The sequence below is a fragment of the Erpetoichthys calabaricus genome, chromosome 9 (assembly GCF_900747795.2).
Source record: "Erpetoichthys calabaricus chromosome 9, fErpCal1.3, whole genome shotgun sequence".
Taxonomy (NCBI): Eukaryota; Metazoa; Chordata; class Cladistia; order Polypteriformes; family Polypteridae; genus Erpetoichthys; species Erpetoichthys calabaricus.
In genome coordinates this window covers 40910057-41198414 of record NC_041402.2, presented here as the reverse complement: position 1 = coordinate 41198414, position 288358 = coordinate 40910057, and the positions used below count along the sequence as shown (strand labels likewise).

Sequence of the window (288358 nt, the reverse complement as noted above, 5' to 3'; positions counted from 1 at the left end):
CAAGAGTTCACCCGGTTCTGAAGTTTGTCCAAGTCTCCTTTAATTGTTTTTTGCCGCCTCCTCAGATTTTAGTATTATCTGTAAATTTCATAGGTTTACTAACTATAACAAAGTTTATGCCATTTATATTAATCAGAAAAAGTAACAGTCCAAGGACAGACCCCTGAAGATCTCTACAGATGAGCACATTCCATCTGAGATCTACTAATGAGCATGTCATATATTCATCTCGCCACACCTAAAGGTCTCTTTTTCTCTGTTCTGAACGCAGATTAATGCCAATGATGATAGAGGGGTGATTCTGGGACGCTGGGATGGAAGGTATGAAAAAGGGGTCATCCCCACTCGCTGGACTGGCAGTGTGGAGATCTTGCGCCGCTGGAGCCAGGCGGGCATGAAGCCGGTGTGCTATGGCCAGTGTTGGGTGTTTGCTGGAGTTGCCTGCACAGGTGGGTTGTGTTGAGAGAGCAATGGGAATTGTTTATGCGGGCAATGTGTCGAAGAGTACGACTTCAGTGCATAAGTCGAACTCCAGTGTCACCCAGCAGTTCATTGGCTCCTAGTCTAAATTGTCTAAGGGAGAGCATGAAAGTGTATGCCCTGACCAGAATAGAGCTTGTTTTTTTTTTCCCTTCTTAAACCTATAAATACCTTAAGAGCTTTTATTATTATTTTTACTGTACATCACACTGACATTAAGTGAAAATACATTTTTGTTTTAGTAATGAGATGCCTGGGTATCCCAGCGCGGTGTGTTACAAACTACCTGTCAGCTCATGACACAGACAGTAATCTTCGAGTAGACAGATACTATAACGAGTCCATGGAGTTGCTGCCAGGCAAGGAGAAGGATTCAATATGGTAAGTGCCATATGTCTTCTTTTTGTTTCTATCATATCATCCCTTCTTTCTAATTTTCATTAAATCCATGTGTAACTCAAAAGGAATAAAGCAGTTAGTTGAAATACATACCATAGGAATGTTTTATACAAATAGTACAGTAGTTATAGAGGCAGTAGGTCCAATTAAAATCATCAAATCTTGCTATATCTTGCATTTTTAATCAGCTGCTCTGGCACTTTTTAAGAACTGAGATTTGCACTCCTGAATTTCACAACGTCTAGTCAGAGGGGATCAAACTTGAGGACTGCAGTTACAAATCTCATCACCCGAGGATGTCATATTAATGACTAAGCATAGCAGGGCATAAGAAATTTTAGGACTCCATGATGACTTTCCGACACAGATTCACATTTCCAAAATATTGAAAGCTCACTTGTTTTTCTGATGGCCAATGCAGTACTTCCTGACAGAGCTGCTGATATCTGAATACTTTACAGGTATGGCAAGTTCAAAAATAATCCTCCCCCCTTTTTTAATTTCCCATTCTGTAATGGTACATAAAACACAAGACATCAGACAGGCTACCCTCTCGTGTGTTTGCGAGGTAAAAAAATTCCCACATTTGTTATTTCTAATAGTTGCATTATAGATTATGCATTGTAATTCCAGGAGAGCACTCATTGATTCTTTACTCTCCTCCACACAAGGCCTGCCCATACGATTTAAGATTTGTCAGGTTGAGTTGCTGGATTGAGCTGTTGAGGATGTCAGACTACACAACTCTTAGTCATGGGAGCATTCCGCGATTGCATCGGACTGGCTGAGATTATGTAAATGAAGTCTGAAAATCGCTGCAAAAGTCACGTAATGTGACAGAGCCTTAAGGTGATACTGACCCTGTGGTGTCACTTATTATTTTTATGGTTGTTGAATCCTACATGCAATTAGGTAATTAAAAGGGGCTATATGAAATAAAGATTCAGTAGTGAGCTGACACTCCACATCATGTTGTTTTCTGACCTGCTTAATCCAGACCATGGGGCGGTTGGGGTTTGTTGGGCTGGAACTTGTCCCAGCCAGCAAAGGGCACAAGGCAGGAACAAACGTTGGACAGAGCACCAGTCGATCAGAGTGAGAACGCACACACACACCAAGCACACACACTAAGGCAAATATAGTGTCACCAATTCACCTGACCTGCATGTCTTTGGGCAGTGAGAGGAAAGCAGAGCACCTGGTGGAAACCCACACATCCATGGCTGGTGAGAGGCCCAGGCTGAATGACTCTGCTGGCCTCCCCTCTTTTAGGTCCTAGTGTTAATTTAAGGCTGGGGTAACATTTACAAAGGGCAAAAATAAATCTGTGTGACATATAAAGTTAATTGTTTAGATAAAAACATTCTACTTAATTGATTACGTGCTCAATGCCAATAGGCAGTGAGTGGGCACCATAAGACAGTGAAACCCACCAAGCCACTGGGCCTGCCTCATTCACTTCAATTCAGTTTACTTTTGTATAGCGCCCTTCACTGAGTGCTGTAAAAGTGTATGTGACATAGTTACCAAGTCCTCCTATACAGTACTTTCAGAAAGTATTCAGACCCCTTCACTTTTTTTCATATTTTGTTATGTTGCAGCCTTATGCTAAAATCATATAAATTTATTTTTAACCTCTTCAAGCAACACTTAATACCCCAAAATGACAAAGCGAAAACAGGATTTTAGAAATGTATTAAAAAATAAACTGAAATATCGCAATGACACAAGTGCTCAGACCCTTTACTCAGTGCTTAGTTGAAACCCCTTTGGCAGTGATTCCAGCCTGGAGTGTTCGTGGGTTAATTGTGACAAGCTTCACAAACCTGGATTTGGGATTTTCTGACAATCTTCTCTGCAGATTCTCTCAATCGCTGCCAGGTTGAAAGGAGACCGTTAGTGGACAACTATTTTAAGGTCTCTACAGAGATGATCAACCTAGTTCAAGTCTGGGATCTGGCTCTGTGGTATAGCGGGTCCGCGGCTTCAAAAGAATGGCCAGATTTTAAATAATCCATTTCGCTGTGTCAGTCTCCGTGGGCGCGATAGTGCAGCCATGGGGAGTTAATGAGGTAATTGGGGCAAGTCACACCTTCACATGAGGGTGCGATCATACTTCCTGCGGTGCGTGATTGAGACTCTGCACTCACGGAGCTGTATATGTACTGACCAGCCCAGAAGGACGAAAAGAGAAACTGAAAGGAAGGAAAGGTTTCGGGAGTGAGAGCAGCATTGGGGGAAAAAGAGAGTGGACGAGCCAGCCAGCCGTATGAGAAAGGTCAGTGTGGTCAGGTGTCCAGTGATAGAGCAAGTGATCGGCGCTCGAGGGACCAGATTGCGCCCACTGATTTTATAGAAGAGTGGGTTCGATTGTGGTGGAGTCCACCCTAGGGATCCGAGAGACGACTGCGTGTGCGAGAAGAAGGACGGGAGGACAATCGACCCGAACGGTCTGGCAGATGCTGGCGCAGGCAGCCAAAATGGGGGTCGGTAGTGTGAGGACCACAGCGGCTGAAGTCTCTCCAGTTGAGCAAGCCTTGGAAGAGCTGGAGAGACTGGGAAGGAGCTGTGCTTGGCTGGTGGGACCCCAATGTCTGCTGCAGGATTTTAGTCTCGTTTTATCCTTGTTTAAACCAATTGGAATTTTTATCTTTTTATGAATTATTTATTGAAACACTTTTGAGCACTGCACTTTACTACGGACACTGTTTTGACTGTTTTTTAAATAAAAGCATGTTTGCACTTTGCACCTTCCCCTTGCTTCGTTTGGTGTCCTCATTTTCCAACTCATCCGGTTACATTACTGACAATGTTGGGATCAAGAGGCTCCAAAAAGTGAGATGGGAGCATGGAGCAAGACTTGCCATCACTCAGAAACATTCACAGAGTTGTTCCTATGGCACTCCTATGTTTTCTTTGCTTACTGCTGTGATAAGGCGCTATATAGTGCCCGACCCGGCACAGACTGACACAGAGGCACGTGTAAAATCACACAGGCTTTTATTTTTCTTCACCTGTGAGGCACGTCTTCCCCGTGAACCCCACAGGCAATACACAGTCCCAAAGCACTTAAACAGACAAACCAGTCCTTCCCCTGGCATCACCACTCCTCCCAAGCAACCTTGTCCTCTTCCTCCCGATTCTGACTCCTGAGTAGTGGATGCTGGCCCTTTTTATAGCCCACCCGAAAGTGCTCCAGGTGCTTGATCACCTGTGGCTAATTGCACTTATGGGCGGGGCTGTAGAGATGTCCAGGTGGGCTCCGGGATCCATGCAACACCCCCAGGCAGCCATCCCAGATCCCCACAGGGTTGTGGAGAACTCCATCTCCCATGAAACCCTGCAAGAAACTGAGGCATCATCGTCAGCCAGGGAGGCTGCCACCAAGTGTCCCGGGGGAGGTAGTGAGGAGCCCATGGCTGCTCCCCCGGACCATATACAGCAGGGACGTCTCGGCCAGGCATGGGACCCGGCTGCCCATTACATTGCTTAGGGTCATTGTCATGTTGGAAGGTGAACCTTCATCCCAGTCTGACATCCTGAGTGCTCTGGAGCAGGTTTTCATTAAGGGTATCTCTGTACTTTGCTCCATTCAGCCTTCACTCAACCCAGTCTAATCTCCCAGTCCCTGGTACTGAAACATTCCCCTACAACATGATGCTGCCACCATCATGCTTCACTGCTGGACTGGTATTGCTCAGGTGATAAACAGTGCCTGATTTGACTCTAATCTTGATTTCACCTGACCAGAGAATCTTGTATCTCACAGTCTGAAAGTCCTTTTAGGTGCCTTTTTGCAAACTCCAAGTGGACTTCCATGTGTTTTAACTGAGAAGGGGCTTCCATGTGGCCACACAACAATAACAATGTTTATTTCTATGGCACATTTTCATACAAAGAAAAATTAGATAATAATGATTTAAGTATAAAATAAACAAATAATGCAAACTTACACAAGACAAATATAATTAAGAGCAGTAAAGTCCTTAAATATAGAATTGTTTTTTTTTTTAAATCAAGTCTGATGATAAGGTCAGGTGACCAGGGTGGGCAGAAAAAAAAAATAATAAAAACATCAGTTAAGCTGGAGAAAAAAAAAAAAAATAATCTGTTTGGATTCCATGTCAAAAGACCACCCAGCTCCAACTTGGCATTCTACCTAACAAAAATCTTCTTAAGCAGTTCCTTATTGGTTATTTTAAGGCTTTGTGTCAGAGGATTCAACACAGCGTGTCTCGTGGCAAGTTGGGTGTTCGCTTTAATTCAAACATCACTGCCATAAAGCTCAGATTGATGGAGTGCTGCAGTGACGGTTGTCTTTCTGAAAGTTTCTACCATTTCCACAAAAGTGCTCTGGAGCTCAGCCAGAAGGACAATTAGGTTTATGGTCACCTCGTTCACCATGGTCTTTCTGTTCAGATTTAACTAAGTAGCCAGCTCTAGTAAGAGTTTTAGTAGTTCCAAACTTCTTCCATTTAAGAATTATGAAGGCAACTTAACTGTGCATTGGGAACTTTCAGTGCTGCAGGAAATGTTTTTGTAGTCTTCCCAAGATCTGTGCCTTGACATAATCGTATCTTGGCCGATACATATTATCAACTGTGGGACCTTCTCTAGTCAGATGTGTGCTTTTCCTAATTATGTCCAGTCAATTGAATTGAACACAGGTGGACTCCAAACAAGGTGTCACAAGAACACTAAACAGACATCATTAAGGTTTAGGGCAGCCACCTGTATAATATGCCTTGGCTGTAAAAGGTTGAAAATATTTGAGTTATTCACAAGACTGAGTCCAAAACAGACCCGCTGGTATGGAGACAAGATGGTGGCTTTAAAGGCCAGTGCAGGAAATGACGTCATCAGGGTCGGAATTGGAAGTGATCCCATCAGAGGTGGGGCCGGAAGTGACATTATTGAAGGCACTAAAACCATGCGGGATTTCCCGAGATTGGTCTGCAAGGGATTGAGAAAGACAGTTAGTGCACCTCACCACCCCCTGGTCTGGCGTGAAGTTACTATTACTCAGGCCCTTTAGCTGTCTCCTACTCGCACATGGGTGACAAAGGTTTAGAAACATCTCAATGATGATCAATAGAGTGGGATGTACCGGAGCCAAATTTCAAGTGTCATAGCAAAAGAGTCTAAAAACTTGTGTTAGTGGGATATTTCAGGTTTTTATTTTTTATAAATTTGCAAGAATTTCTAAAATCCTGTGTTTGCCTTGTCATGCTGGGATATTGAGTGTTGCTTGATGTTTCATGGGGAAAACATAAATTGAAATGACTTTAGTACAAGTCTTCAATATAGTAAAATGTGAAAAAAGTGAAGGGGTCTGAATCTTTTCTGAATCCACCATAGCCTTGGGAGAGAGCTAATAATCTTTTCCCGGTCACACTCTGTCACCCCCACACAGTCACTTGCTTATATCCCTTTTTCAGCCATGTTTTCGTTCTCTTCCTCTTTGACCATTCACAGGACTGTCCAGGTGTAACACGTTTCCTGTCTTGTACTAAGTCCTAATTGACAGCTCACTTGACATAATTGTTTGATGGTAAGCAAATAAAATTGAACCCACATTGTAGAAGGTATTAGTTTTCTATGTGATCTTAAGTGGCCTTCTTACCTGTACCCTAATTGCAGTAGTATACAGCCTGGCTTACGCTTAGCCTTGGTCACACTCCACAGGGGAATGGTGGTGGTATGTTTCTCCTTAAGGCTGTAGATGAAAAGAAGATGATGACCATTAACATGTACTTCTTGAAATGAGAGACTGATAACTGCAGGTTACTTTGATACCATACCTTAATATCGGAGCATTGCAACCCAGTGGTCAATCTGTTTATTTAATAAATAAGAGAAGGCATTATTCTATCCTACATGACCCCATCCTTTCTAAGCCAGTGCAGTGAATCTAAAACCTTTTCAAAAACGAGTCATCACTACTGCTTAGTATTGGACAGTAAAATTTTCTTGGTTCTGTTTGTTTCCTCGAAAAGATTTGAATCTGCTCGATACCTTATGACAGCACTTAAATTACAAAAATTGTGCCAGACTTTCCCAGCTTTGTCTGATAGCTTCTTGTATTAAATGCTTTAATCAGTGTATTTTTGGACTAAAAATTTTTCAATGCTATTTCAATATGTGTTGTGGGTTTAAAGATCCTTTAATCTCTCCTCGCCATTCTTCCTCTTCAGGAATTACCATTGCTGGGTGGAATCATGGATGTGTCGACATGATCTCCCCATTGGCTTTGATGGCTGGCAGGTCTTAGATCCGACTCCACAGCAGAGGAGTGAAGGTAATACTCTTTTGTGAAAGCACAGCCTGGAGGAATCATCTGGGATATTTTTGGAGAATAAAAAAACAAAATGAAAATGTGTTAAATGAAGCAGCAACCAGGATATGTCACTCCTATCTGGGGTGACCATAATCAATGATGCACACAAAGGTATTCTAAATTCTTTGCTTTTACACTGAGCCTTTTATCCTTAAATATAAAAATTCTCTACATTTGTCTTCAGTCCACCACTATAGTGAAGCTTCTGGCTGCTAAGGTCTTTATAGAATTTTTGAACTTGACTGTTCACTTTTGCCCTGATAAATGGCTGAGCAAAGGCTGCACCTAGATGATGGAAAAACAGCCATTCATACGAGAAAAAACGTGTTTAGTTCCTGTCTGGAAGCGTTTTCAAATGTTCATTCTGAAAGCGTCTGCTTGTTATTTAGTGTTTCAATAATGTAAAAATGTAGCAAAGGCGCTTCCTCCTCTTCTCTGGCCACTGTTCAGGGGAAACTATCCCTTGTCAGTGTTTTCTTTTTTTTCTCTGTGTATGTGCAGCCTTCAAATAAAGCATCCAAAATATATGGGAATGATATAAGACAATAATTTCCATAACGGCAGGGACTAAATGTGGGGTTTTTTTGCAGCAGTGACTTTCTGTGTACTGTTTCCCCATGGATAAAATACAGTAATGTGCACAATGGTGCATTTTGGTGTGTCTTTGTGTGCAAAATATGCAGCCTGTCACTTTTTCAAACATACTGCACTCCTCCACGGTAATGTGAACAAGAGGCACAAACAGAACTCATTTTGCCAGTGTGGTACGGGTTACAGGCTTTGCTGCAGAAAGCGGTAACAAAGGGCACCGATAAACATGCTTTGGCTCAGATAATAGTGAATTTGGACTTCCTGGTTTTTGCCTGTTATTTGGAATAATGTACATCTCATTCCTAATGTGCACTTTTCCCTTGTGTTTCTTTTTTCACACTGGGTATAACACTAGCAACAGCAGGATGGCAGAGCAATCGTATTACATATATAATTTTACAGCATGATATCAGTATACACCCAAAAAAATCTAAAGTATTGCATATTGATAAGCACAAAATACAGCGGCTTAATGAAAGCTAAAATAATAACTTCCCTGCATAGCAGGGGCACAATTTAAAAGAAATATCTCAATTGTTGTGCTCAGATGACTGCATATCAGAGATCTGCCTTCCGAGTTTGCCAACAGACAGAATCTGATAAAATCAGGCTGTTATTTGCATACCTACAGGCAATACAATTGTACTTTTAATACATATAAACAAAATGACAGAAGCAGGGACATTGCAGGTGGTTTCCAGTTGGCATTGAAATCTTTAGGTTAGTGTCTGCCAGTGTTGGGGTTAATGTGTTAAAAGATGCCTTACGTAGTCAGATTACTTTTTAAAGTAACAAGTAATCTAATGCAATATTTACTTTATTGAAGTACTAGCTGTGCGACCTATCTAGGGCAGGTTGAACTCTAAGTGATCAATGTAGACCTCAGCGTTAACATTTGCAGTGCACAATCTACTGGAAAGTATTTTGTAATTGCATGTAGTAATAAAAAACCTTCTATGATGAATGAAAACTTTGGACGCCGTTTTCCCTTGCCCGGACGCGGGTCACCGGGGCCCCACTCTGGAGCCAGGCCTGGAGGTGGGGCTCGATGGCGAGCGCCTGGTGGCCGGGCCTGCACCCATGGGGCTCGGCCGGGCACAGCCCGAAGAGGCAACGTGGGTCCCCCTTCCCATGGGCTCACCACCTATGGGAGGGGCCAAGGAGGTCGGGTGCAGTGTGAGTTGGGTGGTGGCCGAAGGCGGGGACCTTGGCGGTCCGATCCTCGGCTACAGAAGCTGGCTCTTGGGACGTGGAATGTCACCTCTCTGAAGGGGAAGGAGCCTGAGCTAGTGCGCGAAGTTGAGAGGTTCCGGCTAGATATAGTCGGACTCACCTCGACGCACAGCTTGGACTCTGGAACCAATCTCCTTGAGAGGGGCTGGACTCTGTACCACTCTGGAGTTGCCCCCGGTGAGAGGCGCCGAGCGGGTGTGGGTATACTTATTGCCCCCCGACTTGGAGCCTGTACATTGGGGTTTACCCCGGTGGACGAGAGGGTAGCCTCCCTTCGCCTTCAGGTGGGGGGACGGGTCCTAACTGTTGTTTGTGCGTATGCACCGAACAGCAGTTCGGAGTACCCACCCTTTTTGGAGTCCCTGGAGGGGGTGCTAGAGGGCATACCTTCTGGGGACTCCCTCGTTCTGCTGGGAGACTTCAATGCTCACGTGGGCAATGACAGTGAGACCTGGAAGGGCGTGATTGGGAGGAATGGCCCCCCCGATCTGAACCCGAGCGGTGTTTTGTTATTGGACTTCTGTGCTCGTCACGGATTGTCCATAACGAACACCATGTTCAAGCATAGGGGTGTTCATATGTGCACTTGGCACCAGGACACCCTAGGCCTCAGTTCGATGATCGACTTTGTGGTCGTGTCGTCGGACTTGCGGCCACATGTCTTGGACACTCGGGTGAAGAGAGGGGCGGAGCTGTCAACTGATCACCACCTGGTGGTGAGTTGGCTTCGATGGTGGGGGAGGATGCCGGTCAGGCGTGGTAGGCCCAAACGTGTTGTGAGGGTCTGCTGGGAACGTCTGGCAGAGCCCCCTGTCAGAAGTAGCTTCAACTCCCACCTCCGGCAGAACTTCGACCATGTCCCGAGGGAGGTGGGGGACATTGAGTCCGAATGGGCCATGTTCCGTGCCTCTATTGTTGAGGCGGCTGACCGGAGCTGTGGCCGTAAGGTGGTCGGTGCCTGTCGTGGCGGCAATCCCCGAACCCGTTGGTGGACACCGGTGGTGAAGGATGCCGTCAAGCTGAAGAAGGAGTCCTACAGGACCCTTTTGTCCTGTGGGACCCTGGAGGCAGCTGATAGGTACCGGCAGGCCAAGCGGAATGCGGCTTTGGTGGTTGCTGAGGCAAAAACTCGGGCGTGGGAGGAGTTTGGGGAGGCCATGGAGAACGACTTTCGGACGGCTTCGAGGAGATTCTGGTCCACCATCCGGCGTCTCAGGAAGGGGAAGCAGTGCAGTGTCAACACTGTATATGGTGGGGATGGTGCGCTGCTGACCTCGACTCGGGACGTTGTGGGTCGGTGGGGGGAGTACTTCGAAGACCTCCTCAATCCCATTAACATGCCTTCCAATGAGGAAGCAGAGCCTGGGGACTCAGAGGTGGGCTCCCCCATCTCTGGGACTGAGGTCACCGAGGTGGTCAAAAAACTCCTTGGTGGCAGGGCCCTGGGGGTGGATGAGATACGCCCGGAGTTCCTCAAGGCTCTGGATGTTGTAGGACTGTCTTGGTTGACACGCCTCTGCAACATCGCATGGACATCAGGGACAGTGCCTCTGGATTGGCAGACCGGGGTGGTGATCCCCCTCTTTAAGAAGGGGGATCGGAGGGTGTGTTCCAACTACAGAGGGATCACACTCCTCAGCCTCCCTGGAAAAGTCTATTCAGGGGTCCTGGAGAGGAGGGTCCGTCGGATAGTCGAGCCTCGGATTCAGGAGGAACAGTGTGGTTTTCGTCCTGGTCGCGGAACAGTGGACCAGCTCTATACCCTTAGCAGGATCCTGGAGGGTGCATGGGAGTTTGCCCAACCAGTCTACATGTGTTTTGTGGACTTGGAAAAGGCATTCGACCGTGTCCCTCGGGGAATCCTGTGGGGGGTACTCCGAGAGTATGGGGTACCGGCCCCCCTGATAAGGGCTGTTCGGTCCCTGTACGATCGGTGCCAGAGCTTGGTCCGCATTGCCGGCAGTAAGTCGAACCCGTTTCCAGTGAGAGTTGGACTCCGCCAGGGCTGCCCTTTGTCACCGATTCTGTTCATAACTTTTATGGACAGAATTTCTAGGCGCAGCCAGGGCGTTGAGGGGGTCCGGTTTGGTGGGCTCAGGATTGGGTCACTGCTTTTTGCAGATGATGTTGTCCTGTTTGCTTCATCAGGCCGTGATCTTCAGCTCTCTCTGGATCGGTTCGCAGCTGAGTGTGAAGCGGCTGAGATGAGAATCAGCACCTCCAAATCCGAGACCATGGTCCTTAGCCGGAAAAGGGTGGAGTGCCCTCTCAGGGTTGGTAGCGAGATCCTGCCTCAAGTGGAGGAGTTCAAGTATCTCGGGATCTTGTTCACGAGTGAGGGAAGAATGGAGCGTGAGATCGACAGGCGGATCGGTGCGGCATCCGCAGTAATGCGGGCGCTGCATCGGTCTGTCGTGGTGAAAAAGGAGCTGAGCCGCAAGGCGAAGCTCTCAATTTACCAGTCAATCTATGTTCCTACCCTCGCCTATGGTCATGAACTATGGGTAGTGACCGAAAGAACGAGATCGCGAATACAAGCGGCTGAAATGAGTTTCCTCCGCAGGGTGTCTGGGCTTTCCCTTAAAGATAGGGTGAGAAGCTCAGTCATCCGGGAGGGGCTCAGAGTAGAGCCGCTGCTCCTCCGCATCGAGAGGAGTCAGATGAGGTGGCTTGGGCATCTGATCAGGATGCCTCCTGGACGCCTCCCTGGTGAGGTGTTCCGGGCACGTCCAACCGGGAGGAGGCCCCAGGGAAGACCCAGGACACGTTGGAGGGACTATGTCTCTCGACTGGCCTGGGAACGCCTTGGGATTCTCCTGGAAGAGCTAGAAGAAGTGGCCGGGGAGAGGGAAGTCTGGGCATCTCTGCTCAAGCTGCTGCCCCCGCGACCCGACCTCGGATAAGCGGGAGACAATGGATGGATGGATGGATGTAGTAATAAAATACATTGCATTTATCATTCCAACAGATGATGCATCACAAATATTTGTAGTAATAAAATGTATTGTATTTGTCATTCCAACAGATGGTGCATCACATTAGCACTGCTTTTACGAATCCCATAGCAAATGATATAAATCAGACAGAAGCATAGACGGATGACACACATACACTTTTGTTTTATTAATGTGAAAAAATACCTGCGTTACTTAATATAAACAGGTGTATTACTACATTAGTATAGAAGCTTATCATTACTAGTTCAAAATATAAAAAAATGACAGTGTTATTTTGCAGAAGTGTTGCCTTTTTTTGCAAAGATGTTGCCAACTGCTGTTGGTGTAACATTTAGATGTCAGTGACAGCTGAAGAAGGAGTTACACACGTGCATGGTGTGCAATCAAGTGAAAAGAATCATACAGCTAAGCAGAAAAGAGTGTGCTGCATGCAATCCTGTAACAAAAAGCTATAAATAAAGTGGCAGTTACATTTTAATCCAGCTATTAGCTAAAGTGTGATTGTGAGATGCAGCGGCCAGTGCTCGTACCGCAATATTTTGAGGCTTGCATTAGGGATTAATGTTATTTAATTCACATCATATTAAACACTAATCATATTTTTTAAACACTAGAAAATGATCAACTTTGGCTGTGCTTATGGTCGGTTTCATGAGTGTTTGTATAATGGCTTAGGATTTGATAACAAATGCTGGCCAGTGAAATGTGAATGTTTTCATACAAAAGAAGAAATAGTAACGCAAAAGTAGTGCAATGGTTTTATTAATGTAACTCATTGCATTTTAAGTGACTATATAACATATTTAGTTTCGTTTTTTGTAAGTAGTGACTAGCATAACTAAGTTACTTTTAAAAGTAGTGTTCCACAACACTGGTAGCAGCGGACATTGGGCTGAGAGCTCTAAAGGTGTGAATGTGTTTGGACTCGAGTTTAAGACTAGCACAGCGGTGGTGTAGAGCTAATGTCAACAGAGCTGCTCACAAGTAGTCAGAGAACAAGAGCCATCCACTGTCGAGTCATCAAATGAGTTTGCTTTTCTTGTTTCTAGGTATATACTGTTGTGGACCCTGTCCTGTAAAGGCAGTAAAAGAGGGACGCATAGATCTGGATTATGATGCTCCCTTTGTATTTGCTGAAGTGAATGCAGATGTGGTTTGCTGGATAGTCCATGAGGATGGAAGACAAACACAAAGCAGTTTGCAGTGCAGGAATGTGGGGAAGTGCATCAGTACCAAGGGCCTCTCTGGGGATACAAGATGGGACATCACTGGAGAGTACAAGTACCCAGAAGGTGAGCTTGTCATGCAGTTGTATTGCGATTAGACATCTGGACTGTCACCACGTGCATACCTAACAAGAAACCTTCATACTCTTTCAGGCACATTCATTGTGTTAGAAGACAATCTGTGGATTCTCCTTTCCCTTGTGTGTCACAGTCTCTATTGGTATTAAGTATAATTGAAAAGGCATTTTTGAGGAATGCTCCTTTAATAATCAGTTCAACATAATTCAACAGAATCTTGAATGCTAAAACACAGTTTCATTTAACAGCCCACAAACTGAGATCCCTTTAAACAGTTGATTAATTCTTTAAGCTGTGAAACAGAAGACCACCTATACTGTAATATACAGTATAAAATGAGCACAAAACAAGACTCAGTAGCTTGGCTGATATGATCAATCAGAGTTTAATGGCTTCAGACCAAGAACGAGGCTTGTCATCCAGGATGGTTTATGTTTTCAGATTTGTTATCTATGAGTCCAAATGTGCTTTTCTAAAGGACACAATGAGGGGAGGGGATTTAATATCACCTTACAAGGAACACAAGATGTTAGGCCAATTGTAGGTCAGCTTCAGACGTCAGGAATTTATCTTAGGGTGTACTCACACTAGCCATTCGTTCTGTGCCCATGCATGTTTGTCCACATGTAACCCGCCAAAGTCTAATTTGTTTGGCTAGTGTGATCACACCGTGTCCTGGTCCACTTGGAAGAGGTGGGCCCAGGCACAGTTTGGGAACAGTGTGATCGCTAAACGTGCAAGAGCATGAACACAGACATGACGTCAATGATGCGACAAGTCAGATAGTGCAATTCTGATTTCATTTGAGTTAAAAACAGGTTTTTATTCTCACCTTACAAATGAATGTTAATTGCATTTGGCAAGAAAAGTCTCAAATTCCTCCCTTAACATCATTTGTCTCTGTAAACATCTTCTCATACGTGCAGCACGATTAACAGCAAAACACTGCGCTGTACGCTCAATCTTATAGAAGGCAGAATGTTGTCCTGCTCTACACAACTCCAAAAAATAACAAAATAAGGAAAATCACTTTGACATGCATGCTGTCACTCCATGCTCAGATCCTGTTTTGGCTTTACACAAATTCCTATGGTGATGACAAAAGTATGTCCGGGCCCAGAAAGTTAAGCACAGGGTGAATGCAGCCAGCGGGGGAGTAGCATGGTACAGAATAAACACGTCCAGTATGGGATGTGAGAACACCCTTAAACTCTTTTATAGGCTAGCAAATCTGAGGCATACACCATGATTCCACTGACCTTTATACAGTATGCATCTGCACTGTCATTTTATGTTGGTCAATTTTGGTGTAATTTTTAGGCTATATTTTACTATCTGTGGTTTTATATACCTCACAAATGTAATAATTTATTTTCAAGGAAAATTAAGATAGTGCTTATAATGTAAAACATTAAAAAAAATGTAAAAAAATAAAAATTACACTACAAAAAGGCTAATGGTAACTATAGGCCAATAAGCCATCTTTACACTCTGTCCCTTGTAAAAATAATTTGATTTATGATCAGAAATCACCAGGGGCCTCATGTATAAATGGTGCATATGCACAAAAATGTTGCATACTCGCGTTTCCACGGTCAAATCACAGTGTATATAACCTAAACTTAGCCTAAAGCCACGCACATTTTCACGCTAGCTAAATGCTTGCCGTACGCAAGTTCTCCGCTCGGTTTTGCAAACTGGTGGCACCCAGAGTCAAAGCAGTGCTTTTGTTCCAGTATGGTTTCCCTTTCTTTTTCAGATTCACGTCCCTGACATGGCTTTATCAAATACACTTAAATTAACTGCAGATTGTTAATTAATGATGCGTTTGGAGGAATATTACAGATAAAATAAAATAAATAAAATAACAAACAAAAACGTGTATCGTGACACATTTACTTATTTATGCTCATATTTCATGACACATTTATGTATTTATGCTCATATTTCATGCAGTTTTTATTTGTGCATTTATTTATATAATTAATTTTTTCTGAAGTATTCCTCCATACGGTCTTATTATTATCCACATCAGTTTTTTTTTTTTAATCTGTATGTGTGTTTGAAGGTGTGGTTGTTACTTTTTGTTATATTACTTTTTGAGTTTCTGTAAAAAGCGAAATTTCCTCTTACTTATCTATCTGTATGTCTTTCTTGTCTGTATTAGGACACCTAGACTGGATGAACTTGTGTAACTTGAAATTATCGAATTTTCCAGAAATGTTTGTATTTTATTCATAAAAATAATTTTAATTTGCTTAACTGTTAACATTTTCCTCTTCTCTTTGGCATAATGTCACTTTATGAAGAGCATGTGGACATGAATTAAGAGTTCCTGTTACGGACACATTGTTATCTGCACTAGTGTCTCCTGACTGTCATTTTTATTTGTAAAGGACAATGAAAGCAACTCCATGATCACATTTAAAAGATACTTCTTCAGTGCAAAGACTCCTTTTATACTCATTTCATTAAGTGTGCTTGTTAACAGATTCTTCTCTTGGTTAAAGTAGTACAGGGGTGTCCAACTCTGATCCTGGTAATCTGCAATGCTACAGGTTTTCATTCTAACTCTTTTCTTAATTAGTGACCAGTTTTTGCTGCAAATTAACTATTTCCCTTTATTTTAATTGACTTTTCTTGAGACTTTGACCACTGAATTGATTCTTTTTTCCTTATACGGCACCTAAACATAAATTTGATGTGAAGTGAGCCAACAGTTGACCAGCTAAGCTGGGGCCTCAAACTCCAACCTTCATTCAGTTTCTTAACTTGAAGCCAATTCTTGTTAATTAAACCCGTTATTTAATTCCATGGTACTTTTTCTGCCATGGCAGACATTTCCAAAACTGTTGATTTTCTTTTTTAAGAGCGCTGTCAAAATGTTTTGTGGACCTGAGCAGATCAACATTACTGAGGCCTTCACCGTTCTTTATTTTCAGTTATTGTGTGATGGACGCAGATTGTTGTTTATGTGTTGGTTCATTTTGTGTCTTAATATTGTATGGTTGCTAATTAAGGAAAAAATAAATAATTAAAGAGTCTTAAGTTGTGCATCAATTAAAATTAAGGCAAAGAGTTAATTAGCAGCAAAATCTGGTCACTAATTAAGTAAAGGGTTAGAATGAAAACCTGCAGCCACAGTAGCTCTTCAGGACTGGAGTTGGAGACCCCTGCTGTAGACTGAAGTGCGGGTCCTACTCTAACAGACCAAGAGGACTGAATATCCTCTCTATTTGGACCTAGTTTATATTTTTCAGATTCACAAATTTATCCTCAACATTAATCATCATGCTAAAAAAATAAGTGCTTATAAACACTGTTGGATATGATGTGGATGGCTATTCAATATAGGAAGCACTCCTTCACCAAGTGGGTCTCTTGAATATGCGACACACTACCATGTTATGTGGATTATATGTAGACAGTTACATAATGTAAGAGACCCAAGGTTAGCTTTACCGAGTGTGAGAGTGGGTGTGTGTGAATGGAAAATATCGTACCCAGGGCTGATTCCTGGCTTACGTACACACTATGCTACTAAGTCAGGCCCCAGCCTTGCCTGCCCTGAATTGGATTAAGCAGGTTGAGAATGTCTGGTCCTGTTATGTAGGATTACATATTGGGACAATGTAACTTTTAATAAGCCAAATAAACTGTATGTGCTGCATATTCTCCATTTATTTAAAAACATCGGATTTATGAATCAACTAAACACTGTTGTTGCAACTGTCATTCAAAGGATAGGGTTATTGTATCTCTTGTTGGAAGTCAGAATGGCCATAACTTAATGGCAAAGAAAGGAGCGAGACTTTCTTATTTCACTCTGATGTGTTTGTCTCACTTTAGTTTTTTGTGGGCAGCAGCCAGATTTACGGTATTATTAGTGCAATGACAATGATTACTCATGTGTGTTTTTTTAAATTATTTTATTACTTTTAATAATAATAATACATTTTATTTATGCAAGGCGCCTTTCTAAGCACTCAAGGACACGGAACAAACAATAAATAACAAAGCACATTATAAACAAAACTTAAAACATCAGAAAATACAGAAAATATAACAATTAAAACCAGACAAAGCCACTGTAATCATAAAGAAAAAGACATTTTAAACAGATGGGTTTTAAGTTTACATTTGAAAGTTGAAAATGATTCAATATTTCTAAGCTTAGTAGGTAGTGAATTCCAGAGCTTGGGAGCAGAATGGCTGAATGCTCTTTTAAAAAAGTTAATGGGTGAACAACATTTTTGCGAGAAAGTGTATGGGACAGATTCACTATAAAAACGATACTACTACCATTATTCATATTAACAGTTTTCTCTGTGAGTTTAACCTTCCTGAATGTTATAGTTTCTGATACAAGCATGGTCCTTGCCATGCCCATCCGTTGTAGGGCCAACAGAGTCTTTAGTGGTTTCATCAATGGAATTAAAAAATAGTCAATTTGCTCATTATAGGATCTGCAATGGAGAGAGAGGTGTACACCAGAGCCGGCCTGAGGAACTCTCTTCGGAAGTCTGGAGGACAGAGTCTGGTGCTGAAGATGAAAGATATGCAGGCAATTCATGGCAGTGACTTTGATGTGTTTGTAGAGGTGCTCAACAGGAGCTCAGAGGACAAAGACATCACCCTGACAGTTGTGGCAAGGGCGGTCACTTATAATGGGATCCATCTCTATGAGTTAGAAAGGAAAGAGTCTTCATTTTGCGCTCAGGCTTACAGAGGTAAGAACAAGTATAGTTTATTAAAGAGTGCTGGAATTGAACCAGGGAGTGGTTCATAAAGCCCATTTGAAGTGCTTTAGTATCTTAGTATCGTTAGCACAAGACCTCATGTTTGGTAATGACATAAATGTGAGATTCCAGCACTTTTATTAATTTTGTAAAAAGCTTTAACATGAACAGGGCCCATGCTGGGTCCAATATGAAGAGCGGTGAGATGTTGGTAGCTTGAAACCAACACCATTTTCCCCCTTGTATTAGGCTGAGCAGGGGTAGAAGTATAAAAAGTGTAATATTGGTGAAATCCAATATAGGGCTAGTTAGGCAAGATTAAAGATGCAGTGCTCATGGGAAATCAGCAACAGGAGGATAAGGGTATTCAAGTAGAAGAAGGGGAGCAGGTACTGGCACAAGTGGACATCCAACACTGAATGTAGTGATGGGTGATACATGAATGATGTGCTCTTTTTGAACGACTCTTTTCGGTGAATAATAGGAATTACTTTGCGAACACATACACATTGATTCCGCAAAAAGCTCAATGGGAGTGCTAAAGTACATGCATAATGCTGACAGCTCCTTTTGTTTAGATCAGGGGTAGGCAATGTCGGTCCTGGTGAGCCGCAGTGGCTACAGGTTTTCATTCCAACCCAACTGCTTAATTAGAAACCAATCATTGCCAATCTCAGACCTTATTTAATTTTATGGCTTGTTAGTCTGTGCAAAGTAAGGCTCTTATATCGTAGATTTTTTTCTTTTCCAAGGATGTCGTCCAAATGATTTGAAGCCTAAAACAGATCATTTTCTGTCTGTCACATTTTTCTATTAAGTGTTTTATTAAATCAAACAGTGCATGATGAACACACACAGATGTAACTAGAAAAAAGCTAGCTGGAGAACTGCTGGCTGCTTTGTCTTTTACATCTTATTGCTAATAAGGAGCAATTAAAACACTGAATGCAGCAGTTTAAGATTGAAATAAGCAATTAAGGTTGGAGAACCTTAACAAGCGAGACCACTAAAATGAAGCATCAAAATGTCACTTAAGCAATATGTGCTTCATCAGCAATAATTGAGTTCTCGTTAAGGAACTGGGTTGGAACAAAAACCTGCACATACTGCGGCTCTCCAGGACCGACATTGCCTACCCCTGGTTTAGATGTTTAAAGAACATGTTCAAATACGGCCCTTTGATTCATAATTCCTGTTCCACCGCATTTTTGATTCTTTTTTTAGTTTGAACATTATCAGCGAATGAGAACTCTATCATTGGTCATTCTCTCGTTCATAATACAGTAACAACACCTGTATATTAGAATGTTTTAATTGTTTTGTACAATTTGTTATTGGAATTGTTTTAAACAGAATTTGTAAACATAATATTGAACTAATACTTTTTTGATACATGGTGCATTTAACAAATTAGTCACACAAAACTGAACCTTATAAAAAATATTATTCTAATTTCTAAAAATTAATTTGCTTTCAACTTTACTTTGGCATTCACTTTTTATGGCACATTGAAAACACTGAGCATATATCATTCAGTAATTCTTTTGTGTTTAAACTGAGTTGTTACCTAAGAATGAGTCACACAACTCTATTTTATTTGATTTGTGAATGAATCACACGGTCCTCATTCATTTGTTACGCGAATTGTATTACTGAATCATTACCTGAGAATAAGTTGCACAATTCTTATTCACTTATGATTCTCGAAGTTAGTGTGTTATTTTAATTATGCATTTGCTTTGTGATTTCAAAGAGGTTAATATTATACAATACAAATTACCAGAATGTTTAATATATAATTTAACACAAATATTATAATTAAATAAACAATAATTGATTTGTGATTCAAAGGACCCCTGAAATAATTTGTTTATTATTATGGATGAAAACAAATTAATTCACTTAATAAGATAATTCAACAGAACTGAATCAGTAAAGTGAATCAAAATACTTTTCACTAGTAACTTAAAGTTCACTGCTTAGTAAGGACGGCATGACTCCAAATAAGTATTTTGTATGGCTTTCTCATATTTTGGTGCATCATTTTAGGTACAGTTTTACCTGGTGCCTCCTCTTCCATGTTCCATGATCAGTATATAGTACAAGCCAGTTTTTTATATCCAAAATCAGAATCTCCTGCATTCTTTCATTCCCTTTTTTATAAAGCATATGCAAAATCGTCAGCAGCTTCCATTGGAACACTTTTTGTCAAAGAGGAATTTTCACACACATACAGTAATGATGTCTGAGTGAACAAAATAAGCCTCTGGCTTTCAGCAAACCTTCATCACAGGTCTCCATGTGCCATAAATGTAACAGGAAGATGAATCCCATCAAGTTAAATCCTGCCCCAAAAGTATTTTTAAATTAGAGGGTTTTCAGCAGTTAAATATGTTTTCAGCAATTTCCACAAACAAAATGTAAGTTATTGCCATGGTGGACTGCAGATTCTACTCTGGAATTTGGAACCACCATACGCACAATCATTGGCCACATTATCAAGGTATAGTTCACAGAGATCCCAGTTACTTTAGACACATAAGTAGATAAAGACAAACAGGTACTTGACAATCATGGTGACCAATAAGCCTGGGCTCCCTTTAAAGACTTCTTGCAACCCTACACAACACAAACATGCCTGCAGTACAGTCTGTTAACTTGAAGGAGATGTGGAACTGGTGATAAAAACAAGTGTGTGTGACGAGAGCTACTGCTTTCTTTTTTTAAAAGCAAATTAGAGTATGTACAGTAAGTCAAATAGTGGGAGCATACTGAAGTACTGTATGATGGAGTAAAGAGATTAATCTGGTAGTCAGCTAGAAAGATTGCAAGCTGTAGCCGAATAGTAGGCAATAAGTCAAAGTGGAGAGGGTCCTAAAAACAGAAATGATAGAAATTAGCTCACAATGAACTGGAAAGAAAAAAAACACTCACAAAATGTATAACAAAAGGATGATATACTGAGGTTTTGTATACATGTTCTCTGGTCGCAAATTATGAAAAGACTTCCTTATCCTGTTTCACAGCCAAAAAGGAGCCACTTCGTTTGAAGTATGAAAATTATGGACATCGTCTGTCTGAACACAACTTGATCCGCATCTCATCTCTGCTCAGGCAGGTGGGCCATAGCGAGATGATTGTGCATGAAAGCGTCATCTCCCTTGTCATGCCTCAGCTGACTGTCAAGGTACGGTCTCTAATTAAAAGAAGCAGTGAGAAGTTAACATTTATTACTACTACTACTAGTAATAATAATAATAATAATTCAAATTAATAAATTAAAATAATCTTCCTAGCATAAAATGTCCTGGCCTACCTTGATTTTGGGTTTACAGTAGGTCAGCCAGTCTCATATCTTTTCTTCCATATTCCATCATAGCAGTGAATAATTCTGAATAATCTTTGTTTCCAGTAGACAATGTGTCAGGGATGGCTTCACATGACTCACCTTCTCCTACTTTGCAAAATTAATTTACTTATCATTAACAAATGGATTTAGACACAGGTCTTTAGTTTACTAAGGACTTCTACTGATTTAACCTTTGATTAACAAATTGAAGTGACATATTTTATGTAGTTCAATACATCAGTGCCATCAGTTTTGCACGTTATTTGATTTTGCATGTAAGAATTTCATTGTACTCTGTACACATGACAATACTACTACTACTGCTATTACTGTTCAATGTGTCACCTTTTGCATTCTCAGTTGCATATGGTATAAGGCAAAGTGATAAGTGTAAATGCTTTTTAAAAAATCATCACATGGTATTCTGAAGTCCATTTTTAAACAACAATGATCTCCATCTATCCTAGTATTTTTACATATGTCCATGCACACTAAAACAGCCAAAATACATATAATATAGATCTGTGTCTATCCTGGGCATTCATGCATCGACTGTAAAATCCTTGAAGGGATGGTAATGCCACTGGTCACTGGATTTATCGGAAAACTGTAGTAACCAGTAAATGATTTGCCTTTTGTGCAAGTATGCAGCATTTAAAATGTAAATTTAGATGCATACAGGTAAGCAGCACACCAAGTGCCCCAGAAAGTAAGTGTTCTGTGTCCACAGTGTTGAAATATGGTTTCTTTCTGTGAAGAGTCACCACTCTGGGAATAAAACTTTGTAATGAACCCAATCCAATCAGGGAAGGGATGTATAATAAGGATAAACAAATCAGAGTACGATTAGAGTTTTTGAAAGTCTCCATTTTTGTCCATCAAAATTCCTTTTCAGAAGTACTGTATACTGGCTCTGGAGAACATTTTCAAAAGTCTCCGTTTTCAGGGGGAAGTATGGATTTAAAGCTAAAATGGAGGCAAATGTCTGTTTTTTTAATCAAAAATGTAGCAGTGTAGACATTGCTTTAATCTCACATACTGTTAGATTGATACATTAGGTCTGTGGATACTGGGATAGCTTTACATTACATTTTCTTTTAGCTGGAGCATTTCTAAAATGTACATTTTAAATCACAAGGTAAACTAGAATTGTTTGCATACTTATTGAGGTTCTTCATAGTCACATTATATGTCACTGATGGACTTGAACAAGCATCCTTATAGTTAACGGTAATCCACAGTCTTAGAAACCAAACCATACTGTTCATCACTCTTTTTAACCTCAGTCACAAATGGGATTTACTTCATGATGGACTGACATCTCATCTTATTCAGGTCTGGTACATTTATTCTGATTGTAGCTGCTAGCCTTGTCTCCAGATTCCCTTGACACTGTATGTGAATAGAGATTGCTAATGGAAAATGTAACTGGCTATGTTTCCTTTAAAAATGCATGTTACACTAGCTCCACGATAAAACAATCTTAAATTCCTAAGGTACCGCATTTGCTGCAGTTTAAATTATCGCTCTCCTTTTATGTTGTGTAATAGTAAAATAGTATATGGAATTCTTCAAAAGATTGAATCTATTTATCCATCCGTTTTGCATGCCTTTCTTCTGGTGATCACATTTATGAAGTGCCAAAACTGACACTAATAGACAGAAACAGGGCAGGACTGGTCTCTGAAAATGTAAGGCAGGAGTAATACCTGCTGTCCCATTGCACCAGGTAAGAATGCAGAAACCAATTTGGACATTGACATATTGTTTGCTTTAGAGTGGAACAATAGCACCCAGGAGTTTGGTTTCACACCCCTACCTTGTCTTTGTCTTTGTGAACTTTATATGTTCTCCCCGTGTGTATGTTAAGTTTTCTCCATGTACTCCAGCTTTCCTTTATCATCCCAAAATTGTGCATATTAGGATGAATAGCAGCTAGATTGTCTTTTTATGAAAGTGTGTGAGTGTGTGTGTGTGTGTGTGTGCGCATGAGTGTGACTTGTACTAGAGTGCTGCTCATCCCAGAGATGTTTGGTGCTTTGCACAGATGGGCCATGGCCCATCATGACAATGAAATTGGATTAGGTAGGTTCAGAACCTGGGCAACTCTACTGCCTGAATGCCTAAAGCTGCCAGTATGAGTCCATATCAGCCGCATGCCTGTCCCACCTTGGGCCTTGTGGTGCAACAGCTACCAGGTATGCTGAGCTATTCAAGTTCACGTTTGCTTATTCACCTTCACTGTTAGAAGAATTTTTAGAGAAATAACCCTGGCTCAAAGTCAGAATTCACCAATGCCCATCCTTTAAACATACAGCAATGATATTGAAAAGTCATTGTAGAATTTACGACATGAGAAATTTATTAGGCGCACTTTAAACTCAGCTTTTCAACCATCATTTTCTTCAGAATTAGGTTGCTATGTCTGGTCACGTTTTATAGATAAATTACATCATTCATGCCTCTCTTCCAGTAAAATAATTTAAAATCACTTGTGTAGGTAAGTGGCACCAGCACTGTAAAAAAAAAAAAGTCCTTTGTCTTTGATATTCACGAAAGGGTAAAAGTACTGAAAAAGAAATGATAACCGCAGCAAGTCTATGAGAGTATCACTGCAAAATAGATACAGAACTGGAGGAGGCTGCTGGGCCCAGAGCTCTTAATCACTGGGATCCTCTTAATGGTTCTCTGTTTAGACAGCTGATGTACTGCTGCGTACCTGAGATGTAAGTGTGTGTAAAAGTGTTGAGATTGACCCCAGATGTCAGCCTTCCTTCAGATTTTGGCCCTGTTTGCACTGGCACATAAATCACGAACTCAAAGACAGACATGATACCACCAGGTAAACCACAAACAGCACAACAAAGCACCGGGTGGATTGATATTACTGTCAGTTAGTTCATTTATTTAAAATAAAATTGGAAATGTCTAGAATGACACTAATAAGATTTTCACTTTCTTCATTGTAGATAGTTGGAGAGCCAGTTCTATTCCAGAAGCTTACTGCACTCATCACGTTTGTGAACCCGCTGCCCATCACTTTGAGTGGAGGGACTTTCACCATTGAAGGTGCTGGGCTGACTGGTTTGCAGGAAGTCAAATGCCCGTAAGTATGTGATTCTTTGTGCTTCAAATGGGAACCAGTGTCCTAAGGTGAAATCTTTATTTCTTCAAAAATGGAAACATGCGGCCTACATGTGAAACTGAATTAATAATTCACTGTGCTGCTGCTGTAAAACATGGTGAAATATTCACATTGGACAAGATTGTATTTTAAGTAGCAGAGATGCACAAGCTGGCATTTTGGAGTTTAATGTGAGTTAGCAAGGCCTGGCAGATTTTGGAGTTGATAAGTCAAAGTATCAAAACGAAGATGCTAACCAACTAGTGTTTAGTATGAATGGTCATCTTAATTTAAATGACTGATATGACGTCACTGACCAAATGGCACATTCATCATGTGAGTAAAACCCGCACACCTTCAGAACAATCATAAAATACACAAAATGGTGATGCTGTTACATCAAGCCATCTAGTCTAGCCATACCTGCATGCTACCTTATGCTGCCCCCTAGTGGCACAGACTGCCTGTTACCATTGTTAAGTGAACTAGGTAACAAATCTAATCATGCCAGCTCATAAAGTAAAGGGCACAGTCATATTTACAGTTCACAATACCAGTCAAAAGTCTGGAGATACCCAAAAATGTTCATGTTTTTGATATAAATATATTTCTTTTATTGTGAAGATACCATTAATCTGATTAAAAAATATAGCCAATGGCTACTACTGCTTGAAATAACTGTTTTTTAATTTACAGTATTATTCACATACTGTGTTACTGCAAAGACCCATTTTCAGCGGCCATTCATTCAGTGTCCGTATGGTCAGCTCCTCAGGCAACAGGCAGAGGTTCAAAGAAAAAGCCATATCTGAAACCGGCAAATAAAAAGAAAGGATTATCGTGGCCGCCCTGCCCGGGGTTTGTTTCCTACCTTGCGCCCTGTGTTGGCTGGGATAGGCTCCAGCAGACACCTGTGACCCTGTAGTTAGGATATAGCGGGGTGGATAATGGCTGGCCAGCTGGATTATCGTGGCCAAAAGAACACAGACGTTGAATGGAGGATGACTAGAGAAGCATATTAAGGTCAACATCCTGGAGTCATCTTTTCTCTACTGCAGACAACACTGGTATTTGGTGTGCATTTAAGGAAGAAGCCAATCGAATTGAACTTGAGGGATTCCAGTACCAATACCTCTAACTCAAGTGTACAGAATAGCAGGTTTGAGGGGTGCTAATGCAGTTAGAAAGGTTTCTCTAATAACCGATTAACTCAGGAAGGAAAAGCTAAAGGAGTTGACCATTAGGACAGTGAAGGAATGAATGGCTGCTGAAAATGGTGCTTTGCATTTATATGTAAATAATAAATAAAAAACTCAATAATTTCAAGCAGTAATAGCCATTCGCAACACCAGCATTGTCTGGGCTGTATTTTTAAAATTAAATTAAATGTATTTTGATAAAAAAAAGGTATCAATTTTAACAAAATAAGAACATTTCTGGGTGTGTCCAGACATTTGACTGGCACTGTGTATTTGGGTTGTTTTTGCAAGGCTCCAAGCAGACTTTCATTCTGTAAAATCAGGACCTATTAGTGTTCAGAGTATTATTTCCATTTGGCTATAAATTTTAACAAAGGACTACAGAGATTACTACTGCTTTTGGTAGATTAAGCTTTCATTTCTGTTATTACCAAGGACAGGATCCAGCTCTGTAAGACTCTATAAGAATATTTACAAATGGGATTTTCAAACAGTAAGATGCCTCTCTCCTCCTTTATGTGGAAAATAAATATTTGACAAATATTATACAGAGACAGGAAGTGAAAGACAAGAGAGGATATAATTAGAATGAAGGCTGCACAGCTGGCCTTCTTGATAAACTTTAGAGGTCGTAACAACTTCTCTTAACTGGGTTTTCCTTATTTTTAATTTCCACAGAGTTTAAACAAAAAAAAGAAAAAGAAAAAACAGTCAGCATCAAGTGTCCTCCAAGTCACTCCTGCACCCACACATTTCCTACAGTTCACCAGACAGTTGATTTAGAAGCTTATTAAGTTTATTGTATTAGATGTATTTACTTTAACATTTCCATTCTTTTCAAACTATGCTTCACATTACACTGCTATGGAGTCATTATGTTTTCTTTCCCTTGCTGCTCATTATGGTCTTAGCTATTGCACAAGCCCTCTGAGAAACAACATAAAGCAACACGTTCAGCCTGGCTATTAACTAAACAAATGAGCTTCAAGAACTAAATAAACACTCTCCTCTCATTTGTTAAATTTCTTACGTTCTCACTTCCACTCTTATTTACCCACAATCTCATACACACAAGCACACTTGGTTAGTTTTGAACTGCAAATTAACCTTTTATGCAAATGTTAGGAATACAGAAGGAACCAAAGCATGAATAGAAAGTTCACAAGAGCACAGCAAATAGGATGTATCCAAAAATGCATTTGCTGTTCTAGTTGGCCAGTTCCCCAATGCTACCACTAGATGTCAGTGACAAACCTCAGATTTCCCTCATGGTCTTTGTGGTGCCGCTGCTGCCAGGCCAACTGTGCTATGGCACATATGCATGAACACGTTTTCTGGTTTTTCTCCTGACGTTTAGGAAAAAGCAGGCATATTAAGGAACTTTCTTTAAACTGAAGTGAGAGTGTTTTCACTCGGCTGCTATGACAACCCATAAGATCTCTAAACATCTCTCTGCGTCAGCTGTGAACCTCTTTCTGCTTTAGAAACAGCAGCTAATGCAAATAAATGCAGACACACATATGGTGAATTCAGAAAGTATTCTGACCTCTTCACTTTTTCATATTTTGTTACATTGCAGTGTTTTCTAAAATCATTTAAATTCATTTCTTTCTTTCTCAAGAAACATTCCCAGAGTGACAAAGTGAAACAAGAGTTCAGGAATTTTTGTTATATTATTTATATTATTGTTATATATTATAAAAAAAATCTTGGAAGGCTTGGAAGGAGACAAGACATGATTTTCTCGGTGACACTTTAACGTCCCGCGAGACATGGCAGTGAGACAAAAGAACAACTGCTGTACTGGCTTTTAAATGTTCAAAGCACATGCAGATCACACAGCACGGCAGCAGCAGCAGGCCAGAAGCTGATTGAGCAAAGAGGAGGTAAAGAAAATGTATTTGTTTCCCATTGTATCACTGTTTAAGAGGGGGTTTTGAAGGAGCGACTACATCTCCGTAGCATGCGTTCAGCCCCACTCTTCACAATGCGAGTGGCAGAGACGCGAAGTGGCTGGCACGTAGCGCACCACTGGGGTGGCAGGGAGGTGTTGGGGGTTAGGGGATAACAAAGCCCCCTAGTATTAAAAATAAAAAAATGAAATATCACATGAACACAAATACTCAGGCCCTTTACTCAGTACTTAGATGAAGCAACTTTGGTGAAAATTTCAACCTTCTTGGTCTGATGTGATAAGCCTCACAAACCTGGATTTGGGGATTTTCTGCCATCGTTCTCTGCAGATCTTTTCAAGCTCTGTCAGGTTATATGGAGACTGTCAGTGGACAGCTAATGTCAGGCCTGTCCAGAGAGAATAATTGGCTGGGCCACTCAAGAACATTCACAAAGTTGTCCCTATGCCACTCTTATGTTGTCTGCTTTGTGCTTGGGGTGTTGGACATGTTAGAAGGTGACAGTTCAGCATATTCTCAGGTCCAAAGTGTTCCATAGCAGGTTTGTTTTTAGGATATCTCTGATCATCCCTGAACCCTGACTTATTCTCCCTGTCTCTGCTGCTGAAAGACAACCTCACAGCAACAGCTGTCAATGCCAGGCTTCACTATTGCACAGGTGATGAGCGGTGCTTGGTTTTCCCCTTTGACATGATGGTAACATGGTAATCTTGGTTTGATCAGACGAGATAATTTTATTTCTCATAGTCTGAGAGTCCTTTCAGTGCCTTTTGTCAAACTCTGAGTGGGCTTTCATATATCGTTTGCAGACTACTATAGTAAAGTTCAAATTAGTGAACTGCTGCTGTGATGGATGCCCTTCTGGACGTTTCCCCATACTCCACACAGGTTCTCTAGAGCTTTTCCAGAGTGACCATCTGGTTCTTGGTCACCTCTCTTACCAAACTCCTTCTCCCACACTTGCTCAGTTTGTCCAGGAAGCCAGTTCTAGGAAGATTCATGGTTGTTCTAAGCTTCTTTCATTCAAGTTTAGAGGCCAGCGTGCTTCAGGGAACTTTGAATGGTGTAGCCAGAATGCAGCCTCGATATAATAATGTGTCTAAGCTCCGCAAGTAATTCCTTTGACCTCATGGCTTGTTTTCTGGTCTGCTACAAATTGTCAGCTGAGGACCTTCAATAGATAGGTGTGTGCCATTCGTAATCCTGTCCATTCAATTGAACTGACCACAGGTGGACTCCAAACAAAGCATAAAAAGATCTCAACAATGATGAATGGAATGGGATACACCTGTGCCAGATATGAAGTGTGACATTTCACCTTTTCACTTTTAATAAATTTGCAAAATCCCTATATACCTGTTTTCAGTTTGTCATTCTTTGTCAATCTGGGCATAAGGCTGCAAAATAACAAAATTTGAAATAAATGAAGGAGCCCAAGTACTTTCTGAAGGCACTGTATGCATTGCAAGCACATAACAGTATTACTCAAAATTCACAATTTGCAGATTTTTCAGCAGATCTTTTGCTGCTGTCTAAACCTGCATACGCTAGTCATATCTTTCCAAATTAAATTCATCCAGTGAGGTGGCCATGAGTGGATGGCCTGGAGCCCCTGCAGATTTTATTTTTTCTCCAGCCGTCTGGAGTTTTTTTTTTGTTTTTTCTGTCCTCCCTAGCCATTGGACCTTACTTTTATTCTATGTTAATTAGTGTTCTCTTATTTTAATTCTTATTTTGTCTTTTTCTTTCTTTATCATGTAAAGCACTTTGAGCTACATTATTTGTATGACAATGTGCTATATAAATAAATGTTGTTGTTGTTGTTTGTTCAAGGACTTCAGTTCCATTGCTAAGCTGTCTGTTATTTAGGTGTGTGCATGTTCTCTCTGTGGCCTTTTCTTCATCACTTTATTTTCCTCTCAATCACTTGTGTAGTGAATTAACAGGGTGGTCAAACGTAGTGTGCTGTAGGCGTGTATATGCAACTCTGCACTGCAATAGATTAACATCCTGATAAGGGAGGGGGTCCTAACTTGTTGCTAATGAAACTAAGAAAGCCTCCGACTCTCTGTCATCTTGTAGTGAAATTAACAGGTGCATAAAGTTGAATCAATTATTATACCTTTTTAAGAATTTTACTGCACTGTTGCTTCAGCCCTGTATGTTTGTATCTTATGGAAGAGGCTTATCTGCCTTTCTAGATTCTGAGGCAGGAACAGATTGTCCCAGCAAAGCTAGAGATAAAGTCGTTGGTGTGTGCTGCGATGCAAGAAAACTCTGGGCCATGTTACAGTTACAATTAAGGATAGCAAAGTCCCAATGGAAGTCTACTGTTGACTGATTCATTAAAAGAAAACTATAAATAAAGGTTATGAAAAATAAAACACACACCATACAGATATTTGCATAGCTTTCCCTAGCTAGTAGCTAGTAGTCTGGGAACTGCCTGCCATTTCTATAACAATAAATCTGAATGAGCACACCATCAATGTTGTTCTGATTTTTATTTAACTGAGTTAGAAACATAAAATACATGGCTGCCAGTTTGAGTAGAAGGATGTGAACTAAGATGATGCTCATATGCTGCAAGCTCTTACATTTTCTTATTATGGCGGAAATGACTCCCAGTAATTCATTTTCTTTCATACAACATACAGCCATTTTCATTTGTCATCCCCCCAGATTAGTTAGATTCTGGAGTATTGAACTGTCTGACTCCAGTAAATCTATCAAGCTTTGATCCTGTGTATTCTTCACGTCATTCCAGCTCTGATTTTACTTATCTGAATCTGGAAATTCTAATGAAAATTTATGGAGGCATTTCCAGGAAAATACAAAGGTCATGCATAGGGTGAATAGAGCCACCTGTGTATCTGGAAATAACTTAAGTGGCGGTTTAAAGTCACCACTTACATAAATATTGAGTATGGAGTTGAGAGACGAGAAAGAGAAAGTGAGATAGGTGCTAGTCAGGAGCCTAACAAAGGTCTAGTGGTGGAGAAGTGGAGGGACTGACATTTGACTTGGTGAATATCAGGAACAACAAACAGCCCTCAGGAAAGGCCTAGGAATGGCTCTGAACGATGGAGTTTAATGGGAATAAGAATGGCCAGGGACCTTAAGCTACAGTGTCACATAAAAAGGATCCCGATACAATAATATTACCTGTTCATATTTTGAAATATGTGAAGTATTATAATTCAATTCTCCAATATATCACTACTAATTGTTGCATTTTCATGGAATAAAGTTCACGGTGACATAATATCTCTGTAGGCCAAAATTGTCAGTTCTGTTACACCTAATCATAATGGAGAACACATTTGAAATAAATTGTTTAAATAAATAGAAATACAGTGATCCCCTGCCTATCGCTGAAGTTACATTCCAGACCCATCAGCAACAGGTGAAAATCCGCAATATAGAAAGACCATATAAATAAACATTTTTTTATAGTTTAAGCCTTAAAATACCCCTCCCACACACTTTAAACACATGTAAACTTATCAAAACACACTTTGTAAACACATATGATATGTGGATGTTGGGCTAAGGATATGAGTAACATAATAATAATAATAATAATAATGTAGCGTACCATCAATTCATTCAAGCCATAATGGCGAGCGATGTCCACGTAACACTTTCCTTCCCTTCTTAGAAGATGCAGGACGCTTGGGAGCCATCATAGGGCTTAAAATAAAACAAATATTTCAAAAAAAGTTTGCTCACAACAATCGGACCACAAGCAAGGTACGCGATACGCAGGGAACTGAGATGTGTCGGGGACCCACGCTCGCTGTTCTTGCTTACACCATATTAGCAGCAGCCAATAAGAGCCCAAGAGAATGAAAATCCCGCTCTGATTGGTTTAGTCTTCTCTTTCAGCCAATAATGGGCCATGTAAGAAATCATCTGGGTACTGTAATGTGAAAGTCTTTGTCTACCGTAGTGACTGCTGAAAACCGTATGCTTTGTTATGAATTGGCTGCAAAGTACACTACAGGTAGATGTACTTATTGAATTTTTCCGTGATATAGCGGTGGCACGATAGTTGAACCGCGATACAGTGGAGGATCACTGTATATCTTTAAAATTTGGGTGGCTACATGTATGTACAGTATGTTTTCACAATAATTTATTTATTAAACATCTACAGTAATCCCTCCTCCATCGTGGGGGTTGCGTTCCAGAGCCACCCGCGAAATAAGAAAATCCGCGAAGTAGAAACCATATGTTTATATGGTTATTTTTATATTGTCATGCTTGGGTCACAGATTTGCGCAGAAACACAGGAGGTTGTAGAGAGACAGGAACGTTATTCAAACACTGCAAACAAACATTTGTCTCTTTTTCAAAAGTTTAAACTGTGCTCCATGACAAGACAGAGATGACAGTTCAGTCTCACAATTAAAAGAATGCAAACATATCTTCCTCTTCAAAGGAGCAAACAAATCAATAGGGCTGTTTGCTTGTAAGTATGCGAAGCACCGCGGCACAAAGTTGTTGAAGGCGGCAGCTCACACCCCCTCGTCAGGAGCAGAGAGAGAGAGAGAGAGAGACAGATAAAAAAAATCAATACGTGCCCTTTGAGCTTTTAAGTATGCGAAGCACCGTGCAGCATACTTAAAAGCTGCACACAGAAGGTAGCAACGTGAAGATAATCTTTCAGCATTTTTAGACGAGCGTCCGTATCGTCTAGGTGTGCGAACAGCCCCCCTGCTCACACCCCCTACGTCAGGATCACAGATAGTCAGCGCAAGAGAGAGAGAAAGAAAAGTAAGTTGGGTAGCTTCTCAGCCATCTGCCAATAGCGTCCCTTGTATGAAATCAACTGGGCAAACCAACTGAGGAAGCATGTGAAATTAAAAGACCCATTGTCCTCAGAAACCCGCGAAGCAGCGAAATATCCGCGATATATATTTAAATATGCTTACATATAAAATCCGCGATGGAGTGAAGCCGCGAAAGGCGAAGCGCGATACTGCGAGGGATTACTGTATATCCAAGAAACATGCATTTAACACCTCTTGCTTCTGAAATACTAATAATAGTAATGTGGTAAATAACTATACAGAAAAACCTTCTGTAACTCTCTGCACACCTGGGGCCTCATGTATAAACGGTGCGTACGCACAGAAATGTTGCGTACGAACCTTTCCACGCTCAAATCGCGATGTATAAAACCTAAACTTGGCGTAAAGCCACGCACATTTCCACGGTAACTCATTCCTTGGCGTATGCAATTTATCTGCCCGGTTTTGCAGACTGGCGGCACCCAGCGTCAAAGCAGTGCTACTGTTCCTGTGTGCTCATCCTTTCTTTCTTAGATCCACATTCCTGGCGCGGCTTTATAAATACACTGAAATTAACTGCATATTGTTTATTAGTGTAATGCATCTGATTGTAATTAACCTGTAGCAATATAATGGTCCAGGGAATAGCCATAGTATTCCAAATACCATAACTGCTTTAGCGTTGTAACTCTCACTGCATCTTCTTTCAGCTGATCCCATTAAGGGTTGCCACTGCGGATCATCTTTTTCCACATTACTCTCACTGCACCACTCGGAGTATTTATATTACTGTATCTGAGTGGGAAATCACAGCAGCAGCTGATTGTAAAGAGAATTATCGGTACACAGCATGAAGCAGATGCTGCCTGAGCCACAGCAAACGCTTTAGTCCCTGTACGGACTTCGCGGTTTAGAAGCAGTTTCATCCCAAGAACTCTAAACGCAATAAATCAGTCCATCAAGTGCTCCTTGTAGAACTGTTTGTACTTATAAGTACAATTACCCCACTGTAAACTTGCACTACAGTTATAATATTGCACAACCTGCGCAACTTTATAAAGCGCGTATTTACATGTGATGACGGTATTCATTTCTAAGACGAAATGCAGCAAAACATGTTGATTATATTATACAGATAAAACTTTAACTTCATTTAAATAATCTGTATTGTTAATAATTAAACATGTGAGGACACGGTGCCGCAGCGCTAGCTAGTTCAGTAATTGTTCCTGCCTTGCGCTGTATTCTTGCTGGTGCTGACGCGACACTGGAAAGATAGACGGATATAATAATTAAACACGTACTACTAAGATATTTCAATGTTCCTTAAAAGTTTTGAAGAATCGAAGTTCTAAGCTTACAGATGGCTTCACGTCTATTACATAGCTTATTGTGTGGCGATTGAGTTTTTGGAGAAAGAAAAGTAAGGACAGGAATTGGAGGTTAGTACGTTTGAAAGAGACAGTACTGCTGTGATAAATTATTTCATTGAAGGTTGCGCATGGCGCAGCAAGCCTCTTGCGTGAGATATGAACAATCACTGCGCCACCGTGTTCCCATGTTTAATAACATGCTTTCATTCCTATCATCATGAAAAAGATATCACATATACATCTCAGTATTTTAATTATTCAGAGAGCTGTAATATCACGAATGTAATGGATTATGTGTCCTGTCGGAGAAAGAGAAAGCCCGTTTAAAAAGCAGGTAGTGGTTCATACACATAGAGCACATAGAAGATCAAATACAGAACAAAGCATTTAACATGCCACTTTAGTTACAATGGGATTTGAGAAACTAGTAAATTAAACAATTTTAAGATGAAGTTTATGATGTTCTACTTTAATGGCAAAATAAACTACGTGATTAAAGTGGAAATTTCGAGATTAAAGTTGACATTTCGTGCTTTTTTCCCCACTGTGTGCCTTTTTTTTGTCTGTACCCTAATAAGCTTTCATATGACACTCAGACGGTGGGCTACGACTCGCTTTTTCACGGCGACTTTGATATGTGATTTCTTTTTTATTTCGGGCACTGTGCGACTTTGTGAAGTTGAGCCTTCGAGTTTCTCCGACACTCTGTCACTCGATCAGCTTCCTTTTGTTGATTATACCACTGTTTAAACCAACAAATAGTACGTTTTTCCTTTGCCTCCACTTGGTATTCGCTGAAATTCTTATATTTTCTCCCGTGCTTTTCCCATTGTCTTTTCACAGAAGGCTATTTATATTGATTTGCATATTCAAAGAGGCGTAATTCTGGGAGGAGTTGGGGCGGGACAGAAGGCGCGTGCACGTGCGTTACTTTTCACGCTGATCGGGATTTATGTAGTGGAAGAACGTGAAAGTATGCGTGCGCACAGATTCCTGCATCTGGATTTTTCTGTGCGTACGCACAATCCCGCTTTTGTGCTTACGCCATGTTATAGTGTGAGTTCTACGCACGGCGTTATACATGAGGCCCCTGGTGGGTGGAAAAGAACACAAAATGGCAGTGACTACAACTCAAAATGAAGCTCAATATGGTGGCCCGATTATCATTATAACAAATATTTTGATAACATTAAAATAATTTTTGTATCAAAAATGTATAGAAAAGTGTTTTCACTAACATTCAAAATGATAATGTTATGACAGAAGGTAACATTTCTGTCTGGTAAGGGAGTGCCAAGGTGACAGACTGGTATAAGAATGTAGCCTTTTGTATTACTGAACAAATATAAATGCCTCTTAACAGAATACTCCACCCAAAATGTGTTCTTGTTATATGTTGCTGATGCCCTGTAGTTTGTAGTTATGTGGAGTGTAGAGAAAAAAAAAGTTTTAAGGTATAATAGAAGCCAATGGTGTGCAATGGAAATGTACAAAAATGTCCATGGAAAAATGGAAAAAACTCATGTTACTCATGTTGCATAATCCACGTGTCAGTTATCCAGCTGTATACTCAAAAAGTGGAAAACGCATGGTTATTGGTAATTTATTAAGTTTACATTTCTGGAATTACCAGTGCACATCAAAAACAGGAAACCTAAAGTCTCATTGGAATTGCAGTTTTTGAGTTAAAGACAGGACTCTTGACCAATCAAATGAGGGAGATTCAGATTGGTTGTACATGCAGTGGGTTCCTTCTCCAAGGGGAGATTGCAAAAGATGTAAGGATCAGTTTATTCAGGTATTAAAATGCATTTCTTTTTCCCTTTCAGAGATTCAGAGATCAAAGCTGGACAGCAAGTGGTGGTGAGTGTTTCTTTCCAACCCACTAAGCCTGGTCTGAGGAAACTGCTGGTGGATTTTGAGACAGACAGGCTAAAAGACATTAAGGGCTCCACTTTTGTCATAATACAAGGTGGCAATCAATAAACTGCCAAATGCTGGACCTGGACGTCCACTGTGAAGAGGGTGACTTCAGCTTTGCACCACAGGAAACAACTAGAGAACTTACAAGAATAGCTCTTACCAGGACTTCCCTGTCTAATAGTTTTCTGTTGTTCCTCAGTGTGTCTTTATGCAAGTCTTTGGGGGCCTTCCTAATTCCCAAGGGTCCATATTCCAACTTTCTTTCAATTCTTGCTATCCCCATGTGTAGTGGCAGTGCTGACTAGGAAAGGACCTCTTAAAGGTCTGTTTGAGTGCTACAGTATATTACATCTACAGCCTCTGGGAAAAGCCCTGAGGAAAGAGGCCAAAGATGTACACACTTCTCAATTTTCCCTTTTAAATAATGAATCTACAGCCAAGCCCGGGCACTAATCAGTCTTTAGCTTGTCCTTAAAAATATATTAATTTAAAATGGAGCGTAGACAGACCAAAATCACCCTGACCCTGAACTTTATAGCCTTCCTCTGAGAATATGATCTTAGAGTGATGTGTTAATAATGGGAAAAATCTCCAGCTTTTATATAGTAAGGAAAAGCAGAATCTGGTTGGGTGCAGATGCACATGAAAGTTGTCTTTTTTATGCATATTATGGGTTATGAACTAGGACAAATTATTTTCTCAACCACATAAAAAAACTAATCTTTTTGCCATTAGTGCAATGAGAAGTCAAGCAAAATGACACCTGCTATTGTCTAACTGAAGAGATTACAATATACAAGCTTTCGAGACAGCTCAGGCCCCTTCTTCAGACAGGTTTTATGACATTTATTAACGTCAAAATCATGATTTGTCCAGAGTCCTCGTTCATACTCACTATTACGTAGAGAGCAGGTATTGTTGTATCTTTTGGCACTAATAGTACGCATCAAACACCAGCCTCATGCCTGATACTGCCAACATGGTGTACCCATGTCCTTCTACTGCCTAAAGCAAGTGTGGATAATTTTTTTTTAAATTTATTTATACTTTTATTTAACCAGGAAGTCCTGTTGAGATTAAAATCTCTTTTACAAGAGAGACCTGGCCAAGGTAGCAGCCGTACACACTCACAACATGTTAAAATACAACATATACAATGTAATATCCAGACATATATTCAATGTAAGCATATATATTGTAACATACAGCATATACAATATAATACAGTCTCCACAATTAGATAGCTACTGTACATATCCACACTGACCCCTTAAGAAAAACAACTATATGTCTCCTTCACTACATTCTTTATGATACCCTTAAATTCATCACTGGATATAAATGTATCTAATTGTAGATCTTTCTGCAAATTATTCCATGTCCATGATACATAATAAGAATAATGCAGTTTTCCTCAGATGGGTGAAAACCCGGGGTACAATAAAATGCAACCACTTGGAGGAGTGTAACTGGCAGCTACCAGAACTAAGAGTAGGTAAGCTGGAAGTTTACCCAGAATCACTTTATAGATAAAAATATACCAATGTTGTTGTCTGTGAGTGGTCAATGATGTCCAACTAAGCCAATCATAAGAATGCGATGATGAGTAAGAGACTGTGCATTTGTAATAAAATGCAGAGATATATGGTACACAGAATCTAGGCCCCGTAAGATAGACGAGGATGCATGCATATACAATATGTCACTGTAATCAATCACAGGCACAAAAGTAGCTTCCACAAGGTTTTTCTTGGCTTTTAAAGTAAAGCAAAATCTATTTTTAAAATAAAAACCAATCTTCACGTCCAGTTTCCTAACTAATGTAGTTATATGTACTTTGAATAAAAGTTGATCGTCTATCCATATTCCCAGATACTTATATGAAGACACCCGTTCAATAGATTTGCCAACGATTGTGAAAATCCAAAAATATTCTAACAACTACAAATGAGCTTTTGAAAAGACCATAAGCTTTGTTTTCTGGGCATTTAAAAACCATTTTAGGCTCAGCAAAGCAGTCTGTAGTGATTGAAACACAGTCTGAAGCTGTTTCACTGCCTGCATTATAGAAGAAGCATATGTAGAAATAACCGTATCATCGGCGTAGAGATGTATTTTTGCTTGATTGTCATTACCCAGATCATTTATAAAAACAGAAAACAGAGTGGGACCCAGAACGGAGCCCTGGGGGGCACCTTTGGTTATTTCTAAAAAATTGGATTTGTAGCCCTCTGCATAATACTGTAGTTGGATAATAGTTGATAATAGATGACTCCTTTTCAATAAAGTTAGACTTTTGGGTCAATGAAATAATGTCAAAACAGCCTGCAATAAAAATATTTTCTAAATTATTAGGGCATGATAAACATGTTTATATATATATATATTGTACTAAGTAAAATATTTATACTGTATAAGCAAATGTACAGTACTGTTATAATTAGTATTCTATAGTAAAGGGAAATTTGTAAATGTGTTTGTTAAGAAATGGAGTCAGGACCATATCGAAAAGGGCCTGCAAATAAGCACCAGAGCATGTGAGGATCTCCACTGGTCTGTCCAAACTAGCCAGCACACTCAGTACTGCCTGAGGCTGTGACCTACCAGGGCCACTGACCTTAAACTCAAATTTATAATCTCTATGATGTCTCCAAAGAGAAAGGAAACTGTAAAAAAGCTTTAACTTGAAGAGACAAACTGAACAAAGGAATCGTTATATAGGAGCGTCCATTATAAAAGTAGAAAGGTACAAGGAAATGCTCAAAAGAACAAAAAGGAGTTACCTAAACATGCAGTCCATATCAAACAAGTCTCAATACACAATCCAGGGAAGTAATCTAAGAAACAGAGCAAAAAATAATAAAAAAGAGACAGTCATTCCAAATAGAAAGCAATACTATGGTCAGTTGAATAAACATTTAGAGACATCTTAAAATGCATATTAAGATGACTGGAACTGCATTTATGATATATCAAAAGAATAACAGATATCTGAAAATACATCTATTTCAAAGTATCTGAAATACATTTTAGGATATCTCAAACAGATTTCAATAGATATCTTGAAATGATACGCTGTACATTTTAAGATACATGAAATGCACTTCGGAGATATCTCAAAACATAATTCAAGGCATCTTGAAATCAAGTTCCTGCACATTTTGAGATATCTGAAATGCATTTTCTGATATCTCAAAATAACTTGATGTGCATTTCAAGATATCACAAATAAATTTACATATAATTCAAAATAACTTCCTGTCCATTTTCAGATACTGATAATGCATCTCCCCCCGTGTATTTCAAGATATCTGCAATGCATTTTAAGATATCTCAAATAGTTTTCAAGATATTATGAATATTAGTGAATTTTTTTGATATCTGAAATTCAATTCAAAATATTTTAAGTAAATTCAGCACATTCTCAGATGTCTCAAAATACCTTCCTGCCCATTTTCAGATAGCTAAAATGCATCACGTCCTGTGTATTTTGAAATATCTCAAATTCATTTTGAGATTTCTTAAAATAGAAAGGATGTTCCATTAAGAATAGGAACATTTGCAAAAAGTGATTTTCAGATACATTAAATGCATACAAGGTCAATTTGAGATATCTGAAAATGTATTTGAGACAAATAAAAATAATAATTTAGTGAAATAACAAAACAGTAAATACATAACATAGATATGTCATCATAATATGTGTGCAAATGAATTCTTCCAAATTCAATGTGCATTGCATTTACAGTATATTCCAAGTGCTGATTGTTACCCTGCTTTCCACAAACTTGACTTATTCAGGCAGGTTGGCCTCCTGCACCTCACATCACCAGCTCTCTGTGACTCTCTGGTCCAGTCCTTTGACCTGCTTGTTCTTGCCCTGTATTAACGAGAAAGCTCTGCTGATATGTTTGGCAAAGTGCTTAAGGATGCCATTCAAGCATCTTCATTTTAGACCGGGCTTTGTAACTGTGAGGCTTTCTTTGTTGGGTGGATGTTGATTGCTGATTTTCATGGAGTATCTTAAGGACATATTAGTGTGCTTCGTGTACTGCTTTCACTTGATTTAGTTGTGCTTTGTTGTAATGTTTTGTTTCTTAAAGAAAATAAAATTAAGAACAAGAAGATGCCATTCACTCAGTCCTCTGTTCCCTGTGTTGTAAGCAATTTTAAATTTGCCTTAATAAGCTTCTAATTCAAATGATGAAATACCCTATAATGAAACAGAAATTGTGCACTGAATAAAAACTGTGACGTCTGCTCTTAACCAAGTATATCTCATGACACCATCTCTTCCATAAAACACTGTAGCAGCATTACATTACTGCTTTTCAGGAACTGAGAGTAGGATAGATAGATAGATAGATAGATAGAAAAGGCACTATATGATAGATAGATAGATAGATAGATAGATAGATAGATAAGGCACTATACAATCAATAGATAGATAGATAACAGGACAATAAAAATGGCAAATGACAGGGATGTCTTTATGGAGACACACTTGGACTAGGATAAAGATTAAACATTCCATGATCCCAAAGACAAAACTGGAGTGACTTCTTAAGAAGAAAACACATGTCTTCCTGTGGTCTAGCCAAGGATGTTATTCTGAAGAACTTATGTGAATAGGATTGGTGAAATTGGTGGGCTGTAGGCTATTCCCATCTAAATTGTCTCAATATTCTAAGGCCAAATTTGATCTCCTCTGACTTTTTGATTTTTATTTTGTTGAAACTGGTGTTCTAGTACTGTCACCAGGTTATGAGAGACATGCTAGTAATAACTTAATTGTACGGTACACACTTAATAATAATAATAATAATAAGTCTTTGCATTTATATACTTGACAATAAACTTGAACTTAAAGACGGGGCTTCATTGAAACTCCCAATGAACTCTTACCAGAGTTGAGCCATCATTTGAGGAAGAAGTCATGACCATCTGTAAAACTGTGTCACTCACACACACACACACCCAGCAAGGCTCAAAGTGTGTATGTCATGATCTGCCTTTTAGTTTTATTTTAATCTAAACATCTCCTTAGTCATTAAACATTTTCAAAATATAATTTTTGTTTGGGCTAGAAGCTATGGAATCAAGTAGTTTATTTTTTGTTTCAATGTGTTTTTACCAATGTTATCCAAAAATGATTTTTTGAATATGTTACTTACCCCACATACTTTGTAGTGGTAGCTGAGAAACATTTTAATCTCATGTTTTCTTGGAAAAGTACTGTATGGAAGACAGATTCTCATAAACAGGATTGATAGGTGACCAATACTGGACAATGGAAAATGTAAAAAAGAAAAATAAATTTCACATTAATTGTGTTGCATAATCCATATGTCTTTTATGCAGTCACTAGCTCAAAACATTCATTTTGCTAATTATTGTTAAATACTTCCTTTGTGAATTACCAGCCTGTATATCAACAGGAAACTCAAAGACTCATCAGATGGACAAGTCTTTGATTAAAGATGTGATTCCTAGCTTCAGTTTTGAATTCATTTTCTCTTAATAAAAAGGAGGAGGTGAAGAATCCTACAAGCAAACACACAGCAAATCACATTGAGATTTAACATGGTCTGCATAATGCCATCTCCGAGTCCACTACTTATCACACTTTGTCTAGATTAGGCTATAACAGCCAAAGACCACGCCAGGTCCTGATGTTGTCAGTATGAAACAAGAAAACGCATCTCCAGCAGGGACAGAAGCATCAAAACTGTGCTGTTAATCAGCGAAAAGAGTTGCATCAACCAAAGGAAGGATTGGAATTTGGCACAAGAAAGACAACTCCACAAAGTCATCCTGTTTGGGGTCAACAGTATGAATGTCTTCCTGGCCCACATTAGTGCCCTGATACTCACTGAAGGCAACACGTATCTAAAAACAGCTGCTGAGCAAGTCCATTCCTTCATGGCGACAGTTTATCCACACTCTGATAAACGCTTCCAGCATGATAATGCACCGTGTCACAAGGCACATATCATCACTGAATGGTTTTCCCTGCTTCAGTGACCTGCACGGACCCTTGTTTTCAACTCTATCAAGCATCTTTGGGATGTGTTAAAGATGGATGTTCACAGTAAGACTATCCAGCCATTCACTTTGTAGCAATTAAGCAATTTTAATCATCTCAGTATGGTCCAACATTTCTGAACAATGCATTTTGTACAATCTGTACTCAGACAAATTCATGTTCTGAACGTCAAAGGTGGTGTGACACACTGCTAGATAGGTATAACTAATAAACTGGTAATATAGAGTATGTTTTACTAAGAATACAGTAAATATTATTTGGCCTTAGTGGCACCAAAATTTATCATCTCATTTCTTGAAATGTCCCACTTAATAAAGCATCAAAGCTGAGTGACAAAACAAATATAAAAGATGCAGATAATATTAAAGTTGTGTCTACCACTAATGACCCAATATGGAAATTAGAAATATGAAAAAATGTACAAAATCCATCCATCCATCCATCCACAAAATAGAAAAATAAATAAGCAAGGGTTTGAGTGCTCAGCATTGTCTGAGCAAGACGCAGGGCGCCGTGGTTTACAGTATATTTAACAGATTGCAAAAAGCAGTCCGTTTTTGTCTCAAAGAAAGGTCTTTCAGATCATTGATTCCCTTTTTCCAGTAAAGGACTATGCTGTTGAGCAAATTCAGCCATCTCAGGTAGTGTTATTTCTAGAGATCTGCTGATACCATCCTGTGCGGCAGCTGCACTAGCACTGGCTCTCCTTTACCGCCTTCTACCAGGACCTTCTGGTCACATGAGCGCCCACACAGACTCCTGGGAGAGCACTTTCTCACTCACACACAATGATGTCATTGGCGACCTTGAGGTTATGGAAACGATTATTTATTTGGATACTTTGCAAGAAACTCCAGGCAAAATGGGATCTAAATATTTGGTGAAAGCAACATCAGCTTGGAAACAAATAATCTTTCTCAGGAATGTTCCTGTTACATAAATAATCTTGAGTCTATAAGGAGAGTTTAGAGAGTTTCACCCAGTGGTCTGTTAAAAGCATTCTGTACATCCCTTATGTCTGCTAAAGTGCACAACATTAAATGGTACAGGGGACTTCAGGCTCTTGGGGCTTTGGTGGAGACTAAACCTGCTTTGACAGGCCACAAACAGAAATTTTGCCTTCCCCTGTCCCCCCAGAATAAAAACTATGAAAGACTATTAGAATCATTGTAACCATAACACACACACTGTGGTTTGCTAGTAAGAACTCAGCAGACTTGGTATATTAAGTGGAGCAGAAGATGAATCGCAAGTCCTAATAGCCTGAAAAGTGTTGAAACCAGGAAGTAAAAATAATTATCATCAAAGGATGACTAAAGGGAAACGCTAACATTTTTAGAAACAACATTTCACCACAGCTTTTAGTACATTCACAAATCTCAGATGATGCTTCTCCTTAAGCAGTACTTCTATACCATCGCATTTGTGATGCAATTATCGCACACTTCCCAAAGCCATGTCCCTATCATCAGACCATCAAAACCTGATGATGCTTCAACAAAATGGTGCCACTTACCAGAAACAAAATAACGGTAGGATAAACATTTCATGAAATGAAAAAACATTCAACATTGATAAGCAGACATCCAAGAAGAAAAATGATAAAGAGACTTAAATCTTTATCATCAAAAACACCCAAAGCCACCTTCATAAGCCGAGAGAAAAATTAACAAGGAGGGACCCAAAAATTCCTGGAAAAACCTTCTCATAAAGCTTACAGCAATTCTCTCTTAGTCACCTTCAAAATACTCGCCTTGAGATGTAATACAGCTGTTGCAGCACTTCTTACATGCCTGAAAACATTTTCTTCACTCATCTTTTGTTACCATGTCTAGATTTTCCTGGATTTCTTCCATGGTAGCAAATCTTCTTCCTTTCTGCCTCAGTTTTAACAAACAGAAGCCACAGGGCGCACCATGTGAATTTCCCATTGGGATTAATAAAGTATCTATCTATCTATCTATCTATCTATCTATCTATCTATCTATCTATCTATCTATCTATCTATCTATCTATCTATCTATCTATCTGGTGAATACAAGGGATCAAAAACTCTTTGACAGACAACGTGGTGTGTGCAGGTGCATTGTCATTGTGCAAAATCCACGTTTGGGTGTGTCGCTTCTTCAGAAGGTTTTTCCTGATTCTTTCCCGTAGACGCCACAACAGTTTAATGTAATATTGCTGATTAACAATTTTGTCCACTGGGAACAAACTGTTTATGAACAAGTGTCGAAAAATGTGATCATTACTGCCTCCTGAAAATCTGCCATGGTAACTTGGAGAAAAAAATTGCCAAAGTCACCTGTGCAATTGAATAATAAATGCCAGAAATACGTACTTGATCAGCTCAGCATGATGCCACTCGGTGGACTGATTAACCAGGCTGTAAACATAAGATACCTATGCCCTATTTGGGTGGTATTAACTGATTCCAGAAATGTTTTCTGTCCACCCTCGTATCTACATAAAAAATACATTTTTAAATGTTACAACTCATAACACAATGTCACTGTAAAAAAGGCTAACTGGGACTCTGCCTCCCCAGAAGGCCTTCTACGTGGTATGTGTTGGGTGACTTTGTGAAGAAATGGCTGGAAACTCTACACCTTGCGATTGTCTCTGCATCTGGATAAATGAATCTGAGTGTGTCTATGAATGAAACCACTAAACACCTCAATCAGCCAGTTTGCTCCCAACAGCTCCATTCTCCATACATGTGGAATGTACTCTGTGCACCTCTGCTAGTCATTTGTACAGAAATATAAGTAATATAATATTTGGAAATCATTACTAACCTTCCTCTACAAGTATCTGTTTCTTTTCTCAGTATCTGAACGTGGCACTTCGTATCTCTGCTTAATTGCCAGGCGGTTCTCCTGCCTATGGAAAAGTCATCTTAGATAAAGAAGCGTTGGAATCATTGGATGAAAAGATTCTCTCATCAGATTGGATGGCCAGCACAGACTCCACTACACAAAACACAGGAGAGGTGTAGGTGGCCAGTTAGCCGAGGTCTCCAGGACGGTGACTTTGTTTTTGATTTTCTCTTCTACAATTTTAATCTCATTGCTGTCAACTGGCCATAGTTCATCAATTAATTAATGGAAGATATTGTTGGTTTCTGTTTTAGTTTAATCAGTTTTTACCTTGTTCTCTGTGTGTTTTGACAAATCTGCATTTATATGTGTACCAGTTCTGTATTAAGTAATTAGTATCATCTGTACTTGTATTTTAACTGAGAATTGCTCACAGTGCTCCACGCCTGCAAGTCATTAAAGAGTGCTACACATAAAATAAGCTGTATTGTATTGTACCTGTAAGAATACCATTAATAGCTGCCCACCATCTCCCAGGTGACACCCTGTCACTATGGATAAGGAAATGAGACCCCCTCTTCTATATAAAACATTACCATTCTACACTGTGTCCCCTTCCACCATGTCAAAGTTTCTGTAAGAGACACTGCACCCAGTTCTAGTGGATAGAATGTTTTCTGCTTGAGGTAAACTAACAGTCTGCTTCTCCTCCTCCATGGAACACACATGTGCATGGGAGTTTGAATAAATGTACTGTAAATAAGGGGTTGGCACTGTATTCTAACACTCTCTCTTCTGTCCCTCTGCAGACCACCTGAAGAATTGACCTCCTAGGACACATCACTCCTGCTCCCGATCTCCATGAACCTGCCTATCAAATACATCTTCTCCGCCTTCGGTCCCACTGAGTCCTCCTCTTACTGCCTACCACCTACTGTATATTAACAGCCATCTTAACTCCAGTTTCTCAGTTCTGTTTTGGACTCGCGTCCGTAAAGACATATTGTTGTTTGTTTTGCCTCAACTTCCCAGAAATCACCAGGAATACAGGGTGGCTACCCCAAATCTTTTTCTGTGTTCCTCTGTTTATTTTGCAAACCTTAAAAAAGGCTGGCATGGCTACTTTCTGTCTAACTGTATTTGTCAATAAGAGCACCAGAGTTGCACCCCACCATGAGAAACACACACACTCTGAATGGGTATCAGAGCGCTGTCTCCATGCCCTGTTCTATGAGTCTCCATGAAGACACCCTTCTGCACATGCCAGTCTAGATAAACTATCAAAGGGACCACTTACTTGTGACAGACCATGCATTTCTAAAAATAAGACAAATCACCCACAATCCTCCATGATTTGCATGCTTCCAGATTGGTAAGATTGTCAAACACACTCCTGTGTGTAATGACCTCTGAGTATCTCAGTGGACAAGAACAACAGGATTAAACCTCCAGGGCTGCCCGCATTGTGTAACTCAATGAAAGAAGCTGCTTCAGACCCTTGTTCCATGTGCTTTGGTCAGTAATATCCCTTCCATTTGAAAGGTATTGTCTCTTTGGGTAAGACTAAGATGTCCTGACCCTCCCGCTTTCTCCAATAGAGTTTATTTTTCTTTATCACTTGTTTTTAGGGTATACAATAACTACTGGGATTTATCATTTAATAAAGGCAGTTTCTTAATATAGGACAGATGAAGAGTACATACAGTTTTTCCATTCTGTTTTCTAGCTTACAAACTGGTGATTGAAAACATAGTTCACATGATATAAATGGTTAACATGGCATTTTTGAATGTTTGGAAATCTTTGTGTTTTCAGGGTACTGCCAAGAACGCCTGGCAGTGGAGCTGGGCAGTCTAAAATTAGACATCTCCCTGGGAATGCACAATCTGGTCTGGGTTCTATAGTTACTAGGAAGGAATGGGGACAGGACTGCCCGTATCCTTTCAGACATGAGTATATGCATATGCTCGTTTAAAAAAATTAATAAAATCATTCAGCTGGTTCCTCTTTATTCATATGTGTCATTACAATGGTCTAACTGTTTCAGTTTTTTAAGCTCTCATTCTGTTTTCCTCATCTGTATAACTGCAGGACATCAGATTTTCCATTTTAGCCACAAGCCTGATGGAAAACAGAGCAAGACGTTAAAAAATGCACACTAAACTACATAATGTGAAGATCTGCTGATGCTTTCACAGGAACAAGTCCAATTTCACCAGTCTAACTTGAGCTGTAAAGAGCAGCGTGCAAGCCACGTGCCCAGAAGGCAAGTTAACAGTAAGTTTACGCAGCTCACGGTGTCTTCCGGTTGTCCCATCTTGCAGTGTCTTTAGCATTATTATTATCACTGGTATAGGCGTTTGTTGACTTGTGCAAAGGTATTTTTTGAAATGCAACCACTTTTAGTAATAACAAATTTAATTTAGGTGGAGCAGTTTGTCTAATTATTCTGAAAATGCACTTAGAGACAGCAACATATAAGTGTGACCAACTGGGGCTCCAGAGAGCCCCAAACCACAGGCCCAGAAATACACTAAGGTTAGGATTTTTATTCTTTTCCCAGACACTTTTCATAATCCTGTCCTGATTTAAGTCACAAATGAACAATAAACTAACAATTCTCTCCTTCTCCACCTCCATTGAGTTTCACCCGCTGCCCACCAACTCTGACTCGTCTATGTTGTGGCAGTGGACTTCTTTTTATGTCGGACCCAGGGGTGCTTCCGGTGCCATGCCATGTCTTCCAGTGAGCATTTCTGGGGTCTAAGAAAAGTAGGGACAGCAACCTTTCTCAATCCCCAGAGACCCCGACAGGGCTGCCCTTCTGAACTCCATCTCCCAAGTACCCCTCCGGGTGTCCCAACTGGGTTCCCATACAAGGACCACTGCTGGTCCTTCCAGCATATTAGTCTGGTTGGGCATAAAGTTATTTCCTTGTCCAGCTTTTCAGCCTATCTGTCCTTCCATTTTGGCGGGTAATAACACATCCTCCTTCCCAGCCGGGATGCCCGTTCTCCTCCCACAACAGTAACTAACATGTTGGTATTTAAAACCCTTTACACCTTGGGGTCATTTTCAGCAATATCCACCTAAGGGGAGTACCCCCAAGTAAAGGCTTATTATTAAAAAAAAAAAGGCAGGACAGTCAATTTTTCACTACAATCTGACAGATAACTTCTCAGATGTGATAGGATCTGTGTTTGTGTTCAATTTAAACATTCCTTTACTTCGAAACTGCTGCTAAACTAGAAAAAAAACAGGCACTCACGGTAATATTTTTACATTTTTGTTTTCTGATACAGTATATCTCATGTTCAAGTAGTGCCAGGGCAGTTTCTTCACCTCTGAGGCGTTCCCAAGCATGTCAACTGTACCTGTCTAACGTTTCATGTTGATAATGCAAAGAAATAAATAGTTTCCGCATTTGGCACCATGGGCCCCCCTTCCCCATCCAAAACCTCTCCAAACGGGGATCCATGTTCAGAACAATTTTGTTGCACATGAAACAGCAAATCCTATGAGTCCTCTGACCCCCATCCCACAATACACTCTTACACCCGAGTAACCCCCCACCCCACCTACACATTTACACAAAACCATTCACATTGTTTGCTCCTGCTTCAAATGGTGTATTTTTTCACTCTGCACATCCTCAGCAGGATCTCAATAACTCATCATCAACATATCGTTGGAGACGTCACAGTCGCCTCCATCCAGCGGTATGAGGTTTGTGAGTGGGTGACCTATTGAGTCAGAGCTAATGACCTGGACATGTGAGGTGGTACTTGCCAAAGGTGGCCTCTTACTTGGAGGATATCTCATGAATGACGCTTCGTACAATAATATGCTTGGACTTGTTTTGATCAGGAGAATCTACTGTAAGTACTGATATATCATTTGTAGATATTTGATGTTGTTTTATGAAGTAAAATGTGAGAGCACATGAATAATTAAAGGAGTGGTGTAACACTGTTTCTGGTTTTCAGCCTATAGCGCGCAATTGCTTGGTCGGTGGGAGGGTTCATCTCATTAGTTGAAATCTATTGGTCGGGAATTTTTTGATTGATGCATAACACTTGGGTATTCCTTATACAGAATAATTAGTATGATTTTTTAATTGTTTTTGACAATTTATGAAACACTACACATACATTACCAGGTTAAAAGTCAGCAATAAATATTGTAACAATTTGATTACTAAGAGTGTGAAGGCAACACCTGCCACTTGCAAACAAGGTATTATTTGTGTTGGTGTGCAGCATAATTCACATGTATGATATATCGAAAGATTTTTAAATGATCACTCTGCCCAGTAACGGACCCCTCAGGGTGCACTACGGTGTAGAGGAAGACGGCCATCCACCCCAACCCCATCATTCCCTTAACACAACTCAATCCAACCCTGCCACAGCCACAATAAAAATGAAAACAACAGCAAAGAAAGCAAAGCAGCTCATACTGACTAGCAAGTGAGGAAACAAAGGGAACAGCACACACAGTGACAGCGGTAAGGACAAGGAAAGCTAAGGATTAGGGCTGAAGCCAGGACTATAAGGCATCAGTTCACAGACTTGCTGTGTCATATCAGTCCATTTATCAATGTAAGAACTAGGTGCATCACTGGGCCTCGCCACAGAGAGTTTCAGAGAGGTCAAATAAAAAAAATGATATCTCATATAGGTTGATAATGTTTTTATTAATGTCTGAGAATATCTAATTTTAAAGTGTTTAACCTGGCAAGGAAGCTGAATACACCATTTGCTGCTCAGGCACATTTGTGAAGCTATTAGATCAGATAACTTTTCCTAAGTGCTACTCTGAGGTATGTAATTTGTGGTGGTGGTGTGGGGGGATTGAAGGCTCTGCAACCATCTGGTTGTAACCAATTGCACAAGAGCGCTTGCTATAACTTGTAACCCCACTGAGTGTGAAACTATTGCTTTGATACTCTATCTGCAGCATCAAAAGTAGAATTTATGAACCTCTGGAAGGAGGACAAGTTTTAGAAGCATGAACACTCCTACCAGAAAGACAGGTGGCTGAAAATGAAAGGACAATCTGGTCATGGATGGAATTGGGGATGATTTGTGCCTAAACAGGACTGGAGTGAACCAGGGGAGATCCTACACTGTGACATCCCATTGGTTTGACAGTACATCAAGAAGGCCAGATTAGCCGGGCTGCTGATCTATGCGAACAACTATGCTGTTTCTGCCATTCCACCCAAGGGCCATGCAATCAATACAAATCAACATACTAAGACAAAGAGCCATCTGGTAGCCACAGAAAACAAGATAAACTGCTCATTAATCAGGTTGTATAATGAATTATTATTATTATCATTTTTACTCTATTTATATTTGGGCATAAATCTAAATCAGTTTCATATACAGTGCTTTAAGAAAAACATTCCGACTCCTTGACTTTTTCTCACATTTTGGTATATTACAGCCTTATATTAAAACCATTTAAATTATTTTTTCCCACATCAAGCAACACTAAATACCAGGGCCGGATTAAGAGCTTTGGGGGCCCGTAGCACATTTCAAATTTGGGGGCCCTTTTGGTCTGCATCATCTGAAGTTTAGATTCTGAACAGTTCAAACCGGACTAAATAATTATTTTACTCTCGATTATAATAAGAATCTTATAATATTTATGTGAATTTTATGTGTTGGGCCCCTAAAGTTTTGTTGTGTAAGAAATTTACAGTTTAAAAACGTAAAGATAATATTTTTAAAGACCAGTTTTTCAATGCTACACTTTTTCATTAAATATTGGGTTTACCATTTGGGGGCCCCCGAAATTGCGGGGCCCGTAGCATATGCTACATGTGCCTATTGGTTAATCCGGCACTGCTAAATACCAGAGAAAAAAAAAGAAATATCAAAGTGACACAAGTATTCAGGGCGTTTGTTATGATACTTGAAATATGGCTCAGACGCATCCTAATTCTATTGATCATCATTGAAATGTTTCTACACCTTATTTGGAGTCCACTTGTGGTGAATTCAATTGATTGGATAGAGTTAGGAAAGGCACACACCTGACTATAGAAGGTCCCACAGCTGATAATGCGCATCGGATCAAAGTCAAGCCATGAGGTCAAAGAAATTGCCTACAGAGCTTACTGACGGAATTGTGTTGAGGCACAGATCTGTGGAAGACTACAAAAAAAATGGAAGGTTCTCATAATGTTAAATAGAATACGTTTGGGACAACCACAGATCTTCCCAGAGAAGGCCACCTGGTCAAACTGAGCAATCAGGAAAGAAGGGCCATTTTGGGAGAAGAGACCAAGAACCAAATGGTCACTCAAGCTTAGTTCCAGAGAACCTGTGGGGAGATGAAAGCAGCTTTATGACAGAGTAGCCAGATGGAAGCCTCTCCTCAGTAAAAGAAACACGGAAGCCCGCTTGAAGTTTGCAAAAAGACACCTAATGGACTGTCAGACTGTGAGTAACAAGATTCTCTGGTCTGATGAAACCTGGGTCGAAGGTTCACCTTTCAACAGGATAAAGCAAAGAAAAGCAAAGACAACACAGGAGTAGCTTAGGTTCAACTCTGCAAATGTTCTTGAGTGGCCCAGACACAGCCCGGACCTGAACATCTCTGGGGAGACCTGAAAACAGCTGTCATCCAACCTGACAAGAGTTTGAGGAGATATGCAGAGAAGAATGGCAGGCAATCCCCAAATCCAAGTGTGTGAAGCTAATTGCATCATGCCCAAGAAGACGCCAGGCTGTAATCGCTGCCAAAGGGGCTTCAACTAAGTGTTGAATAAAGGGTCTGAATACTTGTGTCAATGGGATAGCTAATTTTTTGTATTTGTAATCAATATGCAAACATTTCTAAAATCCAGTTTCTGCTTTGTCATTCTGGAGTATTGAGTGCTGCTTAACCTTAGAAAAAAATTAAATGATTTTAGTATAAAGCTTCAACAAAATTTTGAAAAAAGCGAAGGGGTCTGAATACTTTCTGTAGGCACTGTATCCTGATCAATCAAGCAACCTGTTGTTTTTATATTGACATTTTTAGACTAAACCATCACAAGGTGCTTTTAAAGCCAACAAAGACACATTTCAGAATAGACAGTAAATAGAACACATTTCAACAACCTGCTACAATTAAAGGCTAAAGTATATTTAAGTAAAGAACAAATGAATGCTGCGGTGGGCTGGCACCCTGCCCGGGGTTTGTTTCCTGCCTTGCACCCTGTGTTGGCTGGGATTGGCTCCAGCAGACCCCCGTGACCCTGTAGCTAGGATATAGCGGGTTGGATAATGGATGGATGGATGGACAAATGAATGGTACAGTGCAGTAAAAGAACAACCTTACAGGCAATATGGTAGAATCCAGATAAATACATTTTTTACAGAAGATTCTCTAGATGTTAATAAATGGGAGAGTCTCAAGTTCAACTTGGGTAAGGGTGTAGTAGCTTTAGGTTTTACTTCAATTCAGTTTCTTAATAAAGGCATGTTTCTGGTGTCATCTGCAGTTTCTTTCTGCACATAGTCTACATTACATTTTTTTAAACTCGCTTTTTCCAGTACTGGTTTGCTGAAAGCTGCAGTCCCTACCATTTTCTATTACAGGGTCATGGGAAGCCAGAGCTGTTTGGGCAGGACTGTTGACAGGAATCAGTCCTGGACAACCCAGGACATGCTCACGTATACTCACACCAGCGCCAGTCCTGAGTCCCCAATTAAAGTAATATGCATTTTGTTGGGATGGGATGTTTTTGGGAAACCCATGCAGACGAGGGGAGAAAGTGTAATCTAAATTAATTTTATGTCTGTAGTGGTAGGAGTGCATTCTATAAAATGTCTTCTCTGAATTAAATGGACAGAAATTTCAAGGTAAGATTTCATACTCACTGATCAGGGTGCCAGAGAGTGACGACATGTGGCATGTTGATCAACACATGGAAGAATTTCACTGTAATCTGAAGACGTGGCAATAATAACCCTATAAACTATAGGTGCAGCATATCTAGCAGCTGTGTGACGCTATGTGTGACTAATGTAGTTAGTTACTTGTTAACTTGTTCCACACCTGAATTACATCTCAGTGAGATAAACATCAAGATCAAGATTATCATTATGATCATTTCTTAGTGCTTACAGTTTTGAGGATTCTAACATGTTTAGTGTTTTTAAATTTTCTTTCTCTAGTGTTTATGATGTGCCTTTGTTTGTTAGTCCTAATGCAAGACAGGCGTTGGGTTATAAGGCACCTTAATAAATTGTGTGATATTGCCAGGGAGACTAGACCACGGGCGGCACGGTGGCACAGTGGGTAGCGCTGCTGCCTCGCAGTTGAGTGATCTGGGGACCTGGGTTCGCTTCCCGGGTCCTCCCTGCGTGGAGTTTGCATGTTCTCCCCGTGTCTGCGTGGGTTTCCTCCAGGCGCTCCGGTTTCCTCCCACAGTCCAAAGACATGCAGGTTAGGTGGATTGGCGATTCTAAATTGGCCCTAGTGTGTGCTGTTTGTGTGTGTCCTGCGGTGGGTTGGCACCCTGCCCAGGATTGTTTCCTGCCTTGTGCCCTGTGTTGGCTGGGATTGGCTCCAGCAGACCCCCGTGACCCTGTGTTCGGATTCAGCGGGTTGGAAAATGGATGGATGGATGGACTAGACCACCACCATTAGGGGATGCTGTGCTCTAACATAATGGATCAAGTTCCAGAGTTATTTACTCCTGGGATTTACATATAATAATAGAAATATTATAATGTGTACAAAGTACAGCTAAACCCCTACTTACATGTTCAACCAACAAGAAACATGTCATTTTCTAGTGCCGTGATTACAATAATGTATTAAAATACATAACTTTATTTTTTCAAGTAGAAAACACAAATTAGTTTACATGATGTACTCCATACCATCCATCCATCCATCCATCCATTTTCCAACCTGCTGATCCGAACACAGGGTCATGGGGGGTCTGCTGGAGCCAATCCCAGCCAACACAGGGCACAAGGCAGGAACCAATCCCGGGCAGGGTGCCAACCCACCGCAGGTACTCCATACCACCATTCAGTTATTCTCAGTTCCTGTAATCTTGTGGGGGAAAAAAAGAAAAATGCAATTGTAGGGTTAATTTACTAACCTTCACAACTTTGTTGAAATTGCAACTGTTAAATAACATATTATGTGAATAACAGATAAGCAACATAAATGTTCATAATGCACCACAAGCTGGAGACGTCACACTGCATTTCTGTCCTGTAGCCCATGGTCATCTGTTAGGAACCAACAGAAGGAAGTCAATGGGTGACGTTATGAAATACAGTTTTCCATGCTGAGTTTTCCACCTGTATGTGGCTCCCTACTTCCCTTTATAGTGAACAGGTGACCTGGGGCTGGAATGGCCTTTTAAGGGACAATTAGTGTCTAGGCACCTGAGGCCCCTAAGAGGATGGGCCAAAGAATGTCCAGGCCAGTGGCGGAGAACAGGTGGCGCAGTGGTAGTGCAGCCGCTTTGCAGTAAGAAGATTGTGGGTTTGCTTCCCTGGTCCTCCCTGTATGGAGAGCGCTTTGAGTAGTGAGAAAAGCGCTATATAAATGTAAAGAATTATTATTATTATTAACCATTTTCCAATGAAGGGTCATTTTATTTTTTATAACATGGTGTCTGATGTCAGATCGTAGTGATGATGATCCTCTCAGGAGTAGGTTGTCCCAAAACAGAGATGCAAATTTCAGAGCATGTCTCCTCAGAATCGGACACTCCTCAGGACATATATACTGTACAGTTCATAGACCTCAAGCAGAAGTAGGTTGTTGTACCTAGCTTTGAGTTTATTGTTGCTTTGCAACTCAATGATTTCATTTGCATTTTGTCAGATACATCTGCTGGTTCCACATTAAATGGCATAGCAAACATGTTAAGTTCCTTTTGTTTACTTTTTATGTCCTGAAACATCTTACCCAAATGCCTGAAGGAGTCTAGCACACCCATCAGTATATTCGAGATGTCATAGCAGGCTTTTGTTCTTGCACAGTGTTACCCTTTTCCAGTTGCACTTGCCCCATCTTTAATTTCACTTCAAATGATTTCACATTTGAAAACAGAGAGCTGAGGAGCTGCTTGGGACATTGGAGCTTGACATTCAGCTCTGAGAGGTACTTTGTAATGTCCACTATGAAGGCCAGAAGGCCAAGTTCCATTATAGGCTGTCGCTTCATCTCCACTTTTTCTTCTTCCCTCAGTTTGTAAAACCGTGTGAGCATATCTGTGTGGCTCAGCTATAGCACCTCATAATGGTAAATCAGATCTCCATAACCTCACTGAGTGGCAATTGTTTAGACCTCTGCTTTTGATGAAATTTATGATGGATATTAGTCATTACATTGTTGAGCATTGTTGTGCACACAGGCTTTCTTGATGTATGTAAATCACTTGGATCGAGACTGAGACGACTCATTTCTTTTTGAACTAATGCCGTCAATCCCCTTTGCAGGCAAACCATGGCAGTACTCCATCTGTGGCAAGGCCACCTAATTTTTCAAATGGTAGTTCAAATTTGCTAATAGCTAAAACAACTTGCTCAAACAAATCCTCACCTGTAGTAATGCCATGCATGGCATGCAAAGACAGCAGTTCCTCCCTACAGGGCCATCTTAACAGCATCATAGGCCCTCGGGAACAAAGTAGTGCGCTGGGGCCCCTGTTTTGATAGCAAAACAGAAACATACATAGGCATCAGAAACATTGTGGGCTCCTATGCTCCTGGAGCCCCCAGCCAGTGCCTATTGTGCCCATACGTTAAGATGGTAAACTGGGCAGTAACCAGTCGCACAAAAATGGCTAACTGGACAGTATTTGTTATGTCTATTGTTTCTTTGCAGGTCAGAAAAAAAAAAACTGGAAATCTCTTGTGATGTCTTTAAGTGAGTGTTCAATATCTTGTGCCATATCAGTAATACACTCTGCAATGGTTCTTTGAGACAAACTGACACTTAGGAACAATTTTACTTTGTCCGGTGCTAGCAGCTATGCAGCAGCAACAAGGCACTTTTTCACAAATTCTCCTTCTAAATAAGGTTTTAGCTTCTTAGCAATTAGCTTGCTTACCACAAAACTTGCCTGCATAATTATGTCCCTGTCAACTCGTGGTCTTGTGAAAGCAGTTTGTTGGGCATCAAAACTCCATCAAAGAATGTTAACTTTATCCAAGTGCATTTGTTATTTCAGCTTATCCAGCTTAGCATGCTTCAAGCTGTAATGACGCTCAAAATTGGCCTTCTTCATCACTACGAGCGCATCCCCATAAACTAGACACACTGGCTTACCTTTTACTTCAACAAAAAAGTAATAGTTTGTCTGTTTTTCTTTGAAATCTCAACATTCAGCATCAACTTTTCTTTTCTTGACTGATGCCATGATGTGTCAGCAATGATAAGCCTGTTGCGTTCACTCTGATCATGACCTGGGGCCTCACGTATAACGGCATGCGTAAAATTCACACTATAACATGGCGTACAGACAAAAGCGGAAATGTTCGTACGCACAAAAAAATCCAGATGCATAAATCTGTGTGAACGCCAACTTCCATGTTCTTTCGCTCCATAAATCCTGGTCAGCATGAAAAGTAATGCATGTGCATGCGCCTGCTGTCCCGCCCCAACTCCTCCCAGAATTACGCCTCTTTGAATATGTAAATCAATATAAATAGCCCTTATGCTCAGCCTTCTGTGAAAAGACAATGGGAAAAGCACGGGGGGAAAATAGAAGATTTCAGCGAATACCAAGTGGAGGCAAGGAAAAGCGCACTATATGTTGGTTTAAACAGTGGTATAAACAACAAAAGGAAGTTGATCGAGTGAAATGATTGTGTCGGAGAAACTCGAAAGCTCAAGTTCACAAAGATGCACAGTACCCGAAATAAAAAAGAAGCGGTCAGATATCAAAGTCGCCATGAAAAGGTGAGTCGTAGCCCACCGTCTGAGTGTCATATGAACGCTTATTAGGGTACAGAGAAAAGAAAAACAAAATAGGGATACAGTGAGAAAAAAGCTTGAAATGCCAACTTTAATCTCGAAATTTCCACTTCAATCACGTAGTTTATTTTGTCATTAAAGTAGAACATCATAAACTTCATTTAATTTACTAGTTTCTCAAATACCATCGTAACTAAAGTAGCAACATGGAAAAAAAGGCTCTGGAACAGCTTCTTCCATCAAGCTGTTAGGATGCTGAACTCTGCATAGTGACTGGTACCAACCATTATGAACACCATGATGCTGATACTTTATTTGCACATTCGATTTCACTAAATCTTTTTTTGTGTTTATTTTCACATAGTGTGTGATTGAAGAATTCATATTTAAATGTACTATTATGTGTATACTCTATAGTGTTAATATTGCTCTGCACACAAGTTTTTCACACACGTGAATATTCGTGGTAAGTGATGTGACAATAAAAGTGACTTGATTTGACATCACTTAACAACAACAACTCCCTCAAACACACACAAGTAATGAGAAGAAGTAACATCTGACTTTGCTAATGATAAGACAGCAGTTATAGTCACGGTGAAGCATTGTGCATTATTCTACACATTATGTGTAGAATTATTAACATCATCATTAAAAAGAATACACATAAATTAATGTTATGGATTTGCTTCTCCATGGCTGTTAGAGTTACAGACTGACAAACTGTTCATCACCAGTACTTAGTACTGCTGGGTCACAGCTCCGTGGAATTGGTTTCAGTTGCTAAAATTTGGTCAATGTCTTTGAGGTGCTTGTAGCATTCTCCTTGTGTGTTTGTGGGTTTCCTCTGTGTACCTGAGTTTCCTTTCCACTGCTGTGTTAAATGTACTGATGATTCTACACTGAACCCGTGCGAGTACGAGCAGGTGTGTGTGTGATGGCTTGGTGCACCATCCGAGGTTAAGTCCCACCTGGTGCACAGTTCTGCCAGGCTGTCCTGAGTCTCCATGACAAAACCTGTAATAAAAATAGAAAGTAAAGTAAAACCTTGGACTAGTGATCTTGGGCCACTGTTCTTTTTAATTCATATATACAGTGTACAGCAGTCTTAAGAAGAATATAAATAGCTGCCTAATAAAATTTGCTGGTGACACTAACGGCAGATACCACAGAATCAGCAGAATCATTGCTAATGGACTTTGACAGAATTCAAGCTTTTGCAGGAAAGCTGCAGATTAAATTTAAAGTAAATAAATGTAAAGAATTGCACATAGGAAGTAAAACAGATAGGCCTGAATATGCAGTATAAGTCAAAGGAGGTTATACTTAGCACTAAATGATTTTGAGAATGTTACCTCAAAGATAGATCAATCAAGCAATTTTTTTCTATAGTGCCTTTAAAAGAATACAGCATCACAAGGTGCTTTTTATAGCATAGAAGGACACTATGCATTTCAAAGTAAATGTTGAAATTATAGGCGTAAAACATACATTGGTTAAGAACAATAGAATGCTAGAGTGTAGGAGATGAACAGCTTGAGGCGACAGTATGGCTGTATTCAGATTAGTCCTGTTCTTGCCAAAGAAGGCAATATGAATAGAATTTTGTCTACGTTAAATGAAATGCAAGAGAGGAGAGTGGAGTCTTTCATTGAAATAAGAATGACTCCACTGATGGAGTTCCACAAACAGACTCTGACTCCCTGAACTTGAGAATGGCAAAAGAGGGTTCACAAAATACATGGGTGGATAGATTCAGGTTATTGATAAATAATAAAGCAGTATGGTGGAGTTATACAATGGGCATCTGAACGGCACAGTGGTTAGCACTGCTTTCTAACAGAGTGGGCATCTTATGTTCAAGAAACATACCAAGTCATTGGGAATTCTGTCGTAGACTGGTGCCTCCTTCAGGGCTAGTTTCTGTCTTGCACCCTGTGCTAATGGGATAGACTGTGGCTCAGTGAGACTCCGATTTTGATTAAGCTGGTAGGAGTAAATTAGGTTATGTTTTGGATTTGCACACCTGGAATTCATGCAGTCAAATTGTTAAAAGTTAATAAAGAGCTTAGAAGGGGTATCAGCTTCAAGAAAGGACACCACCACAAAGTCATCTACCTCTGTGACAGTGTCTACAGCCTAATCAATGGTTTATGCATTACATCACAAGGGCTTAAAAATATGATGAAGCTCTGCTGCATGTGATAATGCTGAAAACAGTATAGATCTCTTCAGTACAAAAAAGTCAAAGATTATTACTTTTAATAATCAATCCTCTTGTCAGTGTCCCTAGAGTAAGAGAATGAACAAGTACATGTATCTTGTAGTCAGGTGATTTAATGTAGCGCCTAAGGCACTGGACTGGTTCAGTTACCACCTCTGCAAGTCACGTGACCTTCTTGCATTACAATTAAAAAAAAATCATGTAAATAATTGTACTGTGTCTATATCATGCAAATCACTTCACATAATCAGAATCAGACAAATATTCAGTATAACTGTTACTGTCAAGTTTGAGTTCCAATGAAAATTTAGACAAGTTTTCACAAGACTTGGAGCTTACTAATGATTAAATTAATAAGCCTGGAAAATGTTAAGCTATCACAGCTTCAGGACAAATAAAGAATTAACATTAGGCTTAGTGTCTCACTGCATAATGAGAGGTGACCAAAAGCATTATTATACAGTTACCCATTTTCAATTTTTATTTTAATCTTTTACTCATAAGTTTTACTAATTTGAAAGTGAAACTCCCGGTGCTTTCCAGATTCCACATATCCCAGTTTCAAAGGTTTTTTTAACTGGCCTATCGCATCTTCCAAATTTTTTATGGGCTGCTGCATAGTAACTTACATGGCGTTTATAATTAAGGCTGCTGCCAGACTCCAGCTTCCATGGGCAACTTATTTCTTACAGGTTGTCTGACTCACTGCTATGTTAAATTTTAATGGTTTTAATTTTACTCAGCTAAAGTGTTCAATGATGGTCATACTGTATATCTTATCATTTAACTACTGGTGCACAGTATCAATCTGGGACACAGCATGCAGAAAATTCCTGCCACTTGCACCCTTACTGGAGGCCCAGATGACTGTAAGTGCATAGGATTTTGTTTCTAAGGTGCGTACAATGCCATCATTAAATTTTTTAACCTTAATCCTTTACCACAAGGTTCCTATTGCTAACAACATCAGGATTTAATTGGGACAACAATCCATCCAGGTCACATAATGTACAAGTACAATAAATACCTAAATCCTTCTGTTACCAATTATCCTAAACTACAATTCTTTAAAAGATGAGAAAAATGTGGAGTATGCAAAGAAAATCTACACAGGCAGCTCACTGGATGGAGGATAATCCTAAGCCCCTACGGCTGTGAGGCAGCAACAATAAACACCATACCAGTATACATCTAAATGAGTATATACATATGCTTAGTATGACCTGGTGAACCCGGCCAAGAATGAGACTGGAATGTGGTAGTGGTGCAGAACTGACCAAGAGTTCACCCAGTCTGCTGATCATGGACTAGACTGTACTGCTGTACTGCTAATGACTGTTGGCACTACTTGGTGTTCAGAATCATAGCTTCTTTGAAGGTCAGTGCAACCTTATCTTGATTGATAGAGAACAGAAAGGCAGGGAGAGGAGGCTGAAGTTATGTGGGTAATTATTAGAATAAAAAGTTAGTCTTTACCACTGTGAAAATAGTGAAACTTGGAAAATTGTTGATGATCTATTGCCCTGTGGTGGTCTGCCTCTCCATCCACAATTGAATCCTGCTTTATGTTTGATGGTGCCAGGATTGACTCTAGCCCCTGTGACTCTGAATTGGACTAAGACAATGGATGGATGTCTGGATGAAGAAATGGATGTGAAAATTATAAGGCAGCCTTGACATCTTTGCACCCAATGCAGATAGGATAATCTCTTGTTCTTTGCAACCGAACCCAGATTATACAGGTAAGAAAACAGAATGATGGGTGGAAAATAGAAATTCTAGATAGGATTATATCTTTTAAAATTCTTCGAGACTCTCCTTTAACAGTTAAAAAAAGGACATGTCACAGGAAAGGAGGATGGGTGCATTTCTTAACTGGCAAATCCATCAACATTTTTGACTTTCTCAAACCTGCTTAATCCAATTCATTGTCACTGTTACTGCATTCATGGAGCTGACATGGAAGTAGGAGTTTGGAAGCCAACTGCTATTTTTTTACTCTACAGCTTCCACTAATTGACATTCTTACAAGAAATTGTGTTTCTTCTTCTCCTTCTTTTGCCAGGCACATGAAAGACATGAATGAAAGGACTAATTGTAGGATAGGATACACACATTAGGTAGAACAAAGGATCCATGAGATGTTGAAGGAGCTGTCCTGAATACTGCAGCCACTCCCATCTCCTGAAATATATCTCAGGTGCAGCACCTTGTCCAAGAAACATGGTATTCTTCTTATTTGAAATGTTTGTTGTATACTTGAAGAGTTCACTGATGAGAAAGGAGTTCAAGGTATTTTAACACACAGAGACTGACCTTTCTTGTAGCAGGAAAGGCAGGCGATGAAGACAAGTAGTTTCTATAATGGATTTATAAATTTCAACAAACAATTATATTCCACCCCCACTGCAGCTGTCCTAACAAACTCTTTAATCTCCCATCCCTTCCCCATTAAAAAAGGTGCTAAAAGGGATGCCCTCTTTCCCCGCTCTTCTTCAGTCTATACCATTGGCAACAGCAATCTGTAACTTTCAGAGGTTGACACCTATATTTTGTCACGGCCCTGCTCACAGAATTCCCTCTATGCTGATATTTAATTTTACCAATGTGTCTTCAGACAATTCCTGTTATTTTATTCTCTCTCTTTCCACTTAATAATTATTACCAGTAAATCTGTTTAACTCCATTAATCCCTGTTACTAACTGCTTTTGATACCTTGGAGTACCTGTGTTCGGATTCAGCAGGTTGGATAATGGATGGATGGATGGATGGATGGAGTAAACATTTCTGTAATTATTGCACTATCCATCTATCCATCCATTTTCCAACCCGCTGAATCCGAACACAGGGTCACGGGGGTCTGCTGGAGCCAATCCCAGCCAACACAGGGCACAAGGCAGGAAACAATCCTGGGCAGGGTGCCAACCCACCACAGTAATTATTGCACTAGCTTCCTCTAATTATCGTTGCATATACTGTATAATGACATCAGTGCTTCTATCCTGTCCTTTTAATCTCGGCTGGCTAAGTGCCATGATTACACTTTTTTCCTTTTCCAATAACTGGTCAGAGATTAAATCTATTTCCAAATTTTTATGGAATGGCAAAACACTGAATCTTGAACATGGAACATTAATTTGAAGTACATTTAACAAGGGGATGTCTCATTGGACATCGATTCATTCATCCTATCTTGTCCTGGCTATGCCTTCCTTCCCCTTCTCCATTGTGGTTGCATATCACATCTTCCATTATCGCTCCACACTGTCTAGCAAGGACTCTCTTTGTTCTATTGAAATCTAAGTCTTGTAGACTTTCACTTACAGTAGTCCCATCGTATTCTGTGCCCTCCATATTTGGCATCATCTGGAATGACAAATCGGTGAAGCAGTGAAATGCGTTATTGGAACCCCCTTTTTTTTTTGAACAATGTCCTTAACACCAGCAGCCACCCAAGTGTTTACCGTTTAACAGACTGCAGGAATTAGTGCACTTGGCAACCAGCTTAATGATGCTGGACTCCTGTCATTCCAATCTTTCCTGTCACATTTTTCTTTTCCTTCCTCTTCTTTTATTTATAAATGCATTCATTGTTAAGAACATGCAGTATCTCTCTTTCCTCTGCTATGCCTGCTACTCCGCTTGACTCCCTAAATCTCCTTCTTTCCCTCTCTGTAATAATTCAGTTTCCAGCCTCTATACTGTATTGTGTAACTTGGCTTGTATTCCTCTCCCATTAACTTCAGTTTTACTTCGAGACCTCTTTCCTCCCTCTATGCCTCCTGCCTGGGTGACCATATTTCATAATATAAAACGCTGTTACCAAAATCCTAATTATCAAAAAAACCCAAATAAAGGTTGTTCATAGACTTTATTCCACTCCCCTGAAATGCTACCTGGTGGGTCTTGAACCTGATCCCATTTTCACTTTGCACACTGGAAGCCCCAGGCACTTTTCTCCACATGTTCAAGTTCTGCCCTCCTGTTTATCCCTTTGAACGTTTGTATCTTGCTCCTTGTCTTCTTTCCTATCTGTTGGTATACCCAAACCTCTAATACTCTTAGATCTGTCCTCCCTGCATCTCACCTGTTACCAGCAGAACCTTATCTGTTTAGGTAGTCTTGTTGCTAAATGTCATCTTGCTTCATGATGGAAATCCCCTAAGACTGCCACTAATAATAATTTGGGTATATACATTTTACAGTTTATAACATATGGAGTTAACTGCATCTTGTATGAGCAAAACTTCCATGAAATATATAGATGGCTGATCTACCGCTATTCAGTCCTTTAAGTCCTCGGTGTCTGTTGCTCATTATTACTAGATAGATAGATAGATAGATAGATAGATAGATAGATAGATAGATAGATAGATAGATAGATAGATAGATAGATAGATAGATACTTTATTAATCCCAATGGGAAATTCACAATCTTGAATTGAAATAGTTGAAAAACTACTGTTAGGTCAGTGCTTTACAACTCAGTGTGGGGTGGGAGACATCGTCAGGGTATAGTTACTATTAGATATTTCCTGTTTTTGTTTAATTTACTATGTTGAAAATATTAAAAAAAGAGTCGATCACAAAAAAAGATATTTAGATGTATTGTATGTTTCAGATTGGCATTAATAATTCTTTAATCATTCAACCAGTCAGGACATAGTACATTTACATTTTGAGCGATCAAGCTGCCCTTTTGTTTTTTTAGAGTTGATTTAATTGCAGAGAAAACACACTTTTACAGGATTAGCCTGCAGATTTGGGTAGATCTTATATCTCAAGGTAAAAGGAACCTGCAAAGCCAACTGGTTTACTATGCTTCCTGTTCCCTTCCCGGCTGGCTTTTCTATTTTACAGACAGCTCATGGCTCTGCTAGTCCTGCCTCACTCACTACAGCTTGATAGTGTTGAACAACTAAAGAAGTCATCATGCTTGCTGTGTGTTTAATAAAGGCTCCAAAAATGTTTCCTTAAGTTCAGGAACAAATTGTGTTTAAAAGGACTTTTCCGGCTCTTCTGTGTGAAACTTGGAATGCAAATGCGACAACATCCATTCATTCATTCATTTTTCTTAAATCATTCACTCATTATTTTATTAATGGCAGTGCTTATTCGCATGGTATTAGGCACAAGGCAGAAACCTCCTCTGCTCTGCAGAATATGCTGACATACATACTCACAGATTTATTCATACCAGTATAAACTAAAGTAACAGATTAACCCATATGTCTGAAATGAAACAGCTATGCGGAGAAGACCTAAATTGACACATGGAAAACATGCAAAGTCCACACAGACAGTGACTGGGCAGGAAGTTAACTAGATAATTATAACATATCCTAACATTCCCAAATCTATAGGGTGGTCCAGATCTAATTATGCAAAAATTGCAAAGCATTGCATTAAAAGTTGCATAGTTAGATCTGAACCACCCTATAGTTTACAATTGCAGAATAACGCCTATCCCAGCAGAACTATAGGTAACCAGTCGACTACAGGACCAACTCAGGCTCAGATACTCATACTCAAACAGAGCTGATTTGGAATTCTCTTTTAACCTTATACACATATATTTGGAATGATAGTTGGAAAATAATACAAGTTAAAATGTTTTACATGACTCACTGAGGAAATATGTAGACACTGAGGGTAAAAGTCTCAACATTCTGACAGTAACATTACTGTGTAATTTGGTTCGTGCCTTTACCCGAAGCGACTTGCAAAATCAGAATACATTACAATTGTTTATAACTGGGGCGGCACGGTGGCGCAGTGGGTAGCGCTGCTGCCTCGCAGTTGGGTGATCTGGGGACCTGGGTTCGCTTCCCGGGTCCTCCCTGCATGGAGTTTGCATGTTCTCCCCGTGTCTGCGTGGGTTTCCTCCGGGCGCTCCGGTTTCCTCCCACAGTCCAAAGACATGCAGGCTAGGTGGATTGGCGATCCTAAATTGGCCCTAGTGTGTGCTTGGTGTGTGGGTGTGTTTGTGTGTGTCCTGTGGTGGGTTGGCACCCTGCCCAGGATTGTTTCCTGCCTTGTGCCCTGTGTTGGCTGGGATTGGCTCCAGCAGACCCCCGTGACCCTGTGTTCGGATTCAGCGGGTTGGAAAATGGATGGATGGATGGATGTTTATAACTGTGTGACTGGGAAATTAAGTGACTTGAGTGATTGAGAGGCGCAGACTGAACCAGCAGCCTTTTGTTTTGAAGACCAACACCTTAGTCACTTGAATGCACAGCACATTAATAAAAAGCAAAAAGGTTATTCTGAGTTATTTGATAGCACAAAGCAATAAAGGCAGAAGTGATATTTCAGCATGTAACACACAGCACTACTACTCTTGTTCAGTCTGCAGTAGGCTGGCAGCATCAGTTCTTCTAATCAAAACTGTTGAGGAGAACTTACTGCACAGGGTCCACAAAAACTTTCTGGCAAGAACAGATTGTGCCCAAGGATCCAAAAGAAGAAGATGGTAGCACTAATTTCTATGCCGTTTTGGCACTGCAGATCTCATCATTATATACAACACTGTGCGGAAAAATTTCACGGAGATAAATTAATCATTTGCAACTGAAAATTTCTCATTTTTTAGTCTACTGTTACGCATCATTACCTGCGTTAGACATTGGAAAAGTAAAAGATTAATTACAAATTATGCATTATCTAACTTTATTATCCTTAAATCTGTTGCATTAAATGAATAATTTTTGGCAAGCTTCTATATATACACTATTTTCATTTTTTTCTTTCTAGTGGAAATAATCTTAAATTGCAATTAATAACTCTGCAGAGAATATGGTGGCATGTCAAAAGGAGTGAAGAAAATGCTTGATTAAACAAAAACTTAAATATAATTGTTGGGAATCTAACTTCATTTCTTATTTTAAAGGCAATCATCACATTCTGTGTGGGGCTGTTTCTCTGTCGGTACATCACTCTGTAGTTTTTCATACCATTGCCGGTGTGACCACCCATTCAGACCACAAGCGACACCTGCTGCCTACTTGGACCCAAGGATACAAGTTATATGTCAAGAACTTGAATTGTGCAGCTTTTGGTATGGTTGGGCAGGTTGCAATTGTGGTGAGATGGTGATAAACTATGCTTATGACTCCAAATTGCAATAAATTATGCTTAAAAAAGGCTTCATTAAAGGATAACTTAAAATGTAATGGGTGTGATTTTTTGGATGAAAGCCAAGTGTGCTAACCATCACACCACATACTGTACTCTGTCTCTGTTGAAAGATAAGACTGTGGCATTTCTTAACCCCAAGTCTCCACCACCTCCCGATTAAAGTTATGTGTAAAATATCTGCTTTATGGTGAGAAGTGCCTGTGTGCCAAATTTCAAGTCTGTGGCCTGAAAAACAATGCTATGCATAAAGAACAGAGATTGTGCTTTACAGAAATGGAGGCACTTCAGATTTTAGATAATACTAGATTTCTTCCACAAGCTGTAGATTATTTTTTGCATATTCATTACACATCAATATTACTGTTAAACTTTTGTACCTGCCTGCTGGCAATTTGCAATGTTTGTCAAAGGAAGCCGTTTCAGTGTTATTTTCAAGTAAAAACTCAATACGATGAGATTCAAAGGAACAATTTTTGTCACAGATATTTAATACTTGTAGCAGTTAAAACAGATCCATTTTTTCAAAACTACTGAATATTTGGGATTAGAGATGGGATGTTAGAGAAGAGAACTACAGAAGAGAACTGGAGGTCAACTGGAGAAAAATAACACATTGGAGGTGTGGAAAGGAATGAAAAACTTTGCAGGCTTTAAACAGTTTAATTCAAGATAAAATGTGAGATGTACAGAGAGGGCAATTCTTTAAGAGGTTTGATTGTGACCTTCCTACACACAGTTTACCCACCAGGGTACCTGGGCGATCTGTATGGTTTTATCGCCCCTTGCCATGCCCTCAAATCCACATTACTCCTCACTTTCCATTCATACTTCTGCCTACCAACTGACAGTGTCTCTGTCTTCATGCACCAGCTACAACAACTTACACCCACAATTCCGCCAATCTCCCAGCTACCAAGGATTGATCTTCACAGCAGAACCCAGGTAAGACAAACTGCAATGCCTGATGGTGTTAACCCAACTGGGAAACTGTGTTTAGTTTTTCAGCATATTTTCAATATGATTCTGAGCCGGCCAACGGCCCCAGCTGTATGAAAAGCATCTTGTGTAGTACCAGTCCACAAGACAGTGCAGCTAAAAGTCACAGTGACTACAGGCTGGTGGCTCTGAACTCAGACATTAGGAAGACCTGGGAAAGGCCAGTATTGGCTCACTTGCAAACCCTGGTCAGAACGGCACTGGGCCCACTGCAGTTTGCCTACCAGGACCCCATAGGGGTGACTGATGCTGTCATCTTTCTGCTGGATAGAGCTTATTCCTGCCTGGAGAAAAAAGGAAGCATGGTGAGGATATTGGTATATGAAGTGAAGTCAAAAAACAAACAGCAAATTGCTGGGGGAGAAGCTCCAGTCAGTGTGGCTGGATTCTACCACAGTGTCCTGGATGATGGACTACCCAACTGGTAGACTGCAGTTTGTGTGGCTTAAGAACTGTACATCAGCCAGGTTCATGAGTAGTACAGAGGTTTCACAGAGGACTGTACTGGCTCCCTTCCTGTTTACCTGGTACACCTCAGACTTTAGATGCAATACTGAATCATGTCAGCTGCAAACACAGGCATAGTTGGGTGTATCAGCAATGGGTAGGAGAATGAATAAATGGCACTAGTGAAGGACTTTGGTGAATGGCGCTAACTGAACCACGTGTATCTCAAAATCAAGAAAATACTCAAACTTCAGGATGGTCAAATTCACAGAGCCCTTAGTTTTCAATGATTCAAAGATGTGTAGACATTTTTTAAGACATTAGTAATTCAGCGTACAGCTCAATGACGGGCTTTGAGTGGAGTATCAACAACACAGAGGCTGTATAAAAGAAGGGTGAGAGTCGCATCTGTTTCCTGAGGAGGCTGAAGTGGTTTGGTGTATCATTTCACTGCTACATGTTTTCTACCAGTCTGTTCTAGCCAGTGTCATTGTCTATGTGATAGTGTGCTGGGGAAATGCCGTCAGTACAGCTGATAGCAACAGACTAAATAAACTGATTAAAAAGGCCAATTGAATCTTGGGAGTCAGACGGGACTCACCGGAGGAAGTGCTAGAACAGTCGGTCACTCAGGAAGCTGCTTACAATTCTGGACAGTGACTCTCACCATCTGTATGAAGTTTTGGCTAAACAGAGGAGCACAACTTAGTAACAGAATCAGACAATGGTGTCGCTCCAAGAAGTGCTATGTGAGGTCACTTTTACCCTCAGTCATCAGGGTCTATAACGAGTCACCCGTTCACCAAGGTGATATTGTTCTCTGTTTGCTGAATGGTATTGAGCTGGTCTAGCAGACATCTCAAAAAACAGTGAAGCAATGTGCAATACTCTAACAATATACTGTCATTATCATATCTTATCATGCCACCGCCGTATCCAGGTAAGAGTGGTGTCATTAGCACCCTTAAGATCTTTATCGGTGCATGTAGGGCCTTGGGAACATTCATGGTGAATGTGGTCCATTGTTTGGGAGGGCTACGGTCAGTCTCTTGCCACCTCTCTAGCCTATGTGTTGCGGACTGCATTGGATTAATTAAGGAGTTCAATATACTGTGACAATAACTGATATACTGTACTGTGAAACTGTAATTTATAGTATGTGCAATTCTCATCACTTTACACTTAGTACTTGAATGTATATGTGTATCATGTTAACATCCATCCATCCATCCATTGCCTCCTGCTTATCCGAGGTCGGGTCGCGGGGGCAGCAGCTTGAGCAGAGATGCCCAGACTTCCCTCTCCCCGACCACTTCTTCTAGCTCTTCCGGGAGAATCCCGAGGCGTTCCTAGGCCAGCTGAGAGACATAGTCCCTCCAGCATGTCCTGGGTCTTCCCCGGGGCCTCCTCCCGGTTAGACGTGCCCGGAACACCTCACCAGGGAGGCGTCCAGGAGGCATCCTGATCAGATGCCCGAGCCACCTCATCTGACTCCTCTTGATGCGGAGGAGCAGCGGCTCTACTCTGAACCCCTCCCGGATGACTGAGCTTCTCACCCTATCTTTAAGGGAGAGCCCAGACACCCTGCGGAGGAAACTCATTTCAGCCGCTTGTATTCGCGATCTCGTTCTTTCGGTCACTACCCATAGCTCATGACCATAGGTGAGGGTAGGAACATAGATCGACTGGTAAATTGAGAGCTTCGCCTTGCGGCTCAGCTCCTTTTTCACCACGACAGACCGATGCAACGCCTGCATTACTGCGGATGCCACACCGATCCGCCTGTCGATCTCACGCTCCATTCTTCCCTCACTCGTGAACAAGACCCCGAGATACTTGAACTCCTCCACTTGGGGCAGGATCTCACTACCAACCCTGAGAGGGCACTCCACCCTTTTCCGGCTGAGGACCATGGTCTCGGATTTGGAGGTGCTGATTCTCATCCCAGCCGCTTCACACTCGGCTGCAAACCGATCCAGAGAAAGCTGAAGATCACGGCCTGATGAAGCAAACAGGACAACATCATCTGCAAAAAGCAGTGACCCAATCCTGAGCCCACCAAACCGGACCCCCTCAACACCCTGGCTGCGCCTAGAAATTCTGTCCATAAAAGTTATGAACAGAATCGGTGACAAAGGGCAGCCCTGGCGGAGTCCAACTCTCACTGGAAACGGGTTCGACTTACTGCCGGCAATGCGGACCAGGCTCTGGCAACGATCGTACAGGGACCGAACAGCCCTTATCAGGGGGTCCGGTACCCCATACTCCCGGAGTACCCCCCACAGGATTCCCCGAGGGACACGGTCGAATGCCTTTTCCAAGTCCACAAAACACATGTAGACTGGTTGGGCAAACTCCCATGCACCCTCCAGGACCCTGCTAAGGGTATAGAGCTGGTCCACTGTTCCGCGACCAGGACGAAAACCACACTGTTCCTCCTGAATCCGAGGCTCGACTATCCGACGGACCCTCCTCTCCAGGACCCCTGAATAGACTTTTCCAGGGAGGCTGAGGAGTGTGATCCCTCTGTAGTTGGAACACACCCTCCGATCCCCCTTCTTAAAGAGGGGGACCACCACCCCGGTCTGCCAATCCAGAGGCACTGTCCCTGATGTCCATGCGATGTTGCAGGGGCGTGTCAACCAAGACAGCCCTACAACATCCAGAGCCTTGAGGAACTCTGGGCGTATCTCATCCACCCCCGTGGCCCTGCCACCAAGGAGTTTTTTGACCACCTCGGTGACCTCAGTCCCAGAGATGGGGGAGCCCACCTCTGAGTCCCCAGGCTCTGCTTCCTCATTGGAAGGCATGTTAATGGGATTGAGGAGGTCTTCGAAGTGCTCCCCCCACTGACCCACAACGTCCCGAGTCGAGGTCAGCAGCGCACCATCCCCACCATATACAGTGTTGACACTGCACTGCTTCCCCTTCCTGAGACGCCGGATGGTGGACCAGAATCTCCTCGAAGCCGTCCGAAAGTCGTTCTCCTTGGCCTCCCCAAACTCCTCCCACGCCCGAGTTTTTGCCTCAGCAACCACCAAAGCCGCATTCCACTTGGCCTGCCGGTACCTATCAGCTGCCTCCAGGGTCCCACAGGACAAAAGGGACCGGTAGGACTCCTTCTTCAGCTTGATGGCATCCTTCACCGCCGGTGTCCACCAACGGGTTCGGGGATTGCCACCACGACAGGCACCGACCACATTACGGCCACAGGTCCGGTCAGCTGCCTCAACAATAGAGGCACGGAACATGGCCCATTCGGACTCAATGTCCCCCACCTCCCTCGGGATGTGGTCGAAGTTCTGCCGGAGGTGGGAGTTGAAGCTACTTCTGACAGGGGGCTCTGCCAGACGTTCCCAGCAGACCCTCACAACACGTTTGGGCCTACCACGCCTGACCGGCATCCTCCCCCACCATCGAAGCCAACTCACCACCAGGTGGTGATCAGTTGACAGCTCCACCCCTCTCTTCACCCGAGTGTCCAAGACATGTGGCTGCAAGTCCGACGACACGACCACAAAGTCAATCATCGAACTGAGGCCTAGGGTGTCCTGGTGCCAAGTGCACATATGAACACCCCTATGCTTGAACATGGTGTTCGTTATGGACAATCCGTGACGAGCACAGAAGTCCAATAACAAAACACCACTCGGGTTCAGATCGGGGGGGCCATTCCTCCCAATCACGCCCTTCCAGGTCTCACTGTCATTGCCCACGTGAGCATTGAAGTCTCCCAGCAGAACGAGGGAGTCCCCAGAAGGTATGCCCTCTAGCACCCCCTCCAGGGACTCCAAAAAGGGTGGGTACTCTGAACTGCTGTTCAGTGCATACGCACAAACAACAGTTAGGACCCGTCCCCCCACCCGAAGGCGAAGGGAGGCTACCCTCTCGTCCACCGGGGTAAACCCCAATGTACAGGCTCCAAGTCGGGGGGCAATAAGTATACCCACACCCGCTCGGCGCCTCTCACCGGGGGCAACTCCAGAGTGGTACAGAGTCCAGCCCCTCTCAAGGAGATTGGTTCCAGAGTCCAAGCTATGCATCGATGTGAGTCCGACTATATCTAGCCGGAACCTCTCAACTTCGCGCACTAGCTCAGGCTCCTTCCCCTTCAGAGAGGTGACATTCCATGTCCCAAGAGCCAGCTTCTGTAGCTGAGGATTGGACCGCCAAGGTCCCCGCCTTCGGCCACCACCCAACTCACACTGCACCCGACCTCCTTGGCCCCTCCCATAGGTGGTGAGCCCATGGGAAGGGGGACCCACGTTGCCTCTTCGGGCTGTGCCCGGCCGAGCCCCATGGGTGCAGGCCCGGCCACCATGCGCTCGCCATCGAGCCCCACCTCCAGGCCTGGCTCCAGGGTAGGGCCCCGGTGACCCGCGTCCGGGCAAGGGAAAACGCAGTCCAAAATTGTTTTCCATCATAGGAGGTTTGTTTAACCGCTCTTTGTCTCATCCCTCACCTAGGACCAGTTTGCCTTGGGTGGCCCTACCAGGGGCATAAAGCCCCAGACAACAGAGCTCCTAGGATCATTGGGACACGCAAACCCCTCCACCACGATAAGGTGGCGGTTAAAGGAGGGGTCATGTTAACATATTCAAGATTATGAGAAGAATTCTTCTATTTGTATGTTTGTGCCTTTTTACATCTGCTGCTGTAACCCTTCAATTTACTTCAGCATCAATAAAGTTTCTGTCTACTGTATCTATAAACAGGAGATATAAGGCCTACTGAACTTTAAATTCCCCCACCCATTTTCCACACCACATGTTATAAAGGCTGAAGTGGCAACAAGTTGAACAGGGCAAACCTGATTTTCCTTTTCAACAGCAACATATTCCAAGTCTTTCTTAAATTACTCAGACATTCATTCCCTAGCTGACTGTGCAATGTAATCTCTCCAGCATGTTTTTAATCTACCTTGAGGTTTCTTCCCAGTGGGCTGTGCCAGTTACACCTCCAGACACAGATGCTGAACTGTTATCAACTAACTCATCCTGATTTGAAGGAGCGGCTTGTCTACACTAAATGTACTTAACAAACTTGTCACTCTGTCAAGAGTAGCTTCTGTAATCCATAACAGGTTTAAAGTTACTCTGTGAAGGACTCTTAAACATGAATGTCAGTCGACAAAGAAATAAGATAAAAGCTGGCAGTAGGCCAGCTTCCGCTTCTCTGCCAATTATTTCTCCAAGGGAACAGCTACTAGAGGAATTGCTCTGCGTTTCATAGTTCTGGATTTTTCCACATCTTCTATTAACTGTCTCTACTGTATGACACTGAACCACATTAAAATTTAGTTAGTAAACATGAACAAACAAATAAGTAAATAAACTAAAAGACTTGTGTTAAATCTATCTTTAAAAGTATTACTGCAGTAATCCCACCCAATTTTCCTCTCTCTCAGGTCATCTGGGGCACTGGAATGATAATTGGATTCAGGCCAGTTAAATTCCCTGTGGAATCTTAAAAGCCCTTCTTGGAACACCTGGGGGTCGCTGGAAGTTTTTCATAAAACACTGGGCCACGTCGGCTTTATTATTAAACTGAGCGCTTAAGAATATAAGCGGAGACAGAAGAAAAGGTGATCTCTTACTTTAAATGTCTCTTCACCTTATTTTTTTGTACTACAAGTTTACCTTCAATTTTACGGCGGATGCAGCACGCGACGAGCACTTTGGGGAACGGTGATATTTTTTTCTCACTAATTATTTTTGGTATCTGTTCAGATCTATAAAATTTTTAAAAGAATGACATTCCAAACTTTAAAAATCTGGTAGATCAGGTAGGGCAAATAAACCGTCTGTGTCGGTGGGAGGGGGGTTTGTGCCCACAGTATGGCAATGAGCACGTCCCTTAATACGCTTTTGCTACCGTTCTAAAAATACGTACGTGGTTTACTGAGATAATAATTAATTTTCAAATCATCACGCCAACATTCTTTTGCCGGAGGAGGGCTGGTAATCTGCCTGCGCCAGATATAGTTTCTTTAAAGTTTTTTTTTTGCCTTTCTTTTTCAGGGAGTGGACTAACACCTCGTTATTAGTGCTGCGGGAGGCACAGAAAAAAGAGAGAGACCCAGGGAGCGGCGCTTGTGTTACGTACCTCCTGTGTTTATTTATTTCGTTGTGAGTCACTTTGGGGATCGCGACTTCCTTCGTGAAACGTCACGTTGTCCGAAGCAAGAGGGAGAGACGGAGACGGAAAGGAGTGGAGCGGCGGTCGGCGAGAGAAGCACGGGGTTTCGTTTCTTTTCTTTGCTTTTAAACTCCAGCGAGTGAAGAGAGTGCGACATCGTGGGTGACTCGCTTCGGCGGCGGGAAAAAGAGCAAGAAATCCTCTTCGGCGCACTTTGCTTTGACGGTGGGAACTCGTAGAACTCCGCTGGACGCGGTCTTGCGGCAAGATGAGCATGCTGACATGCCGTGTCCAATATCTGGATGACATGGACCCTTTCGTCTCCACGAACTTCCCGGAGCCTCGGAGACCCCTCGTGTACGAATTCTATGAGAACATTTCCGTCGCAGAGCAGGTAGCCGGTGTGCACAAGTTGCTGACGGCGCCTTTAAAGGTATGTAATACACCGCGAAGATAATTGTTATACGGGACTGAAACGATGTTTTGCTGCATATGCTAACAAGTTGCCGTCACATGACGGCGTTTCTGTGTCATTCGGTGTTTCTCTGCAGCGGCGGCTAAAGGCAACGCGTTTGGTGACACAATATTTTGGGTTATGATTCATTGTGCAGCACACGTACATATGATTGTCCCTCCTGATTTTTCGTTATTTTACAACAATGGCAACGCGTTCGGAAAACGGATCATTTCTTTGGGTATATGTAGATAAAGGTCATTCGAAACTGTTATTGTTTGTAGCGGATATTTTAATCGGTTTGAACAATGGTATACTATGCCACTATATATTTCTCCAGAATGTCGAGATTGAAACAATGGGCGACGAAAGACGCAAGTTATTTTAATGACTTCGGGTTATACATACTCATTGTCAGGGGATTTAACTTGTTGCTGTCCATTGTGAACTGATTCCCACAAAGCTGATGGTTTGAAAAGGGTGCCTGAGTGGGTCCAGAGAACAACTGGTGTTTCGCGTGTTTAGGCTGTCAACAGGACAGTAGAACGCTCACTGAGCAAGTTATTGGGAAAACAAATACATGTGTACAGTATATCCGTGCAGATATCTAATCGGCCAATCATTTGACTGCATCACATTCCATAACATCATGCAGATACAGGTCAGGGGCTTCAGTTAATGTTTATATCAAATACAGAATAGGGGGGGAAAGGTGATTTCGACTGTGACATGACTGTTGCTGCTAGACGGGCAGCTTTGAGTGTTTCTATTAACTGCTGAACTCCAGGTTTACATGAACAATAAAATCATGCAGATACAGGTTAGGGGCTTCAGTTAACGTTTATATCAAGTACAGAATAGGGGGAAATTGGTTAATTCCATTGTGGCATGAATGTTGGTGCCAACGGGCTGCTTTGAACGTTTCTATAAGTGTTGAACTCCAGATTTTCACTCGCAATCATCTCCGTAGTTTACTTGGAATGATGCAAAAAAACAAAATATCTAATATCCAATGTGTGGCAGTTCTACAGACCAAAACCCCTTTTTGAAGAAAGAGGTCAGAGGAGAATGGCCAGACTAGCAGGAGCTGATAGAAAGGTTATGGTAACTCGGGAAAACTTCAATTAATTTTATATAGCACTTTATCATACAGTTGCATACAACTGAAGGTGCTTTCCACAGATTAATCAACAGAAATAAAGATATACCACATTTACTTTTTATCTTTAATTAGTACTATGATAACTTTTAATAAATGTAAGTATACTAAATACAAAATCATCCAAGTATTGTTAATCAAAATTTAACCACTAAAGTGCAAAACAAACCATCACTTTTACCAGAAAAAGGTTTACTAATTAATGTAAAAATATTTTAAGGTTAACAATAAAACTAGATGTAATTGCGCTATATATGTATAAATATATATAATAATTTTAGTATGTATCTACATTTTATCCAGACAACCCATTTAGTAGAAACAGTTCGATGTTAAAGTTAATGAAAAGATACAAAAGCAAATAAAACAGTCCATAGTGGTTTCAGTTTATTTAGGATGTAGATGAAGTTCTTGATTCTTGAATTTGAATGTTTGACCAGCAGATGTGGAGGAGAAGAAAACAAAAAAAACTCCCAATGATGGTCTTCGGAGGAAAATATACCTCTGGAGGGCAATGATCGGAGAACAGAAACCACCACGTCAAATCGTAGGTCTGATGGTAATCAGTTTCTGCATCGTGAAAGTCAGAATGACCTAGGCCAGCTGGTCACCCAGCCTCCACTGGGCACAGTTGATATAGTTAGCCCAGTCAATAATTAAAGGTATCCAAGTCCTCCTTGTTTCCTCCAGCACCTCGGATGACTGCAGAATAGAGCACTTTTAGGTGCTCTATATAGGTGTGGGTGGCGCATAGAGACACCACACAGGATGGGAGACAAAAAAACAACACACTCCATTGCTCTTTTTTTTTTTTTTTTTTTTTTTTTAAATGCTGGGTACTTCCTAACACATCAAAGAGCTGAATCTATAATCATACGATATAATTACTGGAAAGCCAGATTAAAAAAAAAAAAAAAAAAAAAAAGTAAATTCTTCATAGATTTATCCAGGTACATTTCTGTTGGTAAATTATTCCAAATTTTAGGTGCATAAGATCAGAAAGCTGCCTCACCGGTTCTTTTATACTTTGATCATGGAATAACGAGCAAATCAAAATTTACAGATCTAAGACTGTGATTTGGTACATAAGGAAACAAATATTCAGAGAAATAGGTTTTGCTAGATTGTTTAAAGCCTTATGTACAAGAAAAAGTATTTTAAAATTGATTGTAAAGCCAATTTAAAGATATTGGTATTGGGAATACAGTATATGCTGATATTTTTTGCCTTTTGGTTAAAATTCTTGCTGGTGCATTTTGGACAAGCTATAGCCGATTTACGTCCTTTTTATGTAGTCCTGATCAGAAAGCACTGCAGTAATCCATCCATCCATCCATTTTCCAACCCGCTGAATCCGAACACAGGGTCACGGGGGTCTGCTGGAGCCAATTCCAGCCAACACAGTGCACAAGGCAGGAACCAATCCCGGGCAGGGCGCCAACCCACCGCAGAAGTTCAGTGTCAATAACGCCTAAATTCTTGACCTTTGGTTTGATTTGCAGGGCTAGATGATTAATTCTAAGATTCTCACTTTGTTTACTGCTGCCAGTAACAACCAATTCTGTTTTTTCCTTGTTTAGTTTAAAGAAGTTCACATTCATCCATTTTGTTGTACTAGTAAGGCACTGGAATAAATAGTTTAGAGCCTCTGGGTCATCATGCGCAATGGATAAATTGAGCTGTGTGTTATCAACATAGCAATGATGATTTGCATTACATTTTGAAATTTATCTGGCTTAATGGAAGCATGTAGAGTGAAAATAATGATCCTAAAATTGACCCCTGTTGTACACCAAATAGAATATTATGTATTCCATCCATCCATTTTCTAACCCGCTGAATCCGAACACAGGGTCACGGGGGTCTGCTGGAGCCAATCCCAGCCAACACAGGGCACAAGGCAGGAACCAATCCCGGGCAGGGTGCCAACCCACCGCAGGACACACACAAACACACCAAGCACACACTAGGGCCAATTTAGAATCGCCAATCCACCTAACCTGCATGTTTTTGGACTGTGGGAGGAAATCTGAGCGCCCGGAGGAAACCCACGCAGACACGGGGAGAACATGCAAACTCCACGCAGGGTGGACCCGGGAAGCGAACCCAGGTCTCCTAACTGCGAGGCAGCAGCGCTACCACTGCGCCACCATGCTGCCCATATATTATGTATTTTTGATGCAAAATTGCCATAACTGACACAGAATTTTCTTCCAGTTAGGTATGATTTAAACCTGCCTAAGGCAGTACCCGAAAGCCCTGCCCACTGGCTAAGCTGGTTTATAAGAATATCATGATCTATGGTATCGGATGATAATCTGGGTTTCAAGTCTAACAGAACAAGTACAGATATTTTATTTGCATCTGCATTAATTCGCAGATCATTTACTAAATTCATTAGAACTGTTTCAGTACTATGATTAGATCTAAAACCTGACCGATACTTATCAAGAGTAAAATTTTTATTCAAATAATCACTTAATTGCTGAAAAACTACTTTTTCTAGAATTTTACTGCGAAACGGCAAATTGGAGATTGGTCTATAATTGTCTAAGAACAATCGGTTATTTTTCTTGAGCAGGTGAGCAGAAAATTATCTCAGAATGCACATGTTGAACCTAGAGGTAGATGGGCAACAACAGATGAAAACCACATCAAGGTCACCTCCTTTCAGCCAAGACTAGAAAGCTGAGGCTGCAGTTGGCACAGACTCGCCCCAAACTACACAGTTGAAGACTGGAAAAATGTAGCCTGGTCTGATAAATCTCAATTTTTGCCAAGGCCCACAAATTGTAGGATCAGAATTTGGTGCCAACAGCATGAAACCATGCACCCTACCTGCCTTGTGTTAACAATCCTGGTTGGTGGTGTGGGGAATGTTTTGTTGGTACCCTTTTGGTCCATTAATATCAATCAATCATGGCTTGACTGCCATAGCCTATATGAGTATTATTGATTCCCTTTATGGCCACAGATTACCCACCTTCTAATAGAAAAATCCAACATGATAATGCACCAAGTCAAGCAAAAGTTGTCTCCTACTGGTTTCATAAACTGAACAATGTGTTCAGTGTTCTTTAGTGGCCTTCCCAGTCACTGGATGTGAATCCAATAGAACACCTTTGGGATATAGTAAAACAGGAGATTTACTGAATAATTGTGCAGCTGACAAATCTGCAGAGGCTGCATGATGCAATCATGCCAACGTGGATCAGAATCTTTAAAGAATGTTTCCAACAACTTATGGAATCCTTTCCGTGAAGAATTGAGGTTATTTGTTAAGAGCTAAATTAGACTTTTCCCAGTATTAGCATAGTGCTCCTAATAATTTGCTCAGTTTTGTATGTTGGCTTAGTAACTTAGTGGATAAACCAGACTGAACCACATTAGCTTGCATGTACATTGCAAGTACTTTGCATTTTTTTTAATGTCTAATAAAGCATGGGTATATTTGAGGTAGGATCACTAAATTATGTATGATATTTAATTTCAAATGGCTTCCATTACTAAGTATATCATGACAACTGACCATCCTTAAACATATTTTTAGCTATTCTTTCTGCAATGTTTTGATTCTGTTCAGTTTTGCTAAAAACACTGCTGCACATTAAATAATTTTAGTATGAATTTGTGTGAATTTGTTTAGCTGCTATGTAACACATACAGTAGTTAAGAATTCTAAATGCCAATTTTAGCCATGTATTTCTATTTAATTTCATGTCATTTTCCATCCATTGGCCCTGGTGAGGGATTTGCTGAACAGACCAGCCCACCCTGTCCTCCATAACAATACCAAGCACCGTTTCATAGATTGCAGCTTACACTGTTGTGATTAAATTTCTATCTTTGGACTACCCAAGCCCTTTATTTTGGACTACTAAACTATAATATACTATAATATATATATATATATAATATTTATTTGGAGTTATTTATATATTTTCTGAGTCACACTGTGTTGCTCAAGTTAACAATCTTCAAGTAGTACAGAGTGAAGCAATTCTTAAGTTATCAAATCAGTCTTACCATCTGTCTGATTTAGTCCTTTATCTCATCTTAAAAAATACAACTTCCTCGACAATAAAATAGAGCCTCCATTTAGTATATTTTAATGTATGGTATGTAAAGTATATATTAATATGATTTGGTGTAATTCAGTTCAGAACTTTAACCATTCTGTAAAATAAATTGGAAATATTTGGATACAGAAATACTGTGGTAATATGTGTCAAAGTAAATAAAATTTCAGTTTTGCTGTACATAATAGCAATACTTATTGCCTTATGTAATTCATTTTAGTAGTAGTAGTAACCCTAGAATTTTGAAAGTTTAAGCTTTAGCATTTGCTTTCACTTTATAGATTGCCGTAGGCTTTTCATCAATCTTTGTACATGCAGTAGCTTGTAATGTGGCTATTAAATGTGTATACTGTATAGTTCAAAGTATTTTCTAGACAAGGATATTATAGCCTCTCCTGCTTGTATAACAGCCTGGGGTCAAGAATTGGAAAAGAGGAGTATAAATCCATGCAAGAATTAAAGATCATCCATTTTTCTCGCTGTAATCCTTTTATATTAGATACAGTATTTCAATCCAGTTGTGATTGATGAATGGGTTTCAGTTTTTCTCCTAACTTAATATCCCGTGTCAGCCAAATACACAGGAGCTATGCCAGTGCTTCAGCAGTGTCCACACATTATTTCCAAGGCTTAATTAGCAATGGTTGCTCAGCTTGCAGTCTTGAACAGAAGTATTTTGCAGGGGAGTAGAAGGGTCCAGACATGGACATTGATGGAGACCACTGGCACAACCATCCATCCATTATCCAACCCGCTATATCCTAACTACAGGGTCACAGGAGTCTGCTGGAGCCAATCCTAGCCAACACCGGGCGCAAGGCAGGAAACAAACCCCAGCCCACTGCAGGGCACATACACTCACACCCCCAAGCACACACTAGGGACAATTTCAGATCACCAATTCACCTAACCTGCATGTCTTTGGACTATGGGAGGAAACCCATGCAGACACGGGGAGAACATGCAAACTCCATGCAGGGAGGACCCGGGAAGCGAAACCAGGACTACTAACTGCGAGGCAGCAGTGCTACCACTGCGCCACCGTGCCACCCACTGGCACAAACACTAAGAAGAAAACACAAATTAATAAGTGATCCTGCAGCATTGTTTATAAGTATCTGCATTTGCCCTGACAGCTGGAGTGAAAAGGATTGTGACACTGTCTGCAGGCAGAAGTGCCCAAGGGCTTATTTGTACTGTGCAAATCCAAAGTATTGCTTCCATCCATCAAGTCTAGAAGTAAGATTGTTGGGATAGACAAATGTGAATGAAAACAAAATGCAGCATGAAGAAAGGATTGTAGGGCAATAGACTTGCTCTTTCAGATGTTGCAGATAAAATGGTGGAGCCATTTGGCATTGATGTATTCTGTGGTCAGTGGAGAAAAAAAACATGGTTTTTCTGATGTTTTAATGGAGTCAGCCACTGAAGCTGTTGTATTTCTCAGTATATGCTGATGTCTGCAGTAGGAAGAGTAGTTGGCAGCTGAACCAGTGTGACAAGCATTGGAACAAAGAATATGAAACACTGGATTTTTGCATGGGAGAAAATGAAATGTTTGCCCATGGGTTTACCTAGAGAAGTCCAGTAGTCACATACTTTTTATTTAACTATTTGTCACACTTAACTTTCAGGTGTCTTCTCTTATAATAGAGTTTGTGGATTAGTTTCTGGTCTTGCTGAGTCTTCAATAAAATACTGAACTGTACTATTTTTTGTAGGGATATACAGTAGCGCTTTTTAATTTTTTTTTTTTTTTTTTTTTTTTAATTTAATTTTTAAAAAAAAAATCTCTTGTAGTGTGAGGAGCAATAGGAACAGAACAGTATAATGTCCTCTGCTATACAACTTCATGCTGAAGTAGTGCAGGTTCCCACATTAGTACAAAGATTTGTAACTGTTCTTATTTACTTTATTTAAAAGTAGAAGATCTTGAGATTAAGCATTTGGTGAAAAACAAATAATAAAAACCCTTTTACATTTTTAGAAATTCCATCTTTTCCTTTACAGTATAGTAAGGATCTGGCAATAAACCTCAAAGGTCTACACTCTGAAACTTTTCGTTTTTATAATTTAGCAATGATCCATGGCAGTGACCTTTTTGTTTATTTTCATACTTTTACTAGTCTGTGCAATAAAAAGTGTATCAAAGTAAAAAGTAGGGATAGAAAATGCTGAATTCTCCAAAGAAAAGCCCCATTCCAATATCAGCTTTTTAGATTCCTGAAAAGGATGGTATTTTTGTGCACCAAGTATTTTCTGAAAATTTTGTTTGTGTTGCTTTCACAAGAATGGTAAAACTGGTTTTTGACAGCTTGTGTGTGCAAACAGTAGTTTAGGCATGTGTTTTTGGCATGACTTTGCTGGTATTACATATTCCTTTTGAGCTTCATTTTAAATAGGGAAATAAAATGTTTACATTTCCATAAAATTTTAAAGCAGTGCTATGAGGAAGTTGGATATGTTAAAAGAAAAAAATGCTTCTTGGAGATTAAACTACTTAAGAATGATGTCTTAAGGTTATTAGGCTTATAAAAATATGTATACAGCAATGACACTAGTGTACTAACCTGGAAGAAGAGCCTTTTGTCCTACAGTAGCTACTTTACTACTATATTGTTTTATATTCATATTTATCTATGTGATGGTGTGGGTCAGCCCCACGTTACCAGGTCCTTCTAAGGAGCCTTGTCAACCCGCTACCGCTGACGGCATACCTGAGGGATGAGCCTAGCAGATGAAGTTAAAATACACATACAGCAAGGGGCAGGTGTATAACTGCTCCAGTGCTTTTATTAACATAAGTTAAAAACAGTCAGTGTTCCAAAGTGTAGTGCAAATTTTCCAAAAAACAAATAAAAAAAAAAAAAAAAAATCCATAAAATGAAGTGCTGGTGGAGGTTAAAATAAGTCAAATTAATAATCCACTAAAATGAGTTTAAAACACGGCATGAAACCATCCTTAAAAATGTGAGCCAGGGTGTACTTTAGTAATGGACGTCTCCTTAGCTTAAACCTAATACAGGCATCCAAGGAGGCGCCTAACTGGCAATTGAGCCCACCTTCCATGCTGCTTCTAGGCTCGTTGCCCCTGTAGCCATCTCTGGCTACCGGCAGGGCACCATCCTCGAGCCTCTGACTCCGGCTTGTGTCCTTGCCATCCATAGCTCCACCCACAGGACGCCTCACTAAGCCTTTAAATTTCCATGCATCCGCACTGCCTCTTTTCCAGCCTTATGCAGAGTCGCTACATCCAAGGAGCACATCAGTCACTCTAACTTCCAGGACGCTCAGCTGGAGTGACCTTCTTCAGCCCCTGAGCGTCAGCCACATGCTTCCTTGAGGGATTTCCTCCTGGCTGTCTGCCTTCTCTCTCTCGTTCACCTGCACCGGCTCTCTTGCTCCTGTCTTTTCTCTCCATCCTTTAAACTCCTTCTCTGATCATCTCTGCTGTTCTCATTTTCTCCGAATCTCCCCTTTCTTGTACCAGCTCTTCCTTATATGCCTCCATGAGCATTGTTTCTTGCTTCTTGAGGTGTGCAACCAACTGAGACAGACTGCACCCTCACGGGGAGGTGCATCTCACCAAAATTACTTGACTAAATAAACCACTGTTCAGAGTCTGGTTTTGTTTTAGGCCAGTGGGAGTTGGTGGTTGTTTCAGATTTGAACCACACTCCTAATGTATCTAATTATTCTCTGATCACACCAATTAGTCGTGTATTTTCTTACTCCCTGTAACAAAAATTAATGTGTCTATGGCTCACCAATGCTTGATCCAGTTTGAAAACGATACCAGTTTTTTGTGACTTCGGACTTTGAGTGTGTTCAGAAATTGTAATGGTTTCTTCTTGGAAAGAGGACAGAGCAATGAATATTTTCATGGAAGATAACGGATAACTAGTTAAATACTTCAGATGCCTGGGCAGAAAAAGAAAGATGTGGAAAAGCACTAAGTGGCACTAATAAAGAAGCCTTCCCCAGAGTAAAATTAACTACTAATTAACAACTACTTTAAAAATGTAAAGTATAACATAATAAAAATGATGGTATATAGTGTGGTACTAAAGAGGGAAAAGAGTAAATGTCGTTGGATGATTTAGCACAGGACTGTTGAAAGTATAGCAGATAGGCCAGCATCTATGTCAAAATGTAATTTCTTTCAATTGTAGCAAAATCTCTTGTAATGCAACTTTCCTCTGAATAGTTTGTTCTATTTCCTTGTCTTGCTATCCAACCCGTTTGAAATCTTGTAACTGAGGAGGTCAGTCACTGCACTAAATATACTTGACTGCTAGGTTGTTAGATCCATTCCAGTACTTTTATAGCCTTGTATCTTGGATCATTATCTCACAGTTAAATCATTTATTGTTAAATACAATGGCAAGGAAAGAATTCACTTGATGGGTAGCAATATCCAGAAATCCTATGCATTTACAGGTTGACCTGCTTACATCTGCAGACTGTTTTACGATCAGAAAAATGTGATGTAATTTTTTTTTTTTTTTTGGCCTTGTGTGAGTTGGCAGAGAAGGGGCTTATTTGACCAGGTGATATATTTGTAATTATTCAGTTCATCTGTTCATGTTCTTTAACCCTCTACAAGTGCACCTCTTTGGTTTTTACTGCTTGGAATTTGGACAGGTTAGCATTGAACATACCATTTTGGTGACAACATGCAAGGATTCACACATGCATTTTACGTATTGTTTTATTCCGCTCTCGGTTTACTGACTGTATCTTAACAGTTAAGTTGCTGAGCAGAAGTTGTAATCCACCCACTGTCAACTTCTTTAATGACTGGTTTCCAAACTAAGGGCTTTTGTTGAATTTGGTTCATTCTTGATACATCTGTGCAATGTCATTTGCAACACCATCATCCACAGGGTCCTGTTCCTGATATACTTGGGTTGGTATGTACATTTCCCATTGGCTTACCACCTGCAGAACTATTTAAATCTTTGTCCTTTTCCAGTCATCCTGAGAATCTTGCACATACTATCAGCTTAAATTTGCTTACTTTAGTAGTGCTGTTTGCATTTGTGATGCCATTGCTGACTGAACAACCTGTTGCTTGGGAGATGAATGTAGACCTGAAAGTGGCTACTCAATGTACATTTATTCAAATAGGGTTACCAAGACAGCGGTCTGGTCTTGCTTAATGGACAGGCTCACCTTAACTGAAGGTCTTTTAGAATGTGGTTGTAAACAAGGGTGTCATAAACTAACATTGGGGGGAAAAAATACAAAGTTATTGTAGAAAGCACTTAATTTATATATTATATATATATATATAATATGTACTGTGCAGAAGTTTTAGGCAGGTGTCAAAGAATGCTTTCAGAAATATAAATAATGATTGCATTTTATAAATTGATGATAATAAACAAAGTGAGCGAACAAAAGTTAAAATCTAAATCAAATCAATATTTGGTGTTACTACCTTTTGCCTTCAAACCAGCATGAACTATTATAGGTACACTTGCACAAAGTCAGGGATTTTGTAGGATTCTAGTCAGGTGTCTGATCAACCAATTATACCAAACAGGTGCTAATGATCATCAATGTCACACGTAGGTTGAAACACGGTCATTAACTGAAACAGAAACAGCTGTGTAGGAGGCTTAAAACTGGGTGAGGAACAGCCAAACTCTGCTACCAAGGTGAGGTTGTGGAAGACAGTTTCATGTCATGGCAAGATTGAGCACAGCAACAAGACACAAGGTAGTTATACTGCATCAGCAAGGTCTCTCCCAGACAAAGATTTCAAAGCAGAGTGGAGTTTCAAGATGTGCTGTTCAAGCTCTTTTGAAGAAGCACAAAGAAACGGGCAACGTTGAGGATCGTAGACGCTGTGGTCGGCCAAGGAAACGTAGTGCAGCAGATGAAAGACACATCAAGCTTATTACCCTTTGAAATCGGAAGATGTCCAGCAGTGCCATCAGCTCAGAACTGGCAGAAACCAGTGGGACCCAGGTACACCCATCTACTGTCCGGAAAAGTCTGGCCAGAAGTGGTCTTCATGGAAGAGTTGCAGCCAAAAAGCCATACCTCCGACATGGAAACAAGGCCAAGCGACTCAAATATGCATGAAAACATAGGAACTGGGGTGCAGAAAAATGGCAGCAGGTGCTCTGGACTGATGAGTCAAAATTTGAAATATTTGGCTGTAGCAGAAGGCAGTTAGTTCGTCGAAGGGCTGGAGAGCGGTACAATGAGTGTCTGCAGGCAACAGTGAAGCATGGTGGAGGTTCCTTGAACGTTTGGGGCTGCATTTCTGCAAATGGAGTTAGAGACTTGGTCAGGATTAATGGTGTTCTCAATGCTGAGAAATACAGGCAGATACTTATCCATCATGCAATACCATCAGGGAGGCGTATGATTGGCCTCAAATTTATTCTGCAGCAGGACAACGACCCCAAACATACAGCCAAAGTCATTAAGAATTATCTTCAGCGTAAAGAAGAGCAAGAAGTCCTGGAAGTGATGGTATGGCCCCCATAGAGCCCTGATCTCAACATCGAGTGTGTCTGGGATTGCATGAAAAGACAGAAGGATGTGAGGAAGCCTACATCCACAGAAGATCTGTGGTTAGTTCTCCAAGATGTTTGCAACAACTTACTAGCCGAGTTCCTTCAAAAACTGTGTGCAAGTGTACCTAGAAGAATTGATGCTGTTTTGAAGGCAAAGGGTGGTCACACCAAATATTGATTTGATTTAGATTTCTCTTTTGTTCATTCACTGCATTTTGTGGATTGATTGAAAATAAATGATTAACACTTTCATTTTTGAAAGCTTTCTTTTGTTTTCAGCATTTTTGCACAGTACTGTGTATGTATATGTGTGTGTGTGTGTGTGTGTGTATATATATATATATATATATATATATATATATATATATATATATATATATATATATATATATATATATATATATATATATATATATATATAATATAGTTTACTGTCAAATAAATGCAAAGACCTGGAAGGTAACCACCCATACAATCAGATTGTGACACAGACTACGAATGCCGTGAATAAATATAAAAATAAATATATATAATATAAAAAATCATTTTCACCTAGTCTGCTGATTTCAAGGGTGCTTAACAATTGCAGTGAGAAGTATATGAACCTAAATTGAAACTGAATTGTATTGACAGTTTAATAACTTCAAGTGTGAGGAGAAAATCTGTTATCAAAAGTGGCTCACAGCTCAGGTTGATAGTAAAGTTACATTTACTATCGTGATTCAGATTAATTTCTCTCTTTTAAAACAAAATCTTGGGAGGGAGACTGGGGAGACGAGATGTTATCTTCTCGGAAGACAATTTGACGTCCCATGAGAGACACTTTAACATCCTGCGAGACAAGGCAGTGAGACTACATTTAAAACAAGTTCATGGACATCTAATCAAGCAGTTGTTGGAATGCTTTTGGCAGACAGACATGTGCTCCCACCTCTTAAAACCACGACAAGCAGAACATGCAGCTTGCCAGCAGCAGCAAGCCAGCAGATGATCTGACTGCTTCTCCTTAGCGTGTGTTCAGCCTACCCCCACTCCCCCATTCACAACGCGAACGGCAGAGACGTGAAGTGGCAAAAGGACAGCTGCTGTAAAGGCTTTGAAATGATCGACGCGCATCACAACAAGCAGAAAACACAGCTTGCAAGCAGATGATCCAACTGCAACTCCTTTTGCGTGCGTTCAGCCCCTCCAAAACAATGTGAGCGGCAGAGACAAAGTGGCAAAAGGACCGCTGCTGTACAGGCTTTTAATTGATCGACATGCAGCACGACAAACAGAGCTCGCCAGCAGCAGAAAGACAGCAGCTGATCCGACGGCATCTCCTTAGCTTGTGTTCAGCCGCCCCCCCCCCCCCCCCTTCACAACACAAGCCGCGTTATACATCCTGCGAGAAAGATTTAACCACTTTCGGGGCTGGAAATAAAGGACGAGTATTGTTTTTACAAAAGTTTTAAAGTGAAAGTAATGCATATGTAACAATTCCCATGAAAATAACAATCTCTTTAAATTGTACAGTATATCTGGTAAACCAAACCCGGGGGTGGGCAAGCAAAACACCGTAGTTTTTAGGGAAATAAATACACATAGTAAGAGAGAACTTGAGCTTCTTTTACAAGTTTTTTATATTAATTTTTGTTTCTAAATTTTTAACATTCATTTTCAGCATGCTTCACACATCACTCTCAATTCGAAGGTGTGTGCTTCATATTCAGACATGTGTTTGTTTAGTACAGTATTTCATTTTTAAGCTGGCTATAAATGCAACCTCCAGAAAACCATCCTATATTCCTATTGTGTTTTCAAAACTTATTCATTTTCAGCCTATCAAATTCACCTTTTTCCTTCACAATAGAAATAACTTACAGTGGATCCTAGGTGTGCGAGCATAATTCGTTCCGGAAATGTGCTCGTAGTCCAAAGCACTCGTATATCAAAGTGAATTTCCCCATAAGAAATAATGGAAACTCAGATGATTTGTTCCACAACCCAAAACTATTCATATAAAAATGATTAATACAAACCAATTAACTTGCACTTTACCTTTGAAAAGAATCATGGCTGGTGTGAGTGAGTTTCTAAACTCTTGTGGGATTGCACCCAATGGGACGACACGCGGAAGAGCGTCCCAAAGCAATCGCAGTCTCCCAGCGCTGTAGCAGTTCTCTGTAAAAGCGAATCCGAAAAGATTGTGGACATGCTATAAGTGCCTGTCGTCAATGGGTGATACAAGGAACGTTATAAATACGCAGGGCCCTGCCTGACTGCTGTGTCTGTGTATAAATAACCGCACTGTTGCTGTTTCAAGCTGAATAAAGCTTGTGTTGCTAAAGTACTGAGACTCCGCTTCATGTTTTAGGGTGCAAGATGGGGACTCGCACGTCACAGCACAGACGCGCGCGTGAGCACACATACGCACACACGAGGGCGCGTGCGTGCGTGCGCGCGCACACAGTCACAATGCTAATGCTGTAGTAAACACTATACGCTTGTACGGATGTTGACTATATGAGTGAGGCACGCCGACTGAGACGGAGAATAGGAGACGATTGCCCACAATCCCGCAGTGAGAGAGAGAGAGAGAGAAGAACCATCAGCTCAGTTGTGATCACATGACACTCAGCAGACAAACTACTCATACTGCAAGACCTCGCTCGTTTATCAAGTGAAAATTTATTAAAACTTTTTTGCTCGTCTTGCAAAACACTCGTAAACCAAGTTACTCGCAAACCGAGGTTCCACTGTACTTGCTTTTTTTAATTGTGTGTACATATTTTTTTTTTCCCCTGAACCTGTATGTTAAGAGTATGGCTCTGACTAATTTTAAAAGAGTTTTTGAACCAGTTAGAAATGCCAAAGCAAGCGTGACATATCAAGCATGTTCAACAATTTTTACTTTTTTTACTCATGAGTTTTATTTATGTATGTATCCTGCATACTAGTTTATTTAACAAATTTATGTTTGAAAAGTTATTTATTGTGTCTTATGCTGATGCCATATTATACAACATCTAGTTGGAGGGGATGTGAAATTTGACAACCTGTAAAATTACATGACTAGAAATCACAGGGTATGTCAGATTAGATGAGTATTTTAATATTTTTCTGGCACAGTTTTTCATATGTCTAAAATATCTCAAGTTTGCTCTATTTTCTGACTGCTAATAACATGCTGTCTGAAGGAGCCAGTGTCCGTACGAAAGCTTTGTGTACGGTGAGTTCAGCTGCAGTCTCTGCCCTTTTTCTTTTAGTTTTTCCATTGTGTTGTGATACATAAAAACACAAGACATCAGACAGAGGAGCCTCTTTTGTTTTCAAGTCCACAACACCTGTGTTGGTTACTCCTTGTAGCTGCAGTATACTTTTGTGTGTTTGTGTGTGTGTGTGGTCTTTTGTTTTTTTTTCCCTTTTTCAGCTTTCACAAGCACACCTGTACGAATTGACTTAAAACTGGCTTGACTAGGTCACTTGGTATGCAATTCTACATGACTGGGTGTCACTGGAGCGCACTGCAACTGCTTCCGATTTGCTAAGGCTATGTAAATGAAGTCTGTGACTGAAAGCTGCTGGAAAAGTCATGTAATGTGACATGACATTTTGGGTGACTATCCTCCCTGAACTTTCTCTGCTATAAGTCAGTTCATTTAAATGAGCTTTAACAGTCCAGTTATTCTCAAAAACCTGGTTTATAAGATACCATGCAAACCCTTATTCTGGCTAGAGAAAGTGGATAGTCTCTGAGAAACCAGGTTAATACACAGATTTCTTCAGAAATAATCTGGTTATGTGGCCATGTAAACCCTTAACTGGGTTACATTTAAGGATTTTGTAGCATGTGCATGTTAGCTTTGCACATGCTTTCAGCTGCCCCAGGTAGAAATGTTCGCAAAGAAACATATCCTGAGGCAAATGCTCAGTGACCCCAATGTTCCTTTACCTAGTTTAAATAATCTGTCTTAATATTTCAGAAACTGCAAAATTTATGTTGATGTCCTGAACATACAGTGCTACTAACCGCAGCAGCACAATATTGGGGTCAGGGTTATGGGTAACACATTAAAACTAATGTTCCTTTATGTAGTCCGATTACTTTTTAAAGTAACAAGTAACACAATACTTATTTTACTAAGGTAAAAATACCTAAATTATTGTTGTCTCAGCACTACTGGGTGTGAGGCAAGAAATGTATGTACTGGTATTCCGCTCCAAAGAACAGAAAAAGTGTGCTGTACACAATCAAATAATAGAAACCTACTGTATAAATTAGGTGGCAGTTTATTTTTCATCTAGCTAAGTGCTATAGCACTGTTGAAATCGTGTGATCGCATGACACAGCAACCAGTGTCCACAGAGCAAATTTATCAGTTGTTCAGGTTTGGGGATGGAAATTACTTCACAGCACATGAAGGGCTAAATGTGCTCATAAAATGCAAGAAAATTATCACCGGCTTCATGCTTGTGTTCAGATTTATGGCAGCCAATGGTGAAGTTTAACTTTTTGTTTTGGACATTTTCATGTTGCTGAAGCATTTTGCCAAAGGAGAACTCCAGAAACATCCTTGTGCATCCAAAAAAGGGTTTTAAGAAGCCAGGTTTCTGCCTTAACTGGGTTACTTGCCTTACCCTGGTTTGTAGTGCGTGTGTAAATGCACTTAGTGTATTCTTCAAGTTCACGGTTTCCACTGTCTGTCTTGTCATACCTTGTATCTCCTAGGCACTTCTGATTGAAATTCTTCCTGGTGGCATCACTGAAAAATGCATTCAATTGAAGGATTCCCTGAATATATTATGTGGAATACTGATCTCTTGCCTGCTGTTCTCATTATTATCAAATTCAATTACACAGAGTAGTTTACAATTACCTAATGTACATCACAAAGGAAAGATTGCATTTATATATTGTAGACAGTATTGACTGACATTCTTGTACCTGTGACAACAAGGGCGCGCCAGACACAGCCCGAAACCACAGACACAGTAAAGCACCACATGTAGATAGAATGAAATAAAGGATTTTTTATTAATTTCTGAAGCACCTCTCCAACTCCTAACAAGCCACAAATTTAATTATAAATGCAATAAGCCAATGAATCTTTCCTCTTTCTGTCCTCCAGCTGAGTGTTGCCCACTTCCTCCCGACTCTGACTCCAAGAGCAGGCTACTTTTTAAGGTGAACCTGGGAGTACTTCCAGTGATGTCATGTGGCCAGTTGGAAGAACTTCCAGGCTACAAGAAAGCCAGGGACATCCTGCCCCTACAGCTCCCTCACAACCCCCAGGGAAACCTACAGGGCTTTTATTCCGGTCTCCAACTCCCATGTAGCCCTGTGGGTATCCGACAAGGACCCTACTTGAGGGACACTGCCACCTAGAAAGGTGGGGGATGAATTGCTCTCCTGCTGGTTCCTGACATCTTTGGGCATCTCAATCAGGACGGAAATCATAAGGTGTCTCCGTCCTGGGCAGGACACCCACTCATCCACTGGAGGATCTACATACCAAAGTTAGTGTTGGTGACCTTTTTTTTAAAGACTTTATACAAAACACTCTTAAACAGACCAAACGCAGGAAAAGTCTTATGTTTAAAGGAAAGCAATGTGGCTGAAACGTAGCAAAGTAGTATACTTTAATGTTAACAGGATGAATCTGAAAGACTGTGTTAAACAACAGAGGCCAATAAATGCCAGCGGGACATTTACGTAGGAGAGTTCACTCTGTAGCACTTGTTGAGACTTGTTGGCATTTGTTTGTTTGCTTTTATGGTTTTAGGTCATTTACTTCTGCTGTTTACACCAGCAGAGTTTTTTTTGTCTTTAGTCTGAATCTGAGGCAGCTCACCATGAAAGTGTGTGAAGTTAATTTTCACCAGTGTAATGGTAATGATATTTGGGCAACAAGAGTGTTTTGTAATAAACCCCTCTCACCAATAGTCTTTAAGCCGTACGGTAGCCCTGTCATTGCAAGTAGGAGTTTACAACTATTCTATATAGCCCTTCTTCGCAAAAGCCTGCCTGCCTCTTACTATAGTCATTGGCTCCTAACTGTTGTGTACTCTTAGTGTAACTAGTCCTTTGAAAAATGCATTTTATTTAATTTAAATGTGCAATAGAGTGAAATTATACCCAATATGTTTTAGATCCCCTCCTAGGATTGTTTATGTATGGTGACTGATTCTAGTTAGCCTCAATCCTTAAAGCTGTGTTGTCCAAAAGTAGGTGATCCTGATAGGTTTACCAAAGACAAATTAATCTAAAGTGAGTGGCCAGACAAAGAAGAATCCATAATTGACCCTCTTGAGTGTTCTTATCCAGTGTTTCTCAAACTCCATCCTTTGGATCGCATGTGGCTACAAGTTTTTGTTCTAAACATCTTCTGGCCTAATTGGAAATAAGAACTTGCTTAATGTGTCTTTTAGGGACAGTATAAAGGTCAGAAAACTAAAATAACATTTTTAATACAATATATCTAGCATTTGTTATGTGGGCATAATGTAATGTGTTTTAAGATGTTCATCATCATCGTAATTTTCATTCTGCTTTTCTAGGTGTTCTAGTTATTTAATACTATACATTATTTACTAATGAGTATGTTAGTTAGTCCGACACTGAAGTAGTTGCAGCCTTTCAGCATTTGGTGTCATTTGCTCAGGTGTCTGCTCTTCTCTGCTTGTTTTTAGTTGTCATTACAGTATTAAGGTATAATTAATGGAGCACACTAAATAGAAAAAGGGCAGATATAATAGGGAAAACAACAAAATGCATTTAAAGCTGCAGCTAAAATACAAAAAATTCCATATGCCTCCAAAATGTAAAACTCGGATTGCTGTATTTTTCTGACTGTAGAATAAGAGGGGGGGGGGCACTGACCAATTAAAATCTGGAAAAGTTAGAGTATTTTTAAATGTCTTGCTAATTGTGAAACTGGCTGGAAGAAAAACCTGCAGCCACTTGGGGGTCCCCAGGAGTGATTCTGAAAACTTTTTTTTTTCTTTTTTTTCTTAATATTTATGGTGTGCTTGTTTTGCCTTTGCCTGAAATCTTGGTGTAATATTTGACCCATTGCTTAATTTTGAACTGCATATCAAGTTCCTCACCTCTCTTTAACATTGCTCGTCTTTGCCTGTTTCTCACTAGTAGTGATGCACAAGGTTTGGTTCATTCTTTCATAAGTCTCATACTGATTTATTGTAATTCTTTCTTCATTGGCCATCCTGCAGGGTCTTTACAAAAGCTACAGTATATTCAGAACTCTGCATTGAGAGTTCATTCCTGTATGAAGTGTTATGTTCACATCACCTCCATTCTGTTTCATTTCCTTTGGTTATCGGTTCAATTCCATATTAAGTCCAAAATCTTGCCTCTCACTTTCAAAGTCTTTACTTTAGTGAACCCTTGATTATATTCCTTTTCTCGCTCTCTCAGGTAGTGCTGGGGCGGTATACCGGTTCATACCGAAAACTGTATTTTTTTTATGATATGGATTTTTCTTATACCGCAACACCGGTTTAAATTGCCTAAACGACGTTCGGAATGTGGCGCAGCAGGAAACTGTTCAAGTGGGGACCTTTTTCACTGCTACACCGCTAAACACAGATTTGTTGCACTAGGGCTCTTTTTTACTGCTACACCACCAAATAGTGAGCAGTAGCATAGGTATGCCGCGCGGTGAAAATGGACAGAGAGCCGAAAAAAAGGAGTTGCGTCTGTCGCCTGGAGATGCTTTAGTTTTAAAAGCTCAGATGTGTAAACACTGTTTCTATACTACTGGATAATACTGCAAGCCAAGTTGTACTTGTTTTATTTGTTTTCAATACAGTGTAATGTACCTGGGTACTGTGTAATATTGTGACGACATGTTGACTTTATTCTCGTACTTTGTCATTAAAGTAGAACATCGTAAACTAAACTTCATCGTAAAATGAATATTTAATTTACTAGATTTTCTCAAACCCCTTCATAAGTTATATAGCACATTAAATGCTTTGTGTTAAGTGTTCCCCGAGCTTCTTAAACTGACTTCCACTGCACTAAGAGGAGGCACCGGCACTGGCAGCGATCGCCGCACAGAATCCATTCACATGATATTCATGCTCTCTGAACATTTAGAATGCCAAGATAAATACTTGATATAAATAAATACTTGATATAAATTCTAAATTTTCAGAGAGCAGGAATATCATACAGTGAATGGATTCTGTATGGTGATCGCTGTCTCCTCTTAGTGCGGAGGAAGTCCGTTTAAGAAATGTAGTGATTAACAACTGGGTCGGGGAACACAACACAAAGCATTTAATGTGCTACATTAACTTATGACGGGGTTTGAGAAAATCTAGTAAATTAAACAATGATTTTAGGATGAAGTTTAGTTTACGACATTCTACTTTAATTATAAAGTAAACTATGAGAATAGAGTGGAAATGTCGACTTTATTCTCGACGTATAGTTTTTTGGTTTTTTTTCTTCCCTGTGTCCATATTTTTTTTTCTTCACCGTGGCCCTAATACGATTCCGTAGGGCTATACCACAAATACAATTATAAATGCAAGTTGCAGTTGTATTATTTATGTATATAGCTTAGCTTGAAGCAAGGTCCATATTAATGCAGTTTACCTAAATGATAGTTCAGTTGGTAAAGATGTCATCACCAAGATTGCACTTTTTATTTTATTTTAATTTGGTGAATACTGTGTAATGCACCTGGGCTTTTGAAGCCTTGAAGTAATAGTGCAACTATCAGTAATAATACAATTATTTATTTTATTATTATTATTATTATTATTTATTAGTTTAAATATTATGCAGTTTAATGATGGTAAAGTTGTTTAGAAAGTCACTTTAACGTGTCAGTGGACAGAGATTGTTAACATTAACAGAAAGTGTAGTTGTTTTACAAAAAATATTTATTTATTCCTTTTCTAAGACATGTCCAGTGCAATACAACTTTTGACAAGCACTTCTGGATATTTTTCTAAGTCTAAATATCTCTTTGGATGGTTGAAAATATGTTGTCAAAATTATAATTTAAGTTTTTGCAAAATTTGTTAAATAAAAAGGTTCTATATTTTGACTGCATCTGTCATGCAATGTGATTTCCTTCTCTTCATTAGTGCCACCCCCTTGAAAAGTATCCCTTTATGGGGCAATGCAAACCTGTATTAATACTTGTGTGCACATTAAAATGTATTTTTTGTACAATGTACAATGCTCTTGACAGTGGAATAGGTTATTCTTAGCCAGTAATTGCAGTGGAAAATGTGTTTAATATCCACTCATGCATGGGAAAAAAATACCGTCAAATACCGTGAAACCGGGATAATTTAGAAAAATACCGTGATATAGAATTTTGGTCATACCGCCCACCCCTACTCTCAGGTCTTCTAACCAAAAATTACTTGATGTCCCACACACCAGACTTTCCAATTTGGGAGGCAGGCCCTTAAGTACCATGGCCCCTGAAATCTGCAATTCTCATACCCGAAGTTCCTGTGACTTTCTGTCCCCTCTCTACTTTCAAATCTGATTTTAAAGACTTTTTTTCTAGTCCGTGAACATTTCTCTTTTATTTACACTACTTAGTTGTGTTTTTTTGTAAAGTGTAAGTGTGAAAGTTTTTTATATTGTTATTGTACTATAAAAAGTTATTTTTGTTCTAATGAAATCAAAGAGAACTTACCAGAAACCGCTCCTAGGTTGTGTGGATTTGATATGTAGAGCCTCCATCCACAAATTGATGAGTAAGGGTCATATTAATGTCAGACTGGTGACATGCAGAAGTGAGATTGATTCAAGTATGTTTGGTTTGGGTAATAGAAATTGGCTGTTTTGGATGTGAAATGTTATTCCTATGGTTGTGAAAGGGCCAGATTCTGTGAGGGTGAAAAATACCGACTAGATATAATCAGACTCTTCTCTACAAACAACACTGGCTCTGAAAACAAACTTGTTCATTAATAGTAATCTGTCTTCTACTTTTACAGTTGCCACATGTGAGAGCCGCTGGGCAGATGTGCCGGGTTCTGTATTGTTGGAATTTGTTTGGGTGGATGAGAGGGCCACCCTAATGTGACCAAGTTGCTGTGGAGGGAGAAAAAACCTTAACTGTTATTTGCATGTGTACCTCAAACAACTGTGCAGTGTATTCAGCCTTTTTAGAGACACTAGATTTCATGCTTAAAAGGGTACAATCTATAGTTACACTCCACTGTGTATTTTTATTTGCAGACTTCACTGTTCAGGAGGGGATTGATGGAAATAACTTAGAGGGGTGTGTCTAGTAGGAACAGCCTGCCAGAGCTGAATATGTGGTGAATTGTTACTGAATTTCTTGTCATTGATGTAAAATAGTGAATGCCATATTTAAATACACTTATACATGTGTACAATTATTAATGAATGTTGTCGAGTCATCTGGTGCCTCATGTATAATGCCGTGCGTAGAACTCACACTATAACATGGCGTAAGCACAAAAGTGGGAATGTGTGTACGCACAGAAAAATCCAGATGCAGGAATCTGTACGTACACAAACTTTCACGTTCTTCCACTACATAAATCCCGATCAGCGTGAAAAGTAACGCATGCGCCTTCTGTCCCGCCCCAACTCCTCCCAGAATTACGCCTCTTTGAATATGCAAATCAATATAAATAGCCTTCTGAGAAAAGACAATGGGAAAAGCACAGGGGAAAATTATAAGAATTTCAGCGAATACCAAGTGGAGGCAAAGGAAAAACGTACTATTTGTTGGTTTAAACAGTGGTATAATCAACAAAAGGAAGTTGATCGAGTGACAGTGTGTCGGAGAAACTCGAAAGCTCAAGTTCACAAAGTCGCACAGTGCCCGAAATAAAAAAGAAATCACATATCAAAGTCGCCGTGAAAAGGCAAGTCGTAGCCCACCGTCAGTGTCATATGAAAGCTTATTAGGGTACAGACAAAGAAATAGGCACACAGTGGGGGGAAAAAAGCACGAAATGTCAACTTTAATCTCGAAATTTCCACTTTAATCACGTAATTTATTTTGCCATTAAAGTAGAACATCATAAACTTCATCTTAAAATCGTTTAATTTACCAGTTTCTCAAATCCCATTGTAACTAAAGTAGGACGTTAAATGCTTTGTTCTGTATTTGATCTTCTTTGTGTTCTGTGTGTGAATCACTACCTGCTTCTTAAACGGGCTTTCTCTTTCTCCGACAGGACACACAATCCATTACATTTGTGATATTACAGCTCTCTGAATAATTAAAATACTGAAATGTATTCGTGATATCTTTTTCATGATGATAGGAATGAAAGCATGTTATTAAACATGGGAACACGGTGGCGCAGTGCTTGTTCATATCTCACGCAAGAGGCTTGCTGCGCCATGCGCGACCTTAAATGACATAATTTATCACAGCCGTACTGTCTCTTTCAAATGTACTAACCTCCAATTCCTGTCCTTACTTTTCTTTCTCCAAATACCCAATCACCACACAATCAGCTATGTAATAGACGTGAAGCCATTTGTAAGCTTAGAACGCCGATTCTTCAAAACTTTTAAGGAACATTGAAATATCTTCGTAGTACATGTTTAATTATTCTATCCGTCTATCTTTTCCAGTGTCGCGTCAGCGCAAGAATACAACGTGATGCAGGAACAATCCATGAACTAGCTAGCGCTGCAGCACCGTGTCCTCACATGTTTAATCATTAACAATACAGATTTAAATGAAGTTAAAGTTTTATCTGTATAATCAACATATTTTGCTGCATTTCATCTTAAAAATGAATACCGTCATCCTATGTAAATACATGCATTACAGTTACAATATTGCACAACCTGCGCCAATTTATAAAGCAAGTTTACAGTGAGGTAATTGTACTTCTTTTTTTTTTTTTATATTTTTATTTTATTAATTTTCATTGTAATCATTCCATACAAACAGATCCATTTATAACCCAACAAATTTGAAAACAAATCAAACCCCATCCCTGAGAAGGAGAGCTTAGCTAAAGGAAAATTTCTTTAAGCTTTTTAATAAGGCAACATTAGACAAAAGAAGGGGAGAAGTAAATATCTATATAAATAAGAGATGGAGAAGGGAGTTAAATACAATAATAGTTAATTCTCTTATTCTAAAATAATATTGATTAAATCCTGCCAAGTTTTGAAAAAGTTTTGTACAGATCCTCTAACTGAAAATTTGATTTTTTCCAATTTCAAATAATATAAAACATCAGTTTCCCACTGACTTATAAGAGGAGAATTAGGATTCTTCCAATTTAACAAAATAAGTCTGCGTGCCAATTGTACTTCTAAGTAAACAGTTGTACAAGGAGCACTTGATGGACTGATTGAGTGCGTTTTTAGAGTTCTTGGGATGAAACTTTTTCTAAACCGCAAAGTCCGTACTGGGAAGTCTCTAAAGTGTTTTGCCGTGGCTGAGTCAGCGTCTGCTTCATGCTGTATACCGATAATTCTCTTTCCGATCAGCTGCCGCTGTGATTCCCTACTCAGATACAGTGATATAAATACTCCGAGTGGTGCTGTGAGAGTAATATGGAAAAAGATGATCTGCTGTGGCAACCCTTAACAGGAGCAGCTGAAAGAAGAAGATGCAGTGAGAGTTACAACGCTAAAGCAGTTATAGTATTTGGAATACTATGGCTATTCCCTGGACCATTATATTGCTGCTGGTTAATTACAATCTGATGCATTACACTAATAAACAATATGTAGTTAGTTTCAGTGTATTTATAAAGCCGCGTCAGGAATGTGGAGCTAAGAAAGAAAGGGTGACCACACTGGAACAGTAGCACTGCTTTGACTCTGGGTGCCGCCAGTCTGCAAAACTGAGCGGAGAAATTGCGTACGCCAAGGTATGAGGTACAGTGGAAATGTGCGTGGCTTTACGCCAAGTTTAGGTTTTATACATTGTGATTTGAGCGTGGAAACGTTCGTACGCAACATTTCTGTGCGTACGCACCATTTATACATGAGGCCCCTGTTCTGGAAACTCTGGTAAAATTAGGTTCTGAATTGTTAACTGATCACCACACGGTGGTGAGCTGCATTAGAGAGGTGGATCACTCACTGGAGAGACATGAAATTAATGGTGTACTAGCAATGAGCAGTAGCTGCCTCTTTTTAAGGCTGTTTTATCCCCACCCAAATTTGGAGGAGATTCTGCTTGGGAGAGGTCAGGGCTATGATAAAGTAATTCGGGGCATCTGGTAAAAATGCCCCGTAAATAAACCATTTTGCATCACCAAACACGGAGAATGCATGCCCACAAAAGAAATTGTAATATTAGTTACACTTTAATAATAAGTGTAACTGTCATTGCCATAATAAAATTCAGTTTTCATACTCTGATTCCAGCTAATGTTATGCTGTATTTGCTGATTCTTCCTCTCCCATCTTTTCATGCAGACTACATACACTCACCGCCCACTTAATTAGGTACACCTTTTAACACAAATATCTAATTAGCCTATCACATAGCAGCAACTCAATGCATTTCGGCATGTAAACATTGTAAAGGTGACCTGCTGAAGTTCAAACTGAGCATCAGAATGGGGAAGAAAGGTGATTTAAGTGACTTTGAATGTGGCATAGTTTTTGGTGCCAGACAGGCTTGTCTGAGTATTTCAGAAACTGCTGCTCTACTGGGATTTTCACGCATAACCACCTCTAGGGTTTACAGAGAATGGTCAGAAAAAAGGGAAAATACCCAGCGAGTGGCAGTTCTCTGGACAAAAATGCCTTGTTGAGGTCAGAGGAGACTGGCCGGACTGGTTTGAGCTTATAGAAAGGTAACAGTATCTCAAATAACCACTTATACTTTTAACTGAGGTATGCCGTAGAGTCTCTGAATGTATAGCATGTTGCACCTTGAAGCAGATGGGCTACAGCAGCAGGAGACCACACCAGGTGCCACTCCTGTTAGCTAAGAACAGGCATATGAGGCTACAATTCACAGAGGCTCACCAATGGAAAACACAAGACTGGAAAAATGTTGCCTGGTCTGATGAGTCTTGATTTCTGCTGCAGCATTCGAATGGTAGGCTCAGAATTGGCATCAACAACATGAAAGCATGGATCCATCTTGCCTTGCATTAATGGTTTAGGCTGGTGTTTGGTGGTTTGGAAGAAATTTAATTTGGATATATATTAAAGAAAGCAGTCTTCTCATACAAGGGGAAACCTTCATCACAGCAGTCCTGTTTCAGAATGATTCAAAGTGCAGAGGGTAATAGTTAATTTTATAAACTTTTGAATTTGCATACAATGTCAATCAGTGCATACATTTTGGTTGGTTCATCAGCTTACACCCAAATGACATATATAAATAAGTGTTTTTTTTATGAATGGAAATATCTGCATACAAAATAGTTTTTTTTACTATTTTAACATTAAATAACCATTTGAAAGATTGGCTGATTAAATTTATAACTATTCAAAATGTTATAAACTTCTGTAAACATCAGAAAGAATTACTTGTAATATAAAAAATACCTGAAACTTTTAATACCCGAGAGCTTCTTAAATGGTGCATTTTTGAACCCTATCTAACACATTTTCATTTTCCTGAGTCTGAAGTCCTCTCCTCAGTATGTTAAATTTTTAAGAGAAATATAAATGAAGTTCAAGCTCTGAACATGGTAGACTATTAGCCATTTATAACCATTTTTATCGTTTGGTTGAAACCTGTGCATGTGCACTTGCCGTGTCCAAGACGCTGAAAGACTAAATATAATGAATAAAGATTTCAATGAAGAAGTCATTATAAACCTACAAAGTGTTGAAGATTTATCACATATAAACCCATAACATTACCAGTTTTCCAGAGCAGCTGTATTCATACATTCAATTCATTCCAAATGCACTGGAGATTTATGGATAAGCCCTGTATGAAAGGAGCTTTAGGATAGATATCTGAATGGACACTGTCATTGAAATCCAATGTATCATGCTAAATCTAGTTGCATACATGTAACTAGGGCTGTGGAGTCAATTACACAAAATCTTTGACTCCTCAATTTATGGTACCACTAAGTCAGACTCCAACTATTTTATTTATAGTTTAAATCAATAAACAGTACCGGTCAAAAGCTTGAGGTCACCCAGAAATGGTCATGTTTTTGATTAATTGCCCTTTTTTTTTTTTTTTTTTTTTTTAAATCAAATCATTAATTTGATTTAAACATGTAGCCAAGGCATTACTAATATGTATAATGGCTATTACTGCTTGAAATTACTGATTTTTAATTTATCATTCAGTTTTTGCTGCAAAGCTCCATTTTCTGAAGCAATTCCTTTGGTGTCCCAACAGTAAACTTCTTTAGCTTATCCTTTAATTAGTCATATGTTAATGCTAATTGGTTATTTATTAGAGAAACCATTCTAACTGCATTAGCACCACTGAAACATGTTATCCTGTTCACTTGTGTTTCAAAGTACTGGCATTCCTAAATTTCAGTTCTGGGTTCAAAAATGTCCAAAACAAATCTGCTTTCTCAAACATATCAGTCTATTGTTTTTTTGCAGAATGAAGGTTATTCCACATGACAGATTGCCAAGAAGCTGAACATTTCATACAAAGGTGTCACTGTCTTGAAAGAAAAGGGTAAATACGAAATACACACCAAATTACCAGTGTCATCCTCATCAGAGAAAAGACTACTAGGAAATGCTGAGCATAATACATTTCTCCAGTCATCTTCTGTCCAATGCCTACGTTCTTTTTGCCCATTTTAACCTTTTCTTTTTATTTGCAAGTTTCATAGGAGGATATAGCTTTTCCTTAGAAACATTTTGGTATTACAGATGACTTTTGCATTTGGCATGTAGTTAAAGGAAAACTCAACTGACACCAGTAAGACCATTTGTTTCTCAAACTAGAGATTCTGATGTCCTTATCCTCTTATGCATGTGTCCATCTTGGCCTTCCCCCCTCTTTTTCTGTACTTGTTACAGTTGGTATTTCCTACTTAGCAAGTACTGCACCTTATGCTACAGTAAAAACTTTTCCTTCCTGATGACTTGTTGTGATCACTCCCTCTTTTTTTTTTGTTCGACACTTCTTGACACTCAAACCCTCTACACTCCAACCTTTATTTGTCACTGTTCAGAGGTTTCTTTTCAAATTCACTTTAATGCCAGCTAGGAGACTGTCTTTGTTCATTGCAGTCCTATAACTGAAGCTAGCTAGTGACATATGCCATTTCTGCTGTGTGTGTGTATATACAGGTGCTGGTCATAAAATTAGAATATCATGACAAAGTTGATTTATTTCAGTAATTCCATTCAAAAAGTGAAACTTGTATGTTAGATTCATTCATTACACACAGACTGATGTATTTCAAATGTTTATTTCTTTTAATGTTGATGATTGTAACTGAAAACTAATGAAAGTCCCAAATTCAGTATCTTGGAAAATTAGAATATCAATTAAGACCAATGCAAAAAAAGGATTTTTAGAAATGTTGGCCAACTGAAAGGTATGAACATGAAAAGTATGAGCATGTACAGCACTCAATATTTAGCTGGGGCTCCTTTGGTCTGGATTACTGCAGCAATGCGGCGTGGCATGGAGTTGATCAGTCTATGGCACTGCTCAGGTGTTATGAGAGCCCATGTTGCTCTGATAGTGGCCTTCAGCTCTTCTGAATTGTTGGGTCTGGCGTATTGCATCTTCCTCTTCACAATACCCCATAGATTTTCTATGGGGTTAAGGTCAGGCGAGTTTGCTGGCCAATCAAGAACAGGGATACCATGGTCCTTAAACCAGGTACTGGTAGCTTAGGCACTGTGTGCAGGTGCCAGGTCCTGCTGGAAAATGAAATCTGCATCTCCATAAAGTTCGTCAGCAGCAGGAAGCATGAAGTGTTCTAAAACTTCCTGGTAGACGGCTGCATTGACCTTGGACCTCAGAAAACCACAATGAAGCAACACCAGCAGATGACATGGCACCCCAAACCATCACTGACTGTGGAAACTTTACACTGGACCTCAAGCAACGTGGATTCTGTGCCTCTCCTCTCTTCCTCCAGACTCTGGGACCTTGATTTCCAAAGGAAATGCAAAATTTACTTTCATCAGAAAGCAGCAGTCCAGTCCTTTTTGTCTTTAGCTCAGGCGAGACGCTTCTGACGCTGTCTCTTGTTCAAGAGTGGCTTGACACGAGGAATGCGACAGCTGAAACCCATGTCTTGCATACATCTGTGCGTGGTGGTTCTTGAAGCACCGACTCCAGCTGCAGTCCACTGTTTGTGAATCTCCCCCACATTTTTGAATGGGTTTTGTTTCACAATCCTCTCCAGGGTGTGGTTATCCCTATTGCTTGAACACTTTTTTCTACCACATCTTGTCCTTCCCTTCGCCTCTCTATTAATGCGCTTGGACACAGAGCTCTGTGAACAGCCAGCCTCTTTAGCAATGACTTTTTGTGTCTTGCCCTCCTTGTGCAAGGTGTCAATGTTCGTCTTTTGGACAACCGTCAAGTCAGCAGTCTTCCCCATGATTGTGTAGCCTACAGAACTAGACAGAGAGACCATTTAAAGGCTTTTGCAGGTGTTTTGAGATAATTAGCTGATTAGAGTGTGGCACCAGGTGTCTTCAATATTGAACCTTTTCACAATATTCTAATTTTCCAAGATACTGAATTTGGGACTTTCATTAGTTGTCAGTTATAATCATCAATATTAAAAGAAATAAACATTTGAAATACATCAGTCTGTGTGTAATGAATGAGTCTAATATACAAGTTTCACTTTTTGAATGGAATTACTGAAATAAATCAACTTTGTCATGATATTCTAATTTTATGACCAGCACCTGTATGTGTTTTCTTTATAAAGCTTATAATGCAATATGTTATTTGTAACCTTGATTGAACTATTACATGATGGGCTGCTGTATTTTGATTTTTTCAGAATGGTTGTCCGACTTCTATGAGCAATAGTATATTTTCTTTTTCACCCTGTAATGGGGTGGCATTCTGTTCAGGAATTGTTCCTGCCTTGTGCTCAGTGCATGCTGGGAATGTTTCAAGCTGAATAAGCCGATTTGGAAGGTGGATAGATAATTGGATGTTTCCTTAAGATTAGATCAACATATTGCTTTTAATTCTGTTTTGGCAATTTTTTAAATAAAAAAAAAAAAAATTCTGTACACTTTTCTGTTATTGAAGAGACCAAATAAGTCGCTTTCACTATTAATAATTTTTTTATGACTTCTGCCTCTCTAAAGGGTGTGTGGGTGTTTTTTTTTCTCCCTTAAGTTGCAAAAACGCTTTTGTGAACTTTATTGTGGTTACTTACGCTCCTTATTTTGTACCAGTCCTGCTGTTTTATTTATTAATTCATATCTGTACTCTGGGTGGGGGAAGAATGAGTCAGAGTATTCAGTGTGTAGAATGAATTCAATTTAGAAATTGTAAAGATTTGCTACATTTTATTTTTATTTCTTCACTAACTTATAAAATACTTTTTAATTAAGAAGAGGAAATGAATAACATTGTCAGCAGATATAGCTATGGAGATGAACTTACAAAATAAACAAAACCTATTAAGATGCATTTTGAATGGGGTTATTGAACTTCACAGATGAATTTTCATGGTCTCTGAGGAACGATTTCCTGTCAAGGAATGTGGAACTCTTTTCACTTTAAAGCTTTAGATCCAGCTCTTTGTACAAATGAACGTGTAGTGGGATTTTTTGTTTTGGTTTTTACAAATACACAAATTCAGCAGTAATTAATTAGACCCATTGTACATCAGTCTTTATAGTTTTGATTTATGGCGTTATATTAACAATATTGTGTATTCATGCATAACTTTTTTTTTATTTTTTTAATAAAATTGCTGTTATTTAGTTACATTTTTTTAACAACCTAGCATTTTTTTATTTTCGTTTATTTAAGAGTTATTTTAAATAGCCAGTTAACATTTGGCATATTAACACTACTAACCATCCATCCATCCATCCATTTTCCAACCCGCTGAATCCGAACACAGGGTCACGGGGGTCTGCTGGAGCCAATTCCAGCCAACACAGGGCACAAGGCAGGAACCAATCCCGGGTAGGGTGCCAACCCACCGCAGGACACACACAAACACACCCACACACCAAGCACACACTAGGGCCAATTTAGAATCGCCAATCCACCTAACCTGCATGTCTTTGGACTGTGGGAGGAAACCGGAGCGCCCGGAGGAAACCCACGCAGACACGGGGAGAACATGCAAACTCCATGCAGGGAGGACCCGGGAATCGAACCCAGGATCCCCAGGTGTCCCAACTGCAAGGCAGCAGCGCTACCCGCTGCGCCACCGTGCCGCCCTACACTACTAACCGTGTGTATGAATTAGTTAATTATGCATCATCATCAAGCAACATTACCAGATCGCTTAATTCAGTTCAGGGTCATGGAGTGCTGGAAGTTCTCAGCAGCTTTGTGCTTAAGACAACAAACAACCCTGGACAGGACACCTGCCCATTTGCAGGATTCAGTCATGCACACACCTTTACCTACACTAACACTGGGCAGTTTAGAATTTCCATTTAACTTAATATACCACATATTTATGAGGAAAACTAGTTTAAGGAACTGCCATGCAGATACAGGGGGATTGTGCAAACTCCACTTAGACAATGACCAAGCACATGATCTGAATGCTTCCTTGGTGTGGAAATAGTGCTGACCACTGCACCACTGTGCTACCCTTCAGCATCAAGTGATCTTTTGGAAAAAATACATGTATCCATCATTTTTCTAAACTGTTATTTTGTTTTTAAGGTTCGTGTGCTTTAAATGTTGGTAAAGTAAAACCTGTACCACTGGGTATTTCTTAATTTACAGAGTTGAGAACCTGTATTAGCCATCTGTTTCCAGAAGGAGTTCACTTAAAAGTAGGAACTGGCTGAAACTAACAGGCAGCTTCAGGAGTATAGATGACCAAGTTTGAAAACCTATTATATTGATGACAGTGCTAAATTTCATTCCCATTGCTTACATCATACAGTATTCACTTGATGTTATTTGACACTTTTCCTAGTTAGGTGGTGTCTTTTGGTCTGTTTTACAGGTTTTGTATTCCACATTCTTTTGTAGTTGAGGTGTTTTGTGTTTGGATTTCAAAAGATAATCTATTTAAATTACATTAGACTTCTTGTCTAATTTACTTTTTTGCCAGTTTACTGCATCCTTTGTGTAACAGCACAGTGTTGATTTATGTAGACAGGAAAACTAGTTTACAAAGTTCTAAGTCTCATTTCTAAAACTGTGGTTATGGTGGTAAGGGTGGGGCATTCTCCTGTTTTGCGTATTTGTATGGGTAAGAAAGGACTTCTTGGTGCACTGACCTCGAATGTGGGAAGCACCTCTTTGTGTGTGTGTGTGTGTGTGTGTGTGATACAGGACTGTGGAGTCGGAGACAATTTTGGGTACCTGGAGTTGGAGTCGACTAAAATGTACCGACTCCAACTCCTAATAAATTTAAAATTGTACTGAAAAAAAAGTACAGCAAGTTCAAATGTCACGTTTCACAAACAAGTCATAATTAAGTACTTCTCTGATGTAAGAATAAAACCCAGTGCATAGTTGTATTACTACTAATATGAAGTTCAGCTGAGCTATTCTACAACCTTACATTCACATATTGTAATCTGGATTATGGTCCATTACAAAAAAAGTGCTTTAATTTTATTTCAGATCTAATGTGTTTTAACAAGTTCATTTGAATGTAAACAAGTTTAATGGTGTAGGTGTGTGCTATGGCCTGAAGTGTGTTCAGGGGTTCTGTCTGCACTCTCCACATATGCTCCCACCCAGGGCTGAAGTTTAGCATAACTTTGCACACCACTTGTTCTAAAAGATTTTGAAATTAAAAAGGAACAGATTCTATGTATTGTGACAGATAATGCTTCGAATATGTTAAGCACAATTGTGAAAATTTAATAAAGTAGATGGAGAAAGTAATAAACAGATATTAGAGGAAGACAGTTCTGCAAGTTTTGGAGAAAGTGAACCCGAACAGAATAGTGAAATTTTGGATAACATTGCTGAAGAAGCATCTAAGCTTACTATTCAACATATGCATTGTGTTGTTCGTACTCTGCAACTTGCAATAAGAGATGGATTGAAAGATTGTCATGCAGCAACTCTAATTGGCAAATTTTGCAGCCAGGGCCCCTAAAACATACGCCATTTTGAAAAGACGTGCAGGAAAAGGAGCCATTTTGGATCAAACAACACGCTGGGGAAGCACTTATTTGATGGTAAAGCATTTGCTTGAACTACAAGAATTTCTTGAACTGGACAATGAAATGTTTTATTAACTGAAAGCCAGTGGGCACAAGTAAAAACTGGATAGTCTACTTTCTTACCCCTTTACTGTCAACCAAGAGGTTGCAATATGAATATTTAACACTCGGTAATTTTTCTATCTTGGAATGGAAGAGCTTGATATATTGCCTGAACAAAAGTGAAGGGTTAATAGCTGATGGCATCATATCTTCAATGAAGAAAAGAGTCCCTTACTGGATAATCAAATCCTGTTAGCTGCTATTTATGTTGATCAAATGAGCTGAATTTTGTTGAGCAGTGACCAGATTGCTAATGGAAAAAAGACACTCTATGATGTAGCAGTTCGCATGAAAGGATTACTACTACCTGAAACCCCACCCCTGGATGAAGCTATAAGCACTGGTAACTCTGGATCGTCCTCTTCAAATGAAGATTAGACTTTGATCCCTTCTTGGACAAAATGGAAGTTTTTAAAAGCAAAGCGATGTCGCCTATGCGTGAAAGATAAATGACCAGTAAATGTTCAAATAAAGAGATTCAAGCAGTAGTTTTTTAAAGAATTTAAAGAAGTTGAAAAGTATGATTGCTCATCAAAACTGACTGTAGAAGAAGCCATACTTGTTGATCCAGAGATGATTAGTGATGTGGCTAGAACTGTAACAGCAATGCCACCCACCCAAGTCAGTGTTGAAAGACCGTTTTCAGCTCTAAAAATAATCAAGTCAGATTTAAGAGAGTCTGGCAGAAGCAATTCTGTTTCTTAGAACACTGCATTGAGTTACTTTTGGATTGCATTTAACAGCTATTCTACTCTACAACTGTATTCCAAGTTTAATACTGTATATAAACTGTTTTAGGTTTTCCAGGATTTGTTTTTGTTTTTTGTTCATGTAGTTAAGCTTTGTTGTTGTTTTTAAAACTACCAAAAAATGTGGTTTATATTTTTTTGAACTGGTAACGTTCCTGTTCCTGATTTTTATGCATGCTACTACTTTATAGCCACTTGATAAAAACAATAAATAAAACCATATTGTTATCATTTTTTTGTCTTTTGTTTAACTGGCCAATACAATAGAGAGTCTGCTTCCTAGCCAGTAGTTCTGTGGTTAAATGACGTGTATGTATGTTTCCTTCCTTCAATCAATATGGAAAATACATTAGTATATTAAATGCAGAGGAGTCTGAGTCAGGAAGTCAGTCGTACCGGAAACTAAGGATTCGGAGTTGGAGTCGGAAGAATTTATCTACCGACTCCACAGTCCTGGTGTGATATATTCTTTAAGTTGGGTGACATATGGCCTGTACACAGATTTTTCTTTGTTTGACGTTATGCCAGAAGTATGATGTGAGGCTTCATCTCTTTAAGACAGTGTAGTCTTTTGGTTAAGGAATTTAAGCCAGAAGGCATAAGGGTTATGTCTCACTTTTGTGTTGCTACATGATCTCAAACAAATCCTTTAGTCTGCGTGTTGTATTACACTACACATAAAATGTCTCTTTCAATTGTATTGTTTATAATGGCTCTTGTATATAGTGATGGCTTGCAGATTTTTTGTAAATATTGGGCATTTGTTTTCAGTTTTAGTTTATGGATATATGTGGAACCTCTTTCCAACCCTTTGTCAAAGATGAATTGTATAGAGTTAACTTTTGGTCTTCTGTTACCATTTTGTACAGTGTGTTCCAGGTGTTACCATTTTGTTGGTTGCTGGTAATGCTGATCTATGCCGATGTGCTATCAGAGGCATTAGAGCCTAAGAGTCTGCTTGACTGAAGACAATTTATTAAGTTTTATGTTGTAATCAATTGGGCTTGTATGCATGTACTGTACTACTAGGGAGAGTCAAGCTAAAGTTGGAAAATGAGATTTATTAGAAAATGGAAGGAACCTTAACAAAACTGATAATGTCATTTCTCAGTGTAGTCTCCACCCTTCTCAATGAACTTGCGCCACTTGCCTGGAAGTGCCTGGATTCCAGCAGAATAAGAGGTTTTATCTTGTCCTAGCAACCACTTGTGCACCACTTTCTTTACATCATCATCTGCCTTGAATCAATGACCACCCAGATGTTTTTTTAGTGGTCCAAAAAGGTGGAAATCACACTGTGTCAAATCGGGCAAATAAGGAAGATGTGGAAATAGCTCAAAGTTCAGTTTCTCCAGGCAAGCCTTGGTGGTGTTAGCAGTGTGTGGGCGGGCATTGTCTTGAGCAAAAGAACTCCTTGAGGCAACAGTCCCCACCACTTGGATTGAATATCAGGTTTCATATTGGTCTCCAGCAAGTCACCGTAACATGCAGTAGTGACTGTAGTACCCCTCAGCATGTAGTGTTTGACAATAACTTGGGTGCATGAGTGGTTGCAAGGACAAGACTAAACCTTTTAATCTGCTGCAATCCTGGCACTTCCAGGAAGGTGGCACAAGTGCATTGAAAAGGATGGAGACTACATTGAGAAATGACAGTACAGTAGAACCTCTGGTCACGAACGTTTCCGAACACGTACAAATCGGGTTATGATCAAAATTTTGTATCTGTTCATGACCACACGCTCTGGTGGGGAACAAAAACACTGGCGGCCAGTTTTCCTATGTGCGTTCGTATGCGCCAATGATTTCCCATTCTCCATTTCCCATTTTCTTTTGTTTGCATATACAGGGCCTAACAAAGCAGCTGATGTTGCAAAAGGAGTTATAATGTTAACCAAGTAGAGGCTTCAAGTGCTGGAAGAGGTGGAAAAATTGTTGCTAGTGTGGTTGAACGAGAATCAACTTGCAGGGGATAGCATAAGCGAGCCGATCATATGCGAGAAAGCCAGGAAGATTCATGGCGATTTGCTGGAAAAAAAATCCTCCAAGTGGTGAAGGTGAGGAATTTAAAGCCAATAGAGGATGGTTTGAAAAGTTTTGCAAGAGAAGTGGCATTTAATTTTTTTTCCCCAGTGCTTAAAACTCATTTTTGAAAAAAAAAAAAAAAAAAAAAAATTTACAGCAAGCAGTTCGTAAGGGTCTAGCGTGAACCCTTACAATGTTTAGTTTTCTCTGTTGTGTGTTCAAGGTTTTCTCAGTGTTATTCAATGTTTTTACATTTAGTTTACTATTACACTGTGCATTCTATGGTATAATTAACTATTTATATGCTTAAAAAAATATATATTTACATAGTTTGTACAGTCTGGAACGGATTAAACGGATTGTATTTACATACAATCTTATGGGGAAATTTATGTTCGGGTCACAACCAAATCGGGTCGCGTCCAGAGTTTTGGAATGAATTACGGTCGTGACCAGAGGTACCACTGTATCAGTTTTGTTAAGGTTTGTTCCATTTTCTAATAAATCCCATTTTCTAACTTTAGCTTGACTCCCCCTTGGATATACTGTATCTGTCACTTTAAAGGTAAAAAATTACCTGCAGTTTGAAAAGAGAAATTTTTTGCCAACCTGGTGCTTTTTCACAGAGAACACTAGACCAAACGAGTACAGGTTACAAAGGCATAACCTGTTCATATTCTATAAGCAGATATAAGGTGGGTGACACTGCACCAGCAGCAAACCCACCCACTCCTCTCAAGTTCATATAGCATTCATGGTGCACCCCTGTTTCATAGTATTGTACATATACAAAAGCAAATGTTTATCATCCTTTTAGTATTATGTAAATGTTAAGTGACTGTAAGCAATCATTGACATAATAAATTCTGATATCATGCCTGGCACTCTTAAAGTCATTAAATTGAAAAGCTTTTCTTAAAAAGAGCAGAAAAACTTTAAATGTGCCACTGTTTATAGCCCCTTGCAAACTTGTTTTAGAGTTGGTGAATATTTGAAAGCCTGAGCAACTACAGTATATGTGGCAACTTTTTAATATCTGCCTTTCTGTTTTGCAGATTGGGTCTGTACTTAAACTTTAGACATGATTTTAATTGGGTGAGAGACTAAAAAGAATGGTATAAAAACTAAATATGATCTGTAAACCAAGTGTGAACATTTCCAAACTAGGAATACAACTTTCCTTACATTTTGAAACAACCGGAAGCAAGATCAGTAATCATCCTGCTGTTTACTGATACTGCTGGAGATCAGACTAGAGTTACAGTAGTATAGAATTAGACTGATTACAGTTCAGTTAAAGGAAAAGGCGGGCTTACAAGATATAAACATAGATTAGTTCATGAAAGGTTAGCGCCCATATAACAACATTCGGAATAAAAAAAATATGAAAAAAGTCATGCATTACATGGTTTATTGTTTTATGATTGAGCTGTAGAAAGATATTGCTGCTTGTGTCATAACAATTGGACTCTAGCAAGGATGCCGTACTCTACACTTTTGTATACAGTATTTGTCAATTTTATTGTTTTTGTTAATTATAGTTGTATTTAAGGCATGCAGATATAAAACTAAAAAAAAATTGCATCAATAAATTGCTTCATTAAAGGCATGTATACAGTTACAACCCAGTAACCACATCAGCTGGTAAAATTAGCAAGTAGTAACATAGTATTTACTACAATTTGTGTTTAATTTCAGAATTTTCCTGCTCTCTGGAGCTTGGCTAAGGTTTTTACTGTTATTTACCTTTTGGTTTACAATTTACTGACTCATCAATGTCTTGCCTTGAGGGTTTTTTTTTTTTTTCTCTTTAATTAAGATTGCCTTTCTTGTAATGAGCTTATGTTGAAACACTGACCATCTTCTTATGTAAAAATCTTAGCCTTCATCATTAGAGTTAATTATTCATTAGTTCATTTTGTTTATTAGTTAATTGGGTTGAATTCTTTTCAGTTATTTGCTCCAGTACATACTGTGTAAGCAACTATCGCTATTTACTATAAATGTTGATTAAATAGAATATTTCTGTTTTGGAAGTAGATAGATAGATACTTTATTAATCCCAATGGGAAATTCACAAGTATAGCAAGGCAACAAAAGTTGTCAACCAAACAAAATTGACATTCAAGGTAAAAAGAAATAGCTGAATTTTAAATTATCTCAAAATCACTTTTCAAGCTGAAGTTCTGGCTTTGTTTATTATCAAGGCAATGAAATCAGATTATGCTTTGATATTATCAGTATTGGAGTCAAAATGCTATAAACACAAACCTACAGTAACCATGAATGAAGAGGATAACAATACATAGTATAACAACAAGCACAGGTGTTGATTATAACCTGAGTGGGTTACCTTAGATTGGAATTGGCCCCCACAACACACAAATGCATTTATGGTTAAAACCATCTTAAACCTATCCTAATCAAGTCTCCTGGCTTTACCTGCTATATGCAGCATATTTTCTACAAAACTTTGTTCTTCGGAATAGTAGCAAAAGTATCTCTAATCAGGTTTAAAAACAAAACAAAAAAAAAAACTTTATCCAACTTTCAAATTATTATTATTTTGTCCCAATCCCAGTATAAAGATTCCACTGACTTCAGATATGGCATTTTTTAAAGAAGAAAAAAGTTGTGACAGTGTGTTTCCTGTTAGCATTTGCACATATACTGTACAGTATGTATAACAAGGATTATTTTGCACAACTGACATGCCTTGCTAAGGCTGCTACTTTTCCATTATGTGAATGTAGGTATTCTCTCTTTACATTGCTGAAAGCAACCTGTCATTCAGTGCACCTAAAGGAGCATACTTTGTAATCAAAGTTCCCAGTTGTAACAAATTCAAAGCAAACAAAATATTTAAAAAAGGAAGTTAATGTGGAAACCTGCAACTTGGTATGGGAATATTCAGTTTTGACAGATGTTGGGGTAAGACAATAATTAAAAAGTATGTCTGGCTTGAAATGCAACTTGTGTCAGTTCATTTTCAGAATAGTTTATTTCTGCCTCAGGTCATTAGCCAGTGAGTATACTCTGAAAAAACAGAGAAACTTAGAGGTGTACAGAGTCTACTGGCCCATGATTTACTAGATTATACACGCAGAAAAATGAAATTGTACCACATCAGAGTAATGCAGATCCATATTGCCTCTTGAGAATTAACACTTTGGTCTGTATTATGATTTTTGTCTGGATGAGATTTTTTAAGTAGTGTAGTTGGTTGAACTGCTTCTTGCACAAGGAACACTCATATCTACATTCATCCTATACATGTTTAGGTAAGCTGGATCTACTTTTAAGAAGATCTCTTCGAAAACTCAATAGAATTAAAATTCTGTGAATTACAAACCGTAAACATAACTCAGGTATACTTTAATGAATTCTCCTAAAACACTTAACATCCTATATTTGGCTATTGGTCAGTGTTTTTAGGTTTTATACAAACTAGGTTGGGAAGAAAAAAAAACTCCATTTGCATTTCAGAAATGATTCTAATCCCAAAAATTTTGTTCAAAATTGCCTTCTGTTATTCATATTTTTTCTTGTTGTTAAGTCCCTGCAAAACAAAAAAATGTGAGTAAACTCCTATTTAATGTGGACATCTAAATAATATTTCAAGGTACAGATGAAGCTGAAGAAAAAGTTAAGTGGCATGGTGTTATAATTTGTTTTATTATTAAGTTTAGTGTCGCTGTTCTCTGTGCCCACTGTTATGGACTCATTCATACAGGCAGACCAAGTATGGTACACAGGGGCACAGCATCTTCATTTAGAATTGCCGAGCCAAGCACAGGACTAGAGAGCCAAAGACAACTGGAGAATTGAATAGTCAGCCTAAAGACAGACTAATATATTTCTGTCTTCTGTCAGCACACTATCCTTGTTGGGAGAATGAGAACTGTATGTAGGCATTGTGCTATTCCTGTATTTTTGAAGGTGGGGTTTGAGTCCTTTCCTGTCCTTGTTTGGATCCAAGAGAAGGAGCCTGCACATGGAGCAACCAGAATATAAGGATGGACCTACGGCCAACACTTTGAAGCTGCCGGGCGGAAGATTATGTCTTCCGTCCGGTGAAAATCCTTTCAGCGTGGCAAACGAAAGATGGCAGACTGCGTTGATCAAGACACCCACATGCTTGATAGTCTGTCATAAGCTTGCCGTTTGTGATATCCGCGTGAAACCGTCAGTAAAGAGCTAAATTATCCTTTATGCTTCTCGTGTAATCTTGTAACCGTCATATTGCATGAGGGGTGGGGATAATACCTTTTTTATTTATAATTATTTAAATTCAGGTTAATTAAAACGCCACAATTCAAAAGAACACATTTCCAGAGAGCTAATGCCTCTTAAGGAAACACAAGGTAAGGTGGGATTTAAACACAGTATTGTGCTGTGTATGTGTTTTTATAGATAAAATTACAAACATTTCTCTGTAACATTTAATTTTGTACAGGCACACTAGTACACAAAAAACAAAAGTATGACAAACTTTTTACGTAATAGGCTGCTATATAAATAAAAATTTGATTTATTTTCTTGGTGTATAGCTCATTACATTATTAAGCAAGGATGTCAAATTGGTGCTAATGATCAATGATTATAATGAGCTGATTAACTGAAACTGGTGTAGAAGGAATCAAATTGGGAGGAGGGGATGCAATATTAAAACTTTGAGGTTGTGGCAGTCTGACCTTCACATAATCTGTTCTTACACAGTGGCAAAAGTGAGCAGAATAATAAGACGCAAGCTCTTTTGAAGAAGCATAAGTAACAGGCAAGGGTAAGGACCAGAAATGCGGTGGTCTGCCATGGTAATAGAATGCAGCAGACAAAAAGTACATCTAAGTGATATCCGCCAGAAGAGGCCCAGAACTGCTATCAGCCCTAAACTCTCAGAAACTACTGGAACCCAAAAATAACCCTCTGCAGTCAGGAGTAATCTCCTAAATGGACCTCAGGGAGGAGCTGCTGCCAGAAAGCCATTTATTTGAAGTGGAAACAAAGCACAGATTTTTTTTTTTTTTTTTTTTTGGGCACAAAAACATAAGGGCTGGGGTGCTGAAAACCGCAGCAAGTGCTCTGTACTGACAAGTCAAAATTTGAAAATGTTGGCTCAATCAGGAGTCGTTCTGTCCATAGAAGAGCTACATGGATGAGTTTATGCAGCCAATGGTGACGTTTGACAGAAATTCACTGTAGGTTTGGTCCTTCTTTTCTGCAAATAAAGTTGGTTATCAGGGCAATGACCTTTTAAGCATGCAGCCAGGATCATAAAGAATTATCTTTGGCAAAACAAAGAACAAGTAGTTCTGTAACAGATGACATGGTGTCAGCCTGAATAGAACCCTAATCTCAAGAATTTCAAGGCTGTCTGGGATTATCTAGAAAGAGGGGAGCAAGTGAATCAGTCAAACTCTTCTGAAGAGCTGTATCAAGTACTAGGTTGCCTGGAACAAACTACCAAGTGATTTTCTTATAAAACTGCATGATGATTTATCTAAGAGAACTAATGCTATTTTAAAGGCAAGGTGTGGTCTCATCAGATTTATTTTTTTAAATTTTTTTTAACTGCTTACCGCTCACTAATATAATTTTTGATATTTAAAAGCTTTACATACAATTTAGTATTATTTTAGCAGATAGGCTTTATATGTCCACAGTTTTTTACAGTGGTTCATCATGTGTTATTAAAAAAAAAAAAAAAAAAAAAATTAACATTCTTGTTCTGACTCTGATACATTTGCTTGTATTTGAAAATATTTTCAATGCCTTAGCATGTAAAAAAGTGTGGTTATAAGATTAACATAAATGGAATATTATGAGATCCCCAACCTTTTGTAAATGTCTCCGTGACTTTGTGTTGGAGTTTGTATTTTAAGGTATCAGATAGGTAAAAATAAGTAATATGGTAGACATGGTGAAGTAATGGGAACAAAATTTCACAAATGTGTTTAAAATCCAATCGTCTGATGTTCTCAAGTCCAACTTGCATGCGAGACTGACTTAAGGACATAGCCAGTGCCACATACTGGGATATTGTAAGATTGATTTTATGCTTCTTGCTTTGTTAAATAAAACTCAGAATCAACAACAGCAACAACAACATTTATTTATATAGCACATTTTCATACAAAAAGTAGCTCAAAGTGCTTTACATAATGAAGAAAAGAAAAATAAAAGACGAAAAAAGAAATTAAAATAAGGTAGTCATTAGGTGTTGAGGAAATGGGGCTTTGTTTTTGTACTGGTGGCCAAAAAGTTGTGTAATCACGTAGCTGTGATTTTTAGATTGTAATATTCTGTGAAATTTTGCTATTGCCATGAATAAAAAAATTGTGTATGTAGGCAGTTAACTGTGTATATTTATTTATAAATGTACATTCATTTTATAACCTGCTTATCCAGCTCAGGGTAAAGATAAAAATGCACAAATTGTGCATTCTTTAATAAAGTGATGATGTAACCAAGCACTTGTAAGGTGTAAGAATTTTACCTTAGAGCAGGGTTTGGCAAACATTTTACCCCAAGGGACATTAATAAAACTTGACTCCCTTTTGGGAGTCCATCATAACACCATTGGTGAGATGTGTGTGCTTTCTTGTCAGCTGCTAAACGGCCATTGTCTGTAGACTAGCATGCATATGATCATCAGAGAAGCTGGATCTCAACCTTGACTTTCTAGTTCTTATCCAGGAGAATATCTGTTCATAGGTGTACGTTCTTCAATACATGGTGGTAAAGTACATGCCATTGCTTTCATAGTAGTAAAACTGTCACTTGAAATTTCCTTGAAAACTGTAACCAAATCACATTCTTTGTATTTTGTCTTTTAATGCTCTATTGCTTTGCAAATCCGTGACCTCCAGTGAAAGGTGATGAATTAATAGGCTTTTTGAAAATCTTTTTGAATAACTAATGGCATATGCAAGTTAAATAAATTTCTGAAATCTCTGAGCAAAACTGCTTCTGCAACATTTCAGTCTTTTGGACAACTAAGTTTTTTGGGAAACTTATCAGATGTAATTTTTTTAATTCTGTACAGACTGGAAAATGATCCAGTTTTCTGTCTGATAGCTGTTCATTGAACAACTGCAGGTGCATTTTAAATGCCCCAACACTACTGTCAAATAACATGAGTTTTCACTTTCCCTGTTGTCTTTAATTTTAATGCCTTCATGAGCTGCGTGAAATCTGTGAGAAATGCCAGCTTCCAAAGCCATTCAGAATCGGACATCTCTTTGACAGGCTTTCACTTTTCTGTTATGAGCGTGTTGCTATCAGAGCATAATTCAAAACATCCCCTTGGCACTCTGCCTCACTTTGGTATGATATGGTACGTCATTGTACCATGTGTTGGTTTCATCCAAAAAACGTTGAAATTGCCGTCAGTGATTTAGTGCATATGAGCGAATAAAACTTACAGTAGATGTGACAACTGTCCTATTTTAAGACTGAGAGTTTTTCTACAGAATGCTTGCAGACGGATAATGTAGTGTATACTAGCTGGTTTCAGGATGTCAATTAACGTGACGTGATTATTTAATCTCCCCATTAAACCATTTTTCTTTCCTGCCATGTTCTTTGCGCCATCAAGTGTAACACATTTTAAGTTCTTCCATTTCAAATCAGACTGCTCAAGTGTTTTACACACACATAGGAATAGTTCTTCTCCAGTTGTACTACATTTTGAACTGTGAAGGGTGGTTCGCTTCTCTGTGATACTGAACTATTCAGACATAAAAACGGAAGGAATCGTGGAGTGTATTTTTGGCAGTACTCTCATCAAAGAGAACAGAATAGTTAATCTTTGTATTTTTTAGCTACTGCAAGAGAGAGAGTGCCATTTCTTCCACTTGTCTCATAACTGTATTTGCTGACAAACTTGCTGACTTGAACAAGTCTCATTTCTCTGGGGACATGTTCGCCACAATCTCTTGCATGTACTGTGTAATAAACTCTCCGTCAGTCAAGGGCTTACCTGACGCAAACAGCATGTTCCTACACTTGGTAGCCAGCTCTCCCCACCTTCAGATTTTCTTCATGTTTTCTTCTAAATACAATATTGTTTGCTGTCCTTAGTGATTTTTTTTTTTTTTTTTCATTTTTAATTCAAGTTTGTCCCTCCAGCCATCTCCTGTTTATTCCGAAAACTTTGCCACATGTTTCATCTTGTAATACCTTTTAATGTTTAACTACTGTAATAGTTTCTTGGCAGATTAGACAAATTACGTCTTCTTTCCAAGGAACACAAAAGTATTCTTCTGACCATTTTTCTTGAAATTTCTGATCCTGTGTATGAATCTTTTTCTTTAACATGATGGAAATCTAGCAGGGTGCACTAGGCCTATAGTATTGGCATAAATAAGCTATATTCACTAGGTGAGCAGTTCACCGTAAGGGGGCATTTAAGTGTAACTTGTATTTTGCAGCAATAATTACCTGATAATTACCTTAGTGAACACAGAAATGAGGGGAAACTAAATTGCAATGGTGCAGAGAAAGGTGAGAAAGAAATGACACAAACAAAAAAAAAAAAAAAATTGGTCCATAGTTTGCCGAACCCTGCCTTAGAACAACATGTAGTTGATAAAGCAAAATGGTAGCACGAAGGATGTTTGAAAGAAGAACGGGAGAAAAAAAATAGCACCTTCAAACTATCCTCTAAATGCAAGAGACAAAGCTGCAGTTTTCCATCCATAAAATCATCTCCTAACCCACTTCTCTGGTTGCACTGCACTTAATGCAAGGTAGGAATGATGAGATGCCACTGCATTGCAGGGGTATACTCGCCCAGATACAAACACAGAGGAAAATTTTACTTAATTTAATTTACTGTAATTTCTTTGTACCTTTTGGCTAATCAGCAATGGCAAAAAATTTGTTTTTCTGTATGTTTTATTCTTAAAAATAAAATGTATGACTCAGTTTGGAAATTATGGAAGTTTTTAGACATTTGTATATACTTTAAGTTATAAAGCTGCTTTGAACATGACTCCTATCATGATAATCTATATTACTAAACCACAGTTTAATTTATGCACGGACGGCGGACGCACCACATGCGCACTGCGCCTCAGAGTCAAACCCAGCGGCTTCCCAGAGTCAGTAGGTGGCGCACAAACAACACAACCTGTGAACTAAACCTGCTCTAATTCACTGTGCCAGCGGTCTGTGTGACATATTTGAATCACATAACGGAAAGAGCTCAATGATTTGTAATACAAAACCGAGCCCGTAGTTCCCAGAGTCAGTGTGTGGCGCCCAAACACCACAACCTGTAAACTACACCTGCTCTAATCCACTGTGCCAGCAGTCAGTGTGTGTAAGTTGGAGTATGCTTCCTAACAGTAAACGACTTCTACCTAACGACCTAAGAACAACAAAGACAAGACCGCATGGATAAAAACAATACACGGAGGCTCCTACGACGCGCTTCAGAAACGCCAGAAGCAAAGACGTCACGGCTCCACAATGAAAGAGCTCAACTAACGGAAATACAAAACGAGCCCACAACGCGCTTCTGACACAGCAGAGGCAAAGGAGTCACGGTCTCCAAATGGAAGGAGCTCAACGATTAGTAATACAAACAAGAGCCTGTATGGCTATGACCTGTAAACGAGCCCGTATGGATAAAAACAATGAACAAAGGCGCCCACACAGAAACTGCTTTAGTACGAATATGTTTATTTAATTAAATGAAAACTTTACCATGGCTACGACCTGTAAACTAAACCTGAGGTAAAGCGTGCACGCCAAGTTGTACAGCCGCCCGAACGCGACCGTCCACACCACCGCATATACCACGTTCGTTTAGTAATGTAGCCCTCCATGCCCGGATCCGCTGCCATGGTCACTTCAGCACGCGAATCCGCCGCCGTCAGCAAACGACTTCTCGCTGACGACACAGCCATAGAAAAATAAAAAAGAGACTGCATGGATAAAAACAATAAACGAAGGCGCCTACAACGCGCTTCTGAAACACCAGAACCAGATGAGTCACAGCTCCAAAAAGAAACCGCTTTAGTACAAATATGTTTATTTAATTAAATGAACTTTCCCAGGACGCACCCACCCTCCATGATATTTCATCCCTCCAAGTATCGGAGGGAACAGAAAGTGATTGCCATTCTTGGATTTGCGATTCTTTCGAGAATCGCGGGCTTGCTGGTAGAACTCTGAAGTGCAGTGTAGGATTGTATTTGTGGGGCTGCTTAAACAACTTTATTTAATTTCTTCAGCAAATTAACAAATGCTACATTTATGATTCTTGTTACGTTTTTGAGGCCAATGGAGTATCTATGTGTACAAATACCAAAATTTGGTAAAAGTGGTGAAAGCACACAGTACACGTATTTGAATAGTTTGAGAGCATCTATGCTGTAGATTATACCTTTTTAAAAAAAAAAAAAAAAAAAAATTACGAAATTAATTGTATAATCATGTTCGTATTCTATTCATTTTTATGTGACACATGACACATTTTTATGTGATTGTGTAAACAATACATCAAAGTAATTTTAGAGGAATTCTTAAATAGAGAGCTTTTATTTTCGTCAAAAATTAAATTCAAATCTTGGGTGTTGAGTACTGTTTAGAAAGGATATAGACAACATTTTTCATAGTCTGAAATATATTGCATGCATTTATTTTACCTAAAAAGTCCTATTGGTAAAACTTGCATTTAAGTATCAGAAGTGCTTGTAAAATCTGTTATTACATTTTTTTAATATTTTTTAGAAGGCATACTTGACACCAACACCCAAAGAAACATACAGTGGTGTGAAAAACTATTTGCCCCCTTCCTGATTTCTTATTCTTTTGCATGTTTGTCACACAAAATGTTTCTGATCATCAAACACATTTAACCATTAGTCAAATATAACACAAGTAAACACAAAATGCAGTTTTTAAATGATGGTTTTTATTATTTAGGGAGAAAAAAAATCCAAACCTCCATGGCCCTGTGTGAAAAAGTAATTGCCCCCTTGTTAAAAAATAACCTAACTGTGGTGTATCACACCTGAGTTCAATTTCCGTAGCCACCCCCAGGCCTGATTACTGCCACACCTGTTTCAATCAAGAAATCACTTAAATAGGAGCTGCCTGACACAGAGATGTAGACCAAAAGCACCTCAAAAGCTAGACATCATGCCAAGATCCAAAGAAATTCAGGAACAAATGAGAACAGAAGTAATTGAGATCTATCAGTCTGGTAAAGGTTATAAAGCCATTTCTAAAGCTTTGGGACTCCAGCGAACCACAGTGAGAGCCATTATCCACAAATGGCAAAAACATGGAACAGTGGTGAACCTTCCCAGGAGTGGCCGGCCGACCAAAATTACCCCAAGAGCGCAGAGACGACTCATCCGAGAGGTCACAAAAGACCCCAGGACAACATCTAAAGAACTGCAGGCCTCACTTGCCTCAATTAAGGTCAGTGTTCACGACTCCACCATAAGAAAGAGACTGGGCAAAAACGGCCTGCATGGCAGATTTCCAAGACGCAAACCACTGTTAAGCAAAGAGAACATTAGGGCTCGTCTCAATTTTGCTAAGAAACATCTCAATGATTGCCAAGACTTTTGGGAAAATACCTTGTGGACTGATGAGTCAAAAGTTGAACCTTTTGGAAGGCAAATGTCCCGTTACATCTGGCGTAAAAGGAACACAGCATTTCAGAAAAAGAACATCATACCAACAGTAAAATATGGTGGTGGTAGTGTGATGGTCTGGGGTTGTTTTGCTGCTTCAGGACCTGGAAGGCTTGCTGTGATAGATGGAACCATGAATTCTACTGTCTACCAAAAAATCCTGACGGAGAATGTCCGGCCATCTGTTCGTCAACTCAAGCTGAAGCGATCTTGGGTGCTGCAACAGGGCAATGACCCAAAACACACCAGCAAATCCACCTCTGAATGGCTGAAGAAAAACAAAATGAAGACTTTGGAGTGGCCTAGTCAAAGTCCTGACCTGAATCCAATTGAGATGCTATGGCATGACCTTAAAAAGGCGGTTCATGCTAGAAAACCCTCAAATAAAGCTGAATTACAACAATTTTGCAAAGATGAGTGGGCCAAAATTCCTCCAGAGCGCTGTAAAAGACTCATTGCAAGTTATCGCAAACGCTTGATTGCAGTTATTGCTGCTAAGGGTGGCCCAACCAGTTATTAGGTTCAGGGGGCAATTACTTTTTCACACAGGGCCATGTAGGTTTGGATTTTTTTTTCTCCCTAAATAATAAAAAACACCATTTACAAACTGCATTTTGTGTTTACTTGTGTTATATTTGACTAATGGTTAAATGTGTTTGATGATCAGAAACATTTTGTGTGACAAACATGCAAAAGAATAAGAAATCAGGAAGGGGGCAAATAGTTTTTCACACCACTGTACATCCGTACAATATTGAACCAGTTTGGGAACCCATCACTGAAACTGATCAATCTATCCCAGTGATATTGGGCACATAAAAGAAACCATACCTGGGTTAGTCACAGGTCCATTATGGAGAGCATCTACAGTCCCTAACTAACTTAAAGCTACACATTTTGAAAATGTGAGATGAAAACTGCAAACCTCATGAAGCAGTGCTCCAACAGCTACAACAAAAATGCATTGATCTAGATTAACTGGTCAGTAAGGCATAACTGAGTCACCGTTTGTAAAATGGGCATGTTATAAATACAGTGCTATGCAAACATTTAGGCACCCCTAATAAAAATCACTATCAATTTATAACTTGCTAAGCTTTTGAGGCAGCAATGTCATTTTAACATATTTATACCTTATGGAAATGGCAATATTTCAGGGTGAAATATTTTTGATTTATTGGATCAACAGAACCAATTTAATACGTATTTAAACAAAAATAGGCAGGTGCAGAAATTTGGGCGCCCAAAAGGAATACTCCCATCAATATTTAGTAGAGCCTCCTTTTGCTGAAATAAGCCTGTTGACACCTCCTATAGCCACTGACAAGTCCATGAATTCTGGCTGGTGGTATTTTGGACCATTCTTTCATACAAAATGCCTCCAGTTCAGTCAGGTGGTTTGATGGCTTCCGAGCATGGACAGCCTTCTTCAAATCAATCCATACATTTTCAATGATGTTCAGGTCTGGGGACTGGGATGGCCATTCTAGAACATTGTATGTGTGCCTCTGCATGAATTCCTTGGTAGATTTTGAATGGTGCTTTGGATCATTGTCGTTGTGAAACATCTAACCCTGGCGTAACTTTTACCTTTCTTGACAAGAAAGTTCAAGACTCCGTCACAATCTGCTGATACTGGGAGGAATTCATGCAGCCCTAAACTTTAACAAGGTTTCCAGTACCTGTGCTAGCCACACAGCCCCATAACATGATGGACCCTCCACCAAATTTCACAGTAGGCATGCAAGTTCTTCTCTTGGAATGCTGTGTGTATGACATGGGTTTTTTTTTTTTTTTTTTTTTTTTTTTTTGCTATGCATAGCGCCTCTGGTTGTGACCAAATAACTCTACCTTAGTCTCATCTGTTCAATATTTTCTTCCAAAATGTTTCTGGCTTGTCCATATGTGCTTTTGCATACCTCATGCGACTCTTTTTTTGTGGTGAGTATTCGGGGGGGGGGGGGGAGAAAGGCTTTTTGCACATCACCCTTCCACTGAGCTGTCCCCGGTGCAAAGTGCTCTGGACTGTGGAAGAATGTACAATGACACCATCAGCAGCCAGATATACTTGTAGCTCTCTGGAGGTGGTCTGTGGTTTGTCTGTGACAATTCTAACCAGCCTTTGGCTGTGCCTTTCAGATATTGTTCTTGGCTTACCACATCTTTCCTTTACAAGGACTGTTCCTGAGGCCTTCCATTTCCTAACTACATTTCTGACTGTGGAGACAATCCAAACCTTTGTGATAATTTCTTGTACTCTTCTCCTAATTCATAATGACAAATTATCTTGGTTTTTAGGTCCGTAGAGAGTTCTTTAGAGGTTCCCATGTTGCCACTCTCTGAGAGAACCAAGAACAAGCACAACTAGCAATTACCTATGTTAAATAACTTTTTTTATAATTGGTTGCATCTGTCTTTGTAGTTTAAGGTCTAATGAGCTAATCAAAGCAATTTTGTGCTGTAGCCTGTCAGCATTAAATGCCTACAGGTTTTCAAATTAATGCAATTAAAAGGGTGCCCAAACTTTTACACATCCCATTTTTTACATTTTATTTTATTTCATACAACTCCATAATGCTACACTGAGAATTTAGGTCTGATAAACATCCCCTTGTCTACATTTCTCTAGTAAATAAAAAATGGCATATTGTTGTGATCTTCTTTTATGAAGACAGAGCAAATTATGATGCAACCTCAGAGGGGTGCCCAAACTTTTACATAGCACTGTGTATACTGTATAGCACTGTGTGTGTGTGTGTGTGTGTGTGTGTGTGTGTGTGTATGAAAATTGTAATAATGTGTTTATATAAAATGCAATGAAAGTGTTTTTTGTGCCTCCTATTTTTTTATATTAAAGCATATTTTTGGTACAGTGTTTTTATATATTTAATCAAAACATAGTTTAAGATACATGTTAACTCCAGGTACCCTTAATAAATTTCTAAATTTATTGCATTTATCTAACCTTTGGGGGGGGGGGGGGGAATGCACCCTGATTGAATTAACACAGTTAAAAGAATAGTTTGCTTAATGAACACAGCCATACTTAATTACAGTCAGCCTTGCTAAATATAAACCATACTTATTTTGACCCTGACTGTCAGAGTGAAGTTGCATGAACAAAGATCCATCAAACATGCTACAATAAAAGGGAAATTCCTAAAGAGATCATCTATCAGCCTAGAAATGACGACTGCCTCAGGATCAGGAATTAAAAGAACCAGGAATTCAGCTCTGTATCAGAAAATACTTAAGGAGAATGTCTGGTTCTGTTCTTAAGCTGAGGAGGAGTTGGGTCATGAAGCAAAACAATGATCTAAACCACAAACGCTTCAGAATGGCTGAAAAGCAGCAAAGTTAGTTTTGAACAAAGTTTACTTATTTTAAACATAGATGCAGAGGCAGGGTCTAAAACAAGCAGTTAATAGGCAGTTTCAAAACCTACCTGTGTTTTTGTAGGATTTTTTTTCCCCTTTCCCTAAATTTTACTCAACTTTTAAACTTTATTCTCTTTAGTTTTGAGAGCCACCCTCTCAAAGCGAGGAATGAAAACATTGCCTATTGGTATTTATTTTCCTTTTTCTTTTATTTTCTTTAAATCAGGTGGAAGACTGTGCTTTCCAGCTGTACCCTAATGGAAACTACCTGGATATGGACTTAACCTTTACTGAACAACGAGATGACCTGGAGCAATTCTATGATGAACTTAAGTAAGTAATTTATTGTTTTAGTTAACCAAAAAGTAGTAATATGGTTTTGGGTGATAAAATGTGGGGGCCAAGTTCATAGAATATACACCATTAAATATGAAGAATTACTTTTTTTTTTTTTTTTAATGTTATCTCTTGTAACTCTTAAATAGCTATGGTATATATTTTCTTCTGTAAGCACCTGTTCTGGTTAAGCAACTGCTTCAGCTGTCATGTCGTCGGTTGCCAAACCGGGAATTAGTATGCACTCCATCCAAGTTTTGGCCTTGTGGGGTAGTATTTATATCCAGTTCAACCTTTTAATCGCATCTATTTTTAAAATGGGTGCGCAATTATCCAGTCATTTACTGTCTGTACCAGATGAAGAGCTTTTGAGAATGTGTACTGTAGGTGATCTATATAGCAGTTAACATGCTTTTTAGGTTGTTGAGTAAGACTTAAATTTATGCTAAAATAAACACATGCCTCAGTGGCTTGATACTGTACCTTTGGTCCAGTCACACCAAAAATGCACAAAAAAAGAGATATTTGTAAAGAGATATTAAATAAATTGCCCATTAAGTTACAATAGCTTTTATTTTTAATGTGTGTTTTCATTAAGTCATTGCTCAGGATTAAGCGGGCTTAGAAAATGGAATGGTGTCATATTTTATTAGATCCCACAGTTTTGCTCTCAATGTGCAGCTATAGGAATATCCACCTTGGAAATTTTATGTATCTTTTAAAAATTGTTCTATATATTCAGACTCTATTTCCCTGTTTTTCTTTCAAAATAATATATTCTTACAATTGCTTTATGAAAATATTCACAGGAGTAACCGTTAGCCAACATCATAGTGGTTAGTTGTTATCTTGGTGTTTGCAGTTACTGTTCATTTTCACCTGGCTAGGAAAAGAAGACGACAAACAATCTTGACTTGACGCCTTTGAACACAAAACTGAACTGTAATTGTTCCTTTTCTAAATTTTCATAGTAAAATCTGCACTATTGATGATTTCGTGGTAAAACAAAGATGAGTCAGCCATCACAATGACATGTTACATTTAACCACAATAGTTCACTTCTGTTTTAATGAATTCATGAACGCAGTTTTGCCCCTCCCCAACCTGAGTTATAAGACCAAAAGTTAATTGTTGTGTAAGACTGAATTAATATTGAATGACTATTCTCTATAGAAATGTGTTGGTTACTTCAATGCCTATGCGAGACAATTTTCATGAGAACACTTTGTGACTTGGCACTGAAGTATGAGCACTTTTTTCTTGGAGTAGCCCACGTTAAAGTGTTTAGTTGGGGGTAACGTCCAGCATACAGTAACCATATGAATAAATGTTTTTGGTTAAGTTGAAAAAAACTGTTATGAGAATGAAGAGTCCTTGGTTTATGTTAATAATGTAAGCCAAGTATAATAATGTGAGTCTGTTAAATTTGCAAAACAAAACCAAGGGCTGGGCACAACTGCACTGCTGTTTTGAACAACTATCAACTGTCTTCATTATTTAATGTAAAAATGGTTCCAGTGGATGACTATAGAAGTTGAAAGAAAGTGTTTGTCTAGATTACAAACTTTATACACCATCTGCACAGGGATCATCTGCCCAAAGTTTGTTCGTCCATTTAAATCGGGGGAAATTTGAGGAGTGCTTGTAATAGTGGTTCTATATGTCTAAAGAACAATGTTACTTATGTTGCCATTTTTTTATTTAGTGATGTCCTTTTCTTTTTTTCATGGTGTGAAATATTTTAGCATCATAGCCCCCTTTGACATATGTGGCTCCACAGTACCAGTCCCTTCATAGCCAAATGGAGCAAATGATATATAGAGTGAGAAGTTTCTACTGGAATTTGGGCATGCCTTATTTTTTCATACCTTGTACTTCTTTCATAAGGTGTTTTAGATAGATGATAGCCCTCCTTAATTGTGATGTTAGGGGATTGGATTAATCATTACAATAAATCTCTGTAGAGAAAAGCCAAGCAAAATGACACCTTTTATTGGCTAACTAGAAAGATTACAATATGCAAGCTTTCGAGGCAACTCAGGCCCCTTCTTCAAATCTCCTGTGTAAGACATAAGCATCTGTGTAAGCAGCTCAGAGTGTGCATGTATTGCCTTAACTTGGATTCTATTCATAGCATGGCCTGTAAAGAGCATCAGTCCCAAGTATACAGGTGCTGGTCATAAAATTAGAATATCATGACAAAATTGATTTATTTCACTATTTCCATTCAAAAAGTGAAACTTGTATATTAGATTCATTCATTACACACAGACAGATGTATTTCAAATATTTATTTCTTTTAATTTTGATGATTATAACTGAAAACTAATGAAAGTCCCAAATTAAGTATCTCAGAAAATTAGAATACTGTGAAAAGGTTCAATATTGAAGACACCTGGGGCCTCATGTATAAACGGTGCGTACGCACAGAAATGTTGCGTACGAACCTTTCCACGCTCAAATCGCGATGTATAAAACCTAAACTTGGCGTAAAGCCACGCACATTTCCACGGTAACTCATACCTTGGCGTACGCAATTTCTCCGATCGGTTTTGCAGACTGGCGGCACCCAGCGTCAAAGCAGTGCTACTGTTCCTGTGTGGTCACCCTTTCTTTCTTAGATCCACATTCCTGACGCTGCTTTATAAATACACTGAAACTAACTGCATATTGTTTATTAGTGTAATGCATCTGATTGTAATTAACCTGCAGCAATATAATGGTCCAGGGAATAGCCATAGTATTCCAATACCATAACTGCTTTAGCGTTGTAACTCTCACTGCATCTTCTTCTTCTTTCAGCTGCTCCCGTTAAGGGTTGCCACAGCAGATCATCTTTTTCCATATTACTCTCGCTGCACCACTCGGAGTATTTATATCACTGTATCTGAGTGGGGAATCACAGCAGCAGCTGAAATATCAGTATACAGCATGAAGCAGATGCTGCCTGAGCCATGGCAAAACGCTTTATAGAGACTTCCCAGTACGGACTTCGCGGTTTAGAAAAGGTTTCATCCCAAGAACTCTAAACGCACTCAATCAGTCCATCAAGTGCTCCTTATATAACTGTTTACTTATAAGTACAATCACCTCACTGTAAACTTGCACTACAGTTATAATATTGCACAACCTGCGCCACTTTATAAAGTGCGTATTTACATATGATGACGGTATTCATTTTTAAGATGAAATGCAGCAAAATATGTTGATTATATTATACAGATAAAACTTTAACTTCATTTAAATAATCTGTATTGCTAATAATTAAACATGTGAGGACACGGTGCCGCAGCGCTATTTACTTCAGAGATTGTTCCTGCATTGCGTTGTATTCTTGCGCTGACGCGACACTGGAAAGATAGACGGATAGAATAATTAAACACGTACTACGAAGATATTTCGATGTTCCTTAAAAGTTTTGAAGAATCTGCGTTCTAAGCTTACAGATGGCTTAACGTCTATTACAGAGCTGATTGTGTGGCGATTGGTCATTTGGAGAAAGAAAAGTAAGGACAGGAATTGGAAGTTAGTACGTTTGAAAGAGACAGTACTTCTGTAATAAATTATTTCATCGAAGGTCGCACATGGCGCAGCAAGCCTCTTGCGTGAGATATGAACAATCACTGCGCCACAGTGTTCCCATGTTTAACATGCTTTCATTCCTATCATCATGAAAATGATATCACGTATACATGTCAGTATTTTAATTATTCAGAGAGCTGTAATATCATGAATGTAATGGATTCTGTGTCGGAGAAAGAGAAAGAACGGAAGCACGTAGTGATTCACATACATAGAGCACATAGAAGATCAAATACAGAACAAAGCATTTAACGTGCTACTTGAGAAACTAGTAAAATAAACGATTTTAAGATGAAGTTTATGATGTTCTACTTTAATGGCAAAATAAACTACATGAAATTTCGAGATTAAAGTTGACATTTCGTGCTTTTTTCCAACTGTGTGCCTATTTTTTTTTTCTGTACCCTGATAAGCTTTCATATGACACTCAGACGGTGGGCTACGACTCGCCTTTTCACGGCGACTTTGATATGTGATTTCTTTTTTATTTCGGGCACTGTGCGACTTTGAAGTTGAGCCTTCGAGTTTCTCCAACACTCTGTCACTCGATCAACTTCCTTTTGTTGATTATACCACTGCTTAAACCAACAAATAGTACGTTTTTCCTTTTCCTCCACTTGGTATTCGCTGAAATTCTTATTTCCCCCGTGCTTTTCCCATTGTCTTTTCACAGAAGGCTATTTATATTGATTTGCATATTGAAAGAGGCGTAATTCTGGGAGGAGTTGGGGCGGGACAGAAGGCACGTGCACGTGCATTACTTTTCACGCCGATCGGGATTTATGTAGTGGAAGAACGTGAAAGTATGCGTGCGCACAGATTCCTGCATCTGGATTTTTCTGTGCGTACACACAATCCCGCTTTTGTGCTTACGCCATGTTATAGTGTGAGTTCTACGCACGGCGTTATACATGAGGCCCCTGGTGCCACACTCTAATCAGCTAATTAACTCAAAACACCTGCAAAAGACTTTAAATGGTCTCTCAGTCTAGTTCTGTAGGCTACACAATCATGGGGAAGACTGCTGACTTGACAGTTGTTCAAAAGTCGACCATTGACACCTTACACAAGGAGGGCAAGACACAAAAGGTCATTGCTAAAGAGGCTGGCTGTTCACAGAGCTCTGTGTCCAAGCACATTAATAGAGAGGCGAAGGGAAGGACAAAATGTGGTAGAAAAAAGTGTACAAGCAATAGTGATAACCGCACCCTGGAGAGGATTGTGAAACAAAACCCATTCAAAAATGTGGGGGAGATTCACAAAGAGTGGACTGCAGCTGGAGTCAGTGCTTCAAGAACCACCATGCACAGATGTATGCAAGACATGGAATGCGACAGCTGAAACCCTTGTGTCAAGCCACTCTTGAACAAGAGACAGCGTCAGATGCGTCTCGCCTGGGCTAAAGTCAAAAAGGACTGGACTGCTGCTGAGTGAATTTTGCATTTCCTTTGGAAATCAAGGTCCCAGAGTCTGGAGGAAGAGAGGAGAGGCACAGAATCCACGTTGTGTGAGGTCCAGTGTAAAGTTTCCACAGTCAGTGATGGTTTGGAGTGCCATGTCATCTTCTGGTGTTGGTCCATTGTGTTTTCTGAGGTCCAAGGTCAACGCAGCCGTCTACCAGGAAGTTTTAGAGCACTTCGTTTCCTGCTGCTGACAAACTTTATGGAGATGTAGATTTCATTTTCCAGCAGGACCTGGCACCTGCACACAGTGCCAAAGCTACCAGTACCTGGTTTAAGGACCATGGTATCCCTGTTCTTGATTGGCCAGCAAACTCGCCTGACCTTAACCCCATAGAAAATCTATGGGGTATTGTGAAGAGGAAGATGCAATACGCCAGACCCAACAATTCAGAAGAGCTGAAGGTCACTATCAGAGCAACATGGGCTCTCGTAACACCTGAGCAGTGCCACAGACTGATCAACTCCATGCCACGCCGCATTGCTGCAGTAATCCAGGCCAAAGGAGCCCCAACTAAATATTGAGTGCTGTACATGCTCATACTTTTCATGTTCATACCTTTCAGTTGGCCAACATTTCTAAAAATCCTTTTTTTGCATTGGTCTTAATTGATATTCTAATTTTCTGAGATACTGAATTTGGGACTTTCATTAGTTGTCAGTTACAATCGTCAACATTAAAAGAAATAAACATTTGAAATACATCAGTCTGTGTGTAATGAATGAATCTAATATACAAGTTTCACTTTTTGAATGGAATTACTGAAATAAATCAACTTTGTTATGATATTCTAATTTTATGACCAGCACCTATATACAGTGCATATATTATTAGTCTTTACCATTCCTCTCAGAGAGTAACGATATGGTTATGTGAAGACCAGCTTATGTTAAAGCAAGAGTGCTCAGCCTTTTTCAGAGGATACTGACAGACCCAACAGAAATATACATAAGAACAACACAGAAACAAATGTTTACTTTTTAAATCCTTAAGACTCTTCAACCTATTTCAGCAACCCTTTAGACTGAAATACTGATACGGTTTGTGGTCCAGTTCAGAGCCTATGAAAATCTAACAGAACATCCAGGGCCAATAAGACAACTCATAGTTCTGTTTTGTATCAGATTTCACAGTGCTTTCTTAGAAAGAGCCAAACCTGATGTGCGTAGACACAAGACAGCCAAAACTGATGAAATTAGCAGTTTCATGCATTTATGCAGCACTATGGGGCATTTTACAATTTATAATAGTAATCAGAATGTTTTGGCAAAGAAAATATTACCAATATCCATTCACCTTGTGCACTTGCCTAATCTCTTTTAAATGCTCCTTATACAGCACCATTTTAAAGCAGATCTGCTGCCTGTGGCAGTCAAATTCTTGCATATGAGCCCCTTTGCTCTGAGCAGCCCTTGAGGGAGCAGTCAAGACTTGCTGAATTATAGAACTGAAAGGACAGAAACATTCGAAGTCAGAATTTGGCCTTTACTTTGATAATAATTTCAGCAGATGACTTATTCTCCTTTCATGTATATTCATAGTAAGTGTTCTACAATGACTAAAATTCCCATGGTGCTGTTATGTTGCTCATACTACTTCTGGTCAGTTTTAGATGATGAAAAAGAGAATTTAGGAAGTAATGGAAATGTGCACCCCCATGCTTAGTGTCTATAATTATAAACTTACCCTGATTTCTTAGTGAGAGGAATGGTACTGTGCGCTGCTAAATGTTTACCCGTTTTCTTAGCCCATCCAAATTTCCACAGTTGTTGATGGGATAAATCACACCCGTATTGAGAGTAAGCCTGTGTTAAATTTTCATAATGCTCCTGAGATTGTTTGTTTCTTTATTGAAATTCTGTCTTTGCAACAGTTTTTAGGGTCAACTGTACTGGGTATTTTGTGTTACTCTAACTGTAATTTCAATATAAACTGTCCTTATTTTTGCTTCCTGCTTTTGTGTTTCTAGAGTTGCCAGTAAAGTTAATGTAGATGTTTCGCTAATAAATTGCTTTGATTGTCATTACTGTGAAATTTCACATACTGTATATTAGGTGGGTGAACCTCCCAGATATTACAGCAGTGGAGGCACTTTTCTGTCTTACCTTGAAGGATTGCAAGACATTGTTCCTGATGGTGTGGAAATGTTTCTTCACATCCTATTAGATGAGCATATGATAGATGTGTAATTAGAAGTTTTATGTGAAGTTGAAGCAAATGATACACTGTTTTCTTTGAAATACTGAAAGATGGAGGATGGATGCTTGAAAGAATGCTGGGGTTGTAGATATCGTAAAGGTTTCAGGCAATTCCACTTATATTAGAAAACTTGCATCAGTCTGAATAAACATGACCCCTTCAGGGTCTTTGGGGGGGAAAACTGGGAAATGTTTATACTCCTGAATGCAATTTGTTCACTTGAAACTCTTGCTTGGTCTCGCATATGCATCTTTGAATTCTTGAACTTGTTTCGTAGTTTAACTCATGTTTTCATTTATTTATCTATCTTCTCTGTGAAGTGTACCATTCTCCACATAAGTAGCTTAGCAAGTTTAAATGTCCCTGATTGTAGTTCCATGAAAGAAATTACTGTTGCCATAAGGTGTTGTGTTGTTTTTTTTTTTGTTTTTTTTTTTGTTTTTTTTAACTAGAGGGTTCCACACCCTGCTCTCTTTGCTCACCCACCCCTGGGTTTTTTTTTCCTGGATATACAATTTAAAGAGATTGTTATTTTCATGGGAATTGTTACATATGCATTATTTTCACTTTTACTTTAAAACTTTTGTAAAAACAATATTTGGAATCAACTTTTCTTCAACATCACATTGAATTTTGATTCCGTGTTTGGATTTGCATCGTGACAACGCATCTTATAACTGCCTGTGAGTGAATATCGTTTCTTCCTGTCTAATAAATAGAATGACTTTATTGAATGTTTGTCCATGCTCTCTTCTTCGCTTTGTCGTTGACATGTCATCTTGAACGTATAAAATTATTGTCCTGATAAGATTTATAAGAGCTGAGTGTAAGAAGCGTGTCTGACAAAAGCATTCATACGACTGAGGTTAGATGACTGTGGTCTTGTTTGAAAATAATTGTAAGTAGGGTGTGACTTGAAAGAATCTCCTGTTAAGTCTCCGTCTTACGGGACTTCATACCGCAACAGCGTTTTTGGAATCTCTTAATTCTTGCTGGCAACACGAATTAGACGATCTACAAGTCCCCGACTTAAAGTTAAAATCCGAGCAATATATTCGATCTCTCTCCACTGTTCTGTTATTTCACAGAGTAATAATTTCCGTTTGTTTGCGCTAATGTGATCTTTCCTATCCTTTTTTTGAGACTTTGGCATTTTCGTACTTCCATTATCTCTAACCTGCTGTGCATGTGTACCGCGCCAACATTTTTGAATTCTTTACGATGTTCTACTTTGTCATCTACTCCTTATCCTTTATTTCCAGCCCCCGGCGTGGTTAAATCTTTCTCATGGGTCGTATTACGCTGCTTGTGTTGTGAACGCACGCTAAGGAGATGCGGTCGGATCATCTGCTGTCTTTCTGCTGCTGCTTGTGAGCTGTGTTTTCTTCTTTTCGCACTGTGCATCAATCATTTAAAAGCCTGTACAGCAGTTGTCCTTTTGTCTCACGGGACGTCCAAGTGTCTTCCGAGAAGATCACGTCTCGTCTCCCTCATCTCCCTCCCAAGATTTTTTTTTTTTTTATAATAGAGAGAAGTGGCACAAAATTTACCTTGTCAAATGACTAATTTGAAATTGAGGTTATTAAACTTTAAATGGAGGTTTCATTACACACCTTGTGTACAGAGCTGCAAGTACCTGGGGGTTCACATGAACAAAAAACTCGACTGATCTGACAACACAGTGGTGCTGTACAAAAAGGGACAGAGCAGACTGTACTTGCTAAGGAGACTTGGGTCTTTCAATGTATGCAGCAATCTGCTGGAAGTGTCCTATCAGGAAAGCCTGCTTCATCACAGGACTAACCCTGGTCACACTGGAGGCTGTTGTGGAAAAGACAATTATGGCAGAATTGGATGCCATCATGAGAAATTCCTTCAGGAGGCACTCTCTTGAAGCATTTTTAGCCACAGGCTCATTCCACCATGGTGCTAAGTGCCTGTAGGGGCTTTTTCTGCCCACTGCTATCAGTCAATTCAATGCTTCCACCCGATGTACTCATTGTTTATTTTTATGTTTATTTACAAATTGATTGATTGACCAGCTGGGTTATCTGTTGTGATGAGTCTGTATCCTTGTTTTTTTATGTTTCTGCTGCTGTATGCATCTGAATTTCCCTGTGGGATTAATGAAGTTTATCTACTGTAATCATTTTTGCCTATTTGCTCTAATTATACACGGCTATTTTTCCTTTAAGCCATTGATGTAAGAAAGAAACTGAGTTTTGAAGGGACCGGAGTATTGCTAACCAAAAATACACACACACACACAAAACACTATTCCAGTACTGCCAGTCATCTGGGTGGCATTTCCTGGCAGATAATCACTGATTGTGTTAATTTTTTATGGTTCCCACCCTCGCTCCTAACTGTGGTCATTCCAGTTTGGTTTAATACCTGGGACTCAAGTGAACTGAGCTTGTAACTCTCTGTGCTTTCCCCAGTGGTGCTAATGTTTAATGATATTTTCAACTTTGAATTTATTAATATTAAAGACTAAGCATATTAAGGGACTTTTTAAAAATTTTTGCTCATTAAATGAAACTAGAAACTTTTGCTTGTATAGACTTACCCAAGAAGCTAGAATTGCTGCTAAAGAGGCCTCTGTGAAGTACTAAATTAAGGGCCTGAATACTTGTATGAATTAGAGATTTCAGTTTTTGATTTTTAATAAACTTGCAGACCTTTCTGAAAATGTTTTCACTTTATCATTACTAGGTGGCTTCACATAAACCCCCCCCCAGCCTGTGATACGCACCAGCCACTACACGTCTCTGCTGCTAGCGATGTGAAGAGGGGGGCTTATACAATGGGAAACAAATAGTTTTTCTGTTCCGTTTTTTTTTTTTTTTTTTTTTTTTTTTTTTTTTTTTAAACCTCCTCTTCGCTCAGTCAGCTGCTGGCTTGCTGCTGCTGCCATGCCGCGTGATCTGCATCTTGCGCGGTGCACTTCTGTCATATCACCTATGTCCATATATTTGATCTCTCTTCGCTTTTACCTTTTCATCAATATTGCATTGAATTTTGTTTCCGTGTTTGTAATTACATCATGACAGCGCAACAAATAGCTGCCCGTGAGTGAATACCTGTATTGTTTCTTTCTGTCTACAAGAAATGTGTCTGACAATAGCATTCACACAAATGAGAAATGATTTCTCTCACGGGATTTCACTTTCACCAAACAACAAATCTTTTAATTCTCATGGATATGCCTCTTCATTGGGAGGAAACAGTACTTTTTTTTTTTTTTTCCCCCCTGATGGCAACACGAATTAAACTATCTACAAGTCTAGTTTTTAAATCCAAACAATATATTCAATCTCTTTTTGCTGTTCTGTTATTTCACCAAGTAATAATTTCCATTTGTTTGCGCTAATGCGATCTTTACTATCCTATTTTTGAGACTTTCGAATTTTAGTACTTCTATTATCTCCTATCCTGCTCTGCATGTGTACCACACCAACGATTTTGAAATCTTTACGACATTCTACTTTGTCATCTACTCTTTGTTTTATTTCTGGCCCTGGGCGTGGTTAAATCTCTTGGCACAAGGACTCGTCTCACGGGATGTGAAAGTGTCTCTCTGAGAACAACGTCTCGTCTCCTTCCAACCTTCCAAGATTTTTTTTTTTTTTTTTTTTTTTATATAATAGAGAGATGGGTTATAGATTATAGATTTGATGGGTAAAAATGGCAAATGTATCCATTTAAAATTAAATCAACAACACAATATAGTGTGCAGAAGTGAATGGGTCTGAATTCTTTATGAATCCACAGTATTATTTATCTGGTGTAGCTAAAATGTACTAAGTATAAAGCACTGTGGAAAAATAAATCTGCATTGATGGAAAAATGACACAGTAAAATGTTAACAGTTGTAACAGAAAATGTTTCAATGTGTAATAATGATTGGAAGAGCTCTGTGGATTGCATGTTGTATTCTGAAGCGGAGTAGTATTGTTAGTTCTGCTACTGCAAATTTCCTTTGCCTTATTCCTCATGGATGGGTAAAGGTTACAGGCATGGATTATGGTCTGTAATTGGTTGGGTACTTTAGATTGTTATTTCTGAGGAGCTAGAAGAAGAAAATGCTATGCAGCCTGTATGTTAGGATGTCAATTGGGAGGGAGGTGAATGATATGGAAGCATATGTTTATACAGGTATAGAGTTTTATTTGTTATTTTGTGCAAAGATTTTTTTTTTCTTTGCTTATAAATTTTGTTTTCATTCAGTTTGATCAAATTGATTTTAGTGCTGTTCAAATTAAATTTATTGGTAGGACATAAGAAATTGCATGGTTAGGCCAGTGTTTAATCCCTGGCTTTAGTTTTGTCTATTTTTGTTGGTTTATTATATTTTCTGTAAATCATTTTTTGTTTATTAAAGGATGACTGTTTTCTTTGTTTTCTTGTTTCTGTTTAAAAAATTTTTTCAGTTTATTCTTGTTTATCATTTTTTATTACCAGTATGTGTTTGGGTTTTCCTTACTGTACAGGTGTATAGTTTAACCAGGCCACATATAAAGGCCCAGTATACCTCAGAAAGTGATGAGACTTTAGCTCTTGGGCTTCTTGTTTGAATCCTTTTGGATCCCCTTGATTTTTTTGATTCTAAAAAAAATTGACCCAAAAATAAATTCACTTTTTCTTAATTGTAAGTAAAATAGGACACCACTTTGCCCTATTGTTACTGCATTATATACCAATCCAGAGGAACAAGAAAAAGATGGCTTCTTAACATGAAAGTTTGAATTGACAGGAACACAATGAAAATATTGTGTTATTGTTTTATATAAGTAAGCTCATATGGACAGCATTTCTATAGTTCTGTCAAACTAATGGCATTGTTGCATCTCCTTTTTTCTTGTCTTTACAGCAAAGGAAAAAAACCTATTCTCATTCTTCGAACACAGCTTTCTGTACGGGTTCATGCAATTCTAGGTAAGGGCTTTTTTCTCTCCCACCGCCCTCTTCTCAATGTATTTATGTATTTTTTTTATACTCCTATTTATGTAGAGTGCTCCAGTGAGGAAGCTAAGTAATATGTGTGTATTTGCATTTCCTTGCCATGTGTTTTTGTTGAATCACTGTTAGACTCGCAGGACTATTCAGTGTGTCACTTTAAAATTCATAAGGTTTGGTTAAGGTGTGTGTGTGCACATTGTGCATTTAACCGTTACTATAACACTTACTTGCATTTACTCTTAATTATATTCATACAGATGTTCACCCTGCATCTCATCCTGTGTGTTGAAATAAGTGTCTGGTTTTTCTACAGTTGATTTTTTTTTTTTTAACTGTTGCTTTGGGTCATTTTTAATCTTGTCCATCAATTTGCTTTCTTTGGAATCCCTCTGTGTTGTTCTGTTTATATTTAATAGAAAATAATTTCCTGCGCAACTGATGCAGAAACAAGAAATACCAGGCATTTTGATGGTTTATCTTCTTTTTGTACTAGCACTCCCATAAATTCTTTTTATTTGTGTTTTGAGATTTCAGTAATAGAAGTATGGGATTACTTTTCACATTATTTTTCTTGGTGTAGAAGATTACATAATTATTTCCATGATCAAGCCAGGCATTTTACAAATTTGGTAGCTTTACACATGTAACATATGGGAATCTGTACAGTAGTTAATTTCAGTTAATTTTTTTTTTTTTATAAACCTTTGCCTCCTCCAGATTCTTGAAGTTGCTGCTGGTTGTGTTTCCACTATGAAATAAATTGCATTTTCACCATGTATTATATCCCAATTGCAACACTAATTTTTCTTACTATGTGATGGTTGAAGAAATGTCTGTTGACAGTTTGAAATACAGAGAGGGTGATTTATGGTTTTTTCAATATACTTTTTGTGGCACATTATGAAAACAATACAACAGTAGTTATGTGCCTAGCTCTTTCATCTTATGAAAATTAAGCCAGTGTGTGGTTTCTAAGACTGGCATAATGCCCTTACAAGGTGTTATGATCTGAATCCTTGTGGTCTACTAATGCTGTCTAGTGTGTACTAATGCATGTGAATACTGCAGCATTTGGACAGATGTGATAAATGAAACACCAAGAATGGATGTCGACACTGCTCAAACTTTCTAAGTATTCCTTCTGGTTGTGCGCCTGTACGGATTGTACTGACCTTATCAATTGTTATTCAGCTATGAAATGTAACAAAACTATTTTTTATCTAGCCTTTGATTACATGTAAAATTAAGACTGAGATGCATTATTTTTGGAGTCAAATGATTTGGATAATGACATCTGTTAAGTATATGATAATACTGATTATTATAATAATGAACCACCCACTGAGCATTTGAGTACATTTAGTGCATTTAATTTTTCAGACTTAGAAACCTATAAAGATGAGTGTAGTCTCCTATGAAAAAGAGACTGTTGGTGGCATTAAGTTGTTCTAGCCACTGTCAGGAAGCAGAGATAAGTAGCTACAAGCAGAAAAATGGGGTTAATAATGACTGTATAGTGTGTGAGAAGCCATCAAATACCTCCTGTATTTGTATTTTAGAGTTTAGAAATTATAGATTTACTTTTTATTTAAAAAAAGGAACTAAACTGTAATGGTGTTCTACAGGTAAGCTTGCACTTCTAAGAAAAAAAGGCTTCTCTGTTTCACTGGACAGAAGACTGTTTTATTTAAGGTAATTGTAGATTAAACCAAAAAAACAAATATGGTGGTGTTGAATGTGATGTGGAAGGAGTAACTTGACACTGATTGGAGATATTCAGAATCTTCAATTTCAGGTGTTAAAGCTGTAATACATATTCAGATATGTTTGAATATTAGATGCGAGTGAAACACTTGTATAGTAAAGACTAACTTTAAAACATACTGACCTAAACTTAGAAGTAGGGATGAGCATCTATAATAAAGTCTTAATTGTTGTTTTAACAATGTGCAAGCTGACATTATTGAGTATGTCACTCACTTTGCTTGAAACAATCAAAAAACTGGCTTGAGAACACATGCATTCACTGCGTTATATAGCATAGTCTTGTGGAGCCTGATGTGATTACCAAATGAGAGAACACGTCTGGGGACAACCCGTTAAAAGGTTTGTAATGAATAGCAGTGATATCTTGTGGTTGAAATGTTTACATGCACAGGGCTATTTCCTAAACAACCACACTCAGTTCTTTCAGCCTGTGAAGTTTAAACCAGGGAGAGAGAGAGAGAAAGAGAGAGAGACTGAACAACAGACTTGACGCTGAAAGTAAATAGAAATCTAAAATTGGTATTATTAGTTTAGGAGCTCAGTAGCCCAAGGTAAGTAAAGCTCAGTGATTTAATTTGTACATTTTAGTGAGCGTGCAATATAAGTGATGCATTTGAGTACTTCTGTCTGCTACAATATCTTTCTGTTGTTTTGACCTATGCACTATGTCATAACAGTGAACAGAGTCTAGATAAACATTTTGGTCTATGGATATACTATGTGTTAAAATGCTGCACCTATTATGGAAAGGCACATTTGCATTTCCAATTGGACAGTAATGTTAACTAACTTTAATTATTCATTTAGACTTTCCATGATACGATGAATGCTGTCCAACCTCCTGTATGCTTCTACTTGTATAGCCAGGCAGATTGGCTGATTCAGGTGTGTTGAGTACTGAAATCTGCATCTCCTGCAGTTCTTCATTATTAACTCTATTAATGTAAATCCTTTTTACCTCCTTTTGACAGGATGTAACATATTGTTTATGTTGAATGCAAATTTTACACTTCATATTTTCACAAATTTTAAAGACAGTACCTTTTGTTCTTTGTAATGCAACATCACCACCACTGCTTTTAAGTGCTGCTTTATTTAAGTGTTGGATTGGTTTAGAATTGTGATACTCCTTGTGCCATCTAATTGTTCCCATCTAGTTTTAAGATTTATATTCGTTAGATTTAATTACTAAATGTTGATCATCCTCACATTCATGGTGGTGGTTTGGCTTTGAAAAGACAGATTTTGCTGAAAAGACTGCAATCTGCAAGCGATGTTGGAAATTGGCTGCTGTTAAAGACAGTTTGACATATTACTTGTTTTACCCTCTGTGAACTAACCACTGCACAGAACATTAAGAATATGAAAAGCTTCGGGAGCCACCTGTCCACAACACTCCACCCAAAAATATTTTTAAATGCTACTGACTATCTGTTTATCAATTTGTATAGTCAAATCATGCAAAGAGTGTGCATTTTTTTGCTAAAATATTTTTAAGTTACTTCCTTGAATGTAAACATGGAAGACTTAATTCCCACAATGCTGTGTGTTTGAATGAAAGATGGGTTTCTTCACCAGTGAGAGAGAGAGAGAGAGAGTTCTACAGTTCTAATCAGAGATATAAATTTGGGTCCTGCATAGCATGATATAAGCAAACGCCCATTGATGTGCCTGATAAATTAATATTAAAAGCAGGAAATGTTAAAGTTGCTGGCAAAAAATAAGAACAAAAATTTATTTGGCTTTGATGCAGTATTGTTTAATCTAAAGTGAAGATAGATTTGTCTGATTCAGATACTAGTTAGTACAGAAGCATTTAGTTAGTTTTGCTTGCCTTCATTTAATTGAAAGCAGAGCATAATGTTTTCTATTTAGTCAGTCCAGCCACACAGTCAGTCGTGAGGAGACCGGGCAGATCTAAAAACAAACTGAAGTTCCAGTACCAGTCTCTAACCAAGAATACCATTAATCCATATTACTAACCGAGAATGGTAAACCGGATGGCATGGACGCAGGTCTCTTGCTAAACCGGAAGGCACAGACGCAGGTACACGGCGATGGAGCCAGGAGACCTAGTGCGCAGGCGCCGAACACACAGACATGAGTCCAGATGGAGGAGTGCGGAAGCGTACACGCCCACACTACACGGCATAGTCAGACCCGACATAGTACGGAAGTTGCATGCGCCTACAACGCACGTCTAAAACACTGCAGAGACAAAAACGAAAGGGCTCAACTGACTAACACACGACGAGCACAGACAATACGGAACCCTAACCGTCCACACCACACAGCATAGTCAAACCCGACATAGTACGGTTCCGGGTGCCTACAACGCGCGTCCAACACACCGCAGGCGAACCCCCGAGATGTTACAAAAGCCCCAGAGATACAGACTCCACAGCATATGTGAATCGTGGAACACGACATTCTTGCAAGACACGCCTTACTTACAAAGGATATCATATAAGAGCTCACCCATCAAAAAACACTCAGTCGTGTAGTAAACACAGATCATGTGCTCTCAGCACATATAAAGTGTATAAGGACAATACGGCGAGTAGAAACCCAAAGGCGTTGGAGAGAAAAAAAAGGCAGATAAGAGATTATGAAAGCAGTGGAATTCGAAAGGCTCCAACAAACGATGGCGCGATACACGTGCAGAGAAAGGTACAGAATATGAAAGTAGTAAACTCCAAAAGTATTGTAGCGTCCCAGCCAGGTTGAGGGCCGTTTGGTTTTAAGTGACTGTTAGGTCCAATGGAGGGAGGGCGGAGTACAGCACGGAAGACTGATAGCAGGGTATTGATTGATGCTGTAAGGGGGGGCGTTGGAGAGGGTGCTAGAAAGTTGTGTTTGGGGTTAGGAAGTCGGCGATTGTTCAAGTAAAATATTTATGACACTTTATCATGTCATTCGCTACAGTATCAAAGAAAAGATAGAAAAGATTGCATTACCGCAAACAAAAGGTGATTAATCATCAGAGCCAGGTGTAATTGAAAAATAGCAGGACAAATCAGGGTCACAAATAAAAGGCAAAGAGTACACAACAGTCTCTTCGCATTGGCATTATTCAATGCACAAAACGTGGATTTACACAATGATGGACCATACGCTATGAGTATCTGAAAAAGTCAGATTATTTATTAAAGGAACAGAAACAATATTCACTTACGGGCATTGTCACAATGTGTCTCCAAACAAAATTGTTTTTAATGAAGCTTTAAAGTAAAAGTGCAAATAATGAAATAATTCCAAAGAAAAAAAAAATGTACATTGTATATCAGATTAGCCAAACATGGGGGTTGGCGAGCGAAGCGAGCAGGGGGCGAAACCCCCGAGTGATACTATAAAGCTTAATATTGGACATTTGCCATTCTTTCAATTATTTCAGCTAGTGGCATGAAGTTTGAAAGTAGTCTGAGTTTCTTTTTCCTGATAGGATGCCACACCTGAGGCATTTTTTGTGTGATAGGCCTGCTTACAGAATGTCTGTGTAAATTATAGGTAGTGTGGTATGCGTAATGAATAGGTTGTTTGAAAAGAGATTTGACAGCATCTGCAGAAATAAGTATTAAGAGATTCTTTTATATTTGCATAAATATATAGAGTATGTGTATATTTTGCTAACATATTCACTGTTTACTTTGCAAAGCATAATAATGCTCAAGACTCTGCACAGATAGCTCTCTTATATATCATTGGTCCTTATTTTCCTTTTCCTTGTGTTCTCTCTGGAATATTTTGGTGGAACCTCTGCCATCACTAGTGATCCTGAGTTGCACTTTCTGGCAGCTGGTGAGGTTTCTTACAATTGCCTATATTTGTGTTTTTTCTTGGATTACACCTATGTTCATCTTCTAGAAGACATTTTACCAAGCTAGTGAATCAATTACATTATTTAAGCAAAAGGTCAATGAACCATAGTCTGTACATTTCACTCTGATGCATTCTGATGTACTGTATACTATGAATCTATTTTCTATTTAGTTAAGTAAAACTACATTTACTGTCTTTTTTTTCTAATTACTGACCAATGCACTTACAAAATGCTTTTTCCACTGCTTGAGACAGATACCACTGATTAAAAAGATAGCCTTGAGACAGTTTTGTGTTTTTGAGAGACACTTGCTTTAAACTTGCATACTGTATGTGTCTTTTCAGACAAAGATGTGTTTGCAGACCAATGTAAAATGCTATATTAATAACAACAATAAAAATATTTTTTTGAGGGGAACAAACCACTTTTTTTTTTTATGCAAGGACTGAGACCCAAGTTTTGTTGTTACTATTTTTCAACCTAACTTCATTCCACTTAGTTGTGAACTGTGTGATGAAGTCACCTGAAATCAGCAGAGATTGCAGCCCTAAGGTTCCCAAAGCAGATAATCTTCACCCCTCCATGAAGTAAATGCATTGTTGAATACTCCTTCGTAAAGTAACATTTTGTAACATGAACACTTAATTACCATTAATTGCTGCAAGGACAGTCTCCAAACACAGCATCAGCTGTGAGAATGACTAAACATCCAACCCCTCCTCTCTGTTCTGTAGGCTGCAACTAACAATACTTAAAATGAGTGCAATCAGTATTGGGCGTTGGAGCTACTGGTGCATACTTTGCATGTACAAAAATTAAGCTTTTATTTTAGTCCATCAGATTCTAAAGGGTATTAAAAATAACTAATTTTCATTAAGTGAATGTTCTTAAAGCAGGGGGGAAGGCTTTACTCTCCAAACCTTGGTTGTACCTTGATGTCCTGTCTGTGGAAATCATGAACAGCAGAGGATATAATATGAAAAAGTTTGGGAACCCCTCTTAATTCTTTGGATTTTTGTTTATCATTGGCTGAGCTTTCAAAGTAGCAACTGCCTTTTTAATATATTTCAGCAGTGGCATTAAGTTTATTGGATTAACAGAAATTATGCAATATGCATCATAACAAAATTACGTGCATAAATTTGGGGACCCCTAAGTTTTTACTAGAATACATTTTTGCTTGTTTATTTGTGCTTTTACTTGAGTGAATTATTTGAGTACTTCTACACCACTGGTGAGATGTAACCATTGTAGGTAAAAAACAATATTCTATACTTCTGCAGCCACAGTGCATTAAAATAATTAGAAGTTAAACTTTTCAGTAACAGTTAATTTTTGCATTGCTGTCTTTGGTACATACAGCTTTGCACTTTGAAAGGGCAAGGCTTGTGATATTGCCTTCATCACATTTAAGCATTTATTTTTTCTAAAAATGGTGATTGTTGTTGAAGTACATGTGTAAATCTGTTCGTTCATTTTAAATTATCGATGTGTGCTTTGAGCATGGGAAAGGTGATTAAATTTATTATTGGTATTCTTATTCAAAAATTTTTCAATTTTTCAAAACCAACCTAATAGATGCCTTAATCAGTAGGTTACCACTCAAATGTGCATTGATAGTCCATCAAAAATCCTGTGCAAAAGGTTGTGTGCAACACACAGATGAATTCACTTAGAACATTGTCTGCTAAAAAATACTGCTTAAGACGTAGGAGGTAAAGAGAAGAAATGAAAAGGAAAACGTTACACTGTACAACTCAGTGACGTTCAGGATGACCTGCATGTTGCACTGCCAGCTCGCCACTTTCTGGTAATGCAAGGGCAACTGGATGTTAACCAGGTGCGCCACACTGAGTTGGAAAGAGCCCAAAACCATTTTTAGTTATGCTTATAGTCATACCCTTTTAATGTTAAATCCAGAAGTTTGCTGTGCTGTACGTTCTGCACATTTGCAAACAAAACTGCTGTAAATATTGTGTATGTTCTCAAAAAATCCAACTTCCCAGCAACAGCAGCAGCATATCCCCTGTGGGTGGGCAGACAACTGTATATTGCTATGCCTCAAAGTCTTTCAGTTTGGATTAAATGTGTTGGATTAAAAAAAGTACATCACACTAAGTCCACCTTATCACTTAAGGAATGTCATTTATTTAAAATTTTAATTACTGGTGAAAATACCTAAAATAACTTCATAAAGATGACCTATGTTTATATAGGATGTTATTGCAGCTCAATTTTGACAGCCGCTGATAAGTGGTTTTCTTTTGGATCCATGAGATAGCCGTTAAAGAGTTACAAGTTGCGGGCTCTGGCATAAACAGAAAATGCAGCTTTGCCTAAAATAAAGCTATCAAGTTAATTTAAAATACTAGATAGATAGATACTTTATTAATCCCACTCTATTGTATTTAGCTAGCCTATGTACTGAAAAATTATTTTGCTTAAGAAAGTAACAACAGCAACAACTAGCTAGTGCATTTAGCACACAATGTATCTATTCTGTTTGAAGAATTAGTGTGGCTCTGTTTTTCGTCCCTGTTAGTTACAACACTAAAGGAAATATTGCCGAACAGTTAAATAAGAGTATTTTTACCTGCAATATTGTTGAGTAGTCTGCTGCTGTACTTCAGCCTGCTTCCCCTTCAGGTGTTCATGCAATGAGCTAGTACTGATGGGGAACACCACCCAATGATCATACAATCTATTTCTCAGGTTTTGAGATTTCTTGAAACACTCTCATAAGAGTAGATTTTTGCCTAATATTTGGGGTGACCTTCTTCTGGTGAATGTGGTACAGCTGCCACTATTATTGTCTGCTCAAAAACAATATGGAAAGTCATGCCAGGGTGCAGTGTGAGGCAGGGGAAGATGAAGAAAATACAGTTCAACAAAAATTTTTCCTTGATTACATAGATGAATCACGGAAGCCCTAAACCCAATAAATTGGTAACAAGATTTAGGGTTTTGCTTTTGGTGTGGTAATAACGGAGAAAGTAAAGCAGCAGTAATCCGAACATTAATTGTAGCAGCTCATCTGTACATTTTATGGCCATGTCACGTTAGGTAACTCTTCTGGTGATATATATATTTTCTTCATTTGCTGTCTTCATTTACATAATCCTAGCAAGTCTGAGGCAGCCAGCAGAGCAGTTCTATGAAAATAAGTTGTCTAGTCTGACATACTCAGTGACTTGCTCCAACTAGTCTGTGACTTGCCCTGACAAAATCAAGCAAAATGCTCTTCTGGAAGTACAATGCATATAGTGCAGCAACAAGCAATGTGTTGAGGACCTCAAAGACAGAAGAGAAACTTGTTTGTGTGATACAGTATCTCATGTTTTATATACCATGATAGAAAGGAAAAAAAAAAAAAAACAAGCTGCGATTATGGATGAAGTCGCCATACTTGTTAACCCTTTGTACAACATGGTTTCATCAGCTAGCACGCTATTAGTTGTCAGAAAGAGGAATAAGCACAATTTTGCTGAAAAGTTAGCATGCAGTAATGTAATTTGACACACTCAGCGATTTTTCAGTTGTTTAAATTGACATGGTCTGACATTGAGATCAGCAACTGCAGTAGGCAAGTCTGACAAATCCTAACACTGGAAGTCAAGTAATGTAACATCAGCCTTAGAATGTACTGGGAAGTAGATATTTTAGTTAAGGTAGACTTGGTAAGTGTTCAGGGTAAACCATAATTAGCTTTTTAGGAAGATATAAAGAATGTGAATTTAACAACCTCAAAGCAATTAAATGTGCCATATTGTGGATTATTGAAAGACCAAGGAGTGGTCATGCAGTATTCATGGTAAAGTTGTGCATTTTTTAGGTGTTATTTCAAGATGTATCACCCTTGTGATAGGGAAAATCTAAAGGTTAATTCCATGCTAAAGAAGTAAAAAGCCTGGAAACTCCCCTTTCAGGCTGTTGAGTATGAGGTGATTTAAAAGAGTACAATGTTAAAAATTGGGAGTGGTCTCCTCTAGACTTTCTCGTATACTCTGATATGGGGATGGATATTTGAGGAGTAAACTGCAAGACAATGATTATATTTTTATATTATGTACATTAAAGAACTATTATAACACAATAAAATTTAAAACAGATGATGAATTGAACACCACACTGAATCGCATAGCTCCAAAGATTAAGGTTAAAATCCTTGTTCAGTCTGTGTGGAATTTGCATTTTGTTACGGAGTCTATTGTGACACTAGGGGTCGCTGTTGCCCCGTAAAACCCACAGACAACACGTCCAAACACCAGGTAAAAGTCCAAGTAATATTTTTATCATTACAATAATGTGCACAAAGCACCTCCACCTCCATAATACTCAATACAATAATTAATAATCACAATAATAATACAATAAATCAATCCTCCTCTCCACCCAGCAGCTCTGTCACTCTTCCTCCCAACTCCGGCTCCCTTGCTGGGTTTCCCACAGTCCTTTAAATAGTCCTTGACCCGGAAGTGCTCCTGTCCTTTAGTCCACGTGATTCCATAGCACTTCCAGGTCAGATAAAGTTATATTTTTCTTCAGCCCGGAAGTACTTCAGTTCTTCCGTCCCCGTGACTTGGGAGTACTTCCGGGCTATACGGGAAATAACAATCCCCTTGTCTTCCTGCATCATCCCACGGTGGTCCCCTGGGTCCCCAACAGGGCTATGAAACCGAACTCCATCTTCTATGGTGCCCTGCGGGAATCCTGGGTACTTCTATGCTGCATGGGAGACTCCATCTAGCGGCCTGGATGTGTCAGCTGGGGTGAGTTGCCGGCCTTCCATCACACTATGTATGAGCACATATTTGCAGTATATATATGTGAATTGCAGTTTACAGTTGACCCATTCAGTGTGGTTTTTTCCCTTGTGCCCAAGGCTGCTTTGGGAAGCTCCAGTTTTCTATAATGTAATGTAAGAAACTATTTTGAAAACTGATCGGTGATTGATTAATGCTGACAGGAAGTACAAGCTAAACTTAAAAATGAATGAGATTGTGAAGGGAAAAGTGTTTTTCATGAGCACAGGTAAATAGTCTTGGGTACTTGAAGCAGTTTAAGTTTGAGCTATGTTCAGAAGTTTAAGATTTTGTGTTCTTTTTCTGTGAAGTTATCATCATTTAGATTTCTTGCCATGCTAATAAGTGTCTCCTGAGTAAAGGTTTTAAGCTTATGACAATCAATATTCATAAGTTGCAAAAAAAATTCTGTTCCTTAACTGATCTTATAACATTTCTCACCATTTTATATTTTTTAAGAAAGAAATAAACAACATTGTTCTGAAAGGTGTTTCACAAAGTATTTGGTATGAATATGATAGCATGTCGGTACTTTTTGTAGATAATATTACTATGTTTATTTTTTGTATTGTAATGGAGATATTCCTTCCAGTGACATGTAGACTATAAAGAGCTCAAAGAGGAAAAATTTGAATTTTAAAGCAGTTTTCTTTAGAAATACACACATGAGAGTTCCACAGTATTGTTCATGTTGACATTCTTTGAGTCATTTTTTATTAGCAAAGTTCTATGTAGGTCTAATAATCAGCCTATCGGAAAAATAAGAAGGAAGGCATTGTCCTTTATTCTACTGATAACAGCTAGCCGCTGTTCTTCACAGGCTATGGTTTTCTGCAGTTTGAGGGAGTATGAAAGCCATTTCATTTGCCTATCTTCTTGAGGCACTCTAGACCTTTTAATGTGAATATTAAATTGCACTGACATTCTAAATATAGCCTGAATTTTTTTTATTTGGAATGTAAACAGTCAAAGTAGTGATCACATGGTGCAAATGATTATAATTCTTTGAATTCCAATTCCAGATTTTTAGTTCAAAGTGTCCAAATGGATAAATGGATGTGCGAATGCATACATATTATAAAATATATGTTGTATGTACTGTAGGTTTAGTCATATAGTATTCAGTCAGGCCCTTTTTATTACAAGGTTCCTGGGAGGTGAGGGCTAACCCAGTAACATAGAACAGGATACATTCTCAGAGTTAAAGGTCACAAGTTATCAAGACATCTTTGGGATGTGGGAGGAAACTGATGTACACAGAGAAAACTCATGGCATGTAGAGAGCAGGCAGTAACAAGATTAAGATTTTGAAGTAGGAATAATAACGCAGCACAAGAACAGAATTTCATAAATATAGTCTGACTGTTTTTTAACACAGTATATTAAGGAAACATTGAAATGAGAGGACTATCTAGCTTTATCACTCTGTAAAAATCTGAATAGAATTAAGGGATTAGAGGTGATTTGAACTTTTAGGATCTAATGATCATCATTTATTTCACAGAGTTGACTGAGTACCTATTTCAAAACTGAAACTCATAAATTTAATTTTAGGAGTGCAAATTTTAATTTCAAAGCTTTTTGCATGTAATTCCAGATAAGCTCATCTCAAAATTTAAGAGGTAAGCAATTAAGGAGGAATCTGAGGTGGATATAGAAAGAGTTGAGAAAAACAAATGACACCAAGACATGTAATCATATACTGTAATTCCAGTGCAAACTTTATGGTTTGAGTGTATGAGGTTAGCAGTTATCAAGGATGTTGGGAATGCTAAAGTAGGTGGGGAGAAATACTGCTGAAAATGCAGACCCTCCCCAAAGAATTTTTTTCAGTATTTTAGAATACTTGCTTTTTTGTCTTGGAGTGCTTTTTTGGTTTTCAGTAACTGTTTCTCTCTTTCTGTCTGTTTCTTCCGTTGCTTACTTTCCTCAAATTGAATGTTTGGCCAAATCATCTTTCAGTTCTAGAGACATTTTAGCTTTGTGTTCTGTAGCGTTCAGGGGTAATGTTACAGGATTTTTCTAGCTCACTTCTTGGAAGTACTTGTGAGAACTGCTGCTGTCTTTAATTGTCTTCAGAGTGTCCTTATCTATAAAACTAGGAAACATGTAGTACATGCACAAGAACAGGAAGCGGATTGTAATGACATTGCTGTTTTTTCTGCTGTATCCTTATCACCATAGTTCACCAAAAGGTTCAAGGGTTACTAACATGACAATGCTATCCATTAAGACTCCTTACTCCTCATCTTTCTGAATTAGACCAGTGCTTACAGATATGAAAGTTGAACCGTTTGGTACTGTCTGGTCTGCTGGTGTTGGGTAACCCGAAATACATTGATGTATGTATGAGATGTATTGGAGTGTAAAGGTGTAGATGCCGAACAAAGGAAGTAAAGAACCCATAGCATGGCACATTAGAAAGATTTATTGGAATATTTATAACCCGAAATACATTGATGTATGTATGAGATATATTGGAGTGTAAAGGTGTAGATGACGAACAAAGGAAGTAAAGAACCCATAGCATGGCACATTAGAAAGATTTATTGGAATATTTATAACCCGAAATACATTGATGTATGTATGAGATATATTGGAGTATAAAGGTGTAGATGACGAACAAAGGAAGTAAAGAACCCATAGCATGGCACATTAGAAAGATTTTTTGGAATATTTCTTTATACACAACATTTGCAGTAAAGATGGTGTGTTGTCCTTGAATGAGTTTTCCTTGGTATGGAGTATCTATAACTTTAGCTTTAACTTTAATGTCAGACAATAACGTGGATAATGGCTTTAACAGTCCCTAATAGAGATCTATTTTTGATATGTTCCAGCAGGTTATTTAGTTTAAGTCTAAAGACTCTTGCAACTAAATCAGGACGATGTTCCACTCTTTGCCATGGCATAAGATTATTTGTAATTTCTTTCCATTTAGGATTGCAGGTCATAGTGATAAATAGATCAGGTTTGCCAAACTTTCTTACGATAGCCATTGCATCCTGGTAATGCTGTTGCATATTACGTGGGCTGCCTTGAAAGGTAGATGGTAGAATAACTGGTTTTCCAGCAGGGTGATCCATCACGTCAGCATCACGATTTATGTAGTCTATCAGTGATTTGTAGTCATCGGCTCGCAGTGTAGGTTGGTTGTTTCTAATCCACTGGAGATCATTTGATTCTGCTCGAATATAAACGTCAGCTATGTATTGTTGAGTTAGCTTTCCTGCATTGAGTAATGGATTAAACTATAAAAATATTAATTCATGGATACACGTGATCGTTTCTGTGCTTGATGTTTTTTATATCTGGAAATGAGAGCACTCCATCCTTGTCAAGTTGGAAACAAAATGGGGTATGTCAAAGTATCAAGTTTTGGAAAACAAATGTCTATGCGTTGGAAGATAGGTTTGTTGGTTCCATCAGGACGTAAATGCAGGACAATATCGCAGTCAAATGGAGGCTCACCATCTTTATTTTGAAAGACAATTGCAACTTCATTAACGATGGGAAGATTGTATTGTCTTGGATCTTGTTCTTTGTCCTTTATTAACACTAAAGCAATTGTAGTTGGCACTACACCTTCTGCTTCTGCTTTTGTATTGGCCTCTCTTTCAACCTCATGTAGCATTTTTATAGACTTAGCTAATGGGTGATTGTTTATGACTTCAGCGACGTTTCTCATTATCAGCTCTGTGCATTGCTTGTTTTCAGGAAGGTTCATTCGTTGATAGATTGCGTCATCTGGATCTAACAGGTAGATTTGTGCATATTTGCGTTCGTGATTTGGTTCAGGGTGCACTGTTCCAATCCATGTAATATTTGTCCACATACGCAGTATGGGCCATTGCCAGCTGGTGGCCTGATATTTACCCCGGTAGATGCAAAAGCAAATGAACTATTGTAGGATCTAATGCAGTCCATAAAATTTTTACTTTCGGGTACATTGTTAGTTAGAAGCTTCCGTAGATATTCAGGATATTCATCTAAAGGAGGCAGTCTAACCTGACCCTTTTGACAACAATGTGTAAACTCATTAGTTGTATTGCCAGTTGTTTTCTTCAGGGAAGTTAAGTGAATGACAATGACAGCAAATGATATTCATTAATCCTAATGAATGTTCATTAATAGTGGACTCATTACAGAATGTGTTGTCAGCTAATTGGCGGAATTGTTTAGCGGCCGTTTGTCATTCCTTTCTTTGCCGTTTATCTATTGCCTCTGCTGTTTGAGAGGCGCGTTGTAGGCGACTGCATTCATTAATTGTATTCAGGCGGGCTCGTTTTTGTATGTCCGTTAGTTGAGATGTTTCGTTTTGGAGCCGTGACCCCTTTGGTTGCGTTGTTTGAGAAGCGCGTTGTAGGCGCCTGCGTTCATTGTTTTTATCTAGGCGGGCTCGTTTTTGTAGCCCCGTCAGTCGAGCTCTTTCTTTTTGGAGCCGTGCCTGCTTTGCTTCCACAGTCTCAGACGCGCGTTGTAGGCGTCTATGTTCATTGTATTTGTCCATGCGTGCTCGTTTTTGTAGCTCCATTAGTTGAGCTGTTTGGTTTTGGAGCCGAGACAGTTTTGCTTCCGTGGTTTCAGACGCGCGTTGTAGGCGCCTACGTTTATTGTTTTTATCCATGTGGGCTCGTTTTTGTAGCTCCGTTAGTTGAGCTGGATCGTTTTGGAGCCGTGACCGTGACTCCATTAGTTATCCGTTGTCTACCGTTAGTAATATGGATAATTGCACTTAATGTTAATACGGAGCGTTTTCTGTGGTTGTACTGTTGTTAATGCATCACTGTAATGTGATTCACATATGCTATATGGTTTGGACGTGTGTGGATGCCGTTCATTTATTCTTATTAGCCGGACTATGCTGTGTAGTGTGGATGTTTAGTTCAGAAGCGTGTTGTAGGCACCTGCGCCTTTCGTACTTTCTCGCGCCTTCCGTACTATCTTTGTGGAACTTTGCGGACTCCGTAGTGTCTTCCGTTTGACTCTGGGGTGCAGTGCAGAATCCTCTTTTCTGTGTGGCTGTGTCGTTAGTCGTTAGCTATGGGCGCGTTGTTGCTTCATGTCTTATTTACGTTAGTTGAGTTCTTTCGTTTTTGAGCTGTGACTCCTTCGTTCGCGGTGGATCAGACTTCGCTTGTGGTTTTTTTTTTTTATTTAATATTTTTATTTTATTAATTTTCATTGTAATCATTCCATACAAACAGATCAATTTATAACCCAACAAATTTGAAGACTAATCAAACCCCACCCCTGAGTAGGAGAGCTTAGCTAAAGGAAAATTGCTTTAGGCTTTTTAATAAGGCAACATTAAACAAAAGAAAGGGAGAAGTAAATATCTATGTAAATAAGAGATGGAGAAGGGAGTTAAATGCAATAATAGTTATTTCTCTTATTCTAAAATAATATTGATTAAATCCTGCCATGTTTTGAAAAAATGTTGTACAGATCCTCTAACTGAAAATTTGATTTTTTCCAATTTCAAATAATATAAAACATCGGTTTCCCACTGACTTATAAGAGGAGCATTAGGATTCTTCCAATTTAACAAAATAAGTCTGCGTGCCAAAAGTGTAGTGAATGCAATCACCGTTTGCTTGTCCTTCTCCAATTCAAGTCCATCTGGAAGAACACCGAACACAGCTGTTAGTGGGTTAGGAGGGATTGTGATACCAAGGCTGTCTGAGAGGCACTTAAAATTTTTTGTCCAAAATGATGTTAGTTTGGTGCAGGCCCAGAACATGTGACCCAGTGAGGCAGGAGCTTGGTTGCAGCGCTCGCAGGTTGGATCCTGGCCTGGAAACATTTTGGACAGTTTTAAGCGAGACAGATGAGCTCGATATATAATTTTTAGTTGAATAATTCTATGCTTTGCGCATATAGAACTCGAGTGAATTCTCTGCTTTGCTACCTTCCACTCCTTTTCTGATATATTGATTAAGAGATCTTCTTCCCAATGTCCTCTTGGATCTTTGAAAGGTAGGGACTCTAATAAGATTTTATATATTGCGGAAATAGTGTTTGTTTCCTCGAAATTGAGCAGTATTTTTTCCAGCATTGTGGAGGGTGCAAGGTGGGGGAAATCGGGCAATTTCTGTTTTACAAAATTTCTAATTTGAAGATAGTAAAAGAAATGTGTAGCTGGGAGGTTAAATTTTGAACGTAATTGTTCAAAAGATGTAAATATGTTGTCTATATAAAGATCTCTGAGCGTTTTAATCCCAAAACTTTTCCAGGTATTAAAAACTGGATATACTTGCGAAGGTTGAAAGAGGTGGTTCTCTTGCGGAGGTGCCACTGATAAAAGATTTTCCATCTTAAAATGCTTCCTAATTTGGTTCCATATTCTGAGTGAGTAAAGCACAATTGGGTTATTAGTATATTTGCGATAACTTTCATTTATTGGAGAGCAGAGCATGGAATATAAAGAAGTACTACAGGATTTTACTTCTATTGCGGACCAAGCATGTGTATGTTCATTTATTTGTGTCCAGGTTTTTATGGCTTGTATGTTTGCTGCCCAGTAATAAAACTGAAAATTAGGTAAAGCCATGCCACCTTCTGCCTGAGGTCTTTGTAGGGTCGCTCTTCGGATACGTGGGTGTTTTGAGTTCCAAATGAATGAGGTTATTATTGAATCTAACGGTTTAAAAAACGATTTATTGATATATATTGAAATGTTTTGAAATAAAAAGAGAAGTTTAGGAAGGATATTCATCTTAGCAATGTTAATTCTTCCGGCTAGAGTGAGATGAAGGGTTGACCATCTATGCAAGTCTTGCTTAATTTTTTCCATACAGACGCCAAAATTTTGTTGATAAAGAGCTTTATGTTTACTTGTGATATTTACCCCTAGGTATTTAAACTGATCTGCTATGGTAAAAGGTAGGGTGTCTAATCTAATATTATATGCTTGTGAGTTCACTGGAAAGAGTATACTTTTATTCAGATTAATTCTAAGACCAGATATCTTTTGAAATTCAGTTAGTGCTGTTAAAACAGCGGGGACAGTGTTTTCTGGGTCTGATATATATAAGACCATATCATCTGCATATAGAGAAATTTTCTGTTCCAGTCCTTCTCTGACAATCCCCTTTATCTGATAAGAATTTCGGCAGTGAACCGCCAGTGGTTCAATAGCGATTGCAAATAACAGTGGCGACAAGGGACATCCTTGTCTGGTACCACGTTCTAGTTTAAAGTAGTCTGAGCAAATGTTATTAATACAAACTGAAGCTTCTGGATTGGTATACAGTAGTTTGATCCAAGCACAAATATTAGGGCCAAACCCAAATTTCTCCAATGCAGTGAAAAGGTAATTCCATTCGATCATGTCAAATTTCTGCGTCTAATGATAGTAATATCTCTGAGGTGTTTGATTTTGCTGGTGAATATGTAACATTAAACAAGCCTCGGAGATTTGAAGATAGGTGCCTTTAATAAATCCAGTTTGATCTTGTGATATTACCGAGGCCAGCACTTACTCTCAAAAATCCTAGCTAGAAGGATGGAGAATCTTAACATCATTATTCAGGAGTGAAATTGGTCTATATGATGCACATTGTAACAAGTCCTTATTTTGTTTAGGAAAGACGGTGATTAATGCTTGTCGAAATGTTTGAGGTAGTATTTGGTTGTCTCTAGCTTCTGTAAATGTTGCCAATAAGAGTGGAGCTAGCTGAGTGGAGAATTTCTTATAAAACTCTACGGGGTAACCATCAGGGCCTGATGATTTCCCGCTTTGTAGTGACTTTATAGCGTCTAGTAATTCTGTTAGCGTTAGAGGTTTATCCAGTTCCTCAGCACTTAAAGCATCTATTTGTGGTATTTGTGAATTATCCAGAAATGCATTAGATTGTGTGTTGTCTTCTTTGGGCTCAATGGAATATAAAGACTTATAGTAATCTCTAAATGTGTGCATTATTTTATTATGGTCGATGATTTCTTCTCCATTCTTGTTGGTGATTACTGGTATTGCATTGTGAACTTCTTGTTTATGAATTTGTTGAGCTAAAAGCTTATTAGCTTTTTCTCCGTGTTCATAGTAATGCTGTCTAGACTTACAAATAAGTTGTTCAGTTTCTTTAGTTGTTAAGATGTTAAGTTCTGTATGCAGGGCCTGCCTTTTCCTGTGAAGAGCTTCACTTGGACGCCTGGCTTGTTCCTCATCTATTCTAGTAATTTCATTTCTTAGCTCTGACGCTTTCTTGGTTTCTAATTTATTTCTGTGGGAAAGATATGAAATAATCTGTCCTCTTAAGAAGGCCTTTAGAGTTTCCCAGAGTGTTCCTGCAGAAACCTCTGTGGACGTGTTTGTCTCTAGGAAGAAGCTGATTTGTTTGGATATAAATTCTGTGCAGTTCTCGTCTGCCAATAAAAGAGGGTTAAGACGCCATCTGCGAGGTGAGTGTGAGGGGCTTAATGATTTTAGCTCCAAGACTAGAGGGGCATGGTCAGAGAACAATTGTGTCATATTTGCATGATTTAATTATAGGCAGGAAATTATCATCTATAAAAAATAATCAATTCTTGAGTAGCTATAATGCACTGGTGAGTAGAACGAATATGTTCTTGAGTTTGGGTTAAGAAACCTCCAGGGGTCTGATAAGTCGTGATCATTCAAAAACTGTGTAATTATCTTTGCAGTATTAGATGTCGTCCACCCTGTCACAGGAGTCCTATCTAAGAGTGGATTTAAAACACAAAGTCCCCAGCCATTATAATTTTATGAGTGTTCACATTGGGAATGGATGCAAATAGATTTTGCATGAATTCCTTATCATCAACATTGGGTGCATAAACATTTATCAAAATCATTTTACTGTTATATAAGTTGCCCATGACCATCACATATCTCCCTTCAGGGTGCGACACTACATCTGATGCTACAAATGGAACTGTTCTATGTATGAGAATTCCCACCCCTCTAGTTTTCTTTATAAAGCTAGAATGGAACATTTGGCCAGTCCAGTCTTTGTAATCTGAACTGATCCTTGGTTAGTAAGTGGGTCTCCTGTAGAAATACTATTTTAGCGTTTAAGCCTGTTAGGTGAGAGCATACTTTCTTTCTCTTTAATTCGTGATTCAGGCCTTTAACATTCCAGCTCACAAAGTTAATTGTCCCATCATGGAGACATTGATTCTGAGTTTTTAATGTCATTTATAGTTTTAATTGGTAATATGGCAGTTTTAATCTTAGTTTCAAGATTCCCCATGAGTTATTGCATTTTAGCCTGTTGTTGCATTGATATTTATAATTATAAGAATTACAAGAATAGATTAGATATAACCTGCTCTCCTTCTCTCCCCCCTTTATCCCCCCACCCCCCCCCATTTTGCCTCCCCACATGAGGCTAGATCCCACTTCGCGATGTTCCAGTCCTCTGACATACGAAGAGACAGAGCACGTCCAAAACAAAACAAACCCCACCCTGCAGCTGCGTTACAGAATTAAAACAGAGATATCTTTTGCAGTTAAATTCTTAATACTATCTGCCGAAAATGTTCTCATTAACAATATTTAAGCTTGAAATAATCTTCAGCGCTTTTAAGTTAAGATATTAAGATTAAAAAAAAAAAAAAAAAAGAAACAACCCTGGGAATGATTTTAAAAACTAGTCTAGGATAAACCTGGTAATTCCTACTGTAATAGTATAATGGTAATAGTATAAATAGTAGAAAAAGCAATAAACCAAGGGTATGAAGTCTAAACAGTCGACTTTAAGGTAGACTACTTTAAGGTATAGTAGAATAAAAAAAAAAAAAAAGGAAAAAAAAACAAATCCTACTTTAATTACTTCCACATTTTCACACTCACGTCTATAACTCTAACTCTGCTTAAAACATAAACATATAAAGTCCAGATAAAAAAAAAAAAAAAAAAAGGGGATGTATAATTATAATACCAGTCTCTTTAAACATGGATCCAGAGAGCAGATCATAGGTCCTTCCCGTGCCTTGATAGAATATGGCTCCTTATTAACTTTCAAAAAAGTGTCGGAAACAGCTTTAGTTCTTTTTCAGCTTCTTCTTTGCTGAAGAAAATATAATGTCGATCTTGAACTTCCACTTTCAGTCTGGCGGGATACAAGAGGCTGTATTTGATATCGGCTTTCCGTAGCATCCTTTTAATGTTGATGTAGGATCTGCGTTTTGCAGCTGTTGATGGTGAGAAGTCGGGGAAAAATACGAATAAGATTATTTTCGAATATAATCTCTTGCTTGTGTCTGAGAAGTGCCATCATATCAAGCTTACATCGTAGTCGCTCGAAGCGGACAATAAAAGACCTAGGTTTAAAGGCGCTTGGTATCTTTGTGCGATAAGCCGTGGCTATCTCAATGTCGAGTTTAAAGTCATCTCCAATTATTTTAGACAGTAATTCTACTGCAAATTTCACTGGGCTTGAGCTTTCTCGTTTCTCAGGTATACCCTCAATTCTTATATTATTTCTTCTGCACCCATCCTCCAGGGCTGCAAGTCTGTCTCCAAGTTTTTTGCATTCCGAGTTCGCAGCTGTGGCTTTTTCATCGGCCAGTTGTTCCGCTGCTTCCACTCGAGCCGTGAGTCCCTGCTTAACGTCTTCCAGCTGATCTGAAACATCATTAATATGGTCATCAAGCCTTTTCAGTTTGGAATTAGTTTCTTCAATGTGTTCCACTAATTTCTCCAACATGCCTTTAAAGTTCACGTCAAAACGTTTAACCGCCAACTCCCTAAATATTCCCCAAGCCAGGCGAAATCTGAACAATTTTTGTTTTTTTACTTTTTTACATTTTTTTACATTTTTTACATTTATTCAAGCAGTATTGACCACTAAATGTTGTGCAAGTTGCCAGTGTATACACGAAATCTATAAATGTAACCTGAATTCTCAGCTAAGCAAAACATCTTGATACCAAACCGTGCCCTTTTCAATGGTAGATACTGTCGAAACTGTAAGCGGCCCTTCCACGACAAACTTTCATCAACTGCAACTGACGGTCCTGGCATGTAGGGCAACTGAAATGCTTCAAATAAATGATCAATCAAAGGACGTAGCTTGAACAATTGGTCGCGGTTTGGATCTTTCTTATCTGGCTCGTTTCTGTTGTCATTCAAATGAAAGAATTTCAGCAGCAAAGAGAATCGGTTACGTGTCATGACAGCTGCAAAAATAGGTGTTGCATACATAGGATCTGTAGACCAGTACATTTCAATATCTGGTTTTCTGATTATTCCCATCAACATCAAAATCCCAATGAATTTTTTCATTTCGTTTTCATCAGTGTCAAACCAAGCACGAACACGGGAATGTGGAGGTAAATTGGGATTTTTCTCAATAAACTGTGCTGCATACAGATTTGTCTGATGAACAAAATGTCTAATCAAATCAGGTGACACAAACAGCTCATAAAACTGCTCAGCAGTGTAATTGTTTACATCAACAATAAAGCCACACGTTCCCTCAAACGAATGCAGAAAAGGTAGTTCACCACGGGCAGCAGCCCAGCTGAGATGCTGGGGATACACCCACTCAGCGCCGTCATCCGATGCGTCTTCATTCACAATATCATGCAGCGCACGTTGCTGCTCATCACTGTCACTAAAATCTTCTTCAGAACTGCTACAATCATGATCAGAACTGTCCAAAATCGCCTGCAAAGCCTCACTTGAAGTCAGTTTACGTTTCGCCATATTCACAGCTGTTACATGCGAATCACGTCACATGACCGGCCAAAACAACCACAGACTTGTCGAAATACAACGTAGTAATAATACCCACGCCAAACCGTCAGTTATACTACTTGCCAGGCATTCATATAACCACAGGCAAATGTGCCGGATAATTCCGGCAGTATGGCGTTAGCATTAAAACAGCGGTGCCGGATATATCCGGCAGAGGGCGGTGAAGGGGTTAAATAGACGCATTTCCTTATCTTTGTTATCCTTCTTGAGCTCAATGGCCACCTTCTTAAGATCATTCGTGTTATCTTTCTTAAGCTCATTCATGGCCGTAACCATGGCAGTGGCCAGTGTAGCGATCATCTCTTTCAGTTCAATTTTCAATTCGGACAGTTCGCTTCGGCTTTCGTGCTCTGCGAGTGGAAATGCAGCCCCTGTTACAGCAGGCGCTGCGGGCTCGCGATGAGTAGATAAAAGCACGTCCTCGAATGATCCTCAGAAATCGGCGATCCATCGCGACCTGTATCACTTGCACCTTCGCTCCCATTTTCACTCTCGACTGGAGACGATACAATGGAGCGGGGTCCCAGGAATTCTGCGCACTCGTCTGCCTGTTCCAGGTCAGTCTCCGTGAGGCCATACCTTGCACTTGCACTCAGGCCGGAAGTCTGCCCAGACTTTGATACAGCTTTAAGTTTCTTTTCTGGTTCTTTCTGACTTTTCTTCTTGTTACTCATGCTTGTATATTGTAGTGGAAGTTCCTTGGTCGGGTTAAATACAGGATACCTCTAAATAATATGAAATACGTGGGAAAATAAAGCCGCTGCTAGCGGAGCTCTGCTTCAGACGTCCATCTCCTATAAACGGACGAAACCAACATTCGCTTGTGGTTTATGAGACACGCGCTGTAGGCACCTGCGCACTGTCTCCTGCGTCCATTGCCGTGTACCTGCGTCTGTGCCTTCCGGTTTACCATTCTCGGTTAGTAATATGGATTCATGTTTTATTTACGTTAGTTGAGCTCTTTCGTTTTTGTGCCATGACTCCTTCGTTCGCGGTGGATCAGACTTCGCTTGTGGTTTATGAGACGCGCGCTGTAGGCGCCTGTGCGCTATGTCTCCTGCGTCCATCGCCGTGTACCTGTCTGTGCCTTCCGGTTTACCATTCTCGGTTAGTAATATGGATTTTGGATTAGTGTGTCAATTTTAGTGTATTTTAAGAGTTCCAAATTGTTGTATTGCAAAACAATGAGTTTTGAATGTTCTTAAAGAAATGAACATAGTACTAAAAAACACTTGAGTTAAAAAGGTGAAACTGCAGTAGACATGGTGTTTCAACCTGAAAATTTTACACAATAGCAAAACTGAGCATAGTGGCAGGCAGAAAGTTTGTGGCAGATGGGTGTTTCCAGATGTATTATTCATGCCCTTCTGTATAAGCACAAAGAAAAGAGAATGAGTGAGGCCATGGAAATGCAGTGGTCAGCCACGGAAATGTAGAGCAGGAATTGAGAAATATATCAAGCTTACTTTTCTTTGAAATCAGACGATGTCCAGTACCACTATCATCACAGAACTGGCAGAAACCACTAGGACCCTTGTATACACACAACAGTCCGAAGAAGTCTTGTCAGTAGTGGTTTTCATGGAAAAGGTGTCACCAAAAAGCCATTCTTCCAGGGTAGAAATACAGCCACATGGCTTGTCTACATACAAATGTGCAGGGACTGAGGGCAGGGAAAGACAAAGTACTTAGGGCTGATTCTATACATTTCAGATTTTGATCTCAAACAAAAGGTAATTTGTCTGTTGAAGGGCAGGAAAATAGTATATGGATGAATGTCCACAGGCAACAGTCAAGAAAATTGATTGGCCTGTTACTGCTGAGAAGTACAGGCAGATTCTTATCTATCATGCAGTACAACTAGGGAAGTATTTAATCTTTCCCAGCCTAATTTTGTGGCATGGTAATGACTCCAGAAACAGTCAAAATCTTAAAAAAAAAATTATCTGCAGCAAAAAGAGGAATTGGGAATTCTGTAACAAGTGGTATTGTCACAACAGATTTTAAAGTATTTCTGTGTTAAAGCTTTTTTTCACAAGTACTTAAGACTTTGGCAAAGCACTGTATTGGTTTTGCTTATTGTTGTCAGAGTACTCGGCAATCAATAAGTGGTTACAACATCATTAAGTGACTTTTCATGCCAGAAGCAACTTAGCCCGTTGTCTTTGTCTAGAGGCATTCTTGATAAGGCCATTTAACATCAGGATTAAGACAGACCTTAATTCCTCTTAGAGTACAGTAAGTTTGATATATTAAACTTTTTATGGGTTGTCTTTATGCTTTTATATCAATATAAGCTGAATTTTGTGGGTGCATACATTCTTGTTTCATTATTTATCTGTCAGCTACTGTACCCTATACATTTCAGCTTGCACCATATGTTTTTCACATATCTGGACTCTAGTTTATCCCTGACTCATTCTCTAATGCTGATGGTTAGCCTTATTAAGGTCATCCTGTGTGCTTTGGCTCCTGAGAAATTTGAGTGGGTCTTAAACTCACACTGCCATGTTTTCAGAAACAGACCTTCATCTTCTATTCTTGCAGATAACTGTTTGGCATAACTTCAAACGGCAGTGGCCTTTTATTTCCTTATCCACCCTGTCATTCTTTCTTTTCTTCTAAAGGCATTTGTAGCTTTATTTAAAACTGCCACCTCTTTCCATCTGTGGCAGAATGAACAAAATGCTAAAATGCCAGGATTTGTCTTTACGTAAGCTTGTGATTACACAAGGGAAAACAACATCAAAGAAAGGCAAGGAACTGAAATAAAATAGAGACTAGAAGTCCAAAAGCAAGAAAAGGTTCTTCTCTTAATTGTGGGGAAAGTTTTTTTTTTTTTTTTTTTTTACTCATTTAGGAAAACTATTGAATTCAAGTACATTTACTTATTCCATTATAAACATGCAGTAATTCACTAAATTGAATTTAATGCTAAAGTACATCTATAGGAGAAGTAACTTCTGTAATTTCTTGGCTCAAATGAAGTTACAATGAAGTAAAAGTATTTTACTCACATGTTCATTCATCAACTTTGTAACTTGCTTAGTAGTATTTAATAATGTATTGCATTCATTTTTTCTATTGAATTCATTTAGTAAATGAAATATATTTGTAAAATAGTAGCAGGAAATACAGTATTTAGAATTATCTGTGTATGTCATGACTGATGCCCTGTTTATTCTTTTTCTGCTTTTTTTTTTAAATATGGGGTCATGTTGTCCGCTTTGTTCTGATGTCTATCTGTTCTTAATTGCCACTGGGATTAGCACATTTAATCACGCAATAAAATCATAATTGTAGCCAAATGTTTTACCAGTTCCTGTCTTTTTCTTGAAGCAAGAGTCAAACTGAAAATCTGTATATAGTAATACAAATGCAGAAATTCCTTGGCTCATGGTTTAGAGAATTGGAGATTAAGTTTTCCTATTTTCAATATATTTCAGAAAGTGAATCCTGGAACCTCTAGTGACATTCTGCAAAATGGAAGGTCTCCAAAGGCATTTTCTGTGACATTGATGTTTGTTTGTAATCGCTGCTGGGGAATTGGATTTACTGTAAAAAGTATATTTTGACCTCTTTCAAGCTTTGAAAATTGTGTTGCATGTCTGTGTGTATCCTGTTTTTAAAAAAAAAAAAATCTAATTTTTTGTGGAGGAAGTGTACTGTGAGTTTCCCATGTTTTTGTTTCTTTTTTTTTTATCCTGAGGCATAAATGCATCAGGATACTGCTTTAAACAGTTGTTTGCTCTAGGTTCCTGTTTGCACACACTTCCAAAGCTGTTTGGGTGTTAATGTCTAATAAAGAATTGATTTTCCTGTTTGTCTGTAATTTTTGCAAATAAAATGCATCTGTTCTGGAAAACACATCCTATTGAACAAATTCCAAAATTCATGAAATGCTTGTCTGTATATACATCTCTGTAGCAGTCATTGCAACTTTCTGTAAAATAGTGGGATTTCCCAAGCCAAATGTTCAAGAGTTTCACGTTTTTATACTGAATATGTTATTCATGACTAACATTATAAAAGAGCGCATAATCCTACATTATGAAAGTACTGTAGTGTTTAGTATTTTAAACTTAACTGCAGCTAAGGAGCAATCTTGTGAGTTAGAGAACCCTTGTAATACCCCTATTTCCCTGTTTGTATCTTGTGAATATGTTTTGGAACAACAATTATCTAGCAGTGGATATTCAACAAGCTGAGAAAAGTAAAATTAACCTCATAGAAACATCTATGTGCCTCTCTAAGGTTGTAACGGCCGACCCACTCATCCAGAACAGCAGCTACACCACCAAGACTCACAGCCGGCCAAACTGAGGAAATGTTAGACTAGACAAGCCATATCTCTTCCAAATGACTTCCCCAGTTGACGATTAAAACAGGCAAAAAAGAAAACAGTATGTGAAATAGTAAAGTGAATATATATTGATAAAAAGAAATGAAACAAACAATGTGTGTTTGTTAAAAAAACAGTTCCATGGGAAAAAAAAACAGTTGCATATGACTAATAACTCCAGAGTGAATTATGGCATATGAGAACATGAGGGCAAGCAGAATATTAAGGATGTAAGAGCGGAATATAGCAGAGTAAGTTGAAAGATGACCCAAAGAAATTATTTCAGTATTTTAGTAGTACTAGCGAGCTTTGCCCCCTGCTCGCTTCCCTCCCTCCCGCCTGCACTACGCGCTAACCACTTTGCGTCTCTGCCACTCGCGTTGTGAAGGGGGGGGGGGGAACGGGCTGAATGCACCTCAAGGAGACACGATCGCTTCTCCGTGACACCCCCTCTTAAACAGTGATACAATGGGAAATGCATACAGTGTTTTTTTATTTTTATTTATTTATTATTTATTTTTTTAACCTCCTCTTTGCTCGATCAGCTACTGGCTTGTTGCTTCTGCCGTGCCGCGTGATCTGCATTTCGAAGGTCGCACTTCTGTCATATCACCTATGTCCATATATTCTGGCGTAGGAAGCAAAGGGTTATGGTGTGTGGAGCCTTACCAGAATTTGCTGATTTTGCTAGGACCTCTGCTATTTTTAATATACATAAGTCATTTGGACAGGAATTTAAGTAACAAGCTGGTTAAGTATGCAGATGATACCAAGATAGGTGGATTGGCAGATATCTGGAATCCATTGAGGGACTTAGATAGCATACAGGCTTGGCAGTTTTTTGGCAGATGAAATTTTATGTTATTGCATGTAAAGTATTACATGTAGGAACTAAAAATGTCGGGTGTGAATACACAATGGGAGATTTGAATATCAAAAGTACACCTTATGAGAAGGATTTAGGAGTTGTTGTGGACTGTACACAACTTCCTGGCAGCATTTAGAAGCCATTAACCTCTTTAGCATTATTCCGAGTGTCACTCGGGCAACTGTATAGACGTGTCTTGTGTAAGCGTTAGACCCAAGGATTACTCGGGCTGTAAAAAATGCCAACAGTATTAGCGTTGTTCAGAAAACAATATAGGCATGTCTTGTGTAAGCGACAAGCCTCTGTGTTACCCGGGCAATAGTGCAGACATGTCTTCTCATATCCTCATAATGGCGTCTCTTAAACATTTTTCAGCAGCCCAGGTGTTGCATTGTCTTAACAATGATACATGCAGTGTAGATCAGGCATGTCAAACTCACTACCATTGGTGGGCCGCTTCGACTGCCATACATGCGTCAGCGGGCCATACTTTAACAAATACTATTATACAAAATTACTGTAGCTTTCTTTCCAATACTGAAAACTTTAAAAAATGTAACACTTAAAGTTTAAAGTTTTAAAGAAAAGCAATTTATTTCCATGCAGACTCCATACAACAGTATAGAATTAGAGTCTTAGCCTCTTAGCTAGGTCCTTATTATATTATATTCATGATATTATATTCATTGCTTATATAGGAGCCTTCCAGTGTGAGATTTATTTATTTTGTCCCGACACTTGGCATCTCTTGTTAGTAACCATCTCATCAATATCAGGCTTGAAATCTTATGCAGCTGCAACTTTTATGAGGGATGAAAGGTGCTCTACGGTAATTCTTGAGTGATGTGGGGTTTTGGTAGCTTTCATTAACGAAAACAATTGCTCACAAAGGTAAGTGCTTCCGAACATTGACAGTACTCTCGATGCCAACTTACGGATCTGCACATACGAGGGTGGCAGGTAAGCATGCAAGCCTGGCACACCAACTTTGTTGTATTTTGCCTTCAGAATAGAATCTGTCCGCACTTCAATCAATTCCATTTGGATATTCTCAGGCACATTCTCAACGTTGTAAGAGAATAGCGCAATGCCCTGTTTGTGTGAACTGAAATCACGAAAATGCTCACTGAATTCATTGCTCAGTAATTCAAGTTGGAAAACAAATCCTCCAAAAATCAAATTTTACTTTATAAACTTTGAAGTAAACTTAGTATTGTAAAATAAGCCGATATGCAAAAAGCCACCTGACCTACAATAATTTTACAAACTCAAAATCACAAAAATATGTTAATAAACAACTCGCCAACTTCTCGCGTACACTGTTCGTTACAATACTAGCACAAAATTACATGAAACTAGAGCAAAAAAAATGTGAAAATATGCGGGCTATTACTACTCGTGATGGTCAGTTCTGCCCAGTGACCAGTCTCAGCAGCCCAGTCAGTAGTGTAGCCTCAGCAGGAGCGGCTCTAGGATCGTGGCGGTCCTGGGCAGAGAAAGAAATCGGTGGCCCCTTCGCCTGGCAATGTCAATATGGTATCTTATGCACGGCGGATGGCCACATCCGTTGCGGACACTGCATAGCCGCCTCGTGCTCATGACACGCTTCTATATACGCGTGTTCGTAACTTGAAAGTCAAGTGGCAGCCCATGATATTCTCATTACGGCAAAACATTATAATACTACATATAGCTTACTGCTCCGACTCTAGCGACATTTGTAAATACAGCGTACTAATTAACAAGAAACAATGTTTTTCGGCCACATTGCCGTCAGCTGTGTCATTATTTTCTCTTTGTTTTATATTCAATGTATATTGGCGTGGTGGCCCCTGGGATTTGGCAGCACTGTGCAGGTGCACAGTTTCCACATGCCTAAGGCCACCCCTGCTGCAGCCTATCACTTCAGTTGTGACGCTGCGGCTCATTAACTTTGGTCAAGGCTCGTGGCTAAACTAGCAGATGACGTTTCCGGTACTGTAATGCCATGGGAAAACGCGCTTTTATCAGAAGGCAGAAGTAAGAAAAGTCCATAAGTAACACCGAAGATGCAGAATGATTCAATCACAAATGATAGTAATCATTTTGTACAAGTTCAGTGCTAACTAGGATCTGTCATGCGGGCCGCACAGATTTCTGTTGCGGGCCGCGTGTTTGGCATGCCTGGTGTAGATGAATTGAGTCTTTCTTCAGGCAGTAAAATTGAAACTAAAAGTGATTCTGATGAATCCAAAAGTGTCAATCGCACATGTGCAGTGTGCTGTTCAAAAGCTGATCAGTCTGGTAAGAAAATCTACAAGGAATCGCACTACTATCGTCCCGACTTTGACTTTGGATTAAGTGTTTAACCATGCTTCAAGATATACCAAACAAACAACACATTTTGACAGTATATACGGTGTTAGCATTATTTTTATTTTTATTATTATTCATTATAGTTTTTATTATTTGTATCCTTATTATACTTTCTACATTGCTGACTTTGTACTTTTAGTGTTTTGCATGTTTTACAGCAGATGGATCAGATTTAATAAATGTTATTTTTTTTTTTTAATCTAAAAAAAATGCAACACTTTTTACATGTTTTTGTAAGAAAAAATGTAATGATAAGAAGGTTAAGAAGGCTAACAGAATGTTAGGTTATATAGCACGATGTGTAGTGTACAAGTCCAAGGAGGTTATGCTGAAGCTCTATAACAAACTATTGAGGCGTTATCTGGAATACTGTGTGCTGTTTTGGTCTCCAAGCTACAAAAAGGACTTGGCAGTGCTAGAAAAATTCCAAAAAAGAATGACTTTACTCATTCCAGGGCTACAGGGGATGAGGAGAGAATTAAAGAGCTGAGCCTTTTCATTTTATGCAAAACAAGATTAAGAGGAGATATGATTGAAGTGTTTAAAATTATAAAGGGAATTAGTACAGTGGATTGAGACTTATTTAAAAATGAGTTCCTGAAGAACACAAGGACGCAGTTGGAAACTAAGGATAAATTTCACACAAATATTAGGAAGATTTTCTTTACATAGAGAACAATAGACACTTGGAATATGCTACCAAGTATTGTGGTAGACTTTAGTAGACTTGATTTTTTTTTTTTTTTTTTTTTATTTAGAGAATTAAGAGGATAGGGCTGACGAGGTTTGTTGGGCTGAATGGCCTGTTCTCTTCATGATTATTCTAATGTTCAGAGCAGGTGACCCTATGACAGTTAACAAATTTAGTTTTATATATTCTAGTATGCATAATGTCAAAGGTTTTGCAGGCGGAGTATGCAACAATGTAATAAAACAACCATGCAATAAATGATAAAAAAAACAATATGCTCAACACAAACATTTCTTATGTAAGTAAACCATATGTGTTTTATGAGTTGAGAATTTACCGAACATGCAAGCCAACAGGGCGAGGGGGAAAAATAAAGGAGTCCTTGGAGAAACACCTATGCAGGCAAATGGAGAATTTGAAATTAGGCTAGGAATGGAACCCACACCTTTGCAAGTGTCCTTTCAGCTCCTACCTTTTAAAGTAACTGATGATCAAGCAAGGGAAAATATACTCGGAGGTTAGCAGCAGAAATAAGTGTTACTGCCTGAATATAATAACTAATTTTGTGAGTTTTCCTCCAAGTCCATATAAATATAGTAACATCAATGTGTAACAAATTAAAAGTATAATGTAATTTTGATGATGGGTACCAAAATTAATGGTAAATAAGGAAAATTACTCTGGCAGGTCTTGTATCCAAACAAAAATAAAAGGATGTTTGTGAAGGTAACTGAAAATAGTTTTTATTTTTAGCTGCTTGAAAAGAATTTCTTTTGTGGTTATTGCAATCCTAAATATGACTTTATAATTTCCCTCCCAATAGATGTGATGTTGAAACCAATTTCTGGATCATTTCCATTTATAAGTTAATAAAATGAAAATTTTAAAACCTTTTTTTTTTTTTTTTTTTGAGTTAGAAAGTATTGAATTTGATTTTAAACATTATGCAGCAGCCCTGTCATTTCTGACATGTATATACAGTCATATGAAAAAGTTTGGGAACCCCTCTTAATTCTTTGGATTTTTGTTTAGCATTGGCTGAGCTTTCAAAGTAGCAACTTCCTTTTAATATATGACATGCCTTATGGAAACAGTAGTATTTCAGCAGTGACATTAAATTTATTGGATTAACAGAAAATATGCAATATGCATCATAACAAAATTAGACAGGTGCATAAATTTGGGCACCCCCAACAGAGATATTACATCAATACTTAGTTGAGCCTCCTTTTGCAAATATAACAGCCTCTAGATGCCTCCTATAGCCTTTGATGAGTGTCTGGATTGTGGATGGAGGTATTTTTGACCATTCTTCCATACAAAATCTCTCCAGTTCAGTTAAATTTGATGGCTACCGAGCATGGACAGCCTGCTTCAAATCATCCCATAGATTTTCAATGATATTCAAGTCAGGGGACTGTGACGGCCATTCCAGAACATTGAACTTCTCCCTCTGCATGAATGCCTTTGTAGATTTCGAACTGTTTTGGGTCATTGCCTTGTAGGAATATCCAAACCCTGCAAAACTTCAACTTTGTGACTGATGATTGAACATTTATCCTGAAGAATTTGTTGATATTGGGTTGATGTTCTTGCAGGTCTTTGGAGGTGATCTGTGGGTTGTCTGTAACAATTCTCACAATCCTGCGCATATGCCGCTCCTGTATTTTTCTTGGCCTGCCAGACCTGCTGGGTTTAACAGTAACTGTGCCTGTGGCCTTCCATTTCCTGATTACATTCCTTACAGTTGAAACTGACAGTTTAAACCTGAGAGAGCTTTTTATAGCCTTTCCCTAAACCATGATACTGAACAATCTTTGTTGTCAGATCTTTTGAGAGTTGCTTTGAGGATCCCATGCTGTCACTCTTCAGAGGAGAGCTAAAGGGAAGCACAACTTGCAATTGACCACCTTAAATACCTTTTCTCATGATTGGACACACCTGTCTATGAAGTTCAAGGCTTGATGAGCTAATCCAACCAATTTGGTGTTGCAAGTAGTCAGTATTGAGCTGTTACATGCATTCCAATCAGTAAAATTACAAGGGTACCCACATTTTTGCACAGCAAGTTTTTCACATTTAATTTAATTTCATACAACTAAATACTGCTTCACTAAAAATCTTTGTTTGGAAAACACTCCAGTACTCAGATGTTCCTAGGAAATGAAAGACATACCACCGTTATCTTTTTTTATTTTTTTGTTGAAAGTAAAGTAAATTATTATGCAGGCTGAGAGGGGTTCCCAAACTTTTTCATATGACTGTACCTGCCTGTGCTACAGCCTTGGAGGTAACTTATGCATCTTTGACCTTAGAAACATGTTTGCCATTGAGTGTACCATGCAAGACAAAAGACTGATTGATACAGTAAACCATAAAATCCACTTTTATATACTGGATATATAGCTTAATCTTGGAGGTTGTTGTGTACATAATTGTTGTTTGGGATTCATTTACGTCTTTGCGTTGGGTTTTTGAGGGTCTGATGGTGGGGCAAGTTTCAATAGGGAACCCTGCAAGGCGTGCTTGTTTATTGTCATTGTTTTCATCCAGTAGCTTTTAATCCTCTAGACAAGCATCTCTTCACTTGTAGGGATTGTTTGCTTTGACTTGGCAGTATGAACAGTCTGCAGTGTGCTCAATTTAAAAGTAACTGTTAAGCCTAAATATGCTTTGCATTTTCGTATCCGTCATCTTAACTTGTCTCTTCTTTTGCCTCACTCATTTGCTGTATCCTGTTATATATTGATTGTGACACTGAACACATCTTTGCATTAGAAGGTCAAATGTTTAGATAGTAGCTTGCCAGCGTATTTCTCCTCCACATAATTTGCTAGGCGGAAGTGAAATAAGAATGCATTCCCAGAGCCTCTTGTTGTATGGTTCAACGTCCGGAGTTTCATGTTTCTCAGTGGGTTCTTTGGTTGCCTAAGATTAATAAAATGCCTTTCTTGCTGCCATCCCCTTCACATCATTAATTTATCTGGAATCTTTCTTAGTGCAGCGCATTTGAGCCGAATTTAAATAAAGCCTTGTGAATTCTGCCAGACCAGGCTTTATATTCAATTTAGAAAGGAGTTGACTTGCTTCTTTGTGCAGAACGGCTTTGTCAGACCCACCTACATGAGCTGCTGAACCTACTCACTTCCAGGCCTCAAGACGTGTATATCTGTAGTGTCAATACAAGATGAGCCAATTCCTTCCCAAGGATATTAGCTGCTTTGGTAAGAAACAAAGTACAGTGTGTTTTCCTGGTTATTTTTAAGCAGTAATCAGTAAAAGAAATATTCTGACCATTCAGAGATTTTTTTTGCCTTTAAAAGCACATCCACTTCTGTTATAAGAGGATGAACAATTCAAAGTTGAGTTCCTCAGAATGAAGAAATAAAACAAAAATGTTTTAAAAGTCTGTGTGTTGACAGGAGGTGTAGCAAATAAATACAAAGTAAAAAATTCAGATTTAAAAAAACAATCTTCTGTGTTTGAAAAATGCTGTTTTTTATTGACAAATGTAAATTCCCATACATACATTCTTCAATTTTCTGAATATTTTTTTCCTGTACAGTTTCACATTGAGAAATCCTTATTCTGACTGCATAACACAGTTAAAATACTAAAATCAACCCTGGAATGGTATAGCAGCTCTTCATTGAGCCTACATCACATGCACACCATGTACCCACGCAGTCACTCAATGGGACAATGTAGATTCATATTTTAATCTAATTTGTGCAAGTTTGGAATTTAGGAGGGAACCCACACAAGCACACATGTCCAGTAACATTAACTATACATTCAAAACTGAAATCTCTTCAGATACTGTACAAAGGAAATTCTATCAATTAATCTAGCATTAACTTGTATGGGAACTGTGTCATCCTTTAGCATATACATATAAATATTCATTAATACATAACTCACATTGTATATCATGAAATTCTATTACATATAATGTGCAAAGCTTTGCCGATAATATGTGGTATACTTTTCAGCTGCCTATGTAGCCATGGGGACAGTACTTGTCACTGTACAACCAAGTTGCAGTGGATGCTATCTAGAGAAATCTCAACCTGGACTAAAGGTTGTGTAATACTTTTAAAGCTAAAAAGTTCCACTTAAAATAGTTTTTCATAGTGCCAGGAAATTTTGAGAATGCTCAAAGCACTTTGACAAAGTAAGCCTAGCATAATTGTTTCAGCTAAACAATGAAAAATGTGTATGTGGATACTCATAGAATTAATTATATTTAATTAATTACATTATTCTTTACACATAAGGTTTGAGAAGTATAAGAAAATATTCAGGCATTTTGGGTAGACTTCATTATTTCTAGATAGTTTCATCAGGTATCTATAAGTTAGTTTTGCATTGGTGTCTCAATGGTGAGAATAAGAGTAATATCTCAAAACATGACGCATTCTATATTACCTCAATTTGGGAAAAAATCTGAATTTTGTTTATGAAGATCTGTTCATGTTTTTTTCACAAGACATTAATAAAATCTTAAATTAACTTTGCAAAGTGCTTTTTATTTTGCTGTCCTTTTTCTAATATACAAAGAACTGGTTTACATAGAACTGTCTATATGTATGGTTCACTTTGCTAGGTGTTTGTTTGTTTGTTTGAGTAGTGTTCTGTTATTTTTTTTTTCTTTCAAGTAAAAGGGCAAAATATAGCCTAACTACTTAGAGGATGGTGGACCATAAGGGTTTGTAGTGTTTTCACAAACATGTCTTGGATGCATGTCTGGAGAAACACAAAAATTGATTCCTTTGTTAATGGCAACGATCTCTAGGCATTAGTTTCATAATAGAATGTTTTATTGTTAACGCTGAGTGAACAGAGTGACAGCCCATTTATTTTCCATAATGGAAGTTCACTATAATATCTAAAATCCTTTAAATACTAAATTAAAAAACTTAAATGTAACCAATTCACTTACAAATCAAAGTGCAAATTCACAGTTGGGAGATCTGGGGACCTGGGTTGGGTTCGCTTCCCGGGTCCTCCCTGCGTGGAGTTTGCATGTTCTCCCCGTGTCTGCGTGGGTTTCCTCCGGGTGCTCCGGTTTCCTCCCACAGTCCAAAGACATGCAGGTTAGGTGGATTGGCGTTTCTAAATTGGCCCTAGTGTGTGCTTGGTGTGTTTGTGTGTGTCCTGCGGTGGGTTGGCATCCTGCCCGGGATTGGTTCCTGCCTTGTGCCCTGTGTTGGCTGGGATTGGCTCCAGCAGACCCCCGTGACCCTGTGTTCGGATTCAGCGGGTTGGAAAATGGATGGATGGATGATAAAACAGTACCTATAGAACATAAAAAGGGTGCATTCATTTTTGATTTCTGTACCACTGCTTTCTGAAGAGAGATTAGACTCAGGCAGTCATACTGAGCTTGCTTCTCAGAACTATAAAACTGCAGTCTCTGATGGTCTGGGCTGTAACTCCAATACAGTGTCTGCTAGTAATTTTGAGGGCTGGATATTTGCCAGTCTTTGCAGGAATGTGCTATTCTACCTAAAAGCTTCCCCAAAATTTGAATAATGTTCTTTTGTTGTGTTTGCCTTTATATGGCTCTATTTTGAAGTTGCACCCAAAGTAGAATCAAACTCTTGCTGCTGGCAAATACATCTTGTGCTGAAACTAGTCCAGTAACAGTAATGATTTTGATAAATAAGCTTATAGCTCCCTCTGCAGATGACACATCATAAGTTCATTGATATTTTTGTGTATCAGCATAGTGCTTCTTGGAAATTAGTACTATGCATACCTTTACCCAACCTAGATTTCCTTGAAAGTACCCTGACTTAACTATGAATCTTGTTTATTTATTTTTTTTATCAGAACTTGCAGACTCTTATCTTTATTTGGCACAAAGTTAGATGCCATGCTCAAGAGCTGGGGTGTGTGTGCGTGTGCGTGTGTTGCTTATAACATACTTCCTCATTAACTCGGTATGTATCAAGAAATGTGTTGGAGGGATAAAACTTTATTTTGTTATCAAATTAATTAGCTTCACTTGGTAGATTTTGTAAATTACAATGATATATAGCATTAAATAATTTAATATTCTGTTGGGGAGAAAAAATATATCCAAGTTTGACAGGTAGATTAGTGAGAAATAAAACAATGTTTAGTATGCACATTATACTAAAGTAGCTGCCTGTTTGGGAGTTGACTTTGTTTGGCACACCTTTTGTCTGTAACTCTTCAAGACACTTTGCCTGGGTGCTAGATCCTAGATTGTTGCCATTGGCTCAAAAAACATTTTGTGTCCTTTGTGTTGCACAAGCAGATGTCCTGTCTTTCCACTGTTGTCTTTAACTGTCCAGATATTTTGTGAGGAATTATAACTTGTTAATATTTAAAAATTTTCAGTCTTTCAGCTCCGACCTTCAATATAGTCCTTTCTGTTTAGCAATGTACATGAAAGCATTTTAGGACATTTTTTTGCCTTTTAAGAACTAAAATGTTTGCTACTTGTCATTTCCTGTAATGGTGAAGGCTGAAACGTTTATTTCTACAGTCTGTATAATCTCCCATGAGAATAGAATTTCCTGTCCACGTAGTTCTTACCAGACGAAAATACAACCTGTAACATCAACAGTATGGCAGATGTGACAATCATCATTTTACTGAACAGGTGAACATAGCATACTTGTATATGTTTCAGAACCATGAAGAATACAACATGCAAATATGTGGTTTAGTTTTAGTTTTTAAGCTTCTACAGTGCTTTTAGTGTCCTTTACATTGAGATCAAAGCACTGCATGAGTCTAGAAATAAGACATGAATGCAGACTGGCATAGATTAACAGCCCAAACTACAGTACAGCTCAACACTCCCTTGCCAAGTGCAGAAACCTTACCTTATGACATTATTTCTTATGTAGTGCACGAGAATAGCATAGCTATTTTTGTTCCTTGTCTTGTGCGCAGTGTTGTCAGAATGGGTTAAATTAGACAAAACTGATACTGGTTATGGTAAGTAAGAATACAGAAATGAATATGTGTGTGTATGTGTTTTATATAATATAGTATACTATCAATGTATGTTTAGATATATTGTCACAATCTGATTTCTGATAAACCGAGGCTCTTTTTTTTTAAATGAAAACTTTGTTACATGTATGTAACATTTACCCTAATCTAGTCTGGACCACCATGTTCTCATTGATCAAGTCATTTTAAAGTAACACCTGAGATTTTCATACACATTTGGGATATGAAAAATAATGAAGTACCTGGAGAAAAGTCTTAGAAGCAAAAATATGTATGTCATGTTTATAATAACTGTCCTGTGGCCATTTTACTTGCCATTTTTTTTCCAGTTGTATTTTATGGTTTTGCACACCATGATAAAATATGTATTTAGGATGGGGGTAATGCAGTGGTCCCTGGAGGTAAAAGTACAATTGTGGGCTGAATTGGAAAGCTAGATTATGCTATTTAAGATTGAAAGAAAAGAAAAAGCAGTGGAAGTCTTTTAGCCAACAGCCAGTAAACTGCTTATCTTATTCCATGCATTCATGCTGGATGCTGTTTTAAAGTTAGGAAAGACAGAGTGAGTAAAAAAAAAACAAAACAAACTCTTTCAGCTTTGTGTCACATGGCCATAGTGCCATATCTGACGCTTCCTTACAATGCAGGTAATATGCCTCATTCAGGACTGTATGTGCAACCACTAATTCAACACACAGTCAAACCAGCAGTATCCAAGGATTCTCCAAAGAGACTCCGTAGCAAAGGAGTCCAGTCTTCGTCTCAGGTCACTGGACAGCATCCATGTCGCGCAGCAATATAGCAAAACAGTTATCACCCTTTAGTTGCCGCAATCCAGGCACTCACTCTTCCCTTTCCAGATAGGGATGACAAGTCCCTTTTCTCAGTCAATTTGGATGACGCTCGTCTTCCAAATGGAAGCAGAGATTGCTTGCAATACTAAGAGGATAGCCTTACCACCAGCCTGGAGAATTTCACCCCAGATATCGCAGATCCGTGTAGCCTTCCTGACCTTCATCTGCTTCACCACCTGTGCAATCACAGTGAGACTGGGTGGTTCACAGCGAATTGGAGGATCAATCTGAAGAACCATGGACCCAGAGATGTCCAGTGTCCTACCCAGGGGACCAGCTTTAAACAGCTGCTCAAAGTAGCCAGGCCAGTGGGTCACAACTACAGCATGATCCATAAGAAAAGTTCAATCACCCACCCTGACTGCAACTCTCTGAGGAACCAATTTAGATGTATGCAATTCTATGATTCCTCTGTTAGCAGAATGTGGGTCCCTAAACCATAGATGTTGAGTTATTTATTCACAGATTACTTTAACAAACACCTTCATCTCTGCCCTTGGAGCCCTCGCAGCAGTCTTTCTCAGTTCCCAGTACAGACCAGAGTTGCCATCAAGCCATGCGCTGAAACTCTTCTCAGTGATATTCGAGGTGCCATGTGAGATGAAATACCTTCATCTGGGAATGCCAGCAACACCAACGCAATCCTCTGCAACCTTAAGGGTCTTGTCATGGAAGGTCTCCCACATCACATTAGGGTCGGAAGTTGCATCCAAGTCTGCAAGTTCATCACACAAACTGGATGCAAACTCAATTAGAAACAGCCTGATCTTGGAGTGATAAAAGGAGTCCAGTGTCTGCCCATGAGGATGCAATTGATCTCCTTTTGTGCACTACCAGAATTGGAGAACCAAGTCCAACAATGCAGCTCAGGGCACTGGAACCAGCATCTAGCGATCCACAACCCCTGGCTTTTCGTAAAGTCAGGGAACATGGAGTCATTTTCACCATGTAGAATGCCGAGTGGTTTTAATAAGTTTGTTGAAAACTCTGAAACATTTTCCTAATTTTTTTTATAAATGTCTGTTTGAGCCTTGCCCAATTTTAACAGTTTAGTTAAATGGTATTGTCAATAATGTTTTCAGCAAGTTCACTTTTTAAAGTTACTCCACACCTGCAACCTGGACTGAATTGTGTCACCTGAGTGTACAGGACAATGTACTCAATCAAAAGGGATAATTGACATACACTATGGTTAAATCTATTACTGTTTTCATTGTTGTAAAATGATTTGCTTTTTGTTTGATGAAGACCACAGGCAGATGTTTAGGGCTCGTTGTTTCTGTTAGTGCTACTATCATCTCTTCTTGTCTGTGTCAAACTGGTCCTTCATGTATTTGTAATATGTTGTCAAAATTGCTACCTACAAGAGTAAATAAAAGTGTACACTATATATTTATTTTTTTTGTTTCAGAAAAGCTGTATAACTCAAATGGGCCTGAACTCCGCCGCTCTCTATTCTCCCTTAAACAGTTGTTTCAGGTGAGTGTTACTTTTGTGCTTTCTAATGGTTTCCTGGTTAACCATTTTGGACTAGTTAACATACAGATGTAGAATAAGTCACAAAGTGGAAAACCGCTTTTTTTTTCTTTTTAATGGAATTGCTAATCCCTCATGTAACAGTTGGTTTGGTGACATTACTGGAGAAACTGTATATGCTTGAAATGTTATTTTAATATAGAATAATTTGATTTTTTTTTTTTTTTTTTTTTTTTTTTTTTTTGGTCAAAGATATTTTTGCCAGAGCTTATAGATCATTTGTCCATTGCAGCCCTTGTAATAGAGTGTGAAAGGCACCACAATTCATGAGTTGTTTGCTTTTTTGTAGGATGATAAGGATCTTGTTCCGGAGTTTGTCATCTCTGAGGGTCTTGCTTGTCTCATTAAAGTGGGTGCTGAGGCAGATCAGAACTACCAGAATTACATTTTGAGAGGTGGGTTCTACTACTGAAATGACTATTTGAATATGTTTGTGTGTGTTTAAGAGACATTTCATCTTTTGTCTTCCCAGTATTACTAAAGCTTACCATACCTTTACCCTATGTGTACGTTAATGTAGTATTGGTAAGATTCAACTTTTAGATTTGCATACATTTATGTTTGAGTTATATTAAAATGTCTGGGTTTATTGTTAAATTATCACTTTTGAATCTATACATTTAAAATGCAAAGTTACATCCTCAGAGGTTTCTGCAGGAATACTCTGGGTAAACTTTAAAGGCCTTCTTAAGAGGACAGATTATTTCATATCTTTCCCACAGGAATAAATTAGAAACCAAGAAAGTATCAGAACTAAAAAGTGAAATTACTAGAATAGATGAAGAACATGCCAGGCAACCAAGCGAGGCTCTACATAGGAAAAGGCAGGCTCTGCATTCAGAACTCAACCTCTTGACAACTAAAGAAACTGAACAACTAATTTATAAATCCAGACATCATTATAATAAACAAATCCACAAGCAAGAAGTTCGCAATGCAATCCCAGTAATCCCCAGCACGAATGGAGACAAAATCATTGACCATAAAAATATAATGCACACATTTAGAGACTACTATAAATCCTTATATTCTACTGAGTTTAAAGAAGACAACACACAATCTAATGCATTTCTGGATACATTACAGTTACCACAAATAGATTCTTTTAGTGCGGAGGAACTGGATAAACCTCTGGCGCTATCAGAATTACTAGATGCTATAAAGTCACTTCAAGGCGGGAAAGCAGCAAGCCCTGATGGCTACCCTGCCGAATTTTTTAAGAAATTCTCCGCTCAGCTAGCTCCCCTCCTATTAGCAACATTTACAGAAGCTAGAGACAATCAAATTCTACCTCAAACTTTTCGCCAAGCATTAATCACTGTCTTTCCTAAACAAAATAAGAACTTATTACAATGTGCATCATACAGACCAATTTCACTTCTGAATAATGATGTTAAGATACTCTCAAAAATCATAGCTAGAAGGATGGAGAAAGTGTCTGCCTTCGGTAATATCACAAGATTGAACTGGATTTATCAAGAGTCGACACTTGTCCTCCAATCTTCGACGCCTGTTTAATGTAATATACCCACCAACAAAGTCAAACACCCCAGAAATATTATCATTGGATGTAGAAAAAGCATTTGACGTGATTGAATGGAAATACCTTTCCACTACATTAGAGAAATTTGGGTTTGGCCCGAACATTTGTGCATGTATTAAACTACTGTATACCAATCCAGAAGCTTCAGTTTGTGTTAACAGCATTTGTTCAGACTACTTTAAACTAGAACGTGGTACCAGACAAGGATGCCCCATGTCACCACTGCTATTTGCAATTGACATTGAACCACTGGCGGTTCACTGTTGAAATGCTGATCAGATAAATGGGATTATCAGAGAAGGCCTGGAACAGAAAATTTCTCTATATGCAGATGATATGGTACTGTATATATCAGACCCACAAAATTCTGTGCCTGCAGGCTTAACAGCACTTACAGAATTTCAAAAGATCTCTGGTCTCAGAATTAACCTGAATAAAAGTGTACTCTTTCCAGTGAATTCTCAAGCATATAATATTAGATTAGACACCCTACATTTTATCACTGCAGATAAGTTTAATACCTAGGGGTAAACATCACAAGTAAACACACAGCTCATTATCAACAAAATTTTGCCGTCTGTATGGAAAAAATTAAGCAAGACTTGCATAGATGGTCAACCCTTCATCTCACTCTAGCTGGAAGAATTAATGTTGTTAAGATGAATATTCTTCCTAAGCTTCTTTTTTTATTTCAAAACATTCCAATATACATCAATAAATAATTTTTTTAAACAATTAGATTTAACAATAACCTCATTTATTTGAATTCAAAACATCCACGTATCCAAAGAGCGACCCTACAAAGACCTAAGCCAGAAGGTGGCATGGCTCTACCTAACTTTCAGTTTTATTACTGGGTAGCAAACATACAAGCTATAAAAACCAGGACAAAAACAGATGAACATACACAGGCCTGGTCCGCAATAGAAGTAAAATCCTGCAGTACTTCTTTATATTCCCTGCTTTGTGCCCCAATAAATGCAAGGTATCGGCAATATACTAATAACCCAATTGTGCTTCACTCACTCAGAATATGGAACCAATGTAGAAAGCATTTTAAGATGGAGAAGCTTTTATCTTTGGCACCTCTGCAAGAGAACCACCTCTTTCAACCCTCGCAAACATATGCAGTTTTTGATATCTGGAAAAAATTTGGGATTAAAATGCTCAGAGGTCTTTATATAGACAACATCTTTGCATCCCACAAACAATTACATTCCAAATTTAACTTTCCAGCTACACATTTCTTTCACTATCTTCAAATTAGGAACTTTGTTAAACAGAACCTGCCCGATTTTCCTCATCTTGCACCCTCGTCCATGCTGGAAAAAATATTGCTCAATTTCAAGGACTTAGACACCATCTCTGCAATATGTAAAATTATTTTACAGTCCCTCCCTTTCAAAGATCCAAGAGGACAATGGGAAAAAGATCTCTTAATCAATATATCAGAAAGGGAGTGGAAAGTAGCAGTGCAGAGACTTCACTTGAGCTCCATATGCTCAAAGCATACAATTATTCAACTCAAAGTTTATATATCGAGCACATCTGTCTCGACCTAATACTGTCCAAAATGTTTCTAGGGCAAGATCCAACCTGCGAATGCTGCAATCAAGTCCCAGCCTCACTGGGTCACATGTTTTGGGCCTGTTCCAAATTATCATTTTGGACAAAAATTAAGTGCCTTTCAGACAGCCTTGGTGTCACAATCCCCCCTAACCCATTAACAGCTGTGTTTGGTGTTCTTCCAGATGGGTTTAAAGTGGAGATGGACAAACAAACTGTGATTGCATTCACTACACTTTTGGCACGCAGACTTATTTTGCTAAACTGGAAGAATCCTAACTCTCCTCTTTTAAGTCAATGGGAAAATTTGAAATTGGAAAAAATCTAATATTTTTTTAAAACCTGGCAGGATATAATCAATAAAATTTTAGAATAAGCTCTTAAAGCACTGAGGAAGTAATTATCTCCACATTTCTTTTTCTTCTCCATTCATCTCTATTGGCCTATTAAACTCATCAATTTAGGTATGTTTACAAGCCTTAAGTTTTACCCCGTTGGCCATGCTCTCTCTGTCAGGGGTGGGGGTCGACTTTGTTTTTCAATCCTATTTTTTGTAAAAATTGATCAATTTTGTATGAATGATTACAATAAAATTAATAAAATTATAAAAAAGTAAATAAATGCAACGTTGACTCACTCAGTCAATCATCAACAAAAATTTTCGTCAAAAATGGTTTGACTGATTTGATTCAAATTTTGTGACATCATAGAAAAAAGAAAATTAGCTGATTAGTGTTTTTTAATATTTGAATAGATTTTAATTATAAACAGATAACATTCTATACAGTCAAGACAAATTTAACAAATCAAAACAAAATTTGACCTCCGCCCAAGAAAGAGTGGCGCCAGCAACCGCAGCTACTGTATAAAAGGAACAAGAAAAGAAGGGTACCCTTTTCCCCCAAAATGAAAGCTTATTCTAAAATGTTGTTGATTAGATCCTGCCGTGTTTTTTTTTAATTTGTCGATGATAATACTGTAGTGAGTAGGCTGTTATTTTGTCTTGTCCTTTTTTGGCTTAGCACTGGGATAAATCCCAGAAAGAAACCGTACCAGCCAGTTGTTTCTGTTGCTGGTTTTTGTAAATGAAGGCTGCCAGCAGAAGTGGTTGGCAGGGTACTTGAACAGTGACATTGACCAATAGGATGAGCAGATAAGTGAAAAGCGGAGGTCTCTTGGACAGAAAAAATAAATGAATGATGTATGCCATGGAGAATGAGATGTGAAATGGAAGGTGAAGAGTTTGGTGAAACTGAAGTAAAATGAGTTTTATAGCATGCTTGCTAACCACAAGTGTGGCTTCAAGGCACTGTGGCTGTAAGCAGAGGTGTTTCTTTGCCAGAAATGAAAAGAGAAGAAGAGAGAAGTAGAGGAGGAAGTGGCATCCTAACGTATAAAACAAGCTGGGAATGATTCTATCCCTTGGTCACTTTAAACATTAGCACAGTTCAGTTAAGGGGTTCCCCATGGGCAGAACAGAGAAGGGAGTGGACAGTGCACATATTACCAGCCAAATGTTTTAGAACACCTCCATTTTTGCCTCAAATTTAATCATTTGAAATTCAATTCAGGGAGTTTATTAAACTTTCTGATCAAAAGGTTTAGAATACCTCAGTTATTTCAGTAGTTCTTCAAATGGAAACAGTTGAAATGCAATGAATGACCTAAAATGGTGAAAAGGTAAGCAGTAAACTGCCAGAAGTTTAAATTTAAAGTTTAGGTTACCAAAAATTGAAAAATTTTCTGCATCTGATACAAGATTACAGATCAAACTATTTGATTGTCTGATTGATGCTGCCATTTTTACAGGATGTGCTACAGGAGAAATTATATGTATACCCAAACATCCCTTTAATCCTAAGTAATTACTGTTTCATTTTGAAAGAAATAGTTTCCTATAAAATTTGTGTTTGAAATTACCTCATCTATATCAGCAATGTTTTACTCATGGGCAACTGTATGTAGCTTGTTGAACAGAAAGCAGCTCCAGTGACCTAGTAACATTAACCACATTAAAAAAAAAAAAAAAAAAACTAGAAATATTGTATACAGAAAAGTACTTAGTTACATAATGTTTCTGATACATCCTTTTACTGATGGCATTATAACAGAGGCCCGTTGTCTTGGGAAATATGCTGTGTGAAGCAGGGTAACATAGCTAGTCATTTATATAAAATGACTCATACCATCCTTGCAGAAACAAACTGATTAAAATAAACTTCTATATACTTTATTAAGTGTCCCTTTATTTTTTTTTTGTTTGCTATGCCTGTAAAGATTTAAACAATGCTTTCATATTTGTTTTTAATGTAATAGGCTGGTCTATTAGTTTGTCTCTGAGGCACACGATGCAGGAGAAAGCCTTAGGGAAATATTCTAGGTGACTTAAGGCATAGCTGCATTTATTTATTAGACCCTACCAAAACCTGAGAGTACCCACTTTCCAAAATAATGTTTAGGGACATTTAAAGGTAACTACCCACTGTTTTAGAATTATGATGGTATAGCATTAACATGTTGACTAGTATAGAAGAAAAGTTAGTAAGGGTTTTTCTTTTTTTAATTAGGGGAAAGATGTTAAATCATTTACTCTGCCAGTGTTTGACTTTATAATTCAAGTGTAAAGTTACTTGTGTAGTTTTATAGTATCATTATTATCTTGTTTTGGTATGTACCACGAAAGGAGCCATATCAATTTCAGACAAATTATAATGCATGGTTTAAAATGTGTTCGTGTCAAGATCATCAGGTGATTAATTATGATGTGAAATTGATATAACAGTGTCTATCCTTTAGGAAACTGCATCATTTGACAGCTCCACAGGTTTTTAGGGAATCTTGACCTAATGAAAATCTAAAGTAGGTATTTTCAAGAAGATATGTGACTTGGAGCTTACACAGGAATTGCAATAATGCATTAAAGCTTTAGCTGTTTAGCATTTGAATAAGAGGTGATGTACTGAAAGTAAATAAAATTGAAGTGTTGTCAGTACCCTTATATTTGGTGTACATGCTATGTTATTCAGCCATAGAGAGGCTATGCTGCTCTGGACTTCTTTCACTTTGTAACTGGCAAAATATGAAACCAATAATAATTTATTAAAAAAAAAAAAAAAAAAAAAAAAAACTGCCACCTTATAACAAATGTTAGGTAATTACTAGCAGAACTATCGTTTTGTGTACTGATTTTTTTTTTCCTCTCTTTTTCGTGGTCTCCCTTCATTTGCATCATCAGCACTCAGCCAGATAATGCTTTTTGTGGATGGAATGAATGGTGTTATCCATCACCCTGAAACAGTCCAGTGGTTGTATACACTAACTGGCAGTTTGGTAAGTGTTGGATTTTAAGAGTTGATAGTTTGCAATAGGACTTGTAGAGTGCTAACTTTATTGAAAACCGTTTAATCTTATTATTATATCAATACAACCAAGTCATTATACAAGTGACCAGTGAAAATTGTGTTGCCTGAATGGCTTATCCTAACCACAATCAACAAAGTTAATGCTTTTTTCTGCTCAGTTCAGTTCATCAATTATAGTCTGTGTAAGAAATATAAAGCTTCCCCTCCAGTTATTGACGGAAGTGTGACCTGTTTTCTGCTTCCTGAATTCTATGACTGGCTTCATGGTTTTGCTGACATTAAGGGTGAGATTGTTATCTCATCAGCAAATTATGCAAATATAATGTGGAGTTTGAGTTGTTCTTGCCACACATTCATAGGTGAAAAAGGAGCAGAGCTTAGTATAACCCTGTGGAGTAGATGTGTGGAAGGTCAGTATGAAAGATGTAATGTTGCCTATCGGCACATGGCGATGTCTATTGGTTATGAAGTCCAAACCTGTTTGCAGAGGTTAGTGCTAAGCCCTAATTGAGGAATTTACTGTAGTGGTCAGTTTTTCAGATACAACAGTGCTAAATGTTGAGTTGTAGAATATAAAAAGGCATTTTTTTTGATTATCCAGATATGTCATGATGATATGAAGTGCAAGATACATAGCATCCTCTGAAAACAAGGCATGACAATATGCAAACTGAAGGTGATCAGGACTGTCTGGAATATTCTGTTTAATGTGTCCTCGCACTAGTCTCTTATAGCACTTCCATCACATTGGAGTGAGTGCCACTCTCTATTTTCTTAGGCACAGAGTTAGTTGATATTCTCTTTAAGAAGGTGAGGACCGCACATTCTCTCGGCGAACATTAAAGATGTCACTGAAGATGTCTGCTAATTGATTGCTACACATTTTAAAAGCATACCCTGAAATTCCACCTGGATTGTTTTGCCATTTGTTTGCAGCCAGACTAAAAAAGATAGTGGACAGTTACCCCCTATTTATGGTTCCCCAAAGTACCCACATTTAATGACTTAACATTAATTCACAATAGGTGTTCTCATAAGCTTTAATGACAGGATATGTCATTGTGTATTGAACCTCGCTTTATTTAGGTCAGCAACACATTTAATGGCAGTATCTAAAACTGCCTAATTTCATCAAAGATCACAAACTTTCAGATACATGAAAGTTTCTCCACACATATATAAGATAATATTCCATTTTTGTTAGTGCATTACAGTTACGTAAAAATTGATTAATACTTTATTGATAATCACTTACTGCCCTTACTTACATCTTCCAAATAATTATCATTGTTCTCTTTGATCATGCTTCTCTTATTTTGGAACTCAAAAATTCTAACTTCAGTTATGTAATCCTTATTTGGCATCTCAACCCATTAATACTAAGAAATAGATTTAGATTCTATAAAAATAGATTTATTTCTATATAATTTTGTTAGTCTCTGAAAATGTTATCTCCAAAGATATCTGTGTGATTAAGCTGGGAAATCCTTAATACATACTTGAGAGGACAAATCATTTCATACTCTTCATAAAAAAAATTAAACTGCAACCTAGAACAGCGTCAGAGCTAAATTACTGATATTGATTATAATTACAGAAGATCACCCAGCACTGGTCTCTACAATAAAAAGATTGATATTAAAAACAAAAACAAAAATAAGTATTTCACTACAAGAGAAACCTAGTATAATTGTAGCGATTAAAAATGCAGCTGCAAGTAAAATTAGTAAATATAAAAAAAAATAAGTAACATATATTTAAGGAATATACTGTAAGACTGTATATGAACCAGTGGAAGAAAGAAGGTAATGAAACTACACCTGCGTGATCAACCTTGAAAAGGAAATCCTGCTCAAACTCTATTCAGAATACAGTGCCCCACGCTCCTGTCATCACTAACTATACCCAGTTTACCAGTAATCCAATGGAACATCCATCCATCCATCCATTTTCCAACCCGCTGAATCCGAACACAGGGTCATGGGGGTCTGCTGGAGCCAATCCCAGCCAACACAGGGCACAAGGCAGGAACCAATCCCGGGCAGGGTGCCAACCCACTGCAGGACACACACAAACACACCCACACACCAAGCACACACTAGGGTCAATTTAGAATCGCCAATCCATCTAACCTGCACGTCCTTGGAATGTGGGAGGAAACCGGAGCGCCCGGAGGAAACCCACGCAGACACGGGGAGAACATGCAAACTCCACGCAGGGAGGACCCGGGAATCGAACCCAGGTCCCCAGGTGTCCCAACTGCGAGGCAGCAGCGCTACCCACTGCGCCACCGTGCCGCCCCCAATGGAACATGATTTGCTTAAAATATGATTACTATACAGTATGATAGACTCTTTAAGGCAGAATTAATCATTCAGGTGCTGGTCATAAAATTAGAATATCATGACAAAGTTGATTTATTTCAGTAATTCCATTCAAAAAGTGAAACTTGTATATTAGATTCACTCATTACACACAGACTGATGTATTTCAAATGTTTATTTCTTTGAATGTTGATGATTATAACTGACAACTAATGCAAGTCCCAAATTCAGTATCTCGGAAAATTAGAATATTGTGAAAAGGTTCAATATTGAAGACACCTGGTGCCACACTCTAATCAGCTAATTAACTCAAAACACCTGCAAAAGCCTTTAAATGGTCTCTGTCTAGTTCTGTAGGCTACACAATCATGGGGAAGACTGCTGACTTGACAGTTGTCCAAAAGACGACCATTGACACCTTGCACAAGGAGGGCAAGACACAAAAGGTCATTGCTAAAGAGGTTGGCTGTTCACAGAGCTCTGTGTCCAATCACATTAATAGAGAGGTGAAGGGAAGGACAAGATGTGGTAGAAAAAAGTGTACAAGCAATAGGGATAACCGCACCCTGGAGAGGATTGTGAAACAAAACCCATTCAAAAATGTGGGGGAGATTCACAAAAAATGGACTGCAGCTGGAGTCAGTGCTTCAAGAACCACCACGCACAGACGTATGCAAGACATGGGTTTCAGCTGTCGCATTCCTTGTGTCAAGCCACTCTTGAACAAGAGACAGTGTCAGAAGTGTTTCGCCTGGGCTAAAGACAAAAAGGACTGGACTGCTGCTGAGTGGTCCAACGTTATGTTCTCTGATGAAAGTAAATTTTGCATTTCCTTTGGAAATCAAGGTCCCAGAGTCTGGAGGAAGAGAGGAGAGGCACAGAATCCACGTTGCGTGAGGTCCAGTGTAAAGTTTCCACAGTCCGTGATGGTTTGGGGTGCCATGTCATCTGCTGGTGTTGGTCCATTGTGTTTTCTGAGGTCCAAGGTCAACGCAGCCGTCTACCAGGAAGTTGTAGAGCACTTCATGCTTCCTGCTGCTGACGAACTTTATGGAGATGCAGATTTCATTTTCCAACAGGACCTGGCACCTGCACACAGTGCCAAAGCTACCAGTACCTGGTTTAAGGACCATGGTATCCCTGTTCTTGATTGGCCAGCAAACTCGCCTGACCTTAACCCCATAGAAAATCTATGGGGTATTGTGAAGAGGAAGATGCAATACACCAGACCCAACAATTCAGAAGAGCTGAAGGCCACTATCAGAGCAACATAGGCTCTCATAACACCTGAGCAGTGCCACAGACTGATCGACTCCATGCCATGCCGCATTGCTGCAGTAATCCAGGCCAAAGGAGCCCCAACTAAATATTGAGTGCTGTACATGCTCATAATTTTCATGTTCATACCTTTCAGTTGGCCAACATTTCTAAAAATCCTTTTTTTGCATTGGTCTTAATTGATATTCTAATTTTCCGAGATACTGAATTTGGGACTTTCATTAGTTGTCAGTTATAATCATCAACATTAAAAGAAATAAACATTTGAAATACAGCAGTCTGTGTGTAATGAATGAATCTAATATACAAGTTTCACTTTTTGAATGGAATTACTGAAATAAATCAATTTTTTCATGATATTCTAATTTTATGACCAGCACCTGTATATTCTTGTTGTTTAATTCATGACATTACTTGGTATGTGGACTTATAGAGACCTTTATATAAGCAACTGCACTTTAAATATAATAGTCCAGTAACTGATTAATTTTACTATGTGCAAGTTAAAGCTCTGTTTAACAGAAACATGCCCAACTTATCTTGCATCAGTATTTATACTATACTGTGTAGTACTGATAGCGATATAAGCAGTATAAGCAGTGTTCCTAGACTTAAACATTTTATTTAAGAGATTGCTCACCTAGATGATCTTAGATAATAATGGGAATGGAACTTCTCAATTCGAATGGAATTTTGTTGATACAAAGTCATTCAGTGAAGGTTTTTTTTTTTTTTTTAAACCTGTCCCAAACAGAGCAGAGGTTAACAAACATTTTTGAATAGTAGACTCCCATCTGACCAAAGATACTGTTTAAGCATGTGTTATGGTGGAGCACATACTATGACAGGGAAATGCATAAGCTATAGGTGTTATTCTGAATGCTCATTGAAAACGCTGCATTCTACAAAGAAAAGCTCTGGCATCAAAAAAGCGGAGTTCTGAGCTGCATACATTTTTTTTTTTTTTTCCTTATGCAAAGTCAGTTATGTTAAAATAAGACTACTGAAAGCTTGTGTTTTCAGTTTTTAATCAATGTTGTAAAAGTTTATTGCACTACTGCTCAAAAGTTTTAGAACACCTCAGTTTTTTCAGTTTTTTTTCTTCAAATGCAATCAGTTGAAATGCAATGAAGGACCTAAAATGGAGAAAAGGTAAGCACTAAACTGCAAGAGGTTTAAATTTAAAGTTTTGGTTAGCAAACACTGAAAAAGGAAGTATCAGAAAATTACAAATGGGCCTTCTTCAGAGAAGAACTAATATATGTTACAACCTATAGATTTTCTGTAGCAATTAAAGTAAATTAAGCCTTGTAGGTTGAAGAAAAACATTTTGCACAGGTGTCCCAACTTTTGTTGATTACTTAAAAAAACCTTTTGCCTGTCTTAAAGCAGATTTTGAATAGACTGTTACTACACCCTCCGAAGTACTATTTGGACAATATTACGCTGTAGAAAGTTGTAACTTCAAGTGATAATGACAAGAAAACAACAATTAACAAACGTAAAGAGACTGGGCATTATTACTCTTAGAAGTGTAAGCCTTTCATTGAGAGAAATTACCAAAAAAAAAATTCCAAAGGCAATTAGAAACTGGAAGAAACTCTATTAGAATTTCTTATTATTAGAGATTATTAGAGAGATTTGGTGGACACAAAGTCACAACCTAATCAGAAGGCAAGTGTCTAAGGGTCACCAGCTTATGTGATAGTAGCAATTTACTTTAATTGCAGTAGTACTCCAGAAGGTATAGTAACACAGTCTGTTTCATCTTTGCTTTATGATAAACAGAGGGGTTATAAGTAATTAACAGAAGTTGGGATAAGTGTGCAAATTGTTTGCTTCAACTTGTAAAGCTTAATTTACTTTAATTTCTGCAGCACATCTGTAGGTTGTAATCTACTAATTGCTCCCTGAAGAAGGCCCATTTGTAATATTATGATATTTCTTTTTTTTCCTCAGTTTTTGCTAACCTAAACTTTAAGCCTCTGGCATTTTATTGCTTACCTTTTCGCCATTTTAGATCATTCATTACATTTCAACTGATTACATTTGAAGAAAAACTGGAAAAACTGAGATGTTCTAAAACTTTTGACTGGTCATGTATTTTCTTGCATTTAAAATGAATATTTATCAAAAATAATTGGGTTATAAAGGGGTGCCCTGAATTATTTTTCATTGTCTATATTTTTCATTGTCTAAAGGGCACCCATTTAAAAAACTTGTGTTTGAGCAAAGGTTAAAAACTTTTTCAAATAGCATTATTTTGAGTAACATCAGATGGGGCAATGTTGTGCAATAAAAGTTTTTAAGCATTGCTTAGTTGGACAAACTCTAACCTGCACTCATCACTGAATTGGAAAGTGAATTGTAACGTAAAACTAGGTTATCTTTAAGAAGCACGGTATGGTCCAAAGCTTTTAAAGTTTGGCAAGAATTAATACTGTCCTATACTGAGCCCAGGCCATTGTATTCTTTGATGTCTTGGTATATATGGGCATAATTTAATTTAATAAGAAACATAAAGCTTAGAATGTAGTATTGTTTATTTGATTAGATACATAAATGGAACTTTATTTGTCCCCAGGGGGATATTTGGGTTTTTACAGAAGCTCTTTAAATAAATAAATAAATACATACATACATAAATAGGCAAGTAAGTAAATAAAGACACACATGGTTGGCCTGAGCACACACTATAATTACTATATAAAGGAAGAAAATTCAAAAGAAAGAAAACATCTGACTTGGGGGTCACAGTCACAGTGAGGCATTATGCAGACATATTGCTGTTAGTATGAAGGAACCCCAGTAGCGTTTCTTGACACAATTGCTGAAAGTACTCAGTGTTAATGTGTCAGAGAGAGGATATACGGAATTGTTCATAATGGCACTTAGTTTTATTTTAATTCTCTCCTTCGCTACTACCTCCAGTGGGTCCAGATTACATCCGATAACTGAGCTTGCCCTTTTAATTAACTTGTAGATTCGGTGGTCCTCTCTTGATGTTACCAGCCCAGCACACCACAGCGTAGTAGATGTGAAGAATGTCACTTCTCACATTAAAGGAATGAAGTCTCCTAAGGAAAAAGAGCCTGCCCTGCCCTTTCTTATCCAGTTCCTCTGTGTTCCAAGACCATTCCAACCTGTCATTAACGTGCATGCCTCAAAGGACTTGTAGGGGTCCACATTGTAGGATACATCCACTCCTTGAATTGTTACTGGACATAGAAGCTCTTTGATGCAGCGAACGTCAGTAACCAGTTCCTTGGTTAAGATGCAGACAATTCTCCTTGCATCAAGGAACAAAGTTCTCCACTTGACTCCTATGCTGTGTCTCATCTCCATTATCAATACACCCCATAAGTGCTGAATCATCTGTGAATTTCTGCAAGTGACATGAACTGGTGTTATTTTTATAGTCTGAGGTGAAGAGAGTAAATAGAAAAGGAGAGAGGACTATTCCTTGTGGTACTCCAGTGTTGCTCACATCAGTATCTGAAACAGTCCTTGAGTCTCAGACTGTGGTCTGACCGACAGATACAGTCATAAGAAAAAGCTTGGTAACCCCTCTCAGCCTGCATAATAATTTACTCTACTTTCAACAAAAAAGATAAGTGTTATCTTTCATTTCCTAGGAACATCTGAGTACTGGGGTGTTTTCACTTACATTTTTAGTGAAGCAGTATTTATTTGTATGAAATTAAATCAATTTAAATCAAATTTGAAAAACTGGCTGTGCAAAAATTTGGGTACCCTTGTAATTTTGCTGATTTGAATGCATGTAACTGCTCAATACTGATTACTTGCAACACCAAATTGGTTGGATTAGCTTGTCAACTTCATAGACAGGTGTGTCCAGTCATGAGAAAAAGTATTTAAGGTGGTCAATTGCAAGTTGTGCTTCCCTTTGGCTCTCCTCTGAAGAGTGACAGCATGGGATCCTCAAAGCAACTCTCAAAAGATCTGACAACAAAGATTGTTCGGATCATGATTTAGGGGAAGGCTACAAAAAGTTATCACAGAGGTTTAAACTGTCAGTTTCAACTGTAAGGAATGTAATCAGGAAATGGACGGCCACAGACACAGTTGCTGTTAACACTAGAATTACCAGAGTCTACAAAAAAACTCGTAGATTCGGCTCACCTTAAAACCGTTCTCACCTCTCTTTTGTCTTCTAAATGTGCCGATTAAGATGAGCAGCAAAAAGCCGGCTATTCCATCCCCCACCATCGCAAAACTTTCACTTAGTTTTCCCATGCCTTGTTTGATTATCTGGGAGTGACTGAACTGGAGTTTTAGAGTAGAAACAATAGATCGTTATTTCTAACACGCGCATTTCATGTGTGTTCCGTTCCTACAGTAATCTGTGTAAACACATTGTTAAACAGAAACTTTTTCATATTTTAGTAATAAATGTTCCTTAATGTAGGCATAAACTATTGAATGTGTGAAGCCTGACGGCCAAACATCAAATAAACACTTTCACAAAAGGTTCAAGGCTGTAACAACACTTTCTGTGGCGTAACGCTGAGATTTGCTGACTGAGCACGGCAGCCCTGCCGCGCCGTAGAAACTAGAGTTCGATTCCACGCTAGGGAGGAAGTTTTTTTTTTTTTTTTTTTTTTTTTTTTTTTTTTTTTTCTTTTTTCCCCCTCTTTGTAGCCTCAAACGGACATAAAATTTCTAAATTGGTATGCACTGTAAATCATTAAGTTTAAAATGTCGATCGCGGTTATTTCTGTTGATTAATTCATGCTTTTTTACTTAGAGTCAGAACAGGAGCTTATTCAGCTTCTGATCTGACTCTAAGTAACAGCACCAGTATAAATCACACCCAGTCTGACGCTGTTTGTTTTCAAATAATATTGCATTACTTCGACGATGTTTTCTGATTGGTACTATTCGCGTCATAAAATGATTTCTTCAAAACGCCACATATATTTATTTTGAGATAAGGACTAGAGCTGCAAATTACAGGTGCTTGTTCAGTGTAATAGGAACCATAGCACAGAGAGGTGTGTACACTGCAACACAAGTACACACATCGTAAATGTAGGAAAGGCGCTCCTTGGGTGAGCTATAGCGCATCTTTATGTGAAAACAGCAGTGTCAGATGGGGAGTGTCTGATGATTGCATATAGCGCTGAAGTTACTGCTCTTTACTATGCTTTCCTCTGCATGTCCTGGAGTACAAAAGAAACAGCATACAGCAACGTGGGGACTGGCAAGATTGGGGGATAAAAACACGCGGTCGTATGTATTGTGATACATTGCAGAGCTATAGCGCGTCTTTATGTGAAAACAGCAGTGTCAGATGGGGTAAGGAAGGATCCTGAACGCGACTGAGAGAAAAGTGAATTAAAAAAAAACAAAAACAAAGCTAACCTTTACAAATATCATAAATTAAACCGGCTGTTACAGACTGAAATCAAATGTATCTTTTTATTCTAAAATAGTAAAAATAAGAGCAGTTCACTTCTCAAAAGGGAGTCGAGCAGGATCGAACTCGTGACCTTTTGATTCCCAGTCAGCAACTGATGCTGTTGCGCCATGGGGCCGTGGTAGTAGATGAATGTCAATGTCGCACACTAAGGCGGCTTTTTTTTTTTTTCTGCAGTTATATTTTTGAATAAAAGCGCACTTGTTCTGTTATATTTGTACCTTTCGTGAAAGTGTTTCTTTGATATTTGGACTTCAGGCTTCATACATTATATAGTTAATGCCTACATTTTGTCATTTACCACTAGAATATGAAAAACGTTTCTGTTTTAAAAATGTGTTTACACAGATTACTGTTGAAAAGGAACACACATGCATGTGTTCCAAATAACGATCTATTATTTCCACTCTAAAACTCCACTTCACTCCCAGATATCAAGGCATGAGCTGGGAGAAGTTCGTGCACGTTCTAAGTCGGTGGGGGGATGGAATAGTCGGCTGTTTGCAGCTCCTCTTTATCTGCACATTTAGAGGACCAAGGACGCTGGTGGAGAGGTGCGAACGGATTTAAGAAGTGATTTAAGGTGAGACAGATCTACAAGTTTTTTCGTAGGCTCTGGTAATTCTAGTGTTAAACCCAGCAGGTCTGGCAGGCCAAGAAAAATATAGGAGCGGCATATGCGCAGTATTGTGAGAATGGTTACAGACAACACACAGATCACCGCCAAAGACCTGCAAGAACATCTTCCTGCAGATGGTGTATCTGTACATCATTCTACAATTCCGCGCAATTTGCACAAAGAACATCCGTATGGCAGGGTGATGAGAAAGAAGCCCTTTTTGCACTCACACCACAAACAGTCGCTGGTATGCAAATGATCATTTAGACAAGCCAGATTCATTTTGGAAAAAAAGTGCTTTGGACTGGAGTTATTTGGTCATAACAAAAAGCGCTTTGCATGGTCTGAAGAAGAACACCGCATTCCAAGAAAAACACCTGCTACCTACTGTCAGATTTGGTGGAGGTTCCATCATGCTGTGTGGCTAGTTCAGGGACTGGGGCCCTTGTTAAAGTTGTGGGTCGGATAAATTCAACCAAATATCAACAAACTCTTCAGGATAATGTTCAAGCATCAGTCACAAAGTTGAAGTTACGTAGGGGTTGGATATTCCTACAAGACAATGACCCAAAACACAGTTCGAAATCTACAAAGACATTCATGCAGAGGGAGAAGTACAATGTTCTGGAATGGCCATCACAGTCCCCTGTGTTGAATATCATCAAAAATCTATGGGATGATTTGAAGCAGGCATGCTCAGCAGCCATCAAATTTAACTGAACTGGAGAGATTTTGTATGGAAGAATGGTCAAAAATACCTCCATCCAGAATCCAGACACTCCTCAAAGGCTATAGGAGGCGTCCAGAGGCTGTTATATTTGCAAAAGGAGGCTCAACTAAGTACTGATATAATATCTCTGTTGGGGTGCCCAGATTTATGCACCTGTCTAATTTTGTTATGATGCATATTTCTTATTTTCTGTTAATCCAATAAATTTAATGTCACTGCTGAAATACTACTGTTTCCATAAGGCATGTCATATATTAAAAGGAAGTTGCTACTTTGAAAGCTCAGCCAATGATAAACAAAAATCCAAAGAATTAAGAGGGGTTCCCAAACTTTTCATATGATTGTAGTTCAATATCCAGGACACAATAGGCTGATTCACCTGCATATCTTTTAGTTTTACCCCTTAACAAGAATAGCTGGATGGTATTGAAGACATTAGAAAAAAAAAAAACCATAATTCTCCCTTGGCTGCCAGCTTTGTCCAAGTGAGATTAAGCCGCAAGGAGCTGATAGATACTCTAATTGCATACTCCAGTCTTTGTCTGATAGGCTAACTGCAGTGGGTCCAGGTGGTCTACCACAAGAGGTCTCGCATAGTCCAGGACCAGTCTTTCAAAGGTCTTCATGATGTGAGACATAACTGCCACTTTTGTACTGTGATTTATAAAATTTTATATTTATTGTTTTATATTATTTATATATAATGACCATGATGTTTCTTCAAATGCAAACTAATTTACTGTCAGGAAACTGTCATGTCTGATACAGTGTTTTAGTACAGATGGTGTAAGTCTTAACAGAATCTGCCTATTTTTTGTGGAAAAAAAACATAACTTAAGTTGGCCTCTTGTGGTACTTTAATGACACCTGCTGGAAAAGAATGGTTATGAATATTCATTTCACACTTGGCTTTATTCCCAGTTTGGGGAATTATTCATTGTGTGTTCTGTTTCTTCACCTCCCCTCACTCTCTTTCTCTCTGCCTCTCTCCTGTCATCAGTCCCGACTTGTTGTGAAAACTGCACTCAAACTTCTAATTGTCTTTGTGGAATACACTGAAAACAATGCTCAGCTCTTCATACAGGCTGTGAGCACTGTGGATGAGCAGAGAGGTAAGTGTTTTCTAATAGGTCATTGCCCATAAATGCTGTAATGTCTTTGTTACTGAGATCTGAATTCTCTTGGTAAACCATGTGTGTTTTATTTTAAATTTTGTCTCTATTTTTATGTAATATTCCTAAATCATTCAGCTTATTTAACAAGTTATCTAATTATTCATGTATTTGTATTCATGTGTCATGTATTTATGTGGGGAATCTTAGGATTTGAGTACTTTTTGCTGTATAGATTTAGTGTACATGCAGTGTTACCTGTGCCTCCATACAAAATTGTATGTTGAACCCTGCATCTTTTAATAGTGCTCTTTATATACAGTACATTAGTTCCCACACATTTTTCATGTTTGATAGGTGACCAAACTAAACTTCATGTCATTGTAGTTTGTAATTAAAATTAAATTTGGGGAGATTAATACAGCAGTTAATATTGCACTGTGAATACACAAGGACAGATAAGATTGAGACAAGTAATGTAGACATGCAAGATTTAGTGTATTTGTTCCAAAAGCAAAACAATGTCACTATTTAAATAAATTAGAGGCATTGTATACTAGGGTCCTCCCTGCGTGGAGTTTGCATATTCTCCCTGTGTCTGCGTGGGTTTCCTCCAGGCGCTACGGTTTCCTCCCACTGTCCAAAGACATGCGGGTTAGGTGGATTGGCAATTCTAAATTGGCCCTAGTGTGCGCTTGGTGTGTGGGTGTGTTTGTGTGTGTCCTGTGGTGGGTTGGCACCCTGCCCGGGATTGGTTCCTGCCTTGTGCCCTGTGTTGGCTGGGATTGGCTCCAGCAGACCCCCATGACCCTGTGTTCGGATTCAGCAGGTTGGAAAATGGATGGATGGGTGTATACTAATGAATTGAATGGTTTTGCTAAAGAAGCATCACAAACAGTTTTACAAAATGTGTCACATTTTTAAAAAATACTGCTATATGGTTACTGTTTTCTGAGGGCACATTGAGAAAAGTGATGATGATAAATGTGCACAGGAAAAATGCATGCAGTATCAGTATTCAGTGTTTGAACTCATGTAAATAGCATACTTAAATGTTTTTATGTACTCAAAATGTGCGCGTGTGTGTGTATATATACGAGTATGTGTGTATATATATATATTATATATATATATATATATATATATATATATAATTCATTCTTTACATGTATATAATTCATTACATTTATATAGCGCTTTTCTCAGTAGTAATATATATATATTACTACTTATTATTGTTATTATTATGATCATAACTGTTAGATTGCTTGCTTTTCCTTTTTATTACATTCTTGCATTTTTCGTTTCATATTTGTTTTTTTTATAAGTCTGTGAGAACACACCCTTCTTCCTCTTTCTTTCTTTCTTTCTTTCTTTCTTTCTTTCTTTCTTTCTTTCTTTCTTTCTTTCTTTCTTTCTTTCTTTCTTTCTTTCTTTCTTTCTTTCTTTCTTTCTTTCTTTCTTTCTTTCTTTCTTTCTTTCCCCACTTCTATGTGGAGTCGATGTGCTTGATTAACCTTCTCCATACAGCTTGGTCGTGCACCTTCTTGCCAATCAATCTCTTTTCCTTTAGATCTTTTTTTACTTTATCCATCTACCTCCACTTTGGCCCCTTTCACTTTCTCTTCCTCTGTACTTTCATTCCCATCACTCTTTTGCGCACATATTCATCGTCTCACCTCATTACATGTCCATACCACTTCAACCTACTTTTCCGTGCTTTCTAAGACATCTGTCACTTTTGTTGTACCTTTGGTCATCTAATTTCTCATTCTGTTCTTTTTTGTAACTCCGCACATCCACCTCAATTTTCCATCTTGGGCTACTACTGATCCTAGATATTTAAATGTATCTACTCTTTTCAATAGTTCTCTCTGTTGGCTATATTCTGAATCCTGATCATCATTAAACTTCATATATTCTGTCTTCTTCCTATTTATCTTCAGTCCTCTACCTTCAAAGCCCTTCTCCTTTCTTCCTTTCCACTTCGTCTTTTCTGATGCTACACAACACAATTTCATCAGCAAAAAGCATGCACCAGGGGAATTGATCTGTTATCCCATGACTCAACATAGCCATAAACAGATCAAAGAGTTAAGGTCTTAAATAAGATCCCTGCTGCAGGCCTACTCTAACTGGGATCCTGTATGTTAACCCAACACTGCTAAAAGCCTTTGTCCTCACTTTCTCATACATATTCTGGACAATCCTCACATACTTCTCTGGAACTCCTTTCTCTCTCATGCACCTCTAGACCTCTTGACGTTGCACTCTATCATAAGCCTTCTCTAAATCAATAAACACCATGAGCAATCCTTAGTTTTTTTTTTTTTTGATACTTCTCTATAAGCTCCTACAATGCAAAGACTGCATCAGTTGTGTCTCTCCCTGGCATAAAATCAAACTATTACTCCCCTATGACGGTATCTTCCCTAAACCTTCTCTCTATAACTCTCTCCCATATTTTTGTGTGACATCAGCTTTATCCCTGTATAGTTTCCACACTCCTGAATATCACCCTTCTTACAAATGGGTACAATCACACTGTTCCTCTACTTATCTGATATTCTCGTCTGTTCTTAGATCTTCTGCATTAGATCCCACAACACATCTACTCACTCTTCTCCTAAACTCTTCCGCACTTCTGCTAGTATTTCATCTGGTCCTGTCGCCTTTCTGTTCTTTTCAGTGCCTCATTTACTTCCTCCCTCCTTATTCTTGGTACTAGCCCTTCATTTGGTACTCCACCCCCAAAAGCTACCTTTGAATTTTCTTCATTCAGCAGGTTTTCAAAGTACCTCTTCCATCTATTCTTGATCCTATCATGGTCATTTAAGACCACACCTTGCTTATCTTCCATCTGCGTTATCTGACTAAAATCCTTTCCAGCCTTGCTCCTAGTCTTTGCTATTCTAGAAATAATTCTCTCTCCCTCTTTTTCATATACCTCCTCCAAAGCTTGTCCATTGTCTCTTGACACTGCCCACTTCCTTGTTTGTCCAACTATGCATTTCATTGTCCTCCTTCTTCCCTGACTGATATCATTTTTTTCTTTGCCTCCTTCTTAGCCTTTATTGCATCCTTTCCATGTCTCATTGTCCCCAGGTGGGCTCCTTCCTGTCATACTACCCAACACCTCTTCACCTATTCTTAATTCAACTTTGCTTAAGTCAGCTTTATTCTTCTCCCACCATTTCTCCATACGCTAAAATGACTGCAATTCATTCAAAACGTTTTCCTTAAATACTTTCCTATGCCCTTTTCTTTTAATCTCCACCATATTATCCTTGTGCTGATCTGGTTTTATTTTCTGGCTGATTCTGATCTCCCATTCCATCACCACCACTTCATGCTACTCTGACAAACTTTCCCCATTTACGACCTTACAATTCTTTGTCTCTTTCGAATGAGATCTTCTACACATTAGAAAGTATGTTTCTCTTCCTCCACTACTGTAAGTCATAAGTTGATATAATTTCTTTTCAAAAACTATGGGGCTTCGCCCCCTTCTTGCTTCGCTTGTCAACCCCTCCCACCCCCAGTCTGCTCTATGCGGCAGCTACTTCACGTCTCTGCCGCTCATGTATGTGGACTTCACTTTCACCAAACAACAGATCTTTTAATTCTCGCAGATATGCCTCTTCATTGGGAAGAAACACTACTTTTCCCTGATGGCAACACGAATTAGACGATCTACAAGTCTCCGACTTAAAGTTTAAATCCAAACAATATATTCTTTCTCTTTTTGCTGCTCTGTTATTTATAATAATTTCTAATAATAATTTCCGTTTGTTTGCACTATTGCAATCTTTACTATAATTTTTTTGAGACTTTCGAATTTTAGTACTTTCATAATCTCTAACCTGCTCTGCATGTGTATCGCACCAACGTTCTACTTTGTCATCTACTCTTTGGGTGTGGTTAAATCTCTTAGCACAAAGTCTCATCTCACAGGACTTGAAAGTATCTCTCTGAAAAAGTCATGTCTCATCCCAGGCTAAAAAGTCTCGTCTCGTCCCAGGATTTTTTTATACAGTATAATAGAGAGAAATGTGGTACCTGTTACAAAATCAGATGCTATGGCAAAGTCTACTATCTTCTCCCTTTTCCCATTTCTTTCTCTTTTCTCTTTCTTGTACTGCTCTCAGCTATTTATTTGTACCCTTCTCCTCTTTCTCACAGCCTCTTGAGTAGCATATTCACAAATAGCATTAACTACAACCTCACCAAGGTCCAGCTTGATGCTCATCCCAGTTACTCCATCTAGTCACACTGAGAAGACTATCTTTTTGTTCTTTAGATACTGCTATACATATACCATTTCTGCCTTGCTCATTTGCTCCACTGTACAACAGCTTAAAGCCTCCTCATAATTCTCCTCCCTTATTTCCCTTTGTGACGATGCGGGTTCGCTGCATGCTCCCATCATCTGTCCGGGAGCCCTTGAACCCTACATCGTTGGTAATGTTACCGATGAGCTAAGCAGTGAGGCAACAACATAACAAGGGGATGGTGAAAAAATGCAAAGTGCTTTTATTAAACAGAACGACAAAATAATGTCCAAATAAATGAGGTGCAGTGATTCAAAATCTTCTTAAAATAAATAATCCATATAACACACGTGGAGGTTTAAAAATCAATAAATAGAACAAAAATAATAATCCTTTAAAAACCAAGGTTAAAATAGCACAGGAAGCAATCCTTTAAAAACACAAAGCCCGGTGTCATCTTTTTACCATGGCGGCTCCCCTGCTACTCCCATCCGGGCTATTCAACAGGAGAGTCGCCTACCTGCAGGAACAGCTGCCTTTCACTCTGCTCCGATAGCCCTCTGATCCCTAGCTACATCGGGCTCCAAAACCGGACCGAGACTTGGGTTATTTCCCCAGCAGCCAAGGCGCTCACGCTGGGGCTAAACCAGCCCAAAGCCTTCTCGACTCCCGCTCCTTTTGACAGTCAGTCGTCGTCTCTACTGGTCACTCCAGCTCCTAAATCGCTCAGCTAGAGCAACCGCTTTCTTCAGCCCCACCGAGTGTCAGCTAAACACTCCCCTCGTAGGCTGACCTCCCAGCTGCCTGCTTTCTCTCACTCGAGCCTGCTCTTGCTTGCTCGCTCGCTCGCTCTTCCGTACCGGCACTCTCTCTCTTACTTCCTGCTTTCTCCAGCAACCTCTGTCTTTCTTTCTCTCTTTTCATTTTTCTCTACCCTAACCGACTCGTGCTTCTATTTTATTAAGAGGGCATGGCAGCCGTAGCATATTAGCAGCCCCAGGAACAATCACGGATGCGGGCAGTCTCTCGTCTATGCACTTGGGTGAGAAACGCCCACACCGCAAATCGCCCTGCGAACTGTTTCAGCCACACAACCACCACGCCCCCTCGCTAAGCCACGAGCGTGGTGACTATTTATTTTACAACGGCCTTTGATGGGATCTGGGGACCCGCTATACCACACCCTTCCATCTAGTTTCCTACACACACATTTCCACTTTCCTTCTTTCCATCAAATCTGCCAGCTCTTTCTTTCCCAATCATTGTCTCAATATTCAGTGTTTCACTCTTACCTTTAATTACACTTTTCTTTCCCCTCCCCTGGCATCTTCTCCTTCTACTGGACTAAATTCTTTTGCCAAGCCTGCCTTTGGCCTGGTAGCCATCTTTCACTTTCAACAGTGGTCAGGCATGGCCCCTGTGCATCGCCTATTGGGTATGCCCTAGCATTTTCCAAAGTGGATTGATTCCATCATTAAATTTTTCATTTGGCTGTTACAGCTGGGTACCCTTCCTGACACTAACCCTATCTAATTATCTGAGCTTCGGACCGGCGCCAAGTTGGGCTGGTTTGCCCACTTGGTGGCTAGATTAGAAAGCATTGAGCCTTGCCAGAAGAAATACAAGCAAAGTTCTTTCTTTTACAAAGATTTCTAGCAAAGAGGGTGGCAAAGCCCCTAGTTAGACACAGATTGGTTTATTATACTAAAACAATATTATCTTAAAGTTACAAAACTTAACACACCCTGGCATTTGATACCCAACAACTGTTGAACTCCAGACACTGTGGAGCCCCACAGCTACTCACCTGGTGAACCCTGGGTCTTTTCTACAAAACTCACCTTGCTGATGGCCTTTTTTTTTTTTTTTTTTTTTTTTTTTTTTTAAATAAAATTACTCTTGTGTCATGATTTGTTTATGATGATGTTGTGATTATTTTGTCGCTGTTGTGGCTTTGAGTCCACTCTGTAAGTTGAATGGCCTTTTTGGTAAAATAGAGCCCTGATCAAGTCTATACTTGGAGCCCCATTATCTCTAAATCTGCTCTACATTGGGTATAGTGTTATTTTTGGCTCTCAGTAAATTTATTATGGCATCCCTGCTGTACACAAATGGAGAGAAAATACAAAACCATGTAAATAAAAGGACAAATATACTGTGCAATTTCTAGCGTTTCATCTGCAACCCTTTGCAAAAACGCCAAAAGAAGAACCCATCTGTATGTTGACATTAACTATTGTCGATGATGATTTAGCCGGGTATATTTTGATGTGGGTGTCTGATTGTTTTTTGCTTATTTTGTCCATTTTATAAATTTTCATTTAAATTCCTGCTGTGTTCTGTAAAGTGACTGTCAAATGAAAAAAGCAGTCCACTTACTACACTATTGGGAAAACTGTTTTGCATGCATTCTGTCAATCATTAATTGCAACTACCTGGCACAAGAGCCATGATTATACTTTGAATGTGAACATTTTTGTTGATGTACCATTTGTCATTGCATGTTTTTGTTGTGTGAACTTTCAGAAACCAGCTGTATTATATTTCAGATATTGCCTTTTCTTCAAATTTGTTGAAAGGCCCTTTAACACTTTCTTTTTTGAGTAAAGGTAGACTTTTATATCTGTAGATCACCATACTAAACTTATGCCTGTTTTCTGATATTTGTATTTTAAACATTTTGTATAGTGAGAGGAGTAGTCTACACCACTAGGTATACCAATAAACACTGTTGAACATATTAATCTGTGAATTTTCACATTCTGTTGAAGTTTACCATTCCTATCTTAAATGAGGCAAAATCTTAAATTTGTCAACCAAACAGGATATTAAAAAGAGAGTAAATTATTCTGTCTTTTAAATAGATAGAAAGACCTAACCTAATTTGTCCCCAGGGGAAACTTTGGCTTTTCAGCAGGAGCTTGTAACCCAGTGTAATGAAAAATAAATAGAATGTTTTTGAATATAGCCTGGCATTTTAATGCTTTGGTTACAAGTAGGTTTCACGATCTACATATACATCCAAATCTATTAGACATCCTTTTTTTGCTTGTTAATCTATTTGTCATTAACATTTTATATTGTTTTATTGTTGCTACGTGCTTTCAAGGTCCCCATGATGTTTACTCAAGGGATGAGAAAAAACGTAATTATTGACCATTTGAGAAGTGTTTGGCACTCTTTCAAGTTATGCATATTGGACATTTTGGGCTCTGTAGACTGACTGTTCACCAATTCATCAAGCTAATGTTGTTCTGTCATTATGAACCACATAGTAATTTGTTACATTCTTACTTCTCATCTGTTTTGTGTTCTTACTGTTCATTAGGTGCCCCAATCTTGCCAACTGTTATCCTTCATTCTGTACTTTTTCCAGCTTATGTTGCTCTATATATTAACTGACCATTTTTTCCATTTTTAAAAATATTACTCCTTAGAATTTAGTATTGTGATGCGTGACACTGAAGTTACATAATTTTGGTGTGCTTTCGAATGTGCTTTTTCAGGATGTCTTGTTTTATATTGTTTCCAATGAAATTAGCCTAATGCTATATGCCAGTTAGCATCATAGCCTACTTTTTCCACTAGCCAGGGTACTTGATGATATTAAACATTTCTGGGGAAAACTGCTGATGCTTTATTGCTTAAAATGTTTTTAGATTCCTTTCCTCATTGTTACAGGTTTTTTTTTTTTGTTTCTATAGGGAGAATATCTTTGTTATTATGAGGCAAATGGAAGGAAGGGAAGACAAGTCTGTAATATGTTGAGTTAACAGAAAACCAGACCATCAACACATAGTCTTTAGTGCCAATTTAGTCTGGTCACAATCTTTATTGACATAGCCACAAATAACCCATAGTTCATTTTTGAGTACAAGGAATTTAAACAAGCCACTGAGGTATAATTTTTACAATAAGCATATTCCAATCTGGGAGTCTATTGGCCCAGTCAGCATTGCAGACACCAAGCTATGGCATAGATCGATACATTATCTCCCAGCCACAGATACCAGAATTCAGTTTTGCAAAGTCTGAAAGCAGAACAGCAAAATAAAAACTTCCCCAAGTTAAGAGAAATTTGCATGTGAAGAGATAGTGGATGTTATACAGCGATTATCATTTTATAATGAGGTTTTGCTTTGAGGTGGGGGGATTTTTAAATTGATTCTCATTATATAATTGGTATAAATGCTTTTCACACAATGAGCAATAACTTTGCAGTTAAAATTAATATAAAGTAGTGTTAACTTTTCCAAAATTAACATTTCACAGTTCAGTAGGAAAAAGGGACTACCTTAATAATGTATTAAAAAAGAAAATGAGATTCCCAATTGATATTGTAAGTACAGAAGGCGAAGCTACACAGCAAAGGGGTGATAGCAGATGTCTTTGATTAGTATGTCACATATTTGTTACCAAGTTGCTATATTTCCTATGCCTTTATTTACTTTCCTCTCATTTTGAAGGCACAAAACCATGGTCCTGCCTGATTGAAATTTTGGAGGAGAAGAATGGAGCTGATAGCGAATTGCTTATTTTCACAATGACCCTGATCAACAAGGTATGATAACCAGATGTGTCTCAAAAATTGTCACCAATTTTAGCTTAATCCAGGCACAGGATAACTGCTTATTTTATACCTCATCGCTCCAAGTTGTAAGCAGTGCTTTGTCACTGTTTTGCAGATTACCTTCACTGTAGCTTCTTCTGTCAACGACGGTATTCCAGTATGCGTTTTTGAGTTGAAGGAGATTGGCTACAGAGTGTCTCGCGGGGACCTTAAACATGAGACTTTGTGCCAAGATATTGATCCCGGGCTGTCTCACGGGCACATAGAACATGAGATTCTTGCAAGACACGCCCTACTTACAACCAATATCAAATAAGACAACGGGCAGCAAAACACTCAGTCGTGTAAAGGCTTTTAGCAGACACAGATCCAGGGCTCACAGTGCATATAAAGCGTATAAGAACAATACGTTATAGATGAAACATCAATGAATAATCGAAGAAGAAAGAGCAGCACGGAGAAAAGAGACCCAAAAGTGTTGGAGAGAAAAAATGCAAAAAAGAAAAAATAATCTATGTGCAAATTTAGAAAATAAGGAAAGTAATAATCAGCCCAGAACAAGTGGAATTGGAGGGGGAAAAAAAGCCGGTCCAATTGGGTTCAGAAATAAGACAGAGTAAAAGACAAAGTAGATTCATAAAGACGTTCAAAAACGTTGGCGTGATACACATGTAGAGCAGGTTAGAGATTATGAAAGCAGTGGAATTCGAAAGGCTCAAAAAAAACGTGGGGGAGATACAAATGTAGAGAAAATTAAAGTTAAATATGAAAACAGGAAAATTTGAAAGTATCAAAAAAAAAAAAAAGATAGTAACGATCGCAATAGTGCAAACAGAAATTATTACTCGAAAAAAGGGAAAATAATCACCACGGACCAGGTGTAATTGGAGGGGAAAAAAGCAGGACAAAGTGAGGTCAGAAATAAGAGAAAGAGTAGAAAACAAAGTAAAACCTCATAAAGAGGTTAAAAAACAAGGGGGGCAAACACATGCAGAGCAGGTGAGACATAATGAAAACAGTGGAATTCAAAAGATGTTTGGGGGAAGTGAAATCCACAAACACTACAGGCAAAATATCCAAGTCTACAATAATCTTTTCACATTCGCATCATTCAATGCTCAAAACGTAGATTTACACAAGAATGGACCTTACGCTATGAGAATCTGTGGTCCAGCAACAATTAAAGCAATGACAAGTTTAATTTTGAAGAAACCACAATTCGGTCAGGTGTATATTTATGATCATGGAGAAGTGATGCAAGATAGAATCGAAAGAGTTAAACGATCGGACATATTAGAAATTATACAGCCAATAATGGTGACAAATCCATATGTCCAAAAGTATTGCATTTTACACGAAATTTATCTGCAAAACATGGACAAAGAAGTTTTCTTGGATTTCTATATGAATCAGAAAGGCTGCGCACGCATATACAGTATCCATCCATCCATTATCCAACCCGCTGAATCCGAACACAGGGTCACGGGGGTCTGCTGGAGCCAATCCCAGCCAACACAGGGCACAAGGCAGGGAACCAATCCTGGGCAGGGTGCCAACCCACCGCAGGCATATACAGTATAATAAACCAAAATGTGACAAATTATCAGCGATAATAGTTTCAAAAGACGGAAATACAGTGATCCCTCGCTATATCGCGCTTCGCCTTTCGCGGCTTCACTCTATCGCGGATTTTATATGTAAGTATATTTTAATATATATCGCGGATTTTTTGCTGGTTCACGGATTTCTGAGGACAATGGGTCTTTTAATTTCTGGTACATGCTTCCTCAGTTGGTTTGCCCAGTTGATTTCATACAAGGGACGCTATTGGCAGATGGCTGAGAAGCTACCCAACTTACTTTTCTCTGTCTCTCTTGCGCTGACTTTCTCTGATCCTGACATAGGGGATGTGAGCAGGGGGGCTGTTTGCACACTTAGACAATACGGACGCTCGTCTAAAAATGCTGAAAGATTATCTTCATGTTGCTACCTTCTGTGTGCAGCTGCTTCGTGAAGCGACATGCTGCACGGTGCTTCACATACTTAAAAGCTCAAAGGGCACGTATTGATTTTTCACTGTTTTGTTTTTCTCTGTCTCTCTCTCTCTCTGTCTCTCGCCCTATTGATTTTTTTGCTTTCCTCTGTTTCTGACAGCCTGTGCTCCTGACGCGCACTCCTTTGAAGAGGAGGATATGTTTGCATTCTTTTAATTGTGAGACAGAACTGTCATCTCTGTCTTGTCATGGAGCACAGTTTAAACTTTTGAAAAAGAGACAAATGTTTGTTTGCAGTGTTTGAATAACGTTCCTGTCTCTCTACAACCTCCTGTGTTTCTGCGCAAATCTGTGACCCAAGCATGACAATATAAAAATTAACCATATAAACACATGGTTTCTACTTTGCGGATTTTCTTATTTCGCGGGTGGCTCTGGAATGCAACCCCCGCGATGGAGGAGGGATTACTGTATCAAAAACAGAGTAGATATTCATGTTTATCAAAAGGCAAAATATGAATCGACATTTCTGTCTAATAATCCATCACATTCCGATCCATTACTCTTTCCTTTGCTTTTCCCAGATGGAGAAACAGGATGGTCATATAATATGAAACACACAAATTCAGGAAAACGAATAACACAATATTACATTATTAATGCGTATCTAAAAGTCGAAGCTAATCGTCTCTTCATTAAATTGAATCAAGCAAAACTTAGAACGGAACATATGCAAGGTCTCATTGATCACGTTCAAAATTCAAATCAATAGTTCAGACAAGTTCAAAATAGGTAAAGCAGTAATATTACCATCATCATATCAAGGTAGTCCAAGGGCATTGCAACAATTATATAATGATGCAATGGCAATATCCAGAACTATCGGTCAGCCAGACTTATCTATTACAATGACGTGCAATCCACAATGGCCAGAAATCCAGAGATTCTTGAAAACAATGCCACTGGCTACATCGGCTCAGGATTTTCCGACTTTCGTAAGTAGATTGTTTTATCAGAAAGTCTTAATTTTATTGAAAGAACTTGAAACGGTGTTTGGTCAAATCCGAGCATACATTTACACTATCAAATTTCAAAAACGGGGTTTACCGCACATGCATTTATTGGTTACTTTGCAAAAAATGTATTAACTGCTGATGTAGATTGCTTTGTCTGTGCTGAAATTCCAAACAGAGAAACCTATCATGAATTATGGTACGAAGTCATTAAACACATGTCTCACAGACCTCATTTAAAAGATTCAGCATGTTGAGACTCGAAAGAAAGTGTTTAAAAAAATTTCCAAAAGCTTTCGTTCAAACAAGTTATGATTAAGGCTGGCTTTCCAGATTATCGCCCAAGACACACACTTATCACGGAAAGAAGATGGAAAAATTGTGATGATCGATAATTCAATGATTGTACCATATAACCTCTATTTGCTAAAAAGATTTGATTGTCATATTAATGTCGAGTATTAAGTGTGTATCCGGAAAACCAAACACGGGGGGTTGGTGAACGAAGCCCCCTAGTATGTATGTACAGTGGACCTTTGACTTACGAACTCAATTCGTTCACGAGGGCTGGTTGTAACTCAAGTTGGTTGTAAGTCAAGACTATTTTTCCCAATTTGAAATAATGGAAATGCCCTTAATGTGTTCCGAACCGCCCACAGCAACACTTACTTAACTTTTTTTTAATAGAAAAGGGTTGTATAATGTGCATAATTTACCAAAAACACCAATACTTTTTCTAATGTACTAACCAAAAAGTTATAAGTGCCTAGCCTACCAGAAACAACAATTTCATACTGTACTCACCAATTAAGTTGACATCTTTGGCTTGCAGGAAGGAAGGAGGAGGAGAATGAAATGGAAGGTGGTTATTGTTTGGAAGGAGTTTCCTTATACAAATATTTTCTTTGTAAAATTGTCGATGATGGATTTCGACATGCTGTACATATTAGCGAGATAGGTCACACAAACGCTACTCTTGTATTTCCACACAATTTCCTTCTTCGTTTCAATTGTGATCGCTTTATTTACCTTTGTTACCTTCGCTTCCTTCCTTGGCAATTATCGAAATAAATTATATAAAGCACTGCACTGACCGAAATTACGTCCACAAACGCATGTATCTGGGCTCCGACTGAAGCTTACAAACGCTCTCGGCTGTTTGTTTACAATCACACAAGCGGATACACGTGACCGCATTCGGGTCGTAACGCAAAATGTTGGTCATAAAGCAAGTTGTTCGCATGTCAGGCCGGTCGTATATCAAGGGTCGACTGTATGTGTTTGTGTGTATAATGTATATGTGTGTGTGTGTGTATATATAATATATATATATATATATATATATATATATATATATATATATATATATATATATATATATATATATATATATATATATATATATATATATTATATTTATATAATATATATATATATATATATATATATATATATATATATAATATATATATATATATATATAATAAATATATATATATATATATAATAAATATATATATATATATATATATATAATAAATATATATATATATATATATATATATATATAATAAATATATATTATATATAAAAAATCAACATAAACATCTTGTTCACCATTTGATTTGCTTTTGTTGTAGGATAAACAATGACTGTCTCAAAATGTTAACATTTGTATCCAGCAGCTTTAGTTTGTGTGGTACCCCTGGGACACATTTGGAAACACTGCTAATTCTTAGTAAAACTTAAATGTGCTTAACAAGTGTGATATTTGGAAACACAAAGCAAGTAGTATTATAAAATTATAATATAACCCCTTTTCTCACTTGTCATGAGCAGACTCTGGCTGTCCTCCCAGACCAGGATTCTTTCTATGATGTTACAGACTGTCTGGAAAAACAAGACATGGAAGCTATCATTCAGCGACATCTCAGAGGTAAAGGAGCAGACCCGGATTTGAAGCATCAGTTCACTATTTATGAGGTAAAAAATTGAAATCCTTGCAGGTAACATGCATTTGAGAAATTAACTATCATTCTTGCAATCTCTGTAGAAATATTTTGTTGTTTTTGTTTAGCTCCTAGGTGGATAAATTCCAGAGCAAGAGTTAATCAATTCTAGAGTATGGCTAGCTCTGCTAGTATGTTGAAGGAATCTATGATGATTTGTCACATTGGCCTAATTGTATCGCCCACTGTTTGCAAGAATACTATTCTTAGTTTAGTGAAAATACATACCTGTTTTCTGGGGCTAATGTCACATAACCTAAAATGGTTATTAATTTTGCTTATTCAGATATGGTATTACCTATGGAGTAGTAAGATTTTTAACAAATAAAGAAAAAGGAAAAATAAGAATGTATGGGTTCTATATTCTATTATGCTGTTACCGTAAAGTCTTACCCTGCATGCAAGGCTAGGGGCAATACCCGTATAATGTATCAGTCCAAGATTCTTTTTTTTATTTATTTACTTCCTTGTACCTTAAAGTTTGAACTCTGTTAAACATTGGCACGAGGGAGTGATATTTTTGGTATATAACATGTACGTTCTTCTGCTGCTAGAAAGATGGATGGTTATTCTGTATTATGGTCATACATTATTTCACTGTATTTTAAGCGCCTTGAGCATGGGAAAGGCGCTATATAAATAAAATGTAGTATTATTATTATTATTATTAATGAGTTTGATAAATGCAGGTTTCGAGAAGGTCTGTGTCAGTGCTCAGAGTAACAGCAGTGTGTTTAAAAAAGCGAGTAAAGCTCAAAATCCTAATACAGTAATAGCTTTTATTTCCATACACGCAAATGCATTGGGAACACTGCACATTCTATTCCAAATCAAAGCATGAAGAAAATTTATCAAATTTGTGTTTTTGTGAATATTAGGCTCTTAAAAAAAAAAATAAATAACATTGTCTGCATTCTTCTTTACAAACTCAAATATTCACTGTATAAACTGAAAATGTTTCAAGATTTTGCTTTCCTTTGAATCACTGAACTAATATTTAGTTGTATAACCACTGTTCTGAGAACTGTTGCACATCTGTGTTGCATGGAGTCGACCATCTTCTGGCACCTGTGTACCGATATTCCAGCCCAGGATGATTGGACTACATTCCAAAATTCTTTTGCATTTCTTGGTTTTGCCTCAAAAACAGCATTTTTGATGTCACCCCACAAGTATTCTATTGGATTAAGGTCCTGGGATTGGGCTGGCCACTCCATAAGGTCAATCTTGTTGGTCTGGAACCAAGATGTTGCTCGTTTATTGGTGTGTTTGGGGTCATTGTCCTGTTGAAACACCCATTTGAAGGGCATTTCCTTTTCGGCATAAGGCAAATGACCTCTGAGTATTTTGAGGTATTCAGACTGATCCATGATCCCAGGTATGTGATAAATCGGCCCAACACCATAGTATGAGAAACATCACAATGTACTGCGGCTTGAATTCAGTGTTTGGGGGTTTCCTGACAAACTATCTGTGGCCCCTAGACCCAAGAAGAACAATTTTGCTTTCATTAGCCCACAAAATGTTGCACCATTTCTCTGTAGGCTAGTCAATGTGTTCTTTGTCAAATTGTAACCTCTTCAGCACATGTTGAGTTTTTTTCTTACTTGGGACTTTACATTGGGTTGTTGCTGTTAGCTTGGCTTCACATTGCTGTCTTCTAATTGTAACAGTACTCACAGGTAACTTTAGACCTTCTTTGATCTTCCTGGAGCTGATTGTTTGCTGAGTCTTTGCCATTTTGGCAATTCTTCAGTCTATTCGATTAGTAGTTTTCTTTTTTCTTCCACATCTTTCAGGTTTTGGTTACCATTTTAAAACATTTGCGATTATTTTAGCTGAGCAGCCTATCATTTTCAGTGCTTCTTTATATGTTTTCCCCTCTCCCATCAACTTTTTAATCAATGTACGCTGTTCTTCTGAACAATGTCTGCAATGACCCATTTTACTAAGATTTTCGAAGAGAAATGTACATTTGCTGCCTTCCTTCCTTAAATAAGGGCCACAATTGACACCTGTTTTTTCTCAGAATGAATGACCTACACACTGCTAGTATTTTGAACATGCCCATTCAGTTGATGATTCAATTGCACAGAATCAGCAGCATGTAATGAATGTTGGGTCTGTTTGCTTTCTATTGCTCTACTACACCTACTAGTAAATTTGCCACATAGAAATATAATTTCTACCAAAAACAGTGATTGATCAGGTTAGTGATGTCTGACTGCTATTATTTTGAACACAATCTTATCTGACAACTGTAAACTGGCTACAGTATGCTCTGTGATGGCCTGGTATCTTGTCTAAATTGGTACTTGCCTTGTGCCAATGTCTGCCAGGTTAGGCTCTGGTCCCCTACATCCCCATACTGCACAAGAAGGTTTACTAAATATGCTAGCAACACATCATCCTAAGGCACAAGATTTGGTACAGTTGGAGATGTTTTTCTTTTTCCAGCTGTACTAATTTCATTTCATCTTCATACTTTTTTTTCAGTGTGTTTTCCGTCTAGTCTGAATTGTCCTAGTAAACTGTGTTCTTTAGCTGTGGGTATTTTAACCTTAGTGCCAATTAGGTTTGACATATTCACATGAAATATGTATTTAGTTCCAGTTGTTATTTCTCATTGTGTTTGGACTGAGACTGTTACATTTCAGAGTTGTTGAGTGTTATACCCATTGTTTTGAAACTTTTCTACCTACAAGTAGAGTTTAGTTTTTGAATCAGTTGAATTTTAATTAAAAAGAAGCAATATGGTTGTTGAAGATGTGCTGAGACATTAAACCAAGCTTCATTAGGCTATATATTCTGGGAAGACATGAAATTAACATTTTCTAAAAGAATCTTTACAAGCAAATATGAAGATCTCTTCCACTAGAATTTTGGGAGTAGTATGGATAAAATCAAAAAACGTTTATTTATATAGCATGTTTTCATACAAATGATGTAGTTCAAACTGCTTTACAAGATGATGAAAGAAAAAAGAAAAAATATAAAAACAAGATTAGGCAATACTAAGTAACAAAGAATAAAGTATGGTCCGGTGGCCAGGAGGACAGAAAAAAATAAAACCAAAAAAAAACCACCTTTGGGCTGGAGAGAAAAAAAAGCAAAACCTTGAGGGGTTCCAAGGCCACGAGATTGCCCAGCCTCCACAGGGCATGCTACCCAACATAAATGATCTAAATTAGTCCTCATGGTTTTCAGGCTTCACATGTAAGAATTACATGATGATGGTCATGTGGTCATCTGGCCTTCAGTCCATCAAAAGGGACTTCATGGTGTCCTGTTCAGGTGGTGGTGGTGCAGATTGCCACCACAGAAACCCAGAAAAAGAATAGCAGAAAAATTAGGGGTTAATATGGGGTTGTGGAGCCATGATAAAAATAATTAAATGCATATACAGAATATCAGGGTTACACTAAAATGAAGCTATAAGAAAGCCATATTAAAATAATGCGTTTTTAGCAGTTTTTTTTAAAGTGCTCCACCTTTATTAGCCTGACAAATTTCTATCGGTAAGCTATTCCAGATTTTAGGTGCACAACAGCAGAAGGCTGCCTCACCACTTCATTAAGTTTAGCATTTGGAATTATAAGCAGACACTTATTTGAAGATCTAAGAGTATGATTTAGAGTGTAAGGTGAGAGGCATTCCTAAAATATGGGATGAAGTGAGATTATTTAAGGCTTTGTAAACCATAAGCAGTATTTTAAAGTCAATTCTAAATGGCATGGGTAACCAGTGTAGTGACATCAAAACTGGAGAGATGTGCTCAGATTTTCTTTTCCTAGTTAAGATTCTGGCAGCTGCATTCTGCACTAGTTGCAATCGACTGATGTCTTTTTTTTGGATAGTCCTGAGATGAGTGCGTTACAGTAATCTAGTTGGCTAAAAACAAAAGCGTGAACTAATTTTTCAGTATCTTGCAAAATTATAAGAGATCTAATTTTTGCTATATTTCTTAAGTAAAATAATTCTGTGCTAGTGATATGATTTAATATGTGATTTAAAATTGAGGTCAGAGTCAATAATTACCCCTAAATTATTTACCTCTGTCTTGCCTTTTAAGCCTAATGAATAAAGTTTATTTGTAATATCTTCATTCTATTAATTTTTGCCAATCACTAAGATTTCTGTTCCCTCCTTATTTAGTTTGAGAAAATTACTACTCATTCACTTAGAAACACAAGAAAGACATTGGGTCAGTGAACCAAGAGGGTCTGGGTTGTTATCAGGCACTATTGATAAGTATAGCTGTGGTAGCTTATGTTATGCCTGGAGATAATCTGACTTAATGGAAGCATGTAGATTGAAAAGAGCAGTGGACCCAGGATAGGTCTTTGTGGAACACCATATAGAATATCATGTGTCATCGAAGTATAATTACCACAACTAACAAAGAATTTTCTACCTGTTAAGTAAGACTCAAACCGATTTAAGACATTACCAGAGAGGCCCATCCACTGACTAAGGCGATTTATAAGAATATTGTGATCAATGGTATCAAATGTGGCAATCAGATCTAGGAGGATGAGAACAGATAAACGGCCTGTGTCTGCATTTACCCACAGGTCATTTACTACTTCAACGAGTGTAGTTTCTGTACTTCTGTACTTTAACATTAAAATTTACGCCCTTACTATTTACATTATTATCACTATTGTAGTAAGCACTACAAATGACAGTTTGAACTGGTTGCTTAAAATGTTTGTAAACTTTGATGCTGCAGACAAATCAAGTGTTTTTTAACTATGCTTCTCATTAATTTTATCTATCAGTATTTCTATATTAAATAGTAAGAGAAAATGGTCAGATAAACAGATATCCATGATTTACCTCACATCAACTTTTAATCGTTTTAACCGTTTATGTGTTGGCTGAGTAATGTACTGGCTGAGATCAAAAGAGTACAGGAGGTTCATGAATTCTTTTGCTTCTGGGCTCTCTGATTATCGCCAACAATTAGGAACCTGTCATGATTAGTCATTATAATGACACTAAATCTTAGAATTCCTCAAAGAAAGACGCATTATATTTAGGAGGTCTATATGCAGACAATACTAGAGACTGAGAAACTCCTTGAATAACAATGGCAAGGTACTCAATAGACACAAACGTACCAAACCTAGCATCTTTACACTTTAGCCGACTCAAATAAATATTTGCTAAACCACGGCCTTTCTTACCTTGGCGAACCGCATGATTACAGCTGTAATTCAGAGGTACAAATTTGATTAATACAGCCACACCATCAGAACTAAGCTACGGTTCACTTACTTTAATACAGTCGAAATTCCTATCACTAATAAGAGCGTTGATGGAAAACCTTGTTGATTAATACTCTTAACATTTAATAAGGCCATAATTAAGGTCTCGGCAGAGCAGAACTGAATTGTCGGACCATTATGGCTGTTTGAAATGGTTATTAAGTTATTCATATTAATGCCACTTTGTGCGGATTTTTTATTTAATCTGTAGTCTGTTTTTATAGTTTTACTAAAGTGCACATCTCGAGGTGAAATGGTAATTTATTTGCATTTATGCCACACTGTCTTGATTTTTTACATGAACTGAGGTTGGTTATTAAAGTATTGATGCAGTGCACATTTGAGGAGGAGTTTGCTACAGAGTTATCATGTCCTAGCAAGGCATTATGGAAAGAGTTAGGATTAAAAGTACATAGTCAGGTGAAATGGATTATTTTACAGATATTTTTGGAGAGGACCCAGGTACCGATAATAGATGATACACCCTCTATCTCACCTTAGTAGGGAAAATTAATTCTGTCAAAATGAATATTCTCCCTGTGCTGCTCTGTCTATTCCAGAGTATCCCTATATACATAAAAAAATCAATCTTTAGACAGTTACACTCAATTATAATATCATTCATCTGGAATTTAAAACAGCAGTACATCAGAAAGATCTAAAGCAGAAGGTGGCATGGCAGTAACTAACTCTCAGTTTTACCTACTGGGCAACAAGTGTTCATACTAGTGTGCCGCTCAAAAGTCCCAAAGCATGTTTTATTCCGAAAAGTTCCAAAAATGCACACTAAACAGGGAAATCAAATCAAAAGCACTTGCTAGTAACACAGAGGGCCATGTAGAATATTTATAAAATAGAAAATGTATTCTTGATGAACATGCTCTGATATAACATGAAGCTCCATGTTGCACAAAAAGGAGTTGCCAGCAAAGGCAATCCAAGGCGAGCAAAACTCCTAATACGATATTCAAAGACAAGGTCAAAATTAAAAACAAAAAAAAACACAAGGTCAGAAATCCAGAAAACGCAATAAGTATACGCAGACACACAAAAAAACACTCGCAGACTCCCTAGCTCATTCCAATGAACTCCCAGTAACTGTGAGGAGCCCTCATCTTTATAGGGCTGAGGGCAGCCCCTGGCATTGATGGGCTGCTGGTCATGTCTCTTGGGTCCACAAAACACATGGAACATAAAGATGCATATAGATAAAATATTGAACAGAACAACATTAAACAAGAATTTGAAATTCTGCTAGAAGAGGAACCCTAGCTGAAACAAAACTCATGCATTAAAATCTTGGAAACTGGCAGAAATTCTCAAATCAGCACTGTCATGGCTTGCAGTGCAGAGCAAATCCTGTTGTAGATATTCCTTGTATGCCTTGCTTTGTTCTCAATTCAGTAGTAACTATTGTCAACTTACCATCAGTCCAGTCACCCACCAATAACTTGAAATGTGTTCTGCATTGGTTCCATATTTTAAGGTAGAAAAGCTCTTATTTGTTGCTTCTGTACATCATAACCACCTGTTCCACCTTCTCAGTCTACTCAGTGTTTAATATTTGGAAAATTCTTTAGATTAAAACACCTAGTGATCTTTATATAGACAGTGTATTTACCGGTACCTTTTATGAAGAGATATGCTGCAAATGTAACTTTCCAGCTACATACTTTTCCTATATGCTAATTAGAATTTTTTTTTTAAATAAACCTATTGAACTTGCTACATCTGACACCCATATCGATCTCCACGCCCATTACTGTTAGTCTTGATGAAGATCAGGAGAGCATTTCAACAGGGAATGCTGGGAAAGGGACATTTCACTTAGCATCTCAGAAAAGGAGTGTAACTCAGCCATGCACAGAATACACCCTAGTTCTATATGCGCCATACATTCAATAATTCAACTAGTGGTCTTCCATTGATCACATTTATCTTGTCTAAAATTCTCCAGAATTTACCCGGGGCAAGACCCAATCTGTGAGGGCTGCCATCTAGCTTGAGCTTCACTAGGCCATATGCTTTGGGAATGCAATAAATGGACATCATCCTGGACAAAAATACATACCTCTCAAAGATCCTTGGTGTCACAATCACTTGTAATTCATTAACAGCAATATTTGGTACATTCCCGGAAGGCATTAAAATGCACAGGGGTAAATCTATTGTAATCTATTGTACTACACTACTAGCACGTAGACTTATCTTGCTTGACTGGAGTAATTCCAACCCACTTTCTATAACTCAGTGTAAGTGATGTGCTATAATATCTCAAATTAGAAAAAATCTAATTCTCCCTTAAAGGATATTTTCAAAAGTTTTTTTTTTTTATATAATGGCATGTATTCATTATCATTTTAGGTAAACATGCTGAACCTTTGATTGATGTTCATATTATTATTCATTTTATCATATTTATTTAGATGTTTAGATTTTTTTTGCTCGTCTCTTTAGCTTGGATGGGGGTCGAACCTTGTTTTGTTTTGTTTTTTTGTTTATTCGTGTTTCTGTTTTGCATTCAAATAGTTGTATCCATTAAGTTATTTGTTTCGACTGAGTAGAATTCTGGTTTTTGAAAATAAAATTATTAAAACGAGTTTCAGAATTAGACAATTTTCCTGCAAGAAATATTTCAATTCCTAAGCTGTGAAGAACAAAAAAATCCTCCTTGGCAAATCCTATAATTTTTCAGTTTTTACTATATTTTGAAATCCACAGTTTCCAAGTTCTAAAATTGGATTTGACATTCTCCTGGAAGTACTGAATTCAGGGATGATGTGTTAAACTAGATGTCTAACTATTTTGTGTGGCCAGTGAGAATGAGTAAGTTGGTGTTGTATAGCTTTTCGTGACTCTGTTTTCACTGAAAAGGAAGCTCTTTCAACTTAACCAAATTACAGTTTAAGCAACATAGTTTATTTAAGCCTTCACCAAGTTTTTACCTGATCATCTTCATCATAACGATGTTGAGCCTTTTAAAAAATTAGAAAATTAGGTCTTGTCTGATGTATTGCCTTTAGTGTACATTTAGGTACTGTATATGCTGGTTCAATGTGGGTCAAGTATATAAGGTAATTAACTTGAAAGCATAAGTTCACTTGCTTGCATTAGCATTCTGTAATAAATTAAATTTGTTTTACAGTTTTTAAAGTAGAATTTTGAATTAGATTTTGAATAGAACCTGTGGCCTCTGTTTTTCATACTTTTGCAAATGACCCAATAATATTACAAAATAGTGATTTATGTTTAATTATTATTTTCTAACAACAATTAAATGTAATTTTCTTAAGTTTTGCTTCATGTTCTTTCAGAGCCTTTTGGTGTAAAGTACATATGATCTATAAATAATGTATAACAAACTTTTTTTTTTTTTTTTTGGTGTGTTGAACACCAGAATGCTTTAAAGCATGAGGATGAAGAGCAAGACCAGTCTTTGCCACACACTCGCAGGGATCGGCGGAAACTCACTCCAAGTGGAGATGGTGCCCGGAAGCACAGAAGAGCCTCAGGGCAGAATGAACCAGAAGTCACATTGCAGGAGAAAGTTGAGACGAGTGCCATTTATTTAAATTTTTCACAAAAGCATTCTGAACAGAGTCCAGCTACTGAGAAGCCAAGTTTGAGGGCAGAGAGGATTTCCAGTCCAGTACTAAGTGACATAATCCCCAGCCCTTCTTTGTCCACCTTTGACACTCATCAAGGGATCCAGTCGACTAATTCTAATAGCGTTACTCCCTTCACGTAAGTGCATGCTTCAGTGATGGCCTTGCTTCTGTGGTAATAGTCGAAGAACAGCAGGTGTAAGTTTGCATTTTTGGAATCTTGCAGTGTGCTTGACTTTGTAGTATGTTTTGATAGTCTAATGAAGAATGCATCCAGTAGTAATCAATATAAAATATCCTTTCTAGTGCTTAAGAAACCTGAGAAAAACCTTTCTTGAGATGCTGTCATTTTTTACCTGTGGCCATAATTTTATTTTAATAAGCTTTTACCATTTAGATGTCAGGAAATAACCAGCATCTAGTAAACCCTTGGCAATATCTAAAGATTTTTCTGATTTTTATATTATTTTTTTTGTTGCGTCTTTATATCTTTTGTCTTCCAAAGTGGAGATTATACCGCCAATGTTTAGTAGACCTTTATTTGAACAAAAGGATTTCTCTTGACTAACTGTTACACCTTTATGCCCATTTTGTGTTTGGCATCCTTGTATTGACCTTAAGAAAAAGTGCTTCAATCATGAATCCAATTATTGCAGCTGCTGTCGTTCTGTTTTTTTTAAATTTTTTTTGTCTTTATTGCTTGTTTCCTTATGCATGGATTTTTATGGCAGGTGTTCTTGCTTGATTTTTGTGCCTTCCTTATTTTATGTGTGTTGATTCTTTTGTCTCATTCATTGTTCTTTCTTTTTTTTTTTTTTACAATATTTTTTCTTCCTGAACCTCATTTAACTTGTGTTTGATTCACATTTGAAATAGTGATACAAATGATAATCTACAGTACAAAACAGTATGTATATTATACTTTTTTCTGAAGCTTGTAAAGTTCCAACTAGACTAGTGTTACATTTTGGAAGTCTTTAGAAAAATTAAATAGTACAGTATGTCTCAACTGCAGCAATACTTTATATATTCAAGAAGATATTAATGACATACGCATAACAAAGAAGAATGTTAGCTGAAAAGTTGTAACATGTGGTGTTAAAACAAGACACTAACACTATTTTGATTATATTGGCAATCAATCTGCTGACTATTTTGGTAATTGACTTAGTTGGAATTTTTTTTTAATAGCAATAACAGACCAATGCTTGGCCCTTCAAGGCTCCAAAATGTGTTGTTGCAAAAATAGAAACAAGAAAACTTTTGAAAAGGCCTTATTAGAATATAAATACTATGTAGCGCACACACACATATCTACACAAAATTAATACAGAATTCTTGAGAGTAGGTGTATTAAATGTTACAGAAATTGTTTTCTTAACAACTTTCAAGAAGCCTTCAATGAAAAACTATAGAAGTGCACAGTGAATGTACAGTGAAAAAGATGCACATTTCTTTACCATCTCTGCAAAACATTGTTTTTAGTTTATTAACTTTTAGAGAAATTCACTGTTCTCAGTTAGGAAAGTGACCATATCAACATGCTGAGAACTGAAACCAAATAATAAAAGTAAAGATTCAGTAGCTGATTATTTCAATTTCTGCAGTTTTTGTAGGAAATAAAAAAAATATATATTTGTTGGAACCCGAAAAAAAAAAAAAAACCCATAAAATTCAGGCTCTGATATACCGGTACTGTTAGCACTTTGCAAAAACGTTTTTTTTTTTTTTGCTTCATATATATTAGCTGCCGCTTCCAAAAAATATAACTCTTCTACAAAGTTCCCCCCAGTCATTTGTTGCCATCTTACACTCTACTACTTGGCAAGATCCAGATAATATAGGTTTTTGTACCTTTTTCTGGATTCAATTGTTATCTTCAGCAAATTTCACAGTTATATATGTGTATGAACAGTTTATATAGAACAGAGTAAAGATCTAACATTGATCTTTGTAAATTGTACATAAACTAAACCTTCCCTCATCATTTTTATGCTTTTCAAGCCATGTTTTCTTTTAATATTCTCCAAATCTATATGCCATCTAATTGAACTCATAGTCTGTTGCAAGGGACAGTGCTGAGTTCCTTCCTTCCAGTTAAAAAAAAAAATGTTAAGTTTAATTCATTCCATTTTTTGTTTGGCATAGAATGTCTATTGCTTTTCATCTTAGAGGCAGGTAGGAGTATGCAATATGTATGTTACATGCCAAAGGTTTGGAAAACAAACTTCTACATCTGTTATATGCATGTTGACACACACACTCATTATTCATTGTGTTACCTTTGTTTAAAAGTGCAGTGTGGTGATTTTTAACATTGCAAACTTGCACAAAGTCTGACAATTTCACCAACATAAAGAAAGTTGTATGGTATGTACAATGGTGTTTGAGTAGACCATTTAGATTTGCTGCTTATGTCTTGTAACAAAATCTGATAAAACACCAATGTTTTCATGTTTGCATTTGGAATGTTATATTTAAATCCTCATAATTTGGGATGCAGTTCTGGATATTAGAACAATTATACAGACAACCAATTCGAAGGGAACAACTCTATCAGTTCAAAGATACTCTAGGAGACCCAGAACTTATGAGATGATATAGCCTCTAAAAATTCCTTCACCAATAAAGGAAATATTCGCTTTTATTGTACAGCCCTTAGTTTCATGGTAGAAAACCCATTCATCTAATTCACAACAACCCTTTTGTCTCCCTGATTTGTCATGGTTTTCCATCCTGGACTATACTTATTTGTCAAGAAAGTGTTAACACCATATGTGGTTTTCATTGGAAGTTGTTTAGGCTTTCACCTTGAGCCTGTGTGTGTATATGATGTGTATATACTGTATAAAATGTGTATCACTAATTGTCCATTATTTTTAATGAAAATATTATAGGATTTTGTCAGACTTTTTATATTTTATTTTTCTTGTTGATTTTAGCCTTTGCATTACTAAAAAGGTAAAATTTCCATAAAGGTATACATTTTTAATATCCTCTATGTATGCTAATGTTGAACAGTATACCAGTAATAATGTACCATTCTGCCAGATTTTTAAAATAGTGCTATACCAACATTATACAAAAATTTGTAATCTTACTATATGAAAATGTGACTATAATTGATTTGTGCTTCTTTTATTGAAAAGTAAGCACTGTGTCTTTAAGAAAGGCAAGGACGGCGTAGAGTAGACATGCTTATTCCCTGCAAATTGCTCTGCGTCTTGGTGACTAGCAGAAAACTAAATCTTGCTAGCTCAGCTCGGTTACATACTCTTCAGTTTGCAAAATAAGAGATGGAAATAGTTGACAGCTCTAGTCATCCTGAATCTTGTTTAATGCACAGGCACAAACGCAAACTACAGTAGTACTAGCCTAATCATTGTGATTCTGTAAAGTGTAATGAAAAATATCTTTCTAAATGGAGCTATATTCATGTATCTATATTTAGTGATAAATTTAAGCAAAATGACACTTTTTATTGGCTAGCTAGAAAGATTACAATATGCAGGCTTTCGAGGGAACTCAGGCCCCTTTTTCAGGCAAGATACATCCTTGATACATCCAAGATACACCCTTGTATTAATATTTATTACTCATCAGGGACATTTTGAAGTGTTTTTTATTCCAGATTTAGCTTTCATTGATTCAAAAGTTGTCGGGAAATATTTTTCTGGCTCATTTTGGGTCACCTGTTAATGAACTTTATTTTGGTAGGAGTAAGCAAGCAAACCCCATTATATGCCGAGATCATGGCTATCATTTCAAGCCTTAGTTTGGCTTGGACCATTAGTCCTTAAGATTTTAGGACCAGTTTCTTCAGTGATCTCTTTCCTCAATATAAATTAATGTGTTTAGGGTATCTTGAAAGATACTGCAGAATGCGAAGTCATTTCTGCCTTCTTGTCTACATCTCATGTAACCTTTAGAGCATCCTCCTCTTTTTGTTATTTAGACACTATTTTGGTATGTACTTAATTGAAGGAATATGGAGGACAATATGGATGTCGTGTGACCTTCACTGTGGATTGTTCTCCAGAGTTTGAGTCTAGCAAATACCTCTGAGCCAAACCGGCTTTTTTTCCTGACTTAGTGTTTACCATTTTTGTTTGGACTGAACGTATTTCCTGAATGTCTTAAGCCCAGGTTTTTGCTGTCTTCACATCTTTTGACTTTGGATGGTTGTGACATAGATTTTTTTTTTTCACAGAATTGGAATAGATGAGGCAGATAAGCTACCCATTTAAAATTTGTTTTAACTGAATATCATGTAATTAAAACATTAATTGTATTCTGTGCCTTTAGTTGTATCATTAATAATTTGCACATACTCCCCTATCAGAATCTTTTGGGTTGCTGTAAAAATGTGCTTATTCCTAACTATTTACTGAACTTGGGTTCTGGTCCCTGTCCTAGAACAGTTATTTTAGAAATCAGAATACATGGAATCAGTTCAAGTCTAACTCAATTATTTTTTTTTTTTTTTACTTAACGTTGTAGTTCAGTTATTAACACAACCTTTACATTGCAGAACAGAAGTAATTTACACTCTGTCTGTCTGAACCAATGGTTTCCATTTTGGCTTTAAATTAAGAAATCAAATCAACAGAATCCAGTTAAAAATGACCACTCACCCCTGACCTGTAATATTTTTTGACTTTGTGCACAGCTGTTTGATTGCCAACTTTGACTACATGAAACTCACACATTTATCCCTCTCCACTCTTTGACTTTTGTCCTTCTCTTTGCATTATCCTTTAACTTGCAAGTTGTAAAATTATCATAAGTAGCTTTGCAATGGAGTAAGGCTTTTTACCACCTTCTGTCTATGTTATTGAATGTTTTGGAGTCAAGGTACATTCAGAAAAACGTAATTTTTTCACTTGGAGACTTTATTTATTTATCCATCTACTTAGTTATTTATTTATTTAATCAATCCTTAATTCAGTATTTATCAAAGTATAAACAGAATTGAGCCATGAATGAAACAAACCAGCTCAGACATGTCAGTCTCCTGACTTTGCATAGCTTATCCTACTAACTGGAATCGTGTGCTTGACTTGGGTTGCATGATTTCACTTGCCATTGACCTCTGCAGAAGCCTCATCTTTATGACTTATGCAGATGAGCACAAGTATCCCATTCAGCATTTCAAATAAGAATGTGTTCTCAACTAAAACCAAATTTTCTTCTCACAGCTCAAGTTTCCCAAGCAGTGGGTATTCATTTGTCAGTCATTTTGTTGTACCTGTCAGTTTAGCCAGAAGACAAGAGTCTTTAGTAGCAGGCAGTCCTACAGTGGCTGTTAGGTTTGTATTCCATTTGTTTCATTACTGTTGTGCATACCCAAATCATATTCATTTAAAGTATATTAATCATTTAGCAGAGTATTTAGCACAATAGCCTTTTAAGCTTAATCTTTCTTTGTGTTGTAGGTTTTGTTTCACCTTCATTAACAGCCCAACAAACTAATTTTATCATTGCATTACATTTTTTTAAAATAACATAATTGAGACATTTTTCCCAGATTTTATGAATTCCAGTGCTTTTTCACTTGTAGTCATCCTTCTTTTCTTGTTGGGTCAACAAACAGGAAAAAATACCTGTCATGCTGGAACTGTTTTCTACTATGGTGGTGTCATTTTGATGTGGTTGAAGATTTGAAATGTCATATGGATTAAACTTTTTCTTTGTCCTGGGGCAGCAGGGTGGACACAGGGCTATAAATTACATGAATGCATTGACTAGTAGTTCTTATTATTTTTATTAGCATGTATAAAGCCAACAAAAATACTGTACAGATCGAGCCTTTGCTGTAAGTTAGCTGATTTTTTCATAATCTGGTTACAAGTTATACTTTTTCAGATATTGTAACAATGTTTATTTTTTAGACTTTCTTTTAACACTTGGTTTGATTGGTGTCTTTTTTATAATTTAAGTAAATAGGTATAGATATTATGAGCAAAAAATCCCTTGCAATTAAAATATCAGGTGGTATGGTGGTGTAGTGGTTAGTGATACTACTTTACAGCTTCAGAGAGAGAGGTTGGATTTTAGTCTTGTTCACTACACATATACCAATATTCTGTACTTATTTACACAAACGTTCAACAGGGGTTTGCTTTATCTCCTACATCCTAAAGATATAAAAGTTTAATTTAAACAGGGACTTGGAATCACCCTGACTATCCTATGTCCCATTCAAAAGAAATACAGGATGAACTAACAATTGTGCTAGAGAGGAGAAGCTTCTAAAGTGCATTTCAATGGTGCTCATTATAGCAAGACACTTTGTAACATTAAGGATTTTTTGTGAGGGTGTGTGAGTGTAACTGCACCTGGAGTGATTTATATTTTGTACTAAGTGTTTTCCTGTACAGTTCATTCTGAATGGTGTGTTTACTACAATGTATAATGTAAAAAAAAATCCATCATCTTCCTATTGGATATTATTTAAATAGTTGGAGAAACATAATTAGGAAACTCTGGTGTTACTGAGAATGCTTCTGACTGTAGGCACATCCCACAGCTATACTTCTTCTAAAGACTGCAAGATTGATCGTTTAAATAAATGGACTGATTGAGCTGGAATAAAGTTCCCTCCGTTACTTACAGAGATCTCCCCTTTTTGCAGCTCTGTACCGACGGATTTATCCCCTCCTGTGGACAAACCAGACTCTCCCTCAGCTAATCCTTCATCAGAGGAGAATGCAAAAAGTGGTGAAAAGAGTATTTTCAAGTAAGTCTCATGCTTGGGTTCACGCTTCAGGGTTGTAGTACGTATATTATTCACTTTGAAAGCTACATATATAAAAGTAAAACATTGACTTCTCTAAATTTGGATAACTGCTGTAAACAAAGGTTAACATTAATGCTTTACAAGGGCTGATATAAATGTTTCTGTCAGATACTTGGTATGATTCATCAATTATTTTTACCTTGTATTTTTTCCATTTATAAAGAAATTCAATGTTCTAGTTTAACATTGGAACTTTGGTCCACTAACATAAGAAGACAATAAGTCCAGCCATTGACACTTTTTTAACACTGCAGTCATAAAAAATATTTAACATTTGTGGACATCCAGAGTTTACATGAAAAAGATTTCCTAAGATGCTTCCCTAACGGCAGGTTTTGCCTCCCGTTAAGTTGGCACAATTAACACATGATTGTGGCCTCTAGGCATAACAATGCATAGATTACAAGAAGACAACCTAGTAAAGCAGCAGGCTTATTCTTTTTGTGCTGGTTTGTATGTTTAGAGAAACACCATTGTTAGAGTTCTTATGGTTCCAGTCTTACGCTTCACACTTAATATTCCTTTCTGAACGAACCAAAATGTTTTGGTCTTTCTAAATCTTGCTTTTAACTGATATAACTTTTCTTCCCTATCCATTTATTCTTCTTTGCCAAAATATTCTAATCTCTTCCTTTTCTGTTGTCCTGCAAAATATATTTGTCTGCTTCAAACTCCTTTCCTTGTGTAGACTGGATGAAACTGACTCAGTTTGGTAAGTAATAAAAGCATTGCTAATAGAGTAATAGGGCAATTCTGATAACTGTAGTATTGCAGTGCATGGTTTTTGACTGTCAATTATATGCCAGTTCAAGCTGAAAACAACTTAATACAGAGAATCATTAAAATCTCAAAAATGCAAGCAGCAATTGAAAGCTGAGTTTTTCTTTTTAATCTGCTCACTGCTAAAAACCTGTTTACAGTTGTATACTTGAATAGATTCTTCATCATTTTTTTAAAATATACACACCAATCAGGCACAACATTAAAGCCACCTACCTAATATTGTGTGGTATCTGGCACTAAGCTGTTAGCAGCAGTGTTATTCTCAGACTAAAAACCAAATCTAAAATGAAAATGACAAAATAAAAATGAAAACAAATCTAGTTGTTGTCTTTGTGCATAATGTACATGTAAGAGTGCAGTTGTTGGCATATTTATTAAAATTATTTAAAACCGGGCAGTCATAGTACTTTGTATTAGTTTAGAGAAGAGCATATATTTGTGTGCATGTGCAAGTACTCCATGTTAATTTAATTGGTAATTTAGGGCATCTTTCAGCTGTCCCTTCTAGAGTGGAGAGTGAGTACTGAGAGCCTCATTACTTGTCTGTGACTTATTCTGTCGATTTCATTGGCCATAGTTAACCATTGGTCACAAATATCCTGTTGCCAGTGAGTTGTAGGCAGATTACACCAAACTTCAAGGAAAAGATGCTTAAATATGCCACATGTTAGTTACCTTGGATGATACTGTTAAATAGTTTGAAAATAAGACCCATGGAGAATTTGTCAAGCTCAATTAGCTTCAAATTTAGTCATATTTAGACTGGGAAAAAAATGTTATGTTGTTGTTTTTTTTTTTTTTTTTTTTACTTGTATGAAGGTGGTACCATTGTAGCAACAAATTAGGCAGATGCTTAGCTTGTTGTCAGTGTTACCAGACAAGCAGCTGATGCACTTGTGCATTTAGTTTTAATGAAGTTATTAGTACTGATGTTTCAACTTGGGTGGTTCAGTGTCACAAAGCATGTTCTTTTACTCTGTTGTAATGAATGTTTCTATTTGAAATTCTTAATCAAAAGCAAATGGTCAGACTGCAGTTATCTTGGTATATTTAGAATGCCGCAGCACTGCAAAGTTTTTGATAGGGTTGTGACATCCCCAGGCAGTGCTTGGGAGCTAATCAGCATTCTTAATTCTATTTTAATAAGAGTAATGTATCAAATCTGCTCTATATTGAAATAATCTTCTTTTTTTTTATTCAACTTTGCTGTGCTTCACAGATGGCTTAGTAGTAGTAAAGCATTAAAACTGTCCGATTCACTGCACATTGCATTTCTGCATAAGACAACTCCATCTGAACAAATGAATAGCCATTGAATGGCTAATCTCTTTGCAGTATATGGCTATAAAACTGATAACAAAATCACTCTTACCCTTTTCATTGTTGCTTATTGTTTTGGGTGATTGTAATCAACATTTATATTCTTATATAATCCTACACAAATTGTGTTATTTGTTCGTGGTTTTCTTCTTTGTTTATCCTGCTTCTTTCTTAATCTGATTCAGAAGTTTGACTTTCAGATATGTATTATTGGTGTTTGATATTAGTTTGTATTCTATATTATTAATGTCATCTTTGCTTTTATCCCTTTTTGTATTCCTTTAAATATTTGTGAAGCATGTTCAGCATGGGAATAAATAAAATGTATTTATATTCTTATTATTATTACTGTACAGTACCATGAGTTCAGGTTTAACTGCTAACCTGGTCAGTGTGTGTATGAGGTTTGCATGTGCTCCCCAAGTTTATGTGGACTGACTGTGTGTAACTTTCATATATTATTTAGCTGGATATTAGAAGTGTGTCATTAAACACTCTCACAAAAAATGTTTATTCCTACATACATAGTTAAATTATGCTCTCCTAGTTTAGATTCACAGGGAGATCCCCAGGTATTGCATGTTGCTTCTTGAGTGAATGGTGTTAGATATTGCTGTAATAGATTTTCGATGTTTAATATAAATAATATGCCTGTAAAACTACAGTATATACATAACATTTTGTATATCTATTTCTGCAATTACTTATATCAACATTGTTGACATGGTGATGAAGTAGGTATTTCAAAAAATAATTGAAGTTACAATTTCCTGAAAAAATACATTTTTTAATTTTTGAAATGGGTAGATGGCATATAGTCAGCATCAGGAAATTCCAAAAATAAATATAAAATAAGAGTATATGTGTGTGTGTTGATCTTACTTCTCTCAAACAGAATCTCACAAATAAAAATGTAAGTATTTTTGAAAATGAATAACGATTTGTTTAAACCTGTTTCCAGGTTAAAGTAACAAATGACATATTTACAGTACAGAGTACATTTGTTATTTTTTTTATTGTACTGGAAGACTTAAAATGTCACATTATCATGAGAAACATGAGAATTCTGTCATTCTGAGTTTTGTCTCAGACAGTAAAATTGTATTAAATTGACTGTACAACATGAAGGATATATGATTTGACAACTATAAAGGAAGCTATGCTTTCAACTTGTAAAACTTTGTCATTGTGGACATTTTGGTGAACAATATCAAGCTAATAAAATTGTTTTCATACCTAAAAGTTAATTTTTAAAAAACGAAGACAAAATAAAAACATTAAAAATAATAAAAAGCTAAATAAAAACAAAAATTAGAAAATGAGGGGGGAAAAATATAAATGAAAACTTAAACTAAAAAATACAGTATTTTAAAAATAGAAAAACACTTGTTAGCAGCAGATCCTTTAAGTTCTGTATGTTGCAATGTGGGGTCCTGATGGATCAGTTTTTACATCACATCCTAAAGATATGCACAAGCGAATTGAGATCTAGAGAATTTGGAGGCAAAGTCAACACCTTGAACTCTGTCATGTTCCTCAAACCATTCCTGAATGCTTTCTGTGGTGTTTTTTGGGAATATTACCCTGCTAAAAGAGGATGCTGCCATCAAGGAACACTGTTACCTTGAAGGGGTATATGTGCTCTGCCACAATCTTTAGGTACAGTAGGTGGTGCATGTGAAAGTAATATCCCCATGAATGCAAAAACCCAAGGTTTCCCGGCAGAACATTAACCAGAGTATTATACTGGTTCTGCCGGCTTGTCTTCCTACCAACACACCCAGCCATTTGCATGATCTAAAAAAAAAAAAGTGATTCATAAAACCAGGCCACCTATTTCCATTGCTCCATGGTCCAGTTCTGACACTGATATTACCAATTGTAGGCGCTTTTGGTGGTGGACAGGAGTCGGCATTGGCATTTTTACATGTCTGCTATGCAGCCCCATACACAGCAAGCTTCAATGCTTGCAGGAGTACCTCTTCTGTGGGACTGGAGAAAATGGGCAAGCCTTTGATCCCTGTGTGCATCATTAAGCCTTGGGCGCCTATGACCCAGTTGCAGGTTCACTGGTTGTCCTTCCTTGCACCACTTTTTGTAGGTACTAACCACTGCATATCGGGGAACATCCTACAAGACCTGCCATTCTGGAGATGCTCTGATCCAGTCATCTAGAAACCACAATTTGGTTTTTGTCAAAGTCTCTCAGATCCTTGCATGTGCGCATGTTTCCTATTTCCAACACATCACCTTCAAGAGTTGACTGTTTATTTGCTGCCTAATGTTGCATATTCCCACCCTTTGACTGGTACCATTGTAACCATTGTTGCTGCTGCATAGATACCGAGAATAATAATAAATACAAATTAAAAAACATTCTCTAATCAGCTATTGATTCCGATAGACCACATTCTTTACTATTACAGCATGATTTTTAAGACCACCCAAATGCTCTTTCTAATTAATGTAACAATTTCAATAAAAAGTTCCTTTTCACAAATGACTTCTCTGTTTGTTGCATCAGAGGAACTGCTTACTTTTATTCTGAGTCTTCATATTTTCATTCCTGGCTTTCTGTCAATACTGTACTCGGCAGTTTGTGTGGGCCCTCTGATGCTGGCTTAGGCACAAATAGATGGTTTGCCTCCTTTCCTTTAGAGATGGCACTGCTGTGATCTGCCACACGTGAAGAACATCCACTTTCTTTTAATTACCGATTTTCTGTTGTAGCCTTATCTTGGCATTTTTTCTGTGGTAAAAACAGATGTGTTTTGTGTAGCAATTAAGCTTCAGAATACAGAATGTGACCATTTTAATAGTGAGGTCCTTTTTATAATCCTTTAATCAGCTTTTTTTTTACCATTAAAGAAGAGCTGTGAAGCTCAAAATACATTGAGAAAAGAAGTGGTATGTAGAGCATACTGATGTTTCTTTTCTGTAATAGATGTTGTGACTTTTATAATTTTAAATACAAACTGCTGTTAAAATAGAACCATCATGGCTTTCTATCATTTAACAGGAAAAATTATGCATTTATGTGGAAGCTTTGAAACAATTGTAGTATAAAATGATGCAGCCATTTTCATATAAATCGCCAGAGAAGAGATGTAGAAAAATTCCAAACCCAAGAATCACTGTGGCAGTAGTTAGGGGGTGGGTTTGCCATGCATTGCATTGATTGCACTTGAAATAGTAGTTTTCACTAATAAAAGATAAAAAATTGACTACTCCAATTAGATGGTAAAGGTTCATAATGTGTTTTCCTTCAGAGATGATCTTCCAGTGATGAAAGGTTTTATATCCTAAATTATATTTCCATTGATTCAATTTTCAGGACTATGATAATCCCATTTAATGTTCATAGCTAAACCTAGACCTGGGTGCCAGGTCTATGTTAAAATGTGTTAGTTGTTAGAGTATTTTAAATAAATGTTAAGTCCAGATGAAAGCAATTCCTCAGTCAATCAGTGTTAAGTGACTAAGAGCATGACCTAACCTTTATTCAAAGTTTAAAACAAAAATGAAACAGCCTTTAGAGTTAGAAAAGGATAATCAATTTATGTTACTCCATGGTCAATAGTGAGCAGTGACACATATTTCCTATCTTCTCATGTCCCTCATATGCGATTGACTCTTAAACAGGGCAGGATGCAATATTTCCCAGTATTCTGCATTTTTAACCTTTGGCCATTTTTCCTGCTTGTATGTAATTATACTGCAATTATAACCCAGTCTGAAATTTATTGTTATACCGCTTGCTCTTTTGCTTTGTCTTTTTCACCCATCTCTTCATTCACCTCCAAACCCCTACTCCTGGAACAACTGAATTAAGTATGTAATGAAATTACATAAATCATGGGAAATATTTTTGATTTTGAGAGTTATAAATTTTGTTGTTGAATGACCGTCACCCAGGCAGTAATTTCTCTGTAATATACAATGAGAAAAGGTTTGAATATTGTCCAGTAGAATGGTAATCTTCAAATTTAGTGCTCTTTTGTAGAGAGCAACATTTCAGTTGATAACCAAGGAAAATTCTTTTTCAATTAAGCTTGGTTAAGTATGAGTATAAGCAGCACAATGCAGCCAGAACAGTAGCCTTATTAACTCGGCAAATGCTAATTTAGGGTGAGAATAAGATGTGTGTCGTAGATTAAACTTAAATACAACTTTAATTTATTAAAGAAGAGGTAAATTTTAATTCTGTGATGTAAGACTGAAATAGTCTCCTTTTCAATACAGAGCAAAAATTTTCACTACAGGTAATCTTTTTTTCTACTTCATCTAATGTAACAAAGATCAAAAAGCATCACAGCCCTTTAGTTCCCCTTTTTTAAGTTCCATTTGAGAATTTTGGTGACCGGTTACAGGGAACCTGATGAAAGATAGAGAGGATGCATTTCATTTTGTCTGCTGTACCATTTCATCTTGTTGAGTTAGCAACAGATTTAAGGAGACTATTACTAGGAAATGCATAGAAACTGCATTTAGCTTTATCAGCTTTCCATATTTCTTCATATAGTGAAGTATGCACTTTACAGGCAGTGATTAAAAAAAATGTATAGACATAGCAATGCTTTTAGCTTATCTAGTAAATCAGGTTCACCTTGTGAGGCACATGTACAGTATTTAGACAAAAAACATTGCAGTATCCAACATGTGTTTTTGACATCTGGAGCTCTGCATTGGTGTCTGATCAGTAGCGAATATGAACATATGGTCTTGAAGTTTCATGCCCAGTACCCAGTCAACTATGTCTTTAGTGTAAGGGAATATAGTATAAAATACTGCCCTATAATTCAAATATCTAACTATATAATGTATCATTTTTGAAAGCCTGCATATTTTACAGGTGTTGGCTTTTCAATCAGAATTTATATTATATTGTCTCTTTAATGCTGCTAGTTTGTGCAGTATATTGCCTTTCCAGGAAGCTAGTTATATTTGAAAACTGAATGCTACCGTTTTGTTCTTGACCATGCCTTCGGTTAATAGGAATTGAACTGCCATTTTTGTATTTCCTTGTTGACCTTTACCTGTTAGCGAACCATTTCCATGCCATGTCTTTTCTCAGGATGGAGGAGGTTTGCCCGGTAAATATGGACAAACCCGTGTTGAGAAGGTTTGAGTAAGTATTGTAGCTTCAGTGCTGGTGCATGTGGTGGCTTTTAAGCCCTATGGGTGCTGTGGTGTTGGTTTATTTTGTCATATTGTTACCAACAAATCAAGTATGTGGCTATAGTAGTTTTCATCCTCTCTCCTCAGTGAAGCTGAAAATAAGTTCAGTAAATCTGGTTCACATTATTACTCATCTCACTCATCACTGTAGGTGTTCTAAAGTTTCCAGACATTTCACTGTATATGTTTGCTGTATTTTAAACCAGGAGTGATTGACTCTGGAAGCCATGGAATGTTCTCAATGTACAAACATGATGCACTGAAAATATTTTGTTTTTAAAACCAACCACTGTCCCACCTTGGCTGAAATCTCATTTTACAGAACTTCATGATTTCAGATTATATGATAGGTACCTCCTAGTGATTTTTGCTACTTTGTCACTCAGTTAAAAACTTGAATTCATATGTAGATTTAAATTTACAACAGGATACAAGTATCACTGTTGCCATGTGATCATCTTTTCTAAGCAGCATGTTTTTATAAAATAAGGATACTATAGGTGTCTTGTTCTGTTTTTCTGCTGCATACAGTATTTAATAACAAAGCATCCAACGATATATTTTAATTTTTGCTTTGCAGGTGGGAATCTTAAGACACACGCAGGCATACAGACAAGCATATCATTGGAGAGTGGGAAAATCTTGTCCACTTTGTTTGTCAGTCTCAGTGCCTAAACCTCAAATTGGATTTAATGCTTACCCCCAAATGCCTCTAGGCAGATATAATGGGCAAGGTGGAATTATGTATTCAAAATTGCATTGTAAATTTGTTCCAGCCTTGCCACATGACTAATTGTTGATAACAGTACATACTAGTGGACTGTTGGTAACAATCTAGACTCGGGTAGCCTTTAGAGAGGCTTAATTGCTCTGCATAGAGGTGATTGGTGAGTTACAAGGGGAGATACTTATCTGTTGATTGTGACTTTTCACATGGAGACTGGGATTTTGTGTGTTTTGAAATGAAGGTGGTTATACCCTGAATATATATATATGTGTGTGTGTGTGTGCATCAAGCACTGTTTCAGGAAATAACTAAAATGCTATGATTTTTTTTTTTTTTTTACCTGTTTTCTTCACTTAGTCTGAAGACAGTAATCCATTGAGTATTTGGGTTCCTGTACAAAGACTGCCTGACTAAGACAGCTATGGTGGAGGAGTAAAATGCAATCTCAGGCACACACTTATTTGTTTTGTTGGGACATTTTACAGAAATCGATTTCTTCAAAACCTTGTAGCTACACATCGGGGAAGGGATGCTATAAAGAGAGCATTCACTAAAGAGAAGCAGAATATCTCTTCTTCCACAGAGGAAGCTGTCTCACCAGAGATTATTGTCTCATCACCTAAGGAAACCAGCAGAGCACCTCCTTCTGATGAAGGTAAAACACATAAACTGTTGATTTTTGACATAAACATCAGAGATGTAAAGAAAAACAATCTGTTTTTGCAATTATTCTGACTTCCTGATGCTAAAAGTTGATACCATTAAACATTAAATGTGTTATGGTTTGCTTTTGTAAGCCACCTAAGATAAAGTATCTGCTAATTAAAATAGTATATTATTACTGTTGATGTTTTTGCTGTTACTATTTAAAATGTTTTTAGTAGAACCCATTCCATCTTTAACACTACTTTTCATTTACTGAATGAACATAGTTTAATAGAATTACACTACAAACTTGTTCTCAATACTGTTCATTAATGGCTTACTTAACCACCAGAAAGATTTACCAGAAAGAAGTTAATTTGTGCTTTTTAGAATATGAGGATAGTTTTGCAGTTCTTCTAAAGCAGTATGCTAGATTAGGCTTCTGAAAGGTGCCTTCCATTCATTACTTTTTACATACTTTCATCATTCAGCATCTTTCATTGTTTAGAAGCAGTTTGATTCAATAATAAGAGATACTGCAATTTTGTTTATTTGTTTCATACTGTAGCTTCTCTGTCATGAAATTGATGTTATGTATTATTTTTTACCTTTTACTTTCTTATACTAATATATGTGTGTGTGAAATGGTTCAAACAACACAGCAAAAAGGCTTGGGGGCAGCCACCCGTATACTTGAAAATAGGCTGTTAAAAAAGCAAAGGTTTGTTCAAAAAAGTCTTAACAGACATTAGTCCAAAACAGAAATGGCAAGACAGACGAAACATGGTGGTTTTAAAGCCGGGCAGGGGAAATGATGTCATCCAGGCCGGAACCGGAAGTGACGTCATTGAGCCCAGAAATAGAAGTGTCTTCATCAAGCCCAGGCGAAAATTCTCATGGCATGGAATTATCCCTTTTTGAGCCCTTTAGCTGCCTCCCATGTGCACATGTATGAATATAAATACAGTAAATATAAAATATATTTATATATACATATATATAAAATGAGGGTAAATTGCACTGCTTGCTAACTGCATTCAAATAAAGTTATAGCAGTGTGCCTTAATATTTGGTTGGATTAATATGTCAATTATTATGCTGAATTCTTCGAATTTTTTTTTGTCTTTCGCAACGCTGAAGAAACTATTAAACCAATTGATTCAATGGGCATATACAACGTTACTTATTTTAACTTAGAAAAATGTTGTGGTAGTGAGACACTAGAGGTCAAATTGCAAAAAGTGGGAGTTCAAAGTACAATGGAAGGTTCAAGGTATAGTTAAGTGCAAAATTATCCCAATTTTATTTTCATCTATGCATGATTCTGATGTGTATTAAAAGAAAATGTAATCTGTTGTCTACAGTATAGTTGTTTCTAAATGATACTCATATTGATACTTATTAGTGTTGTGGATACAATAGTGTGATGCATCTACTTCCAAAAAATATAAAAAAAATTATCTGGAGGACAGAGAACTGGAGTCAGAGTGAACCTTTCTTTTAAGTTAAATGATATCCTAGCCTCTGCAGGTCACAGAAACATTTTACCATTTTTCATTAGGTTGTTTAAAAAGAGCAATCATTGAACGGAAATTTTTAATGAAATATCTGTAGTAATTCGGATATTCACTCTAGGATGTGATAAATCTACTTTCACATGTCCAATATACAATTCCAATTCCAAGGAGATGATCAGAATGTTATTGGTATAAATTAACACTGAGTGCCCCAAAAGTTTCCAAAATATTGAGAATAATATTGAGGATTAAAATACAGTTGGGGCATTAGCCAATCCATATGGCATGACATGGATTGCTTCTTGTAATGACTAAAGGTGGTATTAAATGCTGTTCTCTTGTTATCCACCTTTAGATTTCAAATTAAGCTATAAACACTGTAGAGGCTGAGTTTGTACAGTAAATATTTTTGACCCTGGTATTTATATTGAGGAGGGAAGAAATTAATGGCAGAAGATAATAATTTTTGGTTGATGTTATCAAGCTCTGCCTGATCAATGCAGGGGCATAAAGTATAATTTTTCTTTGAAACAGAGGAAGAAGTTGGTTCTTGTAGTACTGTTACATTGGCAAATTAATCCATTAGCAATATTTCACCATATGTAGTAAACCATAGCTTTAACCTGCACAAGCTTTAACAAATTAATTCTCTCCTCGGGTTATGTTATTCTAGTCATGTAATTGTGCAGTTATGTGGACAATGAGAAGAAAAATCTAGTGACTGTTCTTTACAAAAAAGTTAAATTCAAAAAACTTGTGGAAGGGTGGTTATATGACCATAGTATAGATGTTCACAATAGTCAGATTTTATGCATCTCCTGAAGAAGTTAATGCAAGAGGTTCACTGTTCTTCCAGTCAATAACCTGAGTATTTACACAGCCATGGGAAACCTACAGTGATTGGAGGATTTCAGTATTTTAACACACAATTTTTTCCAATTCCTCCATTGAAGAAAGTACACTGTCAAACTTGTAGGTGCAGTAATGAAGTTCACAAAGTTCTTCACTATTGGATCACCAATACCAATACATGAAATACATAGGAATAGTTTTTATTCACTTAAGGGTCAAACCATATTTCTTAATTAAATCATAACTGCTAAATTCTCAACAGAACCTGAATCTATAAATGATAGTTTCCACATGAACCATAGTAATTGTTCCTAAGGAAACTTTTGATTGCGACTGTTTGTCCACTCAGCAGCCTGGGAACTAATAACATTTAATGCCCCTAAAGGAGTGGTGGGTTTGTGCATAATAAATGATTAGCCAACTGTCCTTTCTGATTTTCATTCCTGTATTCTTACCCCTAATTTTTGAGTAGAGATCTAGAACTTCATTTAAGGAGTCTTCTAATCTGTGCTTTGCCATTTCATGTTTTAGTGCTTCAGAGAGCACATTCCTAAATAATGTAACCAGAGTAAAGTCCTCCCACCCTGAATCTGCAGCCAATGTTTTGACTGTTACATCAAAATATACCGTGGGCCCTGTTTGCACTTTAATAATTTGTTTCTTGCTCTGCGCCTTTTGTCATGGTGATCAGCAAGTCTTGCAAATTCCTTAAGGATGTTTATTGTTACATAAAACTGATGCCCATTACAGAGGCTCGTATACTAACACCGATCTAATAAAAGCAAATTTAGCCTGATCAGTTGAGTAAGCACTTTGTTGATGTACGAATATTAATTCACATTGGTTAATAAATACTTATAGAGCATTCTGTTGAAACTTTTACCCCTCCATAGCTGCTTTACAGTAGAAGCCAGGTAACTGATTTGTTCTTTCATGTACCTCTCCTAACAGATTTGTTTCAGTGGTAACTTTAAACATCTGGACCCACTAATGCTCGCTTGGCATGTTATGGACACAATACTGTGCCTGAGAAGTATTGTGAGCGAAGGGAGATTATGAAATGATAGATGTTGAAAGACGAGGCCATGGTCAAAGCCAGGAACATGCCAGAACCACGACAACGTCAGAACCAAACAAACAAGAAAAAATGAAACCGTGCTGTAGTCAAAACGAGATTCTGATGCTAGGGCCTGCTTGTTAAGGAAATCTACTACCAGTAAAGTTTTTAGTTGTATAGAACATTTACAGCGGGACATCAAAACTACCACATGCTGCCATAGTTATAGGAGGAATAACAATGATGTCTCTGACCTTGAATGGAATGATACAAAGACAAAATTATGTCAAGTAAGCAAGAAAAACAAGAAGGTACTGGAAAACATCCTAAAAATAAATAAAGTAAAAATGGAAACAATGGTCAGAAATGAAATCTTCACGTTAAAAACATTTAAAAAAAGACAAAAACACATGTATAACAATGTCAAAATACTACAGCTAGAAAAGATGTTTTGGAAAATGACTGAATATTTATGTTAGTTATTTGTGCTGTTTACAGTTCTGACCATAAACATTGCTGTTATACAAAGAATATTGTCTGGTAGTCTTCTGACAAGCTTAACCATGTAAAAATACTCCCTTTTTTATGGGATCCTCCATCCACATCTAATATTATATAGGTTAATATTAATATAGCTATCCTTCACCCTGTTTTCAGGATTGTTATACATGCAAGTTATACATAAATATGTAAAAGTACAAAATGAATGGAATCTCTTATTTCGTTCACTTATTTTGTCTTAACTAAACTCTTCACTTTTAGTTTTTCTGATTAAAAAGTAGTGCAAACAACTCATGTCTAATTGATGTTAAAATTTGCAGGTGTTGATCTACTGAGTGCCAAGGAGCTCAAAAATAAGGCTATAAATGAAAAGGAGCCCTGTTCCGACTCCAGTGGATCATCTTCAACCAGTAGCACACTAGAAAGAGAAGAGAAGACTAGCGACAGACAAACAGCAGAAAATCAACAAGGTAAGAGATTACATCTGACTGATTTCTTCCCAATTCCTGTAAACAAACATCAAAAAACAAAGCAGAAACTATAGAAAACATTTTTTCATGAGGTAACATTGCTATTAAATCATCCATCCATCCATCCATCCATCCATTTTCCAACCCGCTGAATCCGAACACAGGGTCACGGGGGTCTGCTGGAGCCAATCCCAGCCAACACAGGGCACAAGGCAGGAACCTATCCTGGGCAGGGTGCCAACCCACCGGAGGACACACACAAACACACACTAGGGCCAATTTAGAATCGCCAATCCACCTAACCAGCATGTCTTTGGGCTGTGGGAGGAAACCGGAGCGCCCGGAGGAAACCCACGCAGACACGGGGAGAACATGCAAACTCCACGCAGGGAGGGCCCGGGAAGTGAACCCGGGTCCCCAGGTCTCCCAACTGCGAGGCTGCAGCGCTACCCACTGCGCCACCGTGCCGCCCCTTAGTTTTCGCATACCCCTTGGGGTCAGAGCGCAGGCAAGGTCAGCCATTGTACATCGTCCCTAGAGGGGCAATTACAGGTTGCTCAAGGGTCCAGGAGAGTAGGATCTCTTTTGGCAGTGACGGGGCTTCGAACTCTGGCAACCTTCTGGATACCAGCACAGATCCTTAGCCTCAGAGCCACCACTCCTGTTTCAATTGTACCTTGACAGTGCTATTAAATCAGCATTCTAAAAATGGCATAGTTAAAGAGAAAATGTGAATCTTAGTAAGGAAGGGAAATTTTCAATAAACAATATATTAGAATGTGTTGAAGGTAGGATCTACTGTTTTTACCAATGGACAAATTCATGCTTATGTGATTGAATATTAATATTTTCAAACAAATATTTCTAATGTGAAGTATTTCAGTTTTAATTATTTGTTCTGATCTCATGCATAGTTTTTAGATAGGACAAAATTTCTTAAAATGGGGAAAAAAAGAAAACTGATCAGTTCTTAAGCCAAAACAAATAACATTGATTGCATTTATTTATGTATTTTTTTTTTGTAGTGTTGGCATTGTTATGAGTTTTTAATTTATTTTTTTTTGTTTTTTGGTAAATAAGGCAGTACACCCTTTTGAAATCTCTATTGGCAAACCTCACCATGGCAAACTGGAATTAGTTGCAAATCTTTATAAAGAGTTAGCCATTTGTAAAATTTTATCATTATCTTGAACCAGTTATAAGTACCTCTTTTCACTTTGCTAGGGAAAATTTACTGTAAATAAAAAGTAGTCATGAGTCACGGTCGTGAATGGATTCCAGATGGATGTTCATTATTACATCTAGCCTGATGGAGACTGCCATGTGCACTGTGACAAGACTAATATAGCAGCGTCTTAAATAAGTTAGTTTCATTTCCTTAACACAGTAAAGAAGCATTTTAGTTTACACCAATCAACAAATAAATAGTATATTATTTTAACACACCTATATCTTAGTATTCTCTAAATGTCAAAAAATAATTAAACAGATCAACTGTCACATCGATCATTGAATAGAGCTTCTCATATGTAAAGTTTTATAGAGAACAAAATAAAAATTTATATGATATCTCTGTAGTGAAGTTACAGTCAGTTACGTTACAAATTCATACAGTAACATATTTCTTTACACACTTTTTAAATCTTATAGGCTTGCATAATTGAGACATGTCGTAAGAAGAACAGAGAGATGTTTATAAGTGAAATTATGCTTAAAATCATGCCGTATATTTAACATTTAACACACAATGTAAATGTATGTAAAGAGTTTTCAAAAGTAATGTGTGATAACTACAGTAGAGTCAAAGCTTCAAGCTGTAACTATTTTGCAAACCAAATTTAAACATGGATATATATTACCTGCCCAGAGGAGTAAATGTTTTGTGTCTTCACACGTTTTAACAGCTATTTCCTAGATTCCCACAGGTGGGCAGGTTGCTACACCAAATTTTTGGGGGTATTGGAGTAGAAAATCTTACAGCCGTATGCCCTACACTATATTACATGTACATTTCTATTTGCAATTGTATTGATCTATCTATGAAGATAGGGCACTGTTAATTAAAGTATGTTCATGAGAGAGGTGCAGTATGAATAATGGCCTTTCAGGCATGATTAAGTATAATATCTGTACTTAACAGAGCACTTGGTTAGCAGAGCAAGGTACATGGCTTTCTACTCCCAGTGCCCTTCTTGTGCAGTGATGTCATTTTGAGTCATTATCACCTGTAGTGATAGACCCACACAAAAAAAGAACTTGCCACTAGGCTGCTAATATTTTGTGAAAGGCTCCAGCTTTGCACTTCTCCTTTTTTGCCACAAAACAAAACACTAATGGGCAATCCATTTCTAAACTTTACAGCTGAAATTAGTTTTAACTTACCATTGTAATGCCTGTAAAGAGTGTTACTAAATTAGTTTATGAAAACTATTGCTCAGTTCATTGTATTATTCATGCTGCAAGAGTTCTAAAACTAGTAACTACAATCACTACCTTTTTTTTTCTTCTTCAAATGTAAATTATTTTTTTCGATGGTAATAGTACAACTGGTACATTTATTCCTTATTTACAGTGTTGAACTGTGGTGTGTCCCTTTGTTTTAATCAGTCTCTCCATGCTCCATTACTTTTAGTAGAATTTAATATTTACCTGAGGTAAACCCTTGATTATCTCACAGGGGTGTGCACCACTTGTGAAACAAGTTTTGACATTTGTGGGTTGATGTTGCTTGTTCATCCTGTATACTACATATTTTTTGGTAAGATTTTTTGCTCTTATTTAGTTCAACCAGAAACCAAGCCATCCTTGTGGAATAAATCAGGCAGCATTTTGAGGTAAAAGTAGAGTGACTAAAGAATCTCCCTTACTTTGTCTAGACAAACTTTCTGATATGCTCCCAAAAAAGAAGCAAATACAATGTTAATCATTTCTGCAAACACAGCTGTGTGATGCAGTTGCTGAGCCAGACTCCCTTTAGACTGTGTTGCTGACAGCTCAGCAAAAAAATGGCGAAAATTTATGGTACTGAGGGAGTATAGCATGTGACTCTTCAGGTACACTTTTTTTTCTGCTAACTGAAATAACATATTCTACTTTGTTTAACTGTGTACATAAATAAAACTTATTTGCTGCATTCATTTGCACATTTGAGTACATAACTGCTTTAAATAGAACTTTGTGCAGTTATAAAGTATACTGTATATGTAAGTGTAGGGATGGAAAGGAGATGGAAAACCTGGTGTAAATGGTTCAGTTAAGAATTTAAATCCTATATTATGTTGTTGTTTAAGAAATGGTACAGTGAGTAAGAGTGAGATTAGTATTAGAAAGCAACATTAAATAACTAACACACTTTAATTTCTAAATGTTATGGATTTTGTACCACTTTAGGGACTGTCTCATTTGCAAAACAGTATGGATTTAGTTTATGTATTGTCTTCACATTTTCTCTTCATAGACTGAACCTTTGCTGCCTTTCTACTAGTATACCTCGTCATTTATAGGGTTTACGATAGCTTAGGATGGGCTAACTGAACCAACTAAATTCAAACAGGTTTTCTTCATGTACAGATGAATGTGTGAATAGCCAAGCAAGTTGTAGAATACCTTGTCTCTGGTCTTCACTGGCTGACACTGTGTTGAGGAATTTTTGTGGCATAGATAACACCACCTACCCTAGCATTGGTTTGTTTTTTTTTGTTTTTTTGTTTTTTTTTTTGTTTTTTGTTATTGCTATGTTTACTATTCAGATGGTACAACATTCCTGTGTGGAGATCTTCTTCTTTCGGCTGCTCCTGTTAGGGGTTGCCACAGTGGATCATCTTCTTCCATATCTTTCTGTCCTCTGCATCTTGTTCTGTTACACCCATCACCTGCATGTCCTCTCACCACATCCATAAACCTTCGCTTAGGCCTTCCTCTTTTCCTCTTCCCTGGCAGCTCTATCCTTAGCATCCTTCTCCCAATATGCCCAGTATCTCTCTTCTGCATATGTCCAAACCAACACAGTCTCGCCTCTCTGACTTTGTCTCCCAGCCGTCCAACCTGAGCTGACTCTCTAATGTACTCATTTCTAATCCTATCCATCCTCATCACACCCAGTGCAAATCTTAGCATCTTTAACTGTGCTACCTCCAGCTTTGTCTCCTGCTTTCTGGTCAGTGCCACCGTCTCCAACCCATATAACATAGCTGGTCTTGCTACCATCCTGTAGACCTTCCCTTTCACTCTTGCTGATACCCATCTCTCACAAATTACTCCTGACACTCTTCTCCATTCACTCCACCCTGCACACTTTTTCACCCCTCTTCCACAATCCCCATTACTCTGTACTGTTGATCCCAAGTATTTAAACTCATCTACCTTCGCCAACTCTACTCCCTGCATCCTCACCATTCCACTGACCTTCCTCTCATTTACACACATGTATTCTGTCTTGTTCCTACTGACCTTCATTCCTCTCCTCTGTAGAGTATATCTCCACCTCTGGCAATGCAAAATTAGATTTAATGCTGAAGAGTTCCTGTGGTTCCCTCTCTGGGCAGTGTTAATAGCCCTCCCCTGTGTTTGTAATCCAAACCTGAGGCCAAGTAAACATTTTCCTGAGCAAAATGTCTGCAGGCAGCTTGATTAAATTTTGAGGGTTTTGTGAGACTCTGCAGACTACACTGGTGGAAAATAATCTGTTCCTGCCCGAGAATAATTGCGAACTATTCTGGAAGACTGTAGAATTTTTCAACTGAGGAGATCAGAAACATTTAAACGGTTAATTCTTTTTATACTCTATATATTTGATAAGCAACTGATTCATAAAAGTCTCGGAATAGTTCCTTGATACAGAATTAGCTGTCCTTGGAAAGCCTGCATAGAGTGCCTGTATATCAGAACATTCCCCAACACAAAGAAATCGTAGTCCAATGGGCTGTTTTCTTGTTTCGTAGTGGTACATGTTGTATAACTTTTTAGGGCAGTTTTAGGCTGATAGAACTTGAAGTAGTATTGCATCCACAACAACAAGACAGAAAATTAATTTGCTTTCAGTTGCACTAGTCCTCACAGGTGGTGCAGTGGTAGTGCTGCTGCTTTGCAGTAAGGAGACTGTGGAAGATTGTGGGTTCGCTTCCCAGTTCCTCCCTGTGTGGATAGCGCTTTGTGTACTGAGAAAAGCGCTATATAAATGTAATGAATTATTATTATTATTAGTGTGTTTGGCATCCTGATACCTTCTTTATAATCCTTTTTTGTAAGGGAAAGAAAAATTAGTGGGATGAAGCTACCCTTCTGCATTTGTGATCTTTCTAACTGGCTAAAGAGTTAATTTTAAAGCAGGTGACCCATCTTTGTAGGAATCTAATCTCTGAAGAGAGTGGGCTGAAAAATTGTAGGTTTATGTTTCTGCAGCTGCTGAGCCAGCTTTGGAGAGTTGCCATGGTCTTACTCCAAAGCATTCATTGGCTTGTCATCTTTACGGCATTTGGTTTTATATTCTGGCACCGAAACAGCTGATGCTACCCACACCTTGCAGTATTATGTCATTAAGTAAAATAACAAAGTCTCATAGTTTCTCTTTTAGAATAGTTTTAATGTCGGACCATCTCATACCAACTCTGTGCTCCAACATCTTGGTCAAATCATTCCCTTGTATTTATTTGGGTGCCGTCTTTTTCATTAAAAAAAAAAAAAAAAAGACACCAAGACACACATGAGAGGGGATGGAATGAATAAAAGAGAGAAACATGCAAAGAGAATATTTCTTCTCCTTGCACAGTGCTCCACTTTGCTTAGTTTTCTAGTAATGCCCTTGCAACCCCCTAACACAATGGAGCTGCAGTTAATGTGTGCAAATCTCATGTTCTCTTTATATGTGTTTCTATGTAATGCTTTTTTTGGGATCTGCACATAGCTTTCTCATGATTTTAACACTTATTTTCTCTTGTTGGTATTCCACTTTTTTACCACATGTGAGGGTTTATTTTTTAATATTACTTTGCATTCTAATTGTAAATGAATGAAGCTCAATCAATCATTTAATTCATGCACCTCAACATGACATCCTTATGTATAGTGGAATGTACAAACATGCAGGGTAGTATAGTGGCTAGCACTACTGTTTAACAGCTACAGGGTTCTATGTTTGATGCTTAGATGTGTTAAAGCCCTCTTTAATAGACTGGTAACCCATACAGACCTGGTTTCTGTCTTGCACTCATTGCAACTTACTATAACTGTGTAACAGACATAACACTTTTAGAGGTAATCATACTTAACTTGAGCAAGCCCTTTTGAAATTGCATTGCTTCAGGTTTGGTATAAAAAAAGAAATGTTATGGAATTTTGGTGAACTCTGCAAAATGTATTGAAGTCAGTTGAGAAAGAGAAGTTGAACATGTTTTAAGTGAATTATCATGATGCACAGGTCTTTTAAGTGCCCCAAGGCTATAGAAGTGTCTGTCAGCTATGTCAGATCAATTAGTATGGTATTTCCCAGGGGTGCCCAAGAAGGGGGGGGGGGGGAGGATGAGCACCCCAGTTGCATGGATACAATGACAGTAGACCCATCCAATGAACAAACGATTACTAGCAGTGTGTATGTAGAAAAGTCTGCAAGAACAATCACGGCTTGAAGATCCACCAAGTGAGGAAGTAGTGTCAGGTGGGAGCAGGAGCAGCACGATGCACAGGTGTTCAATCTGGTGAGATGCAGGAGGAGCCAGGCCTGGACTCGCCCCATAGTGCCTGGAACCTCCCAAGTGTTGCAAACCAACCCCTCTACCATCAAGTCTAACAGGAGGCAGATCAAATGGCCTGCAGAAAACATGACACTGTGGGAACAGTTTTATAATGTCGACAAAATACTGGAGGAAACAGTGAAAATAAAAGCTGATGGGAAGCTACAAGCTATGACCACCATTATTGTCACCATAGCCACGGAGAGGTTTGTAGAGGAGAAGAAAAGCACCCTACTTAAAAATCATAGAGCAGTGAGGATCCACAACATCAGGCAGGAGATGAAGGTACTCAAGATCCAGTACAAAGAGGCAGGGCAGGAGGAACGCATTGGCTTGGCGTAGCTGATGCACATCTTTCTGAAGAAGATCAGCTTCCTCTGTAGGGCTGAGTGGCATTGGAGACTACAGTGCGAAAAGGCCTGAAAACATGTAGCCTTTATTGCCAACCCCTTCAAGTTCATCAAGGCGCTGCTAGGGCAAAAGCGCAGTGGGAAGGTGGTCTGCTTGCAGTAATAAATTAATCAACATCTGTGTCGGATGTATAGGTACCCATAAAGAGAGCAGGAGTTGGAAGAGGGCATCATCTTAATAGACCCCCCCTGAACTGGATGTGCAGTTTGACTTGTCAGAGCTACATCTGAAGGAAATCAGAGAGGACGTCCACAAAACAAGGGCAAACTCTGCTCCAGGATCAAGTGGCACGTCCTATAAAGTGTACAAGAATTGTCCCAAACTATTATGTCTATGGAAAATTCTGCTGTTCTTCTGGAGAACAGGAAAGATCCCAAATCCATGTAAAGTACCTGAAGGGGTGTAGATACCGAAGGAGCAAAACTCCACCCAGATAGTCCAGTTCTGCATCATCTCCCTGCTGTGTGTTGAGGTAAAGATCTTCAGTACTGTTTCCAAGAGATTGTGCACCTGCCTGACAAAGAACACCTACATCGATACATCAATCCAGAAGGGAGGCATTTTAGGGATACCAGGCTGACTGGAACACACAGGAGTGGTGACACAACTCATCAGGAAGGCCAGAGAGTACAGAGGTAACCTGGCTGTGTTGTTGCTCAACTTCGCAAATGCCTATGGCACCATTCCACACAAGCTTGTACAGCTTACATTGACCTCATGTTCCCAGCAAGATTTGAGAGTCTCATTGTTGATTATTATAACAATTTCAGGATGAGAGTCTCTTCAGGAGCAATAACATCAAGCTGGCACAAGGTAGAGATTGGCATCATTACAGGATGTACGATCTCTGTGACGCTATTTTCCTTAGCCATGAACATGCTCACCAAGTCTGCTAAACCACCGTGCAGAGAGCCCAGAATGAAAATCTCTCAAAGGCGATGTCCATTAGGACATTCATGGATGACCTTACAATCACCAGGGAATCAGTCCCAAGCTACAGGTGGATTCTGAAGGGGCTGGAAAAGCTGGTGGAGTGGGCCAGGATGTGTTTCAAACCAGCCAAATCAATATCCATGGCACTGAGAAAGGGCAAGGTGGATTTACCATCACAGGCACAGCCATTCCAACCATCACAAAGAAACCAGTCAAGAGCTTGGGCAAAGTATTTGACAGCTCTTTGAGGGACACATGATCCATCCAATCAACTCGTACTGAATTGGATGGCTGGCTGAAAGCTGTGGACAAGTCTGGCTGACTAGGGAAGTTCAAAGCATGGATCTACAAGCGCAGCATTCTACTCAGAATTCTGTGACCCCTCCTTGTCTACAAGGTACCACTCTCAACTGTTGAGAATCTGGAGAGAAATGTCAGCAGCCACCTTAACAGATGGTTGGGGCTGCCAAAGAGCATGAACAGCATCACATTCTATGGCAACAACAAACTGCAACTGCCCTTCAAATCCTTGGAGAAAGAATTTAAGGTATCACTAGCCAGAGAAGTGATACAGTACAGAGGGTCATGTGATCAGATGGTGGCCAAGATAGGGATCCAAGTGAGGACTGGCAGGAAGTGGAGGGCAGAAGATGCGGTTTAAGAAGCAGAGCAAGGCTGTATCACAGAAGGCTGGTCAGAGTGGTTGCTCAATGCTGAGCCGGATTAGGATCCCTTCTAACTCCCCAATTATATACTTCCAGAAGGAAGGATGGGCGCCATCTAGTGCAGGAATGAGATCAGCAGTGGAGGAGAGGAGATCCTGTAAAGCTGTGGGAATGAAGCAGTAGGGACCTTGGACATGAGAGGAAAGTGACTAGGTATGAGCTCTGGAAAGCTGAGCCTCACTGCATTAGTTTTCTCATCCAGGCAATATGACATGCTACCAAGCCTGTCAAATCTGCACACATGGTGCATAACCGAGTCACCAGCATGCCCACTTTGTTTCAAGTGAGGAACCTTAGAACACATCCTCAGCAGCTGTACAAGGGCACTTGGAGAGGGAAGGTATAGATGGAGGTATGATCAGGTCCTGAAGACCATCGCTGAAGCAATCGGCACAGGATGTGAGTGGGCGAAGTGGTGCTAACCCTCCAAGAAGACCATCAGCTTTGTAAGAGCCAGAGAGCAGACAAAGCCTGATGAGAGATCATCATTTGCAGGCACCCTGGAATCAACATGTGACTGGCAGTTGGTTGGCAATTGGTTGACCTTGGACAGCAGCCGAAGTTCCCCAGCCACAGAGCCACCCTGCAACCAGACACTGTCCTGATGTCTGAATTAACCAAGCAAATCATTCTTCTGGAGCTGAAAGTCCTGTAGGAAGGTTGTTTGTTCGAAGCCTTTGAAAGGGAGCTGTCCAAGTACATGGAACTGGTCAGCATGCGTTAGCAGTCAGGATGGAGAGCTAGGTGTCTTCCAGTGGAGGTCAGGTGCAATGGATTTGCGGCCTGTTCTTTGGTCAGACCCTTTAGCAGTTTGGGCATCAAACAAGAGAGGAGGTGGAGAGCCCTCCACAGTACCATTGAAATGGCAGACAAAGCCTCAAGATAGCTATGGCTCAGGAGAGGAGAGGAGTGGTATGGGGTCAGAGTAGTTAGCTGTCTGGGCATATGTTGGGGGCAACCTTGGTGGGGTCACCTGGAAGAGAGTATGATGTTGAAAGATCCGAGTCACTCTGATCCCAGGAACATCACTACTAAAATGTCCAGACTGAGCCATCAGCAGATATTCACAGCTTACATTGTTTTATTACATCTGATGAATATATAAACAAATATGAAAACTGTCAGTGCTCCATTTCTTTCAGTTAGGTAAAAATTACTACAAAATAATTTGAAATGGCTGTGTTTTTCACACATCATGGAATATGAAGTACACAATCGGCATGAATAAGAGGGATTGTGGTGCAAGATTTGATTTTAAAAAGAGTGATGCTCATACTTTGGGGGTTGTAAGTACAGGCAGGTGAAAAGCCAGTCTCTTGAGTGTTTAATGGGAAATTGGTTAATTGCTTGTTCACATGCAAGCGCAATTAGCGCAACCATTCACCATCGATGCTCCATGAGTCTTAAGGCAAAGCACCTTTACCCACAAGGTATAAAATGGTTTGAGTGGGACAGAAGGGATGCCTAGGGAAAGTGGTGGGACTGTAGAGCCAAACTTTGTGTGTCCCAGTGGGTGGAATGGAAGCCAAAGAATGTTGACTGCGCTTGCCGAAGTCTCAGCCCTGCCTGGAAACCCACGAACAGGAGAAGTCAGGAGAGAGATGCACTGGGGCTCAGAGAGAAAAGAAAAATGATTCTGACTCTGTACAGTGGTGTCTTGGTTTGCGGCATAATTTATTCCTTAAATTTGCTTGTAATCCAAAGCACTCATATATCAAAGCGAATTTCCCCATAAGAAATGATGGAAACTCAGATGATTCATTCCACAACCCAAAAATATTCATATAAAAATTATCAATACAAAATCAAAAGTAAAAATATATAAAACAAATTAACCTGCACTTTATCTTTGTAAAGAATCGTGCATGGTGTGAGGAAGATGATAGGAAGGAGGGTTATTGTGTAGGACGACTTTCACTGCTGTTTGTTGGCTCCCTGGAATCTTTTTCCTTTTTTTGTGACTTTAACAAGAAACCCATACAAGGACAGTTGCTTTTGCCTCCTTTTGAGGATTTAGTGGAAATGTGACATTGCATTGTTGTTAATCAGATTCATCGCTCGCACTGCTACAGCCTTATTCGGGTGGTGCTTTTCTACTAAATTTTGCACTCTTTCCCACATCTCCCTAATTTAGTACAGTTACTAAAGAACAGTCACTACACTTGGACACAAAATAAAAAAAAATGCTTTACGCACACACACTTGGTCACAATGTTATAGTAAACAGTACATGCTCGTATGGATGTTAACTATACTGTACAAGTGAGGCACGCTGACTGAGACCGAACATGGGAGACAATTACCCACAATCCCGCACCGAGAGAGAAGAACCATAAATAAAAATCTAGTTTGATATTTATTTCTGATGCAGTACATTCCATCTCTATCAAAGATCAGTCAATTTTTGCTTTTACAGTATCTACAACTTTTGAAGCTGCACTGAAAAGCCATTCACTGTTCAAATTGGTACACATTGGTGACCAGCTGTTGTGCTTACATAGCCAAGGAAGAAATCCAACTATATTAGTTGCTCAGAATAATGACAAAGCAAAGCACCAACATGAGGCATGCACCTGAAATTTATACTGTTTGTGTTTTGATGTTGTATTATTAACAATTATTTTCTTTGCTTGCAATGTATCTGTAAAACATTTTGTGCTCATGAATGGTATTTTGTTGCTTAAAAAGATGCACGTGAAAATTGCTTTAACGAAGATTACACTTGAAAACATGGCCCTTCTCAAAAATTGAAAGCTCTGTATACACAAATTGACTTGATCAATGAGAGAGTGCTCTAACATTTAATCCTACATTTTCAGTTCATTCCACTATTAAAAATGTAGATTTTTCCTGAGAACTTTTTTTTGTGATGTAGTGTCAATTATGCATGCATTAGTAGTGTCAGATACACTCAGACATTTAGAGCAGTTCTTTTCGCTATATAGGGTCTTGTATATAAATTGAGACTTTCTGTGCTTTACAAATCACTTAATATACTAAAGGTTGTAATGTGATTTTCTTTATATGTTTCCTCATTTATTATAAATGATGATATAAGCTAACCATACAAAATACAAATGGGCTTAATTTAAAAGTAAAGACTTTTCTGATTTTTAAATTGCTAGTCTTAATATTTATACAATTGCCATTGCCACTTGAAATTTACATGATGGATAAATGTTCATTTTGCGCTGTTGGTAGCTGTGAAAAACTTCTAAACACCAGGTGTAACATTGTTTACATTGCAGGTTTATTTGTAGATACAGCATATCTAAAATTAATTCAGCAGGGAATTCAAGGCAGCAGAAGCAAAATGTATGTGAGGATTTGAAGCATCCAAAAGGGGGCAATTGTGTGATGTGTGCGAAATTCAGGGCAGCAACAAATTTAATGCATACAGTATATATGCTACATGTGAAATGAAGGGCGGCACGGTGGCGCAGTGGGTAGCGCTGCTGCCTTTCAGTTGGGAGACCTAGGGACCTGGGTTCGCTTCCCGGGTCCTCCCTGCGTGGAGTTTTGCATGTTCTCCCCGTGTCTGCGTGGGTTTCCTCCCACAGTCCAAAGACATGCAGGTTAGGTGGATTGGCGATTTTAAATTGGCCCTAGTGTGTGCTTGGTGTGTGGGTGTGTTTGTGTGTGTGTCCTGCGGTGGGTTGGCACCCTGCCCGGGATTGGTTCCTGCCTTGTGCCCTGTGTTGGCTGGGATTGGCTCCACCAGACCCCCGTGACCCTGTGTTCGGATTCAGCGGGTTGGATAATGGATGGATGGATGTGTAATGAAGTAAGAACTTTCATTTTCTGTTCCGTTGTATTGGGAACTGGTGCAGCAGTATACTGCAATTAAATAAACTAATCTCTCCTTATTTTTTATAATGTTCTTTTTTTTTTATTAGTGTAGCTGTGCTTGTTGAGGGTTTCCAAACAGTTCAAAATTCAGCTACCAGAAAGTCACTCCAACAGTTAGTATGACTCGTTGTACAAAAAAAGAACTCCACAGTCCCAGTGTCTTCATTTTACACGTTTTAAACAAATTCAAAGCAAAACAATTTACACAAAAAATGAAGAAGAAAGCTGATAATGCACACAAAAAAGAAAACATCTTGTCTATAATGTTTCAAGTCTTAAGTGTCTAAATAAGTTTCTATATGTTATCACATACACTAGAATTGCTGAATAGTAGCGTTAATGTAATGTTAACGGTCAGCAAGCAATGCTTTTCTGTCCAGCAGTTAATGTTTCTTTCTGGTTCTCTAACTACAATCTGAGAGCATTCTGCTGTAACACAGGGAATATAGCTGAGCATTAAGATCATTCCATTAAATTGTTCGCTTATGAGGGTAAAACAAAATCTGTTAGCTATGTGAAAGCTACATTCTACTCAAATTAGGCAAAAACTAAGGTAAATTTACCACTAACATTAACTTAAAAGATTTGGCTCTTACAATTATATGGACATAGTGGTTGCTTTGTCATTAGTGGCGTGTCTTTGCAAAATTTTGGTTGGAAACCAATCATGACTGTGACTTTTGTTGCACACGGTGATTCACCAGCAAATAGCAAAGAGTATCAACTGCAGTAACTCAAAGCTGAGTAGAGAGATGTGAAAGTTGAATTGTATTTAAAATATTAAAGTGTGTAAAATAAATGCAGGTATATTCTAACTTCAGATTAGTGTTTGACAATCCTAATGGAAATAAACTTGTACCCAAAATAAGCCTGCACAAACAAAAGTCATATACATAAGGAAATCTGACTGCTACCCCAGAGCCCTTTTTTTTTTTTTAAATGGGAATTGGTTTACACAGCTAATGACATTACTATTTCTTTGCTTGACACTCGTAGGATGGAGCTGTTGCCAAGCACTATTAGCTGCTGGGTACTATCAGGCCGACAAGTACCAACAATTAGTATAGGTGCATCTTAAGTATTGTATGGTGACTCACATATCAGATTAATATTCTTCCTCCAGTTCCCTAGTAGTTCACACCCCAGCTGATTTTATGATGAAGTAAAAAGGTACCGTAGATACTCGCGTATTAGTCGATCTCGCAGATAAGTCGAGTGTATTGTTTAAGCCGAAAATTACGAAATTTGTTATGACCCGCATATAAGTCGAGGGTAAAACTTGACAGCTATCAGAGATAGAGGGTGACAATCAGCTGTTAATGGCGACAAAACTCACTGTCACGTCACAGGCATTCCCTCTGTGCTTGGAGAAATGCTAGACTCATTGACTCGGCAACTAATCCTTGCGTGTGCGTGAGTTGCGAAATGTAAACAAAGGCAAGATGGAGTCGATATGTCACAAGGGAGCAAAACGAGTGAAGAAAAGAAAACACTCAGCAGACAATGTTTTGCACATTTTCGCTGAGTCGGACTCTGATTTTTCAGAATCGGATTTTATTGACAGTGATCAGGAATCGAGCGAGAGAGTGAGAAGCTGGCATCAGCTGATCGGACACCAACCGATGCCGCGCCAGCTGATCGGCTGCCAGCTGAATGCATTCGCGCAGCCGATGCACCTACGGCAAGGTTCACATGGGAGGAATACCCAGACATTGATCCGTGGGAGCCGAACTGGCTACCGGACTTCACAAGACAGCATGGCTTGCTGTTGGACATGACAGATCACCCGCTGCTGGATTACTTCAGGCTGCTCTCTCCTGATGCTGCTTTTCAGCTACTGTCAGACGAGACAAACAGGTAGGCAGAGAAATTTTTTGAATCACGGGCTGCGCTTGCATCGCATTGATAGCGTGCGTTGCCTTGGCTCTTTTGATTCCAAATCTGGTTGCACGTGGCAGCTAATGGTATGTTTGTTATCCAAAACCTGCAAAAGCTAATGCTCAAATTCAAGTATTTCACAGTTTAAAGAATTATTTAATGAAATTAGAAAAAAACTAGCTAATTAGCAATAGTATTGCTGGGTTATAATTATTTCAAAGACCATGGGAAACGGCAGATGACTGGTGACTTAGCACCGTGAAGCGTTGAGTGTACAATGTCATTACCCAAATTCTATCGACAATTGTGTTGCCCCACGGATAAGTCGACACTGTTTTTTTTTTTTTTTTGAATGAATTTTAAGGCATAAATTTTTCGACTTATACGCGAGTGTCTACGGTAGTTTAGGCTGCTATAAAAAAAAGAAAAACAAATTCACTATGTTCGCGTTCTTGTAAATGAGTCTGTATGTTGAAGCACACTACTACAGCTGATGGTGGAAAAATCTTACATGATGTAATAAATTTGTGCAGCTAAATCAGTTGTATGTAGACCTCTACTGTAAGGGAGCTCTTTTAGACGTAATACTGTGCAGGAGAAAGTTATCAGAAACCTTTCAACAAATTTTGAAAATTTATCTATTTACATTGAACCTTTTATTGAACATGTGGGGTGTGTGTGTGCGCGCCCTGTGGTGGGCTGGCGCCCTGCCCGGGGTTTGTTTCCTGCCTTGCGCCCTGTGTTGGCTGGGATTGGCTCCAGCAGACCCCCGTGACCCTGTAGTTAGGATATAGCAGGTTGGATGATGGATGGATGGATATTTCAAATTGCATTATATTTTATCGATTAGTATAAAATTGATACATTATGTTTTTGTTCTTTTCTGTAATAATTCATTTTGTTTATTTTCCAGGATTGCATTTTAAGCTAATTTGCCTAAATTAATTATGCTCTTCCTCAATATCCTCTTTTTATTTAATAGAACAAAAAATCTGTTTTGCTACACAATTAGCTTTTGTGCAAGATTATGTAGGTATCCTAAATCTGCATTTACAAGTTTCAAATCAAACTCAAAAAGTTAGTTAACACTCTACTGAAATGTCTCTGTCTTAGTTATGTTTTTCAGAATGTCTTTTTTTTTTTTTTAATTTGGTTAATATTATCTTCTCTACAGCTAAAGATCTTATACGACAGACCAGTCTGGAAAAGCACAGTACCCTTTCAAGTGAACAGAAGTTTAAGTTGAACATGCTGTATGCCAAAAACAAGCCAGCTACCTTTACACGATATACCAGCGTTTCAGAGGAGGAGGGACAAGAAGTAGGGAAGCAGCCTTCAGCAGATATTCTACTGATATCTAACAATACTACTTTGGCAAGTCGCATCTGTACTCTGGAAAACCAGTACCAGCAAGGGTGTGAAAGACAGTGGAACCCCAACCTTGACAATGTCAGTGTCGATGTTAAGGCAGTAAAGGACAGGCTGAGCGAGGAGCAGCAACCCAAAACCCTGAGAACACAATATAGTATTGACTCAGAAATAAATACCAGAAACTTGGAAAAAACACTTATGACTCCTTTATCAAAGGATGTTGACTTTACATGGGATAAACTGGAAACCAGTTCTAGGGCACTAAAGATTAAGGATTTAGATTTCTCAGACCTCTTGGACGAGGAGGATATTGATGTCTTAGACATTGATGGGTTTGATGGCGATGTTTCAAAAGGCAGCATGATTCCTACACAAGCAACCCAGTTTCTTGGAACTACTGCTCCACCTCCACCACCTGGTGTTTTTTCTCCTCCTCCACCCCCACCTCCACCACCTCCACCCGGTGTACCACCTCCTCCACCCCCACCACCTCCACCTGGTGTGCCGCCTCCTCCTCCACCCCCACCACCTCCACCCGGTATGCCTCCTCCACCCCCACCACTTCCTCTCCAAGCAAATTTCCCCTTTCCTCCTCCACCCGCTGGTTATGTTACTTCTTCGCTGACATCCCCTCCTGAACTGCCCCTTACAAAAAAAAGGAAGACTGTGAAACTGTTTTGGCAAGAGTTGAAACAGCCAGAAGGACCAAGAAAATGCAAATTTGGACGTGGCACACTGTGGGCATCCTTGGATAAGGTTACTGTGGACACAGCCAGACTTGAACATTTATTTGAGTCCAAAGCTAAGGAGCTTGCTACTTCTAAGGTAGGACCTACTTGTGGCACTACATAATCCTGCAGTATTCAGATACTTACCCTATACAGTAAGAGAACTCCTTTGCGATCTCTGTACCAAGTATGTACCAGCCCATCACACCCAGAGAAGCAAGCATATACTCGGAAGGAAGATAAGCCAAGCCACAGGACTGTAGCATTTCATGCTGTCCTTTTCAATGCAGCTGACTTGTTAAACCTTTGTTGAATTACACACCTTGACACGCAGGCATGAAAGGAATAGTCTAAGCACATAAAATCAAAATTAATTATTTTATTGTATGCAAAGCAAAAAAAAATGGTCAAGATAGGCAAAGGCATTTAGAATCTTTGAAAGAAGAAAAGGTAGTTGAAGAGCTTGAATGGGACTTTAGCAAAGGCTCTGGGCTCACAAAGCCTGAGCAATTTCACTATCCAAACTTCTTCTTTTTATTTCATTTGCCCCTTCTAATCATGTGACTGGTCTATAATTCAAGTAATTTAGCAAAAGACCGAAAAGAGAGGCCAGGGGCAAAAACATATTGGAACAGACAAAGATAGAAAATTTTATCAAAGAAGTGGACTGCATTTTTATGCACTGCATCCCATGTATGAGATCTTCTGTGTCAAGTACTGTTTAGATGGATCACAGGCAGTTCTTAGAAAACAATGCGAGTGATGAAAGACATTCTTAGCAGTATATTTTTTTGCATAGCACATTTGGAAATAACCATTCCTCTATACTTTGAAATCACTTCTTATCTAAGTTTGTAATTCTACAGCTGGCATGTTTGTTATTTTAATAGTGGCATTTCTGATGTTTAGTTGTATTTTTTTTTTTTTTCTAGCTGGACTATGAAGTAATTTGTTGTGTTACGTTTGGCTTGATTGTGTGAATTATTTTCCTGAAATAAACATTTTTAATAACAATAATAATAATTAATAATAATGGTGGCAAAATATACTAAAGTAAGGCCAGTTGGCAAAGAAGAAGACATTAACACACATATACTTTAATGCTGTTCCAGGAATCATGTAACCTTTTAGTATCCAAAGTCATTGGGAAAAGACAAAATTTAACACTAGGGTAATAATGCTTTGAGTATAAGATTCTTATTTGTTTGATAATATATAGTAGGATACTCCCTTAAAACATGACCAGATCCTCATTTGGGCATTAATTGGCAGAGCTTCCTTATACATAGTAGAAACAAGAAAAGTTGTGCAAATTTCATACTTGGTTTAGTCTGATTGACAGCACTAAACTGGTTCAGTGTGGTGTTCCAACCAAACTGGTTCCTATCTTATAACCATTATTTCATTAAGTGCATTGAGCTTGGCAAAAGCACAATATAAATGTGGTGGTGGTGGTGGTGGTGGTGGTGGTAGTAGTAGTAGTAGGATTACTAGGATGGATTTCAACTTTACTTGACCCGCTTTTGGAAAAAAACTTCCAATTATTTATTTCAACATTTTTTTTAATCCTTGTTCCAGAAACCAGCTGAAGCCAAGAAGCAGGTAATTGTTGTCCTGGATCCAAAAAGGAGCAATGCAATCAATATCGGTTTGACAGTGTTGCCAGCAGTGCACATAATAAAGACAGCAATTAACAACTTTGATGAGTTTGCAATTAACAAGGAGGGAATTGAGGTAAGGATCTTAGCGATTTATTTTGGAAACCAGATTACTCTATGGGCACTAACATTTCACTGAAGCAGAGCACAGTCTATTGATACCTTTCAAATGTTATTTGCCAAACATGTTTTTATTAATTTACCTCTAGTACGTTTTGTCTCTCTCTTTGTCTGTCTCTCTCTTGCTCGCTCGCTGTCTACTGTACATTCACTTGTAAGCTGAGGTTAATGTAAAATTCACATCTCCTATCCTGCTTTTACTTTGCCATTGTGGGGTATTGAGTGATGTTTGATGAGGGGAAAAAACAATTTGAAACAAATTTAGACAAGTGATGCACCATTGCAAAATGTGAAAAAGTGAAGAATTCTGAATACTTTCTAAAGGCACTGTATATTACAGTAGTTTGTATACAGTATGCTTTATTTAATTATATGTAAATGATTACAATAGTACAATTTGTTCTAAGATCTTCAGAAATGTCTCTGCATAGGAGCACAACTAAGACCTGTTGGTGTTCTTGTGGATGTTGAACGATTTATAAAACTTTTTCTATTCTGTGACCTCTTTTAGTACACTTTATGGTAAATAGTGTATAAACAAAGATGCAAAAACACTGCTATTTTGGTGAGGAGTGGTCTTCTAAGAAACTAACTTCAAAAACAGAGTAACAGTGCTTTAGGTAGTCCTGGCCTTTCATAGATTAAAGGTGATCATGAGTCCACCATAAAGAAAATAATGAATAGTAGTGGTATGCTTGGGGTGGCAAACAATAAGAAAAAAATAAAAAAAATATTTTGTTTTGTATTGTACACAGACATGTTGAATAATCCAGAAGGCTAGTTCAAGAATGTTCTATGAACAAGTGAGATATACATGGAACCTTTTGACTTCACTTCAACATAGTGTTCATAAAGCTTAATTCCATTAACAAGCTCAACATGGTATTCAATACAGTACACCCCCAAAATTCATGGGGGTTACGTTCCTAGAGCACCCACGAATTGTGAAAAACCACGACTTTTGGATGTGGTTAAAAAATGCCTTTTAAATGCCATTTTTATAGTTTAAACCCTAAATACAGTATGCACCCAGAGCACTTTAATTTCGTTGCAAACTCCGCTTAATACATTACCTAAAAAATTACCTTAATACATTACCTAAAAACAGAATGTAAAGGTAAACCCGTATACTGTACAGTTTTGTACTGCTATGTCTCCCGCGGTGCTAGAATGTAAAATACCGATGTTACCACTATATGTACTGTAATTCATGCAAGCGCATTTTCTTTGGTATGCGCTGTCGTTTTCTTTGTTATAAGTAGAGTAAATACATAATAATTTAATTAAAATACAGTAAAATATACGGGTATTCACCAATGATGAATGATATTGATGATGATGATGAAGTAGCTCTGCAGTACGATGCAGAGGATTTAAAACTCCTCGGGTGGCTCCTCTTCTTCAGGCGCTTCAAGAGGAGTCGTATCTTTGGACGGGTCTTCTTCTGGTGGGATTTCGTGCTGGCTTTTCTTTATAGGTTTCAGGAACATTGTGATGGGAAGTTGCTACATTGTCTCCTGTAGTGAACTGCTGGTACAATTTCCGTGCTTTCTCACGGATGATGTTACCGTCCAAGGGGCTGTTCTTCCTGCAGTAGGTGATCCACAATGCCAAGGCAGATTCCATCCTGACGATATTTTTATTCCTTGTGGTCATTACCTTTTTGGCACTATCACAGAAACTTACAGATACGGTACTCCAGATCGCTGCTTCGTTCTTCATGTAGCATGCGGTGCTTTCATTAATGCCATAGTGGCACGCTACTGCAGCATAACTTTTTAGTTCCTGGAGCAAATCCAGTAGTTCAACCTTCTCCTTCAGTGTTTTAAACTTCTTCAGGCGCTTAGGCTCAGTGCCAGAAGCCTTAGAAGGTGCAGGGCGATTCGACGACATCTTGTGCGTTTAAGAATAATAAAATGAATACAATAACAAAATGAAAACACGAGGACACTCAGCTGGAGTCGCATCACAGGGCAGCAATCAATCAGCAGCAAGGAGAAATGAATAACGCTCTTGGATTGGCTACTTTCACCATCCCAAACCGCGTTTCCCTCAGTGGTTGCTTCCTGTTCTCTCTTCAGCACAGTATTGCCACAAAAAAAGCCATAAAAAATTGCAGAGGATATTTGCGCTATTTCCGCTAGCAATTAATAGTTAGGTTCTAAGGAAAAATCCGCGAACCCTGAACCACAACTTTGCGGGGGTCCACTGTATTGTACATATAGTATAACTACGTGTATGCACTCAAACTGCATATATAGGGGTTTCTTCTCTGTGTGTGTGTGTGTGCGCGCATGTATATAATATATATATAATAGCTACAAGCCTAACTTAACCCTTTGCCTTTTCCCTGTACATGTTGACTAGATGAGAATGATTCTCTGGAGGTTTATTGTTCTCTTGTGTTAGCACTTCAGTGATATAATGGTACTTGATTTTTTCTTCAGTTTTCGGCATCCATGTTGACTTGGATCTGAAACAGTAGATATACACTTTAAACCACATATAGTGTGCATTTATTTTTTAGTTGGTTGTGTAATTTGTTTTGTTCCATTTTCATTTTAAATATATATTTCACCTGTATTTACATATACATACAGTATATTAAAGTATTTAGCTGTAATATTATTTAGCTGATACTTCTAGAAACTATGTGAGCTACAGAAAAAGGCTTGTTGAAATGTAAATATCCAGAGAGAAATTCAAAAAACAGAATTACAACTTCTGGGCTGAAAATTGACAGAATATTTGGAACATTGTAAAGAAAGAGTGACAAGAGTCTGTATAAGGAGTTGTTACTTTTTGGGCAAATATTGTAAAGAATATTTAATACATTCTTGTTTATCATGGTATTAGAGTGATGATGTGTTGCAAGTTGGTTTGACAGGAAATAAGAATTTTACAGTACTCTGTACCAGTATTACTTACTACTGCTAATTGTCATTTTTCTTTTATTTTCTTGTGACATAAAATCCCTCACCCCTTGATTCTTTTAGGTGTATCTTATGCTTTTACTTACAATTTTTGTTTTATAGAAAATTTTAACCATGATACCTACAGATGAAGAAAAGCAAAGGATTCAGGAGGCTCAGCTAGCTAATCCAGATGTTCCTCTTGGAACAGCAGAGCAATTCCTTTTGACCTTGAGTTCAATCAGTGGCCTCACTGCTCGACTGCAACTTTGGGCTTTTAAACTGGACTATGAAAACATGGAGAAAGTAAGTATCTCCTAAGAAATTATTCAGGGCGACACTTGGTGTTCTAAATGTTGAAGTAAAACTGGTCCTGTTAATGAATGACTACAGTCTACCTTGAAATGTAGCAGTTTTCTAATGTTTGTAATGTGTTTTATTGGCTTTTTGTGCATAGGTGAGAGAGTCCTCTGCAACTCGTTTCTTATCATCTTTGAATCCATAATCACCAATATTTTTAACAAGTCATAACTACTCTTGCATTTTTATGCTCTGTCTGGAACAGCTGGTTTCTGGTTCAGTGTTGTTCTAGACAACTTATGTTATATCACTTGGATTCAGCATTGGGCCATTTTACTTTTTTCACTTCAGGATCTAATTAAATGTTTTTTTTAAATAACTACAGATATATCAAACCATTAGTTTTATATATAATTTTATATATATATATAATTTTATATATAACATTGAGAGAGAGAATTATAACCTGCTACTGCCCTCCCCTCCTACCTGACCTCAATCAACTCTTCAACCGGAGCAAAAAAAAAAAAGTAAATTAAGGCATTGCTGTGCCCTTGTTCTGAAAAAGCCTTCCAGTAGAAAAGGGAGAAATGTCTAATTCAAGTGTTTTCTTAACATCATATTTTAATTTGCACGGCACGGTTTTTATATGAAATGTACTATATGGACAAGAACAATTATGAGCATATTAGATGAAGGGACAGTGCACTTGACTCCTAGAGCTATGAAGTAACAACATTCTAGGATTAATTCCCTTTCCAGTCACGGTCTGTATTGAGATTCCAAGGCCTTACTTACAGTGTTAGCATTGTTTTTCTTACAAGTTGTCTGGTTAACCCAGTGTATTCTGAAAAATGGATGTATAATAGTAGTTTGAGTAGTGCTGGGGTTAAGATGTCTTCTCATAGCATACATATGTACACTGTTATGAAGTCCGCCAAAAGAATGTCATTATTTAGAGTTGTACAAGTAGCTGCTCATCACTTTTCCATAAGTAAAAAGCAAAACATGCATAACTTAACTAGCAATATGCATATCTTTAGACATTGGGAGATGCCAGAACATCAGAAAGCCTTTGTGTGAATTTAGAATTTATAAAACAGGATCTGTTGTTTTAAGATGCTGTTTTTCATTTCATTTGAATGCTGTTTGATAATTTTATATTTTTTAAATGACACACTTTAGAATGGTTCTGTTGTATTTATCTTTCAAATTGTAGGAGATTGCAGAGCCATTGTTTGACTTGAAGTTGGGAATGGAGCAACTTGCAAAAAATAAAACCTTCAAGAACATTCTAGCCACACTTTTAGCAATTGGAAACTTCCTCAACAGCAGCAATGTAAGTGATACTGGACATGATTATTCACTTATAGTATGTAGTGTGTGAGCATCTTCTCCCATCACGAGAAAAATGCAGCATGTTTGTATGTGTGTGTGTGTATAAGCAATTTAAAATTAGTAATTTTTGTTACACTAATTATTCTGAATGATGATTAAGCATTAAATGTGCTGGCTGTATGCTGTATCAACATTGTATTTTTGATCTGTTTTTTCCACTAATGTGAAATTCCAAAAAAACAAAAACAAAAATTAAACAAAAGTAATACTTGTACTTTTAAAAGTAATAACTTCATAAAGAATTTAGGGTGGTGTTTTCTTTTCTACTTGGTCAAAGAGCAAGAGATTGCAGTTCTGTGACTTTCACATCTTGTAAATGTTGAAGGTTCCTGTGATCTGTTTATCCGTTAATACATATTATGTGTGAAAATACTGTGAGTGTGACTTGACAAAGCATTAAGTTTAATATTTAGTTTATGAGTGAGTTATGTAGTTTTTTTACATGACTTAAATGATTTACTGTAAATGAAACACACAGTAAGATGCACTTCTGTGGTCTACATATGAAACGTAAGCACAAGTATGCATTTAAAGGGTATCAAATTTCTTGCCTGTGAAAGATATCCTGTTTTTCTAGCATTTATTAAATTTTATGCATATATTTTCTAATTCTTTTTAATGGTGTGTCTTGTCATTGATTCTTAAATTGATAAAATAAGTAGGTTAAGATTTTATGTTTTTACAATCTAGGGTATCTTTGTGTATTTTAATGAGCTATCCTGTCTCATTTTATGTATGCTGAACTAAATATGTTTGCCTGAGACTGTCTGTTCAATTGTTTGAGATCATTAGCAAATTTGACATCTTTCCTTTAGGGTGGTACAGTGTTTAGCAACGTTGTTTCACAAATCCAGAATCCTAAATTCAAATTACATGACTGGTGGCTATCTCTATAGATTCTGCACATCCTCCCAATGCCTGCATGTGGTTTTCAGTGGTACTGTGGTTTTCACTTCTTAGAACTGTATGCAGTAGTAGTTAATGTCTTTTTTACAAGGTGTTAGCATGTCTGGGTTTCTCAGAGTTGATCAAAGGTGGGAAATTACCTGAAATCTTAAATACAGCTGAACCACAGATTTAGATAGGTGTCATAAATATGTAATATTCTATATTTAGTTTGTGTTCCTTTTCAGTTTAATAGGACCCTTTGTTAAACAATGATGTCAAAAAATGAAATTTGGATTATAAACTTTATTGTATAAAATAAGTGTCAATTAACAAAATTAATGCATAATCAATTCAATTGTTAATTGTTCAACATATTTTTAATTAGTACTACAGCATGACACAATAATAAACCTTTGTTTCCTAATCCTGTGATTCATTTTCATATCCGGAACTCCAGTCATGAACTTATTTGTTTGCTTAAAGTGATTGGTACATTTTAACCTGTTTCTAACAGTAAGCGACCTAGTGATTTTTCCATTGTACTGTATACGTTTTACAATTAAGGAAATTAAACCATGATTTTAACATATTCATTACTATACACTGAGACATGTAAGTCTGATAAATGTACATTCATCTGGGAAAATACTAACTTAAATTACTTCAAGTGCAATACATTGAAAGTTGCTGATTATTTTAATATTAACATGCCCCTCACATGTTTTGTTTTGCTCTAAAAAGACAAAATAACAAATCAAAGAAAATGAGTTTTAAAAATATTTCAATGACAGTTGCAATTTAATATTGAATATTGTGGGCATTTAGACAAAACCTTTTACACATAAAGGGTGATTTCAGCCACTCCCTGAAATGTTGGCCATTCCTACAATTTCATCTTGTGTTTAGTTTACCACAGTCATTTCTAACCCTTGACTTTTATAGTTTTACAAATGACAAATGTGCATCAGTGGGAATCCTCTGTGTCCGGTAATCACAAAGTCAGATTGTAGTGCACAAAATAACTCGCCTGTTGTGTTCCAGGCAAAGGGCTTTGAGCTGAGCTACTTGGAGAAAGTTGGAGAAGTTAAAGACACTGTCCACCGGCAGTCACTCTTGCACCATACCTGCAATTTTGTGATTGAAAACTATACAGACTCTTCAGATGTGTATTCTGAGATTCCAGCTATTACACGATCAGCAAAGGTGAGGTTTATCAATGAAAACGTTGGCATATTTTCACTATACTCTATTAGTCTGAATTATTCAAAAGTTTCAAAGTGGGCTGTGTTTTTAATATAGAAGTGTGCTTCTCAGTGGAGGTTTTGATTGTAGCAGCAACATGTTTATTTGACACTGTTATGTCACAGTTTAGTAGTAGTGAATCATATGAAAACAATATAGGGGATAGTGGTGTGAGTGGTTAAGACTCTCACACTCACTGTCCTCCTGTATATGGATTATTCTGTCTTAAAAGTTCCCAGTGCAAGTTTTACTTACTGTGCATTGTCAATCATGATATTTAAATATGTAATTCTGTCTCTTTATAAGGTTGATTTTGATCAGCTCTCAGAAAATTTGGTTCACCTGGAACGGAAATGCAAGGCCTCCTGGAATAATTTGAAAGTGATTGCCAAACATGAATCCAAACCTGTTCTTAAGAACAAAATGACAGACTTTCTGAAGGACTGCACAGAGCGTATTATAATCTTGAAGGTGGTGCATCGGAGGATTATAAACCGGTAAATTAATAGGTTAATGATTGAAGAAGCACACGAAGTGTTTGGATAGATGCAGTATGAATGCCAAGATACAATGAATTATTAGTTGAATTAGTTTGCTACATTACTTACAATATTTTAAAAGCTGTTTTGTTTGTCTTAATTGTATTGCAGAACAGCTTTCATGCCTCATTTTCTGAGGACATTTCAAACCTAGATTTGAAAGCGCTGATCATCAGAAAAATATGGGTGCCTTCTCTGTTACCTTGCTGGCATAATTAAAATTCTGAATGTTTATCCCCTTTACATCTACTCATCATTCACACATTATTTTTATTGTAAATGTAGTCTATTCAATTTATATATGTTTATTGTAACTAATTCTGCTACCTAGTTTGGAATTACTGGGATTAAGGAATGCCAGTAAAGCCACTGTAATTTTTAGCCAAGCAGTTTCTTGCATGCACAGGACTTTTCCTAACTGTTTTTAGCATAAGGTGTGTCATTGCAGATTGTTTTCCGAGTTTTAGACAGGAAAGAGAACATTTGGACAACAAGCCTTTTATATTAGTCGATATGTATAGTATATTCCATTAGAGCGCTTTGAGTAGTGAGAAAAGCACTATGTAAATGCAAAGAATTATTATTATTGTATTGTGTGATCCCATAGGATTTCCTGTGGGTTTTTGTTTTTTTTTTTTTTTTTTGCTAAAAGGATTGTGGCATGTACTATATATTGTTAATCTGCAGTTTTACTTCAAGAATGAGGATGTGTTTAGTTGGAAGGAACTGCATTTTCTTTGACAAACTGTGTTCATTTTAAGTTCTGAGCTTCACTGCCATGTTAATATGTGTGAACATTTTATGTTCATTATTTAGTATAAAGTTCCTTTCAAGGACCTGCTCTAAAAAATGTTTGAAGCTTTATTATAATAATAAAAATAATCCCAAGGGCAAAATCAGCAATTTATTAAAAAAAAAAAAAACTTGTGCATTGTTCATTTCACTTATCATGAAGCATGTTTAGAATTTGCTAGAATTTAAAAAAATATAAAATGGGGTTACATAATTTTATTTGAGATAGAATTTTGATTTTGAATGGTTGGTAACAATGGTTAGTATGACAGATAAATGCATCCAGTTCCAGGGATGAGATATGATTTCCTCCCCAAATTATTGGCTATGTACAGTTTGAACATTTTTCTCACGTTCACATGATTTGTCTCCATTATTCATTTTCCTCTCATTCAATTGTCTTTCTTTGGCTAATTGTCATGTCTAAGTTTGCTTGCTTTGAATGGGAATGTTTACATGCTAAGTGTTGCCATGCAGTAGGCTGTCTTTACATTCTGTTTGTTCAATCACTAATCTATATAGGCCTCAAAAAGTACTGTACAATGAAAACAATTTCAGAATGCCCTGCTAGTTAGTTTTTGCTGATGACGTGTTGTGAAGCACGAGAAGGGATGAGATGCAGAAGAAGTTAGAATAGATGGAGAAGGACTTTGTAAGTTACACGGTTGAAGACAAATAGAAATAAATGAAAATATTTGAGTCTTGATTATCCTGTAGGGAGAGCTATTGAAAAGACTGGATCAGTTTAAACACTTTGTATCATTAGTAGCCCAAGATGAAGGATTGAATGCAAGGGTAATCCACAGAGTGCAGTGTAGATGGAACAATCAGAAGAAGTACTCAGCAGTATTGTGCAATCGAAGGATCAATGAGGGTTAAATATAAGTTTTTAAGACGAGCAATGATGTATAATGAATCGGAATTAAAGAGAGCACAGGAGAAGATGTCAACTGTGTTGACTTACAAAGACAGAATTTTATTTTTCGCCAGAGGCAAATTTGGCTTTCTATAGAAATGAATAACTAAAAACACAACATTGACTAAAAAGAAAGAAAACTGAAAAGAGAAAAAAAACTGACTTGGCAGTTACAGTCACAGTGAGGCATTATGCAGAAATATTGCTACTGGTATAAAGGAGCCCCATCATTGCTAAATAATTCATTGGCCTAAAGTACTCGGTATTAATGTATCGGAGAGAGGATGTGCAGCATTGTTCATAATAGTGCTCAGCTCTGCTTTCATTCTCTCCTTTGCTACTACCTCTAGGGACGTCAGGATTGTGTCCCATAACTGAGCCTGCCCTTTTAACTGCACTGGTGTTCACAGAGTTGTAGAATATGTGATTGATGTCTGTACCCACATTAAAGCAATGTAGTCCCCTTAGGAAAAGAGTCTGCCCTGTCCTTTCTTACATAGTTCCGAGACCAGTCCAGCCTGTCATTGATGTGAAACCCCAATTTTGTGTAGCAATGCACCACCTGTATATTCACTTCCTGAACCGTGACCGGGTGTAGAGGCCCTTTAATGCATCAAAAGTCAATAACCAGTTCCTTGTTTTTACTGTTAAGTTGCAGACACTTCTTTCTGCACCACAAGCAACGTTCTCTACCTGACTCTTCTACTTTGTCTCATCTCACTTATGTATACATCTAGTAAGTGGCAAGTGACATGACCTGGTTTATATTTATAATCTTAGGTGTACAGTGAAGAGAAAATGAGACAGGACTGTTCTTTGTGGTGCTCCAGTGTTATTTGCATCCATATTTAGAGACACTGTCCTTCGGTCTCACAAACTGTGGTCTATGAGACAGGTTGTCAATTATCCAGGACACCATAGTCTCATCTTCCTGCATATTTCTGAGCTTACCCTATAACAGGGATGGTAGGAAAGTACTGAAGGCACTGGAGGAATCAAAAATTTATAATCCTCTCAGGGCTGCCAGCTCTGTCCAGGTGAGAATAAGCCTTGTGGAGCAGATACATTATTGCATATTCCATTCCAATTTTTGTCCGATAGGCAAACTGCAGTGGATCCAGGTGATCTAACACAAGAGGACTTGTTTAGTCCAAGTCCAGCCTCTCGAATGTCTTCATGATTTGAGATGTAAGTGCCACTCGTCTGTAGTCATTAGGTGAAGAGGTGCCTGGCTTCTTTGGACCTGCAACAAAAGATATAATAAGAATCAGAGGTACAACTAAAGTTGGAGAGATATCGAAGACATTCAAGGAAAGTATGTTGAAGTGGTATGGACATGTTTTGAGGAAAGACAGTGAATACATGTGGTAAAAGAGTGATGGAAATGGAAGTGCAGGGGATGAGAAAGCAGGACAAGTGGAAGTGGATGGATAGAGTAAAAAGATGTGAAGCAAGAAGGTTTGACTGGGGAGGAGTTGCGGGATTCAGCTATTTGGAGAAGGTTGATCAGGCATATCAAACACACTTAGAAGTGGGAAAAGAAGTGTATATAGAAGTACTGTTATATTGACAAAAATTCCAGTGTACATGTGATGTTTAAAATGAGACTTTATTATATAGTATTTTTTTTAATCTAAAATCATGCATTTACTGAAATATTTTTTTCCTGTCTTATTAATCTGGTATTGTGTAGTTTATACTCATTTTGTAATCTCCATTTTAAATTATTTGTAACAGAATTCATTTAAGTGCTTTCATTGCTGTAAAAAAATGAAAAAAAAAATGTGATTGACATTGTTCTTCCATTAGCTGAGTATTACAATTGCTTTAGTTTGGTAGAATGTGCGATCTTCATTATTTAAGATGATATTAAACAACCAATAGAATATATGTATCTTTATCATTCAATCACAGGTTTCACTCTTTCCTGCTGTACCTTGGACAGCCATCCTACTCTGTGAGAGATGTGAAGGTAACACATTTCTGCAAGATCATGAGTGACTTTGCATTAGAGTACCGTACCACCAGGGAGAGGGTGTTGCAACAGAAGCAGAAGCGAGCAGCTTACCGAGAACGAAACAAGACACGGGGCAAGATGATCACAGAGGTGAGGTGGAGGTGATGATACTGGGATGTTTGTTACACTTTAGTTAAGTGATCTATTATAAAACAGTTTATAACAGTCTATACATATTTTGTTAACTATGTTACGAACAATGACACATTAACACTAAAAGTAATAAGACCCTTGAAATGTGTTGGTGTCGTTTTTTGTTTTATATTGTGTTAAAAAGATCAATTTGCAGGCTATTAATAGCTGCTTATATTGGATATTAAAGTATTACTGGGATGTTATATCTCTGAACAGGGAAGTTAAGAGAGTTAGAAAAAAGCTGAAAATCTTCGGTACTCTGCAGAAGACCAAATGAACAATTTCAAATAAAACTGTAATTTAAAACAACATAAGTATCCTTTAATACATTTTGATTGTAAATGTTAATAGAAATGTCCTTACCTCCTGTCAATTATTATTGAAAGTAGTACGCATTGGTGATTCAAGTTAGTTTTTCTAAATGGAGTTATATCAGTGGAGTTTCACATTAGTACAGTATCTTAGTGTTCATGTAAGTTGTGGAGTTTTTCTGTAGTAGCTGATGTGATTATAAAGCACAAGGCTGTGAATTTCATCCCAGTCAACAACTTTGACCTTCAGCATATCAAGTAGCCTGCATATCTGTCTCCAGCTAGAGAAACATAACGAGTAACAAAATTGTTAGGTGTATCTATCTAGTAGCTAGATGGTCCCTAATATACTACGAAAAAAACTTAATTTGTAAGAGTTGAAGTCAAACGTTCATTTAAATTGTTCTCAAAGTTATTAAAAAATTGATTAAGAATATCTTATTCCATGACATCTGTGAAGGTGAAATCTAATGGCTCCTAGAACCATTTCATTAAGATGAATTCGCTCTCATGTCCCTTGAACCATTCAAGAATATTCCAGTCTTTTTGGGATGTAGCATTATCCTATTAAAAAAATTACTATTACGTGGATATATAAAGTTCAGCTGTTCAAATTTTGTTCTGCTTGTACCAAGAGACCAAATGCAAGACTAGGTTATTTATGTATTTTTCTTTAAAATTGTATAGTGTTTATTTTGTTTAGACCACTGAAATTTCAACTTCTTATTTTTGAATAACACGAGTTTGCCTTGTTTGGGATTTTTGGCTGCCGTATTCCATCTGTTGTGTGTGGCTGTAGTCTATGTGTCTACACAAGTCGGAAAAGGCTTATTGACCTCTTTCATAAGGTGAATCATTTTCAATAAACTAATGAAACAGATGTGTGTGAAAAATCCAGCAAGATTGCTGATACCAGTGCCCTTTTGTCTCTGTATCATGTCTAGTCCCCACTGATGCTATTGCTGACTGAATTGTCAATTTTGTGGGAATGGCAGATGTAACTTCAAAGATGGCCACTCATGTAATTGTCCTTTTTAGGTTAGAGTATGATATGTCAATTGCTATAGATAGTGTTGTTTTTTCTGTTTTTATATACTTATTTTTTAACGAACACACTTTTATTACACAGTTTCCATTTTGATTTTAGGATATAGCAAATAACCACCTATACCTCACCAGATCCTCAAATTAGATAAATCCATCCCAAGGCAACAACTCCTAGTAGATTCTTCCTTGTCATCATGTAGTCAACAGAAAATATGACATTATTACAAATAAAACTAATGAAGACCCAAAACAAAATGGTAAAGCATGTGGTTTTATATCCAAATTCCAACTGTCCCATGATCATGCTGTAGGCAAACAATGAAAATTACATCATCTTTTGCGTTGATACATGTCCTGTACTCCATGATAGATTAACTGGCACCACAGGCTGCAAGATGAAGAATTATAATCAAAAATGTAATGGCAAATCAAAAACAGTTACTATAATTAGATTAAAAGTAATATAAGAAAGCAATATGAAACAACATCAGAAGTAGGACTAATAGGTGTATGCTATACACAAATATTCACTGTTCAGCTGCTGAGACTGATGTGGCTTCTCTAATAGTGGTATATAGGGCAAAACTGTAGAATGTTCTATAGCTAAGGTTTCTGCCTCCAACACTACTATTATTTATCCTAAAAATTTTAAAGGCAGCTAGCATTTTTTGATCATAATGTATGCTCTCAGTATAGGCACTATTTAAGTTCTATAAGGTTTGAGAAAGCTAAACTACTTATGGCTTTAGAGATGATTTAATATTCCTCCTGTTCACGCATAAACATATTTGTAGGCCAGTGAAGTGATTTAAGAACTGTAGTTATAAATTCTTATTTCTTAGTTATACTTACAATTATTACTACTGTGTTTTCAAATCATCTGTACAGTAGTAAGTGAATAGTTTGACCAGCCTTACCATAAAGTAGTGTATTTGTCAGTTCTGCTTGAGACATTACCCATCAGATTAAGATTGTAGAAGTTGTAGAAAGAAGTATCTTTTTATTTGTCTCTCACATTAAGGAGTTTGAGATTAAACTCTGCTGCATTTCCTCAGACAGAAAAGTTCTCTGGAGCTACTGAGACATCCGTGAATGCCCTTGTTCATCGAGACGCTGACAGTGAGCCAGTCAAAGCAGAAGAAAACCATGAGAACATGAAGAATGTCCTGATCACCACATCAGACTCTACAGCTCGCAGGAGTAGAGGAAACAGAAGTATGAACATTTCTGTTATTTGTTTCTAATGTTGTTAAACTATGGGTTGTAACCTGTCTGAATTTGGGTTGCACAGAGTTGTGATTCACAATAGTACTCAATGTGAAAGGGTTGTCTATGGTTTGTGGAATGTCTTGGGATGGGTCAGTGATTCTCCAAGGGGATAATAGGGTTCAGTGCTGTGAGTAATTCTGTAAGGTGGACCTGCCCTTCATAATCCAAGGAGATGACTGTCAGCGGCAATTGTCCAAGTTGCCAAATATCCCTACCGCCCCCAATCCCCCAAAGATTACTGTTGGCAGTGACTATCCAAAGGGAATCTGGGATGATGCGCAGTGGCAATTCTGGATCTCAGACAGGAAAAGGCAACAATTGAGTCACTAGAAAAATGTTCTAGAACCACTGACTTATTTAATAAGCTGTCCCAGTCCTAAAGCAGTTTCTAACGAAAAAACATTTATTTCTATAGCAAATTTTCATACGCAGAATTAAGTCTAAAGTGCTTTACAAGTTGTCAAAGAAATAGAAGAAAAGCGATTAAAATTAGATTAAAATAAAAATAACAAAAAAATAAATCTGTAAACACACACACACACATATATATATATATATATATAATAATATAATATAAATAATTAAAAATTACAGTCTTTATATATAGAATTAAGTCTCTAAAGATGAGTCACAGGACAAAGAATATTTGGACTGCTTCTTGAGGAATGCCAGTGGCCCACCTCAAGACTACTACTCTATTGTTTCGAACACTTCACTTCTGTATTGTTGAGATGAATACAACAATTGTCTTACTCAGATAGAGGAAAAAATAAAACAGTTTGTTGCTATGAAATACCAGAGCATTGTTTGTCAGTTTAGAATCACCAAATAAATTGTTCCCATGTGAGAGTGATTGTATGTGTGTGTGAGTGGACCCTGCAATGGCACCTTGTCCAGAGTTGTTTCTCACATTGTGCGCAGTGCTTTTCCTGCAGTCCTGAATTGGATTATGCAAGTATGTAGATTTTATACAAACACACACAGATAAGCTTAGGGTTGTATATAATTAAGAACTTATACCTAAAATGTCCATTAATGGAAAATAGATAATGCTTTATTATCTATTTTACAGAAAAACATTTAAAACTTATTAATAAAATGACATTGAATCAATATTACTGTGATTCAGATCACAAATCTCATCTAAACTAATTTAAACTAAAGTGATCCACATGTATTTACAGTATGCCAACCCTTTGCCTAAACATCCTACTGTTTTTGATAATGACACAGTATCTCATGGAATTAGAAAATACTTCGTGATGGCACAAAATGCCACCACTAGTTGACAGTGGAGATCTCAGCAGAAACATACTTTCTTTGCTGAGGGTTCGCTTAGAGTGCCATCTCTCTCTCTCTCTCTCTCTCTCTCTCTCTCTGCAACTGAATTTCTTGAGGTGACATGTCTCAGACGCCTAGGATACTGTGACTTACAAGCAGCAGTTTCTAAATGACCAGCTGTAGTTCAAGCGCTTACTTGTGACAGACTTGCACGTACCGCTGGTTATATTTTGTGACATGAAAGAAAATGAAAACACAAAATGATTAAAAATTGCCCCAGAGTCCAAACTATGCAGTACTATTCCTTACAGCTGATAATGTTTGCTACATATTCATCCGCTCAAAACCAGTTTGCATTGTTTTTGAACAAAAATTGGAGGTTTCTAGATGAAAATTCACTTTAAAATTGTTGAAATTTTATGTGCTTGTTCATATCTGCCAAATTGTATGAGATAAGACTGCCACATTCTGCAACCTTCTGTGTGTTTTAGCGAGGGCTGGTTATAACTCAAGTTGGTTGTAAGTCAAGACTATTTTTCCCATAAGAAATAATGGAAATACCCATAATGCGTTCCGAACCTCCCACAGCAACACTTACTTAACCTTTTCATAATAAAAAAGGGTTGTATAATGTGCATAATTTACCAAAACATTAATAATTTTTCTAATGTACTAACCAAAAAGTTATAAAAAGTGCCTAGCCTACCAGAAACAACAATTTCACACTGTACTCACCATTTAATTTCACATCTTTGGGCTGCAGGAAGGGAGGAGGAGAGGAGAATGAAATGGAAGGTGGTTATTCTTTGGAAGGAGCCTCCTTATACAAATCTTGTAAAATTGTCGAGATGGTGGATTTTGACATGCTGTACATATTAGCGAGATCGGTCACACCAACACCACTCTCATATTTCCGCACAATTTCCTTCTTCGTTTCGATTGTGATCGCTTTCTTTACCTTTGTTACCTTCTCTTCCTTCCTTAGCAATTATTGAAAAAAATTATATAAATCACTGCACTGACCGAAATTACGTCCACAAACATGTATCTGGGCTACGACTGACGCTACGAACGCTCTCGGCTGTTTACAATCGCGCAAGCGGATACACGTGACCGCATTCAGGTCGTAACACAAGATGTTGGTCGTAAATCAAAACAAAAATTTTGGTCGTAAATCAAGTTGTTCACATGTCAGGCCGGTCGTATATCAAGGGTCGACTATATATATAACTGTAATATAATCTCAAATTTACTATATACTGTATATGTACATGAATGTGTGTGTGTGTGTCTATAAAAATGTGGACCCTAATATAATGGGAAGATGTTAAGTCACTACCAAATATTGATTATTACCCAGTTAATATAATGTTATACAGTACATCATTATTGCCAACTGTTTGTCTACTGCAAGTTTTTAAACAACAATGTGACATTTCGATCTTTACTCCCACAAACTATTCATGTCTTGGATTGACCTATAGTGTAATGACATTGTTTCCTGTGTCTGTTTCCACTCTTTCCACACTGTGCTTTTGGTTGTTATTTTTTGTTATTAACACTACTGACCTATGCAAATGGGTCTCCTAAGACGTGGATATATGACCACCTAGAAAATGCTGCCTTCTACTGTATTTTACCCGGCAGTGACTGTTATGCATAGTGACTCTATGTAGAACAAAGTGACTAGTAAAAATACAAGAAGAGTTGATTTTATCTATGGTCGTCTGTGTGTGTGAATGTTTTTAGTAACACATCTGAATTATTATGTTACTGCTTCTGTTTCAATAGGTTTTGGCAGAATTAGTCCACCTGAACCTGTAGCTCCACAGGAAGATGGTGTAAGTTCCCAAGATGATGCAACAGATGAGATCATGGACCGTTTAGTAAAGTCTGTCACACAGAATCCCAATCAGCGACCATCCACTCCAAAGGAGAGAAAGAGATCTCGAGCAAACCGCAAGTCCTGTAAGTGTCTTATTTTTAAATATAATATTGGATCATAGTTCTGCGTAGTCTGTATGAGTTGCCTTTCAGAGCTGGAGTTCAGTTGACCACACCTGAGGCAGTGCTATTGTAAAAACAGTCTAATGGAGTGGAACACTTCTTTGTAAATCTGTTGTCACGTTGATTCTTTTGTAAAACTGAATAAAAATAAATAAATAAAAACTGCTCTGGAAAGAGATGTTTGAAAGGATAACTTGTTTTCTCTGTTTGGTAGGACAGGTTATTGTCATGTTTTTGAAAAACAAATGTGTTTTAAGGATGAGCTAATTGCTTGACTTCAATAAATCATTATCTTTTCTGTGTATTTAGTAGCTGGAAAATTTAGGAGAAACATTTGCAGTTACAAGCTGGGCAGAACATTTATATCAATAGTAGGGAAAATGAAAGCTGAAACGTCAGAGTACATACTTCCTAACTCAGTAGTAGGATAAACCATTGAGTTAATTTACCAAAAAGTGCTAAAGGACAAATGAGAAAGAAACACAACATTCAACCACTCCTGCCACAGAACCAGGGCTACTTATTCCAGTTGGGACCTTTTGCATTGAGAAAGTTTATTAATACTCAATATACAATATCCCAGTGATTATTTTAAACACTCCTAGGGGTTGATTGATGGAGGCAATATTCAAAATAATGGTATCATTATTGGTGAACACATCCACAAGTCAATATACAAATCCAAATACTACCAAATGATATTGGGGAGAAGAAATTCTTATCTTCAAAGCTGCAATTTTTCTGAATATACTGCTCTATCTGGTAACATTTTTTTTCTGCAAAGAAGTTAAGGATGCTGGAATAAGTACTCTCTTACATTTTTGAAGCTACGTCAAAATGTGCTGCTAGCTCAAAGACAAAAGGTGGTACTTTTCCTTTTAAAAACATGGTAGCTAAGCATTACATTTAATTACCCACATCAGTTTTCAGCTTTCCTAACGCTTTAATACACTTCTTTCAAGAATAAATGCTTTCAGAGAATTATTTTGTTTTGTGTTGCTTAGTATTTCTTGGGAAGTTTTGTTTTATATGTAATATGAGCACTTGAATACATACCAGAACTGGACTGATCAGTTACACTGTGATTTTTTTCATTATTACAATATGACCCTTTTTTTTTTGTTTTGTTTTTTTGTTTTTACAGTGAGAAGGACTTTGAAAAGTGGACTAAGTCCTGACATGGTGCAGGCACTGGGACTGACAAAGTCCAGTGAAGTGGCATTGTAAAAGGACTGACAGACAATCAACATGACCCATGTATAGGATGTCTTTTTTTATGGAGTATAAATGATGTAGCAGAGCAGAACCACAATGCAAGGTGAAAATAACAGCAATTTACCAAAATGCATCTTGCATCAGCGCTATTTACTTTTACTCTCATTGTGGACTTTACATCAATACCTTATATGAGGTGTGGCTTCAATGGAGAAAAGGTCATAATCGTACATACAATTGCACATTCAATTGGTATTCTGTTACAATGAATTGCACTCAGCAGATTAGGTTTATTGTTTGAGGGGTGATGTATCTCTACCATGGTGTACAGCTTCTTTTTATTGCTGAAGCTGCTGCTAGAATTCATTAGATTTCCAGTAAACATAAATGTGAGTATCCAGTATCCATCCTTTCTTAGAAATATTGTTAATTATGTATGTGTTTGTGTGTATGTACAGTGTGTGTGTATAAGACACACACTTGTATAAATAGTATGGCCCAAAATAACATGCATAGAGTACATACACACATTAAAATATATCATCCCTGGGTATATATTATAGACAATATTAAGCATGATACAGTACCACATAAAAATGCGGTGATTTTTAGAAACATGCAATTCCTTTCTGATGCAACACAATTTTTATGTTTTACCAGGGCACTGTTTGTTTTTTTTTTTTTTGTTTTTTTTAAACTTGTGTCCCATATTTGGAAATACTTCTAGTTAGTAGTTTAACACTGTGTGGCCCATCTTATACAATGTGTTATTTCCTTTATATGGGATTTGTTAATAATACCATGGTTTATATGAAGCTTTTTTAGAGTATTGATAAGAGAAATCTCATTAAGCAATATATTTACCCATAATGTGGGTAATAATTTGTACAGGGTTTAAGTATGCTAGTCTGTTTTATCAAATTGTGGCAGTATTAATAAATATTTACTGTATTTACATGCACATCTTCCCTTTCATATTATGTATTTTCCTGATCACTTGCAGTATGGTTTTTCATGTTGTCTAGTTGTATTATCCCTGAAGAAAGTCTGTTTCAACAATAAGGAACACAACAGTAAAATTTAACAGGCCCACATTCCCAATCCTTCCTTTATGTTATATGAATATGCATTAAACTGAGCCCAAGTAGGGGGGGGGGGGGGGGGTGTTGTAGAGTTGTTGTGGGCAGGGATGTGTAAATCCCTGACATGAAGTAAGACACAGTACACTTTTCAAAAGAAGGTCAACAGTATGTTTTCATCTTAAAAGCAGCTTCCATTCATAGCTAGTTTGTTTACCTTCCATTAGTGGATGCAGAAGAAAATGTGCATATTTGTGTGTGTCAAGCAAAATATAAGCCTACACCATACTTGAATAAATTCAGAATTCAGCTTTATCTGTAACCTGTGTTTAATACATAAGCTGCTGTATGTAATTAATTTAAATCCCCATTTATTCAGCTTGTACTGTCTGTTGCTCCACACCTTCTGTTACTTCAGCTTCATGTCTTATTGATGTTTATACCTTTTAACTTTTATTTATAGTATGTGAACTACAATTAAGTTGTTCATTGCACTTGGGGCTTTACAATGACTTGTTTTCTTTAGATACACTGTTTGTTGGAGATTAATGAAACTGTCTTTTTTTTTTTTTTTTTTTTTATTCCTTTTTAATAGTTGTCTACTCCAAGGGTTTCAAATCCCAAAGTACCGCTGAAGTGTGTACTCTGCAGTCTTTGAGGAAAATAACGACATTTAGATATCAGAATTTGTTTTAATAACTAATCAAAAGACCTAAATATATTGAATGGCCTCTTCCTCTTCGTAAACATGAGCTCTCGTGCGTGCCTCAGAGGCATGTTGTCTGTGTCTGATTTGATGGGTTGTGTTGCTTCCTCTCCCTTAATAATTTATAGGTAATAATGAAATGAAACACAACCTGTATTTTTTGTTTGTACATAGTATAAGCATGTAAAAATCAACAGCAAGGATGTTGCTTCACAGCATACTGTATCGGTCACAAGTGAGAGACAGCCTGCAGATTCTTGGAAAGTGGGAATTATTACAGTGTCCATATGATATCTCTCTTCCTCTTTTAGGTAAATGAAGACATCAGTTGACACGCTCATGGAGAGCAAAACCCAGTATCCCACCCATTAAATTCAGTTTAGGATTTGGGGAACTCAGGGCTCATCTCAGCTGCATCTGGCTGAAGGCAGGATTCAACTTTTGGCAGGATACCCGTCCATCACAAAGCAAAATAACACACTCTTACCTATATAGGGTCAGTTAAGAGCTGCCACTTCACCTTACCTTACACATACAATGCAATACACAATACAATTTATTTTTGTATAGCCCAAAATCACACAAGAAGTGCTCAATGGGCTTTAACAGGCCCTGCCTCTTGACAGCCCCCCAGCCTTGACTCTCTAAGAAGACAAGGAAAAACTCCCAAAAAAAACCCTTGTAGGGAAAAAAATCGAAGAAACCTTGGGAAAGGCAGTTTAAAGAGAGACCTTTTTCCAGGTAGGTTGGGCGTGCAGTGGATGTCAAAAAGAAGGGGGTCAATACAATACAACACACAGAACACAAGTAATCCTCAATACAGTATAAAAATAAAAATATTACAAGTACGAGTACCGAGAAGAGAAACAAAATATGTGAGGGTTAGTAACAAATTATAACTATCATGTCACTTATGTTTTAGTGCTAATGACTAACAACAGAGATGCAGTCTGTACAGTTAATCAGCAGCTCTAGTCAGGATATGCTAAACTGAAGTAGTGAGTCTTCAGCCGGGATTTGAAAGCTGAGACCGAAGGGCATCTCTTATAGTAGCAGGCAGACCTGTAACTAAAAGCTCGACCTCCCACTGTTGTTTTATTAATTCTTGGAATCATAAGCATACCGGCATCTTGACATCTTAATGTGCACTGTGGTTTGTAAGTCATAAGTTCAGACAGGTAAGCCAGACCTTGGCCATTTAACGCTTTATATGTTAAAAGGAGGATTTTGAAATCTGTCCTAAACTTATCTTACAACATGAATTATGGGTAACAGCTTCAGGATAGTAACAGGTGGGAAAAACAACAGCCTGTTATTTAAGATCACATGACTGTGGCCTGGATGGTGTCCTAATCAGTCAGTCAGCCAGGCAATTTTCCTACCATATTTTGGGATAATACATTCAATCCACTCCATTTAAGATGAAGACCATCTCTTCTGAAAAATCCAGGCCTATCCCAAAAATCATCCCAATTGTTCACAAAGGCTATGCTTTTATTTGTACACCAGGTTTCTAGCCAGCAGTGAAGAGAAACACAATCTGCTATAAATCACATGCCCTCTATATAATCTTGGTAAGGGGCCGGATACAACTAAATCCGACATTTTCTTTTAGCTTTGGTGCATAGAGAGATGAAGTTCCTCTTTAATACCTCAGATTGCTGTAAATAAATATCATTAGTGCCGACATACAGCAATAAGGTAGATACTTCATCATCAGTGACACAATCCAATGCAGCCTCTATGTCAGAAATCTTGGCCCCTGCGAGGCATTTAACATTAACTGCTGGTTTAACATAGTTTGGAATTCTAACATTCCGCACTATGGAATCACCAATTATGAGCACTGTAAGGGATGTAGAAGGAAAACCAGAGAACTTGAAGGATGAACAACACAGACATATATAGGTAATGTGTAAACCACACAACCAAAAGGGCAGCAGTGCCAGGGCGTGAACCAAGGGCACTGAATCTGTGAGGCAGCAATCGTAACTAGTCTGCCATGGTGCAGCATAAAGTGTGTATCACAATTGTGTCTCAATAACTTCCATAATGGTAACTTGCCTTGTAGTATTACCTTTCCAACCAGATCAGGTACAGCGTTAAATGAACTTCTTGCAAAAAAAATGTGTTTTGTACAACGGTCCACACCCTGTGGACATTTCTTCTTCTTTGTCTCTTTACTGCCTCAATTAGGAAGTGACCTTTGTTCTCCTTTTAAAGATTTTTTTTTTGTATTTTTCCTTGACTATTGAGTACCCTGTGATTTATTCTAAAGAACAGCTAATGATACTAATTAGTGTGTTATTTCTGTTGACTATAATTTGATAGTTTGCCTTACATAGTGTGTACAGTCATACGAGCACAATAATAAGATAATACTGACGCAGTTCATGGGTTTGGTTATTTGTTCATCAGCATTAGGTGAACACACATCGCTGAAGAAAGGCACAAACCATTGATAAATTCCATATGTGTTAGTTGACCAGTTAATCTTACAAGGAAAACGCACAGAATGTTTCACTTGAAGAAATGAACATGACCTGGCATGTACATCCATTTCTACCATCTGCTTTGGTTAGGACAGAAATACTTGAAGTTGAAGCCTATTCAGGAGAAAACCAGTCTGTTAGATTGCATTTTATTTGTTACCAGGACAAAATTTTGCTTTTGAAGAAACTCAATAAATAAATATAGAAACAAGCACACACACACACACACACACACACATAATGGTCTAAAGATAGATAGATATACTTTATTAATTCCAAGGGGAAATTCACAAAACATACAATAAACAATAAACACGCCCCAGAATGAGTGAAAAGAAAGAAAACTTCTGACTTGGCAATTACAGTCATAGTGAGGCATCATTTTGTCTTATTACCATTGGTATAAATGAGCCCCCATAGAGTTATTTGACACATTTCTGCTAAATAATCCCTTGGCTGAAAGTCCTCGATGTTAGTATGTGAGAGAGAGGATGTGGAGCATTGATCATAATGGCACCCAGTTTTGTTTTCATTCTGTCCTTCACCTATGGCCTCCAGCAGGTAAACAGCATGTTGCATAACTGAGCTTGTCCTTTTAATTAGCTTCTTAATTCTGTGGGCCTCCCTTAAAGTGATCTTATGGGCTGAGTACACCACAGCATATAAACCTGCACTGGCCATCACAGAGTTGTACAAGATATAAAGGATGTCATTACCCACATTAAATGAATGGAGTCCTCTAAGGAAAACATCCTGCTCTGTCCTTTTTTATACAGTTACTCTAATCCAGCCAAACATTGATATTGCAAGGCATACTTGCTCATGAGGTAATTTAGACACGCCAGTTAAACTTGCATGCATGTATTTGGGACGTGGACAAAAAGAGGAATATTCAGACAAGATTCAAACAAACATGAGGAGACCATTAAAAACTCCACATGGACTGTAACCCGGATGGGAACTGAGCTGAGGTCACTAAAGCCGTGAAGTGGCATGTCTACTCACTGATGCCCAAATGTCTGTCCAAATTGCCATCCTCATTTCCATGTTTGTTCAGTCCCAGCCTTTGAAGGACATAATTCTGTCTTTGATGGCCCAATTTCAAAATGAATTTATTTAGAAATTATCATATGGTGGTAGGAGTCACATAAAAGTCCTATGTGTCACCATATGCCACCAACAAGAACTGCATGTGCATGCTTTCTGCCTTGGACCTTTTCATGAACAGTTTGGTACCATCATTCTACAAAAAGTAAGCAATTTAATGAATAGTCTCAGAAATGTTTTCTGACATCTCTCATAAATTCTCATTTGGGTTTAAATCTGAAAGCCACAGATTACAGTGAACCTTATTGTTAGTCTTATCAAACGATTTGGGGAATGCACATGCTCCATAGGTATGGACATTGTCATTCTGAAGACCAATTTTCTTGATGTGTTGTGAAATGGAAGTGATCACACAAAATCTTTGTGATGACCTTCCCTTCAGACAGGCTAAGTGACATCCAAACCCCTTCAGGAAAATGCACCTACACTCTTATAGAACCACAAGACCCATTCCTTGATGAACAGTTTACTCATCCATATGTGGGTATTTACACGTCTCACAAATCTGCTGTTTGTGCACTTTTCATGTATGTACTCTCAAATATCCATTACTGGGAACAAACATTTGACTGATATTCTGTTCTGTACAAATTGTAATGGGCTCTTCCTGATGAAGCTGCTTTTCACCATATCTAAGCTTGATTTGCCTATTTAAACTCGCACCGCTTGTCTCTCTTGCTTCCCCTGATATCATGGTCCAAAAATGTGTACTTCTGACCACAGCTATCCTTTGCTGTTGGTGTTATTGGCTCAAGCAATTCCATAGAAGTAAAATATAATAAATTTCTTGTACACAATAAACCAAAAGCAAAGTATCTTGAACCAACACACACACAGGGCTTTACCCGCGTATTAGTGAAACAGGACAGTGAGGAGGGTCCCGCCCAGCTCTCTACTCCTGACCTCACTCTTCCCCCTGCACTTGGCCCACAATCTCTGTCTCGGATTAGTGCGAATATATCGCTCTTGCAAGCAAGCTATGATTCTTAGTGCAATGAGAGAATTCGCAAAATCACCCGGAATATTCAAGCAAATGATAGAAAAAAAACCTGATCTAAATCCGTTAAGTAGTTCTCTCGTGAAAAGCGGACAGACATACAAACGGGTCAAAGAACTTTTTTAAAACCATTTCTTGGCATGCACCTATCGGCCAAGGGTAACCTATATTCCAAATTTCAAGCAAGCCGGTATATACAGTATGTGTATATATAAAATGCTGCATCAAATTGCAGGGCACTTATGAATAAGTGAAAGGTACACAACACTAAAAAAATAAATATACAGAAACTAAGACTTTCTGACTACAATAATGGAAAATCACAATGGTTATGTTTATTCTTATCAAAGATCAGACGCAACAGCTCTAAGACCTCATTGATCCCATCTGGAGTAACTGTTCTCAATTTGAAGAAACCGCATGCCTCTCTCCTTAATTGGAGATTGTTGTAGTCTCCACCACTGGACTGTTATTTAACAGTTTCAGTAATAGAGTACCTAGTTGTTCTTCAGGGTGTATTTTATCATTAAGGTTTTTAGATGCTGGGTAGTTTTTATTGAGGCAGACGTCCTCTTGGCTAAGAAAGACCAAGTACTATGTAAAGACCGTACCTGCCATGTTGAGACCACTAACTCCCAGTGCCCTGCTCTTTCTAGTCATTTTAGAGTTTAGAGAGTTGGGGCCCAGGTCATCTGATGGTTCCTGATAAATTTATGATAGCCACCTTAAATATGCTGAAAAATATTCTTTATAAAGTAGGCTTCAAATCTATAGCCACTCTGTTGTGTTCTAGCCGCTCATTGCCTTCCTCTGCTCTTTCCACTATCCGGCAATTGAAAAGAGTCATAACTCCATGAGTTGTTAGCCTGTGGTTCAGGGTGGTTCTTCTCTTTAGATAGTGGAAATCATTGAAAGAGGAGCTGTGACACCATGTTTAACTAATCCTTTTCGAAGGCCATAAGTGCATTCCTGTAAACATTGCTGCCAGCATATTATCAATTTGGGTGTTCACTGCTGTACGGCTTTATGAAGACTAAATGTTCATGCCCTAACAAACTCAATCTCTTAATCAAACCACAGACCAACAGCTCAGAGTCTTCTTGGTGTGGTACAGCAGCTATAGAAGTATCTTGAGATCACCCTGAAAGGTATTACCTTTTCTGTGGCTAGGCTGATAAGCCACCCTTTAGTGGTAGGATACACAAATAGCATTATTTGCATACCAGGCTATGCTGATCTTGACATGCTGATACTCACACAAAATAGACAACTGCTTTTTAGACTCACTGGAGAGATATAAAAAAGCAGTAGAGAGCATAGAGACAAAGCAAAATGTATACCTCTGCATTTCTAAACCATGGCCTCAGGCTGGATATTCTAGGCTAGTTCTTCCTTTTCGAACAATTTGATGCTTCTAGTAAAAGTAACAAACTAATTCCTGTGCATTTCCCTTTTCTTTTCATCTCTCACTTTTGGAACACGTAAAATAAACACGGCAGTTTTATAATTTGTATATAAATGTATTGCAGAAAAGATAAGATTTTAAAACAAAAAAAAAACATTTATTGTCCAGTAATATTTTGATTCAGTAAAAGTGAAATATTGCCCTTGACTTTTACCTGTTACATACACTTACTACTGTATTTAGCTGTTATTTAATTCATCTTTTACTACTTGGGTTGTCTTTGGATCAATTTTAAATCTTTTTCCGTTCTTCACCTTTGGTCTGGTAATACAGTTCTGTACATATATTACATGTTCAAACTGAATCTTAAATAGTTATGTTAATCCACTGTTTTTCTCAGGGTTTCAGGAACACAACTAAGGATTTCTTGTAAGCCTGTTTATACTTTCTATTCAATAAAAATTTGGACGTACAAGTAAGAATGTCCCTGAAATCTGTACACATTTTAATGGGACAACTGCTGCTGCTACTACTACTACTACTTGTGGTTCTACTTGTTTATTCAGACCTTTTTGATGAAGTTCTTCAGAATGAGCTGACAGATCTAAAAAGAAACTGTTCATTTTGAAGGTCTCTCCCCAAAATGCATGTTTGTAAGCTCAAGTCATCTGAACTCATCACAGGTAAGTATTATTTATTATTTCCTTCCATCCACACATTTATTCTGTCTATTTTCCTGTGATTTTTTTTTTTTTTTTTTTTTTTTAATATTTATTTTTAAACCCTCCATGACTGTTGTCTGCCAGTGAAAGTTCAAGGTCAGTTCAATAAAGTTCAAATTTGAAGACCTCCCTACACATTCATACAACTTCATTTTTGCTAGGAATTTCTTTTGGCATTACATCCATACACATAACAATGTAAATGCAAATAAACGACATAGTATACATCACAACATTATATACAGTAGTAGTGAAAAATCTATTGCACACATACATAAAATAATCTAGTAATGCGGAATTGCACTCCCACCCAGTAACATATCAAGCAAGTCCTTATAAAATTAACATAAAGTAAACATGGGATGAATGGGTTTACAAACCAGGAAGAAACAGAGATGAATTGGAGACTGTGTTTAACCATAGTGACTGCTGTATTAAAGAAACTCTTTGTGTCCAGGAGTTCTTGCCTTCAGTGACCAGTAATGTTTTCTTAGTGGTAGTAACTGAAAGAGAATAGTTGCCCAGGTGAATGTAGTTTATGTTTGGAGTGAGCAAATGCATTGCCATACCAGATAGTTATAGAGAAAGTGAGGATACTTTCAATAATAGCTCTAAAAAAACTGCACCAGTAGTATCTTTCTTTTTTAAGTTGATGGAGGAAAAAACATGTTGCCTAACCTTTATGATAAGAGCAGTTGTGTTTCCATCCCAGTTCAGACTGTAAGTGATAGTTGTACCTAGACATTTAAATGATTTCATCCTGTTCAAAGTGACACAGTTTATAACTAGGGGTTTAGAGGGTGAGGAAAATCTCCTAAAATCTGTAGCTGTTTGTACTGTTTCAAAGTATTCAAGTTAAGATTGTTGAGAGTACACCGACTGGCCAGCAGATGCACCTCCCTCCAAAATCGCACCTTGTATCCGTCTGTAATCAGGCCAGGCAGGGTGGTGTCATCAGCAACCTTTAGCAGCTTAATAGATGGGTCACTGGGCATGCAGTTATTGGTGTAGAAAGAAAGAGAGATCGAACACAGCATTGAGGGAACCCAGATTGGGGCTGTGATTGATATTCTCCCATCTTCACTGCTTGATGTCTGTTCCTTAGAAAGTCAGATATCCAGAGACGTGTTTGCTATAGAGAGAAGCTCTGGTATGACTCTGTTAAATGCATGTTCACTGCATCCTTGGCTGACCTGTTGGCAAGGTAAGGCAAACTGTTGTGGTTCAAGGAAACAGTTTGTGACAGATATGAGATGCTGAAAAATTAGACATACAAATATATTCATCATAACAGAGGCTGGCAGTACTGGCTTGTAATTATTTAGAAAGAAAAATATTTTCCTTCTTGGGCACAGGGATGATATTGGGTTCTTTACAGTACATCCTGACAGAACACCTTCAGAGTGTTCTTGTTTGGAACATTGTTACATATAGGCAAGAGTAATGGTAAATTTAGTGTGTAGAACTAGGTTGAATAAAAAGTAAAAAGATAATGAATTTGATTTTTGAAGAACATGATGTTTGGTAATATTTTCATACAAGGATAAATAAAGGTCATTAAAATAAAATTGAACAGTTCTTAGTCACAGTGATGACACTTACTGGGCAAGCAATAACTGAATGTTTAGAAATATTCTTTTAGATTCTGTTTTCTCATAACTCTGTATTTCATTGATACAGAACTTTGTCCAAATAGTTGGACAGAGCAAGCATTAAGAAATTGGAATAACAGATTGGTGGGGTGCTGGTTCAAGGCTGGAAATGATACAAAGTTCCAGTGAGCCTAACTATTGATAATCGTAAGTCATGGTGAATCCAATTAAAGTCTACTGCTGCTTTTCAAATTTTTGAGTTTTTGTTCTCTGTCTATTTTTGGTGAGATTAAACTGTTTGTTTGAATACATAAGAAATCCTTTGTGATTTACAATAGCAAAAAAGCATATCCTATGTCACCAAGTAACATGCAATACAATGTCACAGCTTGATCCCTGGAGGAAATTATGTTTATGCTAACTGTTCTTTTTGCCGTCATTTTTATACTGTTAGGTTTTATTTTTTCTCTGCACTTTTACCCATTTCTCCTAGCTTCTGCTACATGAAGTGTTTCATTATGGTTAGAAATTCACAGGTCGTATTTGAACATTTTAAAGGTATTGTTGTAGTTTTGTGTTCTGGCCACTCCATTCTGTACTTTATTTTGCCTAAAACACAAAACCAAGCAGTGCAGCAAGTCACTTAACCTGCCTCTACTTCAGTTATTTAAATGAAATAAATAAGCAGATAGCAAGCTGTAAGGTTTGAGTTATGACTGAGAATAAGACAGATGAGGCTAGCTTAAAATAAGTCTGCTGCATGTTAGAGCACTATAGGAAATAGAATAAACTAAAAACAGATAGATGAATATTCCTGTGTGACTTCATTGAAATCTATCTACCTACCTACCTACCTACTTCACAGCTCTTGGTTTCTTATTCCACAGATTTGGTAACTGGACTGTGTATTTGATATAAGGCACAATTTATCCAGTACATCTCTGTGGGGGAAAAAAAATGTCAAAATGTCAAACAAGCATACTGCAGTTGGTAGCAGATGTTCTGAGCCACACCATAGCTAGTCTTGTGCCTTTTGTTCTTTTCACTCTGATGTGCTTTTGCAGTGGCTAAATTTATCAATAATATCAATGTAATCTTGAAAAATGGCCCAGGCAAGGGGGGAAGGTGAAAGCAATAAATTTTTTTTTAAATGTAAATTTAATAATTAGGTTTATCTCACAGGAAAATGTGTCATGACTGCTACAGTTTTGACCTGCTAACTAGGTTATTCACATTATTTGGTATTAATGTTTTGTTTTTTTTAATGTGAACATAGAAGGTGCTGCCTGTACTCATTAAATACTAACCTTTTTTTTTTTTTTTTTTTTATGTAGTTTATTTTTACGGTTATTGTGGTGATCATCGCTCAGTATTTTTCCATTGACCACTGATACATGATGTGATACATGACTTCATTGATTGCTGAATATATAAGTTAGGGTTGTAGTCCTTTTTGTATTCTAGTCTTAGGATAATTCAAAAAGAAAAATAAACTCTCACTCTTGGTAGTAAATACTTTAGGGTCTTTTTGGACTGTTTGGTCCTTGAAATGTGCTTCATTACTCACACACAACTTTAATTTTACTCCCAAGTTAGTTGCAGTGTTTCTTCTATTCTGGTTAATTACTTATTCCTGTTCTTAGACCTCAATTCTGCCTCTCCTTTTGAAATCAAAAATAATTTGTTTCCTCTTAGGATGGCCTTTGGTTTGAACACAACAGAATGCACTCAATTTTCAGTATGTGAACGGAGGAGACACAATTCCTCTTTCCTATCCCAAAGGTAGGCTAATGTGCAGAAATGTTCCCTTCATGTTTCTTAAGGTAATTCATAAATGAACTGTTTTATGTCATAGACAAATCAAACGGTTGATGGTTATAATGTTTTATACTAAAATGCTGTACTACATTTAGCTCTAGAAATACAAAGCAGCTGATATTGATACTTTTGCCTTTAAAACATGCAAATGATGCATCAGAATTTTTTTTTTTTTAATGAAGGGGAGCCACGCTATTGAAAGTTTATTTGACATGGAATATACAGGTATGTCGTGCAGTCCGTTCCTTTGTGTTGGAACTCAGGTCAGGTCATCCTCCAGCTCAATGCCCAGAAACCTGACCACACGGACCCTCTCCACACATGCCCTGCCAATGATGAGTGGCTGGATGTCAGTTTTGTCTCTCTATATATAGAAGAAAATCCTGGAATGGAAAGCAAATGCAATTCTACGATACGTGATAATCTCGAAAGACATTTTAAAGACCCACGAGTCCAAGGAGGCTTGCCACGGTGCGTCTCGCGGGGACCGTAAACATGAGACTTGGTGCCAAGAGATTGTCCCAGGGCCGTAGCAAAAAGGACAGCGGCTGTACAGGCTTTAAAAAGATCGAAGGGCAGTACGACAGCAGCTACCCCAACCGAACGCGAGCAGCATTATACATCCTGCAAGAAAGAATTCAACCACGCCCGGGGCCAGAAATAAAAGACAGGTATTGCTTTTACAACGTCACGCAAGACCAGGCAGTGAGCCATCACTTAAAACAAATCAACAGACCTCTAAGCTAGCAGTTGTTGGATTGCTTTTGGCAGGCAAGCATCATGTGTTCCCAGCTCTTAAAACAATGACATGCGACAGGCAGAAGAGGCAGCTAGCAAGCAGCAAAAAGACAGCAAATGATCCAAAGGCATATCCTTAGCGTACGTTCAGCCGCAACACCCTTCACAACACGAGCAGTATTATACATCTGGGAAGAAAGAGATGTAACCACGCACATGGCCGAAAATAAAGGACAAGTATTGTTTTTACAAAAGTTTTTATATTAAAAGTGAAAATAATGCATACGTAACAATTCACAAGAAAATAACAATCTCTTTAAATTGTAGATTGCCTGCGTAAGGTAAAGTCATCCCTGATGAATGGGGACATGGGAATGAGGGGTCCTTTCATTGGATTAGCGCTATTTCAGATGTGGAATGGCAAAATGGGGGAGGCAGCTTGATGAATGAGGTCTCCTGGACTTAAAACAAATCCAAATCATATTACAGTATGTGATATCATCTAATGTGAAATTCTACTCCGTACTTCTAGAATCTTTATTTTTATACTGTATTGAGGATTTATTCTGTTCTATGTATTGTACTGTACGGCTCAGAATTAAAAGACAATGAGTAAAATGACAAAGTAGAACTTCTTAAAGACGTTTACAAACGTTGGCACTAAACACATGCAGAGCAGGTTAGAGACTATGAAACCAGTAAAATTAGAAAGGCTCAAAAAAAAAAAAAAGGCGCTATACACATGTGGAGAAAGTTAAAGGATATGAAAGTAGGAAAATTAGAAAATATAAAAAAAGAAAGTAAAGTAAAGATCGCAGTAGCGCAAACAAACAAACTGCCTCATTTAACTATGCACCAGTCTAACTTTGGTTTTGCACAATAATTACTACACTATTGCACCTTAACACTTAATTCTACTTTATTCACATAATTTTACTTATTTATTATGTTCTACTATACTGTTATCTTTCGATCTATGACTTTTTGTTAATCTAACTGATATTCTTCTAACTTTGCACAGTTTTTGATAAGCGGATCAGGATGCATTTCACTGCGTGTTGTCCTGTATAACCATGCATGTGACAAATAAAGAATCTTGAGAATTTCAAAAATGGAGTTTACCACACATGCATTTATTGGTTACTTTGTTAGTGTATATTTATCTGTCTGCTTATTTAAAAAGCTAAATTTACCCCAGGAGTCAAACTTTCTGTCTAGCCCTTGTACAAAAACCTAGACAAAAGCTGGGGTATCACCTTGGTAACCCCATGTACTTTTGGAACTGTGAGAGGAAAATAGCACGACTTTACAGACAGGAGTCCAATGCAGAACTCT

General features: G+C 38.1%; 2 protein-coding genes across 6 annotated transcripts in view; both read left to right on the top strand.

Annotated features, from left to right (window-relative positions):
* Positions 1-36716, top strand: part of tgm2l (transglutaminase 2, like) — a 55793-nt gene extending 19077 nt beyond the window's left edge. The window contains exons 6-13 of the mRNA XM_051931756.1: positions 272-449; positions 723-861; positions 7074-7177; positions 13047-13289; positions 17765-18031; positions 21067-21227; positions 24359-24495; positions 35624-36716. Coding sequence (XP_051787716.1) covers positions 272-449; positions 723-861; positions 7074-7177; positions 13047-13289; positions 17765-18031; positions 21067-21227; positions 24359-24495; positions 35624-35780 — 1386 coding nt within the window. The 3' untranslated portion in view covers positions 35781-36716. The remainder of the gene's footprint in view (positions 1-271; positions 450-722; positions 862-7073; positions 7178-13046; positions 13290-17764; positions 18032-21066; positions 21228-24358; positions 24496-35623) is intronic.
* Positions 36717-72808: 36092 nt separating this feature from the next.
* On the top strand, positions 72809-275328 carry fhod1 (formin homology 2 domain containing 1). Of its 5 annotated transcripts, XM_051931675.1 has the most exons (26): positions 72809-72920; positions 73357-73907; positions 125076-125182; positions 137301-137365; positions 177018-177085; positions 177432-177537; positions 183487-183581; positions 195005-195116; positions 203854-203948; positions 208804-208947; positions 217641-217987; positions 223047-223157; positions 224483-224587; positions 231825-231878; positions 233141-233310; positions 237548-237697; positions 253396-254417; positions 255899-256054; positions 259134-259316; positions 260530-260649; positions 262638-262799; positions 263145-263335; positions 267000-267192; positions 269651-269810; positions 272937-273113; positions 274297-275328. In XM_051931675.1, exons 2-26 carry the CDS (start codon positions 73743-73745, stop codon positions 274377-274379), a joined length of 4341 nt encoding a protein of 1446 aa, XP_051787635.1. In that variant the 5' UTR covers positions 72809-72920; positions 73357-73742; the 3' UTR covers positions 274380-275328. The 5 variants fall into 5 exon arrangements, with proteins under 5 accessions (XP_051787635.1, XP_028665186.1, XP_051787637.1 ...); XM_028809353.2 differs by lacking the exon at positions 223047-223157 and having other exon boundaries at positions 72810-72920; XM_051931677.1 differs by lacking the exon at positions 231825-231878 and having other exon boundaries at positions 72810-72920.
* Positions 275329-288358: the final 13030 nt, after the last annotated feature.

Excerpts from the sequence above, each read along its gene's own strand:
- fhod1 (XM_051931675.1), top strand. The coding sequence starts at position 73,743 with ATGAGCATGCTGACATGCCGTGTCCAATATCTGGATGACATGGACCCT. Across the intron at positions 195,117-203,853 it reads CACTGTGGATGAGCAGAGAG|GCACAAAACCATGGTCCTGC; the intron begins GTAAGTGTTTTC and ends CTCATTTTGAAG. Across the intron at positions 263,336-266,999 it reads CATCGGAGGATTATAAACCG|GTTTCACTCTTTCCTGCTGT; the intron begins GTAAATTAATAG and ends ATTCAATCACAG.